The sequence below is a fragment of the Motacilla alba genome, chromosome 8, assembly GCF_015832195.1.
Source record: "Motacilla alba alba isolate MOTALB_02 chromosome 8, Motacilla_alba_V1.0_pri, whole genome shotgun sequence".
NCBI lineage: Eukaryota > Metazoa > Chordata > Aves > Passeriformes > Motacillidae > Motacilla > Motacilla alba.
In genome coordinates, this window is record NC_052023.1 from 11,713,058 (window position 1) to 12,001,415 (window position 288,358).

Genomic DNA, 288,358 nt, shown 5'->3' on the forward strand with positions numbered 1-288,358 from the left:
GTGCAACCTATGTGGAAACTTGCCATCAAGTGACTTTGCATGTTGCAACAGTCCAGGTGCAGAAAACCTACTGGACACTGCAGTGATGCGTTTCTCACAAATGGACCTTCTTTTTCTAGCTGCACATCTGAGCTGGCACACGGAAGAGAGAAAAGTTTCGAGATAGAATAAATAATTCCAACTTTCTGCAAAAACCACAACTTTGCTATTGTAAGAGAACTTGTAACATTAGATGCATGACATTAGATGCGTTTTATCTTACTGTGTGGCAGTGTTCACTGGTTTCTATGGAGAAGCAGACTTGTCACCTTGTTGAATGGCTTAAAGCTAACCTGAAGCTTAACCTAAGACAAGTCATGTGTTTTAAACAGATAGATGTATGTAATATATATATATAATAGAACACATTAAAGGAAACAAGTTACACTTTTCATTGTTAGTGAGAATAGCACTTCTAAAATTTTACTGAACAAGGCTATTTTCTAATCTCCTAAGATTCTGAAGGCTAATATAAACCAAGTTTGTTAGTAACTGGATTAATTTCTGTGAATTAACACTGAAAGTGATTTGTCTTTCTCTGTGACACTTCAGAAACCCAAAAGTCTTATTTTGCTTCCTTCTATTAACTGTCAGCTCTGGATGGCTTAAGTATAGAGGGAAGCCAGAAAAGCCATCTGTTAGGAAGAATGAGAAGGCCTAGTTGTTTTACTCATTTCCTGGGCAAAATGAAGACTGAAAGGTTTTCAGTGAGAAAACTGCTTAGACTGCACTAAGCCAGATGTATATAGGGAATTCAAAAGGAATAAATGAAATAGAATTTTCTTAGTTCAGTACAAAATAGTTGTATGGCAAATATGAAGAAAGCACTTGGTCCCTTTTAAGCAGATAATATCTAAGTTTTTCAGTAAAATTTACAAATCCCCGGCTTGCTTTTCCAAATGAACTTATGAGTAATGGGATACTAAAAAAAAAAAAGTCAAATGTTAGCAGTATCATTACAAATAAATGCCTTCTACTTTTAGAAGTAGGATGTACAGTACTGGAAAAACCAAGTGACTATGTAAGTTTTGAATCTGAGAGGGAGAATTCTTAAATAATACATTAGCATAGCATATCAAATTACATTAGCTTTCATAAGAAAAATTCAGGACTATTGAACTGTGGGCATACTGAACTTTTGCTTCACAAATGAAAACCTCTTCATCTACATTATAATATAGCCAAACTCATTTCTAACACTTTATGCTTTTTTATCTTATCTTGAAACAAGCCATTACTGATGGGAAGGCTGACACCCACTACAGCAGTAAATTGAGTGTCAACCAAACAACCTTTATCAAATGTAGCTACTCGAGGTCACTATTCCAGCATAAACCACAAAATAATTATTGTAGTGACGCCAGCCATAGTTCAATAAAGATACTGGAGAAGTAGATTATGTGCATTTTTATACACATATAAAAACACAAGTGTATGTATATAAATATGTATGTATAATATAATTATATTGATATAAATAAGTATACATGTATCCCTATATACAGGACCAACTTTGAAGATACCTGCAGAAACATCTTTCTGGACGTCTCAGTTTAAATCATTCAGCAGCCAGACTACTTAGCTCTCACCTTTGAAACACATTACAAAACTGCCTTATTTTACTACTGACTAATTCAGTAGCTCTTCTGCTATTCTTTTTCCCTCCAATCATAGTGTTCAGCTACATTACACGATATCTGAAGCAGTCTCCTCGATGTTAGATGTCCAGATGAACAATTAGTTATACTGCTTGCAAAAAACCTTCAGAAATTTAGAGAAATCAAGCTTTGAGCTGCGAAGTCCCTGACACCCACCAAACAGTTTTGCTCAGAAGAGAGGATTCAAGTTACTAGACCGAACTGCAGGCTTTTAACAGCTCATATCTAGATTTCTAGGCCTACAACAAGGAGTCCACTGGATTTTTCCCTTCTTGAAGTGACAGTTTCTCTGGCACACAAACACATTGCTGTGTTTCCTCAACTGGAAACAATGAACAAAGAATCCAAATAGTCTGGTGAAAGGCTTATGGAAAAAAATAATTTCCACAGGCCCTTCCTGAGATGCATTCTTTCTTTGCTACAAATAATGACAGCTTTTCCCAGTAAAGGCCTCTCCTTTACCTATTCTCTGAATTATTGCCTTCCCTCCAGCATACACAAGCCATCCATCTGGAGTTCTCCCACACTGCCTTCCTTTAAAAGACTACTTCCATTTCTGTGACATAATACCCCTTGTGGAGCTCTCAAAGGGCTGAAAGCAAGACAGCCATCCCTTTGGAACTGTCTTAAAACATATCTATTTATCTCTGCAAACACAGGGGGGTTTGGTTTTTTCTGAGTATGACAGAGTTTCAGTGTGAAGATGCTTTTTTCCACAATGACAAAGGCATTTCACAAACTCTGCTGGTATAAAGTGTCTCCTTACTGATCTGTATGCATCACAGATTATGTATGACTATGCATCAGACACCCAGAAGCAAAGACCAACTAGAAGACTTCTGGATTTCTGAAATCAGCTTCCTAAACCCAGCACGTGTCCCCACTGCTAAAGCTGAGGCAAATATCTTTGCTTATCTCAGAAACAAATTGTTCAGCATTATCCAGCAATTATTTACACATTGGAAGTCTTGCATTTTCAGTATTCTTTTAAAGGAGACAACGACTTCTTTTTCAACACTGAGTCTTGTTGCTTTTCCTTTAAATAATCTCAACTTGTATTTATCATCATATAGCATTCAAAACTGGGAACAGTACAGATGAGATCTCACAACAAGCACAGCACCAAGTAGAGCAGAATAATTACCTCCTGTGCCTCACATCTGATGCTTTTGTTACTATTACCCAGAGCAGGTTTTGTTTTGGTATCACTGGGTCTTAAATCTTAGTCTGATCTGCTGTAATACTCAGAATACTCAGCACAGAACTGCTTCATTCCCTGACAAGCTGATTCCCGAACACTCAATCCATTTTTCCCTTACAAATTTTATAGGGCTAGTTTGTTCTACCATCCAGACTATTAATGAAAAAACTGAATAAATCTGTAAACTTGATCACTGTACTGTGCTTTAACCAAGGAAATAGCTCCCAAGTTTCCAATTTAGAACTCTGTGTAAGAAAAATTCTTCTACTCATTGTTCTTTATCTTTAGTATGTTAAAGAACCTTAAATCAAAGAAAACTAGAAAACTTTAGCAAAAAAAAAAAAAAAAAAAAAAACCAGAAAAAAAAAAGACTTTAAATAGACTTGAAATCAGACAATAGCTCACAGGCCAACCAGCAAGTTACTAATGATTATCCACAAGCAAGTTAACTTTACCTTAATCAGTAATACAAGTCAGTAGTAAGCACTTGAAGCATTACAGGGGTGATTGGCATTAGCTTCAAGTTGCTTGATCTACTAACATCAAATCACACTGACAAATACTTACTGTTAGAGGACATTTTCTCTAGGGCTGTCATAGATGGCTTTTTAACTAGAATAGCACGAAGTCCTACAAACCAATATGTTTTTTAAACTGCATATAAAATTATTCAGAGGAATGTTATGTCAGCATTTTCTTATTTTGGAACTAGAACTGTCAACATCATTGTCTAAACTTAAAATGGTCAAAAAATATAATTGTATGGGTGTGAGAGCACTACCACAGCATTACTTCAAAAGTTTTTGTATATATAAAATAAATGAAAAAAATCTAGGAAAGCTCCCCCCACCTATTCCACAGTTAATTTTTTCTTTTTTATTGATCCAGTCTTGAATAATGCTGCTTATTTGGTAACAATATCAGGCAAAAACATGAGCAAGTGTCATTCTGCATTCCAATATGAATCATTCAATAAAGTTTTGCATTATATACATTTTATCCAGCTTCTGACATTAGAGGTCATCATGCCAATGAAAATTCTTAACAATACAATAAAATCCTTCAAATATAAATGCTTACGAATGTAATTCAAGAGACCAGACAATTTAATTTTCTGAAATTTATATCACTCATGTCCATAATAATTTTACATTTCACACTTCATGCTCTCAAATGTTACCCTAGAGAAGACTAAATCTTTTTGCCACATATACTATTAAAGACACTACCCAGGTTTATAGAGTTACAGAAGACTATAATAAGATGTAAAATTTAGTAGTAATAAGTTATGACATTTGCTGACTAAACCATTATTCAGTCTACCCTAATGTTTGAGCCACTCAAATACAGTAAGTATTTGCATGTTATATACTACCCATTTCATATACTTACAGTGCAAAGTAAGAGACAATTTTTTCCTGAGCATTTAGGAAATGAAAATCCTTTATCTTTGATTACAGTCCATTTAAAATATACTCCTCACACACCTAGGCTTGTCAAGACTGTACAATTAAGACAGGCAAAAGTCTGTAGATATCAGAAGCCCAATCAGGAATCAGAAGGGTTACTGAACATCTCTAAAATTTGTCCCTGTTTTTCAAGTCTAAGGATATAATAGGATTTTGAGTTTTAGCAAAAAAAATTCAGAAATTACATTTTTCCCATGGACCAAACATTCCAAAATGTACAAACCACATGCCTTCCAAAACAGAGAAACAGTTGCTATTTAAACAAATTGCAATACATATTTCAACTTACTATTCTGTAGTTAATGTAATGCCCAGTGAGCTGTGCCTCCAACAGACATAATAAAACTTTTAGGAATGTGTTTTGGGCATTTTGTAAGGAAGCTGGATTCCTTACAAGTTCATCTTTTTCTCAATAGCTACAGACCATGAGTTTCTAATTCAATCTTCTCTTCTGTTTGCAATATATCAGGTTCCACTGGAGGAACAGGTGGTCTGAGTATAATCTCTGGACCTCCACCATATATTGACTGAAGAAAATTCCATGTTTCTTCTGATATTTGTCCAGAATCTGCACCTGAAAAATATTAAGATTTAATTACTATTTAGAATAATTCTTTAATGATTTAAGTCCAAAGCATACACAAAAAGGAAAAAAAAAAACCCAAACTAAAATTTCAAACTGTAAGAGTTCTGATCCAAATTTAACACCATAACCTTTATTTTTGCTTTATCTTGCACCAGCTGCCAAACCAAATTACCTATTTTGTGTTAGTTTCATACTTCTTGATTCTTACAACTACCTGCTCTAAATTATGCAGTAATTGCAGAAAACACATGAAAATTCTATGATAAACATCTTGTCTAATATCTACCAATCAAGCTGACAGCCAGTAAATCTTGGTACTCAGGAAACAATTATTCATATTATTAGAAGGACGTGCAGTCACATCAATTACACAGTAAAGGTCAAGGAGTCAAGATTCTTGCTTCATCAGAGAAATTAATATTGATAGCAAAGAATAAAAGTATGAGAAGCACAGTGAAATTCCCAGAGACAAAGGACTATTATTAGGCTAATAACAGCTCCAGCAATGCTCATGTAGCACTGATGGATCAGCCTGATTTCCTCCACTGATTAAAGTCTTGGCTTGTGATTCCATTGCTCTGGCTAGAGATGTGTCTCCTGTCTCAAGAACAGCATTCAACAAGCATTTCTGATTGTCCACAACTTTTTACAGTGGCAAAGACAAGATGCATCAGCACATCTCCGATCTAGGTTTCAATACAAGGATCTGTCAGATACTGAGTGATTTCCTCACATTAACCCACAGAGAGGTCACATTTCTGTTGTACCAGAATAAGCCTCCTCTTCTTTTAGCATATCAAAACCCTGCTTGATAGCAAGTTTCCCCTGATAGCCATTATTAATTTGTCTTGTTAAGCCTTGTTTCAGCACCCTCATACTTCTGAAAAAGGAAGTCAGCACTATAAACTTCTCCTCCTACCTCCTGTACTTCTCTCTCCTCATCACCTGCTGCAGTGGTGCCCACTGTTGTACTTTATCTGTTTAGAGTTTCTGAAGGGGAAGGGTACAAAGAGCTGCATGTTTGTTTAGCTGCGCTAACTCACCTACGCAAAGCTTCCTCTGGAAGCCATCACGCAGATCCCATGCCAGTACTAACGATGTTATGCCTCACTTCTACTCTTTTACCTTTAGGCTCTCAAGAAACAACTCCATCTCTGCAGGCACAGAAGCAGATCTTCACTCACTCAGCCAGACTGCAGCCAGTCAGGTTAAGCTGAACAGGCACAGTGAACTCAGGCACAGTATCACAGAAATGTGTACTACTGGACCCTATTTAGTGGCATTCCCATCTCTTACAACTTATGAGAAAAATTTTCCACATCCTATTCATCTTTATTTCTACCCAAGCTCTAATGTGTACCAATGTAGCTGAAAGTAAACCAACAACTGGCTAATTTGCTTGAATTTTAATTAAATTTCAAATTCATTTAATTAATTAAATCATTAGAATGCACTAAAAAATTCATGAGTGCCAAAACTCATTGTTTTTAAAATAAACTCTTGGCATTATACAATTGGTGAGGTTTATGGTAGGTTTATTGGTACATCCAGTGCATGCTGAGGCATTAAGCAAAACTGGGAAAAAATCCAGTTAAATAAACGTTAATCTTATTGATACAGATTCTTCTTTTAGGCTGAGCTGCAATGAATTTAAAGCTTCCTAGAAAGTCTAAAGACTTCCTAAAGCAGGTCATTTAAGAATGTTTTCCTCTGTACCTATTCCAAATAAATGGTATCGAGCATTTAGCTCTGAAGAATAATGAAGAAATCTGTATCTCTGCAAAAACTTCTCTAACGTGCAGTATCAGATGACTTGCAGAAAAATGAGCAACAGATTTTATGTACAGTGGTTTTGCCTCTCTGTGAGATGTTTTTCTATTCAAATTAGGTTTCAAGACTCAAATAACTACATGCAGATACAGAACAGTCTCCCAATTTCGTTAAGAAAACCCCCATCAAACCAAATGATACAAAGCCAAAGCACACTTTCACTATTTTCAAGTTACTCTGCACCTCCCACACTCTCAACTGCACTCTCTTGGATTAGTCTATTGCATATAGTAATTCTTAATTTTAAGAATAAAATGATCACCCAAAAATGGGCACGACACAGATTAATTATAAACTGCCATTGATTTTATGGTAACAATAAATAAATTTTTGAAAATCATAGATTGTCCAAACTTCCAGCAAATGCATAAAGCTGCAGCAATATTGGACACTTACCTTGTTTTAGCACAGCATTGCCACATTTTGTTACTGCAATCTTAGCATTATCAATAGGGCCAGGAGGATCTAGTGCAACAGAAAAATTATTAAAATTGGGAGAGCTGAAAACAAACAGCAGGTTGGAGGTTCTATTTCCAAAGGGAAGGAAAAACAGATCATTTGTTTACTGCTTGTTCTTCTGCTGCTTAACAGTACATTCTAAGTTGTTAAAAGCTAATCACATTTTAATTAAGAGCAAGTTTTCCAAAGCATTCCTGATTACAGTTAAGTCTTCAAGCAACATAAAACACAAATTAATCCTAATTCTTACCCTTACCAAAGCTGTCCCAGAGCAGACTCTGACAAGACTGTAGAACATCTTATCAGTTTCCATTTAAAAACTTTAGAGGCATCTGAAGTCAGCTAAACTGACATCAGTACAGCTGAGCTATCTGAGTTTAGATTTGACAAGGTCACCTTTCCTCCAGAAGCTGCAGCATCATCTATCAGTTTGCATAACAAAATCCATTCCCCCTTGTACTTAGATCCAATTTTCCTGCTGCCTCTAACATCAGCATCCTGCAAACAAGCAACATTCTTTCCAACCCTATCCCATTATCCCATTGCTGTAAATTATTTTACCATGTTCTGGAACCTGGATGTATTTGTAACCTATAAAACCTGTGTCTTAGATGTTTAAGAGCTTTCGTTGCGTTTGCTATCTGTCCTTCCTACGGTTTTCTACCAAAGCAGAAACAAATAACAATACAACAAAAGATTACCTATATTTTGAAATGGGGCACAACTTACCACTGTCTTTACCCTTCACAAAGCCTTCCCATTCTCTGAACCAGTGCATGCTGATGCAGTAAAATGTTGATGGAGATTCTTCTTCTTGGAATGCTCTATTAAGCTACAAGGAAAAAAAAAATCTGGTTTTTTTCACTTTCATTTCTTTAAACTACTGAATTCTTTGAACTGTACTAACACCATACCATTACACTGTAACAGAACATTTTAAAGAATCACTGACTATAAAAACAGTAAACACCTGGTGAACACCCAAGATGAGATTCTGATGCAGTGGTAGCCTTCATATTAAAAGCTGTTTTACTATTAAGTTGAGAAATTACTTTTATTTCCTGAAAACAGCAATAAGTTTTTCTTAAGCACAAGTGCTTACTCATCAAACACTAATAGATAATTACTGTGAAGGCTGAACTTTCAAGTAGCAAAAAAAGCAGAGATCTTATTTTTGTAAAATAAAAGTGTTTTGAAAAATTTCTTCCATAATTTTATGGAAAGTTCTTTGTGTAATAAACTGTATATTCATCTGTGTTTGTTCTGCCTCAAGTATGTTGAGCAGATGGCATTACAATTCAAGCAAGGCACAGTGAACTAATACACTGGGACTTTTCATGACTTACAGATCTTTTTACATTATGAAGAAACAAGCAAAAAGGCACTTAAACCTTTAAACCATTATCTTTGTAGCTCTGTAATAACACAGCTACATTTCCCCTTTGAAGTCATAAACCTAAAGCATCAACACAACTTCTTAAGGTTTCATATAGACTAAGTGTTGCAATCATTCCCTAAAGCCATCTTTATAGAGAACAATAGAATTTTCAGTGTACTAACCAGTAACAATACTTGCACAACAGTGCACAAATAATCACTGCTTTTACTGGGAAGATACTGACTGCTAAAGCAAATGGGGTTGACTCAATGTCATTAATAATAATTTCTATCCCATGGTAATCCAGAGTAATGAAAACTCCTAAAAATTTTAGAAAAGCAGACAATCTCTGAAGCGTGATTAAAGGACAAACAGGAAAAAAAGAGTCAATTCTATTTTTCTTCCTTTCATGAGCTGAGATAGCAGAAATGGAACTCCAATGTTTTTGCACTTATTTTCACTGAAAGCTTCAAAACACATTTTTGGTTTAAGAACATCAAAATCATTACCACTACTTATTTCACCATTCAGACTTAAGCACATAATCCTCTAACCAGGGAAAATACAGTAGCTCCTTGATATTAATTTTACAGATCCATTACAATACTAACATATTTACTTCACAGTGAATTACTTACTTTGTTTATGTTTCTAATGCCTTTTTTAAAAAAATTAGAACTAATGATCATAATTAATTTTTTCTTGGCACAGTATTATTGCACTCCAAAAAATTTATCAGACTGAACAGAACAGACCACTGGCAGTGTATAAAGAACAACTGCTCACATGGCTGTTTCCATACTATAAAAAAGCAATTTAAGAAACATATTAAAAATTTTCTCTAAGTACATTTTCACGTAAGCAGTTATCTGGGATTTCACAAGAACATCATTGCTGCCATTAGGAGAGATGAGGTGGTGTATAGGTATAGAGATATTTAATAAAGTCCATTTGTTACGGGAATCTCTTGTGCAATTCTACTAATCCTTTGGGTCCAGTCATGAATGTCAGGTGTTGGCCAGTAGCAGAATGGATAAGTGGTTACTTTTTTACCCGTATAAACATTTCCAATTCATTTTTCCTTCTTTTTTCAATTCTTTCAGCCTCTATTTGGCAGGTGTGACAAACATACAGATGGTTAACAGCTGGTCCTCCTCCGTATCTGCAGTAAAAGTAAAAAACCCCAAACAATGAGCCTTGTGGAAAACATCATGTAAAAAGATCGTGCACCTGCAGACTTGGCAAATGTCAGTATGAACAGAAGGCTGACACATGCCTGTCACAGTGACCCCAAAAAGCCATAGCTTATTTTCCTAGTAATATTCTGTTCTCCATCCTAAGACCATCTTGCAAGTCCTGACTGCCTCATGCCAGTAGAAACCATCTCAAACTCAGCTGCATCACAGACTTCAGAAGGAGTTACTATGGTGAGAACATGTCAGTGAGCAAGTATTGTTCTATATACACCAGGTGTGATTTTACCAAAGGCCTTTAAGAAACCGCATTTGGAAATTCCAGCCAGCTCTGTCTTAAACATGTTCCTCCATCCCACTGCAGACTCTTCAGTAGATTTGCTACCTCCCAGACCCCAGCCTCTATTATTTTGTTCTCAATAGGTTATTCTTGACCCTTCCCTCAGGTTTTTCTTGTGTAAAATTATATCCATGGAAGTCTGCAGGGGCACTGCTCCTGAGAAGGTTATTTTTGCATATAGAAAATGGATAATGGAAGAACAATCCAGTACATATAGGAAAAGGGAAATAAACCGCAAATACCATTGTTTTTAATTTTTACTTGTGTGCACCAAAACTTTAAAACACCAACTAAAAACTCCCCAAACCCTTAGATGTATTGTTCAGGTGGCAGGAAATTAACAGCTAAAAATATTAAATGCAAGTGCAATACAGAGTGTTGAAAGCCATCAGCAAAGCTCTTCTGCAGCTTTTTGTTACTTTAGAATAAAGCATAGCTTGTACGAATTCCTGCTTTGTAAGCAAGCACTCAAACCTGACTGACATTAAAGTGTGGGGCAGTAACACAGAACACTCAGATATAAGTTATTTTGAAGCAGTACTGGCAGCTGAGGCTATGGATTCAAAGCCAACATAAAAGAAAAGCTGTCTCCAGCCAACAAGAGAACAGGAAGCTGATACAGAGAGCTCTTTCAAAAAACCTCTGCAAAGCGTACTTTTGCTGACCTACTTTGTGTTATTTCATACATACCATATATGTTTATTCCTTTAATATTGAAGTACTACCCCAATAACATGCTACCCCTATGCAGTCTTTTACTTTGCAAAAGGAAATTATATAAATTGGCTGTTTGCAGCCCCTTCCCTCAGCTGGGTGCCCAGAGGGCTGTCTTTTTCCTGAGCCACTAATTCTAAAGTCTGATGCTGCTGCTTGGCTCACAAACTGTATCACTGGGTTTTTTCCAAATACAGTTCCAAACTTACCTGCTATACAGATTGTCCCATATATTTTGAGGTAGCATTACAACGAGGTCCTCTATGAAGTTAGCTTTGTGTGGAGGAACACCTGCAGAAGGAAAAAAACAAAACCCCCAAACAATGAAAAAAACACTTGTGGATTTTAGTGAGGGGAGAAGACTATGTTAGAAGTCCATAAATAAATAAAAAATAGAACCTTTCAAAGAATTCAGAGAAACTACATGAAATGTGTTTTACCTAGGCATAATCTTTCACTGTATTTAGAGACACCACTGATTTTAGTCTTTTATGAGGCTGAAAAGCTTATAAAAAGCAGAAGCAAACTAACTATGTGAATGGCTAAAATTAAAGGGCTAGAATCCATTTTACATAATGAGTTCAAAAAGCTTCTTAAGATATACAGTTAAAATGTCAGGATGATTAAATATCTTGATTATGAATGTAAACACTAACAAACTGTCTATTCAAAATTCACTTATTTGCTGCAGACATTTTGGAATTATTTCAAACAGCATGAATACTTGAGAGCAGAAAAATTTTGAGGAAGGCAGAAACGGAGGGGCTTGCAGAATTAGCAGTGTTGAGTTGAAGCACATGGTAAACAACAGTGGACTATGCAGGAATTCTTGGGAACAGAAAATCAAGTACTTGGGCACTTGTATATCAAGAGTCATCTGCTGCAGCCCTGCAGAGGGAAAGCCAAAGGCCTCACAGGTACCCTGTAGATGGCTACAGGGACACAATCATCCTGTGTTAAAATTTTGGTTAAGCAACAGGGGCAGCACCTCCATCTTCCAATCTATTGCAATTTTATTTTTATTAGAAAATAGGTACTACATAGTAATGACTTCTTGGATTGTTAGCACTCAAACATGGGTATTTCCCCAAATGTGTTTTGCTTACTGCAATGTTCTCTTTTTTTTTTAGCATAGAGCACAAGGTAAAATTTTTATGCTCCTATACAAAATACAGATTTACTACTTGACTTTCACACTGCTATGCATTGGATAGTCTGCATCAGATCAATTTCTTCCAAAGCAGGTTTCAAACCTTCTCACTGCTTATAGCCCCAAGATGAGAAAACAGTTTCAATTTGCAGATGAAAGTATTAAGGATGATACAGTGACAGAATTTTTTAAAATGTGAATATACATGTTTAAGAAGCAAGCAGATAAGAGGAATTGTTCCTCTTTAAGAATCAAGAACGTTTATAAACAAAATCAAATGTGCAGAGAAAAAAAATAAGACAACTTCACACAGTATGATTTATAATTAGTCAGATAGTAAAATAAGAAAGAATTTATTTAGTAGTTAAAATTTACCAAAGAACTTATAATATGAACTTAGGATAGTCAAATTCCTTTAATTAAAACAAGTATACACCACTGTTATAGCTAGAAGTTGACAAATTATTCTTAAATGATTCACAGTTACAGTCTCACCTCCATGCATACAGAGAAAGTCATTATTTGAAATTGGTCCTGGCTCTGCAAAAGTCTTGAATTTATTCAACCACTGCCTGGAAACATAGAACTGCAGAAGACTTGGTTCCATCATATTCAGCAGCCCTGATATCCTCCGTCTCTCTCTCTGTGCTTCTTCACTGCTCTTTCTATTACAGAAACAGAAATCAGTAAACAAATACAGAGCCTTGTGTACAGTGCAGATAACTTACCTTGTGAAAAGAAAACTCTGCCAGTAAGTAAGTAAATTACCTGGGCCTTGTCTGTACTTCCCAGTTTACACAGCCTAAGAAAGCAAACAGTTGGGCTGCAAGACAGAAGCCAATTGTGCTGCAGAGGTGGTGCAGCACCCAAGGGCTGAGCCCATCTGCTCAGTTCCTCTCTGCAGCGTTTCAGACAAAGCTTTGCAAGCTGCACTCCTGGCCAGGTGTTCCTTCCTTAGCTTCACCAGTAGGGTTACACAGTAAGCACATCAGGTAATTCCCCTACTGTATCCTCCTACTTTTCTCACTGTAAACTGGAAGTAACTCTGCTCTCTCATTTACTGATGAAATAGAATCTCTCTTCTCCAAGCCAGTAGTAGTCTTTTGTGGATATATTTTTTAAAGCCATAAATTTATTAATGCTATTCTTTTCGTATTTATTTGAGTATGATAGAATACTAAATCTTTGATTGTGGGTTTTCTTGGCAATACTGCATGACTTCCAAACTCCTTTTAAAAGGCCTACTAAGTGAGACTCATGGGCTCCTCTTGAACAGTGGCAGGTGGGAATGCTTCTAATGAAAGTTCAAACATTCTCAGAACACATTTTGGTTTTTATGCAACTCTGACACAATGTATTTTGCAGCCAACTTTTAGTGGAAATTTGATCTTGGTACCAGAAATTTAAAATCAGAACACTGACTTGCTTGTATTATCTCAAGCACAGAAGTTGCCTAGACTGAAGATGATAATAACATGACTTCTCACATGTCATTTAAATTCTCAGGAAGAGAATAGCCTATAAATAGCATTACATGGAATGTATAGTAAAATGTATAATACAATGGATTAAATTACAACATAGTAAAACCTCTGTTATCCTACATCCCATCCATCTGATAAAGACTTTTGACAATTCCAGTTATAGCTCTCACAGTTAAAAACTTTGTGTGCAAAACCTCCCTGTGCACAGAATTTCCTTCCTCCAACTGAAAATAAGGTGGCTAGTACTTAATTGATGCTTAAAGTTCTCTTACTATGCAGATTTCATTTTCATTTTAACATAAACACTTCAGCTCTGACAGAGCAAGTGTTAAGGACATAACTAAAGGATTAAGTTTTTCTCCAGCACAGGCTTTTCTCATTGGTCAAATTCTTCCATTATAATTCTCATGGGGCAACTAATTCTGAAAGCTGCCCAGTGGCTTAAAAAGTTATTTACATCCATGACTCAAAGGGGTATGATTGCACTTTTGCTGTGTTTCTTACCTGTAGAAGAGAACATAAGCTTCTGCATTTTGCACTGTGGATTCTGATACTTCTGTGACACTCTGGTCATCAAATTCATACCACAAGTTATTTAAATTGTTGCGACAATAAGCTATATAATGTCCACCTAGGGTGCAGGAAGCAAGAGTTATCAAAGACTGTCTAGAGCTGCCATTTTACTCTGTAACACATAAAAAGGAACTAAGTAATAAAAAAAAACCAAGCCTTAAATGGGAGAAACAGAATCGTTAGCAGATATGACTTTGAAATTAACTCCTGTCAAACTCAACATCGGCTTTTTAAAAAATTTCTGTTAGCTAGTGGTGAGTTGAACACTACTTTCAGCACATTCCTGCACTCTTCAAGCAGCATGCTGTTTAATACACTCCTGAACCACAACATTCAGAGAAAGGTTGTCTGAACCCTCGTCAGTTCCCACAACAAACTCTTTTCAAATCTTTGTATGCTTTATAATAGAAAGTAGCACAGATATGGAACAGCTACATGATATCAAAACCATAACTAAATGTGTTTCAAAGACTATTCACAATATATTTTAAAATATTACTATTTTTAAATACATATTTAACTGCTAATAAGTAAATAATCAAATATCTGCTAAACTGATTATGTGAAGCATGACTTTCAAGGACTAAATGGAAGTTGAAAAACTATCCAGTAAAACAAAAATAAAGGGAAAAAAATTCAAACAATGGATACTTTAGGTCTGAGAAGTAGGAGGGGTAACTTCCAAAACAATCTACATAATTTATGGCTTAAATGTTTTCTTTCTCCTATTTTCCAAATCTTATAAATACTGAAATCATCTAGGCAGAAATTACCTCAACATATAGCAATAAGATGTTTATTCAGCTACTCATCACTACCCACAAAAAGCAGTTACCACCTGTTTTGGGGTTAAATGGCAGCGATCATCCAAAAGAACATATTTTTTTAAATTACTGGTATCTTTGTAGTGCTTTGTAAACAGTTTGCAAATATTAAAGCTTTGACATGAACAGCAGTTATGTAGAGCAGCTGATCAACTGGTCATCTGCTGGCAACATTATTTGTACATATATGTTGTTCAATAGTTTTCTTACTTAATATTCCTGGACCTGTTAAATTTTTTTCCACCTTCAATTTCATTTAGGCATGCCATTTAATTTCAAAGATGTGCCAACTCTTTCAGAGCAAGCCTTAAATCTTCCAAATCAAGGTAAAAATCACAGCATTCATCTTACACGTTCTAATTACCACTGTTTATCTATTTACCCTTCAGTATATAGTTATCATCCTTGGAGAAGAGTGCTGAGGTACCAACTGCAAAGATAAAACAATCAAGCTCATACTCACTGCTGGCAGTTCCGTGGTGGCAGATGACAGATAGGAGATCATAAGTCACGATTTGAGCTGGACTGTCCTTTGCAAGGAAAGGCTGAAGGTCAAGGCCTTCCAAGGGAAAGGACACATGGGTCCCAATTTTTGTGGAAAACATGAGTTCATGTCTAAATCTTTTGAGATGAATGCACAGAATCTGTGAGACGGATTGACAGATTCAGTCAAGAACTATACATGCTATTTGATAATCAATACCTAAACTGTGCACACCATCTTTTCCTTCTATAATCCAAAAAGAATAGTTTTCCCTATGACATCAAGCATATTCACAAGCTCTATGATTTAATCAGCTGTGGCTACTAACATTGATGCAGCACTGAAAAATCTACCGTTCTCAATGCACATATTACACAACCTTGTAATGAGGGACACGAATTCCTCCTGATTATTGCAGACATCAACTCATGCTTTGAAGTGTAAGACAGGTTTACTTTCTAAATGTAAAGTTACAAATGTTATTACAGAAAAGTGTTCCAGTCTGGCTGTGGTGTTTAATTCTGTGACCTACAGTATAAACAGTAGTATATATATTAACACAAAATAGAAATATTGTTACTGCCTGCAGACCAACAGTAATAACACAGGGAAATACCATTCCTGTACTTGTCATGTACAAGATTTATTTTCTTACAGGGTGAACAACCACATTGCTCACATTCTTAAATAAATGCCAATATGAAGACAGACTTCCATCACACAGCATTATAAACATAATTTACTCCGTGCAACTCATTTACCACATTCCTAATCATGCAGAAAAAGTGCTTTAAAGTGCATATTGTAACAGTACCTCAGGAAATTTTTGCACTTTGCAGAATTTCACTCCATTTCTTAACCTAAGCAAAGGAAAAACCAAACCAAAACAACCAATAATTAATTCTGAAAAGGTTTTACTTTATTGCACTAGATCAGCAAAAGCCTAAGCTGAAAATTGCATTAGTAAACCCAAAATATTTCTGGAATGTAGACTAGACATGGAGTAGCCAAAATGATTAAAACAATGATGGTTCGTAAGACAAGACAATCTGTACTGCTGAAAAATTCAAAACATCAAGTACAATCAAGTCCCAACTAGCTAACAGTTTCTCTTAAAATAGAGGAAACAACTTGAGGCTTCATGAAAGCTGATTATCCAGCAAAAGAAAAAAAATGAACTAAGTTTACTTCTAAGAAATTATCTACACATACAAGAAGGAATAATGCTCCTGTACCATAAAGGGCTTCAAGCAGTCTTCAGACCACTTCTGCTTCTTGGTTCTTCAGTATTTAAAGCCATATATTAGTTATTTAACACATCTTAGTGAGCTACTGCATATCAGGGGAAAGCTGCTAGTATTAGAGAGGGCTAAAGGCTTTTATTTTGTCAAACAAAACCAATTTACATCTAAATTGGAAGGGCATGAGAAAGAATTAAGTACATGTGGTAGGGTAAGTTGGTGCTTCCTTGGGAAGCATTCCTTGGGAATACTGAATTTCTGACAGTCAGTACACACGGTCGTATCAAAAGATGAACAGTATGGGGACATACCCAACAGACGTAAATGTCTCTTGACTAACAGAAACAGTAGAACTTCAAATTAAGACAAAGTAAAACAAAAGTAAAAGCCAGCTTACTTTTTACACCTTCCACAGCTGTACATGTTATCACCTGCAAATATCAGGGAGAAGAAAACCAGCCATCATTCTCTAAATTCAAACAGTTATCCTTTAAGTGTGTGTACATTTGATAGAAAAAACTGTCAAGGGAATTTATCTTTAGGTTGCATTCAATGTTTAACAGTCATAATAGTGTTGACACAGCAACTACAGGAGAGGTTCTTAGGCTTTATGGCTTCAACTATGAAGCAGTACAGTACAATCTGAAGAGACGATGCTATATAATTTAAAAGGGAAATAATTTACTATGTCCAAATTTAGGTTATGAGAATGAATATTAATATAGTGAGTTTGAAATTTTTATGACCCTTCAGTTGATACAATTTCACTAAACCAAATTCAGATTGACTTGACATTTCTAAAGCAGCTTTCATAGGCATTTATCTCAAATACTCAGCTGAATGAGAAGCTTACCTTTCTGAAATGAATGGTCCCAAATAAACAAGGACTGACTGTATTACACCTTAACAGGTGGCCTCTGCTTAACTGCATTAAGCTAAGAAGATATTAATCATCTCATTGTGACAGGAGGGAAAAAACAGAAAAGAAACATGTTCAGGTAATTAACCTCTTACCCTTGAGCTCATCTCTGGCGAAAAAGGCAGCAAGACAATCTTGTAACGTTACAACTGGACCCCAAAACCAGCTAGGAACACATGAGACAACAAACCTGAAACATCATTGACAGAAAAGAAAGAAAACCAACAAATGTTCTGCCAGAAGAGCAGAAACTAGAATTTCAAAATAGATAATTGAATCAAACAAGGTAAATATTATTTACCTTTTGAAGTATTCCATAAAAAAGGCTATCCATCCCTGGGGGGCATATGCTTCTCCACATGACCCTGCCTTGACTAGGGATGTCTGATGACTTGCAGAATGGAGTTTAGCAAGATCTTCCTTACCTGGAATAGGCAAGGACAGATCCTGAAAGGTCTCCAGGGTTACAGACAGCTAAGGAAGAAAATAAATGAAACACAGTGGAGTTAAACTTGAAGAGAAATGGTTAATAAAACTGAATTATGTACAGTTCACTAGTAACTACCAAGTCACTGCATAACTGAAAATTCCACTAGGTAGGAAATTAATTATAAAAAAGTACATTAACAAGAATTCATTTTCTAAAAAAGAGGAACCGAAAAATAACATTTTAGAATGAACTTGCACATAGTTATTACTGAAACATTTTTTAGGTCATTATTATTTTTCTTCATATCAGTCATACAAAGCACTATGATTTTTGCCTCAGGCTGTGTTACACAAAATAGTTTCAGAAAGCTTCAGTCCATTGTTTCCACGGTATTTTACTCTGACATTATATTGACCTGATGTAACTGGACTCGCTGCAAGGGAGACCCATCTGTGCATTTTCTTCCTCACACAGTCACAGAGTCAAACATCAAACACATTTTAGAAATTTTTGCTTGTTTTTTGAACTTGTTCACAATTTCAGAAAGCAGCTAATGATTCATATAATTGCAAAAGTTAGTGTCTTTACTTGGATTCTTTGAATGACCTTATTTTGTTAGTCTCAATCTATCTGATAAGACAGTTACAGCACTATGTTAGATCACTGCCTTTTCTTTGAAACATTAGGTACCTGAGAACTTAGAACAGTAGCATGTATGCATGAGGATATTCAGAGCATTATTAAAAACTAATGAGACCTAAATGAATTTGAAGAGCAAGCTTCTTTTTTCATCCTGTAAACCAGTTCTCCAAATGTTTTTTTTCAGCTCTGAGTAAATATTCAGCTCAATGAATACAAGCTATTCTAAACACAAAGTGCTGGTAGTAGCCACTATTACAATTTGAGAGAACGAGTATGAAACACCTCAACCTTCTGAGGAAATCTGGCACAAAAGAATATAAAGTTACCAGAGAATGACTGTATTCATAATGCAGTTAGAGAACATATTAAAAGACAGAACCCTCTCTTCTTACCCGATCACAGGTCAAGCACTGGACTGAACTTATTATAGTCCCATCAAATATATCAGAGATAACACTCCTGTACTTCTTGCGCTTCTTCCTTTTTGGTGACGATACCGTTGAAACTGTAACATGACACAAGTAAAATGCTGCAGTAAGGCAAAGTACAGTGGATTCTGATTACACTTCAGCTTTGTGTAATATAATTAGAAGTCTCATGTTCAGAGTTAAATTATGAGCCAAGCCCTGTTTTCTATTTACTAAATATTTCCTAGGAATTACAAGATCACATTACTGCCATTATGGGCAATTCATGTGGGTTCCTTAAGCAGCTGGGGAAAACCATCAGAAACATTTGCCTCTGTAAGTAAAACTCCAACTGCCAGTCTTGAAGTCTACAGCCTATTGCTACATGATGGATTTATCTTGGCAGGAATCCCCCAAGGTATAAAAAGGAACATTTTATTTGACACTTAATTTGATTGGATCTTCTTGGGAAGTTTCAACCATGCTGGGCTGAAGAGCAGCATCACAAGGTTACTGTATCACAACACTGATGACAGAGGATTGAAGCAGACTACAGGTACAACCGGAGTCCAGCCCAACAGCCGCTTTTTAAAAAAAACCCAGGTCTCTCAACCTCTCCTGGGCAAGCAGAAGTGATCGAGCATCTCTTCTGACAGACTCACTTCAGATTGTCTAAAACCCTCCTGTAATGGCGAAGCCAAAACTGGAGACAGTAGCACAGATGCAGCGTCAAAGCTGCTGAACAAACAAAGCAAGGCAGTCAATGATTTAAGTCCATTAAATCACTGTCATGCAATGCCAATGCTAAAGCATTAAAAAGATAACATCAATGCTCAGAACATATCTGCACAGGCTATTGAATGAAGCAGGATCACAATATTAAAGTTGTATTTGTTTTTGGTTTGGGTTTGGTGCAATGCCTTAAAAGCATGCTCTGAAAGACAAGCTTTGCCTAAAGTAATCTACTGTTAGACAAATCAGGGAAAATAAAATTATATATTGTTTCTCATGCCCTAAAGCAGCACTGTCTTAAATTGACAGGCAGTAAAAGTCTAAATATTCCAGACGCTCATAAGTGCATCCTGCTGCAGTGCCAAAAGAAATACTCAGCACTGCAGGGACATTAACAACCATGAGGCAGCCAGCATTTATAGGTTTATCTACAGTACAATTACACTTTGCTCCTTAAACCTTAATTGACTAAAACTGTGATTTACTGAACTTCTGCTGAAGAACCAATGAGCTTCTCTGAACCAATAATTGTCTGGAGAGCATTACCTTTGGGAGTCCTAGCTTCTCACACCTTTCTCTTCTCTATAAACTGGTGCAATTGAGAAAATTGTCTAAAAATAATATTCTGCTTTCCTAAAATAGAGGCAAATACTATTCATGCTTCAAAAGAATCAGAAGATTATAGAAATATAGGGAATAATCTTGCATGCCCAGCTTACATAACACTCCCTTCTCCCCACCAGAAAAAGGGCTCAAACCCTCTTAGGAACAACCCTGCATTGTTACAAGACATAAGAAACACAATAAAAACTATAATACAGAGTAATTCAGTACCAGGAAGGAGAAAATTAAGAGACTGTACCTTTTTTGTGGACTTGTGCCAGTGAAGAGCACGATGGGAATGATTTTGGAGGGCTGTTTGATAAGCGCGTGTTCATCCCTTCAACTGAGGATGGTGTTTGGGCTGCAGATACGTCATTCATGTGAACGTCATTGATGTATTCTGCAATTCAGAGTTGCATAAATTCTGTGAAAAAAATTACTGCAGAATGAACAGACAGAGTGGTCACGTAACTTAGTTAACCACACTGTCAGGCCACTGGACATTTAGGTATGTAGCACCACTTCAGCTCCTTTGAAGTTAAGAACAAAACAAACAACCCCACTCTTCTGGTTATCTGAAACCTTACAAAGAGTTAGCTTGCCAAGGGAATTAAAATCAAATTCAGAAGACCTAAACTGAAAAAATTAACTAAGTATGGACATGGTTTACAAGTAAAACCACCTACCCTACTTGAGCTAAACCTCTACTATATTCTACAACTCACCTCTACTCCCACAGATATTCTGGCTAAGATGTTGGCTATTTTAATTGCACTTCAACAATGTATTACCTGAGAATCTGCTGTGTATCTGTACTTTGACGGTTCCTTGGTTATTTAAAAATTCAGTGGTGTCTGAAGCAGTGTTTGTGTCTTTTTCCAAGTCTTCCATAGAATTTGCTCGTTTAAGTTTGTTGCTTGATATTTTTTCTTTCTGCCAGTCTTTGGAAGTGACTGAATTGTTATCATCATCCTGAATTAACATGGTTGTTTCTGCAGGATCCTCTAAGACAGGTTTGAAAATTGTGTCATTTTCTGTTTTATCACAGTTACCACAGGATTCACAGGGCTGAAAGTTTAAGTCTGACTGGCTCTTATCTTCTTCCATACTCTCTTCAACACTCATAGGCTGGGCATCTTCCAGTTCTACAACTGGTTCTTTAAGTTCCTCATGAAGCAGATCCATGAGACAACGCAAAAATTCTTGTGCGTCCTAGAATTTTAAACAAGTTTTACCATATTACTCTATTTTCTCTGGAATATATTCACATCAGAAAAGATACAGATAACTAAAATGAAAGCTGGCTGTTAACGAAGAATAGAGAAAGTTCCTCTGTCCCAGGTCTACTGTTCAAAATCACTTTCATTTCCAGACCATGTATGTTTCCTGCATACATTTCTTGCATGTCACAAGTAATCTTATCATACAAGTTTCCTCCAAAACACTCCAATTACCAAAATAAATTACTTTAACAATACCAGCAAAAATGCTGCCACAGCTTACTGGAACGATAAACGTAACTCAAAGAAGTACCAGCAACATGGTCAGACCCAAGCTCTGCTTGCAGTGGAGCATTTTAGAGATAAAATGCTCCATTAAAATCAACCAGAGCCTTGCTTTCTTTCACTGGGTATGAAGTAAAATTACTGTGATGTTACTTAGCCTGTCTTTCCAATGCATCACACTGCCAACAATACTGCAATTCTTCTAAAGCCTCAACAAGATTTCCCAAATGTGTTCCCACAAAGAGCTGTAATACTACAAGTCTAATTTGTGTTTGGAAACATCCTAAAAGCCACCAAATTTCATCAATCTGTGCAGCTGCCTGGTCCTTGGCAACAGGAAGTATCCAATAAAGCAGGTATTCGAGAAAACAAAAGCCTCTTGTTGGCAACTACTACTGTTTTTATTTTCTTCTGTTTTCCTTTTTGTATTATGGTTGTTCATAATAGTAATTTTTGCTGCTCAATGTTCCCATCTATCACAGCAATTACTTATTAAGCTCAAAACTGCTGACTACAAAACATTTCTTTTCTTGAAAATTGCAACTTCTAGAACTGAGTTTGGATTTGGGTAATGAAAAAATCCCAGTGTGCCTACTTGCTGGCAATCCTTTCACAAAAAAACAAAATTAACAAAAACATCTAGACACCGATTAAGAGATAAACATTCTTCATTGATCAATGTAATTTTCTCCCTGAAGATTGGACATGGCTGCACAACTTGCCCTAGGAGAGTGCTGACTACAAAAGCCCTGCTGTGTTTTAATTGTTGCCATGAAACCTGCTGAACATACAACTGAACTATGATCCAGGCCTAACCTAAAAAGGTTCTCATTAAGGGTTGCTCTGCATGGAGAAAGATGTTTTCATCAGCGTTCAAAGCTGCAAGAATTAAGTTTCCATACAGTTAATTTTTGGTTATCAAGGCTGAATTTCTGCTTTTTCAGAAATCTAGGTGGCACTTCAGAAATTCATGAGCAGATTACAGAACATTAAGCTTAGTATTTGAACACTGACTTTACAGCTACATGCAGCAATTGAACATTACAACATGTGTCCTAATCCTTCACTCCACAAATACGAAATATAATGGAACCAGCAAAATTCCTATTAATAAATACAGATTCCCAGAAGACACTAGTAAGCTTTTCTAATTACAAGATTTAAATTTTTCACTTAGTCCTAAAGCTTTTAATGAAGCACTCCACACTGTATGAATGCACCAAGATATTGTATGAAGCAGCAACTGAAGAATGCCTTTGCTATATAATCAAGCCACCAACCTGTGGCTCCCATAACACACAAATGGTGGGGGGCTTTTTTCCAAGACACTAAATGGAAACTGCATACTGTGTATTTTTTTTAAAACATCATTGATAGACATATATTAAAAATCTGTTGTATTATTTTTTATTTTTTAACATCTTTATTTTCTGGGACTGCTCAAACATTAGCAGCATTATTTCCCACAAAGGAGAAGTTCAGATATTATTACCTGAATTTCCCTGAAAGAAAAGGAGTTATTCTACATTGAAGGCCTTTTGAGAATTTGATATAATATAAAAAATGACTTTACTACTGATTATTCCATTTCAGATGATCTACATTCAAGTCATATTAACTAAAGTTCATGTTGCATTTGTTTTAAACAAATATAGGAAGTAAGGTATCTTAAGCATTAGATTTCTGATTAAGAGATAATTTTATGGCTTAGGCAGATTTAAAAGACATCAGAAAGTTTTACCTGTTGAGAGTAGCCTCGAAACATTGGATTAACAGTTTTAATTCCTTGAAATAAACCAGTAGGAACAACAGATCCAGGCCTAAAAAAAAGTTTTAAATATATAAACACTGAAAAATAAAGAATTTAAATGGATTTTTTTATCTTTACTGGGATCATACTGTTACCTGCAACTGAACACAAATAATATTAACAAAACATAATACTGGCATTGAATTATTAACTACACAATTTTTAAAAACCTGTTACCCAACTGAAACAGTGTCTGTATCATGCCTTTTATGGCACATTTCTCGTCAGGCAGTCAGATGACAGATCATACTCTTGGCTCTGTGCACAATTACTGTTTCTTTACCTTTGTTTTTATATTTTGAAGAATTTTCTTGGCTAGATATTACACAAATTCCATATAAGGAAATAAGAGAAACTGATAAAACATTGATACAGAACGAAGGACACAAGAGAGGATAAAACAGCTAAAAATTTTAATTTATTTCTGGCAAATATAAGCATTTTTAAGAGCTTAATGCTTGTAATGTAATCTATTTCTTGTCCTACCTTTGGTATGTATGAAAAAGAACAGGTTATAAGGAGTGCTTGACTCCTGCAAGTAAGTCTTTCCTTCCTAATTTTTTTTTTAGAGGAATTTTGTGAAAACATGAAATAAAAATTAGAAACCTAGGACAGATTAATGCATCCCACATTACTCTGGAATCTATTTATTATCATTTCATCACCAAAATGATTTAATACCTGCTTTTGTGCCACAGTTCTGTCATCAGCTTGAGGTAACTTTTACAAATTGCAGGTTTCTTATCTGTTCGGGCTAAGCCCCCGCAGTCAAGAAAAAAGTGCGTCAAAGGTGGGCTGAAAAAAAAGAAGAAAACAGTAATTTTTTCAGGTTGTTAAAATACAAGAGGAAATCTGCATTTCATCCAGGATTATGTCATAAGAGTAATGCTATTCTATAACTGAACAATTCCACTTCCTACGTTCTTAAACACTGCAACCAAACATTTCCTGGTGGACAACTTCAGCAGTCCAGCCACGCTGCTCCTCAACTGTGCTCTGACATTTGTCAAAGCACCAGAACTGTCTAATGGGATTCAAATTCAAGGCAATTCCTAAAAGCTGTCACAGAAGTGCACACATACCACTCCAGCAACACTCACTACAAGCCTAGTCCATAAACACCATCCCAAACAAATCTTTTCTCTAGAATCCAACAGTGCCGCAAGATGTGTGTAGGCAAATAATTTATGCTTAAGTGTTTACTTCATGCAGTGTTGCCAACTCACATACTCTCTCCTCTCCTTTCAACCTCCTTTCTGAAGTCACAACCCTCATATATGTTGGACCCATTTCTCTCCAAGAAAGGTAACATCCCAGCATACTTCCAAAATTTGGCATTTCTCAACAAAGTATTTTCCTCGTGGTGCCTTTTCACTTCGTTATCTTCTAGAGAGCTCTGCCTCAGCTCTCCTCTGCATCATCAAAGAGCCTCAACGAGGCCCTTAGCTCTGCCTGCCCTTGGCCTGTGGCTCTCAGTGACCCCGTGGGACACCTGCTCAGGACCTGCCATCACCCTGCCACTCCTGCTGCAGGAAGCTTTCCAGCTGGGATACTGTCCCCGTCTCTTCCACTGATGTAGATTTCTCCTTCAGGAACCTGTCTAGAATTCCCATGGATGACATGGGATTTTGCACTCCATCATTCCTAACATGACTTAGCACAGAATGCTCCAGATACATTGTTAGTAACAACTGAATTCTGATCCTAATATATCTTTTCTTAAATTAAGAGTTTATTCTTATGCATTTCCTTTGCTTTTTATGTAGGTTTTTTCAGATTTTCTACTAATCTCTAAAACTGCATATATTCTTATTTAGGAGGCATTAGAATGAAACAGAGAAAAAGCTGAGTTGCCCATATACCATAATAAATTGCTTGCAGTATACAAGACAGATTCAACAACTATCTGTGTTCCTTCATGGTAGTGCATCTGTCCAAACCCCTTAAGTCCATCTGGAAAAAATGCATGCATAAGCAATTATAAAATTGCATTAACTGTCATTTTCCTTACCAGTTGGAAAGAGCTTGTAAAGCTGCATTCATGTAACAAGTGTTTCCAATATTTTTTAATCCTGTTAGACCTGGAAAACAGAATAAATATAAATCTATTAATCCAATAATTCCTAGAAAATATATACTAATCAAAATACTCATGGAACACTTGGGATGCCAATTATAATGCAGAATTGCAACTAAAAGAAACATAGGACTCCTAAACTAATACCAATCTAACTAGAAGTAGTAATTAAGTGTTCTGATCTCAACTGACTAAAGAACACTTCAGACAAGTGGACTGTATTTCATCTTACTAACTTTTCATGGTTTATGACACCTGCAGATTTTAATTTAAAATATGTTTATCAACACCAAAGTTTTACTTCAGCTTAATGACTTACCTGTTCAGGTAAACTTGCTATGCTGCATTTGTAACTAATCACATTACCAAAAGCTTCCCTAAGATTTCACTCTTCTGTCCCAAATTCACACTAAATCAGATAACACTCAATATTCAAAACCTGCTAAGCATGTGATTATCCCAGGCTAGTCCTGCAATTAGTCCTTTTCTATTCCAATGATATAGCTTTATTTTTATTAACACATTGCTCAATTTAGACTTTCATACATTGTTTATTTTCTAAGTCACACTGTTTACATTCTTTACAGATAATGACATATACCTCTTACACACACATGAAAGTTACAACTGACATATATTCTTTCCATAATTATGAATTATGCTATTCATCGCTACTAAAGCATTATATTAATGAAGTAATATATCAAAATAAAATTGATTTTGTATGAGGGAACAGTAACATTTCTAAGCAAAGAATCAGTAAGACTAAAAAATTAAAAATCATGACAAGCATTCAGCAATCAGTACTGATGACTATGCAATTCTTGAAGTCTAGGAACTCTCCCGGTAGTTTTGGTCTATGGCAGAAAAATAAAAGTTACTAATAAAATCTTTCTGCATCTGAAAACCACTTGGGTTACTTCAGTTACAATTTCTAATAGACAGGACTACAAAATTAAGTTTTAAAATGTCCTTCTATCTGTCTGAATGGAAATACAGTCCTGCTTCCTGTATCTGAACATGCATTTCAAACTCTGCTACAAAGAGAACAATCATTCTTATACTGAAACTGGAAAGCAAGAACAGGTAGAGGATTTTGATTTTATATCAGATTTTTTAGAAGCAGCACATACTTCAGGAAGATACTCTCACTGCATTTTTTCAGCCTGTAGTATTGCAAGGAAAGTTTTCAAAGAGACTTCTTTTCTTGGGAAGGTATATTCTAATGTTTACTTCATCAAAAGCATTTCAAAAGAAATTTTAGGAGCAAAGTTAAAACAAAGCTAAAGAAGTTTCTTCCTTTCAGTTTGAGTAAGTGTCTTAAAAGTCACATCATCATTACTGGGAACTTTAATGTAATTCTAATTGTATATTATTGCAAGGTATGCTAGATTCCCCAAAATATTAATAATATAAGAAAAGATAAAAATATACAAATAGACACATTGGTTGGCGAAACTAACGAGGAATAGAACACATGGTGTAATGATGTAAGGGCAGATGGCATATTAGTGGGGTGGTGTCACATCCTGTAAGACTGTGCCAGACAACAGAAGGGACAAGGCAGGTTTTCTGACCAATGCCAGCAGATTAAGGAGAGGGAAATCTGAGTGAAGGAGAAATGAGACCCATTGCTGTGGTTTAACTCCAGCCAGCAACTCAATGCCCCAGAGCTGCTCACTCACTCCCTAATGGTGGGACGGGCAGGGAATTGTAAAAGTGAGAAAACTCATGGGTTGAGATAAAGACAATTTAACAGGTGAAGCAAAAGCTGTTTGCACAAGCAAAGCAAAACAAGACATTCATTCACCACTTCCCCCAGACAGGGAGGTGTTCTGCCATCTCCAGGAAAGCAAGGCTCCATCATGAATAATCGTCACTCAGGAAGACAAACACCCTAAGTCTGAAAGTCCCAATCTTCCTTCCTCCTCTCCCAGGATGCCACGTTATGGATTATCCCACTGGTCACTTGGGTCAGCTGTCCCAGTTGTGTCCCCTCCCAACTTCTTGTACACCCCCAACCCACACCCTGGTGGGTGTTGTGGGAAAGAGAAAAGGTTGACTGTGTGTAAGCCCTGCTGAGCAATAACTGAAACATCTCTACATGATGAGCCTGTTTTCAGCACAAATCCAAAAACACAGCCCCACAGCAGCTATTCTGAAGATAACTAACTCTTGCCCAGCCAAAACCGGCACATGCATAAATTAGAATAACTTTTCTCTCATCACTGATGAAAAAAAATTGCTTTGACATATGCAACGGTATCTCAAAAATAACAGCTCAACAATCTGCTAGTCATATTTTTCTGAAAAAACTGTATTTAGCAATATTTTCTTTACCATCAAATACACACATAGTTATTAGAATGAGCAATAATAATTAGAGGCTTTAAAGAAACAGTAATTATTATGTTCTCTTATGAAATGAAAGATTAAAACTTCACTGTTTGGAATTTCATCACTATAAATTTCATCTTTACATTAGATTTAGTATTAAGGTGGTAATCTTTGATATAAGAAAGTTTGGCAGTGCATGAAATCAATTATGTCAAGGAGAAAACAAATAACCAAAGCCCCACACTAGTATACTACAGGCTCAGAAAAGGATTATTCAAAATGCAGGAAAGTATTTAAATCAGGAATCTTTTAGGTCAAAGAGGCAAAACCAGTAGAACAGATTTTAAAAAAGCCTACTTGAACCAGAATGGCTACAATACCAACTGCACTGAACATTACTGCAACATGCTTTGGCAATATCCAAACTCAGGCAACAGCCTCTGCTCTGAAGGTAAGAAAGATTGCTGCAAGAAAGGTGAAACTAAAAATAAACACCCGAGTTGGAGCAGAAAAATAATGCACAGGGTTTTGCTTTTATTACCTCTGGTCTTCAATTCATCTTCTTCCACTTCTATATCTAAGTCATCAAATACAGCTGCTAATGGAATCTTCAGTGTGGGATTACTGGGTATTTTAAAATCCTTCAAAGGAGGAAAAGAACATTTACTTTAATTCATCACTTTTCCACTTAATTAAGCTTATGTGTAATTTTACCAACAAATCTAGAACTGGAAAATGATGTGAATGTATTTTGAAATCCCACTGCACAGGAAGTGAGAACACCAGGATTTCACAGGTACCCTGAGAAGGTTTACTAAGAACTCCCCCATGTTTCTGTTATCAGATCACTGCATGATTTTTATAACAACAGCTGAAGAACCAAAACAAAGCCGGGGATGGTATTTCTTCCCCCTGGATAACAAAGCAGTCAGCATGGAAGAGCTAAGGCAGGAGTTATCACCTAAGCTCATGTAGGTGTTTTTGATGTGCCACCAGATGGCTCACTACAGTTAATGAAGACAAATTAAACTCTTGAAAGAAAAATGTACAAATAGAGAAACAAACTAGTACACAGGCAGCCATTTATTGAATTACAGGCTCTTTTTGTGAGCACATAAATAAAAACCCTGAACAAAATGCTTCATAGACTTTGTAAGTTCCACTGATTTTTCTGCATATTATATCTGTTTCCTTGGAAAACTAAAGAAGGTTAAATATAATAAAACAGAAATTCAGAAGTCTGAACTCAGCTTTATATCAAGTGACAAGAATTTTTAGACAACAGAATTTTTTAAATTCCAGTTGTGATATTCCAATTGAACTGCTGGCAGTTTACGAGAAAATGATCAGATCACATTCATATTAAACTTTGAAGTAAATATATTTCTCTATTATACAGAATGAAAAACTGCCCATCTTTCTGTTCAACCTGTGCATGATGATCTCTCTTCTACTGCTCTATGTCTCAGGCTGAACACATTTAGAAATACTTTACTTCTACTTGTGACTTTTAACCTAGTTACCTGTTATGTTTATGTAACTACATTACACACGCAATAAAGAAATAACACTTCTCCCAGCTACAAGCATTATTCCAAACAATTGTACTTAAGAAATTGCAGTGTAACTTTTTCCAAGACAACACTTATCTAAGATAAAAAAGATCAGAGTGAACACTATTGATGCCAGTAAAGCCAAAAAAGTTTCATGAAAATATAGAGGAATTAATAAGAAGTTCAGCCACAAGAATGAAGGAAAAGTCAGTCTCTCACTTAAGAGAAAACACAATGTTCACTGCAAAGCTACAGCTGCCTTTGTTTCATTGGGTTAAAAAATACCTGCACACTGTTTTCTTGTGCTTGGTGAGACAATCTTGTACTTGGTAGTGGAGAATGAGATCCTAATTTTCTGTCCAGGAATACTTCCTTACTACAGGCATAACACCAAACACGGAGAGTAGTAAGGTTGACAGTTAGACAGTGCTTTGTCTCCTAAAACAGAACAAAAACCACAACTGGGATTCAGAAACTGGGAATAACTAGATACTGCTACATGCAAGCTAGAATAGATATCTTGAAATTCTAGGTTTTTCAACAATGAAACAAGTATGCGTGTTAGAATATTAAAAAAGATCAATTCCGTTACTAAATTTTAGCACAAACATTCATTTTTATTACAAATCACTCAAACTAGCAATAAGATGCAATCAGAATCTAAGACACTCATATCTGACATGCCTCTGTAATTAAAAAAATAAGAAGCAAGCCTTCCTATTCTTGTTAAAAGTGCTACAACAATTCACAACGAACCAGTTTTCAAAGAATATCTGTAACTGACCACAGTGGGAGCTACCTCCTCTATGATGTTTATTTCTACTGGTTCGCTGCAAGAAATTCAGGCTATTTGCAGCAATCTGAAGACTAAGATAAAATTTAGTTCAGTTACAGTAACAAGTCATCATATTAAAGGAAAAATTCTAGACTCAAATAGTTACTTTGTTGACAGCTTCACACTCTGAAGCAATGTAAACTTGACAGATGATGCACATTTTTCTTTTCAAATCTTAATAGTTTTTAACCTCCTTAATATAAGATTGGGCACACAATTGCTATTTTCCTCCAAATACTTTCACTAAGTCTTCCTGTGTTTCTTCCTCATGTCAGTATCAGCCCAGTTTATATACAATAAGGGGTTTGCTAGAAATTAGGAAAATACTACTACTGCTGCAGGATGCCCAAGTTTCTCCTCCCTTCATTTAACAAAATCTTGTACAAGAACAATGTTTTTAATGTAAAGTGGGCTAAAACCTCATTAGATAGAATTCCCCCCTACTAAAACCATCAGATTTACATAAATAAGTCAAACAATTTTAAACACAAGAATATGCTTAATTCTGCAGCTTCAGATCCATACGTAATTAAAGACTTCAGAGCAATGGCCTAATGATGTCCTTGGAATGGGCACAATGAACATGATTATCTGCAGTACAGGGAGCCTTGCTGGTGTAAACTGGAGTAAGCAGAAGTTGATTCATGCCAACCTCACTTCTCTGATTTTAATAAGTTCATTGATGTATTTATTGAAGAAGAATCCAGAAAAGTGCTTACTATCCTCAAATTAAAATTAACTAATAAGAAAATCAAGACAAAGATGTCACTGACAGAGAATGAATAGCTTGCCTGCTTTCTTCTACCTGGCAAGTACATAACATTGCTAAGGAAACATGCAAAGCAGGAAACTTCAAACTACAGTAAGAAGCCAAAAGGTATAAAACTGTAGGGAAGAAACTCAGGGACCATCTGGCCCCCAGCTACTCTAGAAACACCTAATTTCTGAGTCTATTGTAAAGGCTTTAGAACTGTGATTCAGCTTTAACAGCTGATAAAAAAATCCAGTGAAATTATTTATATAGATTTATATTAATGCACTATCGATTTGTATAAATACTCTCTCTTCTCAAGGTCCTGCTTCAAAACAAAAACATAAAAATCAGGAGTGGTGGTAAAATGCAGTCATAACACCACATACTTCTTGTAAAACCCCTGTATAAACTACTCTTTCATTTTAATATTCACCAGGGTTTTTCAGCAATTTTAGGGATCAAAAATTGTTCTGCGTGGAACTTTAGATGCATTTACTTACAAACTGTAAACTGATAGCAAGAATTTCATTAGTGTCAAAATCAGCAACTCAGCAATGACATGCTTATAATACTGCCATCTCTCTGTGCCCAGAATCCCTTATTTTGGTAAGTTCCCCTTGCACATGTGTGTGCTCAGAACACACAGCGAGTTTAAGACCCAACTCTATGCAGAGAAGCTGCCCAGCCCTGGCAGAACTTGGCATGCTGGGGAACAGAGTGCACACACTCCACTGCTCCCACCAAGCTGGATCCAAGATCAGGACACAGCAGGAAAGCATATGCTCAGCTCAGCCTACAGTTTCTTCATCTGAAACAAGGAGCATATTGCCGAAACAAAACACCTCTCTCTGGTAATTCATACTCCCCATCTTGCACCTCTTCAGCTGCCCATTAATGCAGTCTTCCTCCTCCTACCCATCAGGCAGCCACAGTCCCAGAAATTTAGACTGAAGTCAGGAAGTACTACACATAAGCTGAGGTACTCAATAAGTCTTTCATCTGTGCATCTTGAAAATCATCAGTATTAATTGTTCTTTTTTTCATTTGCACCATCTTCTTTAGAAGAATTGCATAATTATGCAGCTGCACAAAACCTGTAAACCCACATACTCCTAAATTAGCAAGATCTGCTTCTCTAACACGAAAAACAATCACAGCTAATCAAACCTCCACACAGTTAGCCAACATAGGTTATTGACTTCATTGACATAAAAGTTCTTTAACTCCATTGCTCAAGGAACTGTGTTACCAGCAAATACACATACCTGGGAATGAGTGGTACTGTGATCAACATGGGATTCACCACAGCCAACATACGTACACCTGTTCTGTTGGGCAAGATACACAGAAATATACAGAGTTAAAAAGTAGTCTCAAACAGGTTTACAGAATAGGAATATACTGCTAGTCCTTTTAAAATCCACCCAAATTTCAAACTTGTAGGACTCAAGTCCTACACAAACCAAGAGACATGCACAGAAAACAACGGTATAAATATCACCCAAAACAAAAAAGAATGCTGCAAGATTTAACTCAACTTCTCGCACTGATGGGCAATGTGTAGAATATAATTTTTTTGGCAATTCCTATATATTTATTCATATTACTGACAACATTTATTTTTACAATTCCTTATATGGTAAATATTGTTACAGAAAAGACAAAGTTAATCCAGTGTCTGAGTGATGAAATACTGAATGGCAACAGCCTCAGACTTGTTTAAACAAAAATCCCTGCATGCACCTATCTGCAGTGCCTACTCATCAGAGCATTTCTTCACAACTAATTAGCCTCTTCACCTGTACATAAGTTCCCAGCACTATGTGCCTAAGAACTTGCCATGCTCTAGTTACAACATGCAAAATAATTGCCAATTTTAATCATGATCATTGCAAAATATATTTGGCTGAGTTGAGTGGGGAATCTTGCAGCTGCTGATCTTCAAGCAATTTTTGCTAATTCCTCATTTGCATGAGTCAGGCCAATCACACTGGAGGGTACAGCAGGTTATCTGTGCAACTCTAAGCATGTTAATTTATACAATCAAATAGTAGCTGAACATGGCCAATTTTCTATATTAAATGATCACAGATATTTGATAAGTTACAGATCATTTACATGCTGGGATCTCACCAGGTTTTTCTACTGGAAAAGGTGAAGACAAGATGCCAATTCATCCAAGAGGAGAAACATCACAGCATGACATTAAGTGTCCTACTGCAATTACAAGACTCTCCTATGGAAATGTCGGTATAAAATTTAGTTTTTCAGTAAAAGACATTAAACATTGTTTCTTTCCCCCTTCATCTCTGTTATTGATAGAAGGAGCAAAATAATCTGATCTCTCAGTTGTTACCACCGTCCACCTAAAAGGACACAAATGAAGGGGATTTTAAAAAATGCTCATACATACACCTCAAAGGGGGCATTAGCCTAGAGATCCTTCTGACAGTACTTAAAGAAAAATTGCCATTAAATCAAGTCAAGCCTATAGGGCAAAATTTCAACCTCTGTAAACAGCTGTAAAAAGTCCAAAGAACTCACAAGACATTTTAAAAATTAAGTTAACTATATGCTTTCCAGTTGGGATCAGAGATCGGTCAGCAACATATTTGTATTTTCTTTAAATACAGTGAAAGTTACAGTTTTTTGCAGAAGCAAGAAGAGTCAAGCAAAAGCATATTTATGGCAGAGCTATACTCAGGGTAAAGACTCTATGAAATTCATACAAGGTAAGGAGGATGTTCATACAAGCTTCTGCAGGTTTCAAAACAAGGAGTTTTTTCTGTTTTGCTTAAGAATAAAAGTCTGAGTACACATTATTCTGTAAAATGTCTGCATTTACTACTAGATGTTATGACTACAAATGCTAAGAAAGGCTTATAAAAAGTAATTTAATTGATTCAGGAATAATATATTATTTTTTAGATCTAATACCCCAGGAAAAAGATTAAAAAAACCTTCAAAACTTAAGAGCTAAAAAGTATCATAACTCGAGTAAAAACACTAATATGCTATCTTCCTTCTTATAAAAAACCCCTCATTTTAACCATATTATTCTTAAATTACAAAAAGTATGTACCTGATAGAAGGTAAATAATTAAAAAAATAAAGAACCATGGAAGAAATTTTGCTTTTAAATGATAAGTTAAACAAACTAACTTCAAGAACTTCATTACAGATGTTTCTTAGAAAAAATACTGCCAACTTTATCTTTACTAGAAAATTACTCTACTGTGGAACAACAGAACAACTTACCTCTAAGCATGCCCAAAGGTTGGGTCCTCTGACTTTACAGTCCTGACAAGTGCCCTATTAAAGTTCAACACAAAAGCAAGTTTTATTTCACTTACTCTCACCAGTAAACCACAACTTCCAGACAAAAAGAAAAAAAAATACTGTAAAGCTTAGTGTCAGATTAATACCTTTAAGGCTTTAAAGTTAACTTTAAAAAAGGGATATGTTGATAACCAATCTAGTTTTTGCTTCCCATAATCTCAAGATCACATTTTTCGACTAAAATCTCAGATTTATCTTTGAGTTTTCATCTTAAACCAAAAATTTCTTTTCTAAGTAAGGCATAAATATGTACCATATCACATAATTATAATAATCCTCATAATTGGTCTTTCCTATAAATTTCACATAAAATGACAGTGATAGAACTTTTAATAAATTTATATTCCTTCTTGCAGACATCACCCACAAAGTTTTACACAAACAAGATGCAACAGTAAGAAAATGCTGTACTCCTCAGCAGCAAATTAACTGTTATAGAAATTAAGCACCATGGACAGAAAAGTTTTCACTTTTCATCACCTCCCAGCTACTTAAATGAGCTACAAGATCCTTCTTTGTTCCATTTATTAATACTAGTTTGAAACCAAGATTTCAGGGAGGGGAGGCTTCTCAAACTGTGGCTTCTCCATCAAAAAGAGAACTGTTACCCAAGTAAACTCAAGCATAAATTTCTTTGTTACACTTTCTACTTGAAATCAGTTGTGCTATACTACATTGACAGTCCAAATAACTAAATGCTGCAATGGCAATGAAAATGAAGTTCAGCTTGGTGCCCTGCTAATTCTTCTAACTGATGATTCCAATAAAGCATCACTTGTGGCAAAGGCGCTGTTTAACTGCTGAAAAACAGATTTTCAGATTCATCGAGCCCACAATTCTTCTCACACTTTATTTAAACCCTACTATTCCAGCAGAGGAGCTTTTACCCCTGCTTGACACTTAAATGCACCTTATAACTAATAATACACTAAAATGTGGACCTAAAAAACCTGACCAGTTAACAGTGATAGGAAGAAAGTGAATTGCTCCAACTCACATGAGATTTCTGTATCAATTCCTCCTTTGTTATCTCACCAACTGATTCCAAGTGTGGGCAATTGCTGCTGGGTGACGACATGGCTGAAGCTGTATTTTCTGTGATGCTGGAGCTGTAATTTTCAACACCAGGGAATGATCTGTCAACAGAAGTAAGAATGAGTAAAACCCAATTCCTTAGAATAGACAGCAATGCTAGATATCTAATATGCAACAGACACACAGTCTAAAGAGGCACATTGTTTTAAAAGTTAAGTTGGTATAAACAACTTTTATATTAAGAGACTCCAATAGCCCAAAACTATTGCTGACTTCTAAAATGAAATCCAATGACTTCCAGGTCATAAACTAAAAGAATTCTGAATGGAGCAGAGGTGATTTGGGTCAATTATTTAACTTTCTGGACTCTGCCATGGCACCTAAATGATATAAACATCAGTTTTCAAGCTGACCTAGAACTGACAGTGGCTTTGCCTGTATGTTCTGGAAAAGGATCTTTGCAACACTGCTGAAGCTGCGAAGGCTGAACTGCAGGAACACAAGACTCGTTTATCACAGGACAGAAACTTTATCTTGGTCTTATTTATTTACAAAGACACATTCTAGATTTAGACATATTATATATCAAAAGGAGACAAACTTGCGACTCACACATAGCACTAAACACTCAGCAACACTTTTATTTTGTTCTCTTTGCCCATCCAAGGTCTCTGGTGTAGACATAGAAGCTTATCAGAAAAAAAGAATGCTACACACAATCACTTTGTCATTATTATTTCAATAGTTGCATAGAAAACAACAGAAGGAAAATAAAAATAGTATAACTCTGTAATGTTCTTTTTATATAACTACTCCAACTGACTCATTCAAAGAGGGACTACCCAATAACTTTGTTTCAGTTTTGTCACTTAAGCAATTACTACTGATGACTCAATCTCTCTAAAGGCCAAAAAAATTAACTTGTTCTGCTCAATTATTCTGTCCAATATCTGTCCAATGTAGGGCTTCTTTATCAAGACTTGCAACTAAATTTCAACTCAGTGATGAGTTGAAACAGATCAACTCCTTGATCTGTTCGCAGCCTTTGGCACTGCTATTAACCCCTCTTTCCACTTTGCTTGTGTGCTTTGGCAGCTTTAGGTTTGCTCCTTCCATCTAAAGGACCAATCAGCCATTTCAATATTAAGCACTCTACACCTTTTACAGAGTGGGGAAAACAAACCTTGCCTAATGGGCATGTCAGACACACTCCCAGGTAACTTACAGCTTATCGTGTCTGACTTTTTCCTTCTGTTGCCTTGCAATAAGATCCCTTTGAATCAAGAGCCATTTCAGCTCCCTTTGGTCATTTTTCTATATATGTGTGTGTATGTCTATAAATAGCCTGTTTTATTGCTATAAACATTGTTACACGGGTAATGTTATTGAAGTATTACATATTATTTGTAATGGAATAATGTGTGATACTTCATGCCCTATTACATGCATGTATGTATATACATGCATATATACACTTAAATACATTTTTATATATAAACATTTCCTTATATATAATATATATATATGTATATATAGACTCCTAAGTATGAGTATATATGTTTCAGTCTTTTTTAATATCATGTTAACAGTTGTTCAGTAAGATATTACAGAACTTATCTCACAAGACTGAAAATACTATAGTAAATTAATAATTCAGGAATTTTTTCTAGATGAGATCTAAATTCTCTTCCAGGACCAGTAGCATGACATTTAAAACGCATTATTCTAAAACATAAGCTCCAGCTGGAGAAGTACTTCCTCAGTTCAGTGAGTGACTATAATCTATATGCACTGTTACTGAAAGACACTTCAAATAAGGCAACAGTTTTTCCAGCCAAACCTCCTCAACTTCCATATTAGCAATTCCTCTTTGAACTGTAAGGTTCCCTTCCAGAACAGAAATGCAACATGAATGCATGTTACATCTTCCACAGTTTGCAAGGTTTGTTAAAATGTTTAAAAAGGACAAGTGAGTTTCAAATAAAGCCCTGAGCACATTAAATGCAGTGAGACGATTTAATACAAATGCTTTAAAAAGACTGATATAATGGATTAGTAAAGCTTTAAGCTTAATTTTTTTTTATGGCAGAAGCTTTCTGAATGCATTATTACAAGTAACACAAGCAATGTATGAAGACTTCACCTCATGCTGTCAGATTTGTATTTAATTTTTCATACATGAAACTGCACAAATCCAAACCTGCAGTCCTGAACAAACCCAAACCCAGGCGTTCTGCTCATGCCAGTTTCTGTTACTTGGTGCAATCTGCATCTCTCTTTTTCTAACAATCATCAGAAAGGCCAAAGCTGTTCAAACTCATGTCTCTGTGGATGCGGTCCCTATATGGAGAGCATCTCTTGTGGAAGTGTAGCTCATGTTAGAAATTCTTCACATGTCATTATACGAACAAAGCTGAGTGGTCTTTCTTTCGCCTTTTGTTAACAATTTATTTTACACACCTCCTTCCATCTTGCAGCACTGTGATAACTCACTCTACTGCCATAACCTTGGTAGCTTAATACACATAGCTGCAGAAACACATTTTGTAGAATTTTATGTTAAAGTCTAAAACCGTAAAATTAATTCCAAACCATGACTCATCCTTCACCTCACTAAGTCCTAGCCAGCCCAGAGTAGCCCCTCCCTTGCTCAGTGACCTTCCACCATTTCACCACTTCCTACTCTATGTGAAGAGATTGCTTTTCTTCCCCTGCAGCTCATTATCACATCTGCTTTTACACCAGCTTCTGCATTGCGCTGGCGTCATCCAAAAATTGTTTTTCTGCATTTTCAATACTTGGAAAAAACCCCAAATTAATCCAACAGGATTTGTAGTTTCTCTTGCATTCCATGTTATACTCCTGTTCCAAAGATGGAGCATATCTCCATTCCATGATCCCAGTGAGATCACACAATCACAGAATGGTTTGGGCTGGAAGAAACCGTAGAGATCATCACAGCCATGGGCAGGGATGCCACTCACTAGATCAGGCTGCCCAGGGCCCCATCCAGGCTGGCCTCAGACACTTCCAGGGATGAGGCATCCACAATTTCTCTGAACAACCTGTTCCAGTGCCTCACCACCCTCACAGTAAAGAATTTCTTCCTAATATCTAACCTAAACCTGTCCTCTGAGTTCAAAGCCATTCCCCTTGTCCTACCACTACAGGCCTTTGTGAAAAGTCCTGCTCCAAGTCTCTTGTGTAAGGTTTCCCTCTCTTCTCCTGGCTGAACAGCCCCAGCTCTCTCAGCCTGTTTCCACACCAACTGCTTGTGATCACACTCATGCAATAAGGTTTTCATCAAATGCTTCCCACACATCTGGGGAGGGAATTTCTCTCCCAGTCTATTGCCAGCTCTCTCCATTGCTTCCCCTCAGAGGTTTCAGTTCATCTATCTCAATTAATGATCCAAAGTAGGACTTCATGGACAGAATTTTGCTTTGAGCATGCACAGACTCATACTTCAAAGAAAAAATTCTCTTCAAGTCCAGTCTTTAGGAGGGTTTTTTTGTGTTCCTGACTAGTCTTTTCATTCCCCAAGAAAAACAAAATTGAGCCATCACAGAAATGCGGACCATAACTCCAAGCATCGTGACCAGCAACCTGCTTATTATTCAATAGAATAATAGGAATAAATAGAATAATTCCACAGCATCACGACTTTTGTGGTGCCTACCATGGAAAGCCTATCACACCCACAGAAAACTCCCATTAAACACTACTGAATTCAGCTGATGTCGAAAATTATCTTGGTGTCATGTAAGGAACCCAATATATCCTAAAGAAACAAAACAGATCTTAAATGATTTCAAAAATTTTTGGATTAATGATTTCATCTGCCTAGTTACAGTAGTTAACACTTCAACAGATATTGAAAAAAACAATTGTATGTTTTATGTATTCCACTGATATTCTAAATATGGAGCCGTTTTAACAGATCATTTTACAGAGTTCAGTAAGGGAATGCTGATGGAAGATTTTAAGAATAAAAGGATTACATGAAGCAGCAATTGTGTCTTCATTACAGGCTTTTATTATTTTGTCAGTACAGCTCTGAATAACAGCATCTCAAACCAGTAATCTGTAAGTTCAGGCTTCTTTGTTGCACTCACAGCTCTTTCACCAGCGATGCACTGGAACAATTTCATTTAACATTTATTTGTATTTTATAGCAACAAAGCAAGAGTGACACAGGGTGCAGCTTTTTACCTGAACACTTAATTACTTAGAATACTAAGGAGGTCTGGAAGTTTAGTAATTACTTACCATATTAATATTATTCACACTTAGAAAAAACCCACCAGCATTCACTCACAGCTATAAAAGCCCACTGAAGTGATAGCCTTAGGCATACACAAATTGTTCAGATAAATTTTTTAATCACCTTTCTAAAAATCTGTGTTTGTTTTAATTAAACTTTTAATTACACTAATTATAATTTCATCGAATTTAAAATTAGTCTTTTTAGTGTGTCAAATTAAGGTTCTTCTTTCCTATTTCATGACCTAGGTTCCTTTATATTCCATCAATCAATAGGTAGTTTGGAATTTTATCTCCCATCCCTCCATATTTTTATCTTTTTTTAATCTATCAACAATAATCAAGTGCATCCCATTTCTTGAAAAACTGACACCACCAATCCCAGCTCTGGTAGAGAACTTACTTTATATCTATTTAGCATAAAACCCGGTATTTTCCCACTAAATGACAAAAGTGTGCTCAGTAACCTGGTCAAAGGTACCTGGTCTTTCTCCTCAGGCACCAAGAGCTACCCACTCAAGCAAGACACAAATTGATAAGTCACTTCCATTACATTCTTTTTCTGCCCTTAAGTACTGCTCCCACAGAGAAAAGACGTTTTGAAATACTCTGGAGTCGAGGGTATATCTTCTTACAAGGTTAGACAGTTTTCATTTTATATTGGGTTTCAGGGGCATGCAGGCCACTCTTTCGTTTCTTTCTTCCACCACGCTAAATCCTAACTATGAAACCCATTAGCTAACCTCTATATTTCTAAGAGGATTTTCCTAACCGGGGCTTTGCCTAAGCGCAGGAGAAGCCTACAGTGGTTTTCCACTAGGTGATACCCCGGCCTCTTCCCCCAGGCTGTTTCACCCCTCACAGCCGACGATCCATCCGCAGGGGTAACTCGGGGAGCGAGCAGGGCCATTGATCGGTAAATTACTGGGTTTGGGGACTGCGCGGCATCCGCGGTACCGCTGCCGCACAGCTGCAACTCCAGCAGGGACCTGCGAGCTCTGTGGCCGCCTCCAGCCGGCGGGAGGGCGGTCCCGCCCCACACGGCCCCGCTGCCCCGGACCGGGCACCGCCGACCTCCGGCCCCCGCCCAGCCCTGCGGGACCGCGGCACCCCGGCCGCTGGGAAGGCTCCCGGGCCGGCCGCTACCGCCGCACCAACGCGCCTTGGGCTGTGGGACCAGCCAGACACACGGCCCGCCGCGCTCCCAGCCCCCGCCAGACCGAACCCTCCGCCGCTGCCCAAGCGGGCCCTTCCTCTCTTACCGGAGCAGCCGGGAGGATGCGCCGCGCACGGATGCCGGAGCTCAGCCGGGCCGCGACCAGCCCCGCGTCTCGCCCTTGCCTGCGGGGACAGCGGCGCTGCAGCGGGGCTGCCGTGGCGGAGCTGGGCGCGCCCGGGCCGCGGCTCCGCCGGTGCCGCCCCGCAGACGCGCGGCCGGGCGGGCACGGCTGCCGCGACGCCGCCGCGGGACGCGCCCCGCTCAAAGATGGCGGCGCCGAGCGCCTCAGCCGCTCACGTGAGCGCTGCCCCGCACAAAGATGGCGGCGCCAGGCGCGCACCCCACCCCTCCCCGGCCGCGGCGGAGCTGCCCGGAGCAAAGATGGCGGGCGCGGAGTCCTGACGCCGCAGGGCTCCCTCACGTGGTAGCGGCTCCTCCCGGCCGATAGCGGCCGCTTCTCCCTCTGCCGGAAGCGGATCCCGCCGGTCTCCGGGCAGCGCCGGGGCCGGAGAGGAGGGAGCTGCCCGCGCCCCGGTGCTCGGCGGGCAGGTAGGTAACAACTGAGGGCGGCGGCTGTAGCGACCCGGCCCGGGCCCGGGGAGAGGCGCGCCCGCTTTGACCCGGGCGGCTGCGGGCAGGTGGCTGAGGAGCGCGCGGGGCACCCGGTTCTGCCCGCTGCCTGCTCGGGATGCCGGGGCTAACCGGGCTGGAAGGGGCTCGGCCGGGCTCGGCGGAGGTGGCTTCTGCCCCGCGGCCTCCATCGCCTCCCGCCGTGCCACGGTTGCGGTCCCGGAGTCGCGGTTCGGAGGCTTTGCCTTGTGTTCAGCCTCAGGGAGTGAGAGAGGTGTGCCTGCGCCGGGGAGATTACGTCAGGCTGTAGTGGTTGTGTCTCGTGGTGTGTCTGCAAAATAAACGAAGCGCTGAATCAGATACACTTGTTCTAGCTGCTCACAAATCTTTTAATTCTTTCAGGTGGCAAATATGTTCTTCCAGCAGTCGTGGTTTCAGAGGCAGGGTTGCTGCCGTGCGTGACTGGGAGGCTGTAGTACGGGAGCGGCCGGCTAATCAAAGCAGACCGAGCCCTCCTTAGTCCTGGCTGTTGTACAGCTGCACATCTGCACACAGCAGCTGGACAAACGGGGCCTAAGCTGAACCAGCTAATTTGCTGTCTCCACATTTAGTCTTGCCTCTGCTCAAAAACATCAATCAAACAAGTCATGTACCTGTGATTGAAGAGATTCGAGCTTGTACAAGAAAAATGTCCTGGGCTTCTGTTGCATAGTTATGCATCCTTCTTTTAGGAAGGATGCATCCTTCCATAGTTATGCATCCTTTACATCTTCATAGCATGTATCCTTCTTTTGCCAGAATATTCCAGTGACCATCTGTGATTGTTTTCAAGATAGTTTCACTTAATGAGGTATGGGAGAGAAGGAGCCATGTCAGAAGAAGCTGTTACTGAGACACGATTTTCTCTGAAGACAGTAGCTTTACGGGTGTTTCATCTTCCCCTTTCCTGGTATTATTCTCTTAACCAGGTAATAAATACATTATCTAAATTTTGTTACTTTTGTTATACATTTAGAAGTTTACTGCAGTTTTGTATGTGCTCTTGTGACTGTGAGTTAAATTTGTACAGAATATATAGGGATTTAGTTTGTTTATAACACTGCACTAAAAAAGTGTGTCTTTTTGTCTTTTTCTGCTAATAAGCGCTTTACCTGCAGTGTCTGTATATCTCCATTTTGTAACAGTGCAGTGATTCTCAAGATATCAGAATTCTCAAAACTACCTTTTTTTTTCTTGTAGATTTTTTTTTTGGTATTTACAAACTAAACATAACTGTCATTAAACTTTGAATAATAGTATTGAGTTCCGCTTTTCAAACTAGGTCTTTAATATGACTGTATTGAATCACACTCTTATAAGCAAAAGCTATGTCATATTTCACAGTTCCCTGTAAGTACTTTTCTTTTACTGCATATAAAACCAGGGTAAGGTACTCTAAGTCTTAGCTACATATGCTCATTTCCACACTTTTTCTATATATTAAGTACTTCAGAACTCTCACTGCAAGATCACTGTTTTCTTTTTCGTGTGGCAGCATTCTCATGTCCTTTTAAAATACCACGTGACTCCCTTGTGTGCAACTATTGACATTTCTCTTTTTAGAGGTTTTCATTTCAGTGTTAATCAATTTATGATCATGTTTGTAGGCACACACAAATTTAGAAAAATCCTTTTGCACTTCTTTGAAACTGCAATGTTTTAACATTTAATTTTGTGATCTTTGAGGTTTTAATCTCAGGTGTTTGGTTGTTGACTCTTTTCTGTGAAATACAGTAGTCTTTTGTAAATTTTGTAAGTTTTGTGTTGGTGCTGATTTCCAGGCATTTCCTTTTCCTCATGTGGTAGTTGTAGAACTCAGTCAAGGCATAGTACCAGGAAGGGCAGGGTTCTCCAGAAGTCAAAGGTGCTTGACTTGACTGTAAACTCAGTGCAGAGAGAAACTTTCAATGTTTCTTCAGATTGCACAGTGGTGATAGTCTTCAGCAACTGCACAGCAGCCAGGAGTGCCAGAGTGCTTGGTGTGCTCTCTCTGGTATGAGGAATCGTGTTACACAAACACCATATGAGGCCTGAGGACTGTGGGTCTGGTTTTCTTCCAGCATTTTGTTCTTCAAGCAGCATAAGTTTCCAGAAGATTTTGTGAATGTGACCTGTGGTTTCCAGTTAAATGGCACTTTTCTTCTTTGTGTATCTTGTTACTTTGCGTGTAACAAATTTTTGTTAATGGCTTAATGGCTTTTGATACAAGTTGCTTGTGTATGTGGTTCGTATTTACTAATTTAAATACCTATAAACTTATGACTGATTTAGATCCAAAATAAAATGTAATTTTTTTTTTCAAAACTTCAGTTAGAGAAATGTGTTTAAATACATGTTCTTCTCAAATTGAAACACCACACAAATGTTGGCATTAGGATCTTCCTCTCTTCCACAGTGCAAGAAGTAGTGTCGTTGGGAAATGCGAGTTCCTTCTCAATATTTTTTGCTATTAGAGATTTACTTGAAGCCCTGCATTGTCTTGGCATAAAGAAGAAATTTAAAAAAACCCAAATCTTTGTTTGAAAGTTATTTGCTTAGATCCCCATAGTCTGTGGATTTGCAGTATACCTTATAGTTCTTGGTACTGTCTCTCAGTATAGATATTTGCAATTAAATCACACTTCTATTTTCAGATAAAGCTTTCCCCGGGGTTAAAGAAACTTTTCACTGTAACAGCAGTGAGTGCAATATCTGTGATTTTTCTGGCCAATCACTTTAAAAGAAGACGTGGAAAGAAAAACAAGAAAGTGCCACCATGGGAACCAGCTCATCTTGTATTAGAGTGTACCAAAGCAGCTGCTTCAGAAAAAGGTAAGTCATGGAACCCCCAAGTTGGGGTTTTTTTTGTTGTTGTTTTCTTGGAGAGGAAAGAAAGTTGTGTAAGGGGATAGGTATGCAAAACTGTAGTAGTAAATCAAACTATTTTCCTTTGATCATGGAATAGTTTGAGTTGGAAGGGACCTTTAAAGTTCATCCAGTCCAATCCCTGCATTGAGCAGGGGTATCTTCAGTTAGACCAGGTTGATCATAGTCCCATCCATCCTGGCCTTGAGTGTTTCCAGGGATGGGGCATCCATGACTTCTCTGGGCAATCCGTTCCAGTGCTTTAGCACTCTCATTGTAAAAACTTTCTTCCTTGTTATCTAATGTAAATTAGCCCTCTTTTAGTTTTAAAACCATAACCCCTTGTCCTATTGCAGCAGACCCTGCTGAAAAGTCTGTTCCCATGTTTCTTATAGGCTCCCTTCAAGTACAGAGAGGCTGCAGTAAGGTCTCCCTGGAGCCTTCTCCAGGCTGAACAACCTCAACTTTTAGCCTTTGCTCAGAGGGGAGGTGCTCCATCCCTCTAATCATCTCCATAGGATGGAACATCTGAGTAGGTTCAAATTTTTAGACTTGAAATTTTGAATTTGTCAAATTGGAAACAAAATTGCAAAAAAAATTAGTTAGAAATTAGAAACAAATTTATAACAAATTAGAAACAAAATTATAAAGAAGATGGGCTTTTTGTCAAAGGTGAAGTTTTAATCATGAACCAGGATTAAAACTCTTCTTATCAATAGTGTATTAACAATGAGTTTTGCCAGTCTTGCATGTGTATCTCGATATGGAGAAATTCAGATCTAATGTTTTATGGAATAGGTGAATAATTAAGCTAAAATGCTTAGTTATTGTTACAGACAGTGAATTGTAATGTGTAATTTCTCAAGTAGAACTGTAAATAAAAGAATAATTGTTGTTTGCTTTTAAACTGGTTTTTATTGAAAAGAGTAAATGCAATTCTTGATAGATTTGCACAAGAAGCAATATTGAGTTTGCGAGAGTTTTAAAATAAGTGTGTCTTTTAGGTTCTAGCTGTTCCAGTAGTCGACAAAACTTGACTCTTTCTCTGAGCTCTGCCAAGGAAAAAGGATCTCAGTCCTGTATCTATGCAAATGGAGGACTTTTCAGTAAATACTCTGGTTCAGTTCAAAGCCTGACCTCGGTAAGTAAAAATGTTTTAAGGCTCTTGAATGTCTGTTAGATTGCATTGGATGTGCATCTAAAAGGCTTCATTGAACTGAAGGAAGTTTCCTGAATGAACTGCAGAGGCAGCTAGAGATGCTGAGAAACCACTGTCCTTACCACAGAGTAAAACCAGTTTCTAGGCACATGGCTTGGATGTAATGTACTCTGGCAGGAGTGTGGTTTTAAGGATACTCTCTTTTGTTTTTCAAGGTTCAGAGTGCCACCTCTTGTCACAGTTGTGCTTGTGCCAATTCTAATTCCTGGGATAAAGCAGATGAAGATGACCTCAAGCTTGTCAATATTCCAGTGACTACACCTGAAAATTTGTATTTGATGGGTAAGTTGTAAGAAGAATGTTCAGCATCTGCTTACAATGAATGTAAATTATTTCTTGGCTTTATGGTAAAGTGACACAATATATTACTGTGTTCTTTCTCAGTGTCCTGTTGCAAGTGTCTGAGAACATTTCCATACAATAATGAAATCATACTTGATCTAAAGTTAGTTTTCTCGAATAGTTTTTCTGTCACTATTTGCAGTAGTAACCCTTAGAATCAAGCCCTGACCCATGGGGAAAATGATCACATTTCTTTTCATAAAAAGAAGGTAAACATGTACTGGGTATATACTGATACAGGCTGGGAAGTGATGTTGTTTCAACTTACATCTCTGTGATAATTATGCTTATTTTAGCTACATATTTTTCCATGTCTGTAAAACATGAGTGCAGCTGAAGCTGATCCTGCTCTGCCCTAGGTATGGAGCTGTTTGAAGAAGCACTGAGGCGCTGGGAGCAGGCGCTAACTTTTCGTAACAGGCAAGTTGAAGATGAAGCAATCTGTGGTTCCATTAAGCTGGGAGCAGGAGATGCAATTGCAGAAGAAAGTGTAGAAGTGAGTACATCCCGTCTGTAATCTCCTGATGCTGCCCTGACAATTTGTTCTGTGTTATTACCTGAATCTTTGCAAATTCAATTACCAAACTTGACAATTGATTCAATTTCCAATTTAGTGGCATTGTGTTTAAAGGAGATCTGAGTTAATTTCTTCTAACTTTATTGGTTGGTTATTTGGAGGAGGGCATGAGAAGTGAACTACATTATTTATTTATTGGCAATTGCTGATGCATCAGTGTTTGCTTCTGGATAGTATTATCGAGCTATCAAGCAGACAGCTTCCCTGCACGTAATCCCTTGGGTCCTCTCTTTCTTTTATGATTATGTGAGAGGGTATCTGCTTGCCAAAGATAAATGTCTCAGGGAAAAATGATCGATTTGTGCATATTCACAAACAATGTGCTTAAACTTTATGTGTTTTCCTCCTTTCTTATCAACTAAATGCTAAAAATATTTTGAAATAAACAGATATGTGTTACTTTCATTATTTCTAGTGCAATGAACATCACAGATAATTTTAAATTATTGTTGAATTTAGATTTTATTTTTTATTACTGTAAATAAAATGTGTGTGTGTGTGTGTGTGTGTTCTGAAAAGTGTATCTGTTGTGGATGTTGAAGTTTTCATCTGACAGTGTCCCTGTGTGGTTTGTAGGAAATTAATGTGGCACGGTTTGTTCTGTGAAGGCTTAATATCCTTGGATTTTACAAAGGAATCTTACAGGCTGAAAGCAAATAGAAAAGCTGCTAATGTCTGTCTTCTTGCAGGATATCATTAGTGCTGAATTCATTCATAAGCTTGAATCTCTTCTTCAAAGAGCTTATCGTCTTCAGGAAGAGTTTGAAGCCACCCTTGGCGTCTCTGATCCTGGTGCTCTAGCTAATGATATTGGTGAGTACTGCTACTTTACATCTTTTTTGCTTGTAATTATGGCTCTTGGGGGGAGGACTGAAATATCCACTGAGCAAAATTATATTTATCAGTAAATCAACAACAACAAAAAAATCACATTCTTTATATTATTATGTTGTGTTTGATGAAGTGGTTCTATTTTAGGTAACAATGGATTGAAAGGAAATTGTTTTCTTTGTAACTTCTCAGTATTTAAACATTTATACAGCAATAATATATGACCCTTTTTATAGCATGGGTGTTCAGAGGTTTTATGCATCTTCTGAACTATGAAACTTGATATGCTTTTGTCATAATTTTTGTACCAAAATGGAAAATTAAACTAGAAAGGCTTAATCGGAAGCAGATGTCCATTAGCGAAGGTCTTATCTCTAGTGAGTGAAATATATCAGTTCTGAGTGACTAAGCTGTTAACAACAGTGAATATAATGAGTAGTTGCTGCCTGACATGCTGATTAACTACAGATACTTTGATTATTTTTACTGAAAGAAGTGGATATTAAAGATGGATGCCGTTGTACCCTTTCATAATTCAAGATGACGCATCTGTTCTCAAATCAGTGTAGAGTTTAAAGGCAGAGCACATCCTGGGATCAGTCTGGCAGGAGCCGTGTTGCCTGGCACGAGGTGGCAGTGCTGTTCTGTCCTCTCTTGGCCCTCCTCCTCCTGCATCGACCAAACACAGACTTGACAAGGGGGGAATTAGATTTAGGTCAGAGCTGGCTTTCTGACTCATCTGCATACACCTGTAAATGTAACCCTTCAAGCAAAAGAGCATTTGAACATTTCATTTTGGTATCTGAAACCATCAGCCAAGTTGCATTGTGTATCCATTATAATTAGAAGTTTATTTGTGATTTCTGTCTTCAGGCCAAATTAATAAAATGGTACTCAAAGGACGTCATGTGAATGCTCAATGTGTTTAGTTATTGCTTTGTTTGATTACCCAGGGAGTATTTACAATTAATATTTCATTTTTCAGATGTGATAACTAAATTCTTGTTTACCAAGAATGTTCTGAGAATTTGATTCCTTTCAAATGTTCTTTATAGAAATAATTTGTGATCTCTTGAGTTACTTTATTATTTAAATTTTATTTGTGCTGGCCCGGATGAATGAGGAAAAAAATAATGAATTGGTTTAGTGATTACTGTTTTCTGTGTTCAAGATTTGGGGCTTTTCATCATTATCTTTCTTGAATTTTTGACTTGAACAGCGAGTATATTAAAGGATGCTTCACTTTTTCAGAATGTTTTAATAAAAAATCAGAAGGACAATCTCCTGTGAAGCGCTTGTGATGCCTTGAAGGGTTCAAGAGTCACAAGAATAAGCAAGTCCAAGAAAACTATGAAATCCTAGTGGTTAAAAGAAATAAAGATAGTACAGCCTTCTTTGCACTACTAAAAACAAGAATAATACTCTACTGCAAAATACAAATTACAGTTCTGAACAGAAACAGAAATGGAGGGTCCTATGCTATGTAGGAATGACTATAATTTGTGGCAAAAGAGGTAGCTGAGATGTTTTTCTGGATGATTTATACCTAAAACTTCTTAAAAAATTAGATAAAGAAAGTATCCTAATCTACCATTTACTGTTCACTTATCTTGGAAAATGAGAATGGGAGTTGTTTGTTTGATTATTTGTTAAGATTTTGAGATAAATGGGCAATTTCCCAGTCATTTGGAACAATCTCCAGCATGTCATGCCTGTGACATAAGAGTTGCTAATTTGCAGTTCTGTTACTACAGACAAAATAATACAGTATATAATTAGTGCCAGTTGATACAATTTCAAAGCAGGTAAGTTTTCTTGGACTGTAGGTTTTTGAGAGATCTGCAGTTTGGTGAATTGGTATAGCATAAATTCGGTGATAGTATTTAGCTCACTGATATGAACATTTATTTATATTTCTGCCCACTGTTAAAAGAAAGATTTATCTTTAGGGAAGATATTTAGTCAAATGCTGTAATTTTATCAACCATATAATTGATTATAAAACCATTGTAGAGCTGGAAGTTGATAAAAGTTATAATTTAGGGCACTTAAAGTATTGAATTAACAAAAAGCAAAGGTTAGTAATAAAGATCTGAATGATCTCTTTAAATAGTAACAAACTACTTTCATATTACCAATACTGGCAGGTATGAATTGTACATACAAGTGAGGGATTTTAAAAGAAAAGTCGTGAAGAAACACTTTAGGAAGCTTACACATCATAATCAGTGTAAGCTCCTGGCACATTGCTGCAGAAAAAAAAAACTTTTCTAACCTTCGTCTGTGTGCAAAGGACAGCAGCAGCATAGAGGCAGAGATGCAGTCTTGGGTTAGTGTGGTTATAGAATACTGTGTCCAGGTCCGTTGGTCATATTTCATAAGATTGGAGATTCTAGACAGCTCAAAACAAGCCATAAAAATTTTTCATGTTTTGGAAAAACAAGCTCATCTGTGGTTCATGTTGGGCATGTCAGCTCCTTATTGAAGAAAACCCTGAGAGGTGACTGACTTGTTCTGAATAGCTGCTTACACATGGAAAAGGTATGTGGTGCTGGGGGATTCATAGACCTTGTTGTCAGAGTCATAACTAGATCAAATTTCTAGTTGTTCAAGTGAAACAAGTGAAGTCCTGAAGTAAGCTACCCTCAACACACTTCAGAGGCAAGATTTTTTTTTTTAGTGCTGTTTTGAGGGATGTTTCATTCTTTGAGAGGACGATACAAACTTGGGATTAAATGGTCAGTGGGGTCTTTCTGGCATTTAAGTATTTCCCCTTGCTACTATTTTTCCTTCTTCTGTGAGTCTTGGAGTGAATAAGAGAAATCCTTTGTCCTTAATACATTAATTCATAATTGCCCCATCCATGGAAGTGCTCAAGGTCAGGCTGGACAGGGCTTTGAGCCACTTGATCTAGTGTTGGCAGGGTTGGAACTAGATGGTCTTTAATGTCCCTTCCAATCCAAACCATTTTGTGATGACACAGCTCGTTAAAAACGCTTATAACCAGCTCTTGTGCTTCAGGGTTTCAACTGTTCACCAGCAACAATAATCAGAAAATGTTTAGCTCTGTCTTTTTCTCTTATACATAGGAAAGATAGATATGGTTTGTGGATTTTTCTTCTGTTTCCTCTACCTGAAGTGCTTGTGATCAGCCACAGCTGGAGCTGAGGCTCTGACAGTTGGACAGACGCTATCAAGTGCTACATAAATGCCTGACAGGCACGTCTTGTTCTTCCTTATAAGAATGGAAGATATTTATAATTTGATTTATAAGGAACTCCAAATTTGTTCAGAAGGAAACTTACAGAGGTAAAAATTTTTAGCAATTTCTCAGTTTTGGCTTTCTCTGTAAATTCTTCTATCAAACTTCTGGAGCTCCTGAAACCTCTCTCCTGCTATTTATCTACTATTCACAGATGCTGCTCCTTCCCAAAACCTTTACATGTTACTCTTCCCAACATTTCCCTCTACCAAATCAAATTTAGTTCTTAGTGCTACTATTGATAAATCATAGCACAGACTTGCTTTTCACTTTGTGATCCCGCTTACTATTTTAAGTTGGTTGTGCATGATAAACAATTTGCCAAGCAGCAGCCTTCTGGAGGAGGCTGTGGTAAGGTGTCACATGGGAGAGTCAGGAATGAGTTACCTGGGGGCCTGTTGCAATACAAGAGCTTATCACTGCAGCCACTGTCTGTCTTCATGTGCTGTGTCTGAAGTGCCTCTCTTCTGCCTGCTAGGACAGCTACTTCTGATATTTCTAAATATTCAGCTCTCAGCAGTGCAGAAGACAGAGATATAAATAAATATGTTTTCTCCCCATGAGTGGAATACTATTAAGAGTAATAATAATAAAAATAATTGCAAATAATAGTTTTCAATTTGGTAAGCTGTTGTAAAGTTATAAATTTTTAATACCACCCTGGAAAAGACTTTCATTTTAAATAGATGAAATAATGGAATGTCATTGTGTTTACTGTTGTTGCATTCTCCACTGGATTTCAGTATTATCATATAAATCAGTAAGCTAAAATAGGATTTCTGTAGAAAAAGACCTTCTGGACATGAAAATAAAAGAAATATTAGGGCTAAACTGTGATTGCTTTTATGCTGTGCCTCTTTTAGTACTGTGAACCTACAAACAGGCTGTCCTGAGGCAGGCATGAGACTGCACTCCATCAGAAAGGAGGCAGTTGGCACAAAACTGTGAAACAAAATATTCATCTTGTTATTTCTGAGTGATTAATGTAAAGGTGTGTAGAGGGTTAAAAGCTTCCAGGACTTTCAGTAATCTGCCCTTGAAGAAAGCTCTCCGTGTTTTTTTTTCCTATTTAGATCTTTTCTAGCAGACTGAAATGTTAGTCGAGTTAACTTGGGAGGAATGCAAAGAGTTGGGAGAGAAACAATAGCTTTACTTACAAGCAGAATTTCAGGTCAGAGGGGAAAATTCTCAAATTGTAGGGTTCGTTGTCAGTGCTAAATTCCTAATACTTTTTATTATTATTTTAATTTCTATTGTAAAAAGGAATGCAGGCATTCAAACTGATGGTTACTTGTGTACATTGGCCCTTAAACTTTTTGACAATATTAAAATGTTTTAGTGTTAATACATTTTAATTTTTATAATACTTATTTTTTATTGTGTGTCAGTTACACAGCTTAAATTAAGTGTTTGAGCTACCACAGTAAAATCTCTCACAAAGGTCTGTGCTGTTGGATGATTTTGTTGAAAGGTTTGTCTGTTTCTTTTTTTAATTTTCTTCTCACACTCAAAGATATGTCTGGCATTTTGGAGAGAATAAGCACAGCCTTTAACCTAGTCTCAAAACTGTTTGGAGAGCTGATTTACATATTAGAAACCTTTTCTTCAGCAGCTCTTAAAACCAACAAAAATCTTTGCATAATCACTGAAGCTGTTGAAAACTCGTTTTTGTATAATTTATTAACACAGACTTCTGTAATGTCTTCCTATCCATGGATTAATATCTACAGCCTGTATTTTCTTCCTGCCTCTGAATGTTATTGGGAAAATTTTATTTTATTTTATTTGCCTATATACAACAAATGTTTCTAGTTATAATTCCTAGTCTCCAATGAGGAGCAATTTGTAGTACTTCACTTAGGTGAGCTCTAGTATTACATATACTATAATATAACTTAGTGTTGTGTAACTTTTTATGTTAGCTTGAAAACTTTTGCTGGCTTTTTTCCTTCAAGATAAATTTACATTAAATAATTTCTTAATTTCTTGGAGAAGGCCTAAACATTTTTCTAGTGGCTTAAACAGGATTGAAATCAAAACAAAAGAAAACAACAGCTTTTTCTTTAAGTGTGAAAATGTATTCATCCCAACAAATGAGGGAAAAGGAAAGAAATCAATATTTCAAAGTCTGAGGAAAAGTCCAGATAAGTTATTCCAATCCTATTTTTTAAAAAAATGCATATTTTGAACATAATTTTTAGCTATTGCAGTTTGTTGAAGTTCAGTAACTGCTAAAACATGAGGTCTCTTACATTGCAACTTATTCCTGCAACTCGTTATTTCTGATGCCCAGGAGATACTCAAAGTGCAGATGTTTGAATTGAATTGTAGGTCTTCCCTAATCTGTAGTATTTAAATCTTCCCTTTGAAGGCATTGTGTCCAATATTAATAACACTTCCTTTCTAAATGGCTGTCCATAAAATTCCTTATCACAAAGCACTAGGTACAATGCTTGAACAGAGTAAGATTGGACTTCTAACGACCAATCTAATACTGAAGCAAAAATATTTTTGCAAACCTTTTGTCTATAAAAGTACTATAATGCTTGGCTTTCTCAGTGATACTCTTAGTTTTTCCAGTACTCTACTAAAAATGCAAAGTAGCTTTGCATAGACATGCAGTGAAGTTACTGCTGCTGAAAAATATTGGTATTCCTAATATGTATCTTTTTGTAGCTATTTGCTAACATGGAGTGTATTTTTCTGTTAATCCTAGAAGCTGAAATTAACAGTGGCTCAATAATTTCTATTTTACTTTTCACTGACCCAGCAATGGAGAAGTCAAGGTCACTTACTATGGTCAATTAGCTTGGAGGTTTTTCCAAAAGCACCTGCAATAAGATGAGAGAGAATCTGTTTCTGGTTTTAGAGGACTCTCGTTACTGTTTGCCCAACAGCTTTGCCATTAGATCCAGCAGTGCAGGCTATTTATACACCTCACTGCTTTCCCTTAAATGGCATCCCCGAGCCCTGTCTTCTTTCTGTCCACACCAAAACTCCTGTCTAAGCCCTTGTCTCTCTCACTTCTTGACTCCTGCCATGTTTTGTCTTGCCTTGTCCATTTAAAACTTGCTTGTCTGACATGGACTTAACTGTTGTTTATAAAAATCACCTTTGCTCATTTTTTGGACCAGATTATTCCTCTCTTAAGAGGTCTCTCTCCCTTGGGAACTTCTCTTCAAATGAAATACAAGATGATCCTCCTTTTAGCTCTAAAAGCTGCCTATAATGGAGCCACAATCCACCAACGTGATTTTATTTCCCACACTTTGTTCAGTTAGCTGTTCCTGTGCATCCCTGCTCAGGCCTCCTAACACAAAATGCATCTCAACCAATTCTGCTCATTATTTACAATATGCGGGCAGCTGCAATTGTCTCTTTCTCAATTTTTTAAAAACTATTCAAAAAGTACATATTTGCCTTCTTTTTGAGTAAAGTAATCATTTCCCCACGTGTCTGAGCTTGAATTAATAACTTCTTGCCTGCATTTTGAAAAGTTATATAAAAGTGGAAAAAGGCCTCCAAATGCAGGAAGTTGTTGGTTTTTTTTCTCCTCTCTCATGTTTTTGTGATTCATTCTTAACAAGTTATAGTTTGCAGATTCTTTTTCTTACTAGAAAAGGTGTAAGTGTACTTAACTTCTGTTAGTTTGTATATATTGTGAGTATAAATGTTCTAGAGGTAGGAAAAATCGATGGCAAGGAGTGAGGGTGGGATAAGTGTTTATTTTTCTGGCTGGAGTACTGGCAGTGTGAGGTTGTATAAACTGATGATCAGAAACATGTTTTGGTCCATAGGGCCAGTTCCTCTTTTAGAACTTCTCTGAAAATAATCTCTTTTTGCATTGCAGTATGCTTTTAAGAGAGGCTTGTCTGAAACATTTTTGGGCAAAATGAAGAAAGGTGGGCCAGAACAGGCTCAGGGAGATAAAGGCAGTGATAGTTCAGAATTTGAAGAGACTTCCAAGGAAATCAGCTCTCTTGGCTTGTTAGCTTAGTCTTGGAAGTGCAGAAACAACACTTGGAGCTTTCCACTTACTTTGGAGCACAGTATCAAAATGGAATATTGACAGAATCATAAAATCAGCAAATACAGATCTCTGCACTATAGTTTTATTAATTCAGTAGTTAGAACTAAAATAGATACACTTCTGTCAGCAATTTATTTTCAAGGACTTAAAATGAAATTAAAATATTGTGTGCATATGCACATACCCAAAAGCTAAGAACTTTTCTTCATGAATGTGTCTACTATGTTTAAATCTTGCTGCCCTTTAAGTGGAAGACTCTGACCCATCAAGGTGGCATAAAAGGTTGTGGTATATCCACACAGCACAGTCTTCAAGAATTGTTGTTGAATTGTTATCTAGCACTAGCCATGCCCCATCAGTACAGCTCTACACATTTATTTGCCAAGCATTTAGTCTGGGGTGGGATTTTTTTTTAAATTGTTTACCCTATAACTGGAAGGCTCAAGTAGCTTGTGTAAGCATTTCATTCCTAATGACTTTTTAATATATCACAGTTTTCTTAAACTTCTGTTTAAGCTTGAAATGCTTCAAAGTTGAAACTATATGTGGGAGTAAATTTATTTTTGTGGAAAGTCATAGCAAAAGTGTAAAGTAACAATGGAGGGAGTAAAATTTATTATTTATGTGTCATTTTTCTCTCATGCATCTATTTGTGCAGTTAATTGCTAAAACTCTTAGAAAAAGTAACTGGATATGAGATGTATCTGATTTCCCTTTTGATGGTTCAAACTACAGAGTGTTTTTTAAATAAATGACTGTCTCTGATTCTCTGTGAGATATCTGGACTATGCACATGTCCCACCTTACCTAATAATCCAGTTTTGTAGCAAAGTGCTGTGGTGTAACTGATTCAAGAGCACATGTCGATCACACCAGGCTTTATTCTCTCTCCTGCTATTTAAAGCTGCCCTTGTTCTACATGGAGAAAGGCTGTGAGTATTTAAAGGTAAATGAATGCATATTTCCACATGGCTTGGCCCTGATTAGCAGCTGCTCAAACAGATGTAGTTAAAGTTGCTGTCAAGTCAATGTATTAGTTATCTGTGGTAAACCAGAGTAGGGGAAAATAAAGCAAGGCTTGAATAATAAAGAATGTGCATAATTTATGTGATTGGCAATGGTCAGGTTGTTCTAATAATTGCTTGCATTATGATTCAAGTATTAATATGTTGTTCCTACTGCATTTGGCAACCTCATAGTGTTATTAATTTGGTTTTTTAGTTTACGTTTGATAATTGATCTTATTTAGTAAACTAAATATTCAGAACTCTACATAGAGTACAACTTTACAAGGATTCTTATCTCATTCTTTCCCGTTATTGGGGACAAGTGGAATACAAGAAGCCCCCAGTCAGTTGGGGGCTGATGAAAAAAAATGAATTGAAGAAACAATTAGAAACACAACAAGTTTCAGGAGCTGAGCAACAGTTGCTGGTTATTATTGTCCCTTTTCATCACTATGTGTGGTAATATCTGCTTTTTGAAGAAGTGCATGGTGGGAAAGGCAAGAAGGGGCAATGAATTGCCTTGGAAAAAAGGAAGGGATACTCTTAGTAATGCACTGGTATGAACGTCCTACTTTTAAGTACCCACTGACTAACAGGTGTGGAAGAACTGAGGCCATAGGGAGAAATTCACTTACTTTTGAGACTCCTCTGTCAGTCTGGTGAGAAGACCTTTCTACCTAACCTGCTTATGGAGACCTCTGGCATAGGAAAGGTACTGAAGGTACTAATTGCTAGATGTGGAGGCCTGCAAGTTAACCTTGTACTTCCTTCTTCTCTAAATATGGCATTGCATCTTGAATCTGCTCTGCATCCCCGTGAGTTAATGTACTGTCACAGTGAATGGGGTTGAACAGACCATTCCATTGTCACTAGAAGGTGGCTGTGCAAAAACAGCAGTAGGTTGCACTTGGTTTTGAGATGTGAAGAGCTGAGAAAAGGCAGTGACGTTTAAATCTGATGACTAAGGTGTCTGGCAGGCTCCACGGGGCTGTGCTGTAAAGCCTGGGGCTTCAAAGCCTCAGCTTTGAAATAAGCAGCACTGGAATTCAAACTGGTCTTTGCTGTGGACAACAGAGATGTGATGCTTTCTGAACCTCAGGAGAATGGAGTACCCCTGTGAAGAGGAGTGACAACTTTGTGCTGCACATCCATCCAGACAGACTCTGTCTGGATTAGACAACTGAGGAAATTTCATTTGGTTGCCAAGTCTTTTCTCTCAAATCAAATCAAAGTACAGAAACTGTTACCCAAACTATAGACTTGAAAACAGTAGAGTGCTCAGAAGCCAAACTTTCTATAAAGGATAGGGATTTAAACCTTAAAATCAGGAAAGATCCACTGATTTTTAGGTTCAGGGTAAAGGAGTTGTGAAAAAATGTAACCCTGTATAAGTGTAGAACCATATAATGTGCAGTTATTAATCAATGTTTACATTTTCAGTGAAATGAAAGGCTGTGTGATAGGGAGAGACCTCTCAGTGACATGTAGTTTACACTAGATACATGTCTCAAATCTGCTTCAGGATCATATGTCTGTAAAGCAGAGAGTCAGAGAAGTAAAACAGGTGAACACATGCACGATGTACCTGTGTGCATGGATTACGGGAAATAAATTGAACTTACATTCCTTTCTCAGGTACACTTGATTTTTACATGGAGACTCTAAAATGATTACACACATAATTTTGTGCTGTTTATTTACCTTTGCAAGATGAGAGCAATAGGATATAAGAGCAGTAGCCATATTGTTTTGCTTTCTACACCATTAAATGTGGTATTCTGCAGATAATATAACTTTATGGACAAAGTCAGCATCTTGAATGTCTGAAAATAGTCAAACTATTATCAACATCGCAGAAATTGTTATTATTTCTTTCCAAAGTATTTGGAAAATCTCTTGAAGATTATGAGATTATTTTAGGCAAATTGCATCTTTTTCCAGATGACAAATATTGCAAATCAGTACATCACAGTTTTCAGGTGGATTTTATCGCTTATGTGTGTAAACTGAATGGATTGCACTATTAAATTTTTATAAGCATTCTCTACTTATGAAGACTATATTACTGTCATCTATACACATGCTGTTAATTCAGCTTTTAGTCAGCTGTACTACTTTTGTCTTAAGAATAACATCCAGGTGATACAGAACACAGTGACTGAACAACATCTCGGGTTTGGCATAATGATAATTAGGTGAGAACCCAGTGTCTTGGAAAATGGACATTTTTATACCTGTATGAGTGTGTTTTAAGTAGAAGGCTTCTATGTGAACCCTGAATATTGTAGTTGTGCTTCGGAACAATTATGAAAGCTCTGTTGACTCAACTTTTTCCAAGGAAGTAAGATTTGGCTCTCTATTCACACATAAGCAGAGGATTATTCCCTGCATGAAAACTACTGAGGTTTCTGTTAAGGATGTCATTTGAAGGCTCAGCAATAAGCTCAGCCACAGCTTACCTTGACGAAGGTCTTTGAGTACTAGGAGGAAGGTGAAGTTGCAAACACTTGATTATCTGGTGCTGTCCTGTGTTCTTCCTCACTAGACAGCTTCGGTTTCTGAGTTCCTGGTCTCACACTGGTGAGCAGAAGTTAGAAGAGGCTCTGCTGGAGGTGTGAGCACCCACTGAGAGCCAGGCTGGAGTTTCTTCTGTGGGTTGGTGGGCATGGAAGGACTGTTGCTTTGTTTCCTAAAGGAATCTGTCACTTCAGTTTGCATCAGAGCAGTCGCAATGAAGAGCCATGAGACATGTTGAACCCGTGATACATGCTGATGTACTGGTAGAGTACAAGATTTGGGGAGATATTTTTAAAATACCCTGACCTGAAATATTTTCATGCTGAAATCAGTAACAGCTTTGGTTTCACGTGGTTAGATGAGGTGCCTGTAGTTCCCCCAGATATTTGTGTTACTCGAGAATGTAAACACATACTGCAACAGTAGATCCACAGTGTGAGTACCCTGCTCCATTCTTGGCTTGCTTTTTTAACTTGTGGCTGTCTGACCCAGTCATCAAAAGGGAGCACCTGAAGGCTGGGATTGTTTTCTTTTTATAAATAGGAAATGATGTAAAATTCACTGCTTTCTGGGTGCATCCTGTAAGACTTCATGTAATGCTTTAGCAGCTACTTGGTAGAAGTGAGGATCAGCACTCTCAGAATTATGACTATTTATAAATGTAAATAAAGCTGCTTTTGAGTGTTTCAGCAAGGAGTGACAAACCACCATGCCACTTGTGACTAGCTAGAAGGCTGTGGCACACTCTCATGGAACTGAACTGATTCATGCTGCTGTACTCCCTGAAGTGGATTATTGTAATTCCTTTCACTGGACAGGAAGCCACACATCGAAGGGGTCTGAGCACACAACGTGGGCTGGCAGAAAGCTGGGCCCCTGCTGCTCTGAGGGTACCATGACTTTTCATAAGTGGATTCCTTTGCAAGGTTTTTTCCTCTTCTGAGTCTATAAAGTTTCTCCTTTCTCATCCTGCTTTCCTGCTCCTGATGTATTAACTGCATTGATTTTCCACTGAAGTGGGAGGGCTGGGCAGAATAGGGGAACATGACTTTAATGGTGGTACTTGGAACTAAAATCTGTAACTCCCAGCGAGTTCTTTACTAGTGGGTAAGTGCTTTCCTTTTTTAAATGTGTCAGCTATGTGCCAAACTCACTTGTGAACTCCTGCCATGTTTCATTCAGGGTTGGCAGGAAGATAACATGGAAACGGTTTTCAGAGTTCTAAAACATTCTGTGAAGGTGAATGCTTCCCAGTTGAATACTAAAAAGTTAATTCCTGTGCAGTGACGACAGTCAGATTTTGCTCTGAGAGTTTAGGGGGTTAGCTTTGTGCTCTGTCTTACCATGAAAACCTACCAGAACAATGACAAATAATTATTCTGGATTAGTACTTCGTAAATAGATGCAAAAATAGCTTGGTTCTGGTCTCTTTTTTTTAATCTTGTTTAGTTTTAAATAGTTGTTTGCAAAACCTTATAAAGGTAGGAGTAATTTCACAAGCTTTAGCAGTCCTCCATATTGTTGCATGTTTTTAATACTGTGATATAATTCAGGGACCATAGATACATTTTAAGGCACTACAATCAAGAGCTGTGATTGTAATATCTGAAACTCTGCTTCATCCTCTTTACTAATATAAGTGAACCCAAAATAACTCCTTGGCTCCTCAAATAAGTGGAGTATATTTGAAGCTCACATACTTGTTGGTATTCCCCTCCTGAAGTTACTAGAGTCCATAAGAGCTAGGGATGAGTGTGTGAGCAGTTGCAGGCACTGGTGGGTGGGTTCCTCTTGCAGCTGTTCATTCCAGGAGTCTCTTTGTGCCACTGTCTCTTTTTTTTCGTGTTCTTGTGTCTAAGAATGTTCTGCTGGTACTTGCATGGTATGTACTCCAGCTGTAACTTAATTTTCACCCTAGTAAAATTCCATGGTGAATTTTCATAATGGTGTGCTCTCTTCACAGCGTGGGTATTGATAAGCACCTGCTTGGCTTAGCATGTTTTAGGGTATTAGGGTGGTGGTGGCCTGTAAGTCAGAAATAGCTGACAAGGCTGTTTGGTTCTCTTTAGGGAGGCTGTGTTTTGTGTCCACATATCACTTGCCAAAGGTATTATTTCACTCAGCATTTCCAGCCTTATTTTAAATCTTTTTCTTCCTCATAAAATGCAAATTTTGTGTCTTTTTCTGCAGCACTGAGAATTTTCTTTGAGTGAAAACACAGATACTCCATATTCAACTAATTAACATGTTAAAAACATACTGGCTTGGTGATAGTTTTAGGCCATATTAAAAAACTTGGAAGTATGACTTTTTCAACAAAGATAGATTAAGTCAAAATTTTATTAACTCTAGAGCTTCATGTGGTCTATAACAGGCTGAATGCAAGATCTGTGGAAGAATCCCTGATTCTGTGTTGTTCTGGGCTGTGGTTCCTTCATTTACACCAATTTTTTTTAATGTACGTGGAATACATTTTAATTAAACAACATTATTCCCATTTATATGCAATCAACCACATAACCCAGAGTTAAATTATTTAGAATCAGTCTGGGGATATGTTCTTGTTATTGAGCTATAAACTCACATATAACAGTAAAAGCAGCTTAGGCAAAAGGAGAGGTTGAAAAAAGGAGAGCCAAAAAATCTGCAGTCTGCAGCCAGGCAATAGATGCCTGTACTACCCTGGGCTTAAAGGTATTATTGCAAGTTCAGCAACCATTTTGTGAAAAAGTGATATTAGAAAATCATCTAATGTAATATTAGAAGAGAATTAATGCAAATCATGAGTTAGAAATAAGAAAGAAACATCATGTTACCCATTTGCTCTAAGCAGACCTCAAGCTAGTGCTTTACAAACCACAGTTTGGTTTCTGTTCCAGCATTTCAGATTTCAGTGTGTGATTGTTTCTCCACCAACTTTTAAGCTGCAGTACTTTTCCTCTTGGTTTTAAGAGGTCAAAAGAAAGAAAGAAATCTTAAGAATGAGCTGAAAAAATCAGACTTCCTATGAATAGTGGTGAAGTCGTGATTACAATTTGCCTAACTCACTCTAGTAAAATCTTTGTCCAAACTCTGAATAATTTTTTCCCTCAGTGAATATTCCCAAAGACAGGTATTTGTTCCGGGCAGTTTTTGAGCTGTCATTCCAAGTCTGTAACTAATAAAACCATAACAACCACCAAAGTAATAGTTAAGTAATGTGGCTTTGTATCATTTCAAGTGATGAGTAAACCATCCCAGTAAATTGGCGTTTGGCCACTCCACTGTGTAATGGAGTTTTTAGTGAAGTATTGCCTTAGCAACAAGTCTGGATGACATTGGGTAGCTGGTTGCTGCCGACTCTTGGAGATAAAACAGGCCTTTAGGAACACATGTGTAATGTCTGAAGGTAAAGTAACCCAAAATAAATATATCTGCTCTACTGGGAATGTAGGATGGGTCGCATCAAGCCAAAGTCTGACTTACTGACTTACGAATTTAATCCTTCTGTGAAAGTGTTTCTATACGGTGAAAATGAAACCATCCAAGAAGTGCAAGAGTTGAAATCTGAGAATAAAGTAAATCAGAACTGACAGAAACTGTATTGCAGATGATTTTAAGAAAAAATATCAGTTATTTTAAAGGCTTTAAGAATTCTTGTACTGTAGGAAATACTTCTTGATGTGTTATTACAATGAAGAAGCTTTTTGAGGAAAGAGGATGCAGTGAAGATTAAAAGCTTCACTTGCTCTCCAGAAGAACCAGCAAGTGAAAAAAGGCATGAAAAGTAGAAAGTGAAACAAATTCAAGTGAAACTAAAATGCAGTGGTGTTTTTTTATTAATGGACTTTTATTTAGAAAAATAAAAGGGGTGGCTAGGACATGGAGCAGTTTTTTATATAACACAGCCAAGTCAAAAACTTAACTGAGGATCTAGATCAATATAGCAAAGTAATATCATAAGAGAGAGAGATCATCAGAAGTTTGTAAAAGAAAGGCCAAAACCTTGGCCAGGTCTTTTGGTCTTCTTCCAGTTCATTGAGGATGATATTTGAAAATCCACTTTAAAGGCAGAAAAACAGAGTCACATTTATATATGTTAGTGGGTGATAAAAGAATTTACTCTTACAGTAGTATAATGTTGGGCCTTCCAAATGAAATGCTGTGTTAAAGTACACATGAAACAAATTTTCAAGACTTAAATGGAATTTTCTGATTGTCTAATAAACTTTTTTTTTAATTTTAAAGATAAAAATACAGACATTACTGTAAAGGATAACACAGATGATTTCTGCCTTCGAGATACATTAAGCATTGCATCCACGGATTCCTTTGTTTCTACAGCTGAGGTAAGACTCTTAAAGATTGTTTTTTTAAAGATGTATTGATCTATTTCAACACTGAACAGAAGAATCCTTATTTTTTGCTAATCATTGTAAGGAAAAATATATTTCTCTTGTGGGGAAAAAAAGGTTTTCCAGGCTTTATTGGACCCAGTTGTTTTGGGTTTATTTATGTGTACTGGCATAATGCATCCCCAACTCCTCCTAAACAGAAGTTGCTTTTGAAAAATAGATCACATTTTCATGAGTGAAGAAGCAGTCAGTTGAAGCTATAGTAGTTCCTTTCACCATGATTTGTATTTTTCTGTTCTTTTTTCCTATTGCTTTACCATACTATAAAGATGTCTGAAGAAGGCTTTGTATCCTTTAGACCTGGAGGGGTTTTTTTGAGAGGAAATTATAAGAAATTGACAGCTACCTGTTTTAGCACGTGCCATGCCCAATATGAAGGCACCAGGTTGAGCTGTTACTCTGTTGTTGCACCGTGGTGAAATGACTTAGCAGGAACCAGAGTTCTGAGTCTGCTCTGGAGCCCTGGGCTGAGGAGCTCCCTGGGGGGAGCTTGTCTGGCTGTGTGGGTGTGCAGGGACCCCACAGCTCCCTGCAGCCACCATGGGAAGGGACCTCGGGCTGGCAGTGACAGTCCCTGGAGGTGCAGTGGGGCTGCCAGGGAGCCTCCTGACCGGCCACACAGGGAAGCTTCCTTGGCAACGTCATGTACTTGGTCTAACTTGCTCTAATCCTCTGGGATAAGAGCACAAAGGACACGTAATAATCTCTGGGTAACAGCCTATTAGCTGGAGTCTGCTACAGCTCCCTTGAAGTATTTGAAAGAGACTCATGAGCAGTGACACACTTAGGTGAATGAGGAATATCTCCTTCTGTAGTCTCTGGGGAGCTGAAGTGATCTTGAACAGCACTCTTCTCAAAAAACAGGAGAGGCAGTTGGCCTCAAAAGATCCATTTTGTGATAGATACTGCTCTCATGTACGCACCACAACTAAACTACTGAAGTCAGTTGTAAAAAGAGAGATTGCACACACATTCTTTGCAATTGTTTTGACTGTCTATTATAGGGTTTGTTTTTTCCATAACACAGCTACCTTGATTTAGTAATTCACATTAAATTGTGATTTCCTTGATTTAGTAACTCACAAGTTGTGGTCCCTAGCATCCATTCCTAACGAGGATTGTATCCATAGAGACTGGTTACTCTTTGCTGTAATTTGGACAATACCACAATTCAAGCTCCTCATGAGAGGAGCTGTAAACCATTATAGTTTGTACACTTTGTGTCTAGTTTGTTTTTTGGGGCTTTTTTCCCATGAACTTTCATAACACTTTTGCAAGTATGTGAAGATGGGAACAACCCCTTATGCTCATTTGTGCTGCTTGGCTTTAAAGAAAGGCAAAACCAACCAATCAGCCAAGCAAACAGAAACCCCAGGATGCATCAGTGGAATCATCATCCTCTCCTGAAGCGTTATAGTCCCAAAACAAAAAAACATTGCAATCAAAATTGGACATGTAATTGTCCTTAAGTGTCCTGAAAATATTCTCCACATTTTGATGCATCAAAGCCACTTCTGTCAACTTGTTCTCCCAGGACAGAGTTATGAAGATTTTCTCATCCTTTCCAGCTGTTCTAGCCTTTGTCAATAGACCAAATTCTCTTTTCTCAGATTTTATTGAAGAATCTAGTGAAATTCTTAGGTGACAGAAGTCCTGAAGATTAATAGAACATGAGCACCTTGCAGTTTGGTGTTTGAGCCAGAGCACCATCAGTGTTCTGGGTTCAATAGGAGCCACTAGGCCTAAACTACAGGGTCAGTTAGCTCTGGAGTTGTAGCTGCAGGGCACCATTGTGTGGTGCAGGGAAAAGAAGGCTGTGACTTGATGTTCTGGGACAAAACCACTGCTACCTTGGTTTAATATTTTGTCCACCCTCAGGAGGGTGTGTGGTGGGGAAATGCTTCACATGATGGCAATCAGAAGGAGCAGTAACACTTCCCAGTGTATTCAGCTGTTAGTAGAGAACAGTAATTGCTTTGATTTAACAGGATTACAATTGACATACCAGATTCTTTTATTCTAGACTTGATGATAAGTAGCTTCCTCTTGCTTATCTACTTCTTAATGGTTTTTTCCTTGCACTATGGAAACAGTGGAATGTTTTAATTTAGGCTAAGAGGTCTGAGGCTTTTCCAGCTTCAGATTTGTCTCACCTAAGGGCCACATAAGGCAGTTCCTTCATCATAAGCTCCCTGGTTGCAGTTACAATATTAGTAACTGTCCCAAACTCCATGTCCTGATAGAAATATGTAGCAAAATTTTTAAATCTGAAATTCATATGTGTGTTTATACTGCTCTGTGATTATTCCCTACTGGAATTAATAATTTCACCTTCCAGGAAATTAGAACGTGGCACCATTTTTTGTGGCCTCATCATGCTGCAAGCTCTGTGTTGACAGTTCCCTGGCCTCCTTCTACACTGTATCCTGTTCCAAGGAGCAGGACTAAGTATTTTGTGTGATTCTGATTTTGGAGGCTGGAAACTGCGTTCGTGTTTCAGTGCTGACAGAGTCAGGTCAAATTTAGCTCCCTGCCTGCAGGAGAGAGAACATTCATAAAACAAGACACAGATAGATGCTTGAATGGAAATTGATAGGGATACTGCTTAGGAGGCAACAAGAATGTCATGCTGTGTTATATTAGAACAAAATATAGGAAAGAGCTGTACAAAACTGGGACAGTTTGGCAGGGTTTGCATCACGTGCCCTTTTGATGAGCTCTACAGGATAGCAGGAGGGTGAGCCAAAACTTCATCTGGCTATGGCTGGTGATCAAGAGGGTGCTGAGGATCACTCATTTGATGACTTCTCATACAAAGTTGTGCCTGTCTGGCACCTACAATATACACAGGTGCCTGAATCTTTATAGACACAATTTAGACACAGTTGCCATCCCCATGACCAGACAGGCTTCTATTCTTAAACACGCTTAGGCTCTAGAAGCATTGCAAAAGGGGTGGTAAGCATGACTATTGCCCTAATTAAGTTATTAATACTACTGCTGTGATAAATACTGGTATTTTCTTCCCCATTTGAGCCTGGCTGCTTTCAGCTCGTGTTGATGAGGGTTAGTATGCTTTTCACAGTCTTGCTTTCCCATCTACTGTGATCAAAATAGCTGCCACCTTTGGCAACAATGCAGCAGTGAGTGTGCCAGATAAAGGCCTCTGCCCTCTCTTTCCTGGCTTCTTTTCCACCTTCCTAACAGAGAACCTCTTTCCTGCTCTCCCTGACAGTGAGCTTTGTTGCTGCTTCTTCGTTGTCAGTGCACATCCATTTATCCTGTCTTATTTTTATGTTTTGACTAGTACCAAATCTGTAGGTCTATTATCAAATAAACTTTGCTTTACTTAGTCCAAAGCTTGTGAGATTTTTTTAGACTTGTGAACAAAGCCTTTGCTGCTTTTTAGCCTGTTTTCTTCCAGACCTTAAATGGAACATACCAGTTCATCATTTCAATTTACTAAAATGCCATCTCAAAGGTTTTAGTTACTAATCACCATCACATCTTCCAACTCCCCAAACATGTTTCACTTTCACCCTGCAGCTGCTTACTTTTTTCAAGCAAATCTTTTCTCTGAATATTTATATTTTAAAGAGATCATCATCAGCTTATTTAATATAGGGTAAACATAATTTCTCCGAATGTAAGGAATGCTGAATGTGCCAGTAAAGTGACCTCTCTATTAGGGGAAGCAAGCAAGAATTCCTGAAAGGTCTAGCATTGTTTGTTTTTGTTACATTCATGTAGGTGGTTATTTTGGTAGTCAACAAGGTCTTGATGCACAGCTGAGAATTTTTTCTATTTATTAAGAAACAACTTGTGAGTGGCAAATGAGAGTACCGAGCCTGTTCCTCAAACCAAAGCAGTCAGAGCATCTCAGACCTAAAATGCTTGCAAGTAGCAAAGGTTTGATGCTTTAGAGCAGTGATTTCAGCATTTCTTTACTGCAGATACAGCCCTAAAGCTACCTGTCCAGAGAAGACTGATTAGCATCTGAACAATGTCCATGTTGTAATCTTCAGAGGCTGCTCTGCAGCACAGCAGGCCTAGTTAGACACAGTATAGAGCTACAAGCTTTGGGGTTTTGAAGATGTATCTGTTATTTTAACATAATGATCTTAGGTAACCCCTGCAGGCCACCATAAATGTCCTTGTGGTGGTCACTGACTGGTCTCTCCTTCTTGAGCCTTGAATGGATACAAGTAAAGCCTTACAAGATGAGATTGCTGCTGTAGTGTCAATCCTCTCTTCTTTGTCTGCATTTTCATTTTCTCCTCCCTGACACTAAGGAAGCAGCAGACACTTAGGGGCTGGCACATCCAGTCCACCATCACAAGCCTCTGTGTTCCTGGCTGCTGCCAGCACTGGTGGTAGCTGTGACATAGCTCCTTGTCATCCCTAGAGGGGTGTGAAGAGCCTCAAAGTGGCAGTGGCTGTGCACAGAGGTGGCCACTACAGAATGGCAGGAAGGGACCTGGGGAGCTTTCAAGTGTCCAGCTTGCTTGTGATGACAAGATGTTGGATGCTGGAGCTTTCTGGTAACTTGTGATTAGTACCAAATCCCTGGTGAGGAGAGGTGTGTAGTGCTTAGGTACCTGAATAAATATTATGAACACATGCTGCTTGATATGGTGAGCCAGTGAGCCATCTAACCCTTCTGCCCACCTTTTTCCTCAAAGGCAGCAAGTTGCCAGAGACTTGTACAAGAAAGAGTTCATTTTCCTTTTGATGCCATCTTGAGAGATTCTTGTCTAGAAAATGTTGTATTCTCTGAATCTTGTTAAATGCTGAATGTAATTTGTGAATTTTCCTGATAGCTGAACTCTTCAACTGATACTTCAACTCTTCAACTCTTTTCCTGATAGCTCAGCTCTTCATTAGAATTACGGACGTATCTTTACAAATCATCTCTAATGAGTTTCACTTTAGGCAGGATGTTAATATAGGCAAGCTTTCACCTTATTTAATCTCAAAGAATGGCTCCTACTGGTTGCAAGATCATTTAAGGCATAATAATCTATGTTACATCTATATATTGTTACAGCTATATACTTTATATGTCTACATATAAAATAGTAATATAGCAATATATTTTTAAATACTAGAAAGCATCAAAAGAAAATCCATGACTCCAGCAGCATTTATGCAGCAACTTCAGAGTCTGTCTGGAATCACCTTTAGTAGTTAAACATTTAGTTTCTGGTTTACAGTTTGTTTGCTTTTTCTCCCCTTCCCTTTTTGTATGCCAAGAGAAGTCAGTGGTAGAGGAATTTTCTCTGCCTTTCCAAATATTGTTTGTTGGAATTAATCTGTAATTAAAATAATCTTCTCAGGAGAGGAACAGTTAAACCTTTCTCTCCTGATATTTTATTTGTCTGTTAGCATGAGAGAAATTGTTGTTTTCTTTACAAAAAAGCTAAATATAATCAAGGGCCTCCCCCAATTCCCAGGTATCAGTCCCTGTGCTAGTCTGTGACCCCAAAGGCAGTAATCAGCCATCTTCACGTGTAAAGGTGTTATCACCTCAGGTGCTGACAGCAGATGAAGCTTACCTGCATCTAACTGTAGAACTCAGTCCTAAATCAGTCACACTCAGTCAGTTCCATAAATATCTGAAGAAGGTGATTTGCCTGAAATTCATCATACTTGGCTGTATGGCCTCAGTGACAGGAAAAGCTGCTCGGCATTTACGTACTTGAAAATTTCAGTGGAGGTTTAACATAAAGCAATACTTCAATATGATTTTCTAAAGTCGTTCTAAGATAGAGATTAATCTTTTACATAGTTCAATTACCTTGAGAGTTAATTTTAAAGATGTTTCTGTGCTCAGTTTTAATAGCCTAGAAGCACAGGTTTGTTTGCCCTATGCAGGATATTGAAAAAAACAAAAAAAAAGCTAGAATTAATTTTCTGGTCATTAACTAAATTGAATGATGATAAACATAAATTCTTTTTTCTTTTTGTATTAATAATATAATGTAATCTTTGCAGTGAAATTGTAGCTAGACATTGTTTTGTGGATTAAATATGATACCCTGTAAACAGGAGTTCTCTGTACTATTTATGTGCTTTGATTTATGGATCCGTTTTTTTTCTTTCTTTAAAAATATCTTCAAGTTCATGATTATTTCTATGTTAGCCATAGAATTAACACTGCCAACAACGAAAACCATTTAGGGAGCCTGCAGTATAAAACACTGAATACTCATGGTTTATACAGTATTTTTGGTAACTGGGAGACTTATTTACCAGTGAAACTAAAACAGGGGTGGAAGGATGTCACTATTTCCAGCTTCCTAAGGAATTGTATGGTGCAATCATTCTGTAATTTGTGTCCTGGCAATTATTTTCTTTTAACAGCTTTGAGACCCATTAGATTTATTTTAACTAGACAATTCAAAAACTTAACAATGCCAATTAAATACAAAAGTAAGCTGCCTTTATTTTATTAATTAAAACGTTTTGAAACTTGAAACTGTAGCTTTCAGATTTTAGGAGTTACGAAGTTAAGTCTTATGACCTGTTGTATCTGTTCTCTTCACTTGTTGATTGTTACCCCTTTGTTTTAAGCAGATGCAGCAAAGGATGCATCTTTCAGTCGAACATCAGGAAATTTTCTTTAATTTGTTTTATCTTCACAAAAATTATATCAGCAAGCTCTTTAGTGAACTTCCAAACCATTTTTTTTCAGCTTTCAGAGCACAGAGAGATTCGTAGCACGTATGGTCTGGATTCCCTTTGCCACTGCCCCCTGTATGAGGAAGCCATGCACTTAGCAGAAGAAGGCAAAATTTATTCACGGGTGTTAAGGTATTGATTTATGTCTATTTAATTATTTCCAGGAAAAGCAAGAATAAAAGTTTAATGTCCTGTCTAATGTCCTATCTAGTTTAATGTCCTTTCTTTTTAGAAGTTACTTGTACTGGGTATTTTTTCTAGCATTCAGACTTAGGTGGATATTCTTGTGCTGCTTTTTTTAATGGTCTTTGAAAACTTTTCTATTTTGCATAGGACTGAAATGTTTGAATGTCTAGGAGACAGTGACTTCCTTGCTAAGCTTCATTGTATTCGACAAGCTTTTCAGGTAAACTGAAAGGAGTGATTTGTCTGTCTTGTTAAGCCTAAAGTACATGGCATTGAAACTGACTGTTACTCTTTGTGCAAGCATTTTTATAATGTAATCTGTATTTAAGTATTTTCTTGTGGCTTTTACATTTTTATCATTCTAAAATGAGAATGTATTTGCAGAGGAGTCCAGATTTTATGATTAGCTTTGGAACCTTTGCACCCAATGCTTATTAGGAACTTGTTAACTATACTAGAGGTGATAATTATATGAAAATTGATTAAAATGTTTGAGGTCGTTTGGTATAACCTGTGAATTAACCTGTCTATATTTTCTGAACCCTTTTCTAGATAATTCTTTCAGAAACATCAAACAGAATATTTCTTGCTGAAAGTGGAAGAAAAATTTTGTCTGCTTTAATTGTGAAAGCACGAAAGGTAAAAGCCTTTTTTTGCCAATGTTTTGTTGTTTATGTAACTTCTACCTGAATTCACTGTTCAGGGAAAATCAACCATATCTCTTCTTATGTTTGCTTGATACTCATTGCTTTTACTTTACAGAATCCAAAGAAATTTGAAGATGTCTTCGACGAAATGATTTATTTTTTGGAACAAACAGATCACTGGGATAATACTGAAATGGAACTTGCTGCTAGAGGAGTGAGTTGCATTTCTGAAAAGTGCTTTTACCCTTACTAATGCCACAGCATCTAAAAATAATCTTTTACAGTTCAGAATTGTGGGAGAGGCAACTCTTTATTGTTTATATTGCTGATTTAGAGAAATGGCATTCGCCAGTTTAGTACCAGAAACCACACTTTTTTAAACTTCTCTTTTGCTGATGAAATATTTTGAATATTCATTAAAAACAATTGCAAATCTGCATGTTAATACAGCGTTACAATATGGTGCATGCTGAATTCCACTGCTGAAAGAGAAACTAGGTTACTTAGATCATGTTCTCCTTTAATATAGGTGAAAAATCTGAATTTTTATGATGTTGTTCTGGACTTCATATTAATGGATTCATTTGAAGACTTAGAAAATCCACCAATATCTATACAGAATGTAGTAAATAACCGCTGGTTAAATTCCTCTTTTAAAGAAACCGTAAGTATTCATGTGTAATTATCATATCAGTTGATCTGTAGTACATTGTACTGAGTATGTGCCTGAGATCTTCCTCAAAAGAATTTAAAAGATTGTATTATCAGGTTTTTCATAACAGGAATTTAAAAGCTACAAGTTGGCCCAAAACAGAGAATGATGGAATGTATTGGAGAAAATACTTAACCTTGTCCTTCCTTTCTCTGAGGAAGTAGAATTTTAGAAGGGAAGTTTCTCTTAGTCACATCTTAGACATCGGGTCCAGGTTTTGGTTCATAGACCAGAGATTTATCAATATGGGACAAAGGTACAAGGAAACAAAAGTAAATTAATACAACACAGGTATTCAGCTGTTGATTACAATTAATGATTTTTCATGTGTGGCTGTTTATTTGCCAAACAGATCTCATCCCTCTGTTAGAGACACAGGCTAGTGCCATGGTCAGCTGGTACAGAGACTACTGTCATTCCATCCATTTTCACCTGTACACTGCAAGTTTTCCCTTTATTTTTGTTTTTCAATTGAAATATTCCCTCTGGAGGAAAAAAATAAAGATAACATGTATATATTTTAGTGGAAACATTTTGCTTTGCCTGTGTTAAACTCTTTGCAGTACTAAGGGGAGTCAGATGAGGATAGTCAGAGGCTAGGAGGAAAAAAAACCCAGTACTGATGTTGGTATATTGTATTTCACAGGTCCATATATGGACAAAGCTCCATAGCTGAATCTGAAGCTATTGCAAGAATGTTTTTGCTAAAGTGAAAAAGTACATTTCAATGTGTTCACATGCTGCTTAATATCTAAAATAGTTACTGATGTCTGAGCACACACTTTAATATACAAGACTGGTCCTCACTTAAACCCAGTGAGTGTTGCTAACTGTGGTAGCTCTAAAATCAGTCAAGGATGCCAAATTACATTTGAATTGAACTAACGCAAATGTTGCAAAGATGGATCTGAAATTGCAAGTATGAACTACATACAAACTTGTTATTTATATCAGCTGCTGTTTTATGGTTTTAAACTTTATGTTGTCACAAGATTGAAAGTGAAGAAAATACATGTCCCTGAAATATAGAATATAGAAATACAGTATTCTGCAGATGAGTTCTTTTGAGATGGAAAATTATTTGGGGCTTGCTTTATTTTTTTCTTTTTACAATTAGGCTGTGGCTTCAAGTTGTTGGTCAGTACTGAAGCAAAAAAGACAGCAAATGAAGGTAAGTTGCCCCTCAGATTACATGGAACAAAGGTATTGATAATCTCCTAAGAATTTGAAGTTCTTTTTTTAACTTTGGCAAAATAAATGAGTGATCAACCCTTAGTCCTGTAGACTTGTTAATTTAAACAAGAGGTTTGCCAGTTACAGAAGTTTAGCTCCTAATACCTGTCCCTAATACCTGTCTTTAGCGAAGTCTTAACTGAAAGCTTTTCCTAAACCTAGTTTAGGTGCAGTTGGTGGTGGTGTCAGTCATTTCTCTGGCTTCCTGCCCCACATGCAGATCAGAGATGATTCTTGTATCTCACCTGCTCGTGCTGGGATTGTCAGCCCCATCTCCCTGCATGACCCCACAGCCAAATCCCATCCAGTCCTGCCCCGATGCCTGCCTGAAGCACCACGTTCCTCAGCAGCACCAGGAATTCTGCTGCAGCCTCCCCTCAACCCCTTCTGCATCCTGACCTCTCTGTGCAAGAACTCAGTAGAGCTCTGTGCCACAGCTCCCTAACTTTGGGGGATTTTCTTAGACCATGGAGGAAAGTGTTAGGCTTTTATGAAGACTTAATGCTGAATAATAGAGCTGTATACTAGATTTACTGTGTAACTTTTGTCTACAATTTTTACATCACTAGGTGCCTGATGGATTTTTTGCACATTTCTATGCTATATGTGAACATATCAGCCCTGTTTTGGCCTGGGGCTTTTTGGGCCCTAGAAATTCCCTGTATGATCTATGCTGCTTCTTCAAGGTTTGCAACTTCTTTTTAATTACCACTTTTATAATTTTTTTAATCTTTCTGATTAAAATAAATTAAGATTTTATTTATTAGTATACATTTGCATTTTCCTAAGATTAAGGTTAACGGTAAGAAGCCATGAGAAGTACTTTCATATGAATGTTTTAAGCCTGGAACTGTTTTGCAAAGGCTGTTTTAGAACACTTCTGTCTCAGCACCAAAATAATACATAATTGGATGCTTTTAGGGAACATGTTAATGAAAGAGCTGTTAGCATTGCATCCTTTTTTTCTTTTTTGTAACTGAAACCAAGTTTTTCCTTTTTTTTCCTCCCACTAGGATCAAGTGCTTTTCTTCCTCAAAGACATTTTTGATTTTGAAAAGGTGAGATACTCAACTATGGAGAGCCTGGCTGAAGACCTCACCCAGCTGCTGATCCGGCACACGGAGCTGCTGCTGGCCTACCTTGGGGCAGACTCACTGAGACACGTTGGGGCCTGTGTCAGTGGCCACAGGCCTGTCTTGACCAGTGGGCTCCTGGAAGCAAAAGCACAGTAAGCCTAAAATCCCTGGCAAATGGCAGGGAGTGCACACAGATGTGCTCTTTTCCACCTTTTTCTCTAGTGCTGAAGCTACTGTGGCTGTTACTGAGCATCTGGGATTGCATCGTGTTGCTAAGTATGGAAAAGGACTCAGGGAGGTTAAATGTACATCTGTGAAAAGAACTGGGGAGTGCATTACTGTATATACCTAAATTAATTTTGCAGCTCAGCTGTCGCTGTATTTATATTTCGTGTATCCCAAAGCTTTTTTCTGTAATATTCGGATAAAGTTTATTTATGAAATACTGTACTTTTGCACAAATAATTCGTAAGTGAAGCTGATGGTGTTGTTTCCTTTAAAAGCTTATAGTACAAAATGTTCATTGCAGAGTCTCCAAACCATTAGGTGTCTAGATCTAGAAGGTGTTTTGACTGGGGTGTCTGCAGTCTCTGATTCATGTGACACGTGCAATAAAGTAATCACACGCACAGAACTGAAAGTGTTGCCCCTGCCCCAGAATTCCATTTGTGTGGGTGTAAGCAGCCATTTTGTGCTACAGTGCAATGGAGCAGTGCAGGAGATGCAAGCACCATTTGGGCAGGAATGACTGCCAGTATGCAATTTTTACTTTATTTTGATTTAAAATATCTAAATATCACTAAGGTGTTTTAAAATACTTCTTTATATTTGAAAAGCTATGCTAGCTTCACCAATTAATTTAAAACTTCTTGTTCTAAAACCATTACTACTCAATATGGTGGTAAATGAACCAATATTATTCTCAGTTCATATGTAGCATTTCAAAATATATTTTTAAATAAGTATGTATTATAAGATTTATTAATAATGAAACAGAATTGAAGGCAGTGTTTTATAATTTAATAATTTGTGTCTTCCTCCCTTCTTTGTGAGAAGTCAGGTGTCTGTTTAAGAGGAGATTTATGCAGTTGTGGCCATCTCTGTGCAGTGTAAAACTGTGGCTCAGGCCATGAAACCCTGAACTTCAGACAGGAACACAGCACCTTCAGAAGGTATGAGGCACCTTGCAGCAATGGCTTTTCCTGTTCCAGAGGTGATAAATAATGATGAGCTGTTATCTTGGAATTTCTGTCAACTGGAGCAATGCTTCACAGTTTGTTTAGGCTCTAAAACTGCACTTACATGCCTTTGCTACACAAAGCCAGCCCACAAGAATCTATCCCATGTCAAGAAATACAGAGTAATTCCAAATATTCAGATACTTGAGAAGCATGTTGTTAAAATCTAGGATGTCAAAACAGACTTTGACTAGCAACTTTTCAAATTTTATGTCAAACACAACCCAAAAGGATGCTATTCAACAGGAGGGCCTGTGTAATTCATAGATTTTACTGAAGCCAGCATTTTGCTCCTTTGTTGTACTCACTTGGTAAATACAAAAAGTGATGAAAATGTGTCATATTACTTGTGTGAAATGCCAACTGATTATAGTTTATTTAATAAAAAAGAGTATACTCTATATGTAATAAACCAGAAATTCCAAATGCTATTCTTGGCCTATTTCCACCGTTTAACTTGCTGAGCTTGGCACCATCCTCCTTGCTGTATTTTTTTTTCTCTGCAATGTGTCTTCAATACAGGCATGTGAAGTTTTTTTCACCCACCTCACTTAAGTTTTGAGAAGATAAATATGTTTAAGCTATGTGTATTTTGGCAGCTTTTTGCAAGTTATGAAAGGAATTATATTTAACAATAAAGATGTCTTGTTGGGTTCAGAATCGATCGGAATAGCTGGAAATAGAAGGAACAGAGTAAGTGTTCTGCATATTCTACAGCAAATGTATGAATGACCTGTAGGTAACAGAGCAAAGTGTCTGCTGTGATTTGTCTGGTCTAATAAAATGGTATGAAGAAAATTAAACCTTAACATACATCACAGAGAAACAGAAATGCACTTCTTCACAGAATTAAAGGTATATTGAAATTTCCATATTATTTACAAAAAGGTCTTGATGAAACAGAGTTGCAGTCGAGATTATGTTTCCAGACACTTGGAAAAAAATTAAACCTGGAAACATGGTCTTCTGTCAAGAACAAAAGGATTGTTTTAAACAGAAGAATAAGAAAAGTCTAATCAAACACCAAACTGTGTAGAAAATGGGGAGAACTTCACAATATCTGATTTCAGCATTTGTGTCCTTTCAAACAGGAGCACTTCCGTACACTCACAAAGCTCTCAAAAGTCCACAGAGTTGGACTGGAAATTGAACTGATATATTTCCCATCCAAAATAAGAAATACAGGATCTGGTTGTTATGAAATGCCACCAACTAACACTTGATTGAGAAACGGTAAAGAAACCAAAAAAGAAAGGAATAGAGAGACAGGGAAATGTCCAGTACAGGTGGGAAGGCTTTTTGATCTCCTCTGAGTCTTTTTCGATCTTTTTCTAAAAAGCATCCACCTATTCTGAGTGCGTAATTAACTCCAGAGAGAGATGCCAGTTTCAGTGGGGGAAGGCTCTCTCCTTGCAGCACAGAGCTGCAATCAGCTCCCTTACAACCTGCCCCTTGAGCTGGACAGAACATTTGCTGATAACCAGCCATGTGGCTTAGGAGTTCATCATCTCTGCAAATACAAGTGCCAGAGCTGCACCATAGCAGTGACAGCATGATCCAGTTCTACTCTAGTTAATTCATAATCAGACTCAGAATTTAGTTTATAATGTCTAAATTTAGGTAGTTTTGAATGATACTTTCTGTCCTAATAAGAACAAACTAAATTTAAAAGCTATCCTTTTCTGCCATAACGGTACTCCTAAGATTAGAAATGTTGAATGCATTGGGATTATAAAGAATCAAATATTTATATCATTTGTAATTTAGTTGTAATAATAATTTTACTTTAAATGTGTTCTTAATGATTATTCTTCTTCCTTTTTGTAGTGTTTGGTTTCTATCAAAGTAAATGTGTCAAATCAAGTGTCAGGAAGAGTATTTGTGACCTTTCTATTGCCTAAATGAACTGCAGCTGTGTATATAAAATAAAATATTTCAGTGAAACAACTGTTGCTCATATAACTATATCTAAAACTGGAATTTGAACAGTTATTGAAACCTAATGCAAAATCATTTAATATGGGAGGAATTTTGATACCAGTTAGTCATGCTGAAATTGGAGTTTTCTGCCTGAAATCAATAAATTACAACTATTACAAAATTTACCATATAAATTTTAAAAGTATTGAATGGGAGCAGCTTTGGGGCTGTCCAGTTTCATTGTATGCAGCTGTTACATTGTAACAGCCAAGCTGTTGTCTCTCTACTTGGTTTTAGGAGATCAATTTTTTCAGGCTTATTTCCAAGCCAAATTGCTGTACCGAGTTCCAGTTGTGGATTAAGACCTCCTTTATGGAGTAATATAAATAATGAAATAGAGGACATAAAGAGTCTAACCCTTACTGCCGAGGAAGGGCCACGTGTCCGTTCTTTGATCTGCCCAGATTTGTTTTATGTGTTGCCTGTTTATGTGTTCATCTGCTGAAAGCGGGTGGGTCCCTGGCAGTCAGAAGCCCCGACGCCGCTCCTGTGCTTTAGTACGAGGGTGGCACTGGGGGAAAGTGCCTGCTCTGCTGTCCTTCAAAAGGCAAACGCCTTTTGTGTTTTAGCTTCGATGGCCGGTGTTCAGATCTGCACAGCCTAAGGTCGTGTGGTTATTGTCCTAATGCTGATAACCCAGCTGAAAGTTAGGCTCCAGTCCGGCAGACACAATACAAGGGAGATAGGAAGAAGAAAGTTCTGCACTGGAAACCTTGCAACTGAACATGTAGGAAAAAAGTCATCTTCAAGCAGGAAAAGGAATGTGTAATAAAATCACGTTTCTGCCTCTGCTTTGTAAAGTTCCCAGCGACAGGCGCTCTTTGAGCCAGCGCGCTCTGCCTCTCGCAGTCTGGCACTAGGGAGATTCCTCCCCGCTCCATCAGCGAACTGTCACATTACTATTATTAGTTGATCGCTCTCCATGTGCCATTAGCCGACCCGGGTCCGGACCGCCGTAGGTATAAAACCCCGCGGGCCGGCAGAGCCGGAGCAGCGGAGCGTTCCCTGCGTGCGGGGCCGGGGCTGCGGCGGCGGTGAGTGGGGCTGACCCGGGGCTGCCGGGCCGGCGCAGCCCCGCCGGTACCGGGCCGGGGAGCTCCGGGCCGGGCCGGGAGAAGCCGCGGTGCTCGGGACCAGCGCGGGCAGGGCGAAAGCGGGGGCGGCGGAGGCTGCGGGCGGTGGGTCCCGGTGCGTCCCGCCGGCCCGGCCCGCGGAGCCCCCGCCCGCCGCTCGCCCGCTGCCCTGCGGCAGGGCCGGCACGGCCAGGGACGCGCCGCTGAGCGGCTGCCTCGCCGCCCCGGTTATTTATAGCTCGGTGCTGCTTCCAGCCCAAAATTAGCCTGTTGGCCGGGCTGCTGCCTGCGGGGAGGGGGGCTGGCTGGCTGCGCCCCCCGCGCGGCCGGCGAGGGGCCGGGCACGGCGCGCCGAGCCGCAGGGCCGGGGACGAGCCGGGCCGGGCCGGGCCAGCTGCCGCGGCGCGGGGCTCGCCTGGAATGCGGGCGCCGGGCGCGCGTCGCGACTTTTATGGAAAGTTGCAGCGGCGGAGCGGCGGCCGCAGCCAAGGGGCGCTCGGCAGCGCAGCCCGCCCGCCGCCGGAGCGCCCCGAACCGCAGCGCGGGCAGCGCACAGGTAAGAGCGGCTCCGCCGCCGCGGGGCTCAGCGCGGCTCGGCCCCCCCGCCCCGCTCCCCTCCGCGCCGCCCGCAGCCGGCCCCGCTGCCCCGGGGCTGCCCGCCCGGCCCGCGGCGCCCCTCGGCCGGAGCCGCGGCGGCAGCGCCGGCTCCTCTCGCCGCCGAGAGCCGCTCCGCTCCGCCGGCGGCCGGTCCGAGCACAGCCCGCAGAGCTGCGGAGCACCCGCTCCTTCGCGCCGCGGCCGCGGCAGGGAGGGCCCGGGCCGGGGCAGCGCCGGGGGCGGTGTGGCCGCGGCCGTGAGGGAGCGGGGCCCGCGGGGCCGGGCCGGCGCGCCCGCAGCGGTTTAACCGAAGCCGCCGCCGCGCGCGGGGCTCTGCCCGCCGTGAGGCGGCCCGGGGGACGCGGAGCCCGGGAGGGCCGTCCCGCCCTGCCGTGAGGGACCCGCGGTGAGTGGTGTGCGGTTCATAAAAGTTAGCTGAAAATCCCGTAAATCCCCGATTTTCAGAAGCCGCGTGTCTCCACGCGCGGAGGAGTTCGGTTTTGCTGGTGCGGTCTTCAGCAGCGAGGGCATACTGAATGCGTCCATTGGCTCTGCTTCATTCTGAAATGATGGCTGTAAAACGGAGTGGCTTGGAAGAAACATTTGGCTTCTGTGACAGCTTGCAAATTAGTTATTGTCACGTTTGTTTTAGGTAAATAAGGGCTTCTTTTAAGCCGACAAATATTTTAAAAAAGCATGTTGAAGCGTGTTAGAATTTCAAAAATTAATCGGCAAATAGTTGCATGGTAGAAAACACTGCACTCTTACCCTTAGATCTCAGGTCTTAAGAGACATTAGATCGCCTAGAAAATTGTCCAATTAAAGGAAATGATGAATTATAATTAGTCTATAGGAGGGCCAACTGTATCATTTAAGGAGCATGCAGAAATACAAGAATATGACTGGTCTATGTAGACAGCACAGTCTGGTGAAATACAAGAGCTGGGTAGATGGCTTAAGACATTAGTAAGGAATACTTAGTCTGACTGTGTTTGGAATGTATTAGATGAGTAGTTTTCTCAGTGAAAGAGGCCAGGCAAGCATTGATGTGGTTATCCAGCTTTGAAACTCCTTTAAGGAGAACCAGTGCCGTGGTCAAGCTGGCTGCGGGGAGGCAGTGGGGAAGGCTCATGGCATTGGCAGAGCGGCGCAGGAGGCAATGGAAGCGACCCTTGCTGTGCACTGAAGGCAGCTGTACCTGCTCAGGTGAAGGTGGTACACATGATGAAGCTTTTTACAGGCATCAGCACCACCAGTGGGGTAGGGCTGCTCAAGGGGAAGCAGCAGTGTGTCTCTAGGGAGCCCTGGAGACCTCTCCTTTGGGGCACAGGCAGAGCTCAGGCCATGGCTGCTGTGAGTGACCACCCCTGCTTCAGTCTGAGCTGGCCAAGAGCATTTCTGAGAAGAGGCAGAAAGGCTGTGTCCTGTCAGCAGGGAAGATACAAATTGCAATAGCACCTCATGGTTTTGTTTACCATTTGTGTTACCTTGATCTCTGAAGTCCTGTCATTGAAGTCAACAAAGCACATGGTTCATCTTCAGCTGCCGTGACACAGCGGGGAATGGAGAAACTGTGGCGTGGGGCAAAATACCCTGGTTTTTCTCTTGGGGACCTCAGTTCACAACTTACTGCCACTCCCATTAGGATCAGCAGATACCATGGAAGATGAAATCATGAGCCAGAAGATCCCAGCAGGCCTTCCCCAACACCAGAGCAGTCTCTGAACCCCCACTCTGTTTGCTCTGGAGCCTGTCTACCCCATAACAGTAGAAGAGAGTAAGGAATCAACAGACCTTTTGTACAGAGAAGGGTGATCACATTTTTTTAACAGTTGGGCTGAATGGCACTGCTGCTTTAGGAGTGTTTATAGCTGTATAAAACATAGGCATCCTTTATAATACATATGTTTTTATAAATAACACCCTATCTGCAAGGAGTATTCTACAACAAAATAAGACTCTCAATAAATGTTGAAGTGTGATAAATTCAAAGACTGAGGAAAAGATTGTAAAATTATCTGGGTCGCTTGTTGGTAAGCATTCTGGTCTTTAATTATGAAGGCTTAATGAAGGAAATACAAGTGAGTGGAAGTAGTTTTGCGTTTTGTGTTTATACAAAATGAGAAGTTTAGACAGCTGGTATTAATTGTCATAACTCAGTGGCTTCAGTGGAGCTGATGGTTGATGCCAGCTCAGGATCTTCCCCTGTGCATGATAATTTTAGTATCTACTTCAGTATCTGTAATTTGGTACAACAACTGGTAGTGTCATTCCAGAGCAGTTATGGGCAGGACATAAATGAGGACCATTTCCCCTCCTCTGTCCAGTTCTGTTTAATATTTTATTAAATGTTTCAGTGCTGTGGGCTGTGTTTGCCTCTGCTTGGTGCTTTGGCTGCAAGCAGTGAGTTTCCAACTCTCACAGTTTGGTTTTCTTATATAATGGAGACTTCCCTGCAAGTAGATCACAAAGAGGAGACAGATGGTAAACGTAACTTAGACCGTGCCATGAAGGGCTTATTTATAACTCACAGTACCCAGTAGGAGATCAGGGGGCCCTTTGAAAGGAGAAATCACAGAGGAACTGGACCTTTTTTAAAGTCCTGACTTCATACTGCTATTGTAAAGACTGCTGTTTGGTTCAGGGAAATGATGGTATTTTTTGTGTCTGTGAAGATGTTTATCAAGCCCCTGAAAAACAAGAATTTTTTTAAAGAATGGCAATTTTATTATTTATGGGAAGGTTAAAGCTGCACAACTATTTTTTTTTAATCAATTGAGGACTATGACCTGCTTTCAGAAATGGAAATTAATTAAATTTAAGGACATAGATTTTGGGACTTGTGAGCCATCAAACTTTCTGTGTCCCCTTAATGGTTTTCTTTTTTGACTTTTTTTTTGCCCAAAGTAAGATTTTAGGGAGGCTGCATGAAAAGTTGAACAAGTGCTATGATCATAATGGATTAAGGCATATCTGAGCTGATTGCTTGTCCATTTACAGTAAATGAGTAAGATGTTTGAAAGCAGTAATTTACTTTTTACAGAACATTTCTAATCTGTTGCCTGGTTTTCTATGTATAATTGCTTTTGTATTAAATTTTCACTTGAACTTTTCACTCTCTCTGCATTACAGCCAGTCAAGTTAGGTGACATTTTCTTTTTTTTCCGATTCCAGAGTTAGGACCATTGATCACTGGGTGCAAGTTATATTTTTCTTGAGGAGTGGACATTTCAAAGGGACCCTGCAGTCTGGTACTTCCAGTACAAAGCTCCTAACACCACACTAACTTTATCAAAGATATATCATTTAATTGTAGGAAAGATAAAATGTGTAGAGAAAAAAAATTACACTATTTTCAGGTGCATGCTGGATTGGTGAGACTGGGTCAGCAAAGGGTAACAAGCTGAACTTGTTTTTTGATCACGGTTATGTTCAAAATTATCATCTGGGATTTTTTTTGAGTGGGAAGCTTCAATGAGGAGCTCTTACAGCTTCTGCTGTAAGATGTTGATCTTGGGAAAGAAAAGAAAAGTTGAGACTGAATATTGAGATTGGACAGCTTTGTAATGGGATAAACAGATTCTGAAGTAAGCAATTAAACAGGCAGGCTCATGTTGCCTCAAAAAATAAGAATTGCTTTTATTAGATGAACTCTGGGAATATACCAAACAAGAATACATGCATATAAATGGGCAATTTAATATAACTAGTTCATCTCAAAACGGAATTAGTAGGTCAAGGTTTCTTGGGTTGGAAAAGCTATTACTGCACACTTCTGCAACGCTATTGGCAGATGAGGAAGGCACTGCTCTTCCTCGATTTGTAGGTGTCAGGACTTCCTGATGTAGCCCTTTGGGTTTTCTCAGCACCAGTTCATTGACGGTGAGCCTCTCCTGATGCTGAGGCAGATACAAAGCACCTTCTGTCTGCAGTGGTTGTTCCCAAAGCCGTGGTCACTGCCTCACAGACCCAACCCAAAACTCAAGAGTGCTTATTTTTTTCTTCAATATTTTGATTGTCTTTATTGGGAGTTACTCGTCTGCCCTGAGGGATGCCCGAGGCAGGGTCCAGCTGCTCATCCTGCTCGAGGTTTAATGGCCATGGAGAGGGATGGAAGTGCACACATGGGTGGTATCATGTTTAGCAATGTGCTGGTGCTTTGTATCAATATCTTTTAGCATCAGAGGTAGAGTTAGAATGACTTGCAGAGGCAAAATGCCTTAAAGCCAGCTGGCTAACCTTCAAACATATTAGAGTTAGTGATGCCAATGAGCTGGAAAGTAGCCTAAAGTAATAGCAGATATGGCAGTATTCCAAATGGCAGAAACGTATCTGCCATCTTGAAGGCCCACAACCTGTTGGACTGGCACTATTTTGGAAGTTCAGACAGCAGGAATTTGCTAAGAAGATTTCTTCCAACATTCGCACTTCTAAGGAAAATCTCAGATTTTTTATCCTGCTGTCAAGAGGTTCAGGCAAACGGAGCTATCAGAAAGGTTCAAGACAAAGTCTTGACTCAGGAACATCATCTTCTTCTTACAATTGATTGCACATGATAAACCAGACTTTGGAATAGTCATTTTTCAGATGACTTTAAGATGAAGTTCTATCCATGGGGTACATTGCTATAGTCAAGATTAGTGGTAACCTTACCTTGAATTGTTGGGGTGAGATGGAATTTCTTTTGACAGATTATCTTTGAGTCTTCTCTGCTCCAGTCCCATGTCAAGGGTAAAAGGTCTCTGTTACTTCAGGGCAAGGATTGCACCAATTCATGACATTCCTTTGTTTTCTGATGGGTTCCTGCAGTAAACCTTTGAGTCAGCTGCTGTGTGTTAAGCTAAAGGCTGAAAGTTGCCAGCCCCAAGTGGGGAAGGAGCCATTAAAAGAGCAGAGTAGCAAAACAAGAAAACAGAGAACTTTCTCTAAGACCTGCTTAGAGACATAAGGAAGTTAAAAGATTTGAAGTAGTTGTAAGGTTACACTGATCACAGCGGGGATTTGACTTACATGCATAGAAGTCAGCTAAGGCTTACAGAGCTGTGAAAATCCTGCACAGTGTACAAATGGATGGCAAAGCCTGCAGGGACCTTGAGGCTACAGAATGCTGATGCAATTATCTGCCTTTCTAGACTCCAACAATTCTAACATGCTATTGCTGACCTGAAACAATCTCAATAGGAACTGCTGCTTATGATTATATGTTCATGTGTTCACAAGTGAGAAACTGAAATGCCTTGGATTCCTGTCAGTCTACAAATGAAGGAGTGGGTGGGGGTGGTGCGACTTTCCATACTGACTGGTTGAAAGGGAACACCAGAGTGCTCTCCAGCACATCTCTATTGAAGCCAAATTTGAAGAGTTTAGAATTTGTAAATCAAGGCAAGCACTGGTAGCTAAATGCTCTTGATTCATTTGTTGTGACTGTTTTCATTGGGAAAAACATCCCAAGATCTCTAAGAATCCCATTCCTTTTGTGTAGCTACAGTAGTGCCAGGGAGCACTGGTGATGTTGGTGTACTTTTGAAGAGTTTACATGGAAACAACTCTTAATATTAATTATTTTCAAAAGTACATAAATATGTCTATGTTTATAATCTATTTGCAATTAACACTTAGAGAATTTGTAAAATAAGAGCTTAACTTTCTGTATCATGAAGATCCCTGACTCCAGCTCCTCTAAACCACAAGTGAGAAGTCCCTTCCAGTGGTAAGCTGCTTTTCCAGCATTTTTGCTTAAAATCTCTGAGCCCCTTATTTGCACCATGTTTGGCACACTGAGTTTAGGCTTTCCTGGGACTCAGAGGATCAATACAATGCAGACAGCAGTAGCACTGGAGTCACATCATGATTTCCTTCCTCCCATGAGCTCTGATAGACCTGAAGCTGAAAAGAAAAGAAAAAGAAAACAAAGTGCCTTTTTGTTAGCTTCCTAGTGTTCTTCAAAATTTCAAACAATTTTCTTCTAAAAAATGCTATGTAATTTCCACAACACAGCTAAATTATACAAATGCTTTATCTGTATGTGGCTTACCTATCCCATTTCATAGTTTTTGCCACTATTCCCTGGAGAACAGCCCTAGGAGAAGGGACAGCATCACTTTGTCCCCGTGTGCTGGGTGAAGGGCCGGAGATGCAGCAGGGCTCCCCGAGCCCATCCCTCCTCCCGCAGCCGCACAGAGGCAGAGCAGCGGCTCGGGGAGCCGGGGGCGCCTGGCCCGAGCTCCAGCCCAGCTCCCGCAGCCGCAGCCCCGCTCACGGCTCGGGATGCTCCTTGTGCTGTCCCGAGCCCCGGGAACAGCAGTTTGGCAACGAGCGGCACGGGCAGCCAGAGTTTGGCTCCGAGTTGTTTGTTTTTTTTAAATGGAAATTAGAACCCAATATCTAGGACTATATAGAGGAGTTATGAGCATGAATAGTGAATCATAAGCTTGTTCTTTTAATTACTGTGGCATACTTAGAACCTATTCATGCCTTCAAAAGCCCCAGTGGACCAAGTGAAATTGTGATACATCAATTTCAGCCTATGCAAACTTATTTACAGGAAGATGGTTAAAGCATCGTTTAAAAGGAAAAGAAAGGAATGTAACCACAACTGTTTCTTTTAGGTAGAAACTGAAAGCCATCTTAAACATACCAGGTGCAGAGCACAATACAGCAACCATGAATGACATTGCACAGAAAACTGAGGTAGGTACCAATTTTAAAGTAATCAAGGCAATGTAATAATTTACAACTGATGCTTGCAAAAGTACTAATTACAAATAATTGTAAAAGACAATTATACTGTAAGTCTGCTGGTATTGCCATTATTTTTAGTCAATGAAAGGGGATTTGTTAAGTAGCTTAAGATTTGATGGAATCTGTGAATTATGTTCTTATTAGAAAAACATGAAGAAAGAGGGTGAAATATGGAGAAGGTTTAAATGTTGGTGGCGAAATTCTGGGCAACATTTACATCTGATGCTAAAATGTAAATATACAAGACTACTTCAAATATTTCTTCTTCTACCTAGACTTACTGAGTAGCAGGAAAAAAACTTCTGGTGTAGGTGGAAAAATATGAAACACAGCATGTTTTTAGTCAGTTTTCTCAGTATTACTTTATTGAGAACTTTCCCGTTGTTATCACTGTAAAAAGAAAAAAAATTTCACAGTAGTTCTGAAAGTGGGAACCTTAGGTGTTTGGACACCCACAGAGTAATCACTGGCAAAAAAGTGTCCATTTGCTGTATCAGCATCAGAGCCCTGCTGGTCCAGTGATCTTTGCACTTCGTAACATAAAATCTCTGGACTTCTGTTTTTTTCTAGATATTGAAAAAGTAAGCATATTGCAAGTTTAAAATTAAGAAATACTACTGTTTATTTAAAAACTATAGATGGCTGTTGAAGTGTTGCAGAAAAACTCTCATAGGTATTGTATTATGTATCTATGTCTTTTTATTGCTTTTAAATGTTAGGGGCAGAGAGTCTCTTTGGTGACTGCTTAAGATTGAAAGCAACAATAGAAATCTGTATCTAATTTATTAGTTTAATATAATGCTGAATGTTGTTTTGGATATTTTAGTATTTATGACTATTTATGAACAAATACAATGATGCTTAACTGATGATGGCTTATGGCACGGAATTCATAATCTCAGTTGCACTTCTGTTTTATGTTCTTACATTCTTTCTAATCCAGTCTATCAGAATATTTCTGTCCATCTGTTTCAACTTTCTTTTTCTTATCTTCATTTCTTCTATATCTTCACCAAGATTCTGCTTTCTTCATCTAAACCCGTCCAAAAGTCCTATGTGCCCAAGCTTCACAAGGGTGATGTAAAGGATAAATTTGAAGCTATGCAAAAAGCAAGGGAAGAAAGAAATCAAAGGAGATCTAGAGATGAAAAGCAAAGAAGAAAAGAACAATATGTTAGAGAGAGAGAATGGAACAGGAGAAAGCAGGAGGTTATTTTCTTTGCTAATATTTTGTGTTATAATATTTAATATTATGTCTGAAAATCTATTCACATTATTTGAAGACAATAACACTGGAATTTCATTTAAGTTATAAAGACACTTTACTTTCTGTGTTTCATCAACTAGATGAAAGAACTGCTTGGATCTGATGAAGATGATGACACCAAACTATCTAAAACAGAAAAGGGTTATGTTCCAAAGCTCATAGGTAAGAGAGCGCTGACTTTAAAGGCCACAGAATTCCAAGGAATTCTGTGTGAATTCTGTGAATTAGATGGAAGTGCTGAGCTGTGCATTTCATGTCCACAGGAACTGTTAAAGGCAAGTTTGCAGAAATGGAGAAGCAAAGGCAAGAAGAAGAAAAAAAAAGAATGGAAGAAGAAAGAAAGCGCAGAATTGAACAAGATATGATTGAGAAAAGAAAAATTCAAAGAGAATTGGCAAAAAAGGCACAGGAGGTATGTTTATCTGATCACAACAGTCAGGATGTAATTGTAAACAAAAACACTAAAAACATTTTGTATTGATCAGATACAATCTTGAGATTTGATCTCAAGATTTCTCATAACAGAGATTTACATGGGAGATGCTCAGTGGGGTGGAAGTGAGACATAATGTTCAGACAGTCTTCATTTCTTTACAGTAACAATTTTCTTGTAAGCTTCAAAGTTGAGTTGCAGATGAAACTGGGCAGGCATAAACCTGGTAGAAACCATGCACAAATTTTGGTGTCATATGCATATAAGTTTACTAAACTAATTTGAAAATGTTTCTTGTATTTTATCAACTCTTACTTTAGACAACCTTTCCTTGTAAGTTAGTGAATAGAGCTCAGTGATACGTGAACTAAGGCAAGGAAGAAGTAGTAAGAAAACGCCAGTGGCAGGTAAAAATGAGACAACACTAATGCAGTAAAAATAAATCATGAAGATCCAGGTCATCTTTTATTCCTTTGCCATTTTGTGAATCATCATTGCATATATATTGTGAATATATATATATATATATGTATGTATAAAATATATGAACAGACTCCAACTTTTATTGATGCCAATAAAGCAAATTCTGTCTTTTGTAGGATATCAAACTTAATTCCTTTTGCAAATTTTCTTCAGTGCTTCAAATACTGCAGTGAGAGTAAGCATTTAAATGACAGACTAAAAACATATGCAAATTTCTATTTAACCAAATGATAGTAGTACTTCACTTAGGTTTGAATTAGTTTTAAGAAATGAAAAGCAGTGCTAAAGGAGAAGTCAGTTTTTGGATAGTCTTTTCTACTAGAACTTCTAACATTGTTAAAATTGTACTTTTAATTGGCATTATATCTAGCATATATTTAATCTACCCTGCAAGGCAGACGTACTTACATGTGGAATTTTAAAAAGTGTGTTAGTTTTAGGCCATAACGTAGGCACAGCACAGGAAGCAAGCACAGCATTAGGCTTTTTTCAGGAGCTGAGGGGAAGACAATGTCACTTGAATCAGAAATGATCAATGACTTAGCTTCAGCTTTTTTAAAATTCTTTTTACACAATTCTGGAATGTTTAAATGAAGAATGGACATCTCAAGTACTGTTCTTGGTTCAGCACTGTGTTGAAAATGCTTTAGCAGACTTTGTGTGGAATGTTTTATGTCTTGTTGCCTCTTCCTTGACAAGCTGCCCTATCTGAAGTATTCCAACAGAGCCTCGGTCATTACCACCTCTGTGAATTTATGTGCTACATACATGTCACTGCTACAAAAAGAATTTCCAGTTCTATGTTTGCAACTCTAAGGCAAAGAGCCAAATTAATGTAATCATATGAAATTCTCATTTAATAGATTGATGACTTTAACAATACGGGAACTGAATCAGCAGCTGAGGTAATTAGATTTTTTTAAAGAAATGTTCACCTACATTTTTATTCACTTTGTTTTATTATTGTAATTTGGGTTGGGAAAACTTAGAAAACAGGACAGAAATACCTAATTAAAGTTCAGCCAAGGAGCTAACAAATTTTTAGTGTATCTGGAACTATCTCTCTACTTGAAGTCAATATATTGAAGTCTGAAACAGAGACTGGACTATGAATACTTCGTGGTTAGTTAAAAACATCTAAACTGTAAATATTCTAAGCCACCAGAATTATTTATATATATTATGAATGATTCTTTTAAGTCTTTGCAAAGAATATCAGGAATGATTCTTTAAAGGCTTTGCAAAGAATTATCTTAAAAGCTCTTTGCCTTAAACTTGAAATTAAAGGGGGATTCTGACAATATACAGATGTTTGAACACCTCACTCAGTTAACTTTTTTTTTTACTAATATACCATACGGGTTTTGATTTTAAGCCTTGCAAATAAATGTGTCATTTCAAAAAGCTGGGTCCAAAGGTCCTGTTGTCTTTCACTAACACAAGAAAACCACACTTCTACTACAGTTTTGGAAAGTAAAAACTAAACCTGCAAATTCATCAGTTTTAACTTATTTGGCAGGAGGGAAAATATGGGTAGATTATACTTTGGCAAATAAGCTGTAAAAATAGAGTTGAAGCAGCAACATCCTTCAAGAAACAATTACTGTACCTGACAAATTCCATATTAGGAATTACAAATTCCCTATTTCTGTGTTGAGCTATTGGCTTATTCCAGTTGCAGTTTATTATAATTTACATAATTAATACAAAACTGGAAGTAGAGTGTGGTTACAGTTGTGTATTCAAAATTACACCTGTTCTTTCCCAAACCTTGAGTTTTTTGCTAACAGTTAATGAAAATCTATAAAGTAATTAAAGAGTTTGCCAGCTGTTATGTTTAAAATAGAATTCAGTTCTTGATACTCTTCAGATATTAGAAGAAAACTAGTGACTTTATTCTTGTGGGTAATATTCAATGCAAGAAAATCTTTTGGAAGCTTTGGTGCACACAGGTTAAACAGCAGGTTCATTAAGAAATGAGTCTACCTAGAGGTCAAGTTTTATGAAAATGTAATAAATATAATTTTGAACAGGAAGGAGATGATTCACTGCTAGTTACAGTAGTGCCTGTAAAAAGCACCAAGACATCTGGGAAGATGAAAATCATCTCTGAGAACACAGGAAAGGAGAGAACAGAACAAAGACAGGATGAAGAAATGAAGCTAAAATATGAGGAACAAAACCAACTCCTTAAGGAACCCAAGTGCCTTTCATTTGTCCAGGTAAACCAGTCATCCAAAAATACCTGTATAATAAATATTTATTGCCTTAAGATACAACTGTTTCATTTTTCCTATACAGGGTGAAAATGAAAACAGTGAAACTCAAGAGTCTTTGTCTCCTGGTAAGCTTAAAGTCACATTTGAAGAACTGGAAAGACAAAGACAGGAGAATCAAAGGCGGCAAGCAGAGGAAGAAGCAAGGCAGCGTTTGGAAGAGGAAAAACGTGCCTTTGAAGAAGCCAGGCAGAGAATGGTAAGCACACGTTTTGTTCATGTTGGTACACAATTTGCACATTCCTTCCTGTATGTGATTCTTCTCTTATCTTACTGCTTATCTTTATTTCAAGCTGTTAAAAGTCTGGAAATGAGTTTTTGAAAGACATTTTTGACCTTCGCTCTAACTCAGTAACCACACTGGCATAATGCTTTAGACATTCCTTTAGTAACCAAAAGATAACAAGTGTTTTGATTGTGCCAGCAACTTTGCCAATTTTTTTATCTACACTTTGTAGTATCTTAAGCTATAAGCCTTCAAGAAGATGACTGGCTGTCTGTTTTCTTCTGAAGTAGTGCTGCAGATGGTTCAGTAATTGGTTTTTGATGCAAACATTCCCTAGTAACAGAATAGTGTTTTTTCTCCCCATATTTATTTGTAAATGTGGTAGAAATATACATCAATTATAACTCTTCTCTTATGAAGAACAGCAAAAAAATAGATCAGCTCTTTATGTACTGACATAAACAACAACATACTATAAATTACTAGAGGAAGTCCCCCAAATTGTCAGAAATGCAGCCCACAGATCCTGTTTTATATTACATGGAAAACTGCCTCCATATTTGTTCTTTATCATAAGTCAGAGTTAAATCAGCTATAAACAGAGCTCACTATAGTTTGTTCTTTGATCATACTGAAGGATTCATACAGTTAAAACTAACATAAGATAACCAGATAGTTTAGTTCTGTGTTTCCTTATTTTTCCATACTCCATTTCCAATAGCATTTTTAAAGTTCTGTATTTGAATAGTCTTCCCCTGTATAGTCATGATCACTATGACTTTCTTAATTCGCATACAAAATTCACATACAAACAAGATTAACAAGAAATGAGATTTTTAATCTTCCATAAAAACTTGGAAAATACTATTTATAAGAATTTGCTAGCTTTAACAGAATGTAATTATGCATGAACAGTCTTGGAAAAACAGCTCTAGATCACTATTTTGATTATATTTCAAAAACATTCAGGACATTTATATGCTACAGAAACAAAACCAACAACACAGAACTTCTAGAAAGCTGAAACACTCAAATTCCCAACTGGTCCACAGTGAGAGAGTTCTAGATTTAGGCAGATAACCAAATTGCAGTTTACTTTTTTATCTCCATAAATTGCTGTTGTTTCACTCCAATAGCCTTGCCATTATGTCAATAATGCACTTTTTTCTTCTTTGTTTGGGGTAAGGGATTCTAGTGAAGGAGAAGAGTGAAGAAACTGAAGGAGAGTGAACTCCATGGAGTCACTTAGGAGTTCTAACTGAAGACTAGTTCATGTCTCCCTTCCTTATGCTTATGCATTTATTTATCAAGTAATATGAAATAATTTACAAATTCTCCACATCAAAAGAAATTTTTTAACATGAAGCTGTACCTGCTGACCAGTGGTTGTCAAAATTTGAACACTTTTCTTAAGAATTCAGAGGTTAATTTCCTTAAATTCTCTCTTTTTTTTTCCCCCTTACAAATTTCAAATAAAGATTTCTCTAATTCCCTTAATGGGCTATCCCACATACCAGTCCCAGGGCTGCTCACAGTATAGAGATCTGCATTATCAGTACTCTGACAGCTCCCAGTCACTTCCTCCATGAACAGATAAAAGTACTCTGGGATGTCCTCTGAAAGGGGTTCTTGATTGCAGCTTGCAAACCACAGGCTTCTCTTAGCACATAAACGTTCACTGGAGAGAAGTTATAACGAGGAGATCAGAGTATCTCAATTCCTTTTTTTCAGTGATGATTAAATGTCTAAAAAGAAAAGAAACAAAAATCTCAGTCTGGAATAATAGCAAAATGCTAAGTGATTCAGTTTTGCTATAAGACTGTACAGCATTTCTTTAAGTGGTGCACTGATGAAAGCAATTTCTATACAAAGAAAAAGACTTGATGGTATAAACATCTATGAAAATGATGTAAATAAAGACAATAGAGAGTGATTTACAGTGAATGATCCAACAATGAGACCATAAAGTATGTACTTAACTGTTCAGCCTCTTCCTGGTAACACATTGTTCTTTGAATTACACACTCAGCACATTTTTAAAAATTAGAAAAGCTATGTGTAGGATACTGCAAATTTCTTTCTCGCTCCCCTGGCTAGAACAAAATTAAAATGTTTCTCACAGGAACCTAAGTCTTGATGCATGTTTTTCCCCCAAGGAGAAAACAGTACTTATAAAAGATCAGGAAGGAATGGATTATTTATTTGCTATAAAGAATATGTTTTTTGTTCGGGTAAGTGCTTTCCATGTTTTCCTCTCCCTATTCTCTTAAGATAAATGAAGGTGGTGATGAAGAATCTGAAAATGCTGTTAAAGAATTCCGCCCTGGTAAACTCAGACTCAGTTTTGAGGAGATAGAGAGACAGAGGAGAGAAGAGGAAAAGAGGAAAGCAGAAGAGGATGCACGACGACGCATAGAAGAGGAGAAAAGAGCATTTGCTGAAGCAAGGAAGAACATGGTATGGCGTTTTGGTTTAGCACAGAATTTAATTTTTACCTAAATCCCAATCTGGAAAGAAACTCTGGAAAGAACTTTTTAAATAGAGTTAGGAATACATGCTTCAACTCCTTCATTAATTATTTCACCTTACTATTTTTTATAAGGTAATGGGGTAAACTAGTCAGGGTCATTTACCAAAAATCATCAGAGAACAATCCCTCCTCACAGCCAGCCTAGAGAGGATTTCAGATAATTTAGTGAAAACCAGGTATCATACCCATGGGTATTATTACAGTAGATGCAACATACTTGGGAAGCAAAATATTTCCATAAAGAGGGTTAATTGTTTTCGGTTTTTTTGGGAAGAGCAATTTCTTTTACAGCTCCAGGTTTATTCCCCTACCTCTACAGGGTGTCCACCAATCATCTCTTACTACTAAAGCACAATTAATGTCATTGTAGAGAAATGCTCACTGCAAGTATGAATCTTTCAGGGAGAAAAAAATTAAAAGGTTGAGCTCTGCTACTTGATGTTTTTAATGCTTGTTCAGAGAAAAACAGAAAATAACTTGTGGTGTTTACCATTAGAACACCTTGTAATACTGTCTTCCCTTGACAAACACAGATTTGTGTCATATGCAAGGACTTCTAAAATTTGAGTTAGGGTTATACTGGAGAGAAATTTTCAGGGGCTTAGGACTGACATACACTACCTGAAAGCACAGAAAGATGCCTGATTTCAGAGGTTGGCAACTACTATTTATATTAAAAAAAATTCCAACAAAAAAAAGTGGCAGTTTCTTTCACCCCATCAATCTTTTCCTGGTAGAGACTGCAAAAAAAAAACCAAAAAAAACAACAACAACAACAACAAAAACAAACAAACAAAAAAACCCCCAAAAAACCCAAAAACAAACAAGACAAAAACCCCCAAAACAAAACAAAACAAATTTTTCCTGTTGACTGTGCTGCAAACCATGATTGTTACAGGAATGTTTCTCACTATCAACCATTTCCACTTTGCAGAAAAAAAGAAGTATGGCATAATTTCACAAAATATGGCTAAAATATTTACTGAACTAACTACAGAGGTTTTGTGCATCACACAGCTAAATCTTTGTGGTCTTTAACCAGGGAGAAGGTGGCTGTCTTTTTATAACTTACTAAGTTGGAAATACTGAGACAGCTGCTAGTGCATGCACAGCTTTTGAACTCTTGAGGGCAAATTCTGAATTGATGCTTCTTGTGGTCACTTAGGCTCAGTATCTTCTTGAGGTGATGAGCTGGTGAACTAATGCACCACCAGCAAGAGACTTTCATGTTGCTTTGCTAATTTAGTTATTTTAGCCTCTAAAACCTATGGGGCATCATTTTCACTACAGGAAAGAGTTCACAGCTTTGGTTTTTGACTTCACCTCTCTATAACACAGTTTTAACACATATGCTCAGATTACAAAAAACAAATGAAGAATGGAAGGAGTGGTGGTGCTGAAGTCCAATGGTAAGCTTAGAGTGAACATCTGAGTAAAATCTGTAGCGAATAGCAGAATTTGAGTGGGATTGGGCTAAAAAACTACTGAAAGAGCTGTGGCAAATAAAGAAGATATGGGCAAAGTAGGTTAAGAGTGTGGTCTGAACCAAGGTAACACCAACAGCAGAGAAAGGTGCGGGTTACAGTGGCAGTAAGCAGCACTTAATATAAGTAGTGCCAAAGGCTCTTACAGAAACATCTATTCTCTATCCCTTTATAGTCAGAGAACTTTCTCAAATGGAAATATTGCTCTTTTAATTATTTCTATTATTTGACTGATTACTGCTGTTGGAAATGCCTAAAACTTAGGGCACATTGAGCTCTCCCATGTTTGCCACAAGGCTTTTCAAACCTGTGCTGATTAAACAGTGCCAGTTCAGTACCTGACCAGTGCCTGACCTCACCTTTACCTACAGCACATTCCTGTTGAGACAGTCTCAATTAGTAAGTTTATATAGTTACATGCAGATCTATTCTTATTCATAAACTTACATTAAAATTCCTGTATAACTCACTGTCACTACTGGCTGCTTTTGTAGCATTCAGCTTCATATTTCAGTACTTCAACAAATTCAGCCTGATAAAATATTAGTTCTTGCACTTGCTGCTTTGGAAATAATGAAAACTGCCTTTCCTAGGCCCTACTATGTTACAGATTAGTCTAAAAGATAGGCCAGCTGCTCGTAACACCAATGAGGCCTAACCCTGCACTGAAACCAGATAAGGAGAGGGAAAGGAGGAAACCCTCACTAGCGGATGCATAAATCAATAAACTAGCCACATAACATAAACAATTTGTGCAAAAAGAGCTTCTTCTGAATGTTCTGTTCAGTTGTCCTTACTGGGAATATTAATACTGCTTTAGAACACAAATATAATTCGGATTACTTAAGAAAAAGATTACAGATATATGTACTTCAGCATTAAGGGCAATGACATTTAAACACAAACACTTGTCTGAAGTAAACAAGAATGAATTGCTTCAGGTGCTAAAGGTGCATTTAGAGGGCATCCTCCCCCACAGAGGTAAAATACTGCATTTTAAAAAATCACCCAATCTTCATTATAAAAGTTTAGTGTTGTAACTAAAGTTAAATACAAACCCCCAAAGCACTCCCACACCATTAGAGGAATGCCCACATTGGCACAGTGAACCTGTCTGTGCTGGGGCAGATGTGACAAAGTAGTCACTTATCTTTATGTGCCAGAAGTGTCTGAACAATGCTGTGATTTCATCACAGATATCATTAATGCTCTGAATTTCCAGCAGGTGCTGGATGATGAATCACCAGAAATGTTTAAAACCTTTTCTCAAGAATCTCTCATACCTGGTAAACTGGAAATTAATTTTGAGGAGCTGCTGAGACAAAAAAAGGAAGAAGAAAAGAGGCGCACAGAGGAAGAGCGCAGGCAAAAGTTGGAAATGGAAAGGCAAGAATTTCAACAGCTGAGACAAGAAATGGGAGAGGTTTGTACATCAAACTATATGTTAAGCATGCTCTGAATAAAAATAAAATGTATCACTTCATTACTAAAAGTTTAGGACTGGAAAGAAAAATTCCTTTGAAAAAAGTTTCAAGTTAATACATTCAACATTATGTGAAAGGAACAAAAAATAGCAAACCTTATTTGTAAAATCTTTTATATAATGGCATTTTTATCACTAATCTACCAGGAAAATGTGTTTACCCACTCCCACCTTAGAAGTAAGTACAGTGATGAATTTGTAATTTGGTATTGCAGTAATTTCTGAAAATTCGGGACTATTACTAAAATGATTAGATAATATTTATGATCTTGGGAGAACAGAAATATCTGTTTCCCAAAAGACAACACAAAAACAGAAATAAGAAAGGGCAAAATTCTTGCTTTTCCTTAGAGAAATACTGTGCTACCTAATGAGAAAAATACAGTGGGCTCAATTTTTTTCTAATTGGTGTTTCAATTGTTTGAAGACCAGCACAGTTGATTTTAAAAATCACACACAAAATCTGCTTTACATCCCAAATGTTTAAAACATCACATTGATGAACTTTACACTTCAATGTGGCTGTGGGTGGCAATTCTTTATTATTCCCTTTTTGAATGTTAGAGAACATTAGTTTATAATTTTATTATTTTTGTTGCAAAGCTCAAGCAAGTAAAAAAGCTTGTGATGTTCTCTAGCTTGTGATGTTCTCAACTAATCCTGGGGAAGCAGGGAGACAGGGACATCCAGCTAAAATGCATGTATATCTTTACAATCAGAGGTCATAAAAGGAGGGAGAAAAAGATCAGTAATTACAGCTTCCCATGTGGTTTGACTACAGGATCCATAACTGCCCTTTCTTTTCCAGACATGACATCTTGAAATGTCATTTACTTTTTCACTGAATTAGAAAAAGATAAAAAGGGCAGTATTTTATTTTTAACGAAAGAGCTGTATTTTAGAGGATTACTTCCTATCATATTGCAAGCAAGTAGAGGTTAATTTCGGACTCCAGGTAAATTTTTGTATTGGTCTGTGTCTGGTTTTCTGAATCCAAGAAGGGCAGTTTCTTGACAGCAACCCTTGAACAAATGGCATAATCAAGCAAGGTATTTTAAAATCTGTATCTAGTTATGACAAAAATGCATTCATCGTGAGATAGCAGAGAAAAAATATTACAGGGGAAAGGTTTCTGTATTGATTCCAAATAACTAACAGAACTGTAATGTATTGAATTACACCATCTGGGGGGGGAATAGGTAGTAAAAATAATGAGGGCATTTTCCATCTTACACATTCTGTAATATCCAAACAGCTGGAAGAAGAGTCTGAAACTTTTGAGCTAAGCAAAGAGTATGAAGAATTGATAAAGCTAAAAAGAAGCGGCTCTATTCAGGCAAAGAACTTAAAAAGCAAGTTTGAAAAAATAGGACAACTGTCTCAAGAAGAAATACAGAAAAAGATTGAAGAAGAGCGAGCAAAGAGAAGAGCAATGGATGAAGAAATAAGAGAAAGGGAAGCTGAAAAATTTCAAGAGGTAAGTTGCGTTCTGTGTATGTTAATGATCTACTTATCCAGCATACTACTGATCCAGGAGTGGACAATGCTGCTGCTTTCATCAAATCTTGCTGTTCCCAAAAGTATGTTTTCCCTTCTTTCCTGTTCCCTCCTTTGGATGCTTAAGGATATGACACCTCAGCATCCCTTAAAGAAACAGCACCAGTGTATTATTGGTGATTTGGTCAAGCAGATTTCTGCTTTTCTGCTCAAAGCTCTGCAATTCAGCATTTTAACCTGAAACCTGCCAGTCAGAGGGCTTAAAACATCCATATCTGAGAATTACCTATTAATCATCACTTGAACTGCTTCTCCTTCTGAACTCTTAATTCATTCTCTACTACATGAATTGAATAAAAAATTCAATTACCAAATCCAAACAATACCATTTGAGGATCAAGTCTCTGTGATACTCAGGGTAGAGCAGAAGAGGGTGCCTATTTATCTGTACTTCAGACCAGAACCTTCAGTTTTTCAGAGGGGAAACCCCAAGAAATGCAGCTATCAGTGACAAAGTGGTCTTTAATCCATAAGCTCAGTGTGAACTTTTGTGATGAAATGTAAAACTTTACCAGTCCTAAGCCTGATCTGAGCCTCATTCTGGCTCTTCTCCACAGGAGTCACTTCAGCATCAGCTCAAAGCCTGTCCTATTTCTGAGCTTTTAATTTAATGATTGACACTCATTGTTTTCATATGGTCAGCTATTTTAGTGTCAAACCCACGCTAATATCATGGCAAAATGCTCCAGTCACTGAGGATTTACAACTGCCAAGAAGTGCTCAACTTCTATATGAATAAAACTTTAGGAATACTTTTTTACATAGAATTTTTGAAATTACTTTTGCAAAAATCTTGTCCTATCCTATTGGATGAACTATTACAAAACTCACCCTACACTCAAACAAACTTCTAAAAAAAACCAGGTCTCTGGGTGGCTCTGCTCAGTTAAAAAAAAAAAACAACAAAAACTTCTGGGAACACAAAACTAGTTTTGCTATCATATACATGTCTAAGGCAATAAGTAAGAGTTAAGCCCCGTTTTTAATTATTATTTCCCAAGGATGATGACGTAGATGTGAGACCAGCCAAGAAATCTGAGGCTCCATTTACTCACAAAGTAAACATGAAGGCTCGTTTTGAGCAAATGGCAAGAGCCAGAGAAGAAGAGGAGCAGAGGAGGATTGAGGAACAGAAATTACTACGCATGCAGTTTGAACAAAAAGAAATTGATGCAGCATTACAGAAGGTATAAATTGCAAAATATTCTCCAGTTGTGTCATTTAACTTAGCTTCTAATTACCACTGTAAGCAACACTAGAGATACAAAAGGAATGTTTTGCTTTTTAGCAGGTGCTAGGAATTGCTGAAATAATATAAAATTGCTTTTGGTGTTTGCACATACTCTCCATGGAATCAAAGAATGGTTTGGGTTGAAGGGGCCTTAAAATCATCTAGTTCCGACTCCCCTGATGTAGGCAGGGACACCTCCCATTAGATCAGGCTGCTCAAAGCTCCAGCCAACCTGAACACTTGCAGAAGAGTGTGAGACACTGGTGACATCCGTCAAGTCTGAAAATGGAATTGACATTCATGCCTGTATTTTACACCTACATTCCAGCCTCATTAAAATGCATTTTACTGCCTGTGGCATAGCCACATTGGGTGCATTGTTATGTATTGAGGACAGATGTGGAATTTCCTCTTCTCAGAAACAGTAACTTGTAATCAAACGTGTCACTATCAGTCATAGTGCTATTGCTACTTTAAATTCAACTTATTTTAAAACAGAAAAGGGAAGAGGAAGAAGAAGAAGAGGGAAGCATTATTAATGGTTCTACTTGTGAAGATGAGGATCAAGCTCGATCTGGAGCTCCCTGGTTCAAGAAGTCACTGAAAAACACATCAGTTGTTGATGGCGAGCCAGTGAGATTCACAGTTAAAATTACTGGAGAACCAAAACCTGAAGTTACATGGTGGTTTGAAGGGGAAATGTTGCAGGACTCTGAGGACTATCAATATATTGAAAGAGGAGAAACCTACTGCCTTTACTTGCCAGAAACCTTCCCAGAAGACGAAGGGGAATATATGTGTAAAGCAGTCAACAACAGAGGCTCAGCTGCTAGCACCTGTATTCTCACCATTGAAAGTAAGAGCTAGCATTTCGATTTGCTTGTATCTCAGTCAGTCTTCTTGTATCTTTCCTGTTATGAAAATCTAACTTCCTGTCTCTCTTAACCCTTTTTCTGTTTTCTAGCTGATGACTACTAATGCTCTACTTTAGCTGGAATCTTTCTTCCCCTCAACTTTCTTACTGCATCATCTCTTTCTCTGATGGGGCCAACTAAAGAAAGCAAGGATGTGCATTAATTTGTCATTCCTGCATCAGATAAGAATACACTCTTCTAATTGTGAGAATTCCCTGCTAAAAATAAAAAAAAAAAATCAATGTATGAAAGATCAACTGAAGGAAAAAACTGAATTATCACAGTGCTCCAACATGTGAAGACCAACTCTTGTGCAACAGAATAAAGCTGAATAAACAATCTGGAACTTGTGTAGTAGTGTAAATCTATTGGTGTATCCTGCATGAACACTGAATATTTAAGCTGTTTTATCTTATCCCAGAGGCACTGAACTGGCAAAGGAAATACTTACTGATGATTTTCAAGAACCCAAGTGTACTATTTTTAAAGAATAAAAGATGATGTAACTGCTCACCATTGTTTCAAGCAGCATAAATTCTTTTGTTTTAAAATGGGCTTGCATTGAAAATGTTCTGCTCTGATTAACCTATGCAGCCGATAACCTCAAATTAAAACAACCTCCTTTAGGTTTGTAGTAGTCTTCAAAGCACCAATGCTTGCTTGTAAAACTCAAGATTTTTTTCACTGATCGAATGACACTGGAACAGGTGGTGACATCTATGATCAGTTCATATTTGAAGCTGGTAAAAAAAAAAAAAGCCTCAGGAAGAATATTTTCATGAAGTGCCTATTTTTTCAATCTTATTGCATTAAGTTTATTGCCACATCTATAAACATTGTTTTCTTAAGGCTACTGTACTACTTTTCTCTAAGACCTCCTGACATCAACATACAAGTCACTCTGCTAACACCCATCTGAACCACTGGGATGAAGCTTCGGGAGGAGTAACTTTACAAAAAAAGGTCACATTTAGAAGTACTGGTGTATAGTACTGTGGCTGAATCTGCTTTCTTCCTACAGTTACCTACTGCAAGTCACTCTATGGCCTTATTAAAAAAATGGTAACAAGCTGCATGGTGTTTTGAATTAGTATTTACTCTCATAACCACATAAACATTCACTTCATTTTTTGTGTGTGATGTTCATTCACAGAAGAACAGGTTGATACAATAATTTTACTCTGAAGCTGTTACTTAAAAATAACAAAGGCAGGGATAGGAGCATAAAAAAGACAAAACCATTGCTATTATTATTCATCAGTTTACATTTATTGAGAAAAACCATACAAAAACCATTATACAGTTAATGTGTACCCATATTACATACAAAGTCAATGCAAGCTCAAAACCACATTTTTGTAAAGCATTCAATTTACCTCAAGTCCAAGCTGCATCTCCCTAAGACACTGTTCCCATCACAGTTGCCTTTTAAAGCCAATCTTCTGTTTACACACGGGTAGTTTCTGCAGAGAACACTTTTCTCAGGACGAAAAGGCATTTCACATGCACGCAAGAGAAATATTTGTGCATACACAAGAGTTTCATAAGCTATTACTAGGGAAGAGGGAATCCTGTCAATTGTATGCTTTCTGAAAAGCCCAGTCCTCCCTTCCTCCCCCCACTTCTGGAAAAAAGCAAAATGGAAAAGCTTTTAGCATGCAATGGAAAACTTAAGAATTACTCTGGAAAAGAAATGGGGAGAAACAGTTTCTACTATCCAATAAATATCACTAGTATAAAGATGAAATACTTCAAGATAGGCTGTGCAAGTGAATCGCGATCCTGTCTGCCTGATGAGTGAAACAGATGACTTCTAATTAATCCACACTAAAGAGTATCCACCTGGTATTTCATTCCATGTCCTAATAAAGGATAGGCTGCAGAAAGCGAGATGAAATTTCTTTTCCTATTTGGAACATTATGCTTGCTTTTAAAACTTTTCTTACTCTTCACATTCACTGTGGGACACTAAACGGTGATGGGTGGGGTAAGCAAGAAACATTTCAAGACACCTTTTGGACAAGTTCACTGCATTTCTAAGCAAGTTCAGTTATCTTTTTGGCTACTGCAGTTAACTCCAATAACCTACTGTTGTCCCAGGAACTCTGAGTTTGGAGACAAGAGTTGAAAAAGAAAAGGAACACTATGCTCTGCACAAACCAGCATGCCTGTAAGCCCTGCAGTGAGAAAGCTGGAAGCCAATACACCTCAAATGCTACACAGAAGAACATCTCACCTTCCACACACTAGCAACATCCCAGTACACTGGCTTTTCTTCTCTATCTCCTCCCACAGGCTAAATTAGCAACTGAAAGACTGTTCAAGATATTGCAGGAGTAACAGTTGAAGGAAAAAGTACCATGTAAAAAGGAAGTGAACAAATGACTCACCCCCACACTAAATCCACAGTATCAAAATCCAAATGGTACACACCTACCCTCTTCTCATGTCAAAAATGAAGTTACATGTTAAGCTACAGATGAAATACTAAGCGGCTTGAGAAACTGAAGCACAACTATTAATTCAGTTCAAAAATTAGCTTGACTGTTTAGAAGAATATAAAGTAAAATAGATGGTTTATATTATTAAATCACAGTTTAAAAAACTTTAACAGATTATGGAACATTAATGGTCAAACAAAGAATACTTTAAAGAATGAAAAATGATCAAAACAAAAATTATACCCTATATCATTATGTATGGGATACATTTCAAATCTGTTATGCTTTTGCCAATTTTACCTTCTACATGGAGCCCTTCTATGGTCCATGCTCATCGGCTCACCAATGGCATACACTCAAAGGATTCCTCTTTACTGGTAGTAACTATCTCAGGACCTGATTCTATGAGCTATGATTTGGTGCTTGCAGCATCTTCAGCACTGTGTGTGAAAATGAAGGCAGTATTTTTGAATATTTTTCTTTGATGTACAGATAAGCAGGACTTTTGAAAGAGGAGCAGCACATTTTAGAACCAGAATAATGAACAAAAAACCAAACAGATGCTGCTTTATGTTAAACTAAAAAAACCAACAACAAAAGCTCAGAATAAAAACCTGTACCAGACCATCTGTAAGACATTTAACATTTTATACTATCAAAATATTCAGCAATTCAGTTAAAAATATCAAGAAACAGCATACACTGACTGCTATAGCAATAAAATATTATTTGCTGTACTGTTAACTGGTGCTCATGCTTTTTCAGTTAAAACATACTCATCTCAAACTCCAAAATCTCTTTTCCTACCATGTCAAGTATGAATAAGCAAACTCCACTAACACACTATAACTGTTAGACAAGTTATCAAGTTCAGTGATAACAACAAGAAGTCATTCTTTACATTTAGGTCTTACGGATTAAGTGGGAATAGTGCCCTATTATAAAAAAAAACATTTGTGAAGGCTGTTGACATTTCTAACCAAAGCAATTCCTGCACATTTTAAAGGTTTTGATTCTTTAATTGCAACAATTATCTATTTGGGTAAAATAACAAAAATTAGTTATTCTGATCAAGTTCAATTACTGCAATCTAATAATCTTTTCTAAAAAAAAAAAGAAAAAAGAAAAAAGAAAAAAAATACATACTGACCTAGAAATATAAACAGTTGTTTAAAAACTTAAGATTTTCCACTCAAATGGAACCGTGAGTAACAATGCATTTGGGGAAGCAGCAGATTGCTTTTCAATACACAACCACAAAGATCTCACAGGGACAACATTAATGTACTGAAATATATTAATTTATATACTTCCTTAGGTTGTGCTTACCTGTTGCTTTTTTGCAGCAGAACCTAAGGTGGAAGGTCTGGGAAGGCACTGTGAAGTATAAATAATTGCACTGTTTGCAATTAATAAAGATTTTATACCTTAAATGAATCAAAATCAACAGCCTCCATTTTGCGAATGATAAAGAATCCAGTGAATTTAATTTTGCTCACTTTAGTACATAATAAATGCACCATTCTGTAAGGTTATCTACAAAATACCATGCAAAATACCTGAACTATTAAACTTAATACCCTACACTAAAGATAGCAAATACTGTCCTAGCCTTCTTCAAGCTACCAGCAAATTCCTAACTTTAAAAGGATAAAAATAATTCCTTCTATTTCTACAGCACAATGCATACATTGCTGATTACCTGAAAAAACTACTTCAGTTTTCAAGCCTTAACTTTTACTTCTCTGTGCAGCCACCCTAAAAAAATTTATTCTCAAAGCAACAACATGGTGTTCCAAAAATTAAAGCAATTAACAGTTATAGAATTAAAACATACCTACTATCACTACATATCCGCAAACTATCTGGAGACAAAGACAACTCTGTCTAACAAGTGGTTCCAAAGACTTCAATGTTATGATATGCATACTGTAAAACACTGAATGACAGCTGTCTCATGAGTACTAATGAAAGAAACTCTTAGATAAACAGAAACATGATTTTCTTTAGCTATTGCTAAAAGTTTCAGAAATACTTACCCACAAAACTCAGATTATGTGTATGTATATATATAAGCAAACCTATGTTTCTGAATTAAGAAGCAATTATGATTTCCTAAGATACCAGCACTGTATTCCAACATAATATCAACAAGTACAGCATTTGCATTATGTGGAACATTGACAAAAAGATACTGTTGCAGTTCATCAATTTGTCATTCTGATGTACTTACAGTGCAATGCTCCTTGAAGGAACAATCAAGGATGATACACAGCACAGTCCTCCTCACCCCTATAGAGCTAGTTCTATACTGGCTGGATCAAACCTGCACTTCAACAGACAATGGCAAGACAGACTGTAGTGCATGTAGTCTAATATATGCAAAGAGCCAATAAATATGCAAAGAGCAAACACAGGATTTCAAGAGAATCAGCTTTTTAGTATGAGCATTAGAGCAATAAGAAGTTTCAAGTATATATAAAAAAATAATCAGTTGATTCAAATACTTGAATATTTACAAAAAGAGAAGTTATCTGCTCTGCAGGAAGTTCTCAACCACTCCCATCACTCAAACAAAACAGCGTTTTAAGGACAGATGCAATTTTTGTAACTACTTTGCATTACCACATTGACTTTTCTACACTGAATTTTGAAGTGGACTACTTTAAACTGAAGGCTTAAGTACATTACACTTAAAATAAGTTTTATAACTAGTCTGAAAAAATCCATAGAATAGTTATGCAGGAACAGTTTTGAAGTATTCAATTAAAAAACAAAAGTTATCTGTTATAACAGCTGCACAGGTCTGAAACAGTGGTCATGTATAAAAGGAAATTTCACTGTTAATGCAATGGAAGTATGCCAAAAGATCATCCTCTTCAACACATGCATTTTGAATCAAGTAGAAAAAAAATTAAGGTATCGAGATTACTGGTGCTAGGCAGCAAAATACAATGAATGAAAGAGATCCTCCATCTACAGCTATTCTGCAAGAGGGGAAAAACATGCTAATGACAAGTTTTCAAACTCAACAAGATTTATGGGGGAAAAAAAAAACCCAACTCATTTGTGTAGCGGTACCTTGATTCAGCGTTGCAAATCAATCCTATAGTCAACACTGCATATACCCACATATCCAACTTACCGACACAGGAGGTTTCATATTATTTATTGTAAAGCACAAAACAGGCATTTTAAAAGTGATAAAGTATACATTGAAAAAGTACATTTATATCACAAAGCATTGACCACATAATTGCAAATACATTTGCTGGAATGTGTACATCTACACTAATACTAAAAACAAACCATTTTTTCATTTCTACACAGAAATATTACCTCCTATCAGTAGTGATAGATATTTTGTACATTTTCAAAAACACTATTTTTAAACCAAATTTAAGATCTTCATCAAGGCGTCTGCATCCATACATTTAACAAAGGTTTTTTCCCCCACACAATGAAGCAAATACTGTATTGTCCACTTCTTATTATTGGCCCTGTGCAGAAGAGATACATAAGAGATACACAAAAAGTTAAAGAAAATCCTTTAAATCGAGCTAACTCAGGAGTGAAGCCTTTAAGAAAGAAAAATTGGTTAATGTAAATGGTGGTGGCTTCTTGCATGGTTTTCAAAACCCTGGGAGGAGAAAGTTTTTCTTTTTTTTTTTAATAAAAAAAACAATCACCAAACATATGGATAGATACAGAACTCAAGTTATCAGGTAAACAAAGTCATCTACTCATTACTCTGACAGCTATTTTGCTAGAAAAAAAGATGCATACCCCAAAGGAACAAAGCAGGAGACATGCAAAAAAAATCTACAACCACTGAGACAGAAGCCAGCCAAAAACCACTTTAGGACTGTACCTGTGGTGCTGGAGGATGCTGTGGCATTCCCTGTGGACTGGTCTGAGCGTAGTACGCTGCCTGCTGCCTGTAGTACTCAGCCCACGCTGCGCTGTAGTCTGGCTGCCCGCCCGGAGGAGCCCCAGCGGGGGCAGGAACAGCTTGACCTGCGAGTAATTGGAATTACGCAGCTTTGTTGTTGCAATAGAAATGAGAAAATTTCAAGATCTCAGCACCTAACAAACATCACCTAGCAATATTCCTCCAAGGCTTTGAATAAACTTGTGGCTGCTATTTTCAGCCTAAACGCACATTCTATTATTTTAATGTAATGACTCCTGTGTAAAGCAAACTTAAGGAAATGTAAGGACAGTTTTTCACCCTCTTGATTCATCATCATGAATCATGTGTAAAGCCTGCTGACCTAAACAACAGTAGCATTTAAATACACACCAAGAGGCAAAACTTTTTGTAATCCACCTAGACTAATTTTACCTTGTTTTACAGACTGCATTCATTAGCTCAGCAGATGCCAATTCATACACTTCCCCAATTCTGGCATCCTTCGTTCAATTACAAAGTTATTGCAGGCTGCATTTTTCAAAAAGTGCAATAATTTTTGTAAACATTTACTCCACTACAGAATACAGTCCTGAAACATGCTTCCACACTTTGTGGAAGTTCCAATCCTCTAGAAACAAGAGCATGTACAAATACACTCTCAGACAGCTCAGAATTACTTCTCCTTCCAACAGCATCAACTGACAGACTAAAATACCAGTGACAGACTGATTACAGGGAATCTTCAGCATATAAAAAACCAAGTAAAACAATAAAAGAAAATTACAGCCAACCTTTCAGTTGTGCTGTTCTTCCACAGGAGATCTGTCACAGACATCTTTACTTCCTTTTTCTTCCAAGGACAGTAATACTTCAGACACACCAAATACACCCTTCTTAGTACCAGTCATCTTTGCAATTTTTGAGAGGTGTTTTTGCAGTTACCACTACAAAATGTACAAGACTTCAAGCAAAGCAACACTCTCTATAAGACTCTGAACATCTGTCCACACACACTTGCAGGCACCCAGACAGAAGGGTTTTTTTTTTTATATGTAATGCTTCATTTCAAGTTTCCTGAACTTCCAAACCAGAACTTTTATTACTGTCCTATGAAACTTTTGATTTACATTATTAATGGATTATTTTTCAAATCAAAAGTTCTAGTCAGAATTAGGATACTACCAAAAAACCACTATCTCTGCAAGTTTTTTCTAAAATACTAGAAAAAAATCCCCCAAACCCAACAAAAACAAATCACCACATCACTCCACAGGAAACAAACCCAAGCCTGCACCCTGTACAATTCCATGTGCATCCAAACTGCCTATTCTGTTATGAACAGAAAGGGGCAGCTTCCACATGATGAGGACTGAAAGTTTTCTGTTCTACCTGAAACCACCTCACTTTTTACTTGAATACAAGACCACTGTGCAACTTTCTGAGGAACGTGTCTTTCAGAAATTCTAATGAAGTGTTTTCTAGAGTATCAGACAGAAGGCTGGCTTTGTTTGGTTGTTTTTCTTTAAATACTTAAGCAAAGAAAATTCACATGAAGAATCCTAGCTATTCACACTACTCCTACGCATGTGTATCTTTTAATTCTCTCAAAAACATCAAGTGTGAGCAGAGAATGTGAGTATTTGGCAAAGCATGATCCTGAAAACCATCAAAATACAACCTTCCGTTTTCCAACTCTCCTTACAAACTTATTTTTTTCCACTTACACTGTAGGTAAGCTCTGAAAATCTATCCATCTTTTATTTTGGTTTATACAGTAATGGAATTTCTAAAAAAACCCCTTATATTTCTTCAAATCTTTAGAGCTGTTATCACATTTTACAACTTTTAATGCACTCCAACTTCAAATTTACACTTCTGATCAATTATTATAACTACCTTTAATATAGTTACAAATCATCCCATGGTACACTCTTTCCAATTTCACCATTACTGTGAGATAATAACTGTACTTACAAATTACTGTCAGCACAACTGAATGTCAAAGGTAAGGGATTTTTTGTGCATTATGACCTAAGAATCTTTGGACATTCAGCCAACTATGTCAAGGCAGCACTGAAGTTCAAATAACAATAAAAGAAATTTAACATCTACTCAAAGATGTCAAACTGGACTTCTGTCCTGATGGGTATTTTAGGTGCACAGTTTCCTACTAAGTACTGCGAGTAGTTCTGAACCTACACATGGAATTCAGCAACTCAGTCCAAGCTTCCCTTCAGTGTAGAAGCTGCACCAAGCAGCACCTGCTTGTTAATATCCAAATTCAACCTGAACACTTATGGGTAATCCTGATCAATTCCACACAGGACTTGTGAGGAAAAGGAAAGATGAGAAACACAGAACAGCTCCCCTGTAAGGAGGGCTGAGAAAGGAAACACCAGCAGATTTCATAGTTGAACATTATCAAGGGTGATTCTAGTAAAAGTAAACTGTTTTGTTTCTTCTTTCCACCACAATGATGAGGAATCTTTTAAAAACACTCCTATTTTATTATTGAATCCTTTAACCGTATGTCAAGCCCACAACATATAGGAATGACTTTAAATGATGCAGTTAAAATCCTGATAGTGACATATAGATCATTTACTAATGATCCTGACTTCATGTTTAAAGGGAACTGTTATCTATGAGAGACTTTTTGGGAGTATTTGCTACTCCAAGCAGTTGCCCCTGAAACAAGGCTCTGAAAACGGAGATGGACTTTGCCACTGTATTTCAGACTCAGAAAACAGGTTAATATTCAAGTCACTGTTGAGTGAAAAATACAGTGAAGTGTTGTCTATGATCAGCAGTCATATCACACCAGTAGGAAGCCACTTTGAAAACACTATTATTGTTTGGATGGGCATATTCTGGAGTGATTTAGCATTTTCAGATCACTCATACTTAACTAAGTACAAGAAAATCTAAAACACCAACTGCAATATCCCTGGCAACTTGTTCAGCTTCCCACAACGATTATCAAAATAGTTATTTTCAGCAGCAAAAATAGAACTGATTGGGCTCAGCAAGTCTGAATTTCAGTTCAGCTCTCCCTGACAATGTTTAGTGAAATCATCTGTGTTGTGAAAAACCTGAGTCGTCAAAGAGCAAGTGACTTGTAATTCCCATCCTTTGGAGTGGGGGCAGAAGATAACAGTACTATAGGAAATACAAATGGTACTGGAAAGCCTGGAGACCACAAGAACTTGCTGCTGGACAGCCTTCCTGTCCATCAGGTCTTCTACTGACCTTCTACTGTTAATGAGGTGGGGAAAACCAGCACCATTTAGCATTATGTCAACTCCAGCTGAATTCCTCTTTTTTAAGTGGCTTTAAAGTTAAATGGTATCTACCACACCAAGACTCTGCACCAAGGAGTTCTCATGATTTACAGGTAAGTTATGTAGTTCCAGCCATCAAGAGCTCTCCTTCAGGCAAAGAACTCAATCTGAACTAGAAAAAGGAATTAAGATGAGAACTGCCCTTGTGTTTTTCCTCTTATTTAACTGTCTTGGCATTTTTCACATTTTACATTTTAAGAACAACTATTTTTTATCTCCCCATGTATATTTTGGCTCACACTCCTCTTTGGAATTGCTCCCATAAACTCTATCCCAACACCTTATAGCTTGCTGTTATTTAATCTGTGCAAGTGCAAGACTAGTGCAACCCAGACTTTGCCTTACAAGACAGAAAATTAGAAAGATGGCAGAGCGCCTACCAACAAATTATATTATTTAAAAGAAAAGTGAAAGCCACCCACAAGTGTGCATTTCAGAATGTGAGCCAAACTAACACAGACAGTAAATTGAAAAGAAACAGCTGAATGAACCAGGAAGAAGAAAAATGGAACGCAAAGGCCTATCATCTTAGAAATCACGTGTTTGGGAGCTGTAATTTTCTTAGTCTGATACACACTTGTTGAACTAAATAATCATGTATTTTCTGTAGAATTGAATTCTGTAGAATTCTGCACTTATACTGTGCCAAAATAAAAAATAAAGATAGTTATGTCTTTGCAAATAATTATCATTACAGTGGAAGGCTGGTAAGAGGAACTATGCATGTTATTGATCTTAAATCTGAATGCTTTTAATACTTCATTAGAAAACTGAGTGCAGTTGGAAGATGGCAGAAGAGCCACCAAAGCCTACCCTGCAAACAAAGATACATCCCAAAGCAGATGCTGCTGTATGGCTGTCTAGTCAGATACGTGGGAAAGCACTGGCACTCCTGAGCCCACTGGTGCTCAGTGTCCAGCCCTTCGTGTCCTGCAGTATCCATGGCAGGACAACACAGATAGAACAGGACCATGATTTAAAAGGTAATGACACCTTCTGCCAGTGCATAAAAAACACATATTCTTTCCTTATACACAAAATAATAAAATAATCAAGTTAACCAGCACATTAATTTCAGTTATATAAAGAAAGCTCCCAACAACATATAATCTGCACTTTAAACACAGCCCTAAAAGGCTGCAAAACAAATACTATTTTTAAAAAGGCACAGTATAAATGAAAAAAGGCATAGTATAAATTATGATGCTTTAGTATAGTAACTGGAAACACAGAAAGCAAAGCACAAGAACAAAAATCATATGTAATCTGAAGAGAATTGGGAAACAATTACCAAACGAGAAAAACAACAGCTTCATAAAATAGATCAAAGTGAACTTCAAAAATTAGGAAATGTACTTTAAAATACTCATATTGAAACATTTAAAAGTTGCTGTTTCCCATTGATTAAAGACATCTCATTAGTTTGAAGTTTTCATAAAGCTGATTACTAGCCTGAGTACCATGAAATGCCTAAAAAGAACACTAAATTTAAAGTCTGTTTCTCAGCAGTATTTGGTTCAGAAGACACATGATTGTTCATTTCAATTTTTTGGGGGTAACAGCCTTCATCTCATCCAGCAAAATATACAAGTCTCCTAAAACATTCCACTGTGAATGTGGAACAGAAAAAACAACAGAAAAACTCTTGCACACTTACCCATTTTTTTGTAGTACTCCTCCCAGGCCTTGGTATAGTCAACCTGCCCTGCTGGTGCTGGATTTGGCTGATCTCCTGAATTACATTAAAAATAGTTAAACTAAAATTACTGGGGTTTGTTTCACACATAATCGAAATAATCAACTGAAATTTTCAGTAACAGCCCCACATGACATGATTCAAATCTGACACTATAAACCTTTGTGGTACAGCTACTACAATTAGAAACTACTAGTAAAAAAAGACATGTCTTCAAGATTCAGGAAGTGCATACCACTAGCAATACAAAATACCAAAATTCAAGTGGTAAGCCTCAGCCAGGCACAAAAATTAAAATAACACAAGTAAATACCACAACTGTAATTGCCCTAAACCCACTGGAAGTGATGCAACCATTTAAGCAAATGACAATCAACAGCTTAGCTCATTACATTTTTATTTATGACTGCTCTATGTAGTCATTAAGTCAGCCAACATTGCAGCAAAATTCTCTTTGGAGTATATTCCAAGATAAATACATTACCCTTGTTACTGCTGAAATTAAGAAAATAAATATTGAAGGCTACAAGCAATAGTTTTCCAAGAAAACCAGCTGCTTAAAATATATTTACCTGACACAGGAGGACGACAATAAAAAAATAATGGCGTATTTACACCTCCAGCAATGAAAAATGTGTCCATTTCACTCAATATCTACCTTGTCCATTGGTTTGGGTTGTAGCTGGTCCACCAGGAGGGGCTGCAGGTGGTGGCTGTGCTTGCTGCTGATAATAGTGAGCATAATAAGCTGCCCACGCTGCTGAATTGGGATCTGTTCCTGGCTTACCTATGAAAACAGAACATAATAATTTATAATAGCACTACTATGAACAGAATGCTGTCCTCACCTAATCCTGTCCTAGGCATTCTTATTATCCTCAAAGGAAAAATCCATCTAAACAAAATATCCATGTACATCCTTTAAGTACTTTTTCTTAGCATAAACTTCTGACCAGGTTTCAGACCAATGTAATATACAAAGTGTACTTTCATAGAGCTGGTGAGATAAAATCATTTTAGAACCTTTACTACTACAATGCCACTTATTAATCTTACATGTGGTAAACAGCAACAGATTTTAAATTTATATAAACAGTCATGTCAATAAATGGCAGCAGCAATGAATCATTCTAGCACCAAACAATTTCAGTGGTTTTACTTTTGTTAGAACCTCACGCTAATGACACTGGCACCGGTGGAGGAGGCATGCCAAATACATATTTCTGAAACAGAAGAATACAAGACTTACTAGGTATTTGCAATGCTTGTCAGGTAAACTTTTAAGGCAACAGTAAAATAAGAGAAACACACAGCATTTTAAGAACCTGAATCCACATACATGGCTATTAAGCATCACTGTTTACTTACAGCTTTTTAGTATAAAAAATAATAGAAGCAGTTGCATCTTCTGCATCTATCTGCATGATTCCTTATTTTTATCTACATCTAGGCAGGCCAATGATGCTGCTTCCTAGGGTTTTATTGCTCTGTTTCTCACATTTAGCCTTTAGGAATGGCTTATTCTTGCTGAATCACAGATTAATTACATTACAAGACTGGCAATCAACAATACCTGAAAATCTACTATTAGAGAACATAATATGTTTTACACAACCAGCATATATTTGCAAATAGTATTTGCAGTCTTAAAGAATAAAAGTATCTGCAAAGAAACTCAGCCAAGTGAGGAGCAAATTTCACAAAAGGACATGGACACAACTGATACTCTAGAGTAACCATACATGGGAATGGAAATACAATCCTCCCTAAACGTGAAACAGGTAAGGCATTGAGTAATGGAAGATGAAGAATTCCCCTGAAAAAGGCATTCAAGAAGAGACCCAGAACAACAATTAATGCTAAATGAAATCCTGTGACAGAAGTCAGATGTAACCACTTCAAATGCACACAGAAAAAAATGTTAACACACTACTTTCTGTTTAAATTGAACTGCTTCCATCAACGATAGAGGATTTAAATTAACACTTCCTATATTCTAAGGTTACCTGCAAATATCAAATGAGCCACTGCTCAATTCCTCCCCCTCCTCCTTAGCAACTTCTCTAGAGTAGAAGAACACAGAGCTGGATTCATTGAATTTCCAAAGAAATTTGACTGTAGTAACTAAAGTAACACTTTCACATGACAAGGGCAAGCACAGTTCTGGAGAAAGCACCTCTGAAAAAAGTACTAAAATAACCCATTTGTTACACTGGAATGAGTAACTAAGTGAAAACTGTAGAAAAACTATTCAAAGAAATGCTAGTCAAAAGAAACACCAACTGCATATATGAGAACTTCATTAGATTTTTAAGAGAAGTATTTATCAAAAACCAGTTAAAGAATCAACAAGATGACACCAAGGAGATATTTGCCATTTTTTCTTACACATCCTTTATGTAGATAAGTAACTTCAGAAGAGTAAAGAAGATGGTGTGAAACAGGCTGTAACTTTTTAGCAGTGGTTTTGGATTAAATACTTTGCTATGCTGAGACTAAGACACTTTGAGCCCTTCTACTTCTAAATGAAGTCAGCAGGCATTGTAACCACTGAACTGAGCACATGCAGAGCTACCCTGTGCAGAAGTTTGGGAACTAAAACCAGCAATGGCTCTTTGCAAAGACGTAACACGATACATGGAGTCCCCTTCTCCACTAATGGAATCTATGTCAGGAACAGTGGCTATCGTAAAATATCTGTCATTGACAGCAAAAATATAATTGAGATCTTTTGGCTCAAATTGTGAGGAAACTCCACCTCAAACAAATGAGGTACAACAAACTCAAGCATCTAGCCTTACCATGCCTTCTGTGGCTGATGTTCCATTTCCCCATATCCTCTAGTCCAACCAAAGGATGTAAACTTAATGAAAAGCAATACTACAACTTTGGAAGTTGTAATTAAGTAAGAACTCCCAATCTCGACAAAGATAAACAGAAATAGAAGAAACAAATTCTACAAAGATAGGTTTCAGAAGAAAATACAAAACTAAGTAAGTAAAAGCTCAAAATACACAACCCTAACTAGTTTTACTGTATTAAATACAAAACTAAGTAAGTAAAAGCTCAAAATACACAACCCTAACTAGTTTTACTGTATTAACAGCAATTCACCAAAGTTTTAGCCCTCAAAAGGGACTCAAGAAAATACACTGGAGCATCAGACTCTTAAAAGTAATTGTAATAGAACAAAACCTAGAAATATCACAGCATTAGCTGCAAAAAGACAAATCAGTAAAGACTCTTTAAAATAAAATACAAAAGTCATTTACTATTAGAGAAAGAAAAGACATCCTTATTACAGAACTTTATGTCAAAACATTGATTTTAAGAAAACTGAATTGCACAAAATCAGTGAATCAGGACTTGCAAAAAGTATCATAAATAGTGATGCAGTATTAATAACATTTGTAAAAAAACATACTCCAACTGTAACAATTAAAATTCAACATTTCACAAGCCACATACGGAAAGTGCAAAACATAAGTAAACTGACAATCAGTGAAAAAAAGCCAGAAAAACAGGAGCTTTTCAGCTTCAGGAGTGTAACACAAGTAACTGTACAATGCATATACTTGTAAGGACAGAATGGATGTACTTGAAATATTCCAACACTACAGTACAGCTGTGCATTTCTTACCTGGGTCTGGTGGGTTAGGTGGCTGCCAGTGTGGATAAGCATTTCCCCATCCCTGTGGAGCATATGGAGCTGGAGGACCACTATAAAAGATCATACACACACAGTGAAAGGCAGCCCCAGGGTCACCCCACACAGAAGAAAGTCAGCTGAAGCAATACTTACTGAGGTGCAGGACCAGGAGGGCCTGGGTTATAAGGAGCTGGATTATATGGTCCCATGGGAGCACCAGGACCTGGTGGCCCAGGAGGTCCATGTGGGCCAGGAACAACACCATGGGGACCATGGGGAACAGGTGGACCCAATGGATTCACTGGACCCTGTAACGAGGGTGGGAAAGAGATGAAAATACACCTTGAGGTTCTCCATTTTTCAACATTTTAAAAACATTTATCTGAACACTCGAAGAATGTCTAAAAGGTTTGACTGGCTTTAAAGACAGTTCCCTGCAGAAAACAGGCTATTTAAAATTTGATTTGGCTTAGAAGTAGTTAAAGGCAGCTGCGGCAGTAATAGCAACTAAAAACCTGCCTTTATTTTAGTTCCCTCTTGAGGAAGTGAAGGATTTTACAAAAAGCCTACAGATTTTTCCACAGGTTGTACTAAACTCCCCACACTCTAACAAGACTATCAGTTCTAAAATAAATCAATACATCTCAATCAGACTAACTGAACATGCTTGTAAGATCAGGCACAAAGAGCCTCTAGTAAATTTGATGACGTGCACACACATGCAAACAAAAATGCTGTGAAACTGAAGGTGTAACTTCGATTAGAACTTTACCCAATTGTACTGGGACTGAAAAACAAAACACACAATTCAGTATCACTGACATCTTTAAACTTAACAATTTTTTCATATACACAAAATTGGCATTTTCAAGAGCACACTGTAAGATGCTGAAGAGATGAACTGTTTCTGTTTCAAGATTCTGTTATATTACTTTAAATCCAGATGACCATTATTATTATCAATTTATTATCTGATTGATCTGAGAAGTGAAAGGAAAGAGAAATCTCCACAAAGGAGACTTGCTTCCTGCTCTGTTTAGCTCTAATAGTAAACAAAAAAGCAGTTAGTTATCCACTCACTCCAATCTTTTCTTCTATAAGCTGTCGTGCATAATCTATTTGCTGGGGTGTTCCACGGATAGTAAACATCTTCATGTTTGGATCCGCATTAGGTGGAGGATTTCTCTGAAGTTCTATTCTAGCACCAGACTGCTGGCTTATACTTTTAATAGTTTCACCACCTACAATGCAATAAAGAGTTTTTATGATGCGCATCAAAGCAAAAAATACTGATTCACATCAGAGAAAGTCAACTGCATGGAAGCCAAAAAGACATGAAAAGGCATCTATTCTTATGAGCTATTCAAGAACATTCCAACAATTCAAATAAAATCTCTTCAGTGTAGCACAGAGCTTTAATGGCAATAAACAAGTAAAATAAATTTTTAAAAGGCTATAAAAACGTTACTCAAACAGCAGCAAAGAATTATTACAATCTTATATGTATTTTTTATTTATGTAAACATCTAATACTAGACAATATCAACTGACACACATGGTTATCAGTAAATATAAACTTAAAACCCAGCCTCCCTATAAAAGGGGCAAGGAAGCCCAAATGACAAAAAAGCCCCACAGAGGCTGACAAGGTAACTGGCTCCTTCTCTTACAGGATCCAGAGAAGTTATATGTACCATTAATATATACAAAGTCTTCAAAACAAGGGAAACTGGGAAATCAAAATTTAAAAAAAAATAATCATAGAATCACAAAATATTCTGAGTTGGAAGGGACCCACAAGGATCATGGAGTCCAACTTTTAAGTGAAAGGCCCATACAGGGATTGAACATACAACCTCAGCATTATCAGCATCATGCTCATCACTCATCTCTGTAGCATAGCACTTGTCCAAACAGAGAAGCTGAGTGGTTTTTAAAGTAACATACAGATGTGCGTATATAAGAGGTATTACCTTTTCCAATGATTAATCCAGTTTTGCCAGTAGGGACAATAAAATTGAACTCCTGTAATCCACCAGGAGGCCCCATGTTCCAGTTGCCTTGGCCTCTACCCCTTCCTCGACCACCAGGTCCTGGTCCACCAGGGTTACCAGCCTAAAAGGAAGCAGCAACAAATAAGCATGTTCTATAAAATTAGTGCAAGCAAATAATGCAAACAAGTTCTATTACATCATTGTTAAGAAAAAACGGATTCACTACTCAGACAATTTCGGTAGTTAAAGCAGTAGCTTTATGGAAGGCCCAAATTACATTCTAAAAAATGTTCTGTACAATTCTGCATATGAAAGATGAAGGAGAAAGGGATACAGAAGCAAGCAGAAATTTCACACATACAACGATGTAATTTTTGACCGCCTCCTGTAAACGCAGCAGTGGGGCTCATCTAAGAACAACCTTTTAAACACTGATTATAACCAAAAGTAAGAGCATAGTATTAATTATTAACACAAAAGAGCAGCAGCAGCTCTAAAAGAGACACATCAAGAAATGCCATGATTTCGAATCAGTATGCTCCCTTGCAAAACTGTAACTGTAAAAGCAAACATTTATATTCCAGACCAAACTCTGAAGCAGATTCAAATGGCACATCTAAATTATTTTCTCTAGTTACACAGACTTTTTGAAAACTTTGGGTCTTTCCAAAAGGTGGGCAGGAGATTTTAAACACTGAACAACGTAACCCAACCTGAACACTGCGAAGGAGATCTGTAATAATTTCTGCAGCATGCTGACATCTGTCAGGAGGCCCTGTGATCTGGGCTATTCTATCTGGAGTTGTTCCATCATCTGGAATAAAAACAAACTATTCCAGTACATGCAATTCAGTAAATTCACATTTAAGTCACAAAAACTTATGAATGTGTTACAAACCTGGCTTGAACTGGATCCTAACACCAGCATCATTCTGGATCTTTTTTATCATCTCTCCATTTCTTCCAATTACAATACCTACAGCAAATCGTGGTATTGGAACCTAAAAAAAAAAACCCAAACAAGATGTTGATGACACAGATATTACTAAAAAATCCACATAATGAAAGGGTTAGAGTTGTAAACTAGGGCAAGACCAATGCCACTTCAGGCTTTTTCAAGGATAGATTTTTTATTATCAAGTCACAAGCCTAGTCCATATACTGGACTAAACCATTAAAAAGAAAAAGTGATCCTGTGCTTTAGAAGTTCTCATAGTGGTATCAATTCCAGTGGATTTTATGCTTCTCAGAAAAAAAAAAAAAGAGTATTTCATAGAGCATTTAAAATACAGATTCTAGCAGATGCAGCTTTAAGCCTCTCCCTGATGAAGTTACTAGCTTGTGACTTGCATTAATAGCTGGCCTTAAATAAGATCTTTAAAGGCCAAAGTCCATTTTCAATAACGTTGTACCATTATATACTTAACCATAAAATTTACTTGCTTATTTGATAAAAAACGCCAGCTACTTGAAACTGTTCATAACTGCTGGCAATGTAAAGTGAATGCTGCACATAATTTAGTGTCGTAAATTCAGCAACGATCAAGTAATACTTACATGCCACAAACAACTTTTGAAATCTGGTTTAAAAGCTTTCAATGGCATTACCCAACTTAACATTTTAAAAAGTTAACATCTCAAAATACAGTGAACAAGTTTTTCAACCATGCTTACGTCTATCCCTTCATTTCCTCCTATTCTTGACCCATATTCGTTGCGCACCTCTCTAAAGCCACCTTGATCACGAATTAACTCCAGCACCATTTCCTTGGCTTGCTAAAAGAGGAACAAAAGTTTGTTCAGGTACTGCAACATCCAAACGGATTTTAAAATGCTCTCAATTGTGAGGCACGTCTTACCTGAACTTTATAAGGGTCTCCAGTTATCCTAAGGGGCTTGTCTGCACCAGTGTTCTGTGGACCATCTTGAATCATGACCATTTTGACACCTGCCCGCTCCTGTTTGACAAAAGGGAGGTCAACACCCACTCAAATCCAGATTCAGTACCATTATATTTAAAAGATGATACACACGTACCTGTAATTGTTTAATTGTCTCTCCGCCTTTCCCAATAACTAATCCTGCTTTACTTGCTGGAATCATAATTTCTTGGACTGCATTTCCAGGTCCATCACCATGATGAAATCCAGGTGCAGGTCTTCCCTTTTCAACTATCTGATCAAGCAATCTTTTTGCTGATCTGTGAAAGAAAGTACACATTCATAAATACAAATGCCTGCAAATACCCACACCTATTCTGCTTGGCAATTTAAAAAATTTGAACAGTTTCTGCCAAAGAACTATGGCTATTATCACTAAGAAATATGAAGCAATCTCCATCAATCTGCACAAGTAACTTAAAAAACTAACTGCAAAGTAATAAATCCACCCCAATATTGGAATTTAAAAGATGGTCCTTTACCAATCATATTTAATGAAGTTACCTCCTCAAGGTCCCTGAATATAGTTACACTCACCAAAGCTTAATTCAGAACAAAAGCTGCTGCCTGATTCAGCATGCAAAGTAAGGACATTTGTACTTGTAACCACTACCACAACAGTGGACAAAAGCAAGTACATATTCACCATATGTGTCAAGTCAGCTGCCATGACAGTAAAATCATGATTACAGTCCTGACATCAGTTAAAAATACTTACTGAACAGACTCTGGCGTCCCAGTTAGCATACATGATCTTTCAGGCAGGCCTCCACTATCTGCAATCATATAATAAAACCAACTTATCAGCAGTGTTAAGTCAGAAAGAGATTATGAAATTAACCATAATACACAAACTACTGGATTTTCACATTCAATGAAGTAGAATAGTCACTGTATCCCATTTTGCATTTCTTTACCCCATCATAGTCATGATTAGCACAAAAAAAAATTAACCTGTACCTCAAATGAAGGTTCAGGCAACGAGAAGGGGGACTTCTGGACATCCTACCAATCACCCTCCCATTCCCCCAGACAGACAAGTTAAACGTCCCCACAAACAGTTACCAGGTGCAATCTGTATTTTACAGCCAGACTCTTGCTGTATGCGTGAGATCTGCTCTCCACCTCTGCCAATTACTTGGAGAAAGAAAACACAGAAAGGTTATTTGTACTAACAGCATCTGCTAACATCCCCCACTACACTACAAGACCACACCCATACTACTTACTGAAGCCAACCATCCCATCTGGAACTTTGTACTCCTCTGTCATCACAGACCTACAGCCAATGTTAAACAAAAGACATGACCATGCAGAGACCAAACCAGCATTACGTGTACATATATCCTCCCATTAAACTAAAGCAAACTATGCCCCACCATCACCCTGGCTTACTTTCCTCTCAGTAACTTTAAAAGTCATTATGCAAGCAGAGTTCTACATAAGCTGACAACACACAGAAACAATACAAAAGGTTCCAGTGTGGTACAAATCAGTCAGAAGTTTCCTTCACCCTCTTTATTAACAGATGTGCAGTACAGAAAAGGCTACTGTAGCATTATAAGTTTCATCTGTATACCATCAGAGCATGCTGCAAATTTTGGTATCTCAGAACTGTCCAAAGCACAAGAATAATAAATAGCTGGATCTAGTTGTTTAGGTAAGAAATGAGTGGAGAAAACAATGAAGTTGTAGTCTGAATTATTTTAGTTGGTTTTAGGTCATTCAGCTTTGCTTTTTGATCACAAGACAGCATCACCTTTGTCTTCAGATCTGCTTCCAACTTCTAGCTATGCTACCTATGCCGAAGTAAAAAAAACAGCCAATATATTTTCCTTTTATTAAGCTCAATCCACAGCCTAGGCCGTGGAGAAAAAAAGGGAAAGCAATGTTGGTACATTTTAAGTGTCTGACTTGGGACTTGCTAAAGCTAAACTTCAAGAGATCATACAAAGACAGAATAAATGCTTCATGTGTCGATACCATTTAAAAAAAAAAAAATTGTTTGAAACTGCTTTGTTTTAATAAAAATCCTACGTAAGATGTAGTGTAAAACTCTTACCTTTGCTGCTGATGCATCGGTGGTAGCTGATTTCCAAAAGCTATAAACAAACATTGTTAAAATTAAATTCAAACCAGAGGTATAGCTTACAACTAAGCTTCTCCTTTGATAACAAAACTCAATTGTATCAAACTTTTGTCCAAGTTTACTGTTAAGAAGTGTTATCAAAAGGTTTAAAAACTATAAAGACTCTTAACTGTTGCTACCACCACTGCCAGTTTTACCAAGCAGACTCCTGCTGCTTCAACAATGTAAGACAAACCCCCAGCCATTTTCTGGATCTCACTTATTCAAGTGTCACCTACCAGAACACTTTCAAACTGTTGTTCTGACAATGTTACACTTGTTTAGGTTTTTTTTTTGGCAACAAAATAAAAATTACTTACAGTCATTCTGGGGAGCAACTTTCTTAGCATCTGGTTGATCTGCAAAATTAAGATTTTTTAAATTTTTTTTGCCAAGAAATTCAGGAAGTGTTTAAGCCTTTTAGTGTGAATTGTAAATTTCCAGTATATTTTAGCCCCCCTCTTTTTTTTTTTTTTCCTCTCTTTCTTTTTCCTCCTCCAATTTCAGGGAGTTGATCATCTGAATAAAAGAAAGAATCTCACGAACACTCAGCACTTGGTTAGTATAGCTGAAAAGATGTTAGGTTTTTCCATGTATCTATTAGTTTAACAAAAGGCAGCTTTCAGAACGCACTGTGTGTAGATAGCAGTCACTGAAACTCAACTAAGACAAGGAACAAAGTCCAGCTTTGTTGGCTGCTCAAGCTAATGATGCTTCTATAGTAAAAAAAGAAAAAAAATCAAATCCATACAAAAATCAACAATAACTTAAAAAAATCATTCTGACAATGACCACAAATCTAGACCAAACATCTGAAAATACAACAGTATCACATGGCAATGCAATCTCAATCTGAATATTGATATGGAATCCCTATCCAAATAGCAAGCATTTCATAGCATAAAACTTCATAAAAAAACCAAAAAGCAGATTCACAGTAACTACATCACTACTGTCCAAATCCTTTCTGCACAGTAGAGAAATATAAGGCATTATGAACCTATATCTGAAAAGATAATACTTCAGATGCTTCCTTCCCACCCCAAAATGAAGGCTACATGAACCACCATAATTTATGTGCAGCAAAAACTCAGCCACATATTCCAAGAAATATTCGTGTCAATCCAGAAAGATCCACTAGTTTATTTCATGTTTACATACTAAACACAGGTAATAAATAAAAATTCCTGCCTTTAAAAGGAGAGGGCATTCCCTCCCAGTGTGTTGTACTGCTCGGACTTGTCCAAGAGCCATCTACACATAAAATAAAAAGAATACATTACATATATCATCTGAAGCATCATTAGCTCATTTTCGTATATTAAAAACCTCACCTTTAATAGAAAAAAAAAACTTTACTGTAGGACACAAGAACTCCTGATATAAAGCCTTAGTTACATTCTGTAGACTGAGTTTCAATCCTCTTAAAGGAAAAAAAAAAGGCATTTCTCTTTTGTGAGACCTAAGAGAACATTTCAGCAAGTTCAAAGATTTCTTCCTGTAATTTAGATAGGATTTGGTGTGTATATTAACCATATCAAACCCTGTTAAGTTCAAAGTGGATGCTCTGTAAGAGACAGAAGAGGACACACACACATTTCAGGAGAAAACTTTACTGCAGTGCAAGGCAAATCCAAAAAGCTGCAACAAGTCAGAGGATTTAGGTATGATCTTATCAGGGTTCACACATGCTGTAGGCTGAACTATTACACTACACAAAAGTGTCTTCAAAGTAGAAAATTTACTTTCCCCTGTTTTTTTAAAGTCCTATGCTTTTACAATGAAATGCATTAATACTTTTATTTGAAACAGTGCAATAACAAAGTTAAAGAAACAATCCAGCTTCAGGAGCACTTCCTGTCCTAACTGCAGTTTACGAGTTGAAACCAATCCCACACAACCACAAAAGACTTCAATGACACCTGCACAGGCATTTTGCAACCTGAATATTTCTGTCCCTTTCCTCAGCATGCATTTTCCTATTTGCAGCACTTAAACCACATTTAAAATACTGTAAAATAGGCTTACATTCACTTCAGGTTAGAGCACAACGATTTAAAACTTTCCCACTAAACTGAAAACGAAAAAATATGTCATGATCTATGAGGAGAACAAAATGTTGTAATGCTCTGCTATGGAAAAAAAACCCAAATGAATCCACAAACCAAAACACCACCTGCAATCTTTCTAGCACAGTGGCCATGCTCCACAAAAATAAATGCAGCAGGAATGAGTGCGTACCTCCATCCTCAAGAGGTCTTTTCTGCCCTCCATAACCGTAGTCGTTAGAATTCATTGCTGTGCCAGCATCTCCTCCAATTTTCGCTGCAATCTAAACAAAAGGCAGATGTGAGCCAAGAAAAAAAATAATTAATGCGGCCCAAGTTAATTCCACGTTTTCTAAAAGATTTCAGGGATTTAGACAATGCGCATTAAAATGACCCCAAATCATTAAACGAAAAGCCAAAGGCAATTTTGTTCGTAGAGGTTTTCTTAAGTGTTTTAAAGACTTGTACTCATATTTCAGCAGGAGAGCCTCCTAAATTTTCCTCACCTACAAAAAAAATCCCAACAAGAACTTGGCCTTTAAACACCAAAACCTTTTTTCTAAACGAGAATTTTCTTTCTCTCCGCCTTCTTCGCCGAACACTGTGGTATCTCACGGCAGGGCCTCACCGGCCAAACAATTTCAAAACCCGACCACATCGGGCCCTCTAATACTGCCAAACCCGCGACCGCTTATTAACAGACAAGGCGAACATTTCGCCCGACAAGCGACGAAAACATCGCCCGTGGTGCAGAAGCTACAAATAAAACTGCGGGATAAAGAGCTTCCGCCAGGGCCGCCCTCGCCCCGCGGCCGCCGCGCTGCCCAACCGGTCCGAGCAGCCTGCGGGCGCCACAACACGGCCCGCGCCGCGGAGCCGCCGCCCTCCCGTCCCTCCGCCGGCCGGGCCCGGCCGATAACGCGCCGCTACTCGCCCGCCGAGATTTCGCCTCCCCGCGGTCGGGGAGGAACCCCGCGGGGCCGCTCCTCTCACCGCCGAATCCCCTCGGGCCGCTCCCGGCGCTGTTCGCGGGCAATGGCGGAGCGGGGCCGCAAATACCTCGCGGCCCAGGGCGGGCTGGAGGCGCAAAGGGGGCGTGGGGACGGGACAAAGCTCCCCCCAATACACACACGCCGGCGGAGGGGCCCCCGCTCCCCGCAGCGCCCTCGCCGTTCCCGCGGCTCCGAGACCGCGGCCTCCAGGCCCCGGGACCCCATTGATTCGATGGAGCCGCACACACCTGCCTAGCCCTCTGCAGCGCGTCTTTAAAGGCATCGTTCACTCCTCCAGCCCCGCCGCCACCTCCCCCGGGCGCGCCCGCGGCAGGAGGGGGCACCGTGGAATAGTCCGCCATGGCCTCCCCGGCGCCGCTCCGGCCGCTGCCGCTGTCTGCCAAGAAAGAGAGAAAATGGCGGCGGGCGCGCGCCTTTCACATTCCTGCGCGGCATCGTGCTCGGGGGGAGCGCGCCGAAACCTCGCGAGATCTCGGGCGGGATTTCATTGCGGGCTCCGGAGAACGGCGGAGAAGCCTCGCGGCGTTTCTCCCGGCCCCGCCCAGCCGGCCCCGCGGGGCCTCCGGGGCCGCCCTGCAGGGGGTGGGGTGAGATCGCGATGTTTCCACGGGAGGCGCGAGCGCTCGGAGACGCTGCTGATAGGGCCGGGCGAGTCACGCGGGGCAGGGAGGGCAGCGCGCGGGGGGAGGCAGCGCGCAGTTCTCGCGTCACTTGGTTGGGAGCCGCGGGTGCGCGCGGGGAGCGGAGGCTGCGCTGCGGGGGCTGCCGGGAGCGCGGTGGGCCCGGGGCTGAGGCGGCGGCGACGCTCGGTGAGTGCGGGAGGCGCGCGGGACGGGGACGGGCCCGCGGCAGCGCCGCCTGCCCGCGCCGCACCGCACCGCGCTTTAGGGGTGCTCTGCCTTCCCGGCGGCTGCCCGGGCAGCGGCAGCGGCGCTGCCCTGGGCTGAGGCGGGGGGGCCGGGGCGCCGGGCTTTCTTCCCGCCGGAGCGCGACGGTGCCCCGGGGAGAGGCTCCCGCGGTGCGCGGCCGCCGGGCGTTGCCACGGACAATAATGCGAGCGCCGTTTCCGGGGGAGCCGCCTTGGCGTCTGGCGGGGCAGCCCGGCCGGCGGCGGGAGGGGCGGGGGGCGGCTCGGCGGCCGGTGCCGGGCCGGCGGCGCGGCGGAGCCGTTGGGCCCAGGGAAAGGCCCGCGGCCGTCCCGTCCCGCCGCTGCTCGCGGCCCTCTGCCCGCTGCGGTCCTGCGGGCGCGGCCGCTCGTTTCGAACGGAATTTTGGCTCGTTCCGCGCCCCGCGAAACGGGATCAACTCTGTTCTTTCGCGGAGCTTTGCTTGCTTCGTCCTGCCGTTGTTCATGGTTGTTTATTTCTTAGCTGAAAGTGCTCATTGTTAATGTTCGATTTTTACAGCCGGGGGATTTTTTTCTTGACTGCGCAGGCACAAGCTGTAATGAAAAACTGAAGTCTGTAATGCTTTAATCTGGGTCCTGTTAAGGTCCTGTGACCTGGTGGGGATGAACTGTCGTGCTGGATATGGATGACGGTGTTGTAAAGGCTTCACACCAGGATAAGGTCGTAGAGCATGTACTTCGGAGTCCTAGCAATAAAGACTGCATAATATTGGAGCGGAACTGCTTTAAAAGTATTTCTATGCATTCAACTGTTTCATGGGCTCCTGGTTTACATAAATGTCATACCTTTTTTAAAACATACCTGCTTTTAAACTGAAGCGTGGCAGGTCTCTTCCAGCCTTAAGTGAGTGTGGGTTTTTTGTTGTCAGTGCTTTTACTTAAACTGTTGTTTTGGACTTGGCCTGGTTTGGGGCTGTGTGCAGGGACTCTTGGATTTGCATAAGAAAATACCTCTCATTGTTTTCCCTTCTCTGTCCTTCAGTGCTGCCTTGTAGTTCCATGCTGCCTTAAGGCAAGTGTAATTGGGATAAATTTAATAGACTATAAGTCACAGTGTTGCTGAGCTCAGATTATCCTGTATTCTCTACTGCCGGTAACTTCACTAAAGGAAGCTAAAAAAATGCTAGATTTTTAACTCCCATAACACTATTGAGGTAATGCAGTTTAGACGGGTTATAAGAGTAATATATTACACAAAGTTAAAATTCCTACACGCTTCTAGGCAGATGACAGTGTATTGCTACAGCCAGGTGAAACAGTGCTGTGACACTTTTGCTGAAAAAGCCTGTACGTAAGAATTAGCTTATACTTTCCGTTAATGTAGCTGTGCTAGCTGCAGGGGTTGGGGAAAAAAGTTAAATTGTGCTTGGAGTGTGGGAATTTAATTCTTACGCTCGGCTCTTTGGTGCTGTTGCCAAACGCTATTTGTTCATTCTCTTGGCTACTAATCGTTTGACTGTGTGTAGCAAGTACTTACTTGTATAATTGTAGTTGAGCAATAGTAGTTGACTGTGACACATTGAAACCACTCCTGGCCAGTGGCTATGTGTTTTATGGCTCTCCCCTTACTGGATGAAGGAGAGCATCAGTGTACTTTGCGTTTTACAGTTACAAAATGTGCTGGTGTTTCTTTGCTGAGTTCTGTGAGACAAGCCAGTAGCCATGTAATGCTGATAATTTTTAAGCAGTCATAGTACCTTGGGCAAATAAAAACACTCCTGTCTGGTACAGTATAAGTGTTCTAGTTGAATTCATAAACAACTGATGATAGGTGAATGTTATTTTTAAGGGGTTTTTTATCAGCTTTTTCCTACTTTTTGAGGTGATGCTTTATTTGAAAGCTGAGAGTGATATTTAGTATATCTATTATTTCTCACTCTTTGCAGTTCTTGAAGTAGCTGTAGGCTCTACAGTCAGAACATGAGATCTAGCAAATTGAAGAGGAGAAAGATCTCACAGTATTGTACACTATATAAATATTTTGCCTTTACTCTCACTGTTCCTAAGTTGATCTAATGACCTTTATTAACACTTGTGTCTGTCTGTATTTCCCATGATGGCACTTACAACCCATCTGCTAGAAAACCACATCTCTTAAGCACTCTCACCTTCATTTCCCTTTATTAAGTGATATTTCTGTTAAGAAAATTATCCCCATGGGATTAATTAATTCTGTTTAATCTGTTAATGGAGTGGGGTGAGGATCTAACCCCTTAACAGTGCTAACTGCAGTATTTGTTCGAGCACCTTGCTGGCATGTCACAGCAGCCTACAGCAGGATGTCCTCCTTTCTTGTGGGAGTTACCTGCCCTGCCTGTTTCCTCAATGCCTTCTAGGAAACTGAATGTGCTTGATGTAAGTAGTTGTTTGCGTTGGGCTGCTGGAGCATGAGAGCATTTGTTGTGCAAAATAAGGTTCACTTCATACAGTAACTATTCTTAGTAAAGAAAGATGAATAGTAGAGAAGTGAACATCTTAGCTTTCAGAATCCTTATAGATATATAGTTGGCAGTATAAGAAATAGAAGAATATGGATTTTTAAAAGTGTCTTCAACTGTTTCTTTTAGAGATTGGAGGAAGATATCTCCCTTAACTGAACTTACTAGATTATGATATCTCCCATGGTTTTCAGGCCATATTGGTTGTTTCTTGTAGTAATCATCAGACTAAAATATTGTACTAGATGTATTAACTGAGAACCAGTGAGAGTAAATATCTGACAAGTCAGAAAACCTTTTATTTGTGTGGGTTATCTCAGATTTAAGTAATGGATGGTTCTGAGGAAAACAGTAATTGTATACTGTGTGTGAAAGAATTCTTTTATCCAAAGGTCCTCCGGGTATTTCTATATCAGTTCAGGTATTGCAAAAGCATCAGTGTAAAAAGGTGGAACTGGCACAAATCCTCTGCATAACCACAGCCACTTCATTGAGTTCTGCTGGGTTGATTGGGGTTTTTCTTCTCTTCTACAATTCACTTCAACTTTGCTCTGTGGTGACCAGACCAAAAGGTCAGGCTGTTCTGAAAGGAGTGGTTCTCTGGTACCTCTAGTAAGGAGTAAGGAGACCTCTCACAAGATCAATAAGTAAAGAATTACATTTCTTACGATGTTGCCTCTGCAACCCTCTGGGTAGCGTGTTCTGTTTAGCTTTGCCTCAGCCCACTGAACGCCTGTATAGAAGTGCTTATGTTCTCTGAGAGAAGGATAACTCCTGTGATAGCTGTACACGTGCCTGCCATGCTTTCTGCCAGTCATTGCTGCTGTGCTGAAATCTGCAATCGGAGTCTGATGATTTCCTCACTTCGGGAGATGTAGATCAATTGATTCAGATCCTGTCAGCTGCTCCTCCCGCACTGGCAAAGTGTGTCCAGGATCTGCAATATTATCAGTAGGAAACTCCCTTAAATAACTGCTGAGAGAAGATTGAGCATGTGCTCTCTGTCCAAACAACTGTTGATCTGTCGCGAGTTTTTATATTTAATACATATGCACTGAAGTAGTAGTTACAGTTTTCAGATCCACAATTTGGGTAGTATTTGGATAACTTCTACATAGCGAGTCTGAGGGGAAAAAAAGTCATCTGGTGGTTTTGGCTGGCATTAAGTCATGCTGCCTTTCCTAGAAAAAGGTTTTAGTTTATTAAAACTTCATAGAGAAGCTGTGTAAATAAATGTAGAATCTTTGGAGCTCTTCCCTTGCACGTTTCACTCTTGTGCATCTCGTTTGAGATGTATTTGGAGGCTGTCAAATTGCATTGAGCCATCGTTGCATTGTGTATGTCCGATATAGGAGGATAAGTCAGAGAACACTCACTTCTTCCTTAGATACAGCTGCCGTGTGCAGAGACTGGATCATTCTGTTGAAGGAATGTTGTGGGAAAGGCAGCTGGATAATATTAGTCAGCAGGATCGTGTCATCAGTGCTCAGCGCTGACTTGTTCAGGGGGATTGGGTGTTTTAGTGGCTATGTCATGGGAAGGAAAGCTTAGAGAGCACAGAGAATTTGCTGTTAGCATCTGCAAAATTCTTCCTTGATGGGGGAGAAGAGTGAAAGGCCTGGCTTGAAATAAGTTGGGCCATGGAGCTAGGTGTGGAAGCTGCATATGAATGGGGATTAAGAAAGGCTGAGATGGGGACTGAGAGACTCTGAAAGGAGAACAAATGATTAATGCAGCAGTAGCTGTAGAGGATCTTAATATATCCCTCTGTCAGCAAGGCACTGAAGAAAGTGCATTTAAGTCCTGTTAATTAGTGAGTAGGCACTTCATTTAAGGCATAATTAATATTCAGAATTCTCCTATTGAAGTGGGAAAAGCTTGATTGCTCTAAAGGGATTGGTGTACTTCCCTATTATCCAGGCATGATCTCTACTAGTATTCTTTCTGATACTGTTTAATTAAGCTAACAATTGTACTTCTTAATTTGTGAGCATCTTATTTTTAAACAAACTGTTTGTGTAACATAGCATAAATTTAAAAAAAAAACCCAAACATAGTAATATTTACTGAGTAATATTTTCTGAGTCTGAATTCTGAGTTTCTTACTAGAATAGATACTTAAATTTGGTATCGCTTCAGAACACCTAGATATTTTTCTGCTGAGTTGTACCTTCCATGTTGTACCTTCTTTACCTCTTAGCTAGCTATGCACTATTTAATCTAGAGGAATAAAGTAATTAAGGATATTAACTGCAAAGTAGATCTCTTGAACTCCTGCTTTTTATCTTGAAACTTTTCTAGGCTGATGAAGAAGGGAAAAACCAGCTATGAAACATAATTTAGCTATGGGATGTGGTTGAAACATTGCAAGGACTAGTGAGCAACTATTTTGACTTCTCTTACAGCAGATTGTAGTAAATATAATTAGGGCTGCTTGTCTTTTTGTCTCCTGTAGGTGAAGTACATTCTTACTGACATCTGATCTCCTTTCATGTTCAACAGCATTGTGCTGACATCTCCTTTTGCAATTCCTGTCTTTGTACCACAGTTCAGTGTGTGTGTTTTCAGCCTTGCACGTAAAACTGGCTGCATGAATCAGAGCTGCTGGGTGGGATTTTGACGAGCACACTCTGGAAAAAGCATCTCGTGTGACCACCTCCTTTTGCTTATGTAAGACCACTGGGATCACATGTCCAGAGCAAAAATGTGGGCAGTTCCTTATTTGGTAGTACATTAATAACCTTGATCTTGCATGAGTGTAACTGCAATTAAAACAATACAGCGTAGCTGAGTTGCTTTTCAGCTGGTTTTATTTGGTTTGCAGTTCATCTCTTCCTCAAGGCTGAAAAAATAGTTCATTTTGTACTGGAAACTAGTAACTTCTCACATTAGTAAAGGGGGAAAAACCTCTAGAAAACACAAGCAGAATTTACATTGGGATTGTGCAAGCATCTTCCTTCACCCACCCTATCTTGTGTGTGGCCTGTAATGATGATCAGTTGTTTCTCATTGATAGCTTTTTAATTATGTCAGAAAAAAATCTAATGCTTTTGCAAGAAGGAAAAATAACTTGCAGACGTGACTTCTGTCTGTTCCTTAGTTATGGGACATGACTGAAGTAGTGATAAAATTCTAGATGAGTTCGTCAGCCTTCTGTGTAAACCTGTAGAGTGTATTCATCGTTAGGAAAATATTTCTATAATGTGTTATGTTCCACTGATGAATGTTCCAAACCGGTAGTGTGTTGGGGCAGTGGGGTTTTTTTTAACAGAACAAATCCAAATACCTAATGATAGTCTGAGAACCATTGGAAGGACAGGCTTCAGGTTCAGATCAGGTCACATCTGAGTTGTGTCTGTGCCAGGGTCACAGAGACTTTTGCAAGAGCTAATCTGTGAGGAATATCTTTATTCTACTGGTGCCCTGATTCTTTATTGCTGTATCTTTGTCAAGACAGCACGTTATGACTTGTATTGTTTGGTGGAAAAACCCCATTGGGTTACTTTATTATGCATGAAGAAATTGCTACTGTGCTTAAGATAAACAGTAAATAGTTACAGGTGGTAGATACCCTCCTTTTTCTACAGATGAAAGGTTAAAAGAGATAATGTACTATACTACAGCCATCGAAGTAGATATTAAATAAAACATACTGCCCATCCTAATGTTTCCGGGGGGGGGGGGTCAGAATTGTAATAACTGACCTTATGTAGGGTGTTGAAATAAATGCCTTCTAAACACTTTCTTCAACTCCAGTTTCTTGAAGGGAAGTCAGCAGGGCTTATTGTGGAAACTTGTGCTGAGTTTTCCATTGTCCTTTTGCTGTTAATCAGTACATAGCAGTAGTATTAGGTCACAGAAGTTCTCCTACCCCAGGATTCATTGGTAGAAGATCTGGTAGGGAGCCAGTCACAGTTCTCAGGGTCTGAGCTGCCTGCCCTTGTGTCCAGCCCAGAGCAAATGGTGCTTCGGTTTGTGCCAGCTGGCCCTGGGCTGTGGGGTGGGGAATGCTGGGCTGCAGAATGAGCTGGCCATTCTGTCCTTATATTTTTAGAGATATTTCTGCCCCTTTTGCGTTGCAGGAGTGGGGCTGGATCTCTTGACCGTGAATGTCAAATTAAGCCTCAGTTTACTGAAAACATCTTTGTGAGTGCAACTCAATGCCTGTTTTTAAAAAGTGTATTTGTTGTAAACACCACCTCTCTATTTAGGTGGAAAACAATACAGATATACTTATTATACTTATACTATAGTATACTTAGTCGTTATTGTCCAATATTTATATAATAATCACATCTGCAGGACAAACAAGTGGAGGTTTACACATTTTTTCAGTATTTTTTTAATTGTCTGACATTCCTGCTCTGGTTTCTTAGTTAAGAAACTTACAGTGCATCTCTTATGTACCATTTATTCAGTGTCCCACTGACATCATTATTGAGTCTCCAGTGTCCTTTGGCAGGGAATTCTATTGCTTATAGAATTTCTTCATTATTTAAACTACCTTCTTCTGGTTACACTTTGCTTCTGGCAATGGGCATAGACCATAAACGATTCATTTCCTCCTTCCTCATAATTTGTTGACCTTGCAGACCTTAGTGACTTCTGTGTTTTTGGGAGACTGAAAAATTCAATCCTCCTCAGTTGTTTTTCACATCCAAATACTTGGCATTTTTCATTATCTGTTACGGTTCTCTGAACATTTTTTATTTTAAATAGTACACATGGTTTGGGGGAGCTGAAGCCGGCAGAATAGCTGAGTGTTAACAGTGTAGATGGACTATTGGTACTGTAGTGTTTACATGACTAGAATAGTGTTTTCTGGGATTTTTGTCCTAGTATCTCCTAGTACTTGTTGGTTTTTTGGGGTTTTTTTCTGGCTACCAATCAATCTTGTATTCTTTTTGTCACTCATCAGAATAACTCAGTACTTTTTTAACCTTTTATAAACAACATATTTTATTAAGTGTGAGGCATGGAAGCTTCTGGCTATGTATAAAGTATATGTACATCCAAGTAAATCAGTCCTTTGTGATGGTATTGATAACATTCAGTGTGTTGGCACTTGACAATCTGAAAGACTTGGATTGTAGCAGTATGTTTGCGTAAAACAGTTAACAGAAGGGCTATAAGATTTTTTACAATCAAATTAAAAGCAGCTAGTCTTGGAGGGAAAAGGAGCACACACAAAGCATTAAGCTGTTCATGATATTAAATATCTTTACTTGTTATATAACCAACATGAGAAGGTTGGTGACATGTGAGTCAGAAACCTAACTAGTACAGTGTGATAAATATGTGATTAAGTCTAACTCTTCATTTGCATATGGGCTATTTCAGGACAGAATTCCCTGAGGCTTGGGTAAATTCCTGAGTGATAACCATCAGAGCAGCAGGTAGTTAGGACAAAAATCCGGGCTTTTTATATGTAAAACTGAAAGAAAGAAGTTTGGCTATGGTATTTTTCTGTTTTCTTTGCCCCAGACTTACAACTTAAGTAGTGAATTGTGCAGAACTTGTTAAAATCAAACATTTTCTTGGAGGAAAGAGAACTTCACCTTCGTTGTGAATGTGGGGATTTTTTGCTAATAACAGGAGATTTTCTCTGAACCGGAACACTGCACTTTTCCATACGGATATTTACAAAAGAATGTGAGAACATTCTTAACTACTTGAAGTTTGTAGTAGTGTGCTAAACAGGCGTAGTCAGTTACTGAGAGAACCAGTTAAATGTTTTGCATGATTGGCATTTTTTCTGATCACCACTCTAATTGAGTAAGAATCCCTTCACAGGAAAATTTGGGTAGGGATTGAAATGGACACAGAATCTAAGTAAGGAATTGAAAAGCACCTTTGGAATGTGTATTCTTTTAGAAGAGGGAAGTCTTAACTTGTCGATGGAAATCCTTTCTGTTGCTTTGTGTGGCCGTACTTTGGATGGTTCCTTTTGAGTTTCTAAGTGCAGTCCTGTGTTTTCATCACTGCTGAATCCCAAGAGCTCTGCTTGCTTTCACATAGTTGTTCATTCCCTCTTAGTAGTGAAAAGTTAAAGTGTGGATGTTCATTCCAAGAGTAGTTTTGTTTTCCAGCTATAGTAGAGATTGGGACTTAGTAAACAGGAATCAGGGATGAGATGTAAGTTTGTAATGGAAATAATAATTTCCTGAAGAGAAGAACCCAGCCCATAACTTAGCATATAATAAACTATTGCAAGTTTCAAAGTATGATGAATGTTTTCAGTTTTACATTTTTATTTCTAACTTTTGGTCTATTTTTACAAAAAGTAATAAGAAAATTAAAATTAATTTTAAAAATTGCTAACATCTTGTCATGTAGTATTTTCCAAATGAAATTAAAGACTATGTGAATCATGTGCTTAAAAATACTTTTTTGGGATTCAAAAGTGGTAGCAGTGGATCTCTGGTTTGAGATTTTGCACTATAGCTAATTCATGTAATTTCTGGAATGTATATTTAAAGTAAGCTTTTCCACAAAAGACCTTAAAAATAAATCCTTTGGCCTGTTGGCAGAATTTAATGTATGTTCCAGTAATATCATAGACACGGTTTTAAAAGACATATTGCCAATGAAAAATAGAAAACATATTTGTTGATGCTAGGACTGGTGTAACTTAAATATAGTGAATTTACTGTAAGCTATATGGCGTTTCACTTTGCTTTTATGATTATTCATTTAGATGTAAAGTCAGCCCCAGAATCCTTATGTACAGTTAACTTCTAACTTCTGTCACAGTAGCAGTTTCACAGAGAACTCAAGTAAAAATTTGATAAATTTGGTTCCTACTGGGGTATGAAGAGCATGACTAAAGGAAGCTTTTCTTTTAGGGCCATCAGTTAGAAAGAACTGTAATGTTCTGCTGGTTTCATTTTGCATTTTCTGTTAGATACTTTTTTTTTATACTAATTGTTGCTTCTGTTGTAAACTCCAAAATTTACTTCTGTGTATGATACCAGCTACTGAACAGTTCTGTGGTGAAACTCTATTCAATTATAGAGTTCATGAATGGGGCTTGCATGTACCAGGTCTTATTCACAGTATAAAGTGTATATAAAGTACAAACATAGCTCAGGCAGCAACCACATCCAGTTAAAGATGGTGGGGAGAAGAGTTGCTGAATTTTTTTTTCCAGGTAAAACAATGGATTTTTGTTTCTGGAAATTTTTTTATTGTATATGGGTGTGCTTTCTTCAAACCATTGTAGATGAGTATAAATTTATTCCGTTCATTAATGTGGGTTTGCAAATATTATGCACTTAATTGTGAAAGCTTTTCCTGGGGAGGGATTTGGCTCCTGTGCCTTGACATTTATGTGCACATGTGTATTTATAGTTATGATCTGTCTGGAATTTGCCTTTGTGGTTTTGTTTGCTCTTTAATTTGTTCTGTGATCTAGTCCTGTCTTTCTCAGTTTTGTTTCTGTGGTTTAATAAGTGAGAAGTACGGAAGAAATGGTTTAATTTAAAGCAAATAATGAGCATTTTTTATTCAACTTCAGGGAATATTGACACTGTTCTGCCTAGAAGCTGTACCTTAACACACTGGTGCTAATTTATGATTAATCTATCATTTGAGTTCAGTACGTTAATTCAAATGCTTCCATAATTTCTCTCACTTGTTGTGAAGGCTTTTTTAAAGAAAGCAGCTGATTCAAAGCTGATGTTGTCAGCACTACTGTTCTTAGACCCTGCCCCCACTTTCTGCCAAACAAGATGTACAGCTCTTGGCCTTGTGTATGTGAGTTAAACTATAGTTCTCAGAGAATAATGGAAAAGACATTTTAAAGCAACAATTCTTAAGTGGAATGCAGTAGTCAGACTCTGTCTCTGAAGTGGAGCTGGTGAAGGAGCAATTTTCAGTTTCCTGGTGTGAATTTCATACACATTTTTAGATGAAAAAAGGAAGTCTAGTATTAAAAGTGAACGTCATAGGTTTTTGAAGACTGTATAAACAAAGAACTGATTATATACAGGGTTTATTTAGTCATAATATGATATATCAGTTGGAGAGTTAATGTGGTAGAGTGAGGAAGAAAGTTCAGTGATGGTGAGGGGTTTTTTTCTCTTTTGTTTTTGAGGTGGCTTCCTGGCAAAGTGTGTTACTGCATTTGTATGTCTGAGAGTTTCCTTAGCTTTTCTACAGAAGCATGCTTAATCAATGCTTGGGTTATGGCCTTACTAATTTTCTAGCTGTGTAGTTTAGTGGCTCTGGAAGGCTTCAGTGAGTTTCAGGACTCACTGCTGCGGGTTTGTCACGGCTGAGAGCAGCCGTGGCTGTGTAGGATCGCTGGGGCTGTGAGCTCTGGCTGCTGCCGAAGCAAAGCCAGCGCTGCCCTTCCTTCCCGCGGAGGGTGCGCTCACAGCCCAGTGGGCTGCGCTTCCAAGGGCAGGTGTGCAAACGCTGCACCTGCCTGTGGGACTTGGACACGAAAGCAGTCTCTGAAATAGGTGACTGAAATGCAAGGGTTCTGGGAAATGGGCATACTGATAGAAGACACCAAGGTAGAAACGCTGGAAAAAATCTAGTAAATTCTATTGCAAACCTTGGAAAAGAAAAGATAATGGTGTGAGGATTAGGAGGATGACGCAGGTTAAGAAAGTGAAAGTAAAGTTCCCATTTTTTTTCTAGTACTTTCTGGTTAAGGAAGCATTTTCTGTTCCTTCTTAGCAGTCTCTTGTAAGTTTGAGCAGGTTCTAGAAAACGGCTTCAAATGTAATGCTCCCTGAGTCAGAGGATTAGTGGGTTTTATTGTTAGAAGGAAGGCAGCTGAGTTTCATAATTCATCCTAGAATTGTGTTCATACAGACAATGTCTAGATATGACCCAAAGTGTTGTATTTTAATATTTTGTTCCAGGGAGGAGTAATTTTTCAGTTGTGGTAATCTGTCATGTAGTTCACTGCCCTACTGATAAATGTACCTAATTTTTTGACCTACAGCTCTTAATAGAGGTACGAAGAAAATCTTGCAGGCTAAAACTTCATAGCATTTTCTCTGTGGAGCATGAGAAATACTTCAGTAGTAGAATTTGTTTTAAATATTTTAAAACAAATGTGTAAGAACCGAGTATTTTTCTGTTAGCTTCTCATCAGATGAAAGCAATTTGTTTGGTATATTGCCATACTTGTATAATAATCTTGGTATTTCCTATTCCATAGAAGAAGGCTGAGACAGGACTTACATTTTGATCTGCTGTAATTTAGTAGCTCGAGTTGTGGTAAACAAAGTGGTATTTTTTTGCTCAGATTCATTCTTACTGCTTAATAGTACATGGCTATGGTCAGCTGTGGTTGAGGGTGGCTTAATTTTATTTTTAAAGAAGGGAAATTTTGCTTTCTGAAGCTTTGTCGTTGATACGGGTGTAAAATTCTTCATAGCCTTTGCTGGAAAGGGTGCAGCTCCATGTTGATATATTTGGAAAAGCGTTATGTACAGCAGTCTCTATAGAAACAGTGAAGTAAATGCTATAATTACTCTAGATGGGCTTCAGCATGTCGCTTGTGCAGACAGGCCCTGCGAGCCGCCTGCAGCCTGCCGGCCGGGGCCGGGCGCGGCGGCTCCGGCAGCCCGCGCTGCGCAGGCGCGGCAGAGCCCCGGCTGCGGGCTGGGCGGGGGAAGTGACGCGCCGCTGCTTGGCGTTCTAGAAAGAGCGCAGACACGTCCTGCGGGGGAGGGCTCGGCCGTGCCCGCTGTGTAATCGTTTATAAATGAGCTACGGGGCGAGGAATGAAATACGGAGAGGCTCTCCGGGCTTTCTTTAATGTATCGTAGAGTTTGTTGTTTTGTAGCAGCTCTGTTTGCTTCAATTCAAAGTTTGATATTTATTTTTCCTTCTCTAGCATCTCCACCTCGCTAAGACGCTGGACGCTGCTTTCTTTACAGCAAGGAAAATCTGAATTCCTCCAGCACTCGGGATGGGGAAAGATTACTATTCTATCCTGGGAATTGAAAAAGGGGCCTCTGACGAGGATATCAAAAAGGCTTACAGAAAACAAGCACTGAAATGGCATCCAGATAAGAACAAATCTCCCCATGCAGAAGAAAAATTCAAAGAGGTTGCAGAAGCTTACGAAGTGCTGAGTGATCCCAAAAAGAGAGAGATTTATGATCAGTTTGGGGAGGAAGGTATGTATGTCTCTGTTGTACTTTGGTTGGTCCCTTTCATTATGTTAAATTAAGCAAAGTAAACATCTGAAGACATGGTATGTGTTCCTCTATTTAGACAACGTATTTACAATGTATTTGTTCGGCTTCTGAGATTTTAAGTATAAAATGCATTGCTGGGCTTCTTGGTAAAGTTTTAATCTCTTAGTTTAATGGGGTTTTGTACAAACCCTAAATACCTGATAGGCAAAAATGTTTTCTGTTTACTGAACAGAAAAAGTTTCTATCACCCATTAATAGCTTTCTGTGATCTCTTACTGCTGTCTTCCTTTGCCAGAGCAGTTTTTGAGATGCAGTTCAAAAGGCATGTGTTCTTTTATTTAATTTTTACTTAAGGGCAATCTGCTTGATCTAGGCTAAACAGTCCTTCTGTGCACAAGCCCAGGTGTCCAGCCTGTAGTTGTCCTTGGCTTTGTGCCTAGAGAGAGGAAAGAATTTGGCTGATGTCATGAAATACCAGAACAATTTTTTAGCTTTAATTGTAAACAGTGATAACATGCCAAGAGAATGAGACCTCAGAAATGTCACATTTATCCTAAAATGGTTATCTGGAGAGGATGATTTTTTTTTTTTTTTAAATTTTTGACCGACATGACTTTCAGTCTTATGATTGAGCAACAGAGGAAGTCATTAACATCCCTTCCCATAAATGTGTATGGTATCAGGAATTCCATTTAAAATAACAACTTCCGTTGTGACAAGTAGGCCTGCTCATTGCTATTTGCTTGGGGCCATGTTTTTTACAATTATAAAGAAGGACAATTAAATAGCAGTATTTAGTATTTTGGGCAAAGATGTAAAGTATGATCTTTTAAAAGATTGAATGTGGGTATACTTCCTGATGCTTCAGTTACTCTCTAAGCTCTTCTGAGGGTGTTTTAATGGAAATGCAAAGGGTTGGGGTTTGTGAGGAGGAAACTTGAGTGTTTTTGCAGCCAGGAACTGGACGTACCTTCAGTAACTTCAGGCCAGCTATTCCAGGAGTTGTCCTTCTGCTATCACAGATAGAATCCCCCGATCTGCTTATTTGGCATTAACAGTAGTGTGTCAGAAGGATGTTTGACATCCAACAAACTATAGCTTGTTAAGTACTTTTGCTCTGGTACTGAAATGGGGAAAGCATTCTAATGTCTTAGTTGGTTAGTGTAGGTACCCAGCATTAAGGTTATGCATGAGAACACTGTGCTAAAAAAAACCCCTACAAACCCCTCTTTCAAATTTATAGAATGCCTCCCTCATAATGTAAGCCTTTGTTTTTCTATGGTTATAAAAGTATGATAGCAGCTGTAGCTTTGAGTTGGTCTAAGACTAAAAAAAAAAAAAAAGTTTAAAAAACAAGCATTTCAAGTTTAAGACTTTAAGACTCTTTACTTTAAGACAAAAGTATCTCAAGAAGACTTTCAGCCTTCCAGTGGTCTGAGAAAGCACGCTGAAATGGTTAGTGCAGAAGAGCACAATTACAAGGAAGTAATTGATCACTTATTGGCAAAGAGGCATTGAAAAAAATTGATTTTAGCTTGGTTTGAAATGGGAGCACAGGAAGTACAAGAGAATTTTCAGTGAGAATTCTTGGCAGGGAGAAATGAGATTTGGATCTCTCTATGGGAAAAGAAAGACCAAAACTGTTGAGATGAGAACCTTCTGATTTTTTGCTTGGAGACAGTGATAGTGTATACAAGGTGTTGTGTACCCAAATGGATCTTAGTAAGTTCCATGATGCTTTTATTTGTGGCTGCATTGAAGAGAGTTCTCAGGATTTGTACCTGTTCTGTACCATAGGAGCACAAGCTCTGATAATTTTGGGATTGTAAATTGAATATTAAAGAAGCATGTATGTGCTTGACTGTTGGCATGTTACCTTTTACTAAGAACAAATTGCAGGAAAACGGGTGAAACTAATTAACACTGAGTTACAACTGAGGCTATGGGATATGTCACATACATGATAGTGAGTAATTTTCCCCAGAAGTGTCCTTGTAGAAGGATGCAATTCCCAAAACACTTTGCAGAGCAAGAAGAGATCAAATTGAACAAACCTGTCTTCTGCTCTTAAGATGCTAATTGATTAAAATAACTGGTTTCAATCACATGAAATACAATGGGCAGTGTCAGAATACCTGTTCTTCTGAAGTAAGTCATTCTAGAGCTTCAGAAACTGTGTTGCTGTTCAAGCTATTGAATTGCTAGTTAGTACCTCCTCATGGTGAATCCTCCTTGAAAAGCAGACCTTTCACTCTACTGCAAATATCTTTCTGACTCATCAGTCCTGATATCATTATGCTGTACAGCAGGAAAGTTTATACTAATACCCAATTTGTTTTTAACTTGCCTTATTTTTCTTGTTTAGGCCTTAAAGGAGGAGCTGGAGGATCTGATGGCCAGGGTGGTACCTTCCGATACTCCTTCCATGGAGACCCACATGCTACATTTGCAGCTTTCTTTGGTGGCACAAATCCTTTTGAGATCTTCTTTGGGAGGAGGATGCCTGGTGGCAGAGACACTGAAGACATGGAGGTGGATGGTGATCCATTTGGATCCTTCACTAGTTTTAGTATGAATGGTTTTCCAAGGGAAAGGAATACAGTTGGCAGCCAGTTACGTCGTAAACAAGATCCCCCTGTAATCCATGAACTTAAAGTGTCACTGGAAGAGATCTATCATGGCTGCACAAAAAGAATGAGGATTTCACGTAAAAGGCTTAACCCAGATGGTAGAAGCGTCCGAACAGAGGACAAAATCCTTACTATTGAGATAAAAAGAGGATGGAAAGAAGGCACCAAGATCACTTTTCCAAAAGAAGGCGATGAAACACCCAACTCGATTCCAGCTGATATTGTTTTTATCATTAAAGATAAACCTCACTCTCATTTCAAGAGAGATGGATCAAATATTGTCTATCCTGTTAAAATCAGCTTAAGGGAGGTAAGTTTCTCTTGTGGTAGAACTCCAAATGTTTGATGTTACTACAATATGATACAGTGGCTAAAGCCTTATGGTAGCTGTGTTTGTAATGTATTTTCTCTTCTTAATTAGTATCAGGTAGAAAAATAAACGCTTGATTTCATTATGAACTTCGTGTAAATTAAGCTACCTTAAGGGATTCTACAGTAAGTGTGAAGTGAGGTGAAGCATCTAAAGTAGTGAGGGAGGGAGAAAAGACAATATTTAATGTTAATGTGGGTAATACAGTTCCTTCACAGATAAAAGCCTGTTTAGACTCATTGCATTGTTATGTAAATTGGACATTATCAGAGTATACTAAGTGTGCTGAATCAGGTGAAGTTGCAGGAATCAAAATCTTATTCTCAGAGATCCTTGTAATGAAAATAAAACTGTTGGATAAAGCAGAAGGTCTGTAACATTCTAATTTTGATGCAACAATATTGTTGTTTTGATGCAACAATACTGATTTCTTTAGGCACCACAAATATGCACATAAGATAGCTGTGAAATTTTATATACCTCTGATTATAGACACTTAAATGTTCTGAAATTCGATATAATAGAGGTTGATAAGGTATTAGGAAAAAAGTCCTGTGCAATGTAAACAAACAAAAAGTGAAATGGGATTCTAAATTTCCAGTGGAAATTTAGAAGACTGACATCTGTAGAGGAGTATGAGTGAGGAGTTCGTTCTGCCTAGCTCTCTTATTATTTGATAAAGTCTTTGAAGGACATAAAAGCTCAATTACCCTCCAGTAGCCATTGTGTAATTTTCATAAATTCAGTGATATTCAATGACAAATATAAGTTTTCTCTTTTTAAGAGAGGAACATTGTATTAAAATTTTGACATCTGAGAAGTGCATAGGAGAAATGCTATTGAGAATTCTAATCACTTTTAAATAATTCAAATTCATTTATAGGTACAAAAAAGTTCTGATCAATTTCTTTTTCTCATATTACAATCTTTCTTTAGGCTTTGTGTGGCAGCTCTTTCAATGTGCCAACGATAGAAGGAAGAACCATACCCATGACAGTCAATGAAGTGGTAAAGCCTGGAATGAGAAGAAGAATTATAGGATATGGTTTGCCATTTCCCAAAAATCCTGACCAACGGGGAGACTTAATTATAGAGTTTGAAGTAATTTTCCCAGATAACATTTCTCCAGCATCAAAAGAAGTACTTAGGCGAAATCTTCCAGTTTCGTAAAATGGAAGACTGTGTATGTCAACAGATTAAAATAGGACACTGGAAATGCAGAAGACTGGCGAGTCTGCTTTAAAAGTGCAATCTGTAACACCTAGTGGAATCTTTGGTTTTTTTGTTTTATGGGATGGGTGGGGGGAAAATACTGTAATGCTGCATGAGAAGAAAAGGGTTTAAGTAGAAGTCATACAGGTGAATTCTGCAGTAAAAATTACAGGGAAAACCACTCATTTTGTTTTACATCTTCCTAATCAGCAATGTTTAGTCATTATTTTGCTTAATATAATTATAGTAATTTCTTTACAAAGCCAGTGCATATTTCTGATACAGTACTTGAGCCTCCAAGTCAGTTATTTCTTATATCCTCACCGTGTCTAGAACATTACACATTTATATAGAAATTTGAGATCATAGTAGAGATACACAAAGGTATAAATATTCTAAAGAGCACATGAGAGAGATCATTTCAGTATGTTGCCTTCCACTGCACAAAGCATAGGCCAGAAAAATCAGCTTGGGCTCCTGACTAGCCCCCCTGTGCAATGAAAGCCTTCTCTTTATTGCCTCTAGAAGTGTCAGGACTGCATTGTGAGTGTGGCAAAGGGCACATGGCCCAAGGAGCCAGAGTAGCCATTTGCTGTGGGATAGTTCCTCAGCCTTCAGGCAGAATAGCAAGAAGGGGTTCTTCAAGGACATGAACAGCAAAGGTGAGCTTGCTGTCAAATGGGGCAGGGAAGCTGATGATTGATGTTGTGGAGGTTGAGGTACTCTGTGCTGCCTTTGCATCAGTTCCTACCAGTAAAATAAGCATGCAGGAATTCCAGGCCCCTGAGACTGGTGGGGAAATCTGGAACCTTGGTGGTGGAGGATTGGGTTAGCGTGCACTTTCTGTGAGCCTCACAGATTGCACCCAAGTGTTGAGTTAGCTGGCTAATGCCATTGCAGGGCCACCCTTGTTCATCATTGAATGGCCAGGAAGATTTAAAGATGTTCCAATAGACTAGGAAAGAGAAAACCAAGAAGGAAGATTTGGGAATCTGCAGGCTAATCAGCTTCACCTAAGCCCTTGGTAATGTGATGGAAAAGAAGCCTCCTGGAAGCCATGTCTAAAAGGTGGTCGGGGTAGTCAGCATAGATATACAACAGGGAAATCTTGCTTGACCAGTCTTACTGCCATCTATATTGAGCTTTTGGGATGTTGGGACAACTGTCTGTGTTGTTTACCTTTTACATCAGTAGACAGACTGGTGAAGTACAGGTTAGATTAGTGGAAAGTGCAGCTGATTAAACCCCTGTGCCCCCTCATTCAGCCAGCTTTTAATCCATCTCAAAGTCCAGTTGGAGGCAACTCAATAGTGGTGTACCCACTGGCTGGCTACTGGGGCCAATACCAGTCAGTATTATTAATGACCTGAATTACAGGGTGGAGTTTACAAACCATATAAACCAGAGGGAGTATCTAGTGCCACCAGCTGATGGTACTGCCTTTCAGAAGGGCCTCAACAGGCTGAAGAACTGACACAGAACACAGGATTCCCACGAAGTTCAGGAAGGGAAAATGCTCCACTGCGGAGTAACTGACCAACAAACTGTCAGTAAACTGACTGAGCTGGCAATGCAGCCTTGTGGCAACAGAGGCCAAAGCTTTGCTAGCAGGTGAGGGGAGATGATCCTTCCTCGTTACCCAGCACTGATGAGGATCCATCTGGAGTACTGAACTCCCTGGTACTTAAAGGATATGAACTTAGTGGAGCAGCTCTAGCACAGGACCATGTATGAGAGGCTGAGAGAACTGGAACTTGCAGGCATGGGGAAGAAAAGATCTCTTGGGGAGATCTTGGGGAGATCTTGGGGATCTCTTGGGGAGATCTTGGCACCTGGCAGGAGGGAATGAAGATGGAGGAGCCAGGCTCTTCTCAGTAGCTTTCAGTGACTGAATGGACACAAGTTAGTACGGGATTCCATCTGAACAGGAAACAGGTTTTTACTGAGAGGATGATCAAACACTGGAACAGGTTTCCTAGAGAGTTTGAGGAGTTGCTATCCCTGGATACTCATAGCCTGACTGGACATGGTGCAGGGCAGCCTGCTCCAGCTGACCGTGTGTGAGCAGGGGCTATGGACTACATGATGCCAGGAGGTTTCTTGTAAGCAAAATCATTCTTTGAACTTGGGCTTGGCATTTTTTGCTATGGGCCATGTTCTGTAAATGAGGCTTAGCCCAAAGATGGTGGTGTTCATGTGACAGTTCCCTAGGGAGCAGGTCTGTGCCGGATTGGAAAGATGCACAAAGAACCCTGTAAAAGCATTTGGCTAGGGCAGGTATTTAAAGATCATGCTGATCTCAAGTATTCATTATTTTCAAAGGCCAAACTTTACTCCCATGAAGAAAAAAAAGAGCTAGGTTGTATCTAAAGCAAAGTTTGTTTAAGAGTCCGTATGGGATAGGGGATGCCCAGAAACTTTCTATGCTTGAATTGAGTTACTTTTTTAAAATTCAGATATGAGTCAGTTGTCTTTAGAGTTCAAAGGTGCATAGAGAGATGGAGAGCCCTCTGTAATAGTCTAGTTTTATAATACAGTAATAGGGCTGGTTCCCTTGGTTGCAGCATGGATTGATGGAAGAAATGCCTTGTGGGCATTCTTTATTACTTGATTTTAAAACCATAATACAGTGCTTTAACAACACTTTCAAAGGGTTTGGGGTTTGGGATTTTTTTTTGTTGTTCTTTTTCATAAGAAAGTATTTCAAGATTTGCCGTCAGCCTTTTGCCTGTGGAAATTTAGAGGTTACCTGCTCTGTTAGGTAGCCTAATAGCAGTGTTGTATATGTGACTGCAGAAAAGTAAATCATATGTAAGTTGGGATTTAATTTACAATAGTTTTAACATGAGTGGAAGAAGAATCCAATTTCTTTTACTTAAAGGAGTAGAATTTCTGTGGGTTATTGTTCAAGTCAATTTTTCAACTGCAGATCTCTTCATGCAGTACCAGTTAGTTGTAGTCCTAAATCTACAGGAAGTAAACAATTGCTGGAGCAGTATTACAAAGAAAAAAAATTGCTGCTTAGTGCTTCTGCATATTGTTAATACTCTATATTGTTTATTGAAAATTTTCCATTTCAGTATGTTCCGTATTGCATTTCTTATGTGGTTTTTAAGTAAAAAGTGTAAAGTTGGTTTTTAACTTTCTCTTATATTTTATGATGGCAAATGCTACAAGCTACATGACTTTAAAGCATATCAACCTAAAACACCTATTTGTCTGTTTAAAAGCTAATGGAATCAAGCATTTTGTAATCCAGGATCTTGTAACCATATCCAACTTGTAAAAAAAAAAAGTTACAGCAACTAAGACTATTTTTTTGTAACCATCTTCAGGTAAGAGGAGTAGTGTTAAATTGAGGAATTGCAGTATCTTGTGTATTTAGAGGTGTATATATATATATATATATGTGTATAGCAAACAAAACTTTTCCAACTGTTTTCAAGCTCAAAATACAAAACTTGTAGAACTGGTATGAAATAAATGCTTGTATTTCTTTTCTTATGGAGAGATAAAGTATATGTTTCAGAAACCAGCATGTAGAATTACTTCAAAATATGAGCGGAAGCATTAATATCTGTCTAATCCAGGATTCACAAAAATATTTTTCTAATCAAAAATGTGCTTAAAAGCTATGTTTTAAGACCCACTTGATTATTTAATAAAGCTACTTGGGAGAAGGAAGCAAATACTCAGTCAACTACTATATTTGTAACTACTGAAATACATGAAAATAAAATGGTCATTCATGAAATTGGGACGGGTTTTTGATCTCTTTGAGGTTGCTTAGGTGTCATGGAAAGTAGAAGTCATTAGTTGCTTTGGAATTCATCCAGCAAGTCTGAAAACTTCTGCTTCTAAAGATCATTTTTTAATCTCACCAACATCAGGCCTTAGGATAACCTCAAGTTGTTGGAAGAGTAGGTCAAGCTACATTACAACCCATTCTTGTTCCTGCCATGCAGCGGTACTCTTGCTTGCTCCACAGCTTTCTGCTGTCATGAGGGGTTAGCATTCCATTCTTTCACTCAGCCATTTTTGTAGTGGCTGTGCTGAAAGCTTCCTGAGGCCTGTTTGTGGTGTGTTGAAGAAATGCACTCTGTTCTTTTCTAGTATGTGCATCTTACATGCTAGTCTGACTCACCAGAAGAAGACTTTTTTGGGATCAAATAGGTTTTCCTTAAACAGTGAAATTTGCTATAACTTAGGGTGAAATTCTGTGCACTTGAGTTCATGTGCAAGACCTAAAAATTATGGGCTATGAACATGATACTGTATATATAATTAAGAGACACTTTTACTTTTCCAGTCAGTAAGTGTGAGGCCTCTTTTGCAGCTGACATAAGGAGTTCTTACTATATTGCTTACTGAACACATCCTACAGAACCAGGGAATTTGTTGTACAGCCTCTTACTGTTCAGCACCCACGCTGGGCAAATAGCAGCACTAATCTCCTCATGAGGTGCAGAACCTCAACTCTTCATTTGTCAGATTGCTCAGCAGTTGACTGTTGGATGGCATGATTTGTTTCCTTCAGGCTTCTCCAGATAATTGCTCAGTTATTTGAACAGTGAAAATGGAGATCTGTTGTTGATCCCCTTGGGTGTGGAAGGTATAAGTGCCCTGTGCTTGTTACCCTGGAATTACTGGCTTACCCGAGGGAGGAGCTGTACAAACAACAATCTTGTTAGTCATGCCTGATTGCCTTATCAAGGACAAACTGCCATGTTCACAGCCCTGCTGCCCTGCATTCAAAAACTGCTAACACCACCCAACCAGCACCTGAAATACCATATAGCCTTTCCCTGAGTAAGGGTAGATACGCCATGTGTAGTGAAACTCTCAATGATAGTGGAATTTTATAGCCAGCAAGGTGACTTTGTTCCACATACATTGTCCACAAAGTTTATGGTTGTTGCATGCCATGATTCTTGCATCCCAAGTATTAGGTGTGAGAAACTGAAGAATGGGGTAGCCTGTAGTGTGCAATATACTTGGGATGAACGGATTAAATCAATTTTTTTCAAGTACGTGGTTTATTTTTCTTTCTAAAATAAGTCTAATAATAGCAGTTTTATTTCAGTTGTTAACTCTCTTCAAAAAGCTAATTTGAAGTAATTTTTGGGTCCTTAGTATCCTGAGTTGCTGGAGGCTTATTTGGATTGGTTTATCTAGTTTTAGTGTGCATTAATTAGTGTTGGCAGGTGCTTCCTTAGAGGGTGCACATTAAAGGGAGTCTGAAAATAGGATTCGTTGTAGTTGGAGAAGGTGTCTTCTGTCCATTACAGCCTTCTTTTCATTGAGGTTCTCAGCAGACTGACTTATTTACAGCTGTACAAAACACTCAGTCAGTGTTGTGTTATGCTGATCAAATCTAAATCACTGAAACTGCTAATCCATGATCTAAGCAATATTAATAAATAGTACTTGTAGATTAGGAAAAAGAAGCCCATGGTGATGAACCTTTTTAAGTAGCACAGATAAAACTGAGTGTTGAACAATTCTTCACCCTTCCTTCCAAAGCAGGGGACTGCTATGGCAATTTCATGTATATGCTTGTCTAGGTTTGGGTTTTGAAAATAGGCATGTGTGCAGTGTCATCTTCCTCTGATTTAAATGTCACAAAAAAGGTTTCATTTCACTTGTTACATCATGTGACTAATGATGGCGTATACATGCTCCATACTGTTTGTGTCTTCAGTTTATTTGATCAGCTCCATTGGCCTCATCATTTTTTCTTCCCATAGTTAAAAGCTGATGCCATTGCTCCAAGCTGTAGGTAGGAACAGCATAATTTTTGTACAAACTTCAGCTGTTTTTCTCCATCCACCTCCACATGAAGCACAGAAACACACTTCCACTGAAGAAAGTTTTGCAACAGATACCTAAATTAGGACTGTTAATGTCCATGAATTATTTTTTAAATAAATCTGCACAACCTCTGTATATGTGGAAACTTGATTGTGTTCATTTAGTAAATCTCATTAACAAAATTATTAATAAACTGTATTTACTGGGTTGTAAGATTCAATTATCTTTTCACAAGAAAAGGAATGAGTTGAGACAACTATTTATTACTTGTCACTTTATAATACATTTTAGTAAATGGGAAAAGGCTTCTTCTTTTAAAAGAAGTTGCTTATTTAAAATTGAAAACCAGCAGAACCCTTTAAATACCAAGATGCACGTGAACAGTTTGGTACTGTTAGTTAATACCTCATTTCGTCTCACTGCAGTGTCATCCAGTGAATGCCAGGATGCTGCCTGAGTTTCATTCCAGTAATGGGGAGAAAGTACACACAGTTCTACAACTTCAGAGAAACCTTCAGTTTAAGTTCTGTAGTTTCAAACTGGACAGTCAACTATTAAAAGTGTGGGGGCAAGTTGATTGTGCAGTTTTGTTGGGTTTTTTATTGGTGGAAATTCCTACAAAATTTGTAACGATATTGAATCCAGTTGTCTCCTACTAGAACTGGGTAAAAGCCATTTTTGAGTATTCATTTAAATCTACTACATGCTGTCTTGGAATAGCTGAAGTCAAATTGGCTTCAAATCTTTTTTACCTCACAGGATAAGCAGTTTAAAATCTGTACGTAATTTCATGTAATCAGAGGTGCTCTGATTAGATCTGCTAAGAACTTTTGACTCAGGGCTGCCTCACAGTAATTCATTGTCTCTGCCTGCCTGGTCTGACTCCATGTGCCAGAATCCTTTTTCTCTGCAATGGTTTGTCTTTTTTATTGTGCAAGTCAGAAGATGTGGTAAGGCAGTGCTGCTTCTCTCTGTGCCTTTCGCCCGGTTTCCTTTAGAAGTGCTGAATGTTGTCTCATGAATTTTGCACTCTTCACATCTTGGGTGAATTCAGTGCACTACTGAAAATGGAGCAGTTCCACTGAGGTGAGTGTGCTTACTTTGGAGCACAGATGTCTCCTGAAATGTGAACTTCTAACTACAATATGTTAGAAGCTCTATTTCACAGTAGAGGAAACATTTTGAATTCATTAAATGTTACAAATACTTGAAAAGTGTATTTTCTTTGTTAAATCTCAGTATTTCAGAGCTGTTGTCCAGTACAATAGGAAGTCTCTTAAACTTTGGTTATGTTACTGTTGCTTTATGAACCCTTAGAGATTTATAGGCTGTGATAAATGAGAAAGAGTTGCCTGAAGTCCTTGTATATTTCAGGCGATTTTTTATGTGCAGGGTGTAAATCTACACTAGCCGGTATTCAGTACTTTGCTCTTAGCAGAAATTCCTGAACGAGTGAGTGGAAGGTGGCTAAAGGACCCCTCTGTGGCGGAGGCGGGAGCGGTGTGAGCGCAGGCAGGGCAGCGCTGATGGCCCCGAGCTGCCCGGAGGCGGTAGGGGCGGCGGCGCCCGGGCCTGGCCGGGCCGGGCTGGGGCGGGGCCGGGGCGGGGCCGGGCCGCACCTGGCGGCCGCGATGGCCGCGGGGCCGGGGCGGCGCCGCGCCGGGGGCAGAGTCCAGCGCGGGCGGCGGCGGCCGCAGGAGCCCGGGGCCGGCGGGGAAGATGCCGCTGGGGCTGAGGAACAAGAAGAAGGACAAGTCCAAGGAGACCTTCAAGCTGGTGGAGAGCGAGGCGCCGGCCCCGGCCCCCGCGGCGGCCCCGGCGCCGTCGGCCAGCGCGTCGCGGCTGCAGTTCCACACGCAGCTGGCGCACGGCAGCCCCACGGGCCGCGTGGAGGGCTTCGGCAGCGCCCGCGAGCTGTACGCGCGGATCGGAGCGGCCTTCGGCATCCACCCCGCCCAGGTAGGGCCGCGCCGCCGCGGCCGCGTCCCGCCGCGCCTCCGGGGGCGCCAAAGGGCGCCGGGGCTGTTCCCACCGCCCTGCCCCGTGCTCTGTCACGGGCTTGTGGGGACGTGCCTGCTTCACACCGCTTGGGAGAAAAAAAACTGCCTTGGCTATTCCAAATGAGCGTTACCGTGTGGGAAAAGACATAAGTGTGACTGCATTTAACTCTTACATGGTAAAAACAGTGGATCTCTTGACCAAAACTCCAGTGTCACTGTTGCCGGCTGCTGTTTGACACAGCTCTTAGGCACTGCTCCATTCCAGTTAAAAAAGGGACAGCAGATTTATGAGGCTAAATACCCAGAAGGAAGGCATTGGAAGGGGAGGGCATGTGGTATAAATGCCCTGAATCGTACTACATTTTAAAATTTCGGCCGAAAGTGATGTTTGGAAAGCTTTCTGCTTCATGGAGTAATTATTTTTAAAACGCTCACTGTTCGAATGGAGTTAAACTTAAGTCTGTAACAGGATTCCTTTTTAAGCTCTGCTGCCTTTTTGATCTTTTTTTTCTGAGCCATGTTCTAAACATTTGTTTGGATAATGATTCATTTGTGTTTGTAAATGCATTGTTTTCTCTTAGTTAAAAGGTAGTGGCCATATCAAGTTCTTCCTATGTGGTTCTTTGAACCTTAACCTCTGAGTGGCAAGTTGAAACAGAGGGCTAACATTTCATTATGCCTACGTGTGGCTGTACAGCTTTACTTGTTTTCTTCTTTGTAGATGACTTCTTTATAAGTTGTAAAGACTACTACTACTACAGGCTTTGTTCTGAGTTTGCTGTGGCCTGACGTAGCATTTCAAATAGTAAATTGTAAAGGGAAAGTGGCAGTAGCAGTGAATACAGTTTTAATCAGTCACTGTTGCATTAAGTAATTAAGAGGCAAGGCATCAGTGTCCCAGACCTTCCCAGACCTTCTGCTCCTTTGTTTTCTTTTCATCCTGAGCTGCTGTTCCCCTTTTGTTCTGTTCCTTCTCAGTTATACCTTGTATACTCAAGTTCTCATAATCACCAGATTGTCTTCTATTTTAATTTTGTTCCTTTCACTGTTGAACTTTTGGCTCCACTGACTTGAGAAAGAACAACTTTCACAGAGAAATTTAATTTTGTATGAATGGTGCGCTCCTGTTTCTCCTGCTAGATGTATAATCTGACACCCTCAGAGGTTTTAGAGGAAGCACCACATATCATGGGCGTATATTGCCAGCCATGTGCCAGACTGGAGAAGTTTCTTATTTTCCTTTTCTCCCTAATGTTCCATTCCTTTAATTTTTATTTTAATGTGGCTTATTGCTAAAAATGGACGGAGAATTATTGCTGGAGGCACTGAACTTAAAATCTTCTACTCCAGAAATTCAGTTGGCTTTAAGAAAGTTGTATGATGTGAAAATAGTGAACAAAAGTATTTCCTGGTGTAAAGGCGGCATAACAGAGTGAAGAATTCAGACCAGAGAGTCATGCAACAGATTTTTGCATAGAGACAGCATAGATCAGTGAACAGCCAAGAAATGTGAACTTATTAGAATTTATTTTTAATTTTATTATCTATTTAGTAAAACTGCTTTTGGATAGATAGTCTGGGGTAAAGAATGATGCCAGAAGCTACATCTCAGCAAACTGAAGGACGCTCAGGTACTCAAATGCCATTTGTAGGTGTTACCTGTCTAGGAAAGTTTCAGTGACCCAGCTCTGCTGAAGCCTGTGGGCAGCGTGATACCCACACGTGACTGCCTTTGGAAACAGGTCCTGTCACAGAGATCGCCACCCTGGAGTGGCTGAGCTGGAAAATAGTGGGGGGATGGAGGGGAAGAGCTCTGTGTAGAGAGCAGTCAGATGCCTTTTGCAGAAGTGAGTACATTGAATATGGTATGTGAGGTTACCGCAGGGCAGGCAGCAGTATGGATTCTTGGATAAATTCCTGCCTAAGTGTTTTAATGCGATTCTGAATGAGCTGTACTTGTAATCTGTCACTTCTCCTTTTGACTCCACATGGTTACAGCACTTCTTTTCCTCTTTGGATCACACCTCCCGGGACCAGCTGAGTTCAGTTTCTGCTGGAGAATCCATTCCAGGTTCTGCGATTGACTGCCAACAGTGACAGAGAGAAGTTTATATAAAACACAGTATTTGTTGGACTGACACTGACAGAAACTTCTGTGCAGACCTGGATCATGAGTAGGGGAGGATGGGGACAGGATGGGTATGGCTTTAAAGGGGATGTGTTTGCTGGGTATCTATGAAGGAGTGAGACATAACAGACTCTTCCTGAGGCTTTTCCTGTACTTATCCTTTCTTGTAGGTAATTTATATCTCTCTTACCCCTTTTGAGCTGAGGCGTAGGCAGAAGCCTCCCTTTCTGCCTATCTCTCTGACTTTTACCACGTCCAACACTTCTGCTTTTCTCTGTCCAAGGTGACTGTTCTTTCCACAGGGAGGAGGAATGAATATGGCTTCTAGCAATGCATTGCCTGTGTCATTGACACCGAAACTGAAACTGCAGGAAAAAGAAATACCCAAAGAAAAACAAAACAAAACCAAAACAAAACCAAAAATTTCTTTGGGTTTCTTTGGACAAAACCCAAAGAAATTCTTGTTCACTGCTCTTAAATTAGGCAATTCTTAGTATTCGATCTCCTGTTGGTTATTGATCCCTTTGCCTTCGATGCTAATTTGGTCCTCATACTTCAGTTCTCTTATCAGTTTTCTCCCAGACCAGGTATTTCAGGCCAGGGGGTGATGTTGGGGGGTAATGGTCGATAATGTTCTCTTATCTCTTGTGTATCTTCTGGCTACTCCTAATCTGTGAATGTTAAAATTTTAAATCCCTGTGAAGAGTCTCTAAAGAGAAACTTCAATTCCCCTCTGCCTGGGCAAAGGAGAACAAACTCTTGACTAAAGTTATATAAAAAAGTGAGTTTTATCATTTCCAGCATCATTATTATGAGTGTTGTTTGAGGTACATCACATTTTTCTTGACTTTTAACTTGATTACTTCAACAAGCTTTCAACAAGAAAGCACAGAGCTAAAAAAAAAATAGATAGATAGATGCAACTCTTAACTAACAACACAACCCACGCACAGTTACGTGTATGTTTCTATTTGCATAAATAATAGAAATATTCCCTTATTTTTTCTATGGAGGTTGAAGTAGGGAAAATAGTTGGAAAAAGTATTTATGTGTAGCTTTGACCTTTTAGGATTACTACTCTACTCTGACTATTGGGAATGTAGCAGGGAATGTTCCCCGTAAGGGTGAAAGTGCTGAGTGCAGGCTGTATGATAAATAAATGAGCACTGGCTGAAGGACAATGTGGGTCTGTTAAGGCATTTGGTGGTGGTGCTCTCCTGTGAGAGCACATGGTAGGGCTTTAAAGTATTCAGAGTAGCTAATCAGGCACTGAGAACGTGGATATTAAAGTCCAGCTGTAGCAGGGCTATTTCTTGATCAGACGAGAAGGGAATGGTAACCCATAGAGGCTGTGTGGGCTTTTGGTTTGCCTACTTGCAATTTTCCTTTTGATTATTTTGTTTGCTTTGAAAGGTGAAATGTGGTGGGGCTGGTGAACTAAACTTAATGCTCGATTGCTGTGTCTTTCCAGAGCCCTTGGGGTTGGGGTTTCTTTCACAGTGGAAGGAATTTTGCATCACAAGGGTAACTCAGGAGAAGAGACCTTTCTGGCAGCAGTAAGGGCAGAAATGCAGCTCCCTCTTTCTCTTCCATTAGCAGGAGTTCAGCTGCTGAGCTTGTGTGTGGGCTGTAGTTCCACAGGCCTTGCCTCCTCATGCTAAACAGTCGAGTATACCGTGAGGCTGTGCCACATTAAACTTTCATAGAAGCATTTGATTTAAACCTGTTCAATTTAAAGTTTTATGAAAGACTGCTGACAAATAAGCCATTGCTGAATCTTGTGCTTCTGAACAAAACTGTCCTTTTAACAATAAAAAATCTGAAGGGTGTTTTAGAGAAAAGGGTCAGCTTGTGAAATCCTCATCACCAAAATGTTGGAAGTTTTATTGTTAAGCTTATCTGTTGAAACACATTGCTCACAATCACGCCTACGGATTGAATACTTTAAATGAGCAAACTTAACACTCCCTACAAAACACCTCCTCCCAACCCTATGGCAAGAATTGTTTGCTTGCTGTTTCCCTAAGCAGTGCTTAAATGTCACACCCATATTGCCTGTGATGCTTGCTGTGTCTTTTCCAATACTTTGATTGAAAGTATTTGAAATATTAGTATGGAAATAATTGGATGGAAGAACTTACACTGTAATTACTTTTGTACACTGTAATACTTGTGTACAAAAAACAAAAAAGACCAAAACCTACACAAAAAACCCCAACCAAATCCCAAAACAAACAGCAAAACACTGAATGCTTATTTTATAAGCCTTTGTATATGTTGACCAGGCTGAATACCTGACAGTACCAAAAGCTCACTAGAACTTGGAGGAGCTGGTTACTCTTCCTGTTGCTGAAGCTGGTCAAGGCTCCCACATTTTCCTCAGGGAAGATTACGTGAGTAAGATGCCTAGAAAATGCGTTGGTGATTTCTTGATATGATGACATCTACATATATAGGGAAATATGTCAGTGGGTGTAACATCTTGCTCAGAATTAAAATTCCCAGTTCCCTACCTCTTAAACAGAAAGTGATTATGATCTCTGTAAAGTTATCTGAGATTTTTAATACATTTTCAATAGTTTCTGAGTATGTAATCTATCAACCAACTCATTGAGTTCTTCTCAAGGTGTCAGCTCAATATGGAAGATGAGATTACAATTAATGTATAGAACATGCAATAATGTACTGCATATATACTTTATATAACACATAATGTAACTCTCTTTTTTTTAGCTAATACCATTTCTTTATATAACATACTTACATTTCTTTATATAGCCTTGGTTTTGTTGGCTAATGTGGTCACTTCCAGTTGAAAATATGGGTGCAGGGAATAATCTGTTAGTAATCTTACCGGACAAATCTATTTTATAAAGTTGTGCATAAGCCCCTCGTGTCCAGCAACATGGAATTTCCTTCTTCTGAGTGCTGCAGAAGATAACTCTCGGTGAAGGAGGTATCCTAGATACTTTGTGACTGATGTAACAGTTCTGATTTATAAACCTTGCTAAAGTTGGCATGAAATATTCACAGCATTGGTATACTGAGTTAGAGACCATGCCTAGGAAGGTTTAGGGTAAGGACAGAAAAGACTTAACCATGAGAATTGCACTGATTTTTTTTTTTTCTTGTTTCATTTTTGAATAAAGAAATTACTATTAAAAATATGCAAAAGTTTGAGTGAGTAGAACCTGTTGTTTAAGTATTCAAGTATATAATCTGGCATTAGGTACCAATATTAAACTTATGTAAAATCACCATTTTTGAATCAATAGGTCTCAGTTGTGACAAATAAAGCTATGCTATAACTAGTGGATGGTGTAGTGCTATATCTTTCTGGGTAAATACATCTTTAGTACATTACTCTTTGCATATATCTCTTCTGAGAAAAAGCAGTTGTTCACTAAAGAGGATGAAGAATGATTTAAGTTTTATTTTTGACTAGCTGATGCTCTCTCAGCCTTGTGGTTAGCACAGAATTGACTCACAAAAAATTCTGCAGACTTATAGGCTGTAGTAGGAATGCCATCCAGATGAAGATCTATAAAGAGAAACTCTGGATCAAGTTTCTAAATATCACATTTCTGCTCTGTTGCCAATTTTATCTATTCAAAGGTGTGACAGTATTTACTAGATTGTCCGTTTGACAAGGTCAGATGAAGGATGCTAATGTCTAAAATGTAAAGACAGTGCTTGTTATTCATCACAGGAACAATGAACAGAGAACTGAGTTACCATTTTAAACTGGCAAAGTTATGTAGCTTGAGAGAGCTGAAAATGTGTATGTGAACTTAATATCATCTGTTTTAATTTTTTTGTTTTAAAAAAAAGCTTGTCATTAGAGAGTATTATTATAATTATCATTTTTATTATATTCAATTTTCTACTTAACACCAGCTTAATTTCTCTAGGTGTTGCTACATCTAGAGTGTTGTTTAACTGAAAACCTTTGCATTACCCGAGCAAATAAAACTAATGTCTGTTAAGGGTGTGCTGTTACGACTTTCATTGTTAAATAAGGTGTTAGATTGCAGTGGATGTTTGATGGATTAGATGAGATAAGCAAGTAGCCATAGAAGTAAGGCTGTTTGGTGGGGGGGGGGGGGTTGTTTGTTTTATTTTTAAAAACAGCAATTAAACAAGACCTCTATCAAGAAACACACTCTCTCTATTAACTTTCAGTCTTTTAAGATTAAAACCCCCATAGTTACAGAACCTAAGTCCTAGAAAGCTCCAGAAACTTGAATGCTCTCAGTGAAATACATTAGCAAAAGTATCCGCTCTTCATTTGACCTGGAATCAATTTAAACAGGTTGGTGACTTTCATTTCAATTTTTCTGCTTTCATCCAGTGATGCCAGAAGGAAAGAAAAAGGCATGTGTGGTTTTCTGGTGTGGAAAACCTGTGTCTTTGCCTCAGTGAATTAGATTTCAGGGGTTGCCCAAGTTTCTCTTGGAGTGCAGAGTCTCTCTGGTTTGGCTGCTGCCCTGTGCTCTCCGCGCTGCCCAGGAGGAAGCTGGGGTTCCCTTGGCCCTCACTCCTCTCCTGCTGCAGCTTGGAAAGGCTTGGGCACTTGTCCTTACTGTAACTGTGATGGGTGTGCTGGGCTTGGCCAAATTGCTTCCTGCAGCTCCGTGGTGGCCAGAAGCATCTCTGTTCCCAGGCAGTAGAGATGGATTGCTCTCACCCTGCCTATGCCCAGAACAAGAAACCTCCCTGCTGAAGAGCTGGCATAGGTGTAGGGAGGAAAAGGTTTGCCTGATATCCAGTGCTGAAGGGAAATCCCTCAGAAAAGCTGATTTATAAAGAAGCAATTTGAACTTTTTATTAAGCCTTGCTTTTACTGGAACAGGGATGACCCCAGGTCATGCTGGGGAAGGGTAGGAACTAAGCAAGCCCATTGGGGAGAGTGTGCTCTGGGCTAAGAAAGGAACACATGGAGCACTACAAAGCATTTCATGCTCTCTCATGACTCTTTTGTTTTGATAAGCTCTCTTTTTTTTTTTTTTTTCTTCCCATTAAACTGCTTTCAACTAATCAAGTTTTAAAGTAGTCCATAGTGATCTTTGAATCAGGTGGAATTTGAGGTGGGTGAATAACGAGGCAAAAGATGGTGATGGCTCTTCAGTTTGCTTTCTCAGACCTGGTGCAAGCTGTAGGAGCTCAACATGCCTCTCTCAGGGCTGGTGTGCTGAGACAGGCCTTGAGAGGCTGCTCACACAGAGAGGTCCCTTTCCTATGTTCCCTTGCAGCTCTCACCTGCACTTTGAGCTACTGATGTTTTCTGTTGTGTGTGGATGGAGACTATTCCTTCTCCTGGTATAGCTGGAGAAGAAGGGGGATCACTTAAGATATGGACCTGTCACAGGGGCCTGAACTCTGCTCTCTTTTTAGCTTCCTATCAAGCTCATCAAACCTAATACACTGCTAATGTGTTTGCTTTCCTTCTGCACAGATCATGTTTTGCACTTTGAACACTCATAAAGTTGATATGGACAAGCTCTTAGGTGCACAAATTGGCCTTGAAGATTTCATATTTGCCCATGTGAAAGGACAGCGAAAAGAAGTGGAAATTCTTAAAACTGATGATATGCTGGGACTTACCATTACAGACAATGGAACTGGCTGTGCTTTTATAAAGGTAAACTTAATTACCAGTGAAATACTTTGTCCTATAGAAGCTCCTGTTACTATAATAGGTTAATTACTGGTTTCATGATCCTTTACAGCTATAAAATCTTTTATTATCATATATATGGTAAGTAAAGAATAAAGTTGCTTTTCTTTAGGTACATAATTCAAAATTAGTTCAGCTAATCTGTACTGCATGTCATTCAAAATCAGTTCATTTGTTCATTGCTTCTGTAACGTGTATCAGCTTTACAATGAGACCATTGTATCTCCTGAGCTACCCTGAGGTGGTAGGTGTTAGATACTGCTTGCATCTGCCCCCTCCTGTTTTAAATTGATTTTCTGATGTCATTTATTAGATGCTTATAGAACTTCTGTCACTCATGTGATAATGAGATCATGTTCTTTCAGTCTTTGGTATTCCCAGGGCAGAAGCCTTAGTGCTGCAGAAGAGTAGGGGCAAATACAGTGGTTTTTCAGCTTTCCAGTATTGTTGCCTTAGATAGGGTAAATTACAAGGATATGGATTGACACAATTTACCACAATGAGCTTGAGTAGCAGGTATGGGCAGTAACATACTCAGTATATTAATCATAATTGCTTTCCTTCTCCTCTTCTATATTATCTAGAGGCAGTATGTTTTGAGACAAGTAGAGGCTTATTAAATGATGCTGCCCTTCTTGCTAGACTAGGAATTAGGAACCTCAATCACATTTTCTGCCTTTTTGAGATTCTTTGCTCTAATATACTCCAGTTACCCATTATTAGTGAGGCATTAGCAATTATCTTGGATTACTGCTGCCCCAATCGTGGTTCTCAATGTAAACAGAGCTTTTATAGGAGAGGTTATATTTTCTGTTCATTCCTCAGCTACCATGGCTATAAAACAGGACACAGTTTAGAAATCACTTTGTTTGTCTTTGTTGTGGAAAAATGTGACTGAGGTCATGTTTGTGAAAGTCAAGATGCAGTGAAGGTTTCACTAAGCATTTTGGCAAAATCATAGCCTAACTTTTATGTTTATAGACAAAGAACTGTGAATTTCTAGTGGCGGCATCTATGCAGCCCATAACATTCAGTCAAGCTGCTGCTTATGTGGCATTTTAAAAGAAGGCATTGAAGCAGTGCTTCAGTGAGCAGCGTTCACGAGTGCAGCCCTGTGCAGTGACACTCCCTTTGTGCTTGCTTGGTAACAGGCAGAGAGAACAGCCCTCACACAGACTGCTGCACAATTGGAGCACACTGGAAAGCCCTCACAACATTAGCCAGACAGGCTGTAATTTCCAGTAAATTGTGTAAAATTCCTCTGAGCAAATATGTATTATTTTTCCTTGTACTGGTCTAATAATAAGCATTGTAATGAAAATGATGCGGTCTTCATGGGAATGCATCAGTTGTAAGGCTTCTAGTTTTTAAGTTTCTAGGAGCTTACTCTGTTTGTTGTTGTTGCAGATTTAGCTAATGGATCTTATAAATCAGCATAGAAAACACTGATTTATATATATATATGTATATATACACATACATATATACAAAAGTAAAAGCTGCATCTTTTTTTGTTTATATACATATATGTTCCTTAAAAATTTGTAGCTATGTCCCATTCATTCTATGTCCCATTTAGTATTAAAAATTAATACTAAATTTACTGATTGGTGGGTTGTTGAAGGTTGCTATGGGTTGTAGTTACTTTACTGCATTTTGAATAATAGGGAGGTTTCTAGGTTTGATGTGGTAACCCAACCAATTTTAAACTTGACACTGAACTGCAGGTTTTTCTTCCTATTAAATTTAATCTTGTTTTGCCTTACTAAGAACAAAACCTGGTGTCATTCTGCTTTCACAAATTTGTTTTTGGGGTACACAGGCAGGTGGGAAAAAGTATTATGGAGTCAAATTAGCATTCAAAGAACAGCAGTAGAACTTGAAGTATGACTAAGTGGTGTACAAGGAGATATTATCAAATGGAGTAGGCATTGCATAGGAAATATAGATCCTCATAGCTTCTCAATGGACTGTAGAGCTCTTGAAATACAGGCAATTGCATCTTAATTACTTCCACAGTGTAGCTCAACTGTCTTAGTCAGTTAACTTGGAGTGATGATAAAAAGTGACACACATAACAGCCAGTGAATATTATTTCAGCAGTTTTAGTGTTGGGATCCAAGTGCTAAGAAGAGAAGCTAAATGAATATTCAACATGTAGACTAAACATTGATTGAAGCTGGGTGGGACAGGTTTTGAGTCCTGGAAACAGGAACACATTTGGTTTCTGGTGTGTGCAATACCCACATCCACATTCACCACGAGGCTTCTGTTTGGTGCTAGAAAGAGTTAAACTCAGCCTGAAGCATAAAATGATTGCAGTGCACTGTATGCCAGTGAGCACTCTCACACTTCCCACCGACTCTCAGATGGAGGCACATGTGTGGGCTCAGCAAGGCTGGGAGCAGCTCCCGGAGGATTGCACACCAGGCTGGCTGCTACAGTGGGAGGTGGCAGCGTGTTCATCTGCCTTGTCTCACTTTATCTCACACAAAGTTAGCCTGAACCTCGTCAGTCTTTGTTGAAAAGATTGTTATTCAGGAACACGTTAGAATGAAATTTGTATTTGCAAAATAAAAGACATTTTACTATGTCATAGCTTTTCTATTCAATAGCCATATAATAATGGCTTAAGTGATGTATGCTCACAAATATGACAGTGTGTAACAACAATAAACAGAATCACTGAAATTTAAAGTGTGATAAATCATAGAGATATTTTAAAGGTTTTCCCCCATACTTTTAAATTACACTTCGTAAGAACTGTAACTTCTGTTAGGACTTTCAGACTGTTTGTGTTTTCCATGAGATGGCAGTTAAAATATTTTCTTATTCTTTATTATTTCAGAGGCTGTCCTTTAATATACAGCTGTATAGCTTAATGAAGAAAATAGTAGTTTCAGCACTGGGGATGGGTCTTATTAAGACCAACCCTTTACAGTATGTATTTTTTTACTTAGTTATTGGACTAAACTTGAGAAGAGAAAAATTTTGTTCCTATGCTTGTCAAGCTATTAAATAGAAGACCCCCAAAAACTTGAATAAACATTCACATTACTGAAATGTCTGTGATCAGTTTTAAAGCACAAAAATATTAGGTTATTCAGAACTCTTTATTTCTAAAGTGTGGTTGCATTATTTTTTCCCCTGTCTGATTCTATATTCAATGCTTATTAAAATATTTTGTTTGAAAAATAATGCTTTTTAAAATATGTTTTATGATCTTATAGACAAAACACTGCTGCAATAATAAGCTTAGTGATATTGATACTGTTAACTGACGTTCTTGAAACTCAGTGGTGTCACCTCTTAAAAATGATCACCTTTTAAAGAAATGTTTCTAATTCTGGTGGTGTTTTTTTTTTTAACAATAGCGAATCAAAGAAGGCAGCATTATGGACCAAACCAAAACCGTCTGCGTGGGTGATCACATAGAGACCATAAACGGGAAAAATGTGTCAGAGTGTCGGCATTATGAAGTTGCCAAAATGCTAAAAGATCTGGAGAAAGGTCAGAAGTTTAAGCTGGAGTTGGTAGAGCCTTTGAAAGCATTTGGTGAGTGACCTGACTGTCCAACTTGTTCAGTAAAACACTTTGACAGTAAAATCCCATCATTACATTACATTACATTGTGAGTTTGTTTTCAGAATGCAGCCAGCTGTCCACTTGTGGTAACATAACTACTAGAAGAAAGTACATTTAGTTTTTTTCTTTGAAGTGGAAGAGATATGAATGGATTTTCTTCCATCTTGCTTTCTCCAGCATCATCCTGGTGTGGATTACCTCACCTGAGCCTTAGTCAGTCTCTTTTGCCACTACATGATGTTGCAAAATTAGAACAGGAATTGTTTCATAGGTACAGTTTCAAAGCATGGATCGCTTCCCTAATGTCCTGATCCCCAAAACTCCTTTTTTCCTTTATTGATACATAATCCCTGTTGTTCTGTGTACCAGACTTTTGTATTTCTGTACCCTTTACTGGGATCTGTGCTCTCTAATGCAGAAGAAGTGCAGCAAGCACTGTCTGGGGTTCCCCAGAGGACCTCTTTGCAGTCTGCTTGTTCTCCCTCTCCCCCTCCCCAGCCTTTTTGTGGATCTCCAGTCATGCAGCAGGTAACTCAGAATTGGAGGAAAGCAGAATTGCAAAACTCTGTCTTTGCTTGCCACCTGCATGCTATGAGAAGTGCTGCTTAAATAGGAGGAATGCATACCTACTGCTAATTCTTGTATATATTAACTCTATCAATGTAGAAAACAAACAAACAAAAAAGGGAGGTTTTGCTCAGGCAGTCAAAATAGAGACTGAGTTACAATTTTTTTATTATCTCAATTGTTTGGATCCTCTCCCTAAACCATGTAGCATTTTCCTTTAATAAAAACTTCAAAATAATGCTAAATCATAAATTTGTATGAAGCCTTCTGCACACCTGCAATAACAGTCAATTCAATATCACTGTCTTCACTACAGCAGCAAAATTTTTTAATGTTTATTTAAAAAAGAATTTTAATGTGTTAGTAGTTTACAGCTACTGTCATACACCAGTCTTGACACTTGGTGTCAGAATAGTAGCAGAAATTGAAAATGAGAGAAATGCAAAGATTTTCTTTTTTTGCTTTTGGTGCTTCTGTGAAGAATGGGAGTTATGAGTTGATCTCTAATGCTTGTATGTAAGTTGGTACTGCTGTTTAGTAAATGTGTGTGTTATACGTTATGCTAAAGAATTGCATATGTTGTCCATCACAGTTAGTAATGCAGCAATGCCTCTTTTTATTATGGGCCTATAATTTGTGTCCAATGCTAGAAGTGTTACACGGTCTGTTTGTAAAGAGCAGGGTAAATCAGCATTTGATTGATGAGTTCAGCCATAATTTAATATTTTTACTTTAGCTGGGTGGCTAAGATACCTTTTAGTCTGCCTGTGATGTAGAGGAGGAAATGCACTAATTTCATGGCAATACCTTTTCTCTGTCATTGATTTAAGAGGCAACCAGAGCTTTGTGGACAGATTTTTGGAAGATGCACGTTATTTTTTTACTTTACAGAAATTAACTTGCAAGTTGCAGTGCTCAGTAGGTTGAAACGTCCTGCCTTTAGGCAGGTACAGTTAGGCTTCAGGCAAAAAGATAATGCTTTAGCTGCAGCTTAAGCACTAAGAATAGCCCCAAAGGAGACGTCAGACAAGATCCAGATCCTGCTCGACAAGTAGGTGCTGAATTCCTGTTAATTTCAACAGAATTTGGTGAGGGTACAGAAATAAGAGACAAACCTCTGTGTGAAATTATTTTTATTTTTCTTCCTCTCAGTGGAATGTGAAATAAGAATAATTTACTGGTTGGACATCCTTCCATCATGTACACACAGGCTGTCTTAGCTCCCCTAGGCAAGGCTTGTAGCACAGAACTAAAGATTTGTACCAGACACAAGCGTCTGTGAATCGTGAAAAATGAATAGAAAAAAGTAAAGGCAGCATAACACAAACTCTGCATTTTAATGATGTGAACTTGAAAAATAGTTTCTGTGATAGCCAGAGTGTTTTGGTCTGAAGTACTGCAAATGAAGGTTATGTCAAATCATGAGTTCTAAGGTGATAATGGTGACAGAGTTTGAAAAATATGGGGTTTTTTATCAGGAATGACTTTTTGAAACAAGTTTAGCAGAAATGATGACAATCTTAAGGATGTTTTAAACTGTCCTTGAAGCAATAAAAGGATAAAGAAAAAGTGTTGATCCTAAGGATATATAAAAGAGACTTTGACATACCTATTTGTATCATGAAAGCTAATAAAATTTACTTTTCAAGGATACTGTTCAGCATAATAACCACTTATGCAAGAATGATGAGCTGAAATCTATCTGAGCAAAATTAATATAATGTGTTAAAGTATTGCCTTCAAGAAGAGCTTATTAGAAAGGCTTGCTATTAAGAGGAGGAATAATCTGTTAGAGAAAACAGGACAAATAAAAGCAGTTCTGCAGAATTGTCTCCTCTCTTCTAGCACTTTCCAGATTCACTATGTAACTCCCATGTCAGTAAGTAAACTAAAGCCTTGCCACTCTTGAATGTAAAATTGCATCCTGGAACAAGAAACCCAAATCTTAAATGATTCCGTACTCCATCTGCTAACTGGGGTGCCCTTACCCAGGATGAAACAAGAAAGGCTGAATTCAGGTAAAGGAAACTTCGTGTAAACCAGATACTCTTTGTAGAGATTTATCAGCTCTGAAATAATTTTGGTGAAACTAGTGGAAAACCTCCCGCAGATCTGCTTAAGGCCACTTCACCTCTGTGAGTGCTGATAAGCAGATTGTTAGCTCAGCTCGGTGTGGCTCATCATCACCTGCTTAGCAGGAGTGTTTGCACCATTGCATCAGTGATGGATAGAAATGTTGCAATGCTAAACCTGCTATGTGTTCTGTCTGTAAAGACCCGAAGGCATCAGCAGTTGGCCGTTGACTTCAGCTGTTATCTAATTTAAAGGTATAAATACCTTTAATATAAATTCTCTGTAGAAGAGGGAAATAAAATTACACAAAGTACATATATGAAATGAATGCCATAGGCCTGCTTAGATATATTGGTCAATTGTTCTAGCCTCAGTGCAGTAGAGCAGATATTACAATTTGAAGACAAGAAATTGTCAGCAAACCTATACTTAGAATAGTTAATTTATGAATAGATTTTTACATAGTTGAGATCTCGATTAGACTAAATGTGAAGATACTGTAATAACCAAAACACATACCCCATATTCTGTTGTACCGTATATGTAGTTTTGTTTGGTATTTTATTCTTGTTGGATTTGTTTTGTCTTTAGAAAAGCTGGAACCAAGATCCAAAGGCAGAACTCTGTCAGAGGCTAAAATCTCCAAAGGGAGAGAAACACTTCGCCTGAGAGCCAAAGGCCCTGCTACTGTGGAGGAAATGGTATGGTGGGGTATATGCCCTTCCGTAGTTTAATCACCCAGCTTCTGATTTATTCTTCTCCAAGGCTGATAAGTTGCAAGGAAAAATTGGATGTTACAAAGCTTGTGGGACTGAAGAGAACAACTAAAGTTGACGACTAGCAGGGATAGGATGGGGCTGAAGAACATGGAAGCAAAGAACCTAGATTTAGATGTCATGGACTACCTGGATGAATTTAGATTAGACCAAGGGGTGCTGAAAAAAGGGGAGAGGGGAAAAAAAAGAGCTGGGATGGTTGTGATGAATTTGTTCCATTTCTGACACTGAAGTGTATGGGGTTGGTGTAAGGGCTGTTGTTAGGAGAGGCTAATTAGATACATTGACTTGAATTTGTGCAAAGCCAAGACTAGACTTTGGTGAATAAATACCATTTATTCTGGGCTCTTCTAAAGCTGATGAGGATTTGATGGAGATCTGTATTGTCAGGAGATATAAGGCTCCTGTTCAGTTTGAGTGCATGAGCTGTGTGGCTTGATATTAGGAGGAAATCTCATGTTTGTGAGAAGAGGGAAAGAGAGTGGAATAGTGTGTTTTATCTGTAGATTTTGTAAGTCTAGGTTGCCAAATGGGAGTAAGAATAATCACTGGCACATTGCTGGTTATTTTGAAATTTGCATTGACATAATCATACTTTTGCTCTTCTCTCCCTCTATTCCAACAAAGCCAACTGAAGTTGAAGAAAAAGCAATTAAAAAAGTGGATGAGCTTCTTGAAACATACATGGGCATAAGAGATATTGAATTAGGTGAGTTTTCAGTAGATATATTACTACAAGAGTAAATAATTTCTCATTTTCCGTAGTCTAACATTTATTGAGTACTGTAGTCTCTGGATGTAAGTGAAGCAAAATTTGTCCAGCCTTCAGTCTCAAAAACTTGCCTATATTTCTACAAATGTGTTTTTGTGGTAAAAGAATCACCCTCCCACTTCAATCCTTATGATGTAATTACTCAATCAATCCTCTGTTCTTTCTGCACATTACCTATACACTGTTGCATGAATTTTTTAGTTGTTTGCTATAACTGTCACCACTGTATTCTTTCTGGCATATATTTTCTAGTGGATCTTGTGTGTGCCATGGTTAAGAAGTCTTAAGGCTAAGTATGTTTATTTGCTTTTTTTGCCCCTTGGCATAGACCCATCAAAGTTGATTGCTAAGGTTTGAACCTGAGATCTTCATCAGTGAACAAGCAACTATTTAGCAAGGCAACTGACAGAATAATTACACAAATTTATCAAAATCTCTAAAACCTGTGTTGTGATGAGCATGAGAAAACTTACAGAAGTTATAAGAAAACTTACTAGTTATAAGAATCATTGATTTATAATGAAAGAAACTACATAACCCCAGTGTCATAAGTGCCTTAAAGATGCACCAAACTTGTCCTTGCAGCTGTTGCTTTTCTTTGTTATTCTGACAACAATTAAATAGGAATTTCTGTTTGTGTGGTAGGAAGTTGCAGTCTAGCTGTTGTAGACTGCTGTGGCTGGTGTAATCCTCCTAGGATCTTGTGGAACTGCTGGTACTGAGAGAAAGAGGAAGGTATTCATTATTATGGTAATATCTTAAAAGAACCAGCCAAGAAAAAGGAGAGAATAGGCTAAATGGAAAGTGATCTTGAAAAGAAACCTTTCATGAGAGAGAAAGGAAAAAGGCAAAGCAGAAGAGAAAGTGGGTCTGGCAGGAAGCTCCAGAGGGCTGGAGGGGCAGCAGTTAACACAGAGGAATGAAAACAAAAGGTGGTTATCTCAATAGCCAAAAGGCCTTTGTTGGGTGCTCCTACCAGCAAGCATCTGTTTGGCAGATTCCACTAGTTTTCTCACAGGAAAAAATGTAGGTAAAACAGTATTTTTCCTTCAGTCTAAGGTAGAAGAAAGGCTTCCTGGCATAGAAGAGAGGACAGAGCTGCCCAAAACTTGAGTTCTGTTTTGTAGCTTGTATCTAAACTTTCAGATTCCCAGGAATCTAGAAGTTCTCAACGTTTCTGTTCCCAGCAACTCTAATACGGGATGCTGCTGCCGTGCAATACACTCCTGGGAGGCCTGTGTGCTGCTGAGCCATGTTTAGGTTAGGGAGGATTCCATGCCCCATCTCATTCCTGCAACCTCTGTGCCTCAGTCTGGCTCAGGCTTCAAAGCTCTGAGTCCCCTGCCAGCTGTCCCTCTGGGAGCTGTTTTAGTCCTGCAGCTGTTGCAGTCCTGGCTCAGGCAGGGCTTCTGGAAGCTCCTGTCCTTGCAGGTTACTTCCAAGGTCCCCAGGCTCCTTGCCCTACAGGAATAAGTAGCTGTGGGTGCTCTGCTTCTGGTGTCCATGGGAACAGACCTATGGGAACTGGTGTTTCCTGTATTTTTGGTTCTCAGTACTGTAAACAGGATGGCTTTTGCACAGTAGACTGAGAAGTTCAGCTTTCAACACTTGGTTGAGTTAGTAGCTAAGCACCTGGTAGAGTTTCCCCATGAATTCCTTGATATTTTTTTTCCCCTCAAAAAGATCGAATGCCCTTCATCTTTCAGTATGTAGTTTGGAAACTTAAAAAAAAAAAAAAAAGCCTTAAAAGAATACTCAAAGAAGGAAGAGGTCTTTGTTCATAGAGAGGCTCTTTTCTTCCCTGCTGGGTGATTGTTTTGTCCCTCACCTCTTCTTTTCCTCCCCAAAAGGAAGTGAAACTAAGAGAAGCTGTCAGAAATCAAAGACTACAGGGTTCATGTAGCTTTAGTTTGCACCTTTGAAGCCATATCCTGATGTTCAAATCTAAGAGTCAACAGCCAGTGTTGATGACTCAAACCCCCCAACTTTACCATTTTAAAACAATTAAACAGCTCTAGGATTTTTTAGGAAAGGAGAGCTAATCACCTGTCACAAATCTGTTCAATTAACACATGTCAGTTTTTCACATACTGGATGTGATCAGTCACCCATGAAAATGAAATATGAGGAAAAGATTCATTCAGAGAATGCCAATCACCACTTAGCTCGAAATTTCACTCATTACTCAAGCCAGATTAGTTGAAAATGCAAGTCATCACAATGTGCAGCTGACAAGTGATTAAGATCTCAATCATTGCTCACTTCCATGCACTTCTGTTTGTCAGAATCTTTGGATGTCGGTTAATGTTACTCTTTCATCTCCATTAAAGTGACACTTCCATGGTGTGACTGAATTCTGAAACAGTGCCCCAGTTTTAAGACATAAGTTAGAAAGAAAGGAGAGAAAAACTAATGTTACAGAATTAACAGACAGAATTAAAGGTGAGATAAAGCCCTTAATTTTTGCATGGTTAAGTATCTTGACAGTTTCAAGAACGGCTGACTAAATCTACTCACAAATCCCTAGGCTGGGCCAAAATACTTGGAAATTGTTAAAGAAAATGCATGCACTTTTTTTCTGGCACAGTTTTTTATTTTTATTTGCAGAGATCGAAATGCTATTGAGATTTACATACCTGCATTTGGATGCATTTTTACTTTTTTACTTCCTTACTCTTTTGTACTGAAAACTCTGTGTAACCCAGAGAAGGGACAGTTAGCTCTGGAAATGTATTCTTCAGCCATTTTATGGGCTATTAGAAATTGGGCCAAGGCTTGACTTCAGCATTCTTTAAAACATAAATACACAGCTGAGAGATAACTCAGGTTATTGTAAATTCTATGAGTGCTTTCTGGTAAAGGAATTTGAGCAGTTGATTAATAGGAGCTACTCAGGAAACAGTGCTAGTTAAAAATACTGGCATTTATTTTTTTTAAATCAATAAGACTTGAATTTTTATGGACTGTATTTAATCCCAAAAATTCCGGGTGGGAGGAAGCCTGGATCTAACCCCAGAATGCTACTGATTGTAAACAATGGCAAAAGGGCTTCCTGTCCACATTTTTTCCAGCATCTTTTAGTTTCATCCACCAGTGTTTTGTTCTCCTTTGTTCTGTTTTTCTGCTTTTGGATGATTGTTTCCTTTCTGTTGCTCTCTATAGTATTATCAGACATGAGGTATCACAATGTCATTAGGGTTGGAAAAGAGCTCCAGTATCACCGAGTCCAGCCCTTGACCAAACACCACCATGCCAACTAAACATGGATTAAGTGTCACACCCAGTCATTTCTTGAGTGCTTCCAGCTGTGGTGACTCCACCACTTCCCTGTGCAGCCCATTCAGTGCTTAACCACCCTTTCAGTAAAGAAATTTTTCCTGATGTCCAACCTGGACATCCCATGGTGCAGTCATGGGCTGCCAGCTTCTCTGGGTGAAAGGTGTGGGGAACAGTGTCCAAGGCTTTACTGAAGTCCAGGTAGGCACATCCACGGCCTTTCCCTCATCCTGTGGATGGGTCATCTGGTCATAAAAGGAGATCAGGTTGGTCAGGCAGGACCTGCCTTTCCTAAACCCATGCTGGCTGGCCTGACCCCCTGTTTGTCCTGTCCATGCTATGTCATCGCACACAAGATAGTCTGTTTCATAACCTTCCATCTCTGAGACCAGGCTGAAATATCCTTGCATATTCTGTCTTCTGTTAAAAAAATTTGAAATGTACTTCTCCATTTTTGACTTCATTTTTCAAACTTACCATCTAGTCAAAATATCTTAACAAGTTTAAACCTTTTTTGTTACCCAAGCTTTTTCTCTTGGCTTGCAAATCCAACCCATCAATATTCAATACATGTTTTTATCTCTAAATGTTTTAACTGAAATGATATTCTCCCTGAATCTGTTGTTTTCTTCTTCTGTCACAAGACTCCCTTTTCTAAAGGATTTTATTGCATACATCCAGGGGTATATTGTTTATGGCTGTTCATTTACTCTGAAATAATAATGGGAGTTTTTTGATAAAAGGAAGGGCAGCAAGTCCAGTTAAACAAAAAAAGCTTCAAGAAGAATTAGTACTTAAGAAAAAGGAATAATAAGAAATATTTTAAATAGTTATTGAGTACCAGATCTGACAATGTTCAACATGAAACTTAAGCCAAGTAATGTTAAATATCTGAAACTGCAATAACAGGCTTCATTTTCTGCTTTAGAGTGACAGGACAGAACAGTAATATTTGTTACCTTTTAATGAAGGCAAAACTTCTAATAGCATTACAGCTAAATAAATATTGAGGCTTCTGTCAGGACTTCTGAAAAAAAGCTTTTTCAGAAGTTACAGTATAGGATATAAGTAGCAAAACCACTATGTAAGGTAGATAATAAGAATGGCAGGCAGAAGGTAGCTTCTATGGCTTGTGCCACATGTGTCTATTAAAGGTGAAAATAAGGATTTTGTGAAAGATCTTTGAGGTTATTTTAAAGGAACTATATTTGAAAAGCCAGCATATTACTTTGTTCATATTCTGGGAAGCTTGACATCAACTTCTCAGTTAAAGTTGATGAGACATGTAATTCCTTTCACCACTTTTAAGATTGCTGAACTTTTCACATTTTATGTAAAAATTAATCAGACATTAACATTGCCTGAAGTGAACTGAAAAAAAGGAAAATCTGAAAACAATTGAGGCTCTTCTGACTGTGGAAAAATATTCTATTGGAATAAAATTCCTGTAATCACTTATTGTGCAGCTCTTACAAGAAGCAGTGGGGAGAAGGGAGGGGAGTGGAGACCATTTGGCACGAATCTGTCACCCTCTGAGAACCAGCAAAGTTTTCCTCAGGCTGGCAAGTATCTGCTGAATGCCTTGGCAGTCAGTAGGCTTTGATTTGCCCTGGCAGTTCTGCATCAATTCCGCAAAATGTCACGGTGCGAGCGGGCGCAGCTCTGCCGCCCTGGGAACGCCGTCCCGCGGCTGTGGCGGCTGCCGGAGGGAAACGGGGCTGGGCTGTGGCCCGGCTCTGAAGCTGGCCGGGCTCTGAAGCTGGCCGGGCACTGAAGCTGGCCCGGCTCTGAAGCTGGCCCGGCTCTGAAGCTGGCCCGGCTCTGAAGCTGGCCCGGCGCTGAAGGTTGCCCGGCTCTGAAGCTGGCCCGGCGCTGAAGCTGCCCCGCACGAAGGCAGTGCAGCGGGGCTCGCTGCTTCGGCAGGGCGCGGGCAGCGCTGGAGGTCAGCGCCGCGCTGCCGGAGCGCCCCGGGCCTCCGGGGATGCTGGCTCCCTGCAGCAGCTGGGGCTGGGAATGCCAGGGTGCATTCGGTAAATATACTGCATGAAATGTGCCCTGCAGTGCTGATCAGACTTACTCAGTAGAGATGAAAATGGTTTCTTTTGAGGCTGCTTTAGCACGGCGATGGTCTGATGCTTGCTTGACTGGGCTGAAAGTTGATCCGCGAAGTTTCTAGTGGATTTTGTTTTTAAGTTTCGTAAATCTATAATAAATCAGTTTTTTTAGGGTCTGTTTAGTTATTTGGAAGGTCAGTCTTTAAAGAAAGGTGTGTTTGAAGTTGTACTTTCTGTTAACAACAGTTTATTATGTGCAATTCTGAAGCTTCAGCCAGGGCAGCTGGACTGTGATATAATGCCTTGTTGTCTTGTTTTATTGCTACTGTCTGTGTCATATGGTTCTTCCATATTTCTTGGCCAATTTATCTTAAAAATGGCTACATTCCTGCTCCCACCCTGCTTGAACACTTGTCTAGATCCTTACTCTTGTGATGGTGGCTTTTTCTAAATATCTGGTGTAACAATCTCTTGATGTGTTTGCTCTGACTCCACCTTGCACAGCTCTTTTCTCTCCACCCTTCTCCCAGTGTCTATAAAAAGTAAGTTCACATCTTGCTTCATATCCAGAAATCGGTGAAGTTTCAATTATACCCTTTATCTCCAGGCTTGCTTCCCTGTAAGTACTTTCTTGTGCCACATTGTCAGGGAGTATAGAGTGGTGTTGATAGAACAAATCCTTGTGTTCCACTTACCAGATACAAGAGTCCCCTCTTTAATGCCCATTTCCCATCCAGATTTGTCTGAATCAGAGTCCTGGGAACTTCACAGGGGACCCAGAGAGAATCAGTGCAACAGGGATAGGGTTTTTCTTCTGGCCTTGAGGGTCCTTGAGGACCACTAGTGGTGCCTGGGAAGCTGGGGTACACTTGAACTGTCTCCATCACAGCAGTTTATTTGTCAAGATTTTACATACATTTTCCTTGGACAGCTTTGTGTAGTTTTGACACATTGTGATTGTGTTTGGAGCCTCATAGCTGAACACAATCAAAACCAAAACATCGAGTTTCCTCATAATTACAGTTGTTGACGTTTACAATGTAGAGTATGGCTCAAGCTTGCTTACAGCTTGTTACATGTTTGCACAACAAGAAGTATTGTTTGCCAGAAGCTCATAACTGTCAATAAAGTTGAGCTGAGTTTTAGGTCAACAAAATAAAATTAATTAAATTTAGTAAAACTTCAGAGCAGGGAATTTTTATTTTTATTTTTATCAGAGAGATTTTGCCATGTTGATTCAATACAGTGTATGTGGTAGATGGCAGACTATCCCAGTAAAGATGTTTTTCTGTGGCTTCAAAACTTCCTTCAGTTTCTCAGGCACTATATTATGTGTTTTACATTTGGACATTTGTCTAAGAAAAGGCTAGAAGCTATCAAATCCTTCACTTTGACACTTGAATTTGATATGCTCGTGAAGAAAGTGGCGAGTATTCGATGTTTAACAAAAGATGGAGGACACCTAGCAGTTTAAAGCAGGGGTGTGAAGTGATCACAAAATGAAGCAGACTTTGATGTTTCATCTATTGTACTATACCATCATTTTCCTGTGAAGATACTGTGCAGCAGAGATACAGCTCAGAACATAAACTGTATTCAGCAGTGGTGTTTGTGCTGGATGTGTCTGACCTCATTCTGCCCTCAAACCATAGTAACTTGCTGCCTGTGGTTCTCTGGGCCCAGCTTAACCAGGAGAAATTTCTGTGCTGACTCTTTTCACCCTTCATGGAAGTGCAGGTGTCATGATCAAGAGAGGTTTTCATTTGCTCTAATATCCATGGGTTGTCAGCATCCAGTGTTTGGGATAGACTTCTGCGTTTTCCTAGGGTCCAAGAAACTGCAGTGGCAAAAGTGAGGGATGAGCACAGCTACTAAGGAGTCAGTCCTAAGCTGCAGCCCCAGTGCAGCCATTTCAAAAGTATGCTCTGGCACTTGATAAATTCCGATACTTTTGTGGTAAATAAGAGAAAATGCTGGACAGTGTGAGTATACAAGATACCACAGTTTAACTCCATTGTATCACTTCTCTGCTTTCATTCTCCTGCATAGCGAAATGTTCCTGGTGTTTGGTGGCTCCAGTTTCTTGTGCACAGCAGCAAAGCCTTTCTCTTCCTTCTGCTCAATTTGACCCACTTGGCTAAGATTTTCAGAAATAACTTTTTCACTTTCTAGAGGCATAAGCATGACATTTAAGTACATAATCTCCTGTTGAATACTAAATTCACCTGGTGGACTTTGCATCTCCCTAAGCTGACCTCACCAGCTGTTGAAAATAGACATCCCAAAGCTATCTTGGGCCTTACGTATTAGCTGCCACTTTCATGATAATTACATTCTTTTGTTTTGTTGCTTTTTAGCTGCAACAATTGTGGAAGCTGGAAGAGACAAGAAAAACCCGGATGAATTTGCAGTGGCATTGGATGAAACTCTTGGAGACTTTGCATTTCCAGATGAGTTTGTATTTGATGTATGGGGAGCAATAGGTGATGCTAAGCAAGGACGACTGGAATGAGAACTGTGCAGTTTATCAACCCCTGTTTGGAAATACAAAATGATTTGCAAATACATCACAATGTTAATAATTTTACTGATGTGAATTCAGAGTGCTCTGCACAAGTATTCTGACCTGAGATTTTCCTTTGCAAAGGAAGGTTTCTAATACAAATTAAGGTAAACCCAAACTTTTGACAACTGCAAATAAAAACATTTAATTTACATATAGAAATCACTGTGAGGAGAGTGTCAAGGTGATATATTTATACAGAAATTTTATGAAAATTAGGTAGTTTTTATTGTACATACACTTTGATACCAATAGTCTGAAAAGTGTTAGACATATGCAACAAAGAGTTTGGATTATTTTATCTCTTTAGAGAGGTTTATAAAGTTGTTGAGAAACTACCTAGCTTCATGCTGCAGTTCCCTGGTTTTCTGCTGTTCCTGTGTATTAACCTAAAGCCTTATGTTTTCTTACAGTTTGGCCTGGACATTGTTTTTACTGTAGGCAAAGCTGGGAAGAAGCTACCTTGTTTCTTTAGAACCCAAATTCAAGGAAAAATTTCCTCTGAAACATGTAATCTAAGATCTTTGGATGAGAAAGGCTTGCCTGCATTTGAGTCATAATATGCTCTGTCTGGGTTATTATAAGTAGAGTTGAAATGCTTAAACCAGGAAGCTGCTGCTTTATTCAGATGCCATAATATTGCAATAGGAACTGCATAGAAAGAAATAAATGTTAATTTTGATTAATATTAATGCATTTAAATAATATCTGGAGACTGCACTGGAGACTACAGTGTTATCACTAAGTGCTTAATTTTTAACTTAGCATATGCTAAATGATTTCTTGAGATCCCATGGAGTTCCCCTCTTGTCTGTGGGTTTTTTCAACATTGCAACACAAGAGAGATATTGAAGGTGTTCAAACCCAAAAGATGTTATTGTGAAGTCACAAAGAATTGTAGTTTGGATGACAATGCATGCCTAGACCCTGAAAAATATGTTAAACTAATCTTAGATGTTAGGTTTTCCAGTTATATTGTACATAAATCTTTATTTTGACTACTAATTTTTTACTTATAAATCTGAGATTATTGCAAATGAAATTGAATGAGAATGTGGGTTCTGACCTGGGAAGGTGTCATAGCTTTTTAGTATTTTTATATTTGCATAAGAATATAAAGTAATAATTACTACCAAAGTTTTTTTCTAAATCGCTACCTGAAGAAAATGTCTTTCACTGAATTGCAGAGATCTCTTTAAAATAAAGATTATGCCAATAACTTTACATGTTCTATGTCAGTGTTTGTTTTGGTTTTTTTTTTGGTCTAAAACCATGACACTTTGAAGTATCATTGAGAGAACAGGTTCTTGTTCTCATTACTAGGTTCTTGAGGAAGGATTCTAAACTCCACTTCAGCAAATTTAGCTAAAACTTGAAAATAAAATTGAGGAAACTCTAAGGAGGTGGTAAAATTTTGTACATCCTATTGCTCATTTGGACCCTTAAGGTTGTATTACTTTGTGAAAGGAGTTTGAGCATTTCTTCTTTTTCAGTCATTGCAAGTCTGAGCCCACAATCTTCTGTGCAGAGCACACTCTGTCTTGTGCAGGGTTACTTTAGGTGACTTGCCCATGCTAATGAGGGGTTAAAGTGTTGTGGGCCATATAATTTGTTCTTTAAACTTCTAGGTGAAAAGCAAAAAGGAAATGCCAAGAATTCCTTGTTGGTTTCAAATCATAAAACTCAAATGTCAAATTCTGTGGAAGTGTTTATGTACACTAGTGTTAGTTACCAACATGCCACTGGTTATAAAATATATTAAAATGAAGAATTCATTTAAAAAAGAGAAAAGGTGCAATGGATAATGCACAAAATGTTGCCTGTAGTAAATAACCTCTTGTGTTTTGGCCATTCATTTTATTTTGAGAAATTAATGTTGTTCAATCACTTTATACTCGGGGAATAATTTGTCTCATTACACTGATAAAATAGCAAGATAAAAATAATCTCTGAAGGTCTAATTCTACAGAGAGCTGCCTCTTGTAACAGTGGCCTGTTTTTGTGGAGTTTATTTCAGGCCTAAGATTTAAATAGTGATTGCAATTTTACTAGCATTTACTGCAGTAAAGCATGTCAATAGGTCTTACTTTTCCAGTGTTCTCAAAGCACTCACTATTTTCAGCACATGAGACAGGGACCACTACCTAATTTGGTAGATTATTTGCATTTTCCAGCCATGCATGTATAAATTGTCACATGAAAATCACACTGCCTTAGAAAGAATGATAGATACTTCTCTCTCTTTGTAATGATTTGTGTAGCAAATTAATGTTGTTTTACTAATAAAGTACAGCCTTTAAAACCTATTCAGTAATGACACTAATGCCTTTAGATGCTTTGTACAGTGAAAATGTCATTAAATGCCACTACAAAAGTCTCCCAGGTTAGTTAGACAAAGTAATTCTAAGACATCAGTTCTATTTCAGTGCTGATCAGAGTGGGACTATAAACTATATAAAATCTTGTTAGTGTGTGCTAGCACACATGGAGGTGAATGTTGGTGAATAGTCCACTCAAAATCTGAGGTGGAATGGCCCAGAGCAGTAACTCAGCCCAAATGCTGTTCCAGAAGTGACTGATTCCTTACTTTTATAATTTGGTTCAGAGCCAGCAGAGAGCTGGCAGACAGATGCAATTTGTGCCTTTGCTTCCAGACTTACTGCTATGTTCAAGACAATGGAAAACACAGCTCTATTTTTTTCTATTTTTGCAGAGTCATTAGGTAGTCTTTAGATGCAACAAGGGGATTTAATGAAATCTGGTGTTCATAAAGTTCTGAGCTCATAATTTAAAAAATATGATGAGTGATGAATTTTTACACTTTTAAAGGAACAAATTTTGCAAATTACAGATAGATCTTTTGTGACACCTTTAATATGCCAAATTATGCTTCAGTTAAACCTGATTTTATGCAACCCTATTCATACAGCTATTATTCAAAGACCTATTAATATAATCACTCTATTTAGGAAAATCTCGTCTGCTATTCAGATTTGAATAATGCATATACTCTTATTTCTTTATATTATTTTCATCACAATTTGTCTAATTTCTCTTTTCTTGAGATAAATGTAATATAAAGCTTTGAAAACCTTGGTTTTTGTGAGTTTGAAAGTGCAATATTAATGTTAAAATTAAGCTAATTTGTAGTATTTTGTTAGATTTTTTTTTCTTTCTGCTTTTTAATGAGAACTTATCCTACTTTTCAAATTAAATATTGTTTTTGACAAAAAGAGTTCTGAGAATGTCTCTTCCAAAGTCTGAGTATTGTGGTAAGATGATATATTACGCTTTTTTTTTTTTTTTGCCAGGAGATATTTCAGAACAATTAGAAATCAGGGCCTTGACTCTTTCCCCTTTTGAAAGAAAGGCATCTTTGCCATGAATTTCAGAACTCAACTCCAGCAATAAGAACTTCATCTGAAATTTATATTCAGCATTGTTTTCCTGTCCAATTCTGACTCAATATGTTTGTAAGGCGTTTTGCATTTAGATGTTGTTACGCATTAAAAGATCTCTGATTTGGTTTATGAAAATATGAACAAATTTACAGACTTGATAGTCAAAGAGAAAATCCTCAATGTTTCAAGAGGATACTTGTAAATAACAAGTAACAACTTCGAATAAAAAGTATGCAGCCTGCAGTACCGACTTTGTCCTCAGAAAAGGTATGTTTAATGTGTGAGATTCAGGCACTGACAACTAAAATAGATTGAGACTGCATAAATGTACAGAAAATATCTTTTTTTCACCTATTGCAACAGGCACTGTCATTAAATAGAGCACAGTGTTTAAATATAACAAGAAAGAGTCTGTAGATTGAACAGAGGCAATCTCCTGATATATTGATATTGTCTTTATCTCTCCTCTTCTGCTGTTTGTAAACAGAGAGGTTGGGAACAGCTTTTTCAGTTTTCTTTAATGGCACTCCTTACCTAAATCTCTATTGTGATGTCTGAGCTCTTTCAGAGAAATATAGCTGTTGGTTTTGTGCCTGAATCATTATTTTGTGGGGTTCTCCCAGTGCCCTGAGAACTAATGCAGATTTTCAAGTTGTCGTAAACTGATTTTACTATAGTATTTGAAAGAGGGGAAAATCAGGGAGAAACAAATGTCTGCTTTTCTTTGAAATAAAGTCTGGCAGGTCAGACTAGAGGCAGTTCAATGTAAATCCCTGACAGCATCAGTGTGGAGGTTGGGTACATGGCCCCAGTGGTTCTGGTCAGCAGAACTGCTGCTATGGTTCTTGGCATGTTTGCCAAGGAGCTCTCTTGCCCTGCAAATGTTTGATAGGAATGTGGGCTCATGAATGTAGTATAGAAATGATTGCCATCTTTTGGGATGAATAATAAAATATTTTATTGTAATTATTTTTTTATCATGAACTGCATTAATTAACTATATGAAGGAAATAAGGTATTTGAATTTTAGATGAGTTCTAGCTGAAGAAACATATTGCACCACAATATCTAATAATGTAAGTTTCTGCTTACAAAAAATAGTTTTTTAAGTTTTCCCAAATCTCTGCTTTGTGCTTTTAACAGGGAAATAATGGTGAACAGTGAGGGAGGAGACCTCTTAGTTTAGTGGAAAAAGCTTTTAATGACAGAGTTACAAGTTGTGCTTGTAACACAGATGACCTGACAACGATTTGTGTAATCCTTTCACTTGACAGCTCTTCCAGTAAAGGCACAAATTTGTACTTTATATATATAAACCCTCTGGGCTTGAAATGGGAAAGCAAGCATGGTAAATCCATTGCAAGTCACAGTCTCCAGGCATTCATATCATAGTATTGAAATATCTTTTAAAACCCTTCACACATACTTTCCAAACATTCTTATTTTTACAATGTGGATTTTGTTTCCAATGAGTGTTTTAAGAGATAATTTTACTTGCTGAGCTCAGGTTTTGAAACCAGTAAGCCTTTTTTTGAAGCATCTCTAACTAAGTAAGCTAAATTTTTAATAATCAGATACAGAAACGGATGAAAAGAATGACATAAATCTCAGCTCTGTTGGTAGCAATACCTGAAATGCCCAATGGATGTTTGCCGTTAGCAAGTACAAATTTGATAGTGAGAAAATCCTAATTGCAGGACTACAAAAGTGGCGGTTAACCTTGCCCTTTCTACATCAACAAACTAAAACTGCATGTTGTTTCACAGTTGATATGTTTTCATTATAAAGCAAACAAGAAGAGAAAGGGAGTTACAAGTATGACCTCTTTCCAGGAATAGGAGCATTGTGAATTGAGGTGAAGCTCTAGATAAATATGCTGTAACTACTTTCTCCTTTGGTAAAGAACAATCTAATACCTTTCAATGTCAAGGATAAGTGAATATGGTTTTAACAATATTTGTCTTTTAGAATTCTGTGCTACCAACTGAAAGTGAAATTTTCTTGGCAGGGTTCTTGGTTCGAGTGAATTGCTGCAAGGGAAAGGTTCATGAAACTCAGCTCAGATTGGTGGTTTGGCCCATGAAGTCCAAGGCAGATAATACATTGCCTGTGAGGGAACCAGCTCTTTTCTTGAGCTGTGCTAATTGTCAGACTATTGAGCTAGTGAATTTACCAGAAGACTTTCTCAAGAATTGACCTGGGGGATGATTTCTTTTTTAAAGAGGCAAAAAAAAAGACCATGGCACAAAAAAATAGGCTTATGTTAATGAGATTGCTGAGGACACAAACTGGGAAAGATGACATGACAAAAAAAGAATAGTGGAATATTGTCCAACAAGACTGCCTTCAAAACTTGACTAATAGTATTTTAATAGTTCAGTATTTTAAAATGAAAGGTCATAACTTCAAATTTTAGGGACTGAGGGAAGTTCTTAATTGGAGATGCTACATGAAAATACCTTGATGCACTAGTCATTCGTTGAATGACTAACCTGCCTGAGGGCTGCATCTGGGAAAAAGTGACTGGTGTGCATCACAGGAAGGAAGACCAGGAGATAATGTTGCAACCCAGAGCAATGGTGAGATTTTTTTTTTGTCAACCCTGTCCTCAATGCAGGCTTCCCCTGTTGTTTAAACATTGGACAGATTTGGAAAAAAGGCCCAATAAAATGATTATGAGACTCTTTAAACATCAGACTGAAGATCCAGTGTTCTTTGGTACAGCTAAAAAGAGTTTGTTAGGGTGACAAGAATCTTGGAGAGAGGAGTTTTTCAAGCCAACCAACTTCACTCCCAAGAATACAGGTGTGGCCACAAGCTGCCTTCAGTCTGGAAACACTAAGGAGGATTTCTAACACAAATGGAACAGTACAAGGGAAGAGTATGGGGACAAAAACCAGGCTGATTTTAGGGCAGAACTTTAACTTTTATGAAGAGAGGCTGTATGAAATGGTTGCTGGAGCACCAGCAAACAAGGTGTGATCCCTCAGTAGGTTCCTTTTGGTCCCAAGAATTGTTTTATCAGTATTTAATTGCCAGGTGTTTTGAACTCTCACAGTTTGAATTTAAATGTGGACAGATTTGGAAAAGGCAGGTAGGATTGTAGAGAATTTTGTAAAACTGGAATGCAGGAACTTGCCTTTTGACTGAAATGCAATGCCAAAGCCCTCCTGAGGTCTCTCTTCAGAGTAGGTGGTTTTGAATGTTGCTGATCCAAAGCTGCAGAGGGAAATGGCTTTTCTTGCTTTTCTTTTGTGTGCTAAATGTATGAAAGCTGTGTCAGGGGAGGAGATGTCTCTGGAATGCAGAGCTTGCTACTGCTGCTGGAAGTCAAGAAGAATCATTTCCATCCACAGCTACTGGACTTTTCCTTTGGTGTTAAAAGACGGATCCTGGTTTTTGTGTGGATTTGGTGTGCTACACTAATTTTTCTATCTTTGAACTGTGTTTAAAGCCATCACTACAACTTCAGAGTGTGGGGAAGGAGGCTGCCAACGTTTTTTCCTATCCCCAGGAACAGGTGAGAGAAGTTCTAGTCTTCATCTAGAATTAGGTGTAAGCACTGAGGTGCCCAGGACATAGGAGGGGGCAGAGCTAAGTTCTGTTCATCTTCTAGCTGTGCTTGAATGAAGAAAGGGTGCAGACAAAATGGTGTCTCTGGGTTATGCTGCAGACTGTTGCTTGGGATACTATTTCTCCATTGTCTAGATTTCTAGTCCCTAGTAAATAAAAAAATGCCTGTGATTTGTACCCTGCTAAACTTGCTACAAAATGCTCTCCTCCTGTATTTCTGGCCTTTCAAATTTGTGGTTAGTCTCTTGAATGATCAGGGGAAAAGGGATTAGTAAATAGCTTTGGCACTAATCTGTATTCAGCTCTGTGTTGAACATCCATTATTTTTATGATTATAATAAAATGAATAGCAGTGTAACAGCTGCCTTGGGTTTTCAATTAAATGCATTAATACATATGCAAGAAAATAGCCTGTCTCAGTAGTATTTATAGGGAAAAGAATATTTTTCAAGATTTGTGGCAAATCATTATTATGCCTTTTTTTAATATGGCATTTGGAAATACGAGAGTGGAATTGCCAGCATGCTGCTTTATTACTTGCAAGTGGAATGTGTGATAATCAGCCCTTTGCAGCACTTCTTAATGACGACAATTTTCAAGGCATAAATATCAGCTTTATAACTTGATGAACAAGTCTGGAGTCAGTGCCTGGTTTAGTAAGAACATGGTTAATGCTTGCAAAAGGTCCTAAATGCATATTTACAGTTTTGCAGTTATTTGTAAAAGAAATTTTGATGGCATGAGTGAAGTGTGTAAAATCCTGGTTTATTCTGATGGTTTGAGAGTTGGGAGCATTTGCTTCCCTCATTGTTTCCAAACTGCTTTATTTTCTTCATCTTTGCTCCAAGTCAGAATGATGCCTTTGACAGTTTCGTTTGCTTTCAGCTTACATTCTTCTCTGTGCCTGCTGGCTTTGCCAAACAGCACTGAACAATAAGGGAGTCACTTTTCCAGCCAGCTCAGCTTTTGTCAGACTTTGCACTCCAGCTCATTCTTCCATTCTTTCCAGCTGTATCTTGTATCTGGGGCCTCATGTTCCTGCCTATGAGTCTGAAAGAAATGGTCTTATCACAGTCTTTTTACAGATGCTGTTCCTTATGCGGGAGTAATAGACTGCCTGGTGTCTATTAATGTTTCCACCATAACAAATGCAATGGCAAAAGTCACCTTGACTTTGTAGCACAGGAATTGACTTATTAAAAAAAAAAAACCAACAAAACCAACAAAACCACCATCCTGCTATATTATTTACTTAATTTCTAGAGCAAGTAGAAGTTTAAGAAGTTCTCTAAATCTTCATTCCCTTGTCCAGAGCCAGTAATAAAGCCTAACAGGTAATAAGCTCGCCAGGATTAGTATGAGACAAGTAGTGTTACCTGCATAATTCAGTCATTTTACTCACAGCACTAAACCCCTTTCATTGAATTGTTTCACTGCAGAAGAATTTTAATCTTCTATTAGTAAGAACACCTAAATAAAATCATGAATAGCCTTGAACCAGTTGGACTGTGAAACTTGCAGGATTGCCATCTTTCTTCCCAATGCCACTCTATCTCCCATGATCTCATACCCAAGACTCCTGGGCTTTCCCCTTTACCAAATTGCTGTTTGCTAATTTACACAGAAACAGAGGCAGGTAAGAGAAATTTTCGAGTGTTGAATTGTTGCAAGGGTCCCTCATCTATCATAAACAGTTCTCAAAACATTACCCTCAAAATCATCACAGAAAGTTCTTTAGAATCCAGGGCAGCCGGCTCAAAAGCCTTAAAAAACAAAGTGAAATTATTTATACCTGATACTGTCCCTGTGGTAGATAGCAAACAAGGCCTGTGATACATTTAAGTGGACAGACAGTGCAGCTTTCATGAATTTAAGAAGTTTATTTTCTACAGCCCATCACTGTGAATGATTTATAAGGGGGTCATGATTGCTGAGAGGGTTAAGAAAGGAGAAAAAAATATTTCTATTTACACACTTCAGTTTATGAACAGAAAAGTAATTCATTTGTCTGTAAAAAGGGTTCTTTATAGACTGCAGTTAATAAACCTGGCTTTTCATATCAGGTTTTCACTGTCTGAGGAAGTACCTAAATTTACACTTAAGCATCTGTCGTGAAAAGCATCTTACCTAGGCAAGGACTAGCTAAGTATAGACAAAGTCATGTGTATGATCAACTGTCGGTAGGATTTACAAGAAAAAAGGTTTTATATTTGCTTACAAGCATGTGGGGACAAAGACATGAGCTCTGCTTTGTCAGAGTCCATGGAGAGGCAGGAAAAGATTTCTCCTGGAAAATGTGGAATGACACTTCTCTTTTCAAGATTAAAACAAGCTTTTCAGCAGTTTCTGCTTCCTGCTTCTTGCCTTGGATTAGTTCCAACCAGCTTCTTGCAATTATCTCCCCATTATGTTCATGTGGGATGGGAGTTTAAAAGATGACATCACTCAGACACATATTGTGATATGTATGACTAATCAGTAGTTAACAATGCAACAATTAATTCCTCCGTGGCATTTTATTTGTCACTTAAAAATATTCCTTTGACTCACAGAGTAACTCATACCCTGCAGGAAAAAATCTCAGCTCATTAGAGCTGATCTGCAGTTATCACTTGGCTGGTCTCTCCACTGACTCCACTCTCCTCATTTATTTTAACCTTGATCTGAGATCTCACCTCTCTTTTTTAAAATTTTTTATGTCCTTTTATTTGCTGTGGAATGTCTGTCTTCTTCCAGGCAGAGCAAAGGAATAAAAAACTATCATTAAAAGGAAATAAAAAAGTTTTAAGAAAAAAGCCTTTCTTCTTTCTTCAACAAGCCTGCGTGAAAAAGTACAAAAATGGCTAAAATAAGGTATGCCCCTGTGTGAATGTTTCCCCTGAGCTCCAGGCTCAGTGCAAGAAGCATCAGTGTTTTCCACAGTGTCCTCATTTGCACTTTCTTGCTTTTCCTTGAGATCAGTCCTGCTTGTAGTTTCTCTGTGGATATACTTATTCTTTGGGAGTTCATCCTCACAAAAATAATTTTTTTTACCTCTTTGCCTGAATCTGTTTTCAGCATGGCTCATGAAACTGGGAAGCCAATGACATCTGTTATTCTGAAGAAAATAAAAGTCTCAAGTCTTCTCTACTTGGTTAATCTGCACAGATCTTTTGGAGTACTTTTTTTTTTCATTTTATTAATAATGAGAGTTCCAAATAATGTGGTTTTGGCTGTTGTGTAGCCTGAAAGCATGAGGTTACATTATAAGGTCTTGTTCTGTTGGAAATCTTGTTATACACTCATTATTCTACACAGGCAGTGAGGGAGTGAATAGTCTATTAACAATCTCACAGAGGCAAGCAGGAGGAATCAGGGGCAAAGCAACTTTTACCATACACAGATAAAACATGAATTTTTACTGCCAAATTATTAACATATTTCAAGAAATATGAAAGCAAGATAGGTTATACATGAATTATAAATGTTAAGGCAGCAGAATATTTAAAATGCATGCATGTAACTCCTGTGTACAGTCAGTGGAATTCCCTTTATTCTTAAGAGGCAATGCCTATTTGGAAAGATATCTGAAACATGCTTAAGTGGTGGAGTGTACCCTGTCTGAAATTGTAATAGTTGAGATATCTATGGGTAAGCTAGATTTATTCCTTTGAGAAATCTGGTCTAATAAATGTTGGAGTTTTTCTTTAAGCTGAAAAATCTGACTTGTCCAAATGGAACCTTTTCCTAACCCCTTTGATTCAGTTCGGTAGCTGAAAGTATTCTGTTACACAGGGAGTTGGGCACTCCTTCAGCCAGAGAACAGCAAATCACTTCATTGCAATAAAGGTGCAGTCAGGGCAATGTAATGACTGTCAGTCCCTTTTAAAGGCTGAGCAATTTTAACCTCTTGCATTACACCTGTGAAGGTGTCATTACTAGTCTGGTAATTTCCACATCAATCTCGTAACTTCTGTCTGAGATCTTAGCATACCTCTGAAGTGTGTGGATGGGAATAGAAAGGGCTTCAGGAGATGCAGGCTCTATTATGTTGCCAGGTAAAGTGCTCCAATGGGTGAATATTCTTAAGCTGGAAAAATACCTCAAACAAAAGAAGTGCCATTTCTTGACCTAAACATGAATTTTCAAGGAGCTATTTCTGTTATGAGAAAAATCTTCCCCAGTTTGATCTTCCCATATAAATCTCATGGTTTAAAGGTAATAGGGCTTCTGCAGTTTTGGTACCTTACCTTTATGTATCTGTGTTCCTGTATCCCAGAAGTATAATTACAGCTCCTTTTAACAGAACATGTGAATGGAGTGTTTTTGCCTACATCTGTGGTGGTTTTACTGGGCCTTTGTTCTTGGCTGTGGGTAAGTAAAGCAAGGTAAGATGTATAGCCTACACAATCCAAGTGTAAATGGAAGACAGGGAAAGGAAGGAAAACAGCGAAGTGATCCTTAGAGGAAGCTCTTAATTCTGGCATGGCCTAACAGCAGAATTCTTAATTCTTATGTGGCTAAACAGCAGTTTATCTGAACTTCAGATCCCCTCTGTTTGCAGTCATCAGTCAATACCTCTCTCAGGCACAATGGGGTTTCTATCTTTGCCTGTGCTGCCTGTGCTATTATGCCAGGGAAAAGTGACTGATGCTTGCCTTGAATGTTCCCCTCTATTCCTCCTAGCACTGAGGAAAACAGGGGAGGCAGAATGGTGCTCTGCCATGGAGGGATGTGTCCTGGAGAGCAGCACGCTGGTGCTGGGCTGCTCAGCAGCTGCACAGCTCCTGGCAAGCTGGAGACTCTTTTGTGGGAGGATGAATGTCCTGATGTACATTTTTATGTGACCATTTCAAGGCCAAGCTGTTCTGTTTACTGTAGATATCACCCTCTGTCCTCAGAGGGAGTTCTCACAGATATGTATTATCCCTGTTATATTTTTACCCCAAGAATATATATGTAAAAGCTGTACATTATTTAAAAGACTAAGGATTTAAAATATTTTAAAATATTTTAAAATATTTTCTCTCAGGACCAATACTTAGAGAATTTAAAGACCATTAAAATGATTATTGGAGGAGTATTTCTCTTCCACAGAATGATTTCCATTACTCATGAAGAGTGGCTTTGTTTGTCAGGTCTTAAAATCATGTTGTGGATATCTACAAAACAATGAATATATAAAAGCTAATTTAAATGGTAGTGGAGACTGAGAGTCTCTTCATGTTCCAGACATTTTTATTCTGCAGAAATTTCCAATTACTTCTTAAGCCCATTTTATATATCCTTACTAAATGTTTAAAGACAATAAATCTTGTTTTACTATTTTCAATCTTTTTTTATCTTCTTTTTTTAAAGAAATATTAATACACCAAACTACATATAAGTACATTAACATGCAGTGCAGCTTTACTTATAATGGCAAATCTACTGGCCATTAATTGAATGGAGGGACTAGGTATTTGGCTATTTCTTAAATATATCAGGACTATGTGCTGATTCATTAGTCAGAATACATTTGAAACTGAAATAAATTGAGATTTAGTAAGTAACTAACAAAAATGCCAACCAGTCTCTACTGCAGATGCTGCATTTTCTTTCCAAATTCTTTTTCTCACTCCTATAATTTTTCCCATACTTGCAGAAATGCATTTTTGTTAAATACTAGATTTTTAAGATTGTAATTGAAGAAAAGCTTGCTGAACTCATGCTTGAGTTACCTATTTCTATCAGCTCTATCTTCAGTAAACACTTTGCAGCAGATTCCAAATCACCTCATATCAGAACAACAATGTGAGGACAATCAATTCTGCTTAGGAAGCGTTGTAGAAGGTACCAGAATGGTATTAAATACTGTTTGAATTACACTTGTGTGCTCATGAGAGCCCTCTGAACTTTACCTTCTGCTTGGGGTTACACCAAAGTGTGAGGGAATGATTGGGAATTGTGTTTCCTGCAGCCATGTGAGTATCTGGTGGCATGGTTGTGTCCCTGCCTGCTTCCCTGAGCAGCTTCTGCCCAGCCCAGTGTGAGCTGTGCCCCCAGCCCGGGCTGAGGAGTGTGGGGCTGCTGCTTCACAGGCACCAAACAATCGGTGTTTGGTCTGGAATCCTTAAAATCAGAGGGTTTTGGGAAAGCTGCAAAAGGCAGGCCTCAGGGACAGCAGAACTGTGATTAGGGCTAAGCAGTAGCCATGAGATTTGTCAGCAGAAAAGTTCTATGAGATGTAGAAAGTAAGGACAAACAGAACAATGGTCTGTGTATTAATGCTTGGCTAGAATAACTCCCTAAGCTACAGAAAAGTCTACCTAGCAAGATGTTAGGAAGTTCTAAGCTTAATAAGGAAGTTCTGTGCATTGTATCTTAAGGCTTACAAGCAGGTATTGTATTTGAAATAAGCAAGCGTTGTTTTAACCAAGGTACGTGTGCTTATAGTGGTTGGATAAATCTACTGTCAATATGCTTTTGCTTTGTGTGATTGGTCAAAAACCTTTCAAAGCGAGTTGTAACATTGAGTTCTTCAGCTGCTGCTGGCATCTTCCCATTGTCATAACCATGTAATGGGACTGATGCTGGAAAGTAAACAGCTCGAGATGCGTTCCCCAGCAGTCCCGTCCTGTCTGTGGTTTTGTATATAAACCCATGGCAGGAATTATTTGGTACGGCTGGAGCTGAACCCATGCTGCTGGAAACTGAACAGGGAAGGGTTTTTCTATGAGGGAAAGCTGTTTTGGGATGCAGTGACTCAGAAAAGGACTCTGGGGGTGAGGAAGCTCCCGGTGCATTGTTATGAAGGTGATTCTTTCCCTGCCCGAACAAAGGAGTAGGAAATTGTTCAAGCTGTAATTACCCACGGTACGAAGGTTACCAGAATACCACATTGCGATCTGGAAGTTGTTTAGTCATGGAGGTATAAGAGAGGAACTCTGAGATTTGGAAACCTTTCTCTGCAGCAGGATTCAGCAAAGTTTATTAAAGAGAAGATAAAGGAGCAGCTTGCCCTTATGTGCACCATAGATTTGATAACAGCAGCTCTCCTGTCTGGCTGAAAGAGGTAAAATGGGAACCATGCAATTAAATTTAAGACTAGGCAGTTTAGATTCCAAGCAGGCACATCTTAAACAGTGTGAGTGATTTGCCAGTGGAATGATTTAATAAAGATTGTAATAAATTTCCCCTTATTGGACACTCTAAAATCTGAACTGGGTGCTTTTTGGAAGGAAATGCTCCAATTCAAACAAGATGAATACATAAGTCTTACAGCACAATTTATTCCAGGGGTCACACTGGAGGATTGTAATGATCCAGTCTTATCCTTCTATTGTGCAAAAGAAATTGTTCAGTGGTTGGGCTGTGCCCTAACATTGTATGAAAGGATTAATTCCCTAGCAGACCCAAACGATATCAATTTAACAGAGAGCTCCCAAGTCCAGTTTTGAGACTCTAGCTTTTGTCCTAGAAGGAATGGTGGCCATAACTCCTTTGGTTTTCTTGCCTTGAGTTAGTCAGTCTAAGAGCTGTTAATGTGCTTAATGTTGCTCATGTATCTTGAGCCAGCATGAGGCAATCATGAAAAAGGCAATTACGAGTTTTATTTTCGAATTTTAAAAATCTACAGCAGTGGGACTGTTGTGCTTTTGATTTGAGGCAATATTTAACCCTGATCTGTGAGCTCTTCCTGACTGCAAAGTCATAGGGAAAGAACAGGTTGCTGCTGCTGTGGGTTACCTGGCAGAATGCAGATGTACACAGTATTTCACCCTTCCTTAATGCATTGGTGCTCCTCTCTGCTTGGTTTCTCTATTCTCTACAGAGACTAGGTGGATACTAAAATAAAGCTGTGCTATTGCAGAGCTCAAATGGAAGTGATACTAGAGAGACTTCCTCAAAACAGGACACTGTATCAAATTTGGATGAGAGATGGTTATGCTAAATAAATGTTAATGACCATTTAATTGGATAAATGTATTTAGAATGGACTAATTAATGTCTAAAATACATTTGATTTGATACTCTAAGCACAGTTTAAGGCAATTCTGAAAGATCAGCATTATTCCATGTTGCTTTAGGAACTAATATTTAATATTAATGATTCTCACTCATTTGCATTTTCCTAAACTTTCTGAACTAGACATGTGTCAGTATGCAGGAGACATTGCTGCCAGGCATTTCACACCTACAGGGAGTTCTCTTTATTTCTCCTCCAATAATGCTATTTCTTTCTTGCTATCTCATTTCTTATGAACCCTGCTGTTGTTGTAGTTTTGGGGGTTTTTTTCCTTCTATACCTGGTACAAGGTGAGCAGATCCTCTAATCTGCTCACAGTGACTACCTCATCTTCTGCCTGGGTGCTTGTAATCCATGCAGAATCCCACAAGATGCAAAATAAATTGGTAGAATTGTTAATAGTGCATCAAGTTCTGATTTTGGAAGCCTTTTGTTAGGAATGTTTGTTCTCCTAAGTGATTACAGCTGGCAGGCTGCACCCTCCACACCTGTTTGAAATTTGACTCAGGGTTAAATTCTGTGTTCCTGTGATTTGCCATGCCTTTGATTACCAATGCACTACATGTTATGGAGCAAACACCAGGAAACCACATGCCTTTATTTGTTTAGATTTTCCATTCTTTCCATTTCAAGGTAAGTAAGAATTATGTTTTGAAATGGGTGATTCACAGGCATAATCATTCCAATTTGGCAATGATACTGAACCATAGTGTCACATCCTCTAAATACAGCACAAAAAATTGCTAGTATAAAGAAAATGGCTCTGTTTATATCACTGAGACTTCCTTGGTCCTATTGTTGCTCTTCTTTTAATAACTGTCTTAGTTTCCTCCTCTAATGGTGCTGTATATTCAGATAGCAATGAAGTCAATAAATCAGGCCTTCCTATTTAGTCAGGTGTGCAAATATACTTTACTTAGCTGAAGAGCAAAGAAAGGGACATGGCGGATGAGCTGACTCACTACAAGAAGATTTCTTCTCATTTTTCCCCATGCATGCAGTACTGCAATGGCAAAACTACCTCTGATTTATTCTTACAAAAGAAGAGCATACCCACAAATTGCTGTATTCTATGCATCCAAGTTATTTTTCGGGTTATATTTTCTTGCTTTATTCTTTTCCATTGATTTATTGATAAGATGTAAAGGTTTTAGAACTGAAAGCAAAACTGCAGATATATTTACCTTTGGAGCATCTACTGTGAAAGGCAAATGATTTGTTTACCTTCCAGAGAAGACAAACTTCTTTCATTGCTTCACCCTCCATGACCAGTAAAAAGATCAGAGCTCAGCAGGTGGCATAACTTTCTGAAGGGTTATTTTTTCACCATAAATGCTCAATATAATAGTATTTAATTGCTTCTGCTAAGCTTTTTTTAAGTGGAAAGCAAGATGGATGTCAAAATGATGGGTGGAGACAGGGTCTAATGTGCATTTTCAGGAGATAAATGCCTTGCTGCTTCAGCCTCACTCACTCTGGCTCAACTTCCTATGATGTTTGACCAGCTGGGCTGTTCTCAGCTGGAAGCATTGGATCAACAAATGCTAATATTGTCTCTCCTCCTGCCTAATTGGGCTGTCTCTTGAAAGGCTACTGTGATTTACATGTTGAAGGTACAAAACACTGTTCAAGACATGGCTACACTGAGCATTGGTAAAAAGAAAGACAATTCAAAATGCCAACTGAAAGGCAGCGTGGTTCCCATTCTATCACGGGGCCATTTGGGCTGCATGGAAAACCCTTGTGAAACCTGCCTGATGCTTCAGACTTGTCTCTTATCTCACAAAACATAGAGGAAGCAGAGCTCAGAAGCAGGCCAGAGACAGAATTATTGATGTTACTTCTGAGCACTGATTTGCCCTGGGAAAGCAGCTCTTATATATCTCTTTTAAACACAAGATAACGTGGTTTATTTTCCAGAAATGTGCTAGAATAAAACACCTTAAGTAACAGCATAGTTTTTAATTTTAATTTTTGAAGTCCCCAGATACTCTGAAGCTTTCATTGTTGTTCTTTAATTAATATTTTCTTTTCATAATTCTGAGTTGCCCACTTTACTTGCTGAAATTCCTATTTATTTAAATGAGCAAAATTGCTTTGCAAGTCTGTCTCTTGTTGTTTATTATTTCCCCTTTCTTAATGTGTCTGTCTTTGTAAAATGACATCTCTTTTTAGAGTCCAGTAAAGGTTATTTCATGAAATATTTGAAGGCATTGTAATTGAATAAAGTCATGAGGTCATATATTGGAAAAAATATGTATAAAAATAATATTGAAGAAATTCTGACAGAAGAACTATCTGTGCTGTGCATGAGGCCAGGGGAAAAAATGTAGTTGCATAGTTACAGCATGTATCACAATACAGAAGCTGTATTAGGCAACCTGGAATCTGGCATTTCTTAACTTTTGAGAGTTTGCAACCTCTGTGTGTAGCTCACCTCCTGTTGTCACCTAACAAGGAGAGAATTATGATACAACAGATGTTTAACCAGAATGAAGTCCAGGGTTCCTTCCAGTAAAGCTAGCTGAAGTAAAGAAAAGCTGAATTACAGTAATATCCAGCATAAAATGCTTGTGTCTGTGTTGTCCTCTTTCTTATCTACATTGCTGATTTCCTTCCAATGCTCTCAGCTAACTTCTGCTACTGGTGTTAAAAGCACATGTTCTGAAGATTGAATGCAAAGTATCGCACTAACAGGGTGAATTCTCAGCTGGATAAATTGCTGTGTCCATTGTTCACTAAAGCTTTCGATAACGTCTCTCACAGGATCTTTCTGGACGAAATGTCCAGCACACAGCTGGATAAACACATCCTGTGATGGGTGAGCAGCTGGCTCACAGGGTTAGGGCACAGGGAGGCACAAAAGCTGCAGCTGCAGGGCCACTGGGGCTGCAAAGGCTCGCCAAGGTGAGCACTGCACTGCAGTAACACTGCTCTCTCCACACCTTTCACATCTGGGCCAGCAGTGCTTCAGAACACTTTATTGCAGGATGGGAGAACAGCTGAATCCTAATAAATAAAATAAAAGCATGCAGGACGAAATGGCTGAAACCTCTTTCTGGGCACAGGAATGGTGGAAATCAGATAATCAGATAAGTCAACAACAAGACTAAGATTGAGTAAGATTTCCAGAGCAAGAAGATGAGGAGCGAGTTGGTTAAAACAGATGGGATGCTTTCACCCACAGTTTATATGCACTACAATCAGCTACCTTCATAATTAGAAAGCCAGTTAGGAAAAGGGATACACAGGTAAAGAACATTTTACTCACTAAAGAATAAAAAAGAAGAACAAAGGAAAGAAAAAGTTTCTTCTTTTTGGCTGTTTAGGTTTGACTGGGGAGCTTATCCAAAAGGAATCATGAAACATCTGGCCAGCTGAGTTGAGTGCCCTCAGTTCTGAAATGTGAAACATCCAGCCTGGCCCGAGATGTCCCAGCAGCACAGGAGTGCTGGCATGGCTCTGTGGCTGTGCTGCCGTGACCTCCTTTGCAGTCATTCCCCTCTGGGGCCGGAACAGGCCCCGCTGTGGTGACCGAGAGGGTGGAAACAGCCCGGGGAGCTCCTCGTGTGGGGCTGGTGGAGCTCTGCTGTGACAGCGGTGCCAGAGCGCGTGGGCCACGCAAGTAAAACACCGACAGAGCCGAGTGCTGTGTGCATGTGCGTGTGTTAGACTTTCCAGTGCAAAGAACAATTGCCTCCCTGTTTTCTATAAGGAAATAAGTGACTTTCAAGAAGAAAATTAGCAGTGGTTAATGGATTGCTCAGTAAATAGCCTGGAGGGTCCTGGATGAGTCACGGCTGTCCAGCAGCATAACTGACACACAAAACTGCTCTACTGTTCTCATCTCTTCCACTTTTTTTTTTTTTTTACTTCAGTGTAATGTGAAGAATTCTTATAAACCAGTCATTTACTCCGCTTCCTGTGTACTCTTTCTGTGGAAGAGACCAAGTGAATGCAGGGTGTCCTTGCTCCTACCCTAAGATCAGTTTGTAGATCTGGTAACTCTTTTCTTTCGTGACATAAGATTTGATATGTACCGTTGTCTCTTTTTGCATCATCCTTACAGAGTCTTCAGAATGAAATCTGTTCTGTCAGCTGTTTCTAGGATGTTCAATATTTAGCTGACTCTTGGGTAGGTCAGTGACTGGCTCTTCATAGTACATTGATGAAGCAGTATAGACATTTCCAAGATGACGATGATGATGAGAGTCCTGCTTTATTCTTGCTTTTGCAGCAGTTGATGCAATAGATGCCAACTGAGTGAGTAAAGCAATGGTAAATAAAGTTTAAAGTATTTTTATGAAAAGCAACTTCCCACACTGGATTCAAGAATACTGTGCCAACAGTATTCCTAATTGGAGCTAGAACATGCTACTTTGATTATTGGTAACTTTCTTTCAAAAAAAAAAACCTCAAACTAAACACAAACCAAACCAAAAAACCTTTTTGAATGGGAGTGTGGAGCCTCTGCTGGGGTCTTTAAGATGGCATTAATTAGTGATGTCCTGAAGCTTTAACAGAACACAAGTTTTACAGGAGTGGGCTGCTTGTTGAGATTGATACATTTTATATTTTGAAATTATTGTTTGCTGAACTGACTTACACGCAAGTTTTTGGGGTTTTTTGTGTATGCATTTCTAGTGCTTTTTTGTAGTATTACCAACAAAATGGACACTGGTCAGCATTAATGCAAAGAGCTGATATGAGCTTAGGTGTGAGGTTGGATGTGCTGATGCTGCTGCAGAGTGTGATGGTGTAAGAGAACATTTCTCAGCAGGAGGATTTGGCTGCATTTACAAAAGATGGCCAATGACCTTTGCCAGATTTATAGTGTTAAATTTTATGGTAATGCAAAATATAATATATGGCATAGAAAGATTTATTTTGGCAAATGAACATTCATGAAAATGAGCAGGGTTTTAAATTTATTTTCTATTTTTAAATTTAACTGCTTCAGTGAATCATTTAATTATTGCACAGAACCAGTCATCACATACCATATAGAAGAACTGGCCTTACTGCAATCTGTTGGTCCAAATAAGCAGCATCTTGAAAAAATTACCCCATTACTTCAAGTAATATTGTTTTATTATCCATGTGATAATAGTGGTTGCAGTAGAAAACAGAAACGTGGCACTGTAGAATGGTTGTATTGAAGGTTTGAAGGAGACAAAATTGCAACGAGAGTGACTATGTTTTGTCCTCTATATCCTCCTAGAAAATGTAATTGAAAAAGATTAATTTTTTTTCCTTAAAAACCCTGTCCAGTGAGAGGTGTTTTTAATTACAAATACTTCGGATTAGCTGTTTTTTTAAGCCATAAGCAATTACAACATTCTTTATTTCTGTTCCAGAATTTTAGAATCATGTAAGTTTTGTCAGCCTGGAAGAAACAGTAACTTTCTTTTTATACAACATATGTGCATTAATAAGTTCAATGAATGGTGGGAATTTCCCAGCTAGAACTGAACACTGGACACTTAAACTGGTGTATAACTTCTGAATGGTGTGCTGCATTCCTGGCAGGGAATTTGAGCTCTGAATAAAAGGAGAATAAAAGGCCTCAGCAAACAGATGGAAAGTGGTTACTCAATGCAAATAAAATGCAACCAAAGATGAAGGGATAGAAGAAAGCATCTGAGACTGTCAAAGAGATTTTCTTTCACTGAATTATATGCCATGTGCTAAAGAGAAGTTGGCATTTTCTTCAAAATACAGGCAGCCTGTCCTGTTTGTGAAGCTTTCAATTACAAACTGATTATGAGGAAGAAATTCTAGACATTGTCTGTTTATGGTTTACTTCAAACTGCTTCTTCCTTTCAAATTATCCTTCTCTTTTTTAAAAAGGAAAGGGTCATTTCATTTATGCAAAGAATGACTCTGCAAATGATTCTTTATTTCTTTCTCTTATTTGCATAGGAGCATAAGCAGTGCCATTAACTTTGAAAGGACAGTCATGCCAAATCAGCTGTGGGCTTCTTAGGACAAGACCTAGGTACAGGTTTTTATCATGGTTCTAATCCATACAACCAATTATACCCAAAATACAGGACAGTTCTAGAATGGTTTTAAGAACAAATTTGTGGGCATACAGTTTAGTTTGTGGTGATTGGGAGTGGGGCTGGGCTGAGCCTCATCCCCAGTGGGTACAGCTGAGAAAAGCAGGTGAACAGCATTGACAGCAATGAGCCATGGAGTGCCCAGGAGTACCAAAGGGAACAGAGGACACCCAGCTGTAAAGCGTGTAAGATGAAGAACATAAAAAGTTGGGCTAAAGAACAAGGAGGGCAGAGGTTTGCAGCCTTCTGAAGTGGTGTGGTGCTACTCTGTATATCGTGCCTGTCTCAACTGCAGCACAAATTCTTTGCCTTTTTATTAAAAGCAGCAGGGTAAAGGTATGTGCCAACACATGTGTTTGATTTGGGTGTGTTTTCTGCTCTGGACCACCTCATATTCTTTGTTAAGGGCCAGGAGTGAGTGATCTCATGTAAGACTTTCCAAGTGGTGCTAATGAAGGGCTTCCTTGCCAGGTGCTCAGCGTGCTCCACTCCTCTTGCTTTCAGTTGTGGTTGGGGGCCTGCTGCATTCTCTGGGTTACAGCCCTATTGTTTATGAGTTCAAGCCAGCATTGCCAAAAGGAATATGATGAGAGAAAATAAACGGCACTGAGGCTTACTTTGAGGATCCCCTAAATTAGCTAGGTTTTGGTTTTTTTACTTGGAAATAGAAAAATCTGCATCTGGAAAATATCAGTGTAACATAAAAATACTGTCTGCCAATTTCACAGAACCGTCTTCGTGTACAACTTGTGGGAAATCAATTTTATGTTATAGGAATAAAGATCTAAAGTCTCCTACTGGCTTAAGAGCTCTCTGGAGCAGTAACTAACTCAGCTTTCCTTCTTGTAACATGACCCAACCTCTGTTTCAAAACTCCACATTGTGGCAAATTAATTACCATGTAGTTTCCTGATAAAGCCTCAAACAGGCTAATACTTGGATATAATACAGTTGCATGTATCTGACAGTCATACTGACAGTATTCTCCAATCCTGAAAGCTGCAGTATGTGCTTTTAAATTTTTTTAAAGAAAAAAAAAACAGGTCAGAAATGTGAAATGTAGTAGGCTGTTGCCTTTTTTTTTTCCCCCATTGAATTGTGTATGTGGGGCATCTGGGAATGAAGAAAGGGACATATTTTAAGCTTTAAAATTCTCAGCAAGATGGCAACTTGTAGGGAGTGTATTCACAAGGGAAAATCTTTCCTTTATCCTCTGGGGACATAGTCTGTGTTGTGGAAAATGAGCTCCTTGTAGGACAGAATGGGCAAGAGAGTGGAGATTTAAAGCTGTGCCGGTGTTCATGGTCAGAGCCCAGTGCTGAGGAAGAGCCCTCCCTGGGCTGTGGGTTACCCAGCAGGAGAGGAGCTGCAGGAAGGATCAGAACTTGGGGCTGTGGTGAAGTCAGTGCTGCAGCTTCATGGCTGGATTATTCCTTTTCTTTTCCACTACCTCTGCAGTCAACAGACTTTCCAGTCTTCCTCATCCCTCTGCCTTTGGAGCCATGACTGGTGCTGTCAAAGGAGCTAAGTGAATTTCCAGCCTTGTTTAAACCGAGATAGAGTGACAGTGCTCTGCAGTTCAGTGTGGGCTGCTCTGAGCCTTGGCTACTGCAGTCCTTGTTAATAAGTCCTTGTTAGACTATCTCAAAGGGAGACAAAACTTGGTTTATTTGTTATGATGATAGCTTAATACCATCTTATGGCTGATTATACTGGGCTTCTCTAAGGAGGTTTGTCCCATTCCTCCAAATCATTCCTACTGTGTACGGTTAAAAGATGTGCTAGCCATTGATCAAGTTTTTTAGACATCAAGCTGTGTTTAGGTGAGTATGATAAAAGCTTTGTGAGTGTCCCAATTATATATGAAAAGTAAGTTCAGGTTAAATTGCTCAGACCAAAATGTAACTGTGTATTGAAAATGATAGAATGGCCATGCTGCAGGATTCTCAAAAAGCACAGGGAACATTTGCAATGACAGATGGATGAGTTGTAATAAATTTCTAACAAAGGGGTATAAAATCAGTTCAGATGGGCTAATAATGACAGCAGCAAGTAGACAACACTGTAAAATTCAAAGTTTAAAAATCAGAATAATTAAAGAATATTTGTAGTGGCTTTCTGTCTCTGCACTACCAGAATAGTTGTTAAATTCCATTTTCATGGCACTCTAAGCTTCACATAATACAGAAGTTACAGCAGAAGTGGCTGGTTTCTGTCAATATCTCTGAACAAAGTAAATTACTAAACTTACTGTGTTGAGATTTTTTTCTAATTTTTCCTTAGATCTTAGGAAAAAAGTCTAGGTAAACCTACTCCCTCCAAACTATACTTTACTCTTCCTTTAATCTTGAGGTCTGCTTTGAAAAGAAAATAGATTGTTGAATGAAGGTAAACAAATGTTTCTTGAGAGGCAGCTTTATCAGACTAACCTCTGTATTTTTAAAATTCTTTAAATTTAGAATTAAATTACATTTCTGGACTTACACTCTGAGGCCAGCACAGAGATCTTCAATGAACAAGCAGGGTTTTCCATCAGCTGTGACCTCAGTGGTGTTGTGACATTCTGCTGTAAAACTCAGATGCTATCTTAGGTGATAAATGCATCTGAGTGGAAGGAAAAGATTAAACTTGTCTGGGGAAGAGCAGCCTAGACAAAATGGTGATTAAATATATGGGGCAAACCCCGACTTCTAGAACACAGGATAGGGAGATTCAGATGGATCCTCTTTCAGAGAGCTGCTCTCTCCTCCAATTAGAGAAATTAATTGGGATCTAGTCTAAAAATGTACTGTTTTAAATGATTACTAACTATTAGCATTTTTGTTCTTGCCATTTGGAGTGGGTAGCACATCATCTGGACCTTCATATTCACAACACGATTGCACTTCAGCGAAGGGCATAAGGCAGACTTTTGGCATTTTCTCAGCCACTGTGTTGAAATCTGCAAAGCTCAGAGCTGCTGGAACCTGATCTAGTCCAGGAGCTACTGGGAGGGGCAGAGTGCTGCTGTGGGGCTGAGAGAGCCCGGGTTCAGCTTTAAATACCTGTAACTCACCTGTGTCACGAGGGCTGTGCAAGTTCGCCCATGAAAACTTCACAGTTCAGTAAAATTTCTGCCTAGAGACTTTCAGGTTAAAGTAATGTTTTGTGATCAAGATTTCACTTTCTTTGAGATGAATTATAGTACTTCTGGTGATTTCACGGCCTGTTGGAAGCCAGTCCCAAATTAGTGTGCATATTGTCCCGGTGCAGTACAGTTTAAATCTAAGCTCTGCTGAAAAATCACAGAGTATAGAACAAGAGTTTTTATAAAGCACTGTCAAGGATGTACAAGTATGATGTCATTGTGTCAAATACTTCATACTTTCACACATCTGGACAAGGTTCATGTGCTATCTGGGGCTGCAGTGTGCTGACTTGAAGGGAAGACTTTTCATGAATGTGTTCAGCATTTTCAGTCTGCCAAGGAGGATGGCTGTGTTTGGTCTGGGAGAAGCCTGACTGAACACTCCTGCTAAGCTTTTTGGGCAATATCATGTATATTTTATGATTTTTAGGGAGTACAGCTGAGTCCCCACAGAGGCCTGTCTTCCTAAAATGGGACTGAGGGGGAATAGAAGTGCCTTCTTCAGAACCCTGCTGATGGTTATACCTGCAGCTTTTAATTTCCTCTTTCACAGGTTTGTTGATCAGACAGGAAGCATTGGCTGTTCCCCACTAGGTCTATTTCTGGTGACCACCACTTCTGGAACTAGTTTGTTTGATTAGCCATGGATAAAGTCATGCTGTTTCTCCTCCAGGTTATGAAACTAGATAGATAACATGTGGAGTAACTTCAGGGCAGGGCTCCAAGGGACCTTGGCTGCATCAAATGCAGGACATTACTGATGTGTCCTGGAATTCGAGTTGGGGCAGCTTCTGGGAGAATTTACCAAAGCTGGTGTCTGACAGAAAACTGAGCCTGTGTGCAAGGAGTATGCACCTCATGTGCTGTTCTCCCCAGAGCAGCAGTCACCTCTGCCTTCACCTGCTGCACCTCCTGCTCCCCAGTGTGTGACAGTTTCTGCTTTCTCAACGCAACTCGTTCTTTCATGGTCACAGCCTGCACAGAACTCTGACACAACCCTCCTGGTTGTGCCTTGTCCTCAGCAAGAGTTTTGGAGGAGAGATAGGGGTGCTCTAAAAGGAGATGGATCCATTTGCATCTCCTTATACTGTTTTCCAAATGTCTGAGTCTTAATACCATCAGTTGCTAGGAATTCCTTTCCTTTGAATGGATTTTATTATGCAACCCATGTGTGGGGAGGTTTTCTTTCCCAGAACTCATCCTGGCTACACAAGAAGCCAGTCTCATCGTTTGCTGGTTGGTTTGGATCCCCTCTGATGGGTCTAATTCTTTCCGTGATCGTGGAAAGACCTTTGACAGAAAACTTGGGGAACAGTGTTGCAAAGTCTTGTTTTATGTATTACAAACTTAATTCAGTGAAGTATAAGCTTTCTTTTGACTGTGTTTTAAAATTAATATGTACTTAATGCTTTGATTAAGGAATCATAGAATCACAGAATATGCTGAATTGGAATGGACCCATGAGGATCATCAAGTCCAGCTCCTGGCCCTACACAGGCCCCCCCAGGAATCACACCATGTGCCTGAGAGCATTGTCCAAATGCTTCTTGAACTCACACAGGCTCAGAAAAGCCCATGGAAGCACACATTAACTATGGTTAGGCCTGGCTTGGTCCTTTCATCTATTTGCTGGGTTTGTGTGTGCACTGTTTTGTTGCCTCTGTCCCCATGTTGGGGGACATTCTCTGTGCACAGCGAGCCATCCATGCCCTGCCTCCCCACACCTCTGCAGCCACAGAAAGACAGGCTGGTGTCACAGGTCTGGGTGTGAAATGGTGGGAGCCTGACAGCAGGATGTCAGAGTACATCTCCTAGGGAGGGTATAAATAACTGGGTTTTGTTTATGAGATAATTGAGAGACTGGAAACAATCTCAGCTATATGGTTGAGTAAGGAAAAAGCAAGCCATTGGTTAATCCAAATGAAGCAGAAGTTTTAAAAATAGCATTATTTAAAATATTATCTGACCCCAGTTTTTGGAACTTCATAAACTCTGTAAAGGAGATTATGGTAGTTATTACTGCAGTGATTAATTTCATTTTTCTGGCTGGATCAAGTCTGCAGCTGTGATCTGTGTATTCTGAAAGTTTGAATTCAACTCCATTGAGGGGAAATGCTCCTCTGAAGCATTTTGCTTCTTTTCAACAGCAACACTATTATGTGGAGAACCACATGTTGCCTATTTTTATACTGCACTCTACTTTCACTGCTGTAATTATTTCTTACATGTTCACTGTTTGTTGTCTACTATGAGCTGTTCAGCCTGCAGCTATGTTATTGGTATTAAAAATATACTGAATTTCACACACTTTCTCCTTCGTTTTCCTTTACTCTTCCTATCCCTCAATCTCCAATAAATCTGTATCTGGTATTGTAAACTGATAGGGGAGGGAGAATGATGCTCAAACAATTCTGTTTCCTACAAGTATAATTGTAATTTTCAGTTCTGAGGAAGAGTTGATAGGTTGATATTTTCAAGCAGTGTCTGGTTTTGCAATCCTCTATCATCACTGTCTGAAAAGTTTGTAATTGTCCTCTTAACAACCTTTTCTAATTTATTAAATTATTATTAATTAATTTTCTTATTTTGGGCTAATTTTGTGGGTGCTATTTGATTCTGTAATAATGTAGTTTTTGAATGCACTAAACTAAACTGGACAAGAACTGGAAAAAATTAATCTGAATTAAATGTTTATCTGCAGATTTGCATTGGGAAAAGAGAATATATAAGTTATAGCTGCTGTAGGTACAGTATTTTGGTGTAAGTTTGTAAAGGGGAACTACAAAAAGCAATTGCTTAGAAGCATCTGCCATGGTTTAAAATGGCCGGATGGAGATCACTGCACTTATTAACTGGATCTTGGCAAGGGGATTGTGTGAAAGCTTCTCATCTGGTACTGTGAAAATTTAGTTGGCTTTGCTAAAATTTGCCTTCACCAGCCTTTAAGTTAATCTTCAGGTTGTTTAAGCAGTGGTATCTTTCCAGTGAAGTAGGTAAGAAATGCTCACCCACCCTGCTATGGCAGATCAGGATGTCAGGATGTGCTGGGATGGAGACTAGCTTGGAGCAATATCCTCAACTGTTTTAACCAGCTCCCTAGATAGATAATTTACAGATTTTTTTTTTTCGTTGTGGTGTTTGTTTTTGTTTGGTTTTTTTATTTGATGTTATTGTTTGTTAGTTTTATATTTGTTAATAATTGACTACAGAAATACATCTTAATTGTATCTAAACTTGTGTAATGGATGTATCTACACAAATCTATCAGACATTTAATTTTTATATTGGCAAAAATACTTTTCATTAACTTATGGCCTTAGGTACTCTGTATATTGTTTTGTAACTGTTCAATTTTAAAATGGCTCCACATGTGAGCTGTATCTGTTTAATAGAACATGATTTTTGCAGATTAAAATATTGGATAATTATAATGGAATTCTAATTTAATCTCAAATGTTCACCACTAGGTTGAGAAGATGTAATTTGTCTCAGCTGGAGCACTTGGTTTAGGTAGATCACCATTTAAAAACTGAATTCACAAGTTATTTATTAAGCCCTTGAAGAATCCAGTAATTCTTTCCACTGGTACTTCTGAGATGTCCCGAGAAAAATTCTGCACCCATCAAACTGCAGCTCCATGGAAAAATTCAAAATAAAAAGTGACTTGTTGTCAACACAGTCTAATAGCTGAACATTTAAAATTTTATACTGTAGTCCTATTGCTAAAGCAAGAATTCTTTCTTCTTAAAAAACATGTGAATGGAAAAGAAATGAAAACAAATTCTCAGCCATAACAGTGAGGCTTTATGAGGCAGATTTAGAATGTCAAACCCTTGCTCAAAAATCAGATAATTGCCTCATAACTTGCGAATGGGAAATACCTTCTTTTATTTCAAAAATGCAAGCCATTATCTAGAATGTTCTTTTCCACCTTATTGTTAAAGCTCACTTTTCACTATGTTCTAAAACAATTTCATAGCTATTCAGCAGTTCTCTGAATCCCTAATCCCACAAATATTTAGTACATGCTCAACCTTCCTCATATAAGGGACAACTTTTAGTAGCTTGAAGATAGGCCAGTTTGTAAACACTTCCACAGTTTTGTTTTTTTTTTTTTTTTCCCTTTGGGTTTTTAAATAGAAAAGTAGGAAAGACTTAAAAAAATTACCTTCTGAAAAAGATGAGGAATGATGGTCTCCTCACACTGAGATCCTGCAAGAGTCAAGTGCTGCACCTCTGACATTTAAGTCAACTATATCTTGAAGACTTAGGGATGACTTTGAAATCTTTATATTCTCTTTGGCAGTGTCTGTTCTTGAAACTTTCACTTCATGTACCTTATTAATGTACTGGTGGGGCTCGCTCATCTCCTGTTTATGATACCATCCAGAGGTTAATTACCAAAATAATTGTGGCATGTGTAAGATAAAAGTTGAAGCCCATGTTTGGGTTAGGCTAGGAGTAGCAGCAATTCCCTGCACTGCAGACCCTAGTGATTTTCTGGAAGGTCAAGCCATAAAGAAGAAAGTGCAGGGCAATTGTCTGTATTAAAGTGGGAATTCTACCACAACTGTAGTTGGAGTGAGTGGTTCAAAAGCAATGTTAATAACTCTTTGGTCTTCAGAGAAATACTCAATTTACTTCACAACCCTTTTTCAGGGCCAGATTTATTATAAACATCTGCCTCACAGGAATGCCCTTTACCTTAATCCCACTTTAATTCAGATGTGAGTCCTTGTTTTAAAATATTACTTCGACTGGGAATAAAAGGTTTTTGCAGCCTTTTTTTTTGTTCTTCTGTCTTGCCTTAATGAGTCATTATGCCCTTCATTTCCCTAAGTCGTTATGCAAACTCTGCAATAAGGGGAAAAAACCCATAATTTGAAGTTTCAAAACAATTTTGTGTAAGGATTTTGTTAGTACCTTGAAAATGCCAACTAATTTCTTCTTGCTTTCTCAATGACCTTTTCAAAAAAACCCACTAAATTTGTTCTAGTACTTCAAAATTTTCCCTAGATAAACTTTCCACTGATTTAAATGGCAATTTTTGCTTGAAAATATAGTTGCAATTCTTTATTTTTTTCTTTATTTGTTACTTTTATTGGTTATAGTGATTTGAAATCTTGGGGTTTTTTTTTGTTGTTCCTGTGAAATTTATTGGTAGCTACATTCTGTAGCTCATCCAAAGGCCTTTGTTCCTTGGCTGCACAGGTTTTATGACCACATTGTTTTTCTTTGAGAGATGTACTATTTGAATCTATCTTTACTGCTGTCTAGACTTCCAGTCTGTAGTAATAAATATATTATCTCAATATTTCATAGGCAGTCTGATATTTCTCTCTTAAACATGCTTCTGACTTAATTTATGGCCACTATTATTACATCATGCAAGATAAACTAGCTACATAGATGAAGTCCTCAATTGATGAAAGCTACCATAATTTTTGAGTTTTTCTTAATAAGTCTTTGTTGGAAAATACCCTGTGTGTAAAGTTTGTGCAGGATTGTAACGAAGTGCTGCTGCGTGGTGGCAGCTCCTCGGGAGCAGCACCCAAGGGCTCTTCAGTTTCTGACTCTGAGTCTGCACAGTGCATCCTGCTGCTGAACCTATGGTTTGCTGTGCAGAGATCTAACCTGTGCAGGTTGCTGAAGCTGTGCAGTAACTTGTAGTCTAATCTGGTGTATTCATCTTCTTATTGCAGATCCCCAACTGTACTGAAAATTGCAGTTTAGTGGGAAACTTTTCAGTGAAACTTCATCTTTGTTTGGGAAAGGTGGGCACTGTGTTATATCACATGAATTTTCAGGGCATCAAAGGAAGATGCTTCTCTAAAATTTTAAAGGCTAAAAGAAATATTTGTGCTTCAGATAGGGGATGGGAAACCGCTGTGATAGCGAGATGCAATCTGATTTGTACCTCGACAGGCAAATTGTCCAGAAATTAAAAGAGTCAAACATAAATGTGAGGAGAGAATAATAAAATTATAGAATTATCAGGTTGGAAGAGACCTTTAAGATAAAGTCCAGCCAACAACCCAGCACTATCACTGCAACCCCTAAACCACTAAACCTTATCACTCAGAATGAGAGATGCTGAATGATATTGCTGGAAAGCTGAAGTGCATAATACTTCATGTTACTCTGAGGACAGTGATTTCAGTGGTTGAATTCACTCCACAGTTTTTATGTAGCTCCATTTGTTATGAAACTACATGGGGGTGTTGGGGCCTGTTCCAGAAAACACCTCCTAAAGATGCTGTGTAACTACTAATGGATTTCATGGGACATGTATCAGCCTAGTGGTCACCATCCCATCATTGTCCTTCTGTTACAGGAGGTGGCATCTGTGCAGAGCAAATGTCTCTGTTATCATCCTTCTCCCAGAGACATTATAAAGTGGTAAAACTACACCTGCTCCATTTCCAGACTATCATTTGCAGGTGGAAGATGAATCTGCTTCTTAAAAGACTTGTTAATATGACCAAAATGTGGCAAGTAAAATCCTTCTCCTTTGTGCTCTTCACACCAAGTATTGTGAAGGAAGTTGTCCAGAAGGACAACTAAGCTGCCCTGATCAGATGGTAGCTCTGGTTGGGGTTTTCAAACCTCTTTGATTTTCTGACATACACAGCTTGTGTGTAAAATAAAATCATGACAAGCCACGTCTGGATCAGGCAATTCTCTTTTTTTACAAGCAAAACAGAGCCAACGAGTCCTTGTTCAGATACAACAGTAAACATCTTGGTTATTTTCCACTGTCCTCTCTGTGGTTGTTAGCAGAGGCAATGTTAATAGTACCAGGAGGATACTTGGGATCTGTTACAGGGAAAAGGGAAGGAATATCAGATAATGTTCCTGTTTCAGGCAGTATAAACACAGATAATCTGAACTGTCTACTCAGTAAAACAATGATGTGAGGTGAGGTAAAAAGGCTTTGTGTACACAGAGTAGTTTCATCTAATTAGCACAGCTTACAAAATAAGAGCAAAACCCAGGTTTTGTCATGTCCAGTACCAAGGTTATGTATTCATTATTCTTGGAGAGCTTATATCATCTAAGAGTTGCCAGCACACACTGATGTCTATGGCTGCATCTTCAAGGATGTGACAGCTGCATCCAAGGTGGCTTCTCCTGATGACAGTCCTCCTTACAGCACAAAAAGACTGATACCTTTTATTGAATGATAAATTCAATAAAATTCACAAGAATCTAAGTAAATAAACTTTAGCCAGTCAGTCTGGGATACATGCATTTTTAGGCTAACAAAGTATTTCTATCCTTCTTGTGGTTTTGTTTTTCTTTCCTTGCGTTCAATTTTATTAATGAAACACTGATTTAAATTGTCTATTCCTGCAGAGAATTCCTGAATGCAGAATAGTGTGAATAGCCAAGAAATCTGTAAATGTTCATCCTGCATAGTTTTTGGATGTAATTCCTTCCTAAGGTCTGCCCAAATTAAAATGTTTGGCTGTAAGTTGATACGTTTGTGGATTTGAGGGAGTTTGTGGATTTTCAGTGGCCAGCAGTGCAGTATAATGCTGCAGGCATCCTGTCAGATGAACCATCCTGCTTCTAAGAGTACTGGGAGGCACAGAACAGTGCTGCCACAGCTCCTCCTCTGGCTCCTCAGCTGCAGAATTACTCTTTCCTGCACACAGCTCTCTTTGCAGCTGTCTCAGGGACATCCAGCTTGGCTCTGTCTAATTCTCTGGCCGCTGCAGCAGTCAGCACTGCTTCGCTCTACTCACCTGTGACAAGGTAGTTGCAGAATTTGGGGAACCAGCCCTGAGGAAGGGCTGGGTGGTGCAGTGTAGCAGACCCCATGGGTGGGAGAACTGGTGCACACTGATCCCAGTCTGGACATTGGGACACAGCTGTGGAAGAGGATTAGCACAACAAGCAAAGCTTGGTCCCTTTCTTCTGGCAGAATTCTGTTTGAGGGGATGCCTGCTAAGTGCTGAAGCACTTTTTTCATCAGAGTGAAAAAACCTCCCTAAAACCAGTAACTGCTAAGTGTGACTAAGAGCCAGATGTGCTGACTGGCTGGGGAGGGTGCTGCAGGGCAGCTGGCCTTCATAGTGTGGTTTGCTAGAGTTGAGGATGGAATTTCTCTGTTGAAGGGAAGCATATTACAATTTAGAGACATCTTTTCATTATTAGTGCATTAGTAATGACTGTGTAAGCTCAAATAATGCAAAATGAAGCAAAGGATGGGCAACAGTGCTCCTTGCAACCTCTAACTGCCAGGGACTTCTTCAAAATGCAGATTTCCTTTTATTATAAATTCTTCTGACTAAACTAGGAAACCTACAGAGAAACCTCAGTTTTTTATTTAATCATTTTAATTTTGATACACTTTCTAAATGAATTCATTGCCTTTTTTATTGCTTTCTTAGTTACCTCAATTACTAAAGAGTCTGCTGCAGGCAAATTTCAAAAATATCCTTGTGGCAACTTTTCACAACTATTTGGCTTTTATTTGAAGATGTCTAAAGAGATGCTGCAGAACAGATTTATATAGGTGTATAAACCTTTACTTATTGCTTCTTTCCAGTACTGGCTATTCTTCCTAGAGTGCACAGTCCTGGTACTGTAGAGGCTGGTGATGGACTGTTGGAATATTTGTCTGTGTTCTCTCTGGCAGCATTTGCCTTGTTGCTAAATTACCCATTTTTCCACTCTTCTTCTTTAAGAGCACTTAATAAAGGTTAATGCTATTTCATGACTTGGTTTCATAATCAAGGACTGCCAATGCTAATCTGCCTAGTTCCTGTGCAATTAAGTGACCATACACTGCCTACACTTGTTAACTGAAAGTCAAGTGACTTTTAAAAATGGTCTGAATAAATCAAGTGGAAATGTGACCTTGTATTAGTTTTTTTTCTATACACATAACTCTGTGTTGTTTGCTGAAGTTTTTTTAGTTGATTTGGCAATTTCCAATCCACAGTATTAAATATAAAGAAGTACAAAATCCTGAATATGCTTTCTTTTTCTAAGCCATTCATCAAGTTTTTAATGTGTTACTATGTCAAAATTGGCCTTTTCATGCCAAAAAAGGGAAAAAATAATAATTTTGAAAATACTCAGTAATTAAAAAAAATTCTAAATAATTTAAAGTGACATCCTGTAATGATGATATTTTACATAAAATGCTAAAATTCTATGGATAAAACACTTCCAGCACCTAATGCTTAAATTTTGTCTGCTAATGGCTAAAATAGAAATAGTTGTTTATCTTTTTTTGCATTTGAACACTCTTTCTTTAAATTCCTCTTTAAAAGAAGTATTTATCTTGCATAATTTATCACAACATATGTTTGCAAATTATGTACTGAACTATCCATCCAGTTACCTTGAAAGGTACATGATATATGTAGACACAGACGTGTAGAGCATGCATATAGCTAGATATATATTTATAGGTGCTATAGCACAAGCTAGGAACCTCTTCAGTAGCAATTCTCTTCTGAGTGGAACCATAGATCACCAGGTGAAGGCAGACAGTGAACGCAGAAGGGACTGAACCTGCTTTTATGGTCTACATAGCACAAATAATATTTAGTGCTGGCAGTTGGAATGGAGTGCTCAGGACTCAGTAATAAGGAACAAGAGCACAGCAGATAAGGAAACACTGAGTGTGGAGGGCATAACTCTGCAGCAGACACCGAGTTTAGATGAGGAGCAATATAACCAACTAATTATGTGCCAGTACAAACAGTCCTGGGCAGAAGTGCTTTGAGCCAAGCTCTTGGAACACGTGGCTCCTGCAGCCCAATTTACATCAGCCTTTTTCAGTGAGTAATTGAGCACCTTACCCCAGAGTTGCTGAGCTCTGAGCATTTCTGTGTGCAGTCACTGCACACACGCAGTCCCAGAAACTCACAGTTGGAAATGTAGGTGCTTGTCACCTTTTTAACATTTAGAAAAAGGGAAATTCTGAATTAGTTTTTGTCAGCCAATAGGAATATATTTATTACCAAGGAAAAATGGATGAAAATGAAACTGAAAATTTTAGATCAACCTCAAACATTAAAATTTTATTCTGCAAAATAATACAATTGTTTTACCTCTTTGTCTCTATTAGAATAATTTACCATGTTTCATGTGATGGGAAATTACTTTTTTTGCCAATAAACCAATAAACAAATCAATGGTTTATCTTCAAAAATTGGCATAAATCTTTGCCTTCTCTGGCTCTTGGAATTTTTTCACCAGGAAATTGCTCAATAAAGCTTCATTTGAAGATTCACCTCAGATTGGTAAGAGCTGTCGACTGTCTTTAAGCTCTTGAGAACCATGTGTATTTTTTAATAATGTCTCATTACATTAACTTCCCTAACTGTGTCTTTGAGTTCTCTTAGACACACAGCAATTCTGTTCCTTTACTTTGCATTAACTTCTGTCCGATAACGGTATGTTAGCTTTTAAAAAAACATTTTATTGCTTTCCTCTCCACTGGTATGTCATGTAAGAAGTTACTGCAGAAACCAGGGAGTTAAAACTGCCAAAATGTGGTTCCTCTGGTTGTAATTAAACAATTGAAAGAAAACACATTCCGAAATGACAGTAAGAAAAAAAATTCTCCAAACTTCAGGAGCAGGATATATGACTTACTGGAGTTGTGGCATATATTAATATGTACAGGAAGTTCTTTACTCATGAAGAAAAGAAAATTTTCTTTCTGATGTCCCCAGTAGAAGGTTACCTTAATCTGAACTTGAAACTGAATGAAAAATAGATTTTGAACTGCTGATTCAAGAGATCTATAACCTTTTTCAGTGTCTGAAGACTCCACAGGATTACTGGGCTCAATTTTTGTCTGCTACTGTGTATATAATAGGATATGATATAGCTCTGAACTTATAGTAGCTCAATAGGCAAATTAAAATTCCTATAGCTGTACTTTTTTTTTTTTTCTGTGCACTGTGGTGTTCTTATTGCCAAAATATAAAAATAGTAAAAAAAAAAAATTGAAGAGAAGAAAAAAATTGCACTCTTGTAAATAATATATAATTTTCTGAATTCTGAATTTTGCCAGTGGCTTGAATGGGAGAGAACAGAGTCTTCCTCCTGCTGAAAAGGAATAGGTTAAATTTTTATTGCAAGATAACCTTTAAATTGTATTGTGACAGTGAATTGTGGTCAGAAAACTTCCTGGTCAGCTTTTGTTTGTTCCAAAGTATCAGGTAGGTGTTGGGGATATATCTCAGTAAGTACTGAGACAGCTAAAAGGTGAAGAAGAAATTGGCTCTATAAATTCTGGCATTAGGGTCCCAGTGGGGTCCCTTGCTCTGGTGCCTGGAAATAAGAGAGAACTCACTGTGTGAATGGTTGTAAGTCAGAAGGTTCTTGGGGAGTCGTGGGTGTTTGATGTGCTCCCTTTGTATTGTTTTACCTCCATGTGAGACACACTGATAAAGGATGGAAGAGAATGTACAACCTAACTGTGTTCCCGAGAATCCTCTACGTGTCATGTCCTTGCCCAACAGCTTGCTGCAGAAGTGTTTCTTTCCAAACAGCTCTCCCTATATTGCCTTTAGGACCAGCAGATAGGGTGACACTCTTCAGGTGACAGGACATTTTGTGTGCTTAAGTAATTAAATGCAGACAGAAGCCATTCTTAAAACAAATAAATTCTGCATCTAGAGCCATGTCCTTGCCTCTGTGGGAGGAATTAAATAATGATGCATTGATGGGGGACCAGAGAGATTTAATGGAGCTATGTGCCAGTACAGTCCCTTTCCAGATTGCTGCCATTTCACCACAGGAATTTCAGGGCTCCTTTAACTGTGATTTTTTGTGTGCCCTTTCAAATCTTTTAACTGAGATAACTGGAATAACCCTTTGGCTCTTAGGTTTTTGTAATAAAACATGAAAATGGAGGTCATGCTGTTTGAAGCAAGTAAGTAAGGAGAAAAGAAAATTGAAAGAAAAAAATGCAAAAATGTCACACAGTGAATCTTACAGGATTTTTTCTTTTGTTGTTGAAATTTTGGTTTTATTCAACAGTTTTAAATAGTTGCTTCATTTCCAGGCTTCAAAATCACAGAGAACAGTCAGTAAGATTTCTTGCATTTTCTGTGTGGGAAATAATTACTTGCACATACACCATTTCCAGTGAACTCGTATTTGTGGGTTGTCAGTGTCTCTTCTAAGGCCTGGAGGACTTTACATCGAAATTTTTTGAATGTGCTCCAGTCTGGAGTGTACTGAGATTTTAATGTGCATGTGTGTGACTAACTATGGTATCTGTTGACATATTTGAATGTGATACTTAAAGATTTTCAATAAGCTCAGCAGGATTTTCCTGTCATAGAAACAAATCAGAACTATTTATGCAGAGCACTCCAGAATTCAGATACCCCCAAGAATATGAGCTACTGAAAGCTGACAGAAGAGTTTCAGATTGGATATTAGGAAAAATGTCTTAACTAGAAGGGTTGCCAAGGATTGGAACAGGCTGCCTAGGAAGTGGATCAGTCACCATCCCTGCAGGTTTTTATAAGATGTGTAGATTTGGCACTTAGGGATATGTTTTAGTGGTGGATGTGACAGTTCTGGGTTCATGGTTGGACTCAATGATCTTACAGGTCTTTCCCAACTGAAATGATTTTATTATTCCTATTTGTTTGGGGCTTTTTGTTTGTTTGCTTTTTCAGATACTTAGCATGTTTAGTGAAGATATCTCTACCTTGAAGTATGTATCTCAACTGATTTGAAATTTGAAGGCCGAGAAGCTTAACTCAAAAAAACCCAAAAGAAACAAAAGATGCTAAATTGTAGAAAAGGCCAGAAATCCAGCCTTGGTATGGTGTGTTGCCCATTTTTTAGGAAGTAAAATGTTCTCTTTGTGGATATCTTTGTTTGCATAGGAGAGGAGCATTGCCAAAGGAAATGCAAAAGGATTTGTATAGAGAAAAAGCAGCTCTCTAACTACTTATGACTAGTAATTATATGAATGATTTAATGCAGAATGCAATTTTCTGGTGAAAGGTAAATGCATTGGAAATGCTCAAAAGCTCAGTTCCCAATAAAATGCATATGAATGATACACCTAGAAACAAAAGAAACTGGCTTTGATGATACAAAAATGGTAGCTGATAACAATGAGAGCATTTGGAGCTGTGTTACCCACAAATCCCATCCCATTTTCCCTCCTGCCTGCTGCTTATCTGTAAGGCTGAGCTCCCACTTCTGCATCATGACTGACTTCACCCAGAATCCTGAACAATGGGAGAGCAGTGACCAATTCAGCCACTTACTGCGACTGCCAGAGTGACAGCAGCAGAGGGAAAGGACAAAGCAGAGCAGAAGAAGCTGGTGCTCACAACAAGGACATCTAACAGCTCTCTGACCTGGGCAGAGCCCGTGCTGTCCAGGTCTGCCAGCCAGCACACTGACTGTAAACTGGCACCCGTGTGCTGCAGAGATGGGCAATAAATAAATAACAGTGTTTTGTGCACAATGAAGATGAGTCAGGATGCTGATGAGGCAGGGGATGATTCATGTTCAGCCCTCAGAACTCCATCAGCCGTAAGCTATTTTGCTTGCCCTCAGGAATTCATTAACTGGGATGGGGAAACAGATAGTTATTACTGTGTTACTGCTGTGCTTGGCTACTATATGTTAATTTACAATTGTTCCATGTTCAAGGAAATTGTTGCTTATTCCTCAGGTGGCTGTAGTAAGGATACTGTGAGGAGTTGCATATTTTAGGATGTGTGTCCACTAGATTGAATCCTTCTGCCATTACAAGCCATGGAAGTGAACAATAAAAACAAATGAACTGTAGTCTGACTTCTGCTCTGCCACAAGAGATCATATTCCTCAGTATTTCTGAGGAAATATTAACATGTTTTTTCTCAGTCCTGCACCTAATATTTTAATTCCTTTTACATCATTTTTGCCTTTATCTTTCTTCGTAGAGTGTGACAGAATGCCAAGGTCCCAAACTACACTTGTTCATCTCATTGCAAGAAACATGCAAAGCAAAAGTGTAGCTCAGTTTGAATTATAATTTCCTTTATTTGTGCTTCTTCATGGCCATGAAAGAGCTCCATTCACTGCTTCATTCTCTTTTAGCTTACGGTTGGAGCTTGTTGATCTTGTGCCTTTTCTCTGTTGATCAAGTGTAATTCTAAATGACACAAAAACCAATCAGATCTGTCACAAATGTCATGTGAGGGTGCTAAAACTTGGGGAACAGAGGCACAAATTTAAAAACTAACTTGTGTGGTAGAAAAATTACAAAACTGATTTTTCTGAGAGGCCACAAAAACCTCCACGTTCATTTTCCTTACCTGGGAGGATCTGAAGGCAAGGTTCTATAGGTAAAAGAAAATTATTACATGGCCATATGCATTGTTTAAAAGTTCTTATTCTTCTGTCTTTATTACAGCTTGACAACTGTGATTAGAAGCAAATGTCTAATTTGAGAAGGCAAATTGGGCAGTGTGGGATCCAGATGGATCTTTTTTCTGAGTCTGGGATTTTGTTTACAAATGTTCCACTAAAAAAACCAAACACAAAAAACCCAGAAAATGAAAAACCACATACAAAATAACCAACCTAACTCCCCCCCCCAAAAAAAAACACCCCTAAAAATTCCCTACATACAGTTAATAGAGTCATTAAAAATGCATTTGAATTTCATATATGTTTAACACATGTCCTGAAGGTAGAGATGCTGAATTTTCCTGCTAGATTTTAAATTCATTTTAACATTTTCTGTTCCTTGGTCTTATTTTTCCTTTGTATATGGGTTTTAAGATGCTGTCTTAGTATTTTTCTTCAGCTGAACTTTTCCCCCATGTTTCCTTTTGCTTCACTAGCTGCATTTGTGTGTTACAACACGTCACTGCAGGAGGATTATGTTTGTCAAACAAAATTAAAGCATATTTAAAGAACAGACTTCTCTAGTGCTCTGTAGGCTCCTGGAATAAATTTTGTGACACAGTAGACAAATTCAACATGGTTTTGACTAAACTTTAGACAGAAGATTTTTTATATCTACTCAGGGTGTTGCTCAGGATGGTGTGTCAGGAAACAAGTCTAATTTCTGTAGCATACAGGTGAGTATTTTCAGGAGAAAATTGTTTTGCAGTAGCCTATGCTTTGCCATCCAGTAGCCATAAATAGCTGCTAAAAACTTCTTTTAACTCCTTTTTAGATGCTTTCAAATTTAACCTTTCTGTTATTTTACTTCACTTCATCATTTTTATCTCATTTTTCATCCTGCAGTTAAGAACAATCCTTTTCTTCACTGTTTATGAAAAGATTTTGAAAGATGTATGAGTATTTACTCTTCTTGAAACAACCATGTTAATCAAATTCTGTATGAAACATATATTCTACTTTAATATGGTTCAGATTACCAAATGCAGAAATTTAATATTTACAAATGGAATCTCTTCATCATCTCTGCTAGAAATGTAACATCTGAGCATGGGGCATGCTGAAATCTCCAACAGCAACCCAGAATTAAATCTGTCTATCTGAAATACCTGAAATGATCTGGAAATACTTCCTAACTGCCAAATTGTACCAAGAACAGTTTGAAATACATTAATTTTTGCTCATCATGAATTGCTGTAATTGCTCCAGGAGTGTGAACAGCTGTCCAGAAGACAGTCTCTATGCCTGACATGGCATGAGTGAAAGAGAGAATCACTCTGCCACTATTGTCCACTGTCTGGACAAAAATGTAGCAAAGTGCACCTGAATATCATGCAAGATTCTAGCTTGATATAAACTTGACTTGAAGAGAGTCACCACATTTAAGGTCTTTGACTGAGAACTAAAGACTTGACTCGCAATGCAAAATATTTTCAGGAAAGATTATTTTGTCCAAAAGTTTAATTTTAATAGGTAGTGAAGTTTTTTTATTCCTTTTCAAGTTGCATTTGATGTATGAGTTTTTTACTGCCTTACAGGTGGCATGATATAACTTTTTTGTAATGTATGGGAGAAAAAAAGGCTGGTTAGTGGTAAAGACAAGTTAAAAAAACATATATGGAAAGTTTTTTGAAAATTAATTATATGGAGGAGCTTGAAAGATAAAAACCTGGAAATTTGGTGGTCAGGACAGGGGGAAGGATTTGAGACAGAAACATGCAGAAGGAAATAGGTGTTAAAGTAACTTTACCTTTTACCTGTGTAATGCTAAATCTGAACAGATGCACAATAATCTAGAATTTGGTATTTTAAAGATTATGACATTTATTTTCCTCATCTCTTTCTTTTTGGGACTCATGTCCATTGAGTCTGACCAACTTTGTGTATTGGCTGTTTTTTGGGTGATTCCATTAATATTCATTAATCGTATTTAGGCAGGATGCATCCCCATGCTCTTGCTTGAACGGTACATCCAAGGCTGTATTGGAGACACCCCAATACAGCTCTCAAATTGTTTTGATTTAATGTGATTTTTTTTCAGTTTTCTGTATATTGTGAGATTTGGGAGTTGACTGAGCAAGCCTAACTCAATGCTTATGTTTCAGTTCTTGTCAGTGGAAAAAGCAGAACAAATGATTCCTGATACAAACCAGAGTCTGCCTGGGGTCTAATTTTATATCACAGCTATAAATGTTACTCTTGCCAAGTCCCATGCATTCCCTAGAGTGGTCACTTGGTTTGCAATTTTGAGTTTATGCTTGTGCTGAAGGATTTTACTGTGTGCTTTATGGTTAGCCTCCAGCATTTCAATCTTTAAACTCCTTACAGCAAACTCTCCCTTTGGAAAGCAGTGCCCATGCAATGAGAAGTTAAGCACCTCTTGCCACAACAGTTACCAAATTACAAGGTGGGGACACGCTCAGCAATGCTCTGTATGCTGTAGGACAAAGGCAAACTGTTTCTCCAATGTTTGTTTATTTCTCCTATGTCTGTTTAACAAATGTTTTTGAAATGTTTGTAGTCAGCAGTTCTTCACGGTTATTGAGTGTGCTAACTGTGTGATTGGAGTCGGTCGATATTAGATTTCTTTACTCTGTGTTCCTGGTTCCCTTTTGGAATTCTGCAAGAATAATGCACACCTTCTGAACTCTGTAGATGCTACTTACTGAAATCTGTACAGGCAGGTTTCATGGTCAAAAGATATTTTCTGTGCTGGATGGCTGATCCAGCCTACTGACCTGCAGGTAGCCCCTCCAAAAAGCCAGCTGTGCTTATTACTCTGTCCAGATTTGGGGTAAACGGTCAGTACAGACATTAGGTATGCATGCCTATTGATTTATTTAGCAATGTATGAGAAAGTTCTTGGTTTGATAATAGTTACTAGTGAGTGACTTAATAATTTAAATTTACTTAGATTTTTTCCCCATTGATGTCTAATAGTTCAGTTGCAAATTGGTTGGGATGTCATGTATCTTCATCTTGCTCTGACTCTGGACTCCATTTGCACTTTGACAAGACAAGAGCACCACTAGTCCTTCTGGATCCCTGGTGTGCCATGGCATTGCTTTTAGGAGTTGGGGAAGAATTCTGTATATACCAAAGTAAATGACACATGATCTCTGTCTTTTTCATTCAGCCTTCAAGGAAAGTGATGAACAAATGGTTGTATCTTGCAGAGAATGAGAGACCTTTTGCAGAAAATGGCTGGAGAAAGGTCAAATTTGTGACTATTGTATCTTGTGAAATGTACATTGTGAAACTAATGAAAAACTTATGGAAATGGTTCTTACTGAGTAGAGGAAAAGCAGAATCAGGCCCACAGGGAGAAGCAATAAGTATGGAATATGAGCAGTACAATGGTTTTATTTACACAAAGACTTAGTAAAACAAGCTGTGTTATTTTAGCTGAGTCTGCCTGATCTGCTATCCAAACACAATATTAATGATACATAATTGGCACCCAATCAGTACCACAGCAGAGGAATGCTGTTGTGCAATATTCTGTTTTCAGAGCAGTTCCCTTTCACGGTGCATTACCAGCAAGGTCTGCCACACAGGGCCGAGAGAGAGCAGCAGCCCCTCGTGTGCTTTTGGAAGATGTGTGATAATCCTCTGCAATAATGACAAACCCAAGGTGTTTCTGCCTGCCTGTGCTCTGCTCCAGAGGCTGCAGCAGCCTTTGGTGTGAGATGAAGCCTAGGATTGTCCAGAGCCTTGGAGTGCAGGATGCTTGCTCAGGCCCCTGATGCCCCTCTGCCTTCTGCTGTGCTCCCACCCAAGAGCTCCAAGGAGTCTGATTCTGGCCAATCCATCACAGTTCTGTAGGCACCACTGCAAAGGAGCACAGAAGACCTTGATTTGCTCAGAAGCAAGCGGGAACAAATATGATCCTTTAATACAAAATGCTTCATCCTCTGACAGTAATTTTCTTCCACATTTCTTTGTTTGTTTGTTTTGCAATTGTATTTCTTAATTTTCTTCCTTTTTTTTTGTACTCTCGTAATGCCATGTAAATGGCATCCTTTAGAAACTGTGGTGTTCTCTGCAATATTTTGAGTTTTTCAGTACAGTCTGCTTCTATTAATATGTTAAAAACCCTGTGTTCACTCAAGCTGATGGAAGGAACAACTTTGACTCTGTGAAAGGGCTGCATGCTGTGCTCACTAGCACTCATGGGGCATCATTCCTATTTTTTCCTGATATAACTGGTTTCCAGTTATATCAGGAAAAAATAGGAATGATGTCCCATGAGTGCTAGTTATATAAAGAGGTTGGCAAGCCTTCATCTTTTAAAATACAGAGGTTTGAAAAAAAGATAACTGCTTGGTAGAGGTAGGCCATAACCCTGCTCTTTACAGCTCAATACTTCAGTTTAAAATATTTTAAAATTAGCAACCTCAGAACTTGCTAATTCTAGGCCATGACTGGGACATCTTTAGGAAGAAGCTATTTGTGCTATCAGCCACTACAGAGCTGGCAAACAGAGCAAAGGTCTAGACTGCTGCTTGCGGTCCTTCCAGGCTCCACTTTCTGTCATTTTCCTATTAGCTGAGACCTGACATATATTTCTGGGGGATACTGGTTTTTTTTTGGTACTTCCAACAGTTACAGATGTTTGGATGTTCCTCTGCTCTCCTCCCTCCCACCCCCTGTATTTGGAGGTGTTTGCTTCAGTGTCAGCTACATTTGACAGTTGTTTCTTACACCCTTCTGTAAGTACAGATGCATAACCCTGCTGTCACCAGGAGAAATGTGGGGTTTCACTTGTGGTCAGAAAGAGCTCTGAAGTTTGCATAATGCTTTTCTTTCCTGGAAATTTTTTCGTTCAAACATCATTGTATATCACTGTGATTTTGTAGCATGGGTTGTGGTTTACTCTCAGGACACATTTCATATAGGAAAAGGTTTCCACAAAACTTAAGTGCTCTGAGGGACATAGATGGAGTAATTTCCATTTTCCTTTTAATTTTGGGCCACAATCAGGAGCAGTTTTGCTCTGCATCTGTTTCTGGTTGGGTTAAATGATGAAACTGCTTTTTATATGTAGCATGTCAGTGGAAAGACTACAACTGGAACTCCAGTATCTCAATCTACAGAGTCCAACTTGTGCTTACTTTGGACTTCCTTTCTCTAAGAGAGAACTTCTAGAGGAAACAAACTAAACAGGTTCAAATCCCTTTTGCAGGACAAAATCTCACCTAGAATACATATAAGAGACGGACACTTGTATTTGCTCTGCTACAAATGCAGACAAATGAGCCAAAATCTTCAAGGGAACCTGTGAATTCTAGATGTAGAGGGAGAAAAGTAGGTTGGGAAGGAGCTGAACAAGTACTTATATACCCCCCCAAACAGATAATATTAGATCAGCCACTGGCAGCAAAGCCCTGAGTAGCAGTAGAACAAAAAAAAAAGCACTGTCACAAATAATAGTGCCAGTGTGTCTAGAGCTTTACTCAGTCTAGAGGATATGAATATGGGAAATATTGAGAAGGAAAATATCATGTATTTGTGTACTGCTCTTTGCTTTTGTCTGTTTGTTTTGTATAGATCTAGGATATGCTTGGGAGCCCCAGTCAGTCCTTTTGTACCTCTGAGATCTGGAACACTGACAAGTCCTCCCAGAAGGGGTAACAGGTAGTTAACACAATAATACCAAAATTATTTTTCCCTAAACCATATTTTTCCTTAACTCAGTCTGGGGTCTGTGGGAAAGGGAGAGGAATGCAGCCATTACTTGAAATCAGGCCACATTAAAGATTTGAGAGCTGCAAATGGCTCTCTCGTTTTCCACATTTTATCCTAAGCTGTGTTCAGCATTTCCTGCATCTGTGGGTCTGGGTAGCTTTCCCTCACAGTAATGCCATCAATGTCAGCTGTCATTACTCAAAACAGTGGCTAAGCCTGCCCTGTTTGCAGACATGCCACAAAGCCACTCTGTTTAATTGACTCACTGATTGATTATAGACCTATGAAGTTGTAGGCAATACTTGAATAGTTTAAAGTAGTGAAAATTGTATTATAAACCATCTAATTTCTAGTATTCAACACACATCAAACTTATTTCTGTCCTGAAGGCATAGGCCATTGCACCAGCTGTGGCCAGTGAGTGTTGTGGGGAAACCCACAACACAATCTGGTAAATTCACACACACTCCTGTGTTGAAGCAAACATGATCTCTGTGGTGCTGCCTGAGTAATGCTTTAAATTAGATAATTAAGTGCCACTTTGATATCAAAAGGCTTCTTTTCTATTACATGAAAATATTACATGAAAGTTGTTATTGAAATTAAAGAGGAAAATCATCAAAGCCTTCATTCCACATAGAGATAAATTGAACTCCTCCTTCTTTAAGTTTGAAATTAGCAGCAAGTCTGCTTTCTGATTTTTCAATGCCGTGCAATATCATTTTGCATTTGACAGTGAGCATGGACTATTTATTCCTCTGTAGCATAACAAGCTGCCACCTCAAAATGCTGTTCTTCCACTGGTAGAACTTTTTTCAACTATATAAATCACAATTATACCCTGGGAAGTGACACTGAAAACTTCTCATGAAATACATTTATTTCATGTCCTTGATCATTGTACAACATATTTTGTCCTGTTCAAAGGGGCAAAGATGTTATTTTCTAAACAGCTGGTGTTGCTGCTGGGCATGAACATCTGGATCTGGAGTTCTCTCCTGTTTGCATGTCATCAGCAGCCTCCTTGGTCTGGCTGGAGCACATGGAGCCATTAAATGGATCAGGAAGATGATGAATTTAAATACATGTGTTCATATACACTGAAATCACTACAAGTAATACATTATAGGACTGTAATATACTTTGTAAATATTTTCAGCCTGTGTCTTCCTAAGGGCATGCTGGCATTTTCTGTGCAGCACCTTTCTTTGAGTGAGTTTCATATCTCCACACAGGTTGGGATAGAGCAGTACTTTGTATCTAGAGCCTGCTTCCTACTAATTTTTTGGGATATTTAAAGATCTTTTGCTGTGTTTAATTTTATTATTATTAAATTTATTACTAGAGAAAGTAATTACCTAGGAAGAAACAAAATTTCTGAGCCTTGAAATTAAATGTCAGTTTTGGAAAAGCTTCCAGATAGAGGTAAGAGAACTAATTTGAGACGGAAAAGCTTTTTATGTCTGTGCACAATATTCCCCTGCCTCTTACCCTAATCCCTTCAGGTCATTTTCTGTACCTTGCTCCTTGTGGCATTCAGAAGCTTTTCCACAGTTATTGCCGATGTATTTGTGCTCGTGTACCACTGACTGCAGCACTGTTTGTCATATCTGACCTGTGTGCAACAGGTTGCCCACCGGTGACACAAAGGTTCAGTTAGTATAAATTTTATAGCTTCATGAATGAAATAAAAATGTCCTGATCAAGCAGACTGTAAGCCTGGCAGGATATAGGATATAGGTGACGTGTTTATGCACTACCAAACAGAAGCAGCTCTACAACTGATTGGATTAGTACCTTTGGGCACTAACTTAACATAAATGTTTGATAACAATGATCAAACTAACTCCATCATATTCCAGACACACTAAAAAGGTAGCTTGGAAATACTTTTGGCATTGATCAGCTCTTTTGAACTGCTCCATAATGATATAAATGATTTTCTGCACTGAATAGTGTTAACTTGTCCTGCTGATTTTGGGTGCAAAAGGTGTATCAGGTGGCCACACTTGCCTACAGTTATCTGGGGTCATTACTATCTCAGCTGGGCTATAGGTACCAAATACACATCTTTCTGGGTTAACCAGAGCTACCTGCTGGCTGCATGGTGGACTATATTTTGCTAAGGGCTAAGTGGGAAATATTCCACACCTTGAGCATGACAAATATGTTCTATCCCTATATTGTGAAATTCCAGCTGCAGATAGTGTGGACTTGAGGAATTACACACAATCTCAAGAAACCACGGCGTCATTGCAATATTTTTTTTATCAGTTCTGCTGTTTATCAAGTGACTGCCAAGAAGTAGGAGGCTCTCATCTTGATTTCTCACTGAAATTAAGAGAAGTAGTTTGTGTACATCTTCCTGAACACTTTCTGAAACATTCCAGCTGGCGTGGTAATTTGTGTGCTATTCAGCTTGCCTGAAATTCAGCTGCTAAATTGTTTGTCAACTGTATTCCTTGCATTCATTGTGTTCTGGTCTCCTAAATGAAACAGCTGTGAATGTATTTACAGTCTGAGAAAGCTGGAGCAGTGATAGAAGTCTGCAGTTTTAGTCATTGCTCATCAGCTGACGTAAAGGCAAAACCAATGGGGAGCATGTGCTTACTTGCTCTCTAGTCTTTAACTATGCCCATGTGTTGCCATTTAATGTGGATGGCTCAGAGAAGTCATTATTCAAAACTTCTGATAATTCAGGTCTGTGGGGGCATATTAAATCCCAAACATTATATGGAAAAATTGGTAAAGACTCCAGAAAATACGTTTATGTGTATTTATGGCTGTGGTGAAATTAAAATAACTTCTCAAAGCAAAGAATGAAATTCAAAAACCAAAGATCACAGGTTATTTAATAATTAGTCTGCAATTAGAAAATCTAAAATGTACTATTTTCAAGCATCCTGAAATTCTGTTGCCTCAAGCAGGCCTTCCCACATATCCTTGTACAAATACACTTAAGTTGCTTCTGAAACTTTAGTGACGACAGAGAAAATATTCCCGGATTTGTATTTATCAAGAGAATTCACTTTTTAACCACAAAGTCACAAATGTCTTTAGAATATTTTATTCTTGTGTTTGGTTTAGAAAAACAACATCTAATTGACAGCAGTTATCTTAGAGCATAACCAAAAGATGGCAGCAGTCCAATATTTTTTCCTCCCAAGCAGACAAGAGACAGTTTATTTACAGTTTTATGAATTCTGCTGTGTTATCAGAAGGGAAAGATGCTATAGATTCTATTTCCTATTGGAAAGGAAGTAATTAAAGCAATTTGAGAGGCAAAAAAATACTCTGCATTTTTTATTAATGTAAGAAAACAAAGCAGAGAATGAATCATATTGAGATGAAGAACTCGCCAGACAAAGAACAAATATCTTTTGTTTAAATGCTTTCATGTTGGACGATTCCCAAATGGGACTTCACCCTACAGCTACAAAAAGACCCAACCAGACCCTCCAATAAAGAATTAGCTTCCCAAAACACAGGGAACTGGAGAGACAACCAGAAAGAGGCAAAGGTTACCCTTTAACAGTGAACTTGCCATGATTTCTAGGGTGTAAACCTAATATCTGTGTGCTTCGGCTTTCGCAGTGACATTCACAGCGGAAATGACTAGATCAATGAGTTGGTCTTCTCAGGCCTTCCTGCAGCCCTGTGAGGTCAAGGAAAAGGTCCCCAGTGACTCCACTTTTGTCTGAATCAGCTGCTGTCTGGTGGCATGCCAAAAGGGCCTGGAATTGTGCAATGCCCTAACATGCACCTTATGCTGGGTTTGGATTATCAGTGCAGTCAGGGAGGTGATAACAAAACAGAAGCTACAAAGAGAGTTTGGAAAGAAAATGGGGAATTACCTATTTATTGGGCTTACAGTGCAGAAAAATTCCCAGCCAAAAACCCTCAAATAACCAAGCTCTCAAACAAAGAGCCTTTACTCCCTACCCCAAGGATTTTCAAGTTCAAACACCTCACAAATCATAGCGCATAACATCTTTCAAAACAGAAAATCCCTTAGGAAAAGGTTTCTCATAATTACAAATTTCCTTGCAGGAGATTGCTCAACAACTCTTAAGCAACATTTCCATTATGTGCAAAGCCAACACAAAAGCTTGTAGTGTTCCAGAGTGCATTCACTTGCTGGTGTAGCTGAGTGAGGCTACTGCTTTGTAGGGTGAATATGAATTAGGGACACAATCCTGGTGATTGATCCTCACACTTGTGAAGTGGCATTATCACCTTACTAGGGTTTTTCATACATTTCAGCAGGACTAAGGCGCTGCTATTCAACCACTGTGGTATCTCATTGCAGAAATAATTTGGGTAGTTAAAGGCTGTCCTGATCAGGGGCCATCACTGATTTTAAATGATGAATCCCACTAACATTTTCCTTTAACTTAGTATTTATTTTGGTAGCTCAAGATTCCAGGCTGAATATGTGATATGCATCCGTGATATGGTTCCATGATATGTGATTCACACACTTTGTCTTGTGAACAGAAGCAGTTTGTCCAAAGGAAGCAGGGTGAGTAGGACTTGCTTTTTCCTACATAAGGTTTTAAGAGAAAAACTACAGGATAAAAGGGTCAAAAAGACTTCAACAGCTGAAATGTAATGGAAAATTTGCCTGCTTTCAAAAACCTTAATCTTTTCTTTGTGACTTTTGACTTATCCTGATACTAGATAATTCCAATTATACAACTCTGAATTGCTATTGAATTTTATTCCTGAGGGGGGAAAAGTGAATTAATTCTGTTTAACCTCTTGCAGAAATTCAGGTTCTTTCCTTCATATCCCTGCTGTGTTTTATTTAGGCAGCTGCTACCTACAGCTGTGAAGGCACACCTTGTTCTGTTCACAGGCCTGCAACTTCCCAATCCTCCTTGCAATTACTGCAGTGCAGGCAGTGTGACCCAAATATTTACAAGGCAGGAGGGTTTGACACGAGCAGGAGCAGTCTCTGAAAGCAGTGTGCAATGTGGCTCTAGAAGAGGCACATGAATTCCTCAACCTCTTTGTTAAATAAACAAAATATTGATGTTTGTGGTGAGTCAAACATCTGCATTTCACTTCAAGCATTAAATGAAACTTGAAAATGCAGTACCCTCTGTTTTTATTAATTCAACAGTTTGACAAAACTTGGCTGTCAGAAGTATTTTTAAAGAAGTGACCAGTAAAGAATGGTGTCCTTGAAAAACCAGATGTACTGCACGTACCCTTCATGTGCATGGTGCTTCCATTGCTGGCCTTGCTAAGGGTGCTGCTTTTTGTCTATGTGGTAATTCATTTATATGTTAAAGTTCAAGGCTTTTCTTCTCCAGAAAAAGCTGCATAGGAAGAGGATCATTCTCATACTTCTCCTAAAGCTTAAAGACTGTTTATTTTTTCGGGAGGAGACACAACATGAACAGATTTTTTCCAAAATAGCAGAAACGTGAAATTATTTAGAAATTTTTATAACTTCTGAGGAAATCTGGACTATTGCATTGGTCTACACTAAACCCCAAAGGAATTCAAGACATAGATGACAATGTATACGTGAATATTTCTTCAATACCTTTGGCCTACTGTTTTTAGGTGAACAATTTACTTCTCAAAGTACACTTCTTCAGGCGATACAAGGTGAAGGACATGTCCTAGGTTATATGCTAACCAGGGTTTGCTCCCACAGTGTCCCAACCTACTGCTCTGGTCTACTCATGGGATGAGTGAAATTTCTTCTAGGAGTGTGCAGGGCAGTGTTAATGCTCAAGTAACCCATATTTTGGATGATTTTCCAACAGAAAAAGGTGAAACTTGTGAGTGGCGTTCCTTATTTCATTTGATCAAGGAGCAAAACGCTGCAACTCAAAAGCTGAGAAGAGGAAACTCTGAGAAGGTCACAGGCATGAGGTGACAACAACTCCCTGAGGCTGAACATGTCACTAGTCACTGATCCAGGCAGAGAGTTGGCCACAGCTGGCTCGTTTCTTCTAGAGATGGGTTCAGAGGACACAGCCAGCACGTTCCCACAAAACCCAGCCCTGCTGCTTTACGTAGCCAGGCCTGGCACAGGAATGATCCCTGGACTGCCTGTGGGTCCTCTGCGACCCCAGAGCCATGGGATCAGCACCTCTGGTTCACAGAGGCAGGCACACAAAGGCTTTTCTTCTTAATGCTTTCTGACTCTGGCTGGCTGGTATTACTAAGTATGTCTGATTTATTTCTCTTTGAATGAAATGTTTTGTTTAATCTCAAATGATCTGTCTTAATTGGCTGAGTATGTGGAAACATTTCAGTTTGGGACAGACCCAAAACAATAACCACTGACTTGTTCTTTTTCGTTATTGTTGGTTTTTTGTTTTTTTCTTTTTCCTGTTGGCTACTGAACCACAAAAAAATATCAATTATTTGCATGTTTTCTGTTTAAACATCAGCTGCAGAGGAACTCAGTAGGATTATGCTTTTATTTGAACCTGAAAATCTATGTGAAATGTGATCAATTGGAGGAACAAGCAGGACAGAGAATTCAGAGTACTTCGCAGTTTTAGATGTATTTCTTCCTTTATGAAAAACTTGAATTCAAACTGAATTAATATTGGAATCTCTTTAAAGTTGATATTTTTTGGGAATTCATGGTTGCCTTTGATTGGGTATAGAAATAGATCTATAGGTGATGCACATGTTCTGTTTCAAGGTAGTGTTCACTTGTCGCTACATAATGTGAGCAGGTGGTTTAGATTAGGACATAATGACAAGTTTTAAACTTGTTAAAATCAGTGGTTTTCCCGGACCAGGACTTAATATTTCAAGTCATTATCAAAATTACAATTTCCAGGGAGTATGAGCTTCAAAATCTTCAACTGGGATCTCCAGATCAGCTACGTCTCTAGTGAAGGTAAAATACCATGTGGAGAAGGAGACAGCATGAAAGACAGGGAAATAATTTTTCATGTTTGTCTTACAATAATGTAGTAAAGAATAGAAATGGAAGTAATGCTGTTAGAAATTACCCAACACAAACAGGATTTAGAGAGATGAACAAGACCTTTGGTTGCTGCACAAAGGAGTCCAAGGTGGGATTGAAGACCCATGCTGCCTCTCCTGTGGAGCAAAGCAAAGGCTGTGGATTCTGCTGCATCGACGTCAGTAGTGTTTGACTCTCAGACGGAAAATAAGAATTAAAAAAATTCCATTCTTGTTTGTCCAAGCACAAATTAAATAACTGTAATTTTCTTTGTCTGCTGTGGCATTGAGGAAATGGAAATACCTCACTTAGGTGCTGGCCATGAGGGCACTCTCCCTCTTATCTTTCCCTTCCTCTTCAAGCGCTTTGTCATTTCAAGCTGTCATTTGACATGCTGACCATCAAATTAAACGTGTACAACTATTGTTATTTTTCATTGTTGTCACAGGAACAATGTTGAAGCAGTTACCCAGTAAACACAGCTTTGATTAGGTGAAACAGAGCTGCCAAGAGTAGCTCATATGAAGAATGTGGTAAATAAAGAATGTGGAGTAAAGTTAGAAGGTGATGTTTTGGGTAGGCTAGATATGTAATTATGGTCAATGCAGGGGTCGCTTTTGGTAAATTAGCAACCTTTTTTTTTTTTTCCCTCACTCAATGCTGCATATCTTTGAAAAGGCTACACTGAAAAACATAACAGTCTCAATTACATTTTGGAAGAGTTCCTGTCAGACCTACTTATGTCTGTCTCCAAGTTCAGCGTGTCGGATCACATTGAGGTTTTCTTAACAGCAAACAGGGCTTGGAATGTCACCGAAAGAAAACAAAACTGAACTCTGTGGAAAATAGTGAATAAGTGAGTAGCTGCACTTTCTGGGAAAGCTTTTGTAAATGAAAGAAGAAGGAGAAACTAGTCAGCTAAAAGAATCTTATACTGTAAGGAAATGAAATTTCTCTCAGCAGGTGTGTTTGTGGTGCTGGTTTGAGGATCAAACAGAAACGTTTGCAGGCACTGCTTGTGTCTGATGTGTCCCCAGACCAGGGGCACACCACTGCCTGTGCTGATGGGTTTGCTAATCTGGCTGCAGAGCTAACTCTGGCAAGCCTTGGTTTCACAGCTCTAACTCTAGTTGTGTACACACTTGGTTTGTAAGATAAGAGGTCCTGATGCAGCATTATCCACTGTCCATCTGCCTTCCTATTCCCATAGCTTTGCTGCAAAGTGGTGCTGTGACATTTACAGTGGAGGTGTGGCAAGAGGGAACTACAACTGGCAATGCAATGTAGTAATACCAATTTATCACCTCTTCCTTAGTTAAGATTTCCTCAGTCCTACTTCTCAAACTTTCTATCCCCAAAGTAAATTACACTATTAGTTTATTTATTTTTTACCTATAGTTATGCTACTGTAACTCAGTAAGTCTATCAGTCTCTGTTTTATTTCCTATTTTCACTGTTAGACAAAAGTGAAATCCTGACTAGGAGGCCAAACATGATACAGTGGGAATAAGCATATGATATTTTTCGCAATATATTTCCAATGTCTTTTCTTTAACTGGTCCAACATTATTTTTCACAAAATGTCAAGAGAATAATGTAACTATTCTATCATAACTATTCTCTTGTGAGTAGATTTTTTTTCTCAGTGCATGTAACAGGAAACAGTATAAATTTCTATCTTCCTACTTTGTCTGATTACCTGTTATCTAAAGTAGGTAACAGCTCAAAGGGTAAGCAAAATAAATAATTACCTAGGACTTTTAATTAAATTTGGATAGTTTATGATTTAACAGAACAATGTGCTTGGCTATCTTGTCTACACTGTGTTTTTGCCAAGAAAAGTTGGACCAGATAATCCTTAAAATCCCTTCCAGCCTGGTATTCTATGATTGGAATATTGACCTTTGGTCTGAGTCATCACTTTCCACTATAACTGTGAATTCTGTTGGCAGTAACCATATGTACAGCCTTTGGTACATGGCTAACAGATCTAACAGACACAGAGACTTTGAAGCTGGGATTAGAAATGTTAAAACATCCCAAAAAACTCATCATACATGGACATGGACCAAAGTCTAGAATGGAACAAAATATGTGTCTCTCAAGATTGGATCTCCATCGTGGAGCAAGCACGCAAACTGGGCTGAGACATCGAGCGCTTTTCAGCTGTGTTTAATTTTCCATCATCTGTTAACCAGGAAACAGGTATTATTATTATTTCATTTTATACAGGGGGATCAGAACTAGAGAGAAATTTATTTCAGGTCATTCAGGAAATCTACAGCAGAACAGAGGAGATCAGGAATCTCTGAGTTCCAGACCAGGACACTAACTACGGGACAGCTCATTTCCTCTCTGTAGGAGACTCTGCTGCCAAATTGCATGAGATGAGAACAAGTCCCTGTTTACATTTCTTTAAAACAAACCTTCATTAGGACTGGATTCAATACATCACAAATACATTATCAAGATTACGATGAAATGTTTATAAATCTCTAAATCCTAAGGATAGGATTGGCTCATGTAAATGAAAATGAAATCACAAGACTCAGGACAAAAGCAAGTAAGTTTTTCTGAGGAGAAGAGTAAGGTTGTTTGCTGATGTAAGGCAAATGAATTGAAAAAAACTCAGAGAAGCTTTTCTGAATTGGGGAAAAAAATTGTTTGTGATTGAATATGTCAGAATAATTTAAAAGCTCATTTATTATGAAACCAAATCTGCTTGTTTGAATACTGCATCTCATCTAATCCCTCGAGGCTGTTTACATAAAAGCAAACAATCTGCTAATGTTAAAATTTTACTCACTTCCCTCATTTCCCAGTTCTTTCTTAAGAAAAAAAAAAAAAAGGAAAAGAAAGAAAACCACTTTTGTGCAACATTCTTAAACTTACAGAGATTGTCCTTTTGCAAGAGCCAAGTGTCGCTGAGCTGCCATCATCTGCAAAAGATGTTGCTCAAGCAAGTAATGGAAAAAAACTCTGCTTTAAAATCAAATTAAATGAAACTGTTTATGTTTAGTATTATGGATCCTTACTGGATTCTAACTATTGATTAACACCCTGAATACACTGTAGTGATACTCTTAATTTTTACAGTGACAGTGCATTCCTCACCTTGGTTCCAGGACAAACAGCTCCTGGACATAAGTCAGGATATGTTTTCAGTACAGTGACTGTACAGACACAATTTGTCTTTGATCTTCTTTTTATTATTTTTATTCCTAGGTACTTATATACTTCAGTTACCATCAGATTAATTCCACAATAATTTCTGGGCTTTTCCTCACTTATTAATGAAGGTTTTCTAAGCTGCACTAAATTTAGGCATACATCTTGCCAGCATTATTCCTTCCATGGCTCTGCTGCAGTGACAGCCATACAGACTGGTCTGGGTTTTGCCTGGTAGTGAACAGCCATTCGTTTATTTGCCTGAGTGCAATCCTGCTGAAGTCAATGGGTGTTCTGTCTTTGATTTCCATGAGTCTTGACTTTCAGCCTGTGCTTCAAATAGGGTCAGAAAGTTCCCAGGGACAGCAGCTAAAGCCATGGATTTGATTAAATCTGTCTGCAAATCCGGCATTGCCGGTAACTCAGCCAGCTCTGCTTATGGGATGAGACAGGTGAATGTGTCTTGTGGTGTCCAATGTCAGCCACATCCACATGTCCAAACACAGGACTGTCCATGAATTGACTACAATGAAAGATAATAATCTTCATCTAAACAATTTATAAATTTTTTGTTAAATTTTTTTGGTGGTGTTATTCAGCAGCCAAAATCTAGACAAAAAGAAACAGTTGAAAAAGTACTTTGCCTGGGCCCTTATTGGTATTTCATAATCATGAAAACGTGTGTGGTTTAAAAAATAAATGTCTGAATTCCTCTTGCTTCCCAAAAGAACATTAAATGCTTGTCTGTCAGGTAAATACAGATACCAGCTTCTTTTAGACTAGCATACATTCCTTTCTATTCAACATTGGAACATTAGGAAGAGCGAAGCTGGAGTAAGACTCCCATAATAGCTTCTTTATTGCCATCTATGTTCCCCCTTCCCAAAATTCTGTAACCTTCCTGATCCTTGTTACTCTTCAGTTAAACACCACCTTGCATCCCTCCTATCCTATTAATGTGGCCACTTGTCATTCACTCCCTCTTCTCTTTTCTTTGGGAATGATTTTTTTCTTTTTCAGACTTATCACTTCATATAATTAAAAAAAAAAAATTTCAACAGAAATCAGAGGGGAACAGCTTTATCCAAAAGCAGTTCTCACAAGTCCCTTGAGAGAGGCAGGATGATGTATTTGGCCAAGGAATATACTGTTTTGTCTTCTGGCAGGTGAACAGTGATTATTCTAGGCTGGCTCTTTCCCCTATTTCCTTATCAACAGTTTTTCTACCTACACAATTTCTCTCTCCCAGCTCTTCAACAAAGCATAAGAATTCTTGACATGCATCATTTATCTCCAAGACTAATTTAGGCTCCAATATCAGAATATTATTTCTCAGTTTTACCCATCATCTTCTTTTATATCTATCTTGCCAATAATTTACAGTGCTGCTCCATCTGTCAAGATGAGTCTTCTGCTGTGTTTAAAGGTGATATTTCTAATAATGCTTGAAAATGGCATGCATTTTTTGCTGGAGAAAAATAAACCCCAAACCTATGTCCATACCTGTTCTTTAATCAGATTTTTCTTTATATCGTTGACAAGGTTGAAACAGGAGCTCACGGCAAAGATTAATTATCAACCAAGATGCTGATGTTGTAATGTATAGTCTGTTTTCAGGGGCAGGAAATCTCAGCTCATACAAGGGCTCTGCTCTATGGAACCTGTAAAGCAACACTGGCCCCAAACAGGTTGGGCTGGAATCCGAAAGCTGCAATTTTTGTTGGCTAACAAAATCTTCCCAGTAGTGACCTCCCTCGTGCTCTTCAGCTCAGTGAGTTCCCACACAATCTACTGCAATTGGACTTCCCAGAACTGGGAATAGGGATAATGGGGGACACATATTGCAAACTCTGCTTTGATAAATAGATAAGATTTTTCTCCCTAGAATGGCATTGGCAAATTACTAGCTTGTTTTTCAAGTGTTTCAATGATTTCACTGCTTTATTGCTATCAACTATCATGCAAGCCAGGTCCTTGGTTTACTTAAACCCTTTTGAAAATGAGATTACTTTCAATTTTTCTGGTAAGATTGCTTTGGAGATTTTATGTCTTCTGCTTGGTCCTGTGCTGCTGATAGAGAATTGGAGATTCTGCTCAGGTGCAGTAAAAGTAAGGTTGAGCTCATGCCTAATCTCTCAGAATTTTGTGGTGCAGAGTTTTCAGGTAGACAGTGGATAGTCAGTTTGGAGTATTTCCACCTCAAAAACTACATCAATAAATTAGGAATCTATAAGTGATTGCCACAAAAACTCACAAGAAATCCACACCACAATCCAGGCAGTTTGAAGATGATGTCTCAGTAGCTGTGTATTCCTTCGGGCTCTATAGAACATTCATGGGAAAAGAGGCTTCACTGAGGCTGTTATTAAGGATTTTTTTCTCTCCTCCTTCCAAAAAAAAATAATAATTCTTGGTCAGAAATAATTTCATGGAAGACAAACTTCTCATCAGCTCTTAGCAGAATTAAGTACCACTTATGGAGACAGAAGAGTTAATGGAAGAATGAACTACACAGTAAGAAAAGCTGCTGTAGCTCTTACATGTACCGTTTCTCTGATCATCCAAGAAATGATGTAGATTTCATTAGAAAGAAGAGCATTTTTAGCTTCAGATAGGCAAACAATAAGAGACACATATTATTTTAAAGCAATAATTGAGTTTCCATAAGATTCAAGCAGCTATTCTAGAGCCAGCTGTGACACTGATTACTTCAGTAGGCAGGTGATGATCAGAACCATTTAATATCTATTGAAATAAATACTGAGGTAGAATCAGGAATGCTTTCATGCCTCAACATTGATTGTTACTGTTATCCACGGGGGGAAATTTTTAAGAAAAAAAAAATCAGGTAAAGATGGATAGTGTGTCTAGTACTGAACTGTAACAAAACAATAGTCAAGTAAATGAATTTGTTAAATAAGAAGTACAGTATTTATTCTGAGACTGTCTCAATGACTGTGTCTGAAGTGATCACAAGGAGGCAATCCGGACACTTAAAATAAAGATAGCTGAGCCAGATGATCCATGGGAACTGTTTGCTCTCTTATTAGTCTGTGGCCAAGGCAAAGCATTGGATGTAACATTTTCCCTTCAGAAAAGACAAAACCAGACAAGTGTCTGATCCAGATGACCTGCAGTTCCTTTGGCAGAAGGTTCAGAAGCAGGAGGTGAGCACTGTTTGCATTTATTGATGAAGGGTCCTGATCCTGTTTTCATGTGTCATGGTAAAGTGCTCGAGACAGCAAAACCTCATCCTGCTGAGCTGTGAGCCTCGTGGGGGTCAATTTTGTGGTCAATGCAGAACACCAGGGACAATGCACTCTGTGACATTTAATCAAAATTTCAGGGAAAAGGATAAGCAGACTACAGCTGCTCAAACCTGCTGGAATTACTCTTTTCCAAATGCAATCAGGCTCTCTGCTGAGAGTTTGATTCACAACATCCTCAATGTGATTCAAGTGTTTAGGGCCCTTGCATTCTAAGGATAAGGTTTTGTGTGAAGTACGAGAAAACAAGGAGCAAGACATATAAATGTCAGCTGTAACAGTGTCTGGTTGTAGAAAAATTGATGCTGTGTTAGAATTTTAATTCCTTCCTGAGTGAATTACTCAGTCAAATTCAGGCTCACTGGAAAAAAGAAAGCAGGAATTAAGTTTCTGATGCAGATATGCTCCTGTTAACATAGTACATGAGAAAATATGTAATGAGAAAAATGTGTAGTAGCATGAATTTGAGCTATAATTAACTATATTTCAGCATAAGTGCAAATGTGAGCTGATTTAGGTATAATATTTAATGAAGAAATACCCCTTAAAGTTTACTAAAGCAGGTAATATATTTTCGACCTCTGTTTTTAGATCAGTTTTCTGAACAGGGGAGGAGTTTTGGTGTATTGCTTTGTATAAGTGATTTTTGGCTCTTTTTTTTTTCTGTTGTTATTGTTGTTGTGTTTTTTGTTTGTTTTTGGGTTTTTTTGGTTTTTTGGGGGTTTTTTTTGGTTTTTTTCTTTTTTTATGTTCAAGCCTGAATTCTCCTACAAAACAAAGCCCAAATTGCTTCTTACGATTACAGTTTTCCCCAGATTCAGTAACTTTTCTTTCTGCCATGTCTAACTGGTCACCAGGAGAACTTGAGCAAGAGGAAGGGATCTAGAGTCAGTTCTGGTTTCTAGCTGGATGTAACCTAGCTGATCTATATGCTGAGTCTGCACAGAACCCTGCTGCACTGCAGACATTCAAATAAAGGACAAGGTGCAGTTCCCACAGTGGTATCACTCCTGATTTTCTATTCCTGCACTCTCCTGCCCTATTGCTAAGAATGCTTATGCTGCAAAGCAGGTAGAAGAATTTTCTTTTTTTTCTGATCCTAGAAGATTTCATTTAAGAATATACTTCATTAAAAAGTGAGAGTCAGAAGTGGTGTTGGAAATGGTGGCATTGAATGAGCACCATTGGAATGGCTGAGGGAAACCTACCCAGTGCTGGGAGATGGATGTCAGCCCAGGGAAGGGGAAATTGAACTGCACAGCTGGAACACTTTTCTTGGGAAAACCCTGGTCTTAAATTTAGCCAAAAAATATATACTTCAATCCTGCAGTTTATCAAGTCACCAGTATATAGTCACCTCTTTGTGATTATGTATGAAAGCATGAAAAATGTAACAAAATACTCTGCTACAGAATTGTTCTCATTAGCCCATATCCATTAGCCTGGAATAGGATTTTTCTAGAGAATAGCTGACTAAGTTCTTGAACCCTGTACAGAAATATGTCAAGCAAGTTTTTTCTTTCAACAATAGAGTGAAATAGAGATTCTACATGCCCACAATTTCTCACTTAAATGAATATGACCCATAAGTTTTAATATTTTTATTGCTGATTCACTGCCTAAATTATATCCTGTTAGAAAGTTGTTGTTGATGTCCTGTATTGTTAAACAAAATTATTTCTGTAGGCCCCATTTTATTGTCTGTATCCATACCTGAAATTCAGCAGCATGGCTGACTTTGCTAGTATTTCAACAAGGCAAGTTTTAATCACAGCTTCTCTCTTTTGCCTTCTGCACCAGCAAGGCTCTTGGGTACAGCTTGTCCCCAGAAACATTCAAGGGAAATGTAACATGATTTTCCTCTGTTTTAGTGAGGGCTTAATTGTGCAATGGTAAATAACTTAATTGCTCGTTTAGCAAATGGTGATGCTGCTGCACGGTTATATTCTGTGTTCCAATCTGTAACTCATTTTCCCTCTGACTCAGAAAACCACCAATTCTCAGGAAAATAGTTCTTTAACAGAATGTAGTATTTTTAATAGATTTTTTTTTCTATTAGCATGTCTGAAACTGCAGTGGTTACCTGAAAACCTGACTCAGCTGTGTGACAGTGTGGCAGTTTGTGACAAAAGGGCTGTGCCACGCACAACAGAAGATTGTCACAACGTGGTCCCAGCACAAACTCTGTGTGCAATTAGGGGTTCTCTTTATAGAGAGTGCAGACTAATTTGCTGTTTCCTCAAGATGATGAGGCAGTAGCAGGACCATTTGTTTGAATCGTTATGTTTTGTATCATTGCTGAATTTTTGAAAAGAAGATTATTACTATTACTATTAGACCTATTACTGTTGGAGTGTTCATTTATTTGTTTTATTTTTTTTTAATGTTGGTTCAGTTAAGAAAACTTTTCTCTCTTCATGGATTCAACTACAATTTATTGCTCTCAAAAAAGATAACATACATTTTAAGAAGGTATTAACAGCTCATGAATATTGATACCTTCCATTCACATGTGACTCTGAATGTAGCTAAACTGCTACGCAACTAATTAGGGCTTCAGCAATTTACCTCCAGATTTTATTCTGTTGTCAATATGCCTCAGCAAAAGTAAGGACAGAGAACTTAAGCAAAAAATTAAATACTGCTTGCTGTAAACAGCTGACAAAAAGATCACTCTGAATTTCATCAAAGAGTAGGTTCTGGCAAACAAAAGACACTGTGCTCAGTGATCTTACAAACCTCTGAGTCACTTTGGCCTATTCTTTTTTAATACTGTACATTGCTTATGATATGTGCTCCTCTTCCTGTGACTTTTACTGTAGTGGCCTTGCTGGGATATTCTGTTTTCACATTCAAATCGTGAATAATTTTTTTTCAAAGCAAAACATGGAAATACATGATTTGAAAAAAGTAACTTTTCCTGGCATTTGATCATTGAAGGTATCGTAAAAGAGTCAGAGCTTTCATGCAGCCACAAGTTTTCCATTTTTATTTATTTCATTTAGGTATGCAATTTTAAAAAGAATTATTACTCATTGATCTGTATGAAGTATGATGTTTTCATGGGATGTTCAGTCCCCGACTAACTTGAGACTTAACAGTTCAGTAACATTAAAACCCCATGGTTTCATTCATTGTGATCAATCAATCAATACATCTGAAAAACAGAGCTGCCAAGGAAAGATATTTCACATTAATATACTCAATGAACAACAAATAGCCTATTTTAAATTGATAAGCTATTAGAAAAAAATAGAAGTTCTGTAATCAATTTAAAAATATAAGATTGTTATGGGTGATTTTATATTCCTAATTTAGAATGTGGCTGTTATTATTTAAGAAGTAGATTTTAAAAAACTGATAGTGTTTGTTTTCAGAGAGTGGGAAGCATTAGGTAAAAATATTTTCTCTTTTCAAGCTTTGAAATTTATTTTCTTGTCTTTCATGGCTTGCTGGTATCTTCCCAAAAACTTCAGTGGTCTGTGCTACCACTATGAATCACAACATCTTTCTATAAATGTTACCTTTCCATTCTCATATGAAAAAGAAATCTACTCATGCAATATCTGTTTTTTTTTCCCCCTGGCCTTTAAGATGAAAATAATCATAGAAATGCAAAAAAAAAAAAAAAAAGAAGGAAAAAAAAAGAAACAAATCAAACAACAAACAACTTCTTCCAATGTAAAAAATAATTAATTAAATAAACTGAAAAAACACTGAAATGGAATCTCTGTGCTTGAACTGGGCTGTCAGGTTTGGCTGTCCTATTCAGTGTTGCATCAGCACCAGAATGCATCACAGCCGCCCACCTCTCATTTTACTACATTCTTCTGATATTTTCTATTGCTCAATCTAGTCCAGTTAGCACTTATTTTGTCTCCTTGGGCTTCACCCTTAACATTTTCTTTCTTGTTTTTGGTATTTATGCTCATGTAGAATCTAATTTCATCTCTCACTTAATTTCTGCTTAGCCAGGTCTGATTAATTTACAGCATTACCTCAAAATTCACATTTTTCAGTCCAACACCTTAATTCTTACCCTTATTTAATTCTTTCCAAACTCTTGATCATCTGTGGTAGGAAGACAGAACTATCTGAATTTTTCTAGATGTGAGGAAACAGAAGGATATTTTCCTAAATAATTCCTTATCAACTTTTATCAGAGATAATGGAAGATCTTCCGAAGACCTCAGAAGGGAGCAGATAATTAGCTGTGAAAGCTAAGAAAAAATATAGGAAAGACTGATCTTGAAAAACAAATCAAAGTCTGGAAACTATTCAAAATGAAACATGAAGATTCACTGTCAGGTTTTACTCCTTGGGTACAGCTCAGGTGCAGCAGGACCCAAAGCAGTAAGGGCTGAATGTTTACCCTCCACCCTACATGCTGAGTAACTCAGAAGGAAACAACTCTGATCTCATACCGGCAAATGAAAGTTAAAAAGGAAAGTAAAATCAAAGCTATTACTCAGGATGGGAGAAAATGTCCTCTTATAAAGGTCTTGATAGTTGATTACTTAGGCAAGTTTTAGCAGAAATGGGACTTGTCCAGCAGCCTTACAGACTCATCCATTTAGGATCCATTTGGGTTACTTTTCTAACCCAAACCAGGCTACTCAATGGCTGTCTTGTTTCCACTGCAGTGCTACACAGGGCTAGTATTATGGATTAATTTTGTACTGTTTTTCATTTTACTTCTGGAAGGAAAATGTTTTTTACTGTTTCACTTGTACTAAGTAAACAGCCCTGCCTGATCCAGTTTCCCGAGCCAGAAAGTAGAAGTCTGATGCATAACTTCTTGGTTTACTATTAACTAGCTGTGACCCCAGGCAAGCAGAATGTTAAAATGCTATTAATTGTTTTGCTACTAATTAGAGATTAAAACAAAATAAGCCCTTCTCATGTTTTTGCAACCTGTTGTGCTCCTCATGGACTCACAAGCTGCTGAAGAAGGCCCAGTTACTAATTTAACAATCAGAAGTCAGACTCACTCTTTCTGTGCTTGCTCTCTCTTATATCCATGTACAAATATAGTACATAGATAGTCCATAAAGCCAAACTTTCTCATCAAGCACCTGTACCTGGAGAGTGTGGCTGCAAATCTGTGGCTCACGTGTTCTGTCTCTGTTCCTGGACCTTCAGAGGCACATGGGCCCTACTGATTACTAAATCCTTGCATCTGAAATTTGCTTGGTCAGTCCTGTTCTGTAGAGGTTCCTTACTGAACCTGAACACTTCCTTTGACCTAGAAATCCAGCCCTCTGCCCTTCAGGAAACAAAGCCAAAGAAAATCAGTGTGTTGACATGTACTGCATGTGAATTCCCCTTTGCTCTCCGGCTTTGACACGCTGGCTCCTCTCCAAGCACATTCTTGTTCTTCTCTCTTCTCTCCAGTGAAACTCCACTAATGCAATTACTGAAAATATCATTACCTTTCATTAGCTCTCTGCTTATCAAATCCTGCTGTTTATCAAAAGTAACTGGCTTACTGAGATTTCACAGGTAATTTTTCTGCTTGGCTTAAGCCTGTATCTATACAGATTGTATTAATTTAGTAAGAGCTGAATGGTTACATGGCTGCCTATCACAATAATATATTCTAATTAAGGATATAAACTTGTTTACTAGCTTTCTTTAGCACAGATATTACTTGTGGTAAGCCAACACTCTGAGAACTCCTTATAAAAAATTAGATCATTCTTAATTAAATCTTTCCACAGAGATACCTCTCCACATCATAAATGAGTGCTCTTCCTTTTCATTAATGTGAATTTATTTCTTCATCAAAAAATTATCTTCTGCCAGGAAATTTGAACACTTTCACTTAGTTGAAAGCCTTGAGGCTGAATTCCTGCTTCTGGCTGTGGTTTGTTGTTGAGTCTAAAGCTCCTACTATGCTTTAAGATAAGTATGATTCTAGGGAAAAATAATGTTGTGAAAACATGAAGCTTTTTCTAAAATTAGATTTGCTTGCCTAAGCTGTTGTCTTACTCTAATTTCATTTAGTTTACTTTGGCATATCATAAAAATTTATTTCTCCTCACTTTTAGATTATAAGACATTCAGATAACTTTTTATTATTTATCTGGAGCAATCACTTTATCTGGAGTATTTTTGTATCTGTATCAACCTCTAGCAGTGGTGGCATGGTGCAGGGCGAGAACTGTTTATTTGAAATGCAATCATTGGCTATTCTGGGGCTGCCTTTTCTGCTAACCAGATGGCATTTACTTTGTTTGGAGCCCAAAACCTCATGATGTTACTTAAAGTCTTCCTACTGCTTTTAAATGGACTTTAGATTTGCATTTTATGATACACTTAAAGAATAACAATGAAGTAGTTTTACTTTGAAGCATGAAAAATGATAAGAGGAGAATCAGAGGAAAAAAAAATCAGAAAATCAAATGAACTTTCCTACTTACCAGGATATATCAGAACAGGATAGAATAGAATAGAACAGAATGGAACAGAAACTGGAAGGGGCATAAAGTGATCATCTAGTCCAACTGCCTGATCACTTCATGACCGACCAAGTTCAAGCATCTTTCTAAGGATGTTTTCGCATGATTTGGTTATGGACAAACTTGAGGCATCAAGCATTGCTTGTGGAATAAATAAATAAAATAGGTTAGGATAACTTGAAGGAAATTATTTCTTTATTTAATTTGACTTGAGCAGACTGATGGAAAAAAATACTTGATGAAAGATTATTCTGGCTTGTTTTTCCATGGTCTCCATCCTGGAGAATGGAAGAAGAGAAAAGGAGCTACTATGAAGTTAAAAGGAGTTAATTTAGGATAATTTGTAGTATGTTTGTTTCTATGTCTCCAAATACTAAATAGGTGAGTAATAAAAGAGAACATTCTGTCCCATATATTTAAAATAAAAGAAAATTAAATTGTTATTTTTATGTGTAGAACTGTAGTTCCACTCTTGATTAAGCCCACTTACTACAAATTACCCCTGCCTTAGCAGGCAAGATTCAGTCAGTAATGGCAATAAGTGTCTCCTCTGGACTTTTAAATAAAAAAAAAAAAAAAAAAAAAATTGGTCTATGGTAGTATGAAAAATGGATACTTTATATAATCATAAAGGAGGCAACCCTTGGTTTTGAAACATCAAATGTAACTTTAAAAAAATATGTTAAAAATGTTTAATCTGCTATTCATTAGCAGATTATGGGTATAGAACTGCTACATGAAGCTTCCTATAAATTCTTAAAGAAACTGCTTTCAAATTCATAGGTTTATAGGAAGAACATCCTCAGTGATACACCTGCTCTATAATCACATTGCTATTCTGTTCATCTTCCCTCACTCCTAAGGGCTGTACTTGTAAAAAGTAACACGTAAAACTGTACATAAAAAAGAATCAACCCACACTCTGAAGGACCCTAATCGTCCTATGTATGCCTTGTAGTGTCATACCAAAAAAAAAGGGTTCAAGAAAGTACCAGATACAAGGTTTGCAAATGAGAAAAGGGAATTACTGCCCTGCAATTCTTTCTGATACAGCCAATTTAGTCACTATTTGTAGCAATCAGATAATTTTAGAGCAGCAGTATGTGATTAAGATGAAAGTGTATCTCTAAGCAGGAATACATGCAAATCAATAAACTGATGTAATGAAAGGTTTCAGTAGCCACTTCTAATATTTAGCATTGGTTGTCATGATCCATTAGGGAATCATTTGACCAACATGAGGCATCTTAATTTTTATGCTTATGTAACTATTGCCCAGAACAAATGTGACTAAGACAGTATAGAATCAATTTTTTGATGTTGTTGTATTAAATATCCTGGCAGGTTGCAAATACTCTGACTTACACTGGAAACTTCTGGGTTTAGTAATTTTTTTTTCCATTTGGAACTTTTGTCTGTGTCTTTGATAGCTGGATGCTGGATACTTGAGCTTCCTCCTCTGCTAACACAGTTTGGCAATGATGACTTAATCAAATGCATTTGTTTCAGCAGTTTGGCACCTTTGTTTTGGGTTTGCTTATCAAGGAATTGCTTTGCAGGTCTGCTGGCATCTCAGAAACAATCTGCTTGGTATCAATAGTACCATCGGCCATTTGATGATCAATTCCTTGGTAAAAGGATTGCCTCTCAATGGTCTTCTTGACCCTTCTTGTGAGATCACATTAAAACAGAAAATCTGCTCTTCCTAGTAAAAAGAACTACAATGCAAATACGTATGTCACAAATGAGAGCAAACCTCTGTGTCTCCTCTCCCACCTCCAAACCTCACCAGGGAAATTGAGACTATTTCCTCTTTGTTCTGTCTACAGCAACTCTTACCTCATTTGCCAGGAGCTGTGTCTCATTATCAAGAGGCAAAGAATTTAACTTCCTTGCTGATAGGCATGTTTAGAAAATAGAACACCATTATTCACAGCTGTACTTCCAGTAAGAGCAAACAGACCCTGTTCAGATATCAGCAGGTGGAAATCTCAGTAGAAAGATGCATGTTTGTTGTTATGATTCCGGATGACCTTTCTTGGTTTTATTTTGCTCTGATAGTGAATGCTTACTGGCATGTTGGTGGTTTTAACCTCCTGAACTGATCTGGGGCTTGTTGCAAAACACCATTAATTTATATTTAACTACCTAGGAATTTCTTCCCTTAGCTGCCTTGGCTGTGTCCCAATTCAGGCAGTACTTAAGCCACAATTTGTGATTGTTTCAGTGCTTCATGGTGAGCTATGAAGGTCAGAGTGGTAGTTATCAGAATGACAAAGCCATGGGTGAGTTGTCAGCTGCATTCTGCTGAACCACACTTCTTTTAACTTGGTGAATTGCCTTAACGTATTTTAAAATGCATACTTTGAATATGACAGGATACAGCAAGTATTTTATCCACTCTCCTCAAGAATCAAGCAAACCCAGGATCCTGAGACACATCTTTAAAGAAACATATTCTGACCTCCATTTCTTTCTTCAGATACCTACAAGGTCCAACTGCACACCAGTGTGACTGTGCATGTGTTCTTACAAAATCCATTTCCTAGCCTGAGCAGAAATTTACTGTTTTGTCTTAACGCTATCAAGCCAGGATCTTGAGGATACACAACAGTCACATAACACTTTTAAGGAAGCCTTATTTGCTAAATTTATATGAGACTTTAAAAGCCTGCAAATTTGTGACATCCTTTATTGTGCACTTACTGCCATTTTACTATGCACATGATCACCTTCCACATTACTGACCCAATTTTCTGACTGCATTTTCTAGACAGGAGGCATAATTAATTTCTCAAGCAAAATTAGCCCTTATCAGTCTTAACTGTTTAATGAAATGAGATTGCAAATTGTCCTTCACTACTATACAATTTAAAACCAGTCTCTTTGAAAATCTGCTGTAAAATCAGGTTAACAACCTTAAAAAAGACATGGAAATAATTCCTCATTTCATAATGAGAATACTAAAAAACACCACTAAAAATCCAAGAAGAATTAGTAATGCTGGTGTTCTTAACAAGTGACTCAGATTTTCCAAGACTATAATTTTTTATCTCCATGTTTCTGCTGTCTGACTATTGCTAACTTCAGAGCAGAGCAAGCCTCTGCCTAACCTCTCAGCATTGCTTATTAACCTTTCAAAACTCATTACTTGCATGAATTTTTTTTCTCAGCCATATAGTACTTAGAATAGAATGCATACATTAAAATATGTACAATCTTTCTGATGTAAATCCCAGCTAGCTGAAATCTCCTTTCGTACCTTCATCTGGATATCAGCCTTTCTTCATTTGAATAGCTCATTCATTATGTACAGTTGGACCTTTGGGCACTAATTCCAGAGGAGAAGGAAGTCCTGAAGGATTGCTGATTTTGGAGAAATGGAAGGCAGTAACTCTAACCCTCTATGGGGATGGGTACTGTAGCATTCATTGCCAGTGTCTGTGGCCTCAGAAGCCTTTTTTGCCTCAAACAATTATGGGCTCAACACGGTGGCATTTTACTGAAGGATTCTCACTGACAGCTTTATTTGACTGAGGTGCCCCAAATCTGATCCTATATTCACAGTTTCCCTCTATAGTTATTTTGATTTACTGCTTTTGTCTCTGAAATTTTAAAGGCTGTTATATCACTGCTATTTCACTAAATGGAAAGATGACACTTAACTGTTGTTATGTACAAAAAGGAAAAGGTTTCCAGTGTTTTGCAGCAAGAACTGTGAATATAATAAAAGTATATAGTAACTATCATTGAAGGCTGCACAAGAAATGTATGAGTTGATGAAAAAGGAGGAAGAGATATTGTTTTGGTTTGCATTCTACTAACTTTGTTGTTAGTACTGAAATGCCTACCTGTTCATTTACAGCAATGTTCTTTGAAGCTGGTATTTAGTGAAAAGTTGGTGCAACACTTGAGTAGGTTCCTAGATTTGTAGCAGGAGGCTTTGAGGACTTGATTACCACACACTTCATTTGCAAACCAGCAACATCCAGCAGTTCTCCATCCAGAAGTTTTTTGTCACATTTTCTTTCCACTCTTTGGTAACCAGACTGCAACTGTCACAGAACAAGAGATGTCTTTTTATCTCTGTATCTCTTTCTCTCTATACATGTTAAACTATTGCTCTTGAATTTAAAGTCGTTGAAAGTGAGCACAGAATTCTAGTTCCTTCATTCAAGATGAAACCTGTGGCTAAAAGAGTATTTATCTTCCTGATTCTTGGAGTACCCGGGAGTCAAGGGTTTTGGAACAAACACAAGCAGCCCAACACATTAAGAAGTGCTGAAGTCAGTGAGCTAAGCAAGGCACCACCTCAGTTCTGCAGTCTTTGAATGAGGTAGAATGAGAAAGTGTCAGGAAATACTCCACTGTGGCTCCTGCATCTACAGCTTTTGTTCTCAGACATAAAAAGGAGTATAATCCAACCCAGCTCCATATTGCTTCACTGTCAAATGGTTAAGAGGAAGAGCCACTGTCCTGCTGAAAATGAAAATACATTAATCCTTCCTCTCATTTCCCACAGCTCTTGGCCTGTGAAAAGACTGCTGGCCCCTAAGAAAGCAGTGGCTGCCCATTCACAACCCACAGCAGAGGCTGTGATGGGACAATTTTGGTCACTCCTATTTTCATTAGTAATAGGAGATGAAAGGAGCTGACCATGGGTCAGTATGAAAAACTTAGTTCTGCTGGTGTCACTGCCAGTTTTCACCCCTCCAACACCTTCTGAAATCTCCATCCTACTTAGCCATTATCCTACAAACCCATCCCATTCCAGAGAAGTCATTATTTAAGTTATTTCTGTATCAGGAGCACACAAATGTGTAAAGGGCTGAGCACTAGACAAATCTGTTCTGCTTATGCCAATGCTTAACAAGCTGCTTGCTCACAGCACAAAACTAGGATGTGGCACTCTGTGCTCTTACAGCTGCACAGATGCAGACACTTTCACTGCCTCTTGTGTGAAAAGTGAGATGGAAGCTTGTACTTACTTTCCTAACACTATTTCTTGCCTTTTTTCTCCATCTCTGCAACAACTGAAATGCTTCCCCTCATCTTGGCAGGCTACTGCTTTACTCAGGATGCACTCCACAAGTTTGCCTTTCCCTCACTACATTTTTACAAGCACACTGAAACAGCTGTCTTGAGGTTTTTCTGTTCTTCCCTTTGCCTTGATCTACCTGATAATGCTGTTTCAGCTTCTACCACCCAGGCTGCATCTTGAAGTATCAACTTCATCGCTTCTTTTCAAGCAAAATTGCACCCCCCCCCCCCCGCCATTTCAGGATCTTTGGGTGAAGAAAGCTGGCTAGGGAAGAAAGGCATGGAGCAAGCTGTTTGTAGTTTGAGATCTCCATTTATTCCTGGACAGGGGAACATAAAATAAACTCTTCTTCTCTGAACTTTATTAGGTAATAATGTATTTAATGTATTTTGAGATATTTTTATGTTTTACTGTTGTCTTAAAAAAGAACTTATGGGAATTTATAGGTCCCAATCAGACCAAACTGAGCATTTTTGCTCACTGTATGATAAAATCCCAAAATCTGACAACCATTTTGAAGAAGAAGGTCATTGTGTGCTGCTCTTAACTGTTTATGCAAGTGACTTTAAATACTGTTTGAAGAAACAGATTTAGCTAGCCTGTATTTCCCCACTGCTGGAACTTGTACCTGTACTATTCAAGATATGAAGGTAAGCAAAAACTAGTGTATTTGAGAGTTTTAATTTTTAAGTAATTGTCTTGTGGTGCCAGGAACAGTACCACTCAAGGCTGTGCGTCAATGAAAACAAATTTAAGTTCTTCATCGTTGTAGCTCATGATAAATTCTGTAGTATTTTACAGTTTTGTTTCATAATTTGACATTGATTTTATATTTCGGTTTCTTTCCATAATAAGAGTTCTTAATAAAAGTTCCCATTCTGGCCTATTTGGTAGTACTGGACATTGATGGACAAAAGAACTTGAAAGTCATCCGTAACTTCAACTTGTAACAGTGTGAGTGCACGATGGGAAACAACCTTTGAATTTCCAGCCTTATAGGTCGTACCATTAACACCTCATCTGGATGTGTTCTCATGGTATGGGATGAATGTATGTATGAAATGGTTCAAGGAGATTGTTAGCTCTACTTGACCCGGGAGATCGAGGGGTCGTGTGTAAGGGGATGTGCCCAGCCGCATCCCTGACAGTATTCCTGGGGCTATCCCTTCCCGAGCTCCCTGCGCGCTGCTGAAGCGCGTAGTTGGGAAGGAGCGTGTGGAAAGTGAAGAAGAGGTGAAGCGGCGGCTGAGGACAGATGTGGCCTCTCGGTTGCCCCATGAGGTGCTCCGGCTGTGGCTGTAGCCTGGTGGGCAGGCACTCGCCCGGCCTGGGGTGACCCAGTCGCCCGTCCCTGTGATGTGACACGGCAGCCTGGCTCGCCCTGCCGGAGACACCGCAGGGACACCGAGGGCTGCACCTCCCGGGACAGCGGGGCGAGGTGCGTGTGCCGCGCCCCGGGGCATCGGAACCGGGCCCCGGCGGGGACACGGGCGGCCAGCGCCGCGGCCCCGGGACGGAGCCGGAGCCGGAGCGCGTCCCGGGGGCGGCGGGCGGGGAGGGCGGACGGGAGGCCGGCTGGGGAGGCGGAGGGAGGGCGGGCGCGGGCGGCGCCGGCGGGAGCGGGGCTCGGCAGCGGCCGGCGGAGCTCCGCGCTGCGCTTCTCTCCGGCCCCGCGGGGCGAAGCGAACGCGAGCGGCGGCGGGGCCGGGACGGACACCGAGAGCGGGGTAGGGAAGGAGCGGTGCCGCGGCGGGGCTGGCTCGGGCCGGCGGGCACCGTGGCACTTGTGCCCGGCGAGCCGGGCTCGCTCCGCCCCCGGTGGCGGCAGCGCTTAAGGGAGAAGGGCCGGGGGGCGGGAGCGCGGCTGCTCCGGCACCGGGGCTGCTGCCGGTGAGAGCCCGCCGGTGAGAGCCCGCGGTGCGCTGCGGTGCGCTGCGGTGCGCTGCGGTGCGCCGCTCCGTCTGAGGAGTTCGCCGGCCGCGCTCCGCTGAGCGCTCCCGAGCGGCAGAGCTGCCTCGCTCCGGCGGGCCCCGTTCCCGATGCAGCTCGGGAACCGAGGGGCTTCAGCGGCAGTTTGTAATACAGGGTGTTAACGCCCGCTTTTTTATTTCATCTCCCTGCTTTTTTTATCCCTTGCCTGGGAGGATTTTGCTGTTAGGAATGTCCTCGGAGTAGAGATGGGAGATAAAGTGTAAAGTAACTTGCAGAATTGGTTTCTGAATCACGGTGCGTCTAAAAACCAAGTTTGTGCTTCATCGAGGGCGCTGGGAACTTGAAGGCTTCAGTGCTGGTTAGGTTAGAGCTTTGAAACATGAATTTGTGGGAGTAGAATTGTTTGGAGGTGCTAAGACATTGTTTTGAAAATAAATGTTTAAAAATGAAGCGTGATTATGATCTCAAAATGCTCCAGTTTCAGTATTTCACTTTTGACTGTGGCTGGGCTGGGTAAATACTGTCATTCTTGGAGTTTGTTGCAAAAACATGTGTTTAGCTTAGTTTAAGCAGCAAAATTTTTTGTATTGTTTATCTTACTATATGTACATAAGCATGATCTATTGTATACATTATTTTGTATGTATGCAGAAACTCTAAATTTCCTGTAGGCTGTATTTGCGTTGTGTAATGCAGGCAGATAATTGTTTTACCCTGTGAGTGATGAACTTAAAATGTGATGCCATATCATATCACTCAGAAAAGTGGAAAATTAGATTTGCACTGCAGACTAATATTATGGAATTTCTGCTTCAAATGCCGTTTGAACAGTGGTATGCCTTTTACAGCATTGTGTATATTTGTTTTTATAATTGCAGATGCCTTTTGATTGCAAGACTGCTGAAATGCTTTGAGGGCTGCATCTCCTTTCCTAACCATGAACAGTTCAAAATCACCAGGACTGGCTGGATTTGGAGTCTTGAAAAACACAACGTGCCACACGGAGAAAAAGATTTCAGTTTTCTTCTCAATAATCTTCATGACGGTGGGAATTTTGTCCAACAGTCTTGCAATAGTAATTCTCATGAAGGCATACCAGAGGTTCAGACAGAAATCAAAAGCCTCCTTTTTGCTTCTTGCCAGTGGTTTGGTTGTCACCGATCTCTTTGGTCACCTCATCAATGGAGCCATTGCCGTGTTTGTGTATGCCTCAGATAAAGACTGGATTCGGTTTAACCAGTCCAACATTCTGTGCAGTGTTTTTGGCATCTGCATGGTTTTCTTTGGTTTGTGCCCACTCTTCCTGGGCAGTGTGATGGCTGTTGAACGGTGCATTGGAGTCACTAAGCCAATATTTCACTCTACAAAAATGACTTCTAGACATGTGAAAATGATGTTGACTATGGTATGTCTGTTTGCTGTTCTTATAGCTTTGCTGCCTATTCTTAGGTTTAGAGCCTACCAAATTCAAGCATCGAGGACCTGGTGCTTCTATAAAACAGAACATGTTGAGGACTGGGAAGACAGATTTTATCTCTTACTTTTTTCTTGCCTTGGGTTCCTGGCCCTTGCTATTTCATTCCTGTGCAATGCTGTCACAGGAATTACCCTCTTAAGAGTCAAATTTAAAAGTCAACAAAGACAAGGCAGATCTCATCATTTTGAAATGATCATTCAGCTCTTGGCTATAATGTGTGTTTCTTGCATTTGCTGGAGCCCATTCCTGGTAAGAGCATAATGTATTTGCCAATGTTTAATGCACATCACTGTATAAAAGTTATACTTTTTTGTCTCCAGGTTTTAAAGCACTTAAGTTGTGATAACAACTCTACCCACTCAGTGATATTACTTTTGCAGCATATTGCCCATAATGTATGTACCTATGCATCTATAAAAAACTAGTTCTTATTCTTCACTTCTGATCAATAATACACTAAACTAAATATATAGTGATTGTGAGGACTGCATTTCCAGTGTCGTGGAGCAGACAGTGGTAGAAGAATCACGGCTGGAATAATTCAGAACAAATATTGAGCTCTTCCAAAAATTCAGTGAAATCTAGGGTTGGGAAGTCTTTTTACTCTGTACAGTGTAAATATTTTTTTTATTTATGGCAGTCTGTTTGCTGCTATTTCAAAAGTTTACTGCTACTCGTGAGCTTTGTTAGGGCAGGTAACAGTTAAGAACCTAAAAATCCTCCCCTCCATTATCATGGTGTTAAGGGCTTTGCTTTAGGGTCATATTGAAAAACAGTGATTAGCAGTGGGTTGAAATCAACATTTGGTTTAGACCTAAGCAAGCTGGGTTTGTAATGTGGACAGATGGGCAGCAGAGCTTCTGGTGGACTGTCCCTGCTGTGACTCCCAGAGGGTCAGTGCTGGTAGTGCCTGCTCTGTCAGTGAGCAGGGTCAGAGGAGGTGGGATTGTGGCATAGGAAAGAATTTGACAGCTCTAGCTGTATCATGGCATTAGAAAGCTGGTGTTAGCTTTGTCTCCTTTAAGTGTAGCGAACTTGTCTGAAGAAATTTAGTTTTTTTTGCTAGGGTTAGAGGGTTTAAATCACAAGTAACACAGAATCTTAATTTCTTCCCTAGAAGCAGGGTCCCGTAGTTTTCCAGTGATATAAATGAGCAATGTTGGTTTGAGCTAACAAATACTGACATTTAAGTCTGAGATCTGTATCAGATCCAGCTATATTTCATCTGCTCACTGCCTATGGTAGAGTCTGAAGTTACCTGAGTTAGTTAAAAACTAGTTCCTGACACTAGCCTAGCTGCAGCAGTTGGGTATCTGGCAGGTAGCATTTAATTAATCCAGTATCACCGGCCAGCTTCGAGACTAAGTCTAGGTATGAATGTCTGCAATCACTGAAATGCACAAAATTTCTTTCAACTTTGTTCAAATCACAGAGAATTTTTCTAGTCTTACTCTGCAGCATAGTTTAAATTCATGTTGGCTTTTGTCAGTGTTGTGGCTGTAGTGTGTGGAGCATAAACAAAGTTGTCAGAGCAGCAGAACAAGTTTTGTAGGGAACTTCTTTACAGTTATTTCAGATACCATCTGAAGTTTGGTCAGACACCATCTGAAGTTTGGGGCATGCCACAGAATGGTTTTCACAAAAAGGATCTCATATGATGACTTTACTTTCCATGAAAAAGCAGCATTATTATCCTCTGGTAACATTTATTTTCATTTAATATAATTGTTCTTAAAAACAGGGATTAATTTGGTTTTGAAAAACCCTTGGGTGTCAGAAGAGCTATAAACTTTTTTAGTTCAAAAGAGATACTTCATTTATTCAACGCAGGAAGGAACACTAAATTGCAATGACTACGGTTGATTTTGTTATGCCATGCAATTTTAATTATGATATACATTAAATATATATAAAATTATAGTTTTAGAAATTGTGGCAATCTAATGAAATCACAGCACTACTTTTGTTAAAATATTTGACTTCATCTAAGTTAAGTGATAGCTGAAGATGAATTATTGGTCTAGCAGGCATTTTTTTTTTAGAGCCTTTTCGGCATTGGTGTTTGCATCAGCTTCTGGTGCAGGCCAGTGAATGACTTCTTGCTTTATTTTGGACTTGGTATTTTTTGGGATTCTGTTGCAGAGGGGAGTTGGTTCACAAGGAATTCTGATTCATTGGGTGGCAAATCTGCTGGTGCTTTGTGATGCTTTGCCTCTGGATCTCTTTTGAAATGAGATGAGCCAAACTTACACCAAAATCAGCCTGGCATTACAGAAAATAGTTCTGCAATGTGGACAAATTTAGGTTAGAAAGGAAGGGTTTAAAAAACAAAAAAAAAGTAGTTTGGGGTTAGATTCTTGGAACAAAGTTTCAAGGAAGTGAACCCTCAGTGTTTTAGCCAGAGGGTTTCAGTGGGAAATGCAATGGGACAGGGTCCTTTGTGGGTATTTCCTTTCGTAGCTGTTAGGATCATAGAGTTTATACCAGTTGATTTGCTGATTTATTTGCCCATTCCTTGTTTTGATAGCAACAGAATACAAACAGAATTACAAGTGTGGTGTTAATTTAGCAAGTTTTTTGGCCTGCAGTAGAATAAAGTTTTGTCAGGAACATACTGCTCAAGTGCTACGTTAAAGTGATCCAGGGTTTATCGAGTTATATGCTTTGTGATTAATTGCTGGTTCAAACCTGCTTGTCTGATACATCTGAAAGGTCCCAGGGCTTTTAATTTGTGAAAAGAGTGGTTTACATTCTATAATATAATCATCATATACCAAAATAAATATTTCTTGACATAAATATGAGCAAGTGTTCACAGGTAAAATTCTCTGGAAAAGGACATAAATACATGCTTCTATGGTCATTTGCTTCTTGAATTTTTTTTCTTCAAGCTAAATCTAAAAGTCAGAATTTGAAAAGTCTAGTCTTTGGATTGTGAATTCTACCTATGTTCTCTGTCCCAAAGAGTATACAGAACAAAATGTTTCCTGAGAGTCAATTGCCTCAAAGTAAACCAGAGTTACTAGAAACCAAATAAACTTCTGGAAGAGAAAGTGGAGGAAGGCAATGCGTTTTATACCACATGTGGTTTGCAGATACAAGAGTTTGGATTCATTTGGTGTTGGGGGGGTTTAATTTATTTATTTCCCTTCTGTTTTCAATCTAGTCTGGTATGTCCATTGACATATGTGTGGGGCTACCATAATAGAGTCTGTCCAATACTGTAATCCAACTGCAGTTTTACTTCACTATTAGATTTTAAATTAATTTTTTTTCCAAGTAGAGTTAATATTCAGACATTGTCACTGTTCAGTGATAAAATAATTTTCAGATGTCATTAGAGTCACAAGACTCTGGATTGTTCTTTATGGTGTCTGCTGTGGAACTGAACTTGACTTCTGCGTCTGCTCAGTGATCGTGAAGTTGTTTTGATGCCTATTTATATATGTGTGTAAATGTATATATAGCTAACACTTGATATTATAAATAATAATATATAGTATTGTAGTCAATCACCACCTCTGTCTTAAGATTCCTGAAGATATGTATGGAGTCTTTTTCAAAAGCAGAGCCCATGGCATGGCAATGTGGAGCTCCTCCCATGGCTCTTGGATAGGGACCTCCTTCTGATTTCTTTTTCTTCCTTTGGATTTCTTTCCCAAAGTTCCATCTCATCTGTTTTTCAAAAATAAGCAGCTTTTTCATGTTTTCTGCCACTGTGAGAGAATCTTCCCTTAATGAAGTATGAGAATGTGAGGTGCTCCCTGCTTCTTCCTTTATGGGGAAACACTGATGCCTTTTGAGGAGTTGAGAGCAGGAGAAAATTCACAAAAAAAAAAAAAAACCAAAAAAGTGAAATTCATGAGTTTTATGATAATATGTGTAATCAGTGGTTTGCAGAGGCACATTTGTTTTGACAGCCCAAATAATTTTGCTTTGTGATGGGTAATTCCAGGTAAATATGTTCTGAAAATACTAACTTCAACTTCTCAGCTTTCTTCATCCATTTGCTAAGGGTATTTTGCTGGATGAATTTGCTCCCTAGGGGTTGGATTCCCAAAGCAAATAGCTGGCCAGGAGCATTTTGTGACAAGCACCTCTGATGAAATACATTGTTATATAAAGCTGTTTTTTGGCTGTCACTTGACGTCTGGCGTGTCATGAAACAGCTTGGTTTGGAGCTGTGCTTGTATGAGCACATTCTGACATCCCTATGTCGTATTCTGTAGGGCTCAAGGGATAAACATATTGTAAAATTTGTTTCTTTGGAGTTGCAAAGAGAACTGCCTGTAACTATGGACAGGAAAGATTTATTTCAGAGTGAATTTATTTACAGGAACAAATTATGATACGGACAAATTTCAAATCTTTTTCATGTGTGAAACACAGCCTGAGAAAAATACTTTTACATTCAAATAATTCTTGTTAAGATCTTTTTCCATGCAGTTAACTGATTAATTTCTTTCCAGTTTTACCTCCCCTCTACTGCTGGAAATAGCCATTCCTGTTTTTATTGGAAAGAACTCTGTTTATTTTGTATGAATAAATCAACTGTTATTCAGTTGCTTTTTTTTTTACTGCTTAGATTAATTTTTATCAGCCCCTTCTCATGTAATCTCTTTCTAATTTGTTGTGCTAATTGTGTCTCCCTGAACTCGCTCTGACTTCTTCTTGTCCTCAGACTGTTTCATGCAGTGAGGCTTGATGACTGCTTTTCGTGCAGCTAGGGCTGTGTTCAGCTTGTGATTTACTGAATCACTTCAACTCAGAAGCTGCAGGTGCTGTCTGAGTGGTCCTTTCAGACAGTGTGCTCTGGAGCTGCTGAGAAGCTGACATACTAACAGGGAGGCTTTCACTGGAATGCCCTAATCCCAGCCTGGCTGCTCCACCAGCTGTTTTGGGTGCAGAGCCAGGCTCAGGGCTGGAATCTACTGAAGGAGGTCAGTTTGTTGCAGGTTTTACACTAAGTAACTTCTGGGCCATGTCCTTGTGTCCAGTATAAGATAGTAGGATGTACAAGGCAATCCTCTACATCTCGTTTGAGTGGTTTTGCATGTATAGCCTTGTATGCACTTTGTCAGGTGCTCATACCTGTGTTACTCTTGAAGTCTCTCCCTCCAGTCTTGTTTTCTGTCTTCTTTATGAAGGTGGCAGTTTAATTTCTGTTGCGCTGCCTTATATGTGCAATGGGCATCATATATATGAGCTTGTTGCTTTATTAAAGCTGTTTGTGTGCCTTCATTGCTGGTTGTATTATCCTTACAGCTTAAGAGTTACTAAAAAATTTATCCCTTGTGCTCTTGTGACTGGTGATTTCTCAGAATCAGAAAGAGCAGCTGAGGAGAAGCAGGGAGAGGTCCCAAGATGCAGGTCCATGCGAGGATTCAGTTCTCATGTGGGGCTGCTCTGCAGAAGTGTGTTATTATCTTACTATTTATTAGTCAAAGCTGCAGCCACCGTGAGCTTGTTGTGCCTGCACAGGCATTGTCAACAGGGAGAGTGATCTTTTCTTTTGAAAAAGAATAAATTAGGCTTTCAATTTCCACAGGTGTGTTTCTGAAGAGTGAAGAAGGAGATACACTTAAATATGTTCAGCTAACCTTACAGCTTTCAATGCTGTTTCAAGGCTTTCAGAGGGGAAAACAACACTTGCCTGTCCTTTTCAGGGCTCAGATTTTAAAGATAATCAGTGATAATTACCATGCTTGTGCTGGCTTTTGTCATTGAGTTCTTGCTAGAAGGTTTGTCTGCTGACACCGCACAAAGACAGGATGCCTTGTCAGCAGAAGAGGGTTATGTGGGGTGTGGGAACCCCTCACACCTGCCTGGGGTAGGGCAGGTCTCCTGTGGGAGAGAGAGCTCCTGGACACTGTCAGTGCATCTCTGAGCCTGGGTGCAAGCCCATGTTAGGAGCCCACTGCTGCCACAATGGTTTTAATAAATGAACCAGTGTCATGGGGAAAGGAAAAAAAAGCTTTTTGCCAGCAGCAGGCTTGCTGGATATGCCTCTTTACCTCTAGCCCACAGCACTGATACAGGGATAGTTGTTGACTGTAGGTAGTTATTTCTTTTCCAGACCTTGCTGTGTCAGAGATCAGGAATGTCAGTTTGAATGAGTAAAATGCTCCCTGAGTTCCTCTGAAAAAGAATTTCCGAGTTTTATTGTCTTTTTGAGCCAAATTAGAGAAAGGGCTCCCACTCCTATCATGGTCCTTGGATTGCTTGCTGAGTTTCTCAATAGATCCATTAACTCTGTGCAAATTCAATTACTGTTCTTGCTTGAGTTTCTCCTAGCCTCTGATAACTCAAGGTTGAATTGCTGAAAGATTACTGTCTTTGCTAATATTATGGACCAAAAGGTATTTTGAAATACATAACTCATTTTACAGGTTAAGAGGAAAGAGAACACTCATTTTGATTGAAGTTTTTTGTTAGTCTCAAGGCAGATATTTCTTTCCAGCTTAGTTTCCCATGGAATAAGGTTTATTCAGCAGCTCAGACAATTTGAGCGTGCTGTTGATTGTCCCCAAGAAAATACTACTGGAAAGAATTTTTATGTATTGGCAGAGAGAGTAACAAATTTTAATACAATGTGTTTAAATGTCCAGTCCACCTGTTCAGATGTGTTTCTATGAAATCTTTGGGTAAGATGTTCTTAATATTGGTTGTAGAGAACTTTCTTTAATTTTGTGTTCTTAAGTGGCACAGCTGCCTAATTCCACCAGATTACATGAGAACTGGAATGACATTGATTTTAGACAATACCTACCTAAAATGATACTGAATTTTAAAAGTACTATTTTGGTGTTCAGAATTGGTCTCTTCCTATTGTCATCTTTTTACAGTACATAGAGATCTTGCAGTCCTTATCCTTTCTGAGAAACATGAATCATTTTAACAAAAATGTTTATAAGCATGGGCCAGGGTGTAGTTCATCATAGAGTGCTTAGAAAGTCTATAGTAATTGTGGCTATATTTGTAATTCAAGTGTTTGCCTCCCCCTCACAGAAGTCAGGGAGCTGAGATACTCTCAACAGGAAAGTGCTGGAGAAGAAATGGGCAGTAATGGTAGGAACCAGGGAAGGAAGAAGGGCTGAGATTGAGATATTGCCCTTTACCAGAGGCTCCTGGGGAAGCATAAATAGAGTTTTTGTTATCTATGGTTACTTGTGCTGTTTGGAAAAATTTGCGTAAAGCCTTTTCTATTAATGCAGTGCCATCAGAATACAATAAGATTGTTTGTTTTGGAGAGAAAAAGTAGAGAAGGCAGGTTTCCAGTCATGTGAGAAAATGGCATTTTCAGAATAATGTGCTTCTGGTTTTCTTTTATAATTGTTTGCTTCTTGATTTTTAAATTTTGATATTATATACAGAATTAAACTATGAAATAATTTTTGTTATAATAGTATTTTGTTTCAAATAGAAGTCAGTGACTTTCACAGAAAATATGGATTGGATTTTTTTTTTCAATTTTGAAGTTGCCATCTCAAGAAATCAAATTCTGAAAACTTCACCAAAATAAATTTGCCATTCATAATCTTTCTTTGTTTATTTCACTTGGTTAACTTTTTGGATTCTGTTTTTAATATTAAAAAGTAAGTCAGTTTGACATTCATTCCATTGTTTGAGATAAGAGAATTCTTCCTGTTTCCTAGATATTACACTTATTCAGGCATTTCTTACTTGAAAATGTCATACACTGCATAACCATCTTTGGAAAATGTCATACATGGCATAACCATTTTGGGATGGTTATTTTAGGAAAGCTGTCTTTCCTGACTATCTAAACACTTTAAATGGTAAAGTTGTTGCTGAAAAATCTCAGGGAGTAATACGCTCACATGGAAAAACTCCAGAAGGTCCTTCATCCTCACCAGTTTTAATGACAGACATCAGGGTGTAATGTGCATTCATATATTGTGTGAGAGAAGGCTTATTATTGTAATTATTATGGTGTTAATTCACAATCTGAAGCGTGGCATGGTGCTTTCTGGCACAAGGTACTTGTGTCTTTAGTGCAGTAGAATTGGTTGATGTCTGAGAGGAATTGCTGAGTTGCAGTTTGGGTTGAGGCTCCCTGAGGATGGAGGTTCCCTGTGTGCAGGGCATACCACAGCTTCTGTGGGTGTGCTTTTGTCAACAGCAGTGCTCAGAGAGCAGAGCACCGCAGAGAGGGTTTACACCAGGGCTGACACTGAAGTTTTAGCAGTCATGACTCATTCTTTGGGATTCATTTTCGTATTGGGTGATGTGAAATAGATGAACAGTGGAATGAACTGGAGATGCTTTGGAGGTACTGTACCATCTCCTGCTGCCCTGGACTGGTGTGCTGCCCCTCAGGAGGTTTGGCCTCCCAAAGTTACAGGAGTGGGGTAGGATGGAAAGGACGTAGTGAATCTGCTCAAGTAACCTCGTGATGACTGACATCAGGACATAAGTACGTGGGGAGGAAGACTCTTGTGCTGGGGGGGATGTGACCAGCTATATTCCCATCTGCTTCACTGCATGGAAGGAGAGAAAGAGAAGCAGAAAGGAGTAAGTGGTAGCAGTCTCTTTTAGGATTTACAGTTCATTAGTGATTTGGAAATAAAATTGAATCCACCTTTTACCAGAAGCGTGAATTTGCAGATGTAATTCAGAAGTAAGAAATAAATCACTTTTAAATGGAGACTTGATTTTTCTCTTCCATCCACCTCCTGAAAGGTGTTCGAGTACAACAGGCCCTTGCAATTTATTTGCCTGCATAAAAGAAAAAGGTAATTGCGAGTTATATATTTCACCTTGGTAGATATATTGCTAATTCATTAGTCTTGATATTTCTGATCATAGCTGCTTAGTTTACTCCTTTAGAGTGATACACAGAATAAGTAATTTTAACAAAGATGATCTAAAAAGAATGACAGGAAAGCAATGCATCGTATCTTCCTTTGCCTCCAGTCAGATTTCTTCAAACACTGCAGATCAGATAGTACCGAGTGATTAGGTGACTGTGACTCCAGTCCATCTCCAGCAAGGACAGGATCACCAGTAGAGGTTTAAATAGAAATTAGGAAAACATCTCTTCATTGAGAGGGTGATGAGATATTGGAATAGGCTGCCCAGGGAAGTGCTGGAATCACCATCCCTGGAAGTGTTCAAAAGGCATGTGGATGTGGTACTTGGGCATATGGAAAAGGTTTCGTGGTGGGCATGGTGGTGTGGGGGTAATGGTTGGACTTGATGACTGTAGAGGTCTCTTCCAACTTTTTCAGCCTGTTCTATGGTTATGGGCCTCTGCAGCTCCTCTTCCCCCAGACTGTCTGTAGATTGTCACTTTTTTCTTCATTCAGATACTTCTCTTCCTCCCCAGTATTGTGGGTTATTTGTGATTCTTTCTTGGAATATTTGTAGGGTATTAGTGGGAGAAGTTCTGTCGCTCCTAAATAAATTAGAATATTCATTTAAGCATTAAAATATGACTTTTTTTTGCAAATGAGTGTGAAAACCTGGAAAAGCAAAGCGACAACAGAGAAGTAATAGATAATTTCTAGGGTTTGAAGCTTTATCCAACTGACATTAAGAAGAATAAATGAATCCCAAGTACTTATAGACCTTGCCTTCCTAAGATACCTGTATCCTGAGATATCCTTCCTAAGGCAAAGATGGTCCTTATTGTAGATATTAGACATACTCTGTTGTTTTCTGGTCCTTCAAATTGTTGTGTAAAGCTTCTCTGGCATTGCTGGGTAAAGAATATTTTAATTCTATCTATAAAATAATTTTTTTTTGCGCAAGAGGTTTTTTGATATAGGCCTTGTTCTTAGGCAGGAATACATTCCTCATGCTATGGAGACAGGGTTTCTTGTAGCTTTAAAGCGTGTAGCTCAGGAAACAGGTTGTTTATTTGACTTTGGTATGGACACTATGTCTTTTCATTATGAAGTGAGTCATCTTCTCGTTCCGATGCTAGAATGTTTTCTATCCGTACCCACAATGCTTTCCTTTCAAATGAGTTATCAATTAAGCTGTGAGAGTAATTACATTGCTAGCTAGTTGAACTGAAGTATTTCTTACTTTGATGGCAGGGAAAGGAAATAAAGATAGAGGATTGTCAATCCAAGATAGAAATATTTGGATTATTTAGGAGAAAAAAAGCAGTGACCTCGAATGCTTTATTTAAGCCCAACATGAATTTTTCCTACTGAAAAACTGATGCAAAATAGGTAATGTCCAAGGGGAAAGTTGACAGAAAATAAAAACTTCACTTGATGTTTGCAAGTTCATGCACACAGACCTGCCCTTGCCCTCTGGTTATGAGGCTTACTTCATAATTTCTTTCCTGTCAACCTCAGTGAGAAATTGCCTGGTCACAGACAAAGCTGTGTCTGAGATAGGAATATGAGAATATGTTTTTATTTGCTTTGTGAAAAATTTTGTGATTTCCCATTTTCTCTATACTTTTTGGACTTTTCACACCTCTTTCACACCTCTGTAGCTTAACAATACCTTCAAAATGTTTATGCAGTTCCTTTTTAAGAGGGACAAATAGTGAGCCAGTGGATCCACTCTTAATTTTTAGTGGCGTTATTATTTTATCACAGAAATACACATGAGAGAAAAGGAGACTCCCTTATTCTGCTGCTACTTCTCAAGAGCTGATCCTGCCAAATTGTACATAAGGAATTACTACATGTGCTCTTAAAAGTACCCTCTGGGCTCCAGTGTGGTGGAAAGCTGGCTCATATATTTTGTTGTCTACAATACCTATTTAAATTGGCATTTTTAATAAAATCACTATGCTCAGTTAGAATTTAATTGCTAAGCTAAGTGATCATCTGGTATATAAGAGATGAAGATATAGTTAATGTTTTTCTGTTAGAAGGGGAAAGGAAAACATTAGGGGAAAAACATGCAGATCTAGAACATAAAAAGCATTATGTGGCATAAGTAGAACAGTGTGTGTACTAATATTTTGATGGCAGAAGTGGTGCACTGCATATTGTTCTTGGAAGCTCTTGTTTTTAAACTGACTTGCAGAATCACATAAAAAATAAAACGAAGCATACTCAGCTTTGTAGCAGCAAATGTTTGGCTTGTATACTGCAAGATCAGTATAGCAATTGTACAGGCAATTTGCTGTCAGTGTTTCTTTTTTAACAGCTCTTCTTGGGAGATATAAAATGGTACATAAAATGTGAAGATTTATGCATTTTTATTTCTTTCTCATACTATTTTGCAAATTTATTTTCTTAAGGCCTTTGTTTATAGAGTACTATGAAATGTCATCCTGTAAGATCCCTTGCCTGTTAGACTGAAGCTGCTTTTGTAAAATGAAAAGTTCCAAAAACTCTAGGAATTCAAAAGAAGCGTATATTTTTTGTTTCAGCGGATTGGGACATAATCAGTAATGTTCTGCCTTGAAACCTCTGTGCTTTAGAAGGAGATTTGGACCTCCGGGTTTGACATAGGCAATAGTGACAAAATATAAGTGTTCTGCAAAAACTGAAAAATCCATGGACTTCCTTCCATTAATGGAAATCCTCAGAATGGTTTGTAAGGAAATCCCAAGGAAGAGGCCTGGGAGGGTCTGCAAGGTTCCCACAGGGAAGTGGAGCCTGAGGGCTGAGCTGCAGAAGACAGGAGTTTCCGATATTTGTCTGTTCTGCTTTCCATGTCAATCTCTTGGTGACTGGGTTTTATCCAGTTTCCTGAAGTCAAGGATAGAACCTGGGTTTAGAGCCTCTGAGGTGAAATGCATCAAAGTCTCGTTTTTGTCTTATTTCTTAACCAGCTCTGAAGTCAGCTGCTTGTTTTGACTGGCTGTCCTTGAGTACTAACAGGAATGTGACTAAGCAGCACAGCCTTTGAGCCCATTGGTTGTTCTCGTGTAGATCCAATTGGAAGGAAAATTAAATTAGTGCTGTTTATGTTTGAAGAGTGGTGTGAAGCCTTGGAACAATTTTTTTGTTTATTGCCCTGAGCTTTGTCCCTAAGGGAAATGGTAATTCTCGGATGCTGTCTGCTAGGTACAGAATTGAAGAAGTCAACAATTTCAAAATGTTTAAAAAAATTTTCCATCAGACTTTCTGGGTTTTGCAAAGTGAGCTTTGGTTTTAATGAAGTTCAAGATTGGACAAAAAGTATGTAGAAGTTTAATGTATTGTGTCAGGTCCTTCCTTGACACAAATCTTATTTCTCTTTCTGTATTTTTAGGAACACTGAATTCTCAGGTCCTTTCTTAAACCAGCAAGGATTGATATGAGTCAGAGTAACTTTATATCTTTCAAGCAGGTACCCTTGGTTTAAAAAATTGCTTTTAAAGTTATGCTTTTATAGTACCATTTATAAAGTTTGAATTGTCATAGTTACATCATGTGATTTTTAATTTTTTTGCAAACCAGGGAGACATACTACAGCTGTCTTCATATAAACGGTGGATAAATCAGCAGAGTGCTACTTGGATTCTTACATTTCTAAATATGTTAGAAAATTCCATGAGTTACGTGTATTATTTACCAGCTGGGGATTAATTTTTTGAGTCATGCTGCTGAATCTGCATGAATATTAATTTCAGTTGTGGAGATCAAAGATGATTAGATAGGATGTAATAGTGTTGCCTCTTCCCCACTTGGGTACTGCTGCCTACAGAGGACAGAATTCCTTTGTCATACCAGCCTGGTGGACCTGCAGGGAAAGGAGAAAAGAGTTTGAATTGATTCACTGACTTTGAACCAATTATTGACCTCTGATACTCAAATAAGAATAATTGAAGTGGTTTTTTTGTGCCTATGGAGGTGGTCCCACTTTCAAAAGTCCACTTGGCACTGCACCAAGTTCTGGTGGCAATTTCTGAGCTGATGACTTGAACCATTTCAGTGACATGAATTTCTCACACCCAGGGAAAAAATCCAGACTGTCTGCGTGCTTTGCTTCAATGAAATCCTTTAACCTGTTTAATTAAACAGCTGGTAGTGTATTATCCTTTTTATAAGCTATAGTTTCAAACTGACTTTGGAACACTATTTTAAAAATTTTAATTTAAATAAACAGACTATGAGAATGTGAGAGAAGTAATAATTTATATTAACTTCATTCCATTCCACCTCTCTTCTGCTGAAGTTTAAGTCTTGTTCTTGAAATCAGCAGATGATTTTAGAAAGGCTCCAGAATATAGTCTCCTCTTTGCACATATGCTTGCAGTTTTCTTACATGATTTTTCAGAAGATGTGATGAGCCCCCAGAACTGGGCAGTCTCTTTGGAGGAGTGAGAAACTCTCATTTCATACTCAAAGTGATGGCAACATCAGCATCAACGTCCAGCTGCTCTGCCACAAGTAATTTAGTGTGAAAATGCTTGTGCTGAGGGCTGCAATGAGATTCTCTGTCTTATTCAATTTCTATATGGAAATCTTGGCCTTTCAGAACTTCAAAAACCTTTTATATTACTTTTAGAGATATAAGAAATAAAATATTTTTAAATTTCTGCATAATACTCCCAAATAATGTTAGTAATATGGTTAAGAAAATCTTATAAAACAAAATTTGTAGATAATTAGATTTTATCTTATATTTCTAATCCAGGACCTACAGCTGAGTTGCTTAAACATGTGTCTGTGTACATAAGCTCTACTTGCTTTGTGTGAATTTAGATGGATAATTTTTTGCATGTCTGATGTTCAGAAGAGGCAACTGAAATGTTCTGGATGAAGCTTTTCCAAGTGTCAGAATCCATAGATTATGTATTAGTTTTCTTTGTCCTGATTTACTTCATTCAAATCCATTATCAAAGCAGAAGTCGTTTATGTTGAACAGCAAATTAATAGATTCACTTAGAGGTGATTACTTCTAAATGCAGATTGCTTCTAAATGTAAATTACTTTAAATGCAAACACTTCTCACAAGTGTTCTAGGTAACATGAGAAAATAAGTTTTACAAAGTCTGGATGGAGCTATTTTTCCTTATTAGCATCATCTACTGCTTTTTTTTCTGGACATAAAATTGCATTGGATTTGGCATTTATTAACTCCAAAGAATGTGAGAGAGGAACAACAAATAAATTTTTAAGTACATTGAGAGGCAGATTAGTAACTTCTATGTCTGTATTAAGTCAAACACACTGTATGGGGTAGGGACATTGGTCTGTGAGCTCTGTTGAGCTGTCGTTTGCTGCCCAGTCCTGTTTGCAGAGTAGGGAGTATTCTGTCTGAGTTTGCCTTGTGGTATTGGACCTCTAATAAATGAAATGTAGACTGTCCTGAAAAAACATGCCATGTGAAGCCAAAGGAGCTGTTCAAGTTTGGGTGGGCTGCTGATGTCAGAGAGGAATGTGCCCAGTGGTTGTGGGTGAAAAGCAGATTCAGGGAACTGGCTTGTGTTTGTGTTGGCTTGGTGCTCAGACATTCCTCCTCCTCCCCACACCAGTTCCCAGCTATGTTCCTGCCAGTCCTACCAGCTTCCCTAGCAATGTTCCTGGGGGCTTCCTTTTCTGCTCCTATAGAAGCCATACAGAAACACTCCATCAAAGGCTTCATCAAACAAGTTCAGTGTCGTTTTATGTGTTCACTTTGTGCCATTCAAGCTTATACTCAGATGTGGTGACCTGCAAGCTATAGGTAGGGTCTGGAAATACAGAGAAGCATTTAAAAAGAAGTAAAATAGGTTTGCTGGCATGTTAAGCTTTAGGTTTCTCTCCTCATTCATTATTATTTTTTAGTTTTTCTGTTGAGTTTCTTTTCAGTGCATCTTTTTGAAGCTACAACCCTGCGCATGGACAGCCTGACCCTACTTCTCATTGCCCAATAAATTAGTGTACTCAGAGCATCAGTTGTAAAATATCCTGTTTCTTAGTTAAATAACTGCACTGCTTTAAAGGCTTTGGAACAAAAAGCCTTACAGTGTTTCATCGTTCTACCAAAAAAGTCTTCGTGTGGTTTTAACATTAATAACAAGGAGAGATAATTTACCATCTTCTGGCAGATTCCTGGCTTGGCAGATCAGGCTTTGCTCACACAAGAACTCAGGTTACAAATGCCTAGTGGCAGCCAGCCTGTAAAGGAGGTATCTGCAGGGCAGGAGTCCCAGTGGCCTGAGTTTCCCTGGGGATGTGTCCATGCAGGACAGGGCAGCCAGAGCCACACCTTGCTGGGCTGGTGTGGCCCTTGGGTATCCTCTGCCAGATGCTGGCCTGCTGAGCTGGTCTGGAATTCCTCCATGTGGAATTATTGGCTCTGGTAGTGTTGTTGCTGGTGGAGGTGTATCCATGTGCAGCATTTCCAGAGGTGAATGAAACCTTCTGTGTCTCCACTGACAAGTGGCTTTTGTCACCATGGCTTAAATTTTCCTACAGCCCTCTAAATCCTCTGGTGTCAAAAAATGTGTTGTGCTGCAGCATAAAAAATGAATCTTCTTGTTGAAGTCAAGGTACTGTGTTCCTTATGCAGCCTTTAATTAGGAAAATGTGAAAAAATAAATAGCTGTTACAAAAAAGTGCTGACCTACAAGTGGATCCTGTCCTTGAGAAAAATCCATATCTGGAACAGCCTTGGCACGCTTTGTTAGATCAAATTCTGGATTGAGTTTTTCCTTGTTGCTCAGATCAGTCTCTTGTTTTGGAGGGTGTTCCCTGGCGGGTTGCCACCCTCTGTTTAAAGTTCAGCAGAAGTAATTCAGGAGAGGCACGTGTATGTCCTCTGTAAAACATTAGAGGATTTCTAGGATGATAAATCTTGTACACCTGAAAGTATTTACGTTGCAATTTGGGATGCACTGATGCTGTGAAGGTGTGAAGATTAGAGACAATGTTGAAATGATTTTACTAATTTACATGCTCTGTTTGTATGTTTTTTAATGTACAGTTTTAAGGTCATTTAAATGTACAGTTTTCAGGTCATTTAAATGCTCTCTTTGTGTGTTTTTTGATGCATAAGTCTAAAATGTTCCCCTTTTCAGGTGACCATGGCCAGAATCGGGATTGCCGAGGGCCGCTTGAAGGACACGTGTGAAACGATCCTTTTCGCTCTCCGCATGGCCACGTGGAATCAGATTCTGGATCCCTGGGTGTACATTCTTCTCCGGAAGGCTGTTCTCAGAAACCTCTACAAGATCACGAGCGGGTGTTGTGGCGTGCACGTCATAAACTTGCACATGTGGGAGCTCAGCTCCATCAAGAATTCTCTGAAGGTTGCAGCAATATCAGAGTCACCAGGAAGTTCCAAACAGATAAACCTCCAGCCTCTCAGCTCTATGGGACAATAAAGTTTAACTCAGTCGATGAAGAGATGATGGAGGCAACACTCCTACATGGGCAGTACCTTAAAATGAGTTCCAAGGCTCAGTGGTTTGGCATTTGTTTTAAATTGTGAGTGGTTTGCTATTGTTGCTTACCAGTTTGATATTGCTACTCCAAAAGATGCCCTTGAATGTTTTAATTCACTTCAGTACATGGAAGGGAAGAATATCGATGACTTGTAACACTCCCCACCACACCTTTCACCTTAACAGGCATTTTAAAAGTGCAGAAGTGATCTCCAGGGTGATTTTTAAAAGGGGTAGGTTTTTTCCTACCAGAGATGCTGTCAAATCCATTGCAGAGTCACTGTTAAAGTCAAGCATCCTTTCCATCCTTATTCTACCCAATAAGGGTATTCTGTGCTTCTAGGCATTGAATTTACCAATTGTATATATAAAAGACATTTTGCTTGTGCCCATTTTATTACATGATCCACTGTGCTTGGTTCATTGACTTGATCTCTTAATTATTTACTGTTCCATGAATTTTTGGGAGAGCTGCGAACTCTGCATCAGTGTTAGTGTTCCTTTCAAATCACTGACAAAACCTGAGGTTCCCTTTGGGACCAGAGCAGCAGATGAGCTCAGCTTCCTTATAGTTATGTTTTGAGGTGTATTGGTGAGCTTTTAGTCCTCTCAGCAAATTCTGTTGAAACTAACAGGCATAAAGCAGTGGTTAGTCTGTGAAAACAGTGGTTTCCCCCTCCCTCCCGAACTGAAGGATGGTTCTGGAAGCGTTCCCTGGTCACACCTTGCGTGTTGTGAAAATGTGTGTGTGACCACATGAGCACCTCTGCAGGGAACTGCTTTTGGAGCAGGGTTTAGTTTGTGAAAGCAAACTGAATGCTCAGTTTTTGCAGGGTCTGTGTCTGAAGAGCTGAGAGCATTCAATAACTTGGAGGTACCAGAAAATTTTCAGGACAGCTTCACACCGAAGGCCCTTCACCTTTAATGCTGCTAAAAGAAGCTTTGGTTTTTGTGACTGTATGCTGTTCAGAAGCCAAAAATGAGAGATATTGTTTTAAGATAGGTCTATGTTACTTTTACCTACTTGACTTCAAATAACTACATTAGTGAAGTGTTGGTATATTTGAACAAAGTAGTTGAATCAGATTCACTAAGAAGACAGTCTAAGGGACCAAAACTATTCACAGAGTACAAATTCATATTGTATGTGAGAATAGTTTGTAAGTTAGAAAATAAAAACCCAAAAGGTTTAAATATTTCTCTTTTTTTCTTTTTTAATTTTTTAAAGCTATTTCCTTTTTGTTTTAAAAAGGTTGAAAAATAAGTGGGTTAAATAACCCTGTACTAAAATGGCTTTATTTACCCAAGAGAATTTATGTATGTGATTTTTTTCTCAGTCATAGGGCTGATAAATGGTGGACAGATTTGATGATGGTATAAGTTCTGCACTATTGCTTCATGTGAGTTCTGCTGAAATCTGGAAGCATTCAGTCAGTGCTCAACTTGGCTTTTTCATTTCGTAGAATGTGATGTCAGTGTATCTGTTGACATAAATTATTTGTTCCCTATGGAAGATTGTTGTTTTAGCAGCTGCAAAATAATGTTGGTCCGTAAATTGTTGAGATATTTGATTGGTGAATGAAGCTTGAAAATGTTCCATTTTGTTGTGTGAATAAATAAATGTAGCTTGTGTTGTTCACTCTGGTTGGCTTGTAAAACAATAAAGCAAAGTTTATATGTATATGTGAGTTCTTATATTTTGTGTACTGATACACATTGAATGTAAATTGCAAAGCCTCATTAAAGTTACCAAACTGTATCCTGAGAGTTAAGGTGTTTTTTTTGTGTAACCAAAAGATGATCCTGAGTTGTTAAAAATAATCCTTATGACAAAAACCCTCACACTGGATTCAAGCCAACCACTACCATTCCCACATGTGTGAAGGCAGAGAAGAGGCCAGTGAGAATTCAGGTAAGAGGTACCAGTGCTTGCACATGGCCAGGGCAGTTGGTGGTCTGAGGCAGTTCTGATGACTCATGCTTAGAAAATGCAAATAAAATTGGAACTGAGGCAGTTTGGTGCTTAGGATGAAAGTGTTTTTATCCAAGTATCTGCCTGTGTTTCACATACACTATGAATCCTGAAAAATACGAGTTTTGCTGTTGCTATTTTGCCTTGCTCAGTGATGTGATGGCCTGCAGAGGCAGCTCAGGATACAGTCACCCAAGGACCTGTTACCACTGGAAGTGATTGGATTATTATTTCATTTCATCTCATCTCAGAGAAGAGCCAGCAACGTGCTGGGTTGTATGATTAGCTAGTTATATGTTTTATGGAATATGAGATTATTAAAAAAACAGTGGGATGGCTTCACATTAGAATCAGAGTATTGCCCAGGCAGGGAGCAAAGGACAGTCTGCTTAGGGATGTGCTGATGGTCTCTTTAGAAGTTGGCTAACAATGCGAGCAGTCATGAGCTGCCTGTTTACTGCTGGCAATAATTAGAGCCTCCAGAGCAGGCAGGGGTAATAAGTGCTCTGGTGGGAAGAAAGTGAATCTCATTTCTGACTAATGACTGAGGAAATCCTCAGGGTGGGAGAATATTTTAATCTAATTGGGATTTTAAGCAACAGCAGGCTATATAAGGAGGCACTTCATCCTGAAATGAAGTCCTAGACTGGGCTGAACCAACGTGCTGAGGAAAGAAACCATCAGTAACCAGTTGCTCATCACAGGGATTATGCAAATACCTGTAGTTTGTTACCTGGATACAAAGATGGAGAGCAAGGTTCAAGGTCGTTTAGATGTGATTCTTGAGACAAAGGGTCCACCTTGTGGGTTTATTATCAGATTTATGTATATTAAGTGTTTCTATTAGTTTAGTCTGGTATGTGAGCAACAATTTCAGGAATAGCAATATGTACCACTTCTGTAGCCATGGTGATCCTTTAAGACAAGATGGTGGGACCTTTCAGATGTGCCTTACCTGCCAATGCACTGCTCCAGGATGCTACAGGTAACTCAGCACTTCACTGAATAACAGCATAGATTGGAATGAGATTTAATTTTCTTGGGAAAATGCTCAAGTGTCAAGGGAATTTACAATGCCTCTGGTGACTTTTATTGCTTCCTTAAAAAAAATTCAGATGCTTTTCAGTTTTAACTTCTGCGATCTGCCACCATAAAAAATGGAAAAACTGGTCTTTCATTTCAGCAAACAACTTTCCATTAAGGGTTGCTGCATTATATTGAGGAAAGTATTTACTCTTTGAACAGACAATGTTGTCTGCTGAATGTCAGTTAATTTTGATACTTAGGAAATTTTAATACTAATAGTGTAATGCTGTTTCAAAAGTGAGATAAAAGAGGGGCTGTTTAAAATGCATTTTGTGTTCTTGAGATAACCCCAAGTTTACTACTATGGTAAGGAATAGCTGCAAGGAAGAAAACCAATCATGAGTTCCAATACCTCTTGGCTTGTATCTCTGGTGGAAAATATTGCCCATTAAAGCTGTGCTGATTGCTTCAGTAACAACACGCTTTGTATTCTCATAAAAATGACTTTTTATAGGTGTGTTGCTCTTTACCAGTGGCTGCAGCAATGTGGTGAGTGGCGGTGACAGGTATTGTGTGTCTCACAGGTTGTTGTCTTGGACACTGGAGCTGGGCAAACAATGGTTAAATATCATATTTGCTTCTCTGCATGGAACAGCCACTGTCACAACTGGCTTTCTGGTGACCATTAATACATCCAGTTGGATAATTTGGAGGGAGACCTTCTTCTGTTCTAAACAGAGCAATTCAGATTATCAAGTAAACTGCTCTCTCTACACCAAAATGTTTGCTGTTGATTTTGGGATTCAGTTGTTTTGGGACCCCATGCCCTTGGTGGAAGGAGGTCAGGCTAGTGAGCAGGACCTACACTTGCTTATCGTTAGAGATCCTTGGATGTAACTCACAGATTCGTTAACTCATGCTTTCTTCAGGCTTTCCCAAGCTTTCCTGGTTATTCAATTAGATCTCAGGTTTTTTGGTGAAGGCTGAAAAGCAATGACAGTTGCATGTCGTTATCATCTGTTATTGGTTTATCCTTGGTAAGTAGTAATCCATACTTTTTCCGTTTTTCAGTTCACTTTAACAGCGTTTGGGAAATCAAAGTATGTTTGCAGTCTGACCCTTTTGTAGCTGATGCTCTGCTTTTGTGCAGATGGATGCAATACACAGATGTGGTCCACGATTTCTGGCTCAAGTATCTTGAATGCTGTCTCTGAGTACAAAGTTCGTTGGTTTGGGATTTTTTGTTCCTTTAAGCGTTGCCATAGGAAAAAGTTCCATCTGGCTCTGGAGAAATGCAGAAGTGCTTTGTGTTTAGAAGAGGTAGGCAGTGCAATTGAGGAACAGATCTGCTGGTGAAAACGGGGATTTGAGCAGAGCCTGAAAATTGTGCAAACCCTAAACCATTAGGTCTTACTCAGTACAATTTATTCATAAGAAACAGAAAACAAACAAACATAATATTTGCAGCAAGTTACAGGAAGAATTAATAACACAAAAATGCCAAAGGTTGAGTCAATCAGAATTGCTTGCTGTAATAGATCTGACCCTCCTCGTGTGGGGAAAAGCTTCCTGTAAACACTTCAGGAACTCCAAGTGATGATGCTTTAAGAACAAACCCACTTGTCCCTTTCTATTGCCTCCTGTAAACAAAATGACGTCTGAAGTGATTGGACAACGGTTAAATATTAAAAATATAATTTCAAATGTAATTTTAAAAATTGTTTATAATTAGGATAAGGTAAAGAGTGACATAGACATACGAAAGACTTGGTTTCTTAGCAACACATTCATGGAGTCTTTAAAATAAAGTTCTATGGCTGCAGGAATATAAACATGTATCTATCTTGCTGTTTAATTTCAGCACCATGGTTGCAAAATAAATACTTTCTACAGAAGTTTACAAAAATAAATCCACTTCAGTTATTTTTTTTTTTTAAACAACCTTAGTTTCAGTAGGAGGTTGATAAGTTAAAATACTTGAGGCAAAAAATTGTTACAGTAAAACATCTCTATGAAGCAGCTACCCTTTCCAGGAAAATTTATGTTTGTGTACCTAATTTCTTCTGAAGGCAGCAGCAGAAAAATACTTTGAATTCTCTTGTAATTCATAAAAAAGGTATTTGTAATCTGAATCAATTTCTTCTTTGGGTTGCATCTTTCAGTCCTATTTTCACTTCAGACATGCTGAAGGCAGAGCTGTGGGAGGTGAGGGCTCCAGCAGGGGAATGCAGAACAGTTCATGCCAAAGCAGCCTGGTAGCTTAGAGTGGAACTTTTGCAATGCCACTTGGACAAGTGAGAAAGTCTGAATTTAATTTCAGGATTCAAATTTATTTTTATAATTCCTGAAAAGCAGAGGCTTACAATAATTTCTAAGATACCTTTTATGCATGAAGTCCCCCAGATGCCTGAAACATTATGTGCTGTCTGCTGCTCCTGCTCTGTGTGACACAGGCTCAAGAGGAAGATGAAGAAGACATAACTTAAATCCATGATTGCCCAGAACAATTCAACCCCTGCTTTCTAAAATGGTAATTGGACATTCTTCATCTCTGTTGAAGATATTCTGTTTTGTCTTTAAACTGAAGGAGGGAAGATTTAGATTAGATATTGGGAAGAAATTCTTTCCTGTGAGGGTGGTGAGGTACTAGCACAGTCACCCAGTGAAAATGTGGTTGACCCATCCCTGGAAGTGTTCAAGATCAGATTGGATAGGGCTCTGAGTAACCTGGTCTAGTGGAAGATTATTTTTTGTTTCTTGCACAAATTCTCAGCCATGTGTCCCAAATCAGACTTGTCATCAGTGCAGCTAATTCCAGTCTGTGTTTGTGGTTGGTATAACAGAATTTATTGTTGCTGTGCTTATTTTTCTTGCTTGTGCCTTCTGACAAAATCTTTGGTGCACTCTATATTTCTGGTAAGTTTTGCGTGGTTACTCTTCTTGCAGCTCTGTTGCCTGCAACTGTGGGACTTCAGCAGCAATCCCCTTTAGTTTCAACTTTGAGCAGTCCAAACCAAATAACCTCCTTGACTGCACATCCTGAAACATTTAACAGAGCACATTAACGTTGCTCCTTTATTGTTTTACGTCATCTCCTAGAAGAGAATGGTCACTTTTATGAGGATGTGAGGGCAGTATCAAATTTTAAAGAACGTAAAATAAAATATCTCCTTCAGATTTGTCTCCTCCAAATGCACTGAAGTGTTACATGATTTTTTGTGAATATTTTTAACCTGGAGCCACTTTTTATGGCTGTACTGCAGTCCATAGAATCAGACATTTCCAGACTAATAGCATATGGAAGAACAATGGTAAAAGATTTTGGGGAAAAGCTGAAATGAAAAACCCCTCATTTTCTTTCTGAGTAATTTTGAAAATAGTCTAAGGTGTCTGAATCTTACATATAGCACCTTACTGTTCCTCTGCCTCCCTCATTTACAGCCATCATGCAAGGACTTGTGTTGTGCTAATGGCGAGGATTCTTGAGATATGTAGCAAAATCTCCAAGAAACAAATGCTATCACTTTTAAAGTAAAATTACTTGGTTAAGAAGTAATTACAAACTGCATAAGGTCATCACAGCTCATTGTTCTCTACCGCTGTCTGTTTGAGGAGCCAAGTCAAAGCAGCTCCAGGCTGTGCTTGGTGTGGCAGAGCCACAGGTCCCTGGCACCTCTTGGGGAACCCATCCAGTGGGTGTGGGGAGGAACAAATGGCTGGAAGGGAGAAAAGTGGTCTGGATGATTTAGCCTGTAAAGCTGGACAGAAATATCAGTGTTTGTACATTAATCTTCTCTTCCAAGAAATCATTACTCCGCTTGAGGGAGAGACTAATGCTTGCTGTGGTGTATTACTAGTTCAGTTCCATGGAAGCAATAAAACAATTTTTCAGTATTTGTAATGTTTAGTATTATATTTTGTGTGGTTTGCCTACTGCAAGCCTATTCCTCTTGTAACCACTGTCAGAGTTCACACTGACTTTGATGGAATGGTTTTCAGTTGCAGAAGATTTGACAGAGCTGTAGCAAAGCATTCACTGCTTGAAAAAATACTGATACATTTTGAAATTACTTCCTTCTACCAGATAATTTACACCTTGACACAAGATAATTCTACAAAATATCACTCACTGCTTCATTTCACTCCCAAATATATGTTCACATTCCACCATGTTTGGTTGGTGAGTTTCTGCTTCCATAGGTGTCATCTTGGAAAATAGCTCATTTCCCAGGAAACAGTTTACATGCTTCCAGTGATCTGAAGGGAATGCACTATATGATTGGCAAATACATAGAGAACAACCAGGTTTCTCCCCAGAGCCTTTGCAAGGTATTTCAATGAGTTCTGGTTTCAAAGAAAGTAAAAAAAAAAAAAAACCTGCCAAGTGAAAGTTTGCATCATTCATACTTAAAAAGTTACTTTTGTTCTTAAAACATTTTAGGTCATCAAGCATGAACTCTGCTTTTTGCTGTAATTGAGCAGGGGTGGTTCTTCCAGCTTGCATGCCTCTTCTGTATTAAGATTATCCAACTCACTGTAACTAATTTTCGAAGATGGTATTTTTATCAGGGGAAAATGCATCATTGTTGCAGGGATATCCCAATAATGAACTGTTATCAACTGTGTCAAAAAGCTGTACTCGTTTTTGGTCAGCAGTTTGTGCTGTGTATTGTCATGCTAGTGCCGAAATGTCAGCAGTTCATGATAAATGGTCTGAGTTAGGGTGGTAATCTGCAGAAAAATAACATCCTGAGTCAAAGCCTGGATAAGGTTATATGTGAGTGCTGGTGGCTCCTGCCAGTGAGTAATTAGTATTGTAAGGTCACACATACCATGTTTTGCTTAGTTCATTTTTCTTTCTCAGGTATAAAAATTAGAAATGCCATTTTAATTTTAGAGCTGTGAATAACAGGAGACTCAACCCAGGATGTATGTGCCTGTGCACCACACGATTTCCAAAGAAATACAGAATTACAACACATTTGTTTTGTAAAGGTTTAGCAATGAAATAGATTAGGAGTTGCCAGTGATATTCAAAGTTATTATTTGCATGCCTTTTTTATTTGCATACCTAGGAAAGGCTTAGGAAATGTAAGTCAAATGAAGAATTATGTCATACTATTGAAAATACATGTCAAAGTCAGACCTCAGTGCAAGAGTGAGACTTGGGTCCTGGATAATTGTAAGTGAGATCACAGAACATCTGGAAAAATCCTGGGTGACAAAATCAAGCCAATAAGACTTTATAGATTTTTTAAAAAAAGGTAAAACATTTCATTTGAAATACAGTTCTGTAAGAACCTGCTACCCAGAGGGCAGCACTAGTACTGTACTCATTCCTCAGGGAGACTGAGGCCACTTGAGAGTAATAACTAATTATAAATGTTCCTACTTACCTCAAGTCTTACTATGTGCTGTCAGAATAAAGAAATTTCTCAAACAAACCTGTGTGGAAGGTAGGGACAGCTCTTGGGAGCAGATCAGGAATTCCTTATTTACTTGAGGCACTTGGTTTTCCTGCCCCAGATGACTTAATAAAATCATCCTGCAATGTGGTCAGTAATTCCTTGTCAAGGAGTTCACCTAGGGTGTAACAATGTCAGAGGGAGGTGAGTACACAAGAGTAAAAAGTCTACAACAGTTCAAGGGACATTAACATTTTCTGTGGAATGTACTACTGCTACTTTTGTGAATTTGAAGGAAAGTTAAAGAAAGTCTGGGTGATTTTGTGATGGTATTTCTCTGTTATGTTCTACCTGATAGGAGAGAAATATTCTTTTTAATTTCCTTTGTTATGAAAGTGAGACTCCTTTCTGAGGAGACCTCAGTTTCTATAAAACAACATATAGTAACAATGCCCCTTCAAATTAAGATTTATTAAATGCAAATGTTGCCCAACTGGGGATGAATCAATCATTTTTACTCAAATGAAAAAAAGTGTATTGTTAATCATAGTCTTCTACAGAAGAAACTATCACAAAACCATTGCATTAGAAAGAGGAAAAGCTACCCCTAGCACTTTGTTCAGCACTCCTATTGCCAAACTGTCTTATATTTTCTATTTTTTCATCTTTCCTCTATTTTTATGCCTCTTCTCCATTTTAATTGCTTTGTATTTTCGTTGCCACTGGTGGGGATTAATGGCAGGAGTAATGAGATGTGACCCTATTACCCTTCTGGTACACTTTTGTGTCCTAGCTCCTTCTCCCAGCTGTCCATCTCTACTGCTTATCTTTGGGATGATGAAATGCTCATCTTCACTGTTTCGTCCATAAGCAGCAGCAAGATGAATGCACACAGTCTTTCAGAATGAGAAGTGATGTGAAACCACTGAGTTACAGCAGAATAAACAAACTGAGAACCACAATCAGTGAAATGCCCGTGGCAGAGGAGTGAGTGTCCCACGATGCGCGGTTCATGGTGTTCATGGTTCGCGGTGCTCTTTGCACGTGCACGGTTCCTGTGCTCCCAGCCTGTCTGCTCTGCACAGCAAGGAGTACAAAGCCAGGTGTTGTGACTGTCACCTGTTGGAGAATATTTCTGTTTGGAGGGCACATGCTGGACACAAGTAAGTCTCACCTGGGGGAGCATGAAAAGTGCCTGTAGTCCCGTCTCATCCCCTTGCTAGGAGGGCCTGCTTGGCTGAGGGAATCTCAACAGCTTTGCTGCATTTCCCTTGCATTTACCGCAGAGAACTACAGTGAGAGCATGAGGGGAAATGAGGACTGTGCCACTGATTAAAGGATTTTTATGAGCTGTGCTTGCTAACTCTTTTTTTTTCTTCCCCCCGCAGTATTAACAAACATTTATTACTGCTTGCAGACAAAATGAGAAATCATAGTGGTCATGCTCTAAAAATGGATTCTCCAACGTCTTTTCAAATTGTCATAAACTCTGCTACCAGTTTTGAGTGGCTTGTTCTGATCTGGGGATGAGCTCTATTTACTGTGGTGGATTCCATTGCTACCAGCCCACGATGATTCACATCGCAGTCTCTCATGAGTGCCTTGTGCCTGCTGGCTTTGCTTTAATGCCTCAAGTAAACACCACAGCCCACAGCTGCATAGCCTGCCTAGGATAAAATAAATGTGTCAGTGGGGTTAAGACAATGATGCTCACTAATGTCTCTTGTGTGGAAGACAGTATGTTCCAGTTTTGTCATCAGAGGAAAGGAGGGTCCGGGTGAGTTCTTCAGTTATGGTTATAAGGGAAGTTTCTCCTTATCTGGGGAAGAGGAGGGAGTGACCCCATTCCCCCCAGATATATTAATTTATGCTAAACTTGTTCAATACTTGCTAGTAGTTCTGTATGTATGACATACAAGCCACTATTTTACTCTTCACCAAAAGAATTAGGGGGTTGCAGGAAAAAAAATGCAGTCACGGCACTGACTCGACAGGTTTCTGGCTATTTGTGCACCATTAAAAATGTACATTTCTGCCTCTTTGTTTGACTCTGCTCAGGTTTTTTGGCTGGATAGAGTACAATTTATTTATATTTGAAATAATTTTTAATTAAAAATTCCCTATAGTGACAGAGATCTGACAAATACTTATCTTTGAAATGACTCTAAAATTATTATTTTTATAACAAAATCCCATATGCATTAAAAGACTAATCTGACAAGTGTCCTCTTGACACAACATGCCAAAATAGAAAAATAGATCCTTGGTTCTTTAAAATATCCCAAGGCTGTAAATGAGCCCATTAGAAGACTTAATTGTCTTTCATCCAACAACAAAACACAGATGCCTTCTTCAGTGCCCAGACTGGATGTTATGCCAACATCCAAATCTTCATTCCTCCAGACTGCATATTTTCCTAATTTATTCCAAACACTTTGCATGAGAATTGTAACTTAGTTGAATCTTTTGAGCTAATAGTGTTGTGGGACTCTAAGCAGAAGGATAAAACTAGAATTATGGTGTGGGTAGAAGAAACAAGACAGAATGAAGATCTTCTTTAGGCAGCTTTAAGGGATTTTGAAAAATAATGAAAATTAACATTATTATTAAAAAAACCCCTTTGTTTATTTTTAAATATTAGTAATGGGCACAAATTGCTATTCAGTCCCAGCTAAGTAGTATATAATAAAAAAGTTCACTAGAAATTGAAAATTGTAATGTATTACTGTTTTTAATGGTCATATAACCTGTTGTATCGCTGTAGCAAAGTGCCAAGTCTAGGATGTTCCCTAACTGTCCACATTGTTTTTGACTTGTGAGGTGCTGGAATTCTCAGTAAATGTAGAATGAGACACAGTGTTCTGAAAGCACTAGTGAGAATTCCTTTACTAGTTATCTTTTTTTAAAAAATTCTATTTTAATAGAAAAATGTGTCTTGAAATAACCTGAAAGGTGTGATACAGATTTATGTGAAGTGCAACTTCCCATTACGCTTCAGAATTCAAAAAAGGCTGAAACACAGTTTATTTTACTATTTCACTTATTAGGTGGTGTGGAAATTCAACTGCTGTCCTCTGTGTCCATGCCACGTTTTTCTTTTCTTTTCTTTTCTTTTCTTTTCTTTTCTTTTCTTTTCTTTTCTTTTCTTTTCTTTTCTTTTCTTTTCTTTTCTTTTCTTTTCTTTTCTTTTCTTTTCTTTTCTTTTCTTTTCTTTTCTTTTCTTTTCTTTTCTCAAGAAATGTGGCTTTTGATTCTTTTGGACATTTAGGAGTATATTTGGGCACTGAAACCATAGAGATCTTTTTTAATGATGATCACCTCATTTAATGTCATTATTCTCAGTGAGAATATAAAGGGATTTCCTTGCAGGTATATGTCAGTAAATCTACAATTGCTTAATGATACAGCAGTCAAAATAGGCAAAGATGCCCATGTGATTTTAATTTTTAAAATATTATTCAAACTCAGCCACAAAAAGCCCTATGAGCTTTTATATTTGAGAGGCAAAAGTCATGAGGAAATGGAGGACTGTATTTTTAAGTCTCCAGATGCCAGAGAACTCCTTTCACATCCCTCTTCAGTCAAAGTAAGCTGATCTCCTTGTTACCATCACAAGCTGTGGACGCTGTGTGCTATACAGCATGTGTGGTGAATGGAGCAGCATTTATCTCTCATGCCTTGAAAGAAAAACAGCTTGAAATGAAAAAAAAACAAAACAACAAACCCTTGAAAGTAAACTAAGGGAGACCTTGTCTCCCTTGCTTAAGCTGTGTTTAGCTGGGAGGGACAGCCCCATTTGTATAAGAGCAGATTATGAAAATTCAGTCCAAGTTGTGAGAACAGTAAGGAGCTACAAGTGAATCCTTTATCTGCGTGTCATTAGTAAATGCTGACTGCTGCCAGCAGTGTGTGGGCACCTCAGCCACAGCTCCACTTTCTAAAGCATTGACTTGTACTTTATCTGCCTTGGAATAATTTGTTATTTGTTAATTTGAAGGCAAGAAATTACTTATTTGAACCGGTACAATAAAGATAGGTATGTAAGTAGGTATTAATATGCTTTTAAATGGCTATTAAAATGAGGGAAGCATGATTAAATCTGCAGAAAGATTCAGTCTTGGATTTAATTCTGTTCTCCCACTGATAGAAATAAAAAGCATTTAATGGAAAAAGAAAACCACACCACACAATTTAAGGCTATGCCAACATTTCAAGCTCCAGTGTGCAGTGGAGTGATACCTTATCTAAGTTCAAATAATGTAGCAGGAATATCAGGAACAGTGTTCTTGTGCTATGAAGCATTGCAAGGCAGGCAGGCATTTTGTAATGGAATCCAAGGGATAGCCTTGGTTTCATTCAGGAAATTGACTCATAATAAATGTACATGGTTCAAATGAACATTAAAGAAACCGGTATTCCTGTAAAATTGACTAATTTGGTTCTAGCTGAATTAAAATGTTAGAGCTGATAGGTAATCTAAGTCATATCCTACAAATAGTACACAATTATATTACTTAGTAGTAGATTTAATAATTACAAGAGAGATAAGATTTTCTTGCAAGTCTCTTTCATGTAATTTAATACAGACCTCTTGTTAGGTTGGGTTATATGGAGCAGGAATTCTGATCCTGTTTCTAGCTCCAATGACAGAAGAAACCTGCCTGTCTTTGGCTATTTCTTTGCTACAAATATGACATAGCAGTATAATGTTGACTTGAACAGAAAGAGCAGAAATATGGTTTATAAACAGTGGCAGCCAGGCTTGCTGAGCTCATCCATGTTGTCTGTCTTGAGAGCAAGCAGGAAACAGAGCACTGGCACAGCTCAGCACAACTGAGTGAGGATTCACTGGGCAGCAGTGGGGGCAGCAGCTGGCCAGATCTCGAAGGGGGCAGGTGGCTCCCAGCCACTCAGGGTGTTGTCATGAGCAGCTGCAGGGGTCAGGCTCAGGAATGGGATCTCAGTCCTGAGGAAACTCAGTGTAATGTCCCTAATCCCCTGCCCCAGCCCTTTCCTGCTGGGATGGCAGGGGAGGGTGGCTGAGCTGGGCAGGGGCTGGGCCCTTTTGTCTGCTGATGAATTCTCTGTCCCTGAATCCTCACAAGGGATATTCACTGTCTCCAGTGTGCAAGGAGGTGGCAATGAGCCCACCTGTGTGTGATACTCCCTGAGAACTCCAGCGCAACCAGTTGCACTTGCTGAAGTTTGAAACACGAACCTTTTGCTTGAAATAGTCATGTTGGATGGCTTCCTGAAGGGAGTCTTTTTGGGAAAAAAATCAACTAAAATGGTTCAGCTGTCTGTGAAGACAGGACTGGGGAATGATATGTTATTTGGCTCACAGCCGGTGGGAAAAAAAGCTAAGGATTGTTTTGTGGTGCATATGTACATGAACCATAACATTTGGCTGCAAAGGCTGTCTAAATTATTAGGAATTTTCTAATTTCTGACTGCTTAATTTTAAAACCTTCATGTCTTTAACAAAGCTTTTTATTAGTTGCAAATGTGATAAAAAACTTGCCTTCATAAAAAAACTTAATTAATATAAAACCCCATCAGAAATGAACTGAGGGGTACACTAGGCAGAAAATAGAAAGTCTTTCTTAGGGCTGTACCCATTCTGAACTTCTCTGGAATTGCCATGTTTGTGTCTTTCCTGAAGGGAAATATGAAGATCCTGTGATAGGGACAGGTTGTAAGAGAAAGCACAAAGTGTTGGGTGGGAAATGAGGAGGTTTGGAGCACAGGTTAAAGAGCAGCACACAGCTCCTGCTCCTTGGAGTGCTGCTTGCTGGAAGCCTGAACTTCAGGCGTGGTGTAAAAATGGAGGCTGTGGTGTAAAACCACCTTTTCTTTCAACACTGAAAAATAACAGCTTTAACAGGAGAGCCTCCATCACTGAGTCACTCCACTGATGTAGTTACAATGAAGAGGTAAATTGATTTCTATATTTTGGGAGACAAAATTTTTAAGTCAAAGGTACAGTTTGCTTTTTTTGGAAATAAATTTTACTTTTGAGCACAAAAATCTTGCAGCATTTTTTATTGGAGAGGAAATATTTTTTAGTTCTTAAAAAATACACTTTCCTGCTCCCTTTCTTTCTTAGTACTACAGAATGAAGTTTAATCAGATTATACATAGCAAAAATTAGTAATATATGGAAAACTTTGATTTTAGGAAAAAAACTTGTTTTAAACTAACCTCTTCCCCCCCTAAATTTTATCTGCTTTCACATAAGGTACTGCTAGTCCCATATCTGCTAGCAGAAAACTAATGACATGTAATTATTTGTAAATGTTCATATTTTTATCACAGGAATATATACTTTCTTGGGATCATACATCAAGTGATAATGAATATGAAATGTTAAAAATTAATAGCAATGTTGAAGTAGTAAGAGATAAATTAAACATATTTTTCTCTTGAATGGAGTGTGTCTGTACAGAAACAGATGTGCACACAGACAGAGATACGTATAACACGGCATGAAAGTTTTAATTTAAATGAATTGAAGAAAGCTCCAAGCCTGGCCCTTCCCTTTATAATTATTAAAATGGTTTGTATGTCAAGAGAAGGAACACATTCTGTGTGGAACAATTAATTATGTGAAAACAATCTGTGTAAATAAAATACATCAATATAAAAGTGATCGGGTACTTTTATTGCTGCAGAGGGAAGAACAAAACATTTCTGTCCCCTGTAAAAAGGATTCTTATCTGCATCCTTTTAGCCTGATATATTATTATCCTTATCTGAAATAATTTTATTACTTATGCTGTAAGTTCATCTTGGAAGATTGTTTTGACTCTGCACCGATTTCAATTTACCTAATAAATAATTTCATTGTATGCAATTTTGACCATCTTTTTGCTCAGTTATAATTAGGAAATCACATGGGAAATGTGAATCTTTGCCTGTAGTGGTGCAAAGCTTTTCATTGTTCTAAGTCAGTTTTAAATACAGGGAAAGATGATGATGTATTTATTCTTTCCAGCAGTCTGATATCTATTAATTTTGCTACTGTTATTTCTAAATGAAACTGTTTGTTTTCCATTTTGCTGGTTATTTTCAGAGAAAAAAAACCAAACAAACCCTGAACATTAAAATGCTGCAGCTGAAAACCCAAAGCCTTTATCTTATAGGAATTTTGATGCATTTTGAATACTTGTGTGTAACTCTGTAATTCCTTCAGTTAAATGCTGTTTTTCAGGTAAGCCCATGCACAAATAACTTGGACCAGGAGCACTAAGTTTGAATGTGTTTTGCCTCTTTTTGAGATAAGAGGGATGATTATTTCAACTGTTTTTTTTTTCCTGAAAAACATTTTACTGAACATATTGATTTTTTTCTTCTTTCTGAATCAATATTTTAAAATATGATACATTTCCAGCTACGTCTTACCAGATGGCATTGGTTTTCCTTTTAATGTTGTGAGAAGTGGCTTCAGACAATAGGACCAATTAGCAAAGTACTGATGTGTCCAGCTCTCCATTGTGGGATCCCAAAGGATCTCCAAGGGAGTCCACTTGCACTCAGGAGATTGTACAGATAAAAATCCCCATCCCAAACTCAAAACAATTGAGTGTAATTTTCTTTCCCATCTGCATTTATTATCCCAGCAGGATGAAGTTCATAGCTGAACAGATGGAGTCACTAGAAACTATCACCATATCTGTTAGATTATGACAGGGTGGTTAAAGCCCAGCTCTCAGCAAGAAAGACACAAACACTTATGGAGCCAGGGCCCAGTGGGTAACTCTGGTGATGCCTTGGGAGGCTATCTAGAACAGAGACTAGACAGTGTTAAAGGAATAAAGTAGGTATTTATTAAAAAGTGGGGGCAGTAGAAACTTTTTACCCATGAAGAAAGATGGAATCATGAATTCCTGCTCTTGTGGGACCATCAGTTCATCTTGTTTGTTTTGCATCAGTGATAAAATTCCTCACGTGGAGAGGAGCAGCTGAAGTCTGTCTGGGGGATTGCAGGAACAGCTGGAGATGTGCTCTGTGTCTCAGATACTTAAAAAGAGAAAATCAGTTTCTTTTTCCAAAGTCCCGGAAAGGTCTAGAACTGAACAAGAAAACAAGCTGTAGGTCATACTTTCCATCTGATCCGCAGGTTTAATGTGTAAAACAGGAAAGTCCCTCTTCATAAAATTATTCTCAAGCGGGCCATAAGCATATTGTATCATTTTTAGGATGACTGAATAATTCTGAATAAAAACCAACCAACCAACCACTCACCCATCCACATGTTTATGTAAAACAAACCAGAAAAAAATATTTAGGTCTTGTTAATGATCCAGAATATTTTACTAGACCCTGTGTCAACAAATCAAATGAAGGGAGGTTTGGAAATTTGACATAATATGTAAACAGAGCTGTACCAGGGCAGACGGTAAGGAAATAATTTCTTCATCCTTTTTGAAAGAGAATGGGAAAATCCAGTGTAAAATTACTTTAACCTAATTTTATTTTGGTATTCTTTTGCATTGCCTGGAAACGACGTATCCAATATAATTCTGTCTTTGTATAGTGCACATACTGTTCCTGACCAATGCAAGCCAGGTAGGGCCTGGGGAGTCATGTAAGACCTAAAACTTTCCTGACTGTGCATGCCTTCAGGTTTCATGTTTTACAAGATAACTACTATCACCAAGATTATTCACCAAATCTGACTGGGATATGTCACATGTTTTTCTTATTTTTACCTCTCGTATTTCTTGAATGTCTATGTTTGCTCTGGTATATGAAATACAAGTTTGTAGGTCGGCATTTGGAAATGCTCTGCAGCTGAATTTTATATCTATAATGATTTGTGAAATAAATTACAAAAGCTTCCTTTTTGTAACATATTCAGGTATCCCCTAATTCTTGCACATGAAATGGCACATGGAACTTTTACCATGCTAGATTTTTTTCACAAATTAGATAGCTTACATTTTAAGGGGGAATTTAAAGACCAAAGAGTATATTAGTGGGTATATTTAAAAATACTATTTGCTGTTGTATATCCACGACAATAGTATAAGCTTTAAGTGCAGATGTCCCATCATGGAGATTTTATTTTTGCATTCCTTTTTGTCTGTATTTGCATTTTCTCAGTAATGTGACCAGATGTCTCAAACAATATATTTCTGGTTTGAGTTTTTAGTTAAATATAATTTAGTTACTAACATTTTTTTGCTTTGAGATAGAGCTTTGTAAAGTTTTTGCAGTTTGTAGAACATTAATAAAACTGATTCATCCACTTTTGTCAGAGAACTGGAGTAACATATTTGAAGTGACACTGTGCTGAGAGCTGCTTAAATTCATGCCACTGCATGACAGTGTGCTATTAGATCTGGGAAATACTTCATTACAGTGTCTTCCAGATTTGAACCCATATTTAGCTGAGGCTTTAAGGTGCCTGAGAAAAAGCATCTGCTAGAATGAATTGGTGGACAACTTAATTGTTTATATTTATTGTGCAGTCAAAATATGATAAATCCCAGATAATGACAAGAAGTAGAAATGTGCAAAGATCAGTTATGATCTGGAAACTTTTTGGCACTTTGGAGTATTTCTTTGGCTTGGCATCCGAGTCTGCTTACTGTGAAGCCAAGAATGTATGCCTTTAAATTTAAATGTTGTGCTGCCTTTCAGATTGTAGTCCATTTGTCTTCTGTTGTAATATTATTCACCAGTTACTGAAAAATTCCTTGGAGTTACTGTTACTCTGGTTATCCTTTCTGTTTATGCTGTGAAAACTCTGTTGATATTCCCAAATTCTTGCAAAGTGATAGAATCCTTTGAAGTTTTTGCATCTTCCCCCAAATACAGCAATTTGTTTAGTGGTATTTTACCCTTCTGTTTTGTTTTACAGTCTTGAAGATTGATGTTCATATTTTTTCTCTTTATCTCCCACATTATTTTGAATTCTTTCTTGTCCTTGGTGTCAGGATTCTATTTAGCCTTCAAACTTGACTCACTTTTGCTTGCCAGCAAATAATTCCTAAGATTTCTAGTCCTTCTGAATGTCCTTTGGTAGCCCCAAAATGTAATACAGTCTTAAAGAGGTCAGAGTCTTTACTTCTAAAATAGTCACAGTTTAATTCCATTTTAGACTTTGTAAAAAGATGCATTGTATGTTTGAGAGTGGTTGGTGTCATATATCAGTACACAGCATCACAGTTAGCTGTCTGTCTAACCAGACCAAAGCTTACAAAAAACAGTTTCAGAAATAGAAATACCCAGATATCAAACTACCTTTTGCTTGTTTTTTTCCTCTCTCACTCCCTTTGCTTGCTGAAAGTCTCTGCTTCTGCTGCTCCCACATTTCATGTTACTTTAATGCTGTTGGGACATTTTTTTTAAAAGAAAAGTCTCAACTTGCTTTTGCCTACTGTGATGTATTTTTCCATGGTTTCACACGGTCTGATGTAGACTTGCTTCAAAGGATTTCTAAGTTGCTATGTCACTTGACACTTTCAGTCCTCTGCTGCTTTCTTTTGTTTTGTTTTCTGCCCGTGATTTTGGTTTTGCTCACCATGCACAGGAGATGGGGTGGCATGGGTTGACATATGGGGAGACAACCCAAGACACAAATCTATATCAACCTCACCATCTGTGAGTGCTCCATGCAAAAAGGAGCAAATATTCATCCCAAGTAAGCAATCCCCAGCACAAAGAATCTGCTGCTGACAAGAGGAATCTAATGGAACTAGAGGAGGAGGTCAGACACATGTGTGAAAGTGTTTACATGACAAAATAAATTAGAAAAACCATAACAAGGCAAGCCCAGCAGGAAATGACAGACACTGTATTTACTTCTTGTCTCTGTCTGGCGTTAGAGGAGGAAGGTGGCCTCTAACTGCCACGGCAGAGGCACGAAACTCAAATTACAAATTTGTGCCATATGTTTTCTAATGCTTGAATGTAACACTTAAACAAATTTGGGTGTGGAGGTTTTACTGCTTAATGAAAGGCTGTCGTGGGGATCACCAAGTTTCCAAAAGAAGTGAATCACGAGGGCGTGCTCAGCGAACTGATGAGTGGAACGCAGGTGCTTGGAACAATGGTCCTTTGCTTGCTTTGCTTTGGCGATGGGATTTACGTTTTGTGCAAGAACTTTCCTAGATCTCTCTGGAGAGCTTCTCTATGCCAGCAATTGCACTGAGTGCATTTTCACAATTGCACATTTCATGTGTTTGGTGTGGCTGGTTCAGTAAGCATATTCACTCCTTTTTGTAAACTAAAACTGTCCGGTCCTTCCATTCAGCTGTGCATCTCTCTCTTTTGTGTAGGGACCAGAATGAAATGAAACTGCAGGGAGAAAAACGTCAAGACAGACTATTTTTTTTTTCTCTAAATCTGTCTTTTCTCCTGTTTCATACTCTCTCTCTCAACTCTTCCCTGCTTCATTTTAATTACTTGTTCCTAGGTGTTATAGTAGAAGATATGACTGTACTGTGCTTCAGAACCAATGAACAGCTGTAGGAAGGAGGAAAAAGATGGTATAACTTTTGCATGCTATACGTACATGTATATAACATATATATATGTACAAAATTTTTTAATTTTTCACTTTTCCTCTTCCCAAGCAGCAGAAAACAAAAAGTTAGTGTGTGAATTGCATAGATAGAGAAGATAGAGTGGGCTTTCAGTAGTTTGGTACTGTGTTTGTGTTTAATACACAGTGGCTGCTGGGATGCTTCTTCCTCACAATAAAGGTAGCAGCTTGATGGCCAGTTCTCACTTTTGCTCTGCCCTGATTCAGATCCACATTTCCCCTGGTGTCAGTGGACTCTCTGGCTTTTGGCATTCATTTCTTCGTGCTATTTTGGCATAATTCCTATGTATTAAATCTTAGAGATAATAATATATTGATTATAATAAATTACTTACTGGTGTATTTTTTATTTCTAGTCGACATGATGGATAGTTACATGATAATGCTGTAATAGAGAACATGAGGCAATATGGTGTTGTGTTGAAATAATGTCCTGAAAGTATGCAAACACCTGCTTCCTTCTAATTATGAAAAAGGCATGAGTTATTTTGGTTTTTAATCTTTGATTTCAATGCTCTGGCCTGGCAGTTGTTCAATAAGGTAGAGTATATACTTCCAAAATGATTGAAAATTGCTTCAAAACATGTCCAGGTAATGTTTTCTCTTTTCTATGAATTAAAAAAAAATAAAAAAGGGACAAATTCAAGATTACACAGACAAAAAAACCCCCAAAACTTCAGAGAAAATTTCTAGGATGCTCTGCAATCAGCTTGAACTGCCAGAAATGTAAGTGGAGAGCAATCACAAAAAACCAGTCTAGTGCATTTGGATGTCTGACTGTTGTATTAAGAAAAAAATGGAGTAAAATATGAGGAGAAACCTATAAATTGCTGAGAATCAGGGAGCATCAAAGGACCCAGCACAACTATAACTTTATGCTTTAGCTTGGCTCTTTGCTAGTTCTGTCCTTACCAGAGATGAGCTGAGGCAGGGAAAGGCTGAGGGGAGAGAAGAAAGCTGTGTCAGGGCTGTGGAAGGGCAAGGAGTGAGGGAGCTCTGCCCCTGGCACAGGAAGGTGGGTGAAGGAAAAACATCCGGAGGACCCAGTATTTATTTGGAATGCACAATTATTTTTTCTCTTTTCAGTCCTGGTTACAGTACATCCATTTGAATATCTCCTGCTTGCTTGGGACTGAAGAAGCAGCTCCTATTTGTTATACACAAATCCCTGTATGAATTACATCAGTTTGAACAGAAATTAATGATACCTCTTGTTCTTTAAAGTCTCAGACAAACTGTATATCTTAATACTGTGAGTCATATCTGATATCCACTTAAAAATAGAGAATAATTTCAGAAAGTTAGTTCAGCTGAAGGATACAATTTTTCATGCTTTATATTATCTTTTTTTTTTTTTTTAGGATGAGAGCAGTAGTTTAAAATAATCTTTTTTGGGAAAAGGGTTATTAATTTATTAGTAAAACAACAGTTTCTGTACCTAAGGGGTGTTCTCTATTACGTTATGAAGGAAATTCCTACATTTTTGCTTATCATTTATTTAGGATCATTTAAGCAGGAGGAAAATTTTAGAGCAGTAAAGTTTCAGGAAGGATTCAGAGAACTCACAGTAAAGAAACTAGGCTTGTTTACTGAATTTTATCCCTTAGGACTGGCTTGAGAAGTGGAAGATAGGATTTGTCATGGGTGGAGAAACCTCCACTCTGTCAGTGAATTAAGATAACAAGGTTCACACATCTTGTCTATGAAAGAACTAACTGGATACAGATTAAATTTGGTTTTCGAATTCTTCAGACTCGATTCATAAAGCCTGTGTTATGCAGCCTTACACACATGCTTTACATGGCTGTAAGAAAACAGTTTGTGCATTATCCATGGATGGGAAATTCATCTCATGGAAGTGCTTCATTCAATAAAGCCATCAGGATAAACCAATTAGCACATCAAGGCCTAATGAGCAACAAGACCAAACCAATTATTAAGTCATTAATTAGTAAGGATTAGACTAAGAGGTGATAGAGTGTTTTTCACCTGCTTCTCACAAAGCCCTTTGTAAGTCAGCATCCCTTTTCCCCAGGGAGACACTGATGTGCTGAAGGTCAGTGACATGAAATGGGAAATAGAACGTGGCTCTTCTGGGGCCCAGTCCTGTGCCCGGGGTAGAAATAGCTCAATTTCACTTTTTACACAATGACCTTTCCTAGGATCATTACTGAAACTAATATTATGGATTGCTGCTGAAAATAATTTTGACTTCATAAGCCAGTTCCATTTCAAATTCTTTTTACAATCAATAATGTTTGGTTTCCAATTACTGTGAAATTACTCTTCGGCCTTGGTCAGAATATTTAGCAGTGGAAAAATGATCTTTCATTTATTTCAGAGGACTTTCAAGATGTCACAAGTTGACATGGAAAACCCAGATGTTTTTAATTCTGAAAATTGAGAAATAGATTTTGAACAGGAAAGTTATCTTGTTTGGTGTGCATCCTCAGGAGGAAGGACAGCAGAACATTCCCCAGTTCTCTGCCAGGCTGTCATTTATATAAAAATATGAGCGGAAACAGTTTTGGGGCATCTGTGCAGAGCCTTAGGAAGATCTTGAAGAAATCGGAAGGAAAAAAATAATCTCCACAACTCTTCCATTTTTATCAACTATTAAATCCTCTATCAGACCTCTCAGAGTAAATCAGATTATTTACATTCTTCAAACCCTTTCTTAAATAGACATAAGAGGAACTACAAATATAACTGATGAAAATACAATCTCAAAAATTAACACAGTAGTCAGGAAATGCTAATTTTAATTTCTGCAAGGAAATATTTTAAATTTTTTTTTTCACCCCACTCTGTGCTGTGACATACTTGCATGCCATCCTCAGCAAACAACATTCTGGGATTTCAACAAAGGGTGGAGGAGAGCACTGAACCTTCAGCTTTGGTGGTAGTTGGGTAATGGTACACTGGGATCTGAAACAGAAAACTTCCTTGGAGGACAGCCTGCATACTGCAACCAGGTATGTGATATTTCTCTCAAAAATTTGCGTGGGAATCTGCTATTTATGATTATGTAAAGATGTGGCAAAGGGTGTGAAGGACCAAGAGTAAACAAACGTATTGCCATGAACTCTGACCTTAGGATCCTGATGGAATGAGTTTAATCTGAATTTTATGTGGGAATATTTTCTCTTTTGGGTGATGTTGCTAAACTTGATCTTTAAAATTAACATATGTAATTTTCCTGTTTTCTAACATATGGATGTCTAGTAAGTTCATAAGCCAGTGTTATTTGGGTGGGGAATTTCCTTTAAATCTGAAAATGTTTTTGGAAATCTGCTTGAAAGGCATGATTAAAAGTGGTGGCAGTGTATTATCAGATGATAATTTTATTTCATAGTGATGTTTTATCCTTGGTCGAGGGAAGGCCTTTTGGATTTCCTCCAGTACTCTGTGGTTTTCTTTTCATTCTGAAGGGCTCTAGAGTCACATCAAATCCATAACATATGACTGTAATTTGCTATAATTAAGCAGGACTTCTGTATATTCAGTGGGCAAATAGTTGGCACGATTGAGATGCTGCTGTTCCACTCTCTAAGAGAGCAGCAGCTCTGGCTGGCACTCTGGCATGCAAGTTAATCAGGAGTTTCAGCTGATAAGGCTGAGTGGGAGTGAGGGAATTTTTTTGACTGGCTGAAGTGAGAGGTGCGTGCCAGGGGCTGCAGAGGGGGAGCTCCCAGCCCCCTGCCCCCGGTGAGCAAGGATCTGCTGGGAGGCTCTGTCCTGCCTCACAGTCACATATCTTCTCCTTGTTTCTCTGTGTTTCTTCTTCTATTCTGGTCACACAAGTCAAGAGTCGTGGAGTTGCTCTTCCTCCATTTTGGCTGTGGTTGTTTCTGCTTCATCTTGGGTGCAGCTGAGGCTTTTCCTGAGCCTGGTTCTGCTGCTCAGGGGCTTCAGTGGTGGTTTGCTGGAGCCTGAGAGGGGATGGTGCTGCTGACATCCCTTCTGGACTTTGTTTTGGCAGCAACAGGTGATGAGCTTGTAAAGAAAGCTTCTGAACTTCCGAACACCAAACCTCAGAGAGACAGAATGGAGCATGGAAAAATCAACCAGTTCAAAACTTCTAATGAGCCAGGAAACTGTCACAAAGGAACAGAAGTAGTTTCCCAAAAATGAAAGGTGAAAGTAGACTTCTCTTTTTCATCTTATATTCTCAGTGCAAGCTTTTTTTTTTGTTGCAGGAGAGCTGCATTTCTGTAGAAAAATCCAATTTTCAGCCTGTCTCTTTAATCAGAATGTCCACAACACAATCTATTTTCCCAATTGCTGATGATTTTTTTCCTTTCAGTTCTCATCCAAGCCTTCAATAGATTATTTTTCCCTCCATAAGTAAAAATTCTCACTGGCAATTCCTGAAAAAAGTCGCTCTTTTGCTTTCATATAAATTCTCCTAAGCTATCTGCTTTAGAACTCAGTATTTCTTGCTGATAAATATTCCAGTGCTTTCTGCTTTGAGTCTTGTAGGTGAAGAAGTGAATTTCATGTTATTGCTCTTTGTTGTACTCGTCAGTGAAAGTACCAAGAATGACATAATTGAACCAGAAGGGTCCAGGCCCTTTCCTCACCATTCCCCTCTAAATTTTAAATTCTTAAATCACTCCTGGAATTGTTGCACACATCTGAGTGCTCAGCTAAGAAGGAAGGATATTTAGTATGCTCTGATGTTTTCAACTCCACCTGAGTCCAAAGAATTTGAGATGCACCCTTTGGATATTTTGCTGTTTTATTAAAACAAACAAATAAATAAAAGAAAAAAATAAAAATAAGTTAACTGAGTCAGATAACCTGGGCAGTCTTTTCTTCCATGTGTGTGGAAAGGGAAAAAGTAGCACATCCAAAGGTCTGTTTGAAAATGCTGGAGAAGGCGAGGAATTTATGTATATAAAGCCTGTGCTATCATGTGCCTTGAAAATCTCACTTGACCATTTTAAGTAACACTTGAGTAACACTTCAACAAAATATTTTCCAGCTGTTATTTCTGTCTCTTCACTTCAAAATGTTATTTCTAGCAATATTATTCAACAATTCTGTTGCATGCTGTGAAAACCTCTCATGTTCTGCTTCTGCAACTTTTCATTTTACCTACTGTTTTTGCTTTTTCTAGGCAATCAGGAAATAATGTAGGTAGGAAGAGACCTCAGGAAGTTGCTTAATCCAAGCCATCAGTCTAAGTCAGTCTAACTTTAGATCTGGCTGCTTAGGGCCTTGCACAGTCAGCTTCTGATTATCCTCAAGGATGGAAATTGTGGCATCACTGTAAAATGCTCTTTGATTTCTGTGGTGCAGAGCTTGGGCTGAATGCGCTTTAGGAGAAAAACCAGTCTAATGCTCAACGTTCAGGTGGTTACCAAAGTTGGGATTTCTGTGATGAACAGTGCCTTGGGAAAGACCTCAAGAAGAAATTGGGTTTTAAAAGCTGTGTGGCCTCAAATGATGAGAAAGTAGCACTCAGGACTCAAGTGATGTTTTTCTGTAAAGAAACAATCAGTGCTGAATCATTTAATCACTAGTAACTATCTCATCAGTATTGCTGCTGTGTAGTCCACTAACACCATATTATTCTGAAAAGCCAGATTTGGTGTACATCTCTGTAAAACTGTGTTCTATTTCATGTTTGAACTTTGGGGACTTTGAACTTTTGGTTTCAATGAGATATTGTAATTTTGAAGAGCATTTTAATATGTGTGTCTTTACTGATAGAAATGAACCTCAAAAATAAGGTTAAATGGATTGAATGGTAGGACACTGCCCTATAATACTGTAAGATTAAAGTTCTAGGATGTGCTTTTTTTCTTTATTTTTGGTAGAATGTGTACTGGTTATGCACATCTGGAAAGATCTCAATGCAGTTACCTATTCAGGATTTATTTCTACTAGCTACGTTTACACATCTGAAATTGTTTTAACACATATTTTAGCTCTGTAAATAATAGTATACTATATGTATAGGATATTTGATTTAATAAATCTATTTCTGCTAAGTTTCTGTAAATTTCCATTAATGTATACAGTTCTCCTAAAATAATCTATGATAAAATATCTTTTCTAGAAGAACTAAGGCAAATGATAACATCTTAGAAATGTTGTTTTGTTTCTTCTCTGCTGCCATAAAGCAAGAGATGGCAAAACTACTTCAGACACAGAATCTGATTTTAAAAAAAGTTAATAATATATATGTTTGGGGATATCTTTGTTCTTTCAAAATCAGAGAATATATCTGAGATGATGTTTCAAAGCTAAAACACAAATTTTGCTTTCTCATGTCTGTTTTGGAATCAGTTGTTTTCAGATGCTCTTTTTAGCAGTGGACAGGGTTCTATGGAAACAAACTTATTTCTTAACATTTTTCCTCCTGGGAGAGCTTTACATCATCAGGGTACCAGTGAGGGGTGGGACTCAGTATCTAATATCAGGAAACCATTCAATTTTACTGTGACCTGTAGTGTGGGAAATGTGTAGTCATATTGCTTTCCTAATTTCTCTGTCCTGTTGGCTTCCTACCAAACCAGATTTAGGAAGAGTAGATTCATCTGGAAATGTACTTTTTCTCGTTGTTCTTGTTTTTGCCAAATTTTCAATTAAAAGTGTTAAGCAAGCCAAGAAACCTGCCTTCCTTCTCCTCTCCCCCCTCCTTTTCTTACTATTTATTACTATTTGCAATATTTTTTGCTATTTGCAATATTTTTGTACTTATATAGCCTCACTTTATGCATACACACATAAATATTTGAGAATATTTTCCATGTAAAGGCTTGATAGGAATAGTTCATAATTTTTAGAGAACAGAAAGAAATGCCAAAGCTCCTCTAATGGGACAGCTACGGAGTTTATGCAAGAATGAGATTCCAGTCCTGAAGAGCAGAGCAGGCCTTTAAATGTGGATCTCTTCTACTCTGTATGAACAAACTGCCATGTGGAATGTATAAATCTGTCTTATCAGAAATCTCTGTCTTTTAGGAGAAGGGATTTGACATTAATAAATGTCAAAATCCATAGTGAATGGCACTCTTGTTGCTTACCAGCTGTACTTATTTTTCTCTTCTTCTTCCCCCATAATTTTTTGGCCCTTCCTAGGAAAATGGGAAAGCTTCTTTGAGGTAATTTAGTTTCACAGTGTTGTTAAGAGCACTGCTTTAAAACCCAAAGCATGTAATAACTGCCTCAGTAACAGCCTGAGACCAGTGACTTTCACTGTTAAATGAGCAAAGAAAAATGGATTTTTCACACACAAAAGAAAGCTGCATAAGTTAGACCCTATCTGGTGAAAGACTCAATTTGATCACTGAAAAGCTATTCAGGTATTCTCTGTGCATTTACTTGTTAGTTTTTGAGGTAGAATTAAGTCATATGAGCCATTGTGCTTCCTGTAGGAACAAGAGCATTTCCAAAGAAAAGGACCTGAATGCGAATCTGACCTATGGCCCTTCTTCAAGTGTTTAAATGGAAAAAAGGAACCATGAACCCCTCTGTCATCTTGAACATGTTTAGAACTGAGATGTGCTCATGAAGTCCTTTCCCTCTGCACCTTGAGGAGAAAGGGTGAATGGGCTCTTTGTGTTATCTTTGAGTGAGAAGCTAATAGTATTTAGTATAGTGATAAAATGTATACTGAGCAGGGAGGAGGGGTGATTTTTCTACCAG

General features: G+C 38.5%; 7 protein-coding genes across 46 annotated transcripts; 5 read left to right on the forward strand and 2 right to left on the reverse strand.

The window, feature by feature from the left end:
* Positions 1-3,749: 3,749 nt before the first annotated feature.
* Positions 3,750-41,338, reverse strand: USP33 (ubiquitin specific peptidase 33). Of its 4 annotated transcripts, none has more exons than XM_038145013.1 (24): positions 41,127-41,338; positions 35,564-35,702; positions 34,486-34,539; positions 32,493-32,555; positions 29,924-30,076; positions 28,627-28,726; positions 25,683-25,752; positions 24,353-24,466; positions 23,603-23,681; positions 21,148-21,568; positions 20,616-20,756; positions 19,007-19,119; positions 17,844-18,016; positions 17,638-17,738; positions 17,021-17,054; positions 16,197-16,242; positions 15,362-15,542; positions 14,006-14,132; positions 12,513-12,682; positions 11,077-11,158; positions 9,674-9,782; positions 7,972-8,074; positions 7,180-7,248; positions 3,750-4,941 (listed from the first exon to the last, which is right to left on the reverse strand). In XM_038145013.1, exons 2-24 carry the CDS (start codon positions 35,642-35,644, stop codon positions 4,784-4,786), a joined length of 2,742 nt encoding a protein of 913 aa, XP_038000941.1. In that variant the 5' UTR covers positions 35,645-35,702; positions 41,127-41,338; the 3' UTR covers positions 3,750-4,783. The 4 variants fall into 4 exon arrangements, with proteins under 4 accessions (XP_038000941.1, XP_038000943.1, XP_038000942.1 ...); XM_038145015.1 differs by having other exon boundaries at positions 17,638-17,708; positions 41,127-41,337; XM_038145014.1 differs by having other exon boundaries at positions 17,638-17,732; positions 41,127-41,337.
* A 157-nt stretch (positions 41,339-41,495) lies between these two features.
* MIGA1 (mitoguardin 1) lies at positions 41,496-76,450 on the forward strand. The gene is made up of 16 exons (XM_038145046.1): positions 41,496-41,632; positions 42,452-42,621; positions 44,326-44,503; positions 45,541-45,677; positions 45,911-46,037; positions 46,457-46,593; positions 47,364-47,487; positions 62,549-62,649; positions 69,410-69,528; positions 69,730-69,802; positions 70,135-70,221; positions 70,345-70,443; positions 70,759-70,893; positions 72,059-72,112; positions 72,744-72,860; positions 73,188-76,450. Exons 2-16 carry the CDS (start codon positions 42,499-42,501, stop codon positions 73,404-73,406), a joined length of 1,830 nt encoding a protein of 609 aa, XP_038000974.1. The 5' UTR covers positions 41,496-41,632; positions 42,452-42,498; the 3' UTR covers positions 73,407-76,450.
* A 953-nt stretch (positions 76,451-77,403) lies between these two features.
* Positions 77,404-99,276, forward strand: NEXN (nexilin F-actin binding protein). Of its 17 annotated transcripts, none has more exons than XM_038145029.1 (14): positions 77,405-77,502; positions 84,747-84,828; positions 85,897-86,088; positions 86,227-86,308; positions 86,410-86,558; positions 87,926-87,967; positions 89,096-89,284; positions 89,364-89,537; positions 91,836-92,021; positions 94,801-95,001; positions 96,317-96,538; positions 97,620-97,805; positions 98,348-98,705; positions 98,814-99,276. In XM_038145029.1, the coding sequence occupies exons 2-14, from the start codon at positions 84,802-84,804 to the stop codon at positions 98,825-98,827; spliced, it is 2,022 nt and encodes a 673-aa protein (XP_038000957.1). In that variant the 5' UTR covers positions 77,405-77,502; positions 84,747-84,801; the 3' UTR covers positions 98,828-99,276. The 17 variants fall into 17 exon arrangements, with proteins under 17 accessions (XP_038000965.1, XP_038000957.1, XP_038000949.1 ...); XM_038145021.1 differs by lacking the exon at positions 77,405-77,502 and adding an exon at positions 77,861-78,097 and having other exon boundaries at positions 84,751-84,828; XM_038145022.1 differs by lacking the exon at positions 77,405-77,502 and adding an exon at positions 77,862-78,097 and having other exon boundaries at positions 84,751-84,828; positions 94,804-95,001.
* Positions 91,019-123,386, reverse strand: FUBP1 (far upstream element binding protein 1). 13 transcript variants are annotated; one of them, XR_005257869.1, is made up of 22 exons: positions 123,154-123,385; positions 122,107-122,197; positions 120,186-120,224; positions 119,800-119,839; positions 118,967-119,016; positions 118,803-118,874; positions 118,456-118,513; positions 117,835-117,997; positions 117,657-117,755; positions 117,472-117,573; positions 116,696-116,798; positions 116,511-116,611; positions 115,777-115,918; positions 114,884-115,044; positions 113,957-114,111; positions 113,795-113,874; positions 110,813-110,941; positions 110,116-110,190; positions 105,076-105,221; positions 103,438-103,530; positions 102,534-102,581; positions 91,019-91,309 (listed from the first exon to the last, which is right to left on the reverse strand). XR_005257869.1 is itself a non-coding variant. In XM_038145045.1 (21 exons), the coding sequence occupies exons 1-21, from the start codon at positions 123,265-123,267 to the stop codon at positions 91,292-91,294; spliced, it is 2,001 nt and encodes a 666-aa protein (XP_038000973.1). In that variant the 5' UTR covers positions 123,268-123,386; the 3' UTR covers positions 91,019-91,291. The 13 variants fall into 13 exon arrangements, 6 of the variants coding, with proteins under 6 accessions (XP_038000973.1, XP_038000971.1, XP_038000968.1 ...); XR_005257866.1 differs by adding an exon at positions 101,505-101,644 and having other exon boundaries at positions 102,534-103,530; XR_005257868.1 differs by lacking the exon at positions 91,019-91,309 and adding an exon at positions 100,011-101,644.
* Positions 123,387-123,595: 209 nt separating this feature from the next.
* DNAJB4 (DnaJ heat shock protein family (Hsp40) member B4) lies at positions 123,596-140,650 on the forward strand. 2 transcript variants are annotated; one of them, XM_038145048.1, is made up of 4 exons: positions 123,596-123,735; positions 136,128-136,413; positions 138,800-139,374; positions 140,371-140,650. In XM_038145048.1, exons 2-4 carry the CDS (start codon positions 136,203-136,205, stop codon positions 140,602-140,604), a joined length of 1,020 nt encoding a protein of 339 aa, XP_038000976.1. In that variant the 5' UTR covers positions 123,596-123,735; positions 136,128-136,202; the 3' UTR covers positions 140,605-140,650. The 2 variants fall into 2 exon arrangements, with proteins under 2 accessions (XP_038000976.1, XP_038000978.1); XM_038145050.1 differs by lacking the exon at positions 123,596-123,735 and adding an exon at positions 134,535-136,050.
* A 7,411-nt stretch (positions 140,651-148,061) lies between these two features.
* GIPC2 (GIPC PDZ domain containing family member 2) lies at positions 148,062-173,150 on the forward strand. Of its 2 annotated transcripts, none has more exons than XM_038144678.1 (6): positions 148,062-148,416; positions 156,041-156,226; positions 159,637-159,817; positions 163,079-163,188; positions 163,891-163,972; positions 171,723-173,150. In XM_038144678.1, the coding sequence occupies exons 1-6, from the start codon at positions 148,177-148,179 to the stop codon at positions 171,875-171,877; spliced, it is 954 nt and encodes a 317-aa protein (XP_038000606.1). In that variant the 5' UTR covers positions 148,062-148,176; the 3' UTR covers positions 171,878-173,150. The 2 variants fall into 2 exon arrangements, with proteins under 2 accessions (XP_038000606.1, XP_038000607.1); XM_038144679.1 differs by lacking the exon at positions 148,062-148,416 and adding an exon at positions 148,508-148,911.
* Positions 173,151-225,035: 51,885 nt separating this feature from the next.
* On the forward strand, positions 225,036-262,510 carry PTGFR (prostaglandin F receptor). Of its 7 annotated transcripts, none has more exons than XM_038144665.1 (3): positions 225,036-225,311; positions 243,853-244,700; positions 260,380-262,510. In XM_038144665.1, the coding sequence occupies exons 2-3, from the start codon at positions 243,912-243,914 to the stop codon at positions 260,683-260,685; spliced, it is 1,095 nt and encodes a 364-aa protein (XP_038000593.1). In that variant the 5' UTR covers positions 225,036-225,311; positions 243,853-243,911; the 3' UTR covers positions 260,686-262,510. The 7 variants fall into 7 exon arrangements, with proteins under 7 accessions (XP_038000593.1, XP_038000595.1, XP_038000596.1 ...); XM_038144667.1 differs by lacking the exon at positions 225,036-225,311 and adding an exon at positions 238,240-238,286; XM_038144668.1 differs by lacking the exon at positions 225,036-225,311 and adding an exon at positions 241,899-242,480.
* Positions 262,511-288,358: the final 25,848 nt, after the last annotated feature.

Excerpts from the sequence above, each read along its gene's own strand:
- GIPC2 (XM_038144678.1), top strand. The coding sequence starts at position 148,177 with ATGCCGCTGGGGCTGAGGAACAAGAAGAAGGACAAGTCCAAGGAGACC. Across the intron at positions 148,417-156,040 it reads TCGGCATCCACCCCGCCCAG|ATCATGTTTTGCACTTTGAA; the intron begins GTAGGGCCGCGC and ends CCTTCTGCACAG. Across the intron at positions 163,189-163,890 it reads CTGCTACTGTGGAGGAAATG|CCAACTGAAGTTGAAGAAAA; the intron begins GTATGGTGGGGT and ends ATTCCAACAAAG.
- PTGFR (XM_038144665.1), top strand. The coding sequence starts at position 243,912 with ATGAACAGTTCAAAATCACCAGGACTGGCTGGATTTGGAGTCTTGAAA. Across the intron at positions 244,701-260,379 it reads TTTGCTGGAGCCCATTCCTG|GTGACCATGGCCAGAATCGG; the intron begins GTAAGAGCATAA and ends TCCCCTTTTCAG.
- DNAJB4 (XM_038145048.1), top strand. The coding sequence starts at position 136,203 with ATGGGGAAAGATTACTATTCTATCCTGGGAATTGAAAAAGGGGCCTCT. Across the intron at positions 136,414-138,799 it reads TGATCAGTTTGGGGAGGAAG|GCCTTAAAGGAGGAGCTGGA; the intron begins GTATGTATGTCT and ends TTTCTTGTTTAG. Across the intron at positions 139,375-140,370 it reads TTAAAATCAGCTTAAGGGAG|GCTTTGTGTGGCAGCTCTTT; the intron begins GTAAGTTTCTCT and ends ATCTTTCTTTAG.
- MIGA1 (XM_038145046.1), top strand. The coding sequence starts at position 42,499 with ATGAGGTATGGGAGAGAAGGAGCCATGTCAGAAGAAGCTGTTACTGAG. Across the intron at positions 44,504-45,540 it reads AGCAGCTGCTTCAGAAAAAG|GTTCTAGCTGTTCCAGTAGT; the intron begins GTAAGTCATGGA and ends TGTGTCTTTTAG. Across the intron at positions 62,650-69,409 it reads CCTTTGTTTCTACAGCTGAG|CTTTCAGAGCACAGAGAGAT; the intron begins GTAAGACTCTTA and ends ATTTTTTTTCAG.
- NEXN (XM_038145021.1), top strand. The coding sequence starts at position 77,993 with ATGGAAAGTTGCAGCGGCGGAGCGGCGGCCGCAGCCAAGGGGCGCTCG. Across the intron at positions 86,089-86,226 it reads GGAACAGGAGAAAGCAGGAG|ATGAAAGAACTGCTTGGATC; the intron begins GTTATTTTCTTT and ends TTCATCAACTAG. Across the intron at positions 86,309-86,409 it reads TTATGTTCCAAAGCTCATAG|GAACTGTTAAAGGCAAGTTT; the intron begins GTAAGAGAGCGC and ends TCATGTCCACAG.
- FUBP1 (XM_038145045.1), bottom strand. The coding sequence starts at position 123,267 with ATGGCGGACTATTCCACGGTGCCCCCTCCTGCCGCGGGCGCGCCCGGG. Across the intron at positions 122,198-123,153 it reads CGCTGCAGAGGGCTAGGCAG|ATTGCAGCGAAAATTGGAGG; the intron begins GTGTGTGCGGCT and ends CCTTTTGTTTAG. Across the intron at positions 117,574-117,656 it reads GAGACCCTTATAAAGTTCAG|CAAGCCAAGGAAATGGTGCT; the intron begins GTAAGACGTGCC and ends TTCCTCTTTTAG.
- USP33 (XM_038145011.1), bottom strand. The coding sequence starts at position 35,644 with ATGTCGTCACCCAGCAGCAATTGCCCACACTTGGAATCAGTTGGTGAG. Across the intron at positions 18,017-19,006 it reads AGTGCTTGACCTGTGATCGG|CTGTCTGTAACCCTGGAGAC; the intron begins GTAAGAAGAGAG and ends TTTCTTCCTTAG. Across the intron at positions 16,243-17,020 it reads AGCTGTGGAAGGTGTAAAAA|GTTAAGAAATGGAGTGAAAT; the intron begins GTAAGCTGGCTT and ends TCCTTTGCTTAG.